Source organism: Ursus americanus, chromosome 1 (genome assembly GCF_024610735.1).
Source record: "Ursus americanus isolate L20-20 chromosome 1, mUrsAme1.1.p, whole genome shotgun sequence".
In the NCBI taxonomy this organism is placed as follows: Eukaryota; Metazoa; Chordata; class Mammalia; order Carnivora; family Ursidae; genus Ursus; species Ursus americanus.
Genome location: NC_142127.1, coordinates 74278180 through 74511967, shown reverse-complemented (window position 1 = coordinate 74511967; position 233788 = coordinate 74278180). Strand labels below are relative to the sequence as shown.

Genomic DNA, 233788 nt, shown 5'->3' with positions numbered 1-233788 from the left:
CTTCAGAATCCTTAATATAAGACAAATCAGTTTCTCAGATGAAGCACAACTGTTTCTAAAACTGAAGTGTTAGAAAATTTTCTCTCTTAAGGTCCTTATAAAGAGGAGCCAGCATTACTACCTGTCATTTACACTCTCTTCAGCAATGTATGAAAGTGCCTGTTTCCCTGTACTCTTACCAGTGGTTAGTTCTCTCGTCAGTAAACTTTTTGCTCTTTCCCACATTGTGTTTTCTGAAGATATACTTTGCCGTCTTTTAGAACATGGGTGGAATCAGCTCAGCCCCAGGCCCTCTTTTCCTTTCTTTATATGTACTTTCTAGAAAACTCTCAGGCCTTTTTTTTCCCCCTCATAGCTATTACTGCTTGTTTATGGACTAAGGCTTTATTTTCCCTTTTATTTCAGATCCAAGCAATATAAAATGCATTTTTAAAATATCTTGTTTATTATGCCTTAATCCAAAATTACTGATAAAGATTATCAGTTCCAGAAGATAATGGCTTAAGGCAACTCATGAAGCCTGGCTTAATTTGTTTTTGCCTTGACTCTGGATCTGCATTAGTTAGGGAGGATCAGATTGACCAGTTTGACAGTTTCCATTTTTTCCTTTTTTAAAAATGTAAATTTGCTCATTTTGAAAACCTTAGAAAATACAGGGCAAATACAAAGGGAAAAGCCACTTTAAGGTACTGTAATAAAATAGTGAATATGAAGATAGTAGAGACACTGTCCTGCTAACACATACATAGCTGTGGTGCAGGTCACAATTTATGATCCAGAGATTCTTCTCAAGTGAATTAAACAGTAACAAAATTTACTGGGTTCTAGGACATCCCAGGCACCATTCTAACCACTTTCAAGGAAATGCAATAATTCAGTAATACAGTAGTGTCCGGTAAGTACTGTTTTCCTTTTATAAGAAAAGGTAGGTTCATCTGTAGGAGGTCACAGAGCTAGTAAGTGGTACAGCTGGAACTGAACCAGACACTCAGGCTCACGGACTTGTGCACTTAACTATCATAAGATGCTGCTTCATACAGTATTGATTATTCTCAACTACTTGGTATACTTGTCCTATCCCCACAAGTCCAAGGCCCCTATAGAGGATGGGAAGGAGGAGGAGATTGGATCTCAGTAGAGCTAGATTACTAATAGGCAAACTAAACCTACGAAAGATTCAAGCCCTAATAACCTAGGAATGCAGTTATAAATGAATTTATCTCCTATGTATGGTTCCAGTTGTGTACTATCCTTAATTGTGTACATTCTCAAGAAGAAAGAATATAGTCTTATGTGGTTTAAATGAGGAACCCAAGTTGAGAAACTTGGTTTAAAGTATAATAAAGCAGAGGAAGCTCTCAAAAAACTTAAAAATGTTTTATAAGCCCTTCCCCCATCCCTCCCCTGCAAAAAATGTTGCCAGGTAGAGCTTGGGAGGAAATCAGAATTTTGTTGGACTTACTTGTAATTATTTTATGATTTAATATTGTTTTGAACAACACAGGAGAGGGTTCAAATATGGTCGTTCGTGTTTAGGGTTTCTAAAGGTCTAAATCTGGCCCTGGGTCCTAATCCAAACAAGATGGAAATAGTCCTTAGTAACAGCCCTAGTTTTCTTCAAATGTTGCATCAGAAAGGGGTGGGGCTCACTTCTAAAACTCACTTAAAGGACCAATCACTTTTGGCACTTTAACAATGTTTAATACACATTAGGAATGAAAACCTTTTTTATGGCCAGGTCATGCTACCCAAGACAAGCTTAAATTCTGAATCATTGTATAATTTAAAAACAATTCAAAAATATTTCTATTCTCTCCAGTCAATATTCAGTAGGAAATATCCCCATTTCCTCAAAGAAAATCAGAATTTTAAGAAATACAACTATTATAAATAATGGCTTTATGTACACTGTAAAACTTTGAGTATTGAAGATTATATTCTAAGGCTCATTTCCCAGAGTTTGAATTATTATTATGTGTATATTTTTTAAGGAGTAATCTGCCAAATCTTTCATTACTAATTTGTACCTTATGAGGGCCTCATCCCTGGTATGAGAAAATCCTGGAGGTAAAATAGGATTTCACTACTCTTAAGTGTTTGGATACAAGTAATCACTTTCTCCTGAGCAGGACTGAAATCAAATTGGTATCTTAAAACCTCTAGGTAGAGGGGTGCCTGGGTGGCGCAGTTGTTAAGCGTCTACCTTCGGCTCAGGGCGTGATCCCAGCGTTCTGGGATTGAGCCCCACATCAGGCTTCTCCACTAGGAGCCTGCTTCTTCCTCTCCCACTCCCCCTGCTTGTGTTCCCTCTCTTGTTGGCTGTCTCTCTCTGTCAAATAAATAAATAAAATCTTTAAAAAACAAAACGAAAACCTCTAGGTAGAAATTATTTGCTGAGGCATTTGCCACTGCTATTCTAGACCTATCACACCCTTAGCAAGTGTATGTTAAATGCATAGCATCTAGGTGATTTCATATTTGACAAAAATTTTCATACTCTCTAGCTCAGTGGTTCTCAACCCTAGCTGCATGTTAAAATCATCTGGGAAATTTCTGAAAACCACACTCAGGCCACATTCACGCTCCCTGGGATTAGGATCTAGCATTAGTTTTATCACCTCCCCAGGTAATTTTCATGTGCAGTCAGCACTGGAAACTCTTTAATCCTATAGCAATCTTTTGCATTCATAGCTTAAGCTTTCCTCTTCCACCAGAACCACTGGCTTAAGAATATTTTTCCTAGAGAAATATAAAAACAGTAAATGCCAGTGTAAGAAAGAGCTTGATCCAGTGTGTGTGTGTGTGTGTGTGTGTGTGATCCATATCAATGCTACACTCCACCTTTTCTATTCCCTTACTCAGTTCACTGAACACAATAGGCATCCGTACAACCCCAGTAGCCCCAACCTTAAGCCCCCAACACTTTGAGGTCCTTCTACTTCTTGGCCTGCTTACTTTCTCTTTGCCTTCCATTTCTGTTGCAAAGCTTCATCACTTTTAAGTATCACTTTCTCAGGAGCCTCAGCTCTTACTTCATCAAATGGAGGCCATAATGCTAGAAGGTTTTAATTTCCTGTTTTCTCCCACCACCTCAAAGAACAACTATATCTACAACTATGCACATCTACTTGCTGCCTGTCTCAGAAGATGAGGTACCTCACTTCATTTATTTTATTCATCATCCTAAAGCAGTTTTTTTCTCCCTTTGGCTTTAATCTATATATTGATGACCCCTAGATCTCTATCGATCTCGAATGAATTTCAAACTCTTATGTTCACTGTTTGCACGATAATTTGATCTCTCTCTTTCAAAGGGATTTCAAAGTCAAGATGCTGCAAGCTAAATGCTTTCCCTCTATCTGTAATCTTTCACAGCACACTGGGGAGCTGATACCCAGACAACCATGCCAGAAACCTGGGACTTACATTTGCCTTCTTCCTTACCTCTATATTGTTTCCAAATCCCACTGACTTTGCCTATTTTTTTTCAAATTCATCCTTTCCCAGTTTTATTACTACAGGTCAAACTTCCGTCCTCGTCTCCAGACTGCTTTGATAGCTTCCTAACTAGATCCCTGCCCTCTCAAATTTACCTTCATTAGTGATTAATATAAAACACCTATCAGACCCTGGTTACAATTATTCAATGGTTCCATCATTGAGGATAAATTCTGTTCTTTAGCCTCAGACTTCTCCCATTCCATTCTTAACTTTTACTTAAGGTTTAAGTTAACACCAAACTGTGCTTTGTACTACCACACCCAGTCTGTAATACCACACTCTTCCTGAAATCCCTTTTCCACCTCTATTTTCTATCATCTGTAGTTGGATAGGCTTTTCCTCTGCTGCCCCTCCTCTGCTTAGCTAAGATGACGTAAGTGGTCATTGTCCTAGATCTCTGCAAATTCTATCCTTGCACTTAAACCTTACTGTAATGAAATTATCTGATTCTTTCTACCCAACAAGAACCTAAGTTCCTTAACGGTAAGGGACGTATCTGGGCACTATGCTCCTGATACAAACAGGTGCTCAAAGTTAACTGAATAAATTTAAATATCCAAAGAAAAAGACTGAGGGGCGCCTGGGTAGCTCAGTCGATTAAGCATCTGCCTCAGCTCAGGTTATGATCCCGGAGTCCTGGGATACAGCCCTGGGCAGGGAGCCTGCTTCTCCCTCTTCCACTTCCCCTGCTTGTGCGCTCTGTATCAAAAAAAAAAAAAAAAAAAAAAAAAAAAAAAACCCACAAACACAGACTCATTCCCATTACCTTTACCTCAAAAGAAGGTGTCTAGAGAAACTACGACTTTTAAGATTGCCTCAAGACAGACCTGATACACCGCCGCAAATTTACCCCAGGTGTAACCAACACTTCCTCCCCTCTTCCCCGGAAACGGAAAGAGGACAGGAAAGGCCCAGAACTCAGAGTTTAGGGATTCGTTTTCCTCAGGTTTTTTGATGGGCGGAGCCGGCAGGCCGAGACCGACTGGCCGGCAGGGATGTCGCTCTCGGCTGACGCCGTTTTCTATTGGCTTTCCTGGACTCCGCCCCCTAACAGGGCGGGAGATTTGGTGTGCAGCAGGCAAACTTCCCATCCCCCAGCCGGTCTCTGGGCTCCTTTACTGCTTTGCGACCCTCTCAGCCTGTGCTTAACCGGAATTTGGCCTTTCCTGCTGGGGCCCAAGCCGCCTTCCCTGCGGCGCCCAGTCAGCGGAGTACGGTCCGGCGGGCGCAGGGAGGCCGGAGCGGCGCCTGGCGGAGACCTAGAGGTGCGTGTTGGGACGAGGCAGCCCGCTTCCCTCTGCCGCTTAGCTCGGGGTTGTGAGGTGAGTCCGGTGGCGCCCAGCCCCGCAGCCGAGCTGGGGCCCGCGTCTCGGAGAGGGCTTCCCCTCGGCGCTCTGGGCTGGGTCGCTGCGCCTCCCTCTTTGCCCTCCCCAGGCTGCCCCCGGCTCCCGCGGGCGCGAGGACCCTCGGCTGGCCGAGCGCGGCCAATCGGTAAGCGGCATGAGACACCGGCCAAAGTCCTTAAATCCTTGTTGGGGCGAGAGGCTCCTTCTGGAACACCGTTGGTCGGTCTCTCCAGCAGTGATAGGCCTTTTGTGCAAGGGACGCGTTACCAACGAATCGGTTTCTCGGCTTAAAGAGCCTTGTGCTTGCAAAGAGAAAACTGTGAAAATCTGTAACCAAAGTGTAGAGTGACCTGAGAGGGGCAGGCACAGTGAGGGGCTGAGGCGGAAGGGATTTCGTCCCAGACCTGCCACAGGAGTGAGAACCTTGGATGTCATCCCTGCCTGGAAGCCCCAAATGAATCCTGCTTACCGAACAGTCACCCTGGGACAATGCTTGGTTGTAAAATGTGGATGAATCAGGCTCTTCTGGTAGAGCTTTTTAAATTAAAAGGATGTGGATGCGTTACTTTTCGCCTTACAACTGAAATCCTAATAAAACCATTATACCTCCCCTAATTCAGTTGCAATCTGAAGAAAGAGCATGGCCCTACACCTTTGTGTATTGGCGCTGCAAACAATAAATAGATGTTATTCATTCATCATTTACTGAGCACCTTTTCTGTTAGATGAGATGTAGAGAAATGCAAGGCACCTATGTGGTTAAGTTGAAGGTTAAAAAAGCTGATAGGAAACATTTAATTAGCATTTTCTTATGCCAAGCATGTGATCTCATTTAGTGGTCACAATTTTGTCCAAAGTCACACAGGTATGAGTGTGGAGTTAAGATCTGAACCCAGGTTTATCTGATATTAAAATTGGTGTTTAACCTTTCTTTTTTAAGGATTATGTTTTTAAAAATTGTAGCAATCCTTTATTTGCTCTCAAAGGAGGGTATGTTGCTGTTAATACTCTTTTGGTGCTGCTATATTACCTGCCTGGTTGTTAACTCCTTGAAAGGAATCGCGCTTAAAAGTAAGCACCCAGAGACAGTGCCTTGAAGAGTAAATGGTCACTAAAAGTTTGCATTTTATTGTGTGGTTGTCAAGTGGTGGTGTTTTGTGTGTTTTGTTTTGTTTTCCGGAAATTGTTGGAGAAGGAAGGAAAGGTTTCTTTCAGTGTCTTCGTAGAAGTTTCTTCACTTTCGAGGTTCTGTACTGTGTAATAAGATGCCTTACAATCTAGCAAAAGAAATTTCATATAAATGCATTCAATTACAAACAGGATTAAGTCAGGGTGCCTCTGTCCAGGCAATTTTTATGTAAAGTACCATAGGAAAATTGGACAAAATTCAGTTGTCTGGAATTCATGTTTTTAAATTTTCCTTGAAAATCTTTCCCTGAAGGAACCACTGAACTTTTGCTCATAAGAATCCTGTAACTGAGCTTTACTCCTTTTTTGCTTTGATTGCCAGTTAGCTCAGAGCCCAAATTCTTTGTATGATATATTTTCTTTCTTTATATTTTCCTGGATCCAGACTACCGGTTAGTATTATAGTTTATTTGTTTTATTGCATGTGCTTATTGTCACTGTTTTATATCCTTTGTAGAACATAGCTGTTTAAAACAATGTAGATTAGACTGAATCTCGCCATGCTTTTAAAAGTATGCTTGATAGAACTAGGCGTGTTTAACTTAATGAACTGGAAACACAGAGGAACTATAGAAATCTTTGGGTGTTTGAACAGCCAGGTGGGAAAATGATTAGATATACAGAACAAACATTTAGGATAACGGATTTGGGGTGCCTGTTTGGCTCAGTAGGTTAAGTCTCCGACTCTTGGTTTCAGCTCAGGTCCTGGTCTTTGGATTGTGGGATCCAGCCCCAAGTCCAGTTCTGCACTCATCAGGGAGTCTGCTGGAGATTCTCTCTCTTTTTTTTTTAAGATTTTATTTATTTATTTGACAGAGATAGAGACAGCCAGCGAGAGAGGGAACACAAGCAGGGGAGGTGGGAGAGGAAGAAGCAGGCTCATAGCGGAGGAGCCTGATGTGGGGCTCGATCCCATAACGCCGGGATCACGCCCTGAGCCAAAGGCAGACGCTTAACCGCTGTGCCACCCAGGCGCCCCAGATTCTCTCTCTCTTAACCCCTCCTGCCTCTCCCCCCACTTTTTGTTTATCTCTCGCTCTTTAAAATAAATAAGTAAATCTTTTTTTTTTTTTTTAAGGATAACAAATTTGTATTTAAAGTCAGGAGAAATGTGTAATAGGATGATTAGGGACTTTGGAATCAGTCAGACTTGGGTTTTAGCCCTAACACACTTTCTAGTTGTATAAATTTGGATGAATAATTTAATAGTTAACTTCGGTTTACTCATCTGTGTATTGGGGGAATTATATATATTTTAACTACCTCAAAGAATATGAGGATTTAATGATCTACTGTACATGAAAGTACCTAATAGAGTGCCTGACAAACAGCCCTTCAGAAAAACTTTTATTTTATACAGATATAAAGAAATAATGTTTCTTTATTATATACAAATATCACGTAGATGAATTAAACTTTTTCTCTAACACATCCAAATTCCCCACAATAGAAAGCAGTATCATGACTAGAAAGATGGCCTAAAAGGACATGTCCTGTTGGCAATAGCCATATAAACTATAGACATAAATTTATGTTACAAATTATAACATAAGCCTTAATAGAGTTGTTTGAGGGTTAAATGAAAATACATATAGAATATTCAGAACTGTGTCCAGCATATAGTGAGTGCTCAAATGTGGCCTCCTCTCCAGCCACTTGCCCCGAAGTCCAGATCTTCTCAGTCTCTAGGACTTCCTGGCCAAAATACTGATGGTTGTTTTTTCCTTTACTATGCCATCATACTAACTTTGTAAGAACTGCATTTATCTATTCATCTTGTTTGTTTGTTTATTTATTTATTTATTTTTAAAGATTTTATTTATTTAACAGAGAGAGCCAGAGCGAGAGAAGGAACACAAGCAGGGGAAGTGGGAGAGGGAGAAGCAGACTTCCCGTTGAGCAGGGAGCCTGATGTGGGGCTCGATCCCAGTACCCTGGGATCATGACCTGAGCCGAAGGCAGACTCTTAACAACAGAGCCACCCAGGCACCCCTATTCATCTCGTTTATTAAAACTCATGAACTTCTTTGGTTGCTTTCGTTTCCTATTAGCTGACCTTGACCAAGTTCTTTTTACAATTGCAGGTGACTCTACCTGAACTTTCCAGCTGCAGAATGTGTAGTACTTTTAAAGGTAAATGAAAATAAAGACAAGTCATTTAAGTGTGCTAGTTTCAGGGGCACCTGGCTGGCTCAGTTGGAAGAGTGTATGACTCTTAATCTCAGGGTCGTGAGTTTGAACCCTATGTTGGGTGTAGAGATTACTTAAATAAATAAAACTTTAAAAAAAAGTAAAGATGTCATTTTTTTAAAAAAGTGTGTGGGGGAGGTACCTGGCCGGCTCAGTTGTTAGAGCATACAACTCTTGGTTGTAAGTTCGACCCCACATTGGGTATAGAGATTATAAATAAATACACTTTTAAAAAAAGCGTGCTAGTTACAAAAGAAAACTTCACAACATTTAGTAAGTTATCCGCGTGCAAATAACTGGCTTATAAGTGACATAGTCCATAGTTCCTATTATTAATAGAAAAAACAAAAATAAGATTTATATGAGAGAGAGGAGAGAAAAAATTCATTTTTGGGTTAAACTGATTAGCTGGGAGCCAGTTAGAATCATCATTATTTAGTTTCAGGCCATTTGTATTACAAGTTCTGAAACAAAGTTTTTTCAGAGTAGGGAGAATTGATCCAAGTTTTTGTTTGCCAAATTCTGAAATCTGTTCAGTGAAGAACTGACTATAAGTATTGGAAGGATGCATGTTTACTGTTTAGTTACCAGGATACCCAGAAAGCCATTTTCTAACTGTAAAGTTGTTTGGTAAGCGTGCAATAATAGTAAAGGGAGGTGCTTAAGGATTATTTGATCCAGGTTTGGTATACCGGTGAAATGCATGGACTTCCCTCAATGGAATATTTATTTCTAGTGAATAGATAATAAAATCTACCAAACTATTGTTCTTTGCTTATCTTCCCCTCCTCTAAACTTTCATGTATTAAACACCTCCTTTCTGGTAATGTTACCATTCTGTAGATTGGCTAGGGCTGTCTTTACAGGAAGAATTCTTTCCTATTTTAGTTGCGTTGATTGAATTTGGCTTTTTCCAACTCTCAGACACCACTTCCTGTCTTTTCCATTTTTCAGATAAAGAGTTGATTTACCTATTATCAAAAGCATAATAGTAATACAATAATTCATAATATATTTTTCATACTTGAGACTTTAAAAAATGTCATATAAATACATGTATTTATTATGTGAATGTTTATTTGGTTGTTGAAATGAATTTTTCATCATTTTGAGTGCTTTATTGCTTTTGTTTAGGTTGGCAATGATGAGTAAACTGGAATTAAAGGAAGACAAGATGCTGGAAGTTCAGTTTGTGGGAGATGATGATGTTCTTAATCACATTCTGGATAGAGAAGGAGGTACTGAGTGAATATATAATTGAACAGATGCTTATGTGATGGTTATGGATTATCTCACTCTTTAAAATATTTTAACCTTCTATTTTAAAAATAGAGCACAAAGTATTTGATCTAGGAAGACTAAATAAAAACTACTTTTTTAGTTTACTCCATTCAAACTTTTGAAAATTAAAAATAATAAAGCCTTATCTGATATGAAATACTTAATAATGGGGTAAGTGATAACTACCCATTGTAATTAAAACGTGACCCCCGAAATAATAAACTTCTAAGGTTTTTCTTTAAATTATATAAACTGTGGTGAAGAGTGGTACATACTTTCATCAAAGAGAAAACACTGAGTTTTTTTCCAGATTTTAAATAATGACAATATAAGTATTACAGTTTATTTACTTATTTAAATGTCATATTTGGAAAGAATTTATACCTGTCATGTTCTAATTCTTTGGATGTTCTTACAGGAGCTAAATTAAAAAAAGAGCGAGCTCAGCTTTTGGTCAACACAAAAAAAATAATAAAAAAGCCAGAATATGATTTGGAAGAAGATGGCCAGGAAGTCTTAAAAGATCAGAACTATGTGGAAGTTTTAGGACGAGATATTCAAGGTATTTTGGTGATTGGGGTTGGGGAAAGTATACTCAAATTTCTGCTGGTAACTAAAACTGCTTTGCAGGATACATAACAGTAGTCTGGTAGGTTAGGCAGTGGCAAGCTATATTATTATTATTTTTTATTGTAAACTACATATCAACTTTACCATCTTTAACATTAGTAAGTGTATGCTTCAGTTGTATTAAATATATACATGGTGCTGTGCTACTATCACCATCCATCTCCAGAACTGTTTTCATCAAGCATGCTTCATTATTATATTTCTCATCAGGAAAGCATTTGCTGCAGGTTTTTGTGTATAGTGGGAAAGGTTGGAAGCACTGACTTTCCACTACAGTTTTTTTTCTTTAATTTTTTTTTTGTTTGTTTTTTTTTACAAGCAACCAGTCCTGCATCTAATTATTTTTAGATTCTACAGACCAGTCTAAAGTTATTTGTTGAGATATTTTTAACTAATTTGAAATAATTTCATAAAGCAGGTCACTTCATTATTACTTGGTCTTCTTTACAGAAATAATTAGAAAGGGGGCACCTGCATGGCTCTGTCAGTTAAGCATCTGACTCTTGATCTCATCTTGGATCATGATTTTAGGGTTCTGGAAGCCCCATGTCGGGCTCCGTGCTAGGTATGGAGCGGCTTGAGATTCTTTCTCTCCCTCCTTCTGCTCCTCTCCCCCGCCTTGCCTCACGCACACCCACTCTCTCTCAGAAAGAAAGAAAAGAAAAGGAAGAGAAAGGAGAGAGAGAGAGAGAGACAGACAGAAAATTCCAAGAAGTAATGTTGTTTCAAACTAGGCATGCTGGTGTTGTGTTTTTTTGTTTTTTGTTTGTTTGTTTTTTTACACCTAAGCCAGATTCCTGCCAGATTATATTTAAAATTTTTTAGGCTTATTATGTTTTAGTTAGGGCTCAAGGAACACAGATTTACTTAACATGGCTTAAAAAAATAAAGACCAAGGAACAAAATCAGTATTGTTGGGCACTGGGGACATTGGAACTGAGAACACCTTAAAAACCTAGGGACTTTGCTTTTATGGATCTCCTAGTCTCCCTCAGGTCATCTCTGTGCATCCATTCTCTTTCTGTGGTACCTATCTCTCTCATGTATGTGTTTTTTACTCTCATATTTGACTTATAAATGACCATCATCACTACTGAACGTTTTGTCACTTCTTGAGTCATAATGCTTCTGGTTTAGTTACTGGTGTTAAATGGCATGATACAAAACAATGACCACTATCCCTCAATAGACTAAGTGGGCACAGTGGGTTCTTTTAAAAGTATCCCCAACTAGACAGTTGACATTTTTTAGGGCATGTTCTGAATAGAACTTTGGATTCTTTTTTTTTTTTTAAGACTTTTATTAATTTATTTGAGAGAGAGCAAGAGCGAGCATGAGCAGCGGGAGGGGCAGAGGGGCAGGCAGACTTCCTGCTTAGTGGGGAGCCCTACGGGGGCTTGATCCCAAGACCGTGAGATCATGACCTGAGCCAAAGTCGGATGCTTAACTGACTGAGCCAGCCAGGTGCCCCAGAACTTGGGATTCTTGATTCCTGTTACGGTAGACCTAAGAAGAGACTGAAAACAATATATTTGTCTTTAAAGTGGTTTTTTGGGGCATATGACTTGGGCTCAGGTCATGATTCCAAGGTTCTGGGATTGAGCCCCACGTTGGGTTCCCTGCTCCGTGGAGAGACTGCTTCTCTCTCTTCCTCTGCTTCTCCCCCTGCTTGTGTGCTCATGCTCTCTCTTTATCTCTGTCTAGTAAATAAATAAAATCTTTGGGGAAAGAAAGCTTTTTTTTGTTTTTAAGGCTTATTTATTTTTTATTTGAGAGAGAGCATGAACAGGAGGGGAAAAGGGAGGGGGAGAGAGAATCTGAAGCAGACTCCCCACTGAGCTCAGACCGACACAGGTGTCAATCCCATGATCCTGAGATCGCATTCTTTTTTTTGTTTGTTTAAGATTTTATTTATTTATTTGGAGAGAGCACAGGCAGGGGGAACGGCAGAAGAGGGAGTAGCAGGCTCCCCACTGAGCAAGGAGCCCAATGTGGGGCTCAGTCCTGGGACCTTAGGATCGTGACCTGAGTTGAACTTAACCGACTGAACCACCCAGGCATTCTGTGAGATTTTCTGAACCAAAACCAAGAGTAGGGTGCTCAACTGACTGCGCTACCTGGGCACCCCTAATGTGTTTTTTTAAAAATTGTTTCTTTTTGTAAAAGTAATACATATCTGTAAGGCACCTGCTGGCTCAGTCGGTAGAACCTATGACTCTTGATCTTGGGGTTGTAAGTTCAAGTCCCGTGTTCGATGTAGAGACTAGTTAAAAAAAATTAAATCTTAAAAAAAAAAGGTAATACATATTTGTAGTAGAAACTCAGTGCTTCCAACCCTTTTCACATAATAGCATTCACGGCAAGTGATATTTGGAAGCACACTGGAATAAATGGAGGAGAATGTTCCAGACCAGGACAAATGCCCTAGGGCTTCTGACCCCTCTTCCTGCCCCTTCTGCAAGCCCTGACTGGCATCCTCAAAAGCCTGAGAGGATCATTACTCAGCACACCTATAACCTATGCCTTCAATTTTGCACACCTTCTGGGAACCTTTGCCTTAGAGCAGTGTTCCTCAGCCTGTTTTTTTACTATCATCCCCTAAAGAGCCTTCTTTTAGACGTTCTCTCCTAATTGCCCCCACCCACAAAATTTTAATACTACATACATGATATATATCTGTTTATATATATGTTTACATATCTGTGGCTATTGGGAAAACCACAGACCGTTTGTAATATCTAAGATGTTTTTCACATTCTCCCTCCTCCCACCAAGAGCTACTTTTTAATCCATTAAGAGCAATATATTCCTGTCGAGAATGTATGCTTTGGAGAACATGGAACTATTAACAGTTGGGTGTGTATTTTCTGTGTGTATGTGCATGCACACACATAAGCTTGTGTTGACAGTCTCTGAGTCTAGGAAATGGAGCTATTCATTTGGCTATGGGCAGGTACAACAGACGAGCTCATAAATTATGGTTAAGGCTCACAGACATGACTCTTCCTATTTTGATTTGTTTTTTCTTGTTTGCCAAAATGTGGACAGAGAATGGTGTTCCAGTTAAGGTGTAGGAAGGAGAGTTTTCTTTTAATGTTTTCTTCAGAGAAGAAATGGTGACATGTCTCTATTACAATCTTTTTTAGCCTCATTTGAGATAATGAACAATAAGCTTCTGCCTAATCTTTTATTATAATAGGAAAAAATATGCATTAGTTTTAAGACACAGAAGGACATTTGGTAAAGAATCTTTAGGAACAGTTGGAAAACAACCTTTCAGCAAGGACCTCTAAATACTTTATTGATTAATCCCTTTACTTATTATGAAAGTGTAAGCTGCTGCTTGTAAGCAACACTCATCTGACATGCCTAGTATAATTCTTATGGTCTATTAATCTAGTATGGAGAACAATCATTGCATGGAAGTGCTAGGTGATCTCAGCCTTAAATAGATAGATTTTTCCCAAAGCAATTAGATAGGTGTCCTCAAGAGCAATTTGTCTTGTTGATGTTTCTCTCGAACAATTGGTTTGTTTTTTAGTCTTATGAACAGTGTAATTCTATACTTGATTTTTTATAAGTTGGCTGCTAGAAAATTCTGTGACAAATATGTGGTCCATTCTTTATTTATTTATTTAAAGATTTTATTTATTTGAGAGAGAGAGAGAGAGAGTGTTCATGCACAAGTCGGGGAAGGGAGAGGGAGAAGCAGATTCCCGCCAAGTAAAGAGCCTGAGGTGAGTCTCCATCCCCAGGACCCTGAGATCATGACCTGAGCTGAAGTCAGCTGCTTAACTGACTGAGCCACCCAGGCACCCCATTTGTAGTATATTTAATTTTGCCTTATTCACTGTTCCATTTTTGAAGTTAAGGATTATGTCAGGTTTTTAATTGTGGTTAAATAAAATCTCTTTTTAAAAATTATGAGAGGGGCACCTGGGTGGCTGAGTCATTTAAGTGTCCAACTCTTGGTTTTGGCTTAGGTCATAAGCTCAGGGTTGTGGGATCGAGCACCACATTGGGCTCAGCGTGGAGTCTGCTTTGGATTCTCTTTCTCCTTCTCCATTTGTCCCTCCCCTTACTCTCATGTGCTCTCTCTAAAAATAAATATTTAAAAAAAAAATTTTGAGAAAATAAGTAAATAAAACTTGCAGTAAAATATCTGTAACATAAAATTTACCATCTTAAAGTGTATAGTTCAGTATTAAGTACATTCACATTGTTTTGCAATTAATCTCCAGAACTCTTTTCATTTTACAAAACGGAAATTCTACCTGTTAAAAAACTCCCAGGTCCCTCCTCCCCACAGGCCAACAATCACCATTCTACTTTCTCTCTGAATTGGACTATTTTAGGTACCTCATATAAGTGGAATCATACAGTATTTTTGTGTGTGACAGGCTTATTTCACTTAGCATGATGTTCTCAAGGTTCATCCATGTTGTGGCATGTGTCAGAATTTCCTTCCTTTTTGAGGCTGTATACTATTGTACTATATGTACATACATTTTGTTTTTCCATTCATCTGTCAGTAGACATTTGGGTGGCTTCAGCCTTTTGGCTACTGTGAATAATGCTGCTATGAACATGGGTGTACAAGTGTCTTTTTGAGACCCTGATTTGAATTCTTTTGGGTATATTTCCAGAAGTGGAATTGCTGGATCATATGGTAATTCTATTTTTAATTTTTTGAAGAACTGCCTTAATGTTGTCCACAGCAGCTACACCAAATTATATTTCCACCAACAGTGCACAAGCATTCCGGTTTCTCTGTATGCTCAACAGCACTTTTTTTAGTTAACTTTTATCAAATATTTCTAAAGCATTTAATTTAGTTTACATAGAAACCACTCGGTATCTCTAAATATTTTGTCTCTGTGCCAGACATTTAAGTTACACAAATACAGATTTGCCATAAACATACTCATGCATACATGAAAAGCAGATATATGAGACAGGTAGTGTTGAAGATCACTCAGCTAAGGATGAACCAGTCAGTAAACATTGTTGGGCCAATAGGGTATCCTTATAAAAAAAGAAACTGGATCTCTACCTTCCAACATAAACAAGTTAGTTACCTTAATTTAAGATTTACATAAGAAAAGCAAATATAAATGCTTTTACAAGAAAATAGAAGAGAATATGGTTTGATTATAGAAGAATTTCTTTTAGTTTAATGTAATCAAAAGAAAGGATTGACATTCAACTAACTAAAATTCAGCGCTTCTGAAGAAGACAAACCACAGGGGGCGCCTGGGTGGCTCAGTCGTTAAGCGTCTGCCTTCAGCTCAGGGCATGATCCCAGAGTCCGAGGATCGAGCCCTGCATCAGGCCTCTCCGCTGGGAGCCTGCTTCTTCCTCTCCCATTCTCCCTGCCTGAGTTCCCTCTCTCGCTGGCTGTTTCTCTCTCTGTCAAATAAATAAATAAAATCTTTAAAAAAAAAAAAAAAAAGACAAACCACAGATTAGGAGAAAATATTTGCAAAACACATTTGCTAAAGAACTGTTACTCAAGGGACGCTTGGGTAGCTCAGTCAGTTAAGCATCTGCCTTCAGCTCAGGTCATGATCTCCGGGTCCTGGGATCAAGCCTTGCATTGGGCTCTCTGCTCAGGGGGGGAGTCTGCTTCTCCCTCTCCCTCTGTGATCTCTCTTGCTCTCTCTCAAATAAATAAATAAATAAAATCTTTAAAAGAAAAAAAAAAGTTACTCAAAATATACAAAGGCTGTTAAAACTCAACAGTGAGAAAATGAATAACGTGATTTAAAAATGAGCAGAGGAACTGGACATCTCACCAAAGAAGATACACAGATGGCAAATAAGCATATGAAAATATACTAAAAGCATTATATGTCATTAGGAAATTGCAAATTAAAATGAGATCCCACTTATACACCTATTAGAATGGCCCAAATGCAAGACATTGACAGTACCAAACACTGGCAAATCTGTGGAGCAACAGGAATTCTCATTTATTGCTGGTGGGAATGCAAAATGGAACAGCTCTTTAGATGACAGTTTGGCAGTTTCTTACAAACTAAACATATTCTTACCATGTGATCTAGCAATAGTGCTTCTTCATATTCACTCATGAGTTGAAAACTTACGTCCACTCAAAAACCTGCACAAAGATGTTGTAGAAGCTTTGTTCATAATTGCCATGGCTTGGAAAGCAACCAAAAAGTTAATAAAGAATAAATAAACAGATATATCCAGTTATTTATGGGATATTATTCAGCACTTAAAAAAAAGCTATCAAGACATGAAAAGATGTGGAGGAAACTTAAATGCTTATTACTAAGTGAAAGAAGCCAATCTGAAAAGGCTACTGGCTATGATTCCAACTATATGACATTCTAGGAAAGGCAAAACTACAGAGACAGTAAAGAGATCAATGGTTGCCAGGTGTCGGGATAGGAGGTATGACTAGGTAAAGTGCAGAGGATTTTTAGGGTATTGAAACTATTCTGTATTATACTACAGTGGTGGACACATGTCATCATACTTTTGTCAAAGCCTCTAGAATGCCATCAAAAAGAATGTAATCTTGCCATTTGCAACCACATGGGTGGAGCTACAATGTATTATGCTAAGTGAAATAAGTCAGAGAAAGACTAATACCATATGATTTCACTCATGTGGGATTTAAGAAACAAAACATGTGAACATAGGGGAAGGGGAAAAAAAGAGGGAGGCAAATCATAAGAGACTTAACTATAGAGAACAAACTGAGGGTTGCTGGGGGGAGGTGGGTGGGGAATGGGCTAAATGGTTGGTGGGTGTTAAGGCACTTGTTATCATGAGCACTGGGTATTATATGTAATATATGTAAGTGCTGAGTCACTAAATTCTACTTCTGAAACTAATATTAACTATATTGGTTAACTGTATGTTAACTAACTAGAATTTAAAGAAAAACTTAAAAAAAAAAGGCTATAGAATGTACCACAGCTAAGAGTGAACCTTAATAGAAGCTTTGGACTTGAGATGTTAATGAGGTGTCCGTGTAGGTTCCTGATTGTAACAGTTCTACCACTGTGGTGTGGGATGTTGATAGCTGGAGGAGGCTGTGCATTTGTGAGGGCAGGAGGTATAAATCTTTGTACCTTCTATTCAAGTTGGCTCTGAACATAAAACTGCTTTTAAAACAAAGTCTTTTAAAAAAAATTTAGTACTTTTCCATCAAATGTCATAAAGAAGTGAGAAGACAAGTCACAGGATAAGGGAGGTATTTCTTCCTTGGAAATAAAGTTGTGAAAAGATGTTCAACCTCATTAGCGATTAGGAAAAGGAAAATTAAAACAACTCTCCCCATAAGATTCATTTTACACCCACTTGATTGGCAAAGATTTAGGAGTTTTGATGATGCCAAGTATTAGTGCATATATAATGGGGACTTTTAAACAGTAAGGATAGTGAACACTGACTTTGGAAAACTCTGACACTGTTTCATAATAACAATAATAAACCCATTACATATTGACATAAATTACATATATTTAGATGAAAAACAACAATTCCAAAAAAAATAAGTGAAGAAGTCATTGTTTTACATTTTTGCAAATCTCTTTAATGTCTGGCTTAATAGAAGACAGCCGAATTTTCATATCTGCTTCACACATTCCATTAACCCAAGGGATGGTGCTGTCATCACACATCATGTAGTCTCTGGAATACCTCACTCTCCACCTTTGACTGAGAAAAAGTCAATTAGTGTCATGAAATAGTTCTGGCGTTGGGGTCCCGAGAGACCTGATCTCACCACACTTTGAGAAGCGCTGTGCCAGGGAGTAAGCTACTAGCCATGAGTATCTGGTATGTTGTAGGTAAAGTTGTTATTTGAAGGGATGATTGAAGAATGAAATTAAGTCACTGTCTTGATAGGGAGTAAGAGAGCTTCCGCCGTGTAACAACTCTTTAAATGTCAGCCTCAGTTAGCTGAGTTGTATTTTGCATGTTTGCTTCAAGAAAAAAACATAATAGAGTCCCTTCAGTTTTCCCTCCTCAAGGGCAACACTATCATGAATTGAATGTATATCCCTCTAGTCTGGAGGGGTTTTTTGAAGGGGCTTTCTGTGTGTGTGTGTGTGTGTGTGTGTGTGTGTGTGTGTGTGTGTGTGTGTGTGTTTATATAATTTGTACTTGTGAAGAATAATACATTTTCTGTGTTTCAAATTTATATAAACAGTTCTTTTGTGTATTTTAAAATGTTTTATGTGTAAATACGTATTGTTAAACCTTTATGCAAGACAGTGAGGGTTACAAATCTTAAGTTTTTAGTTAAGATTTTATCTTTTTTTCCTGTTAATTTTGCTTATTTTTCCAAAACACATTGCATTTTCTCTTTCAGAATCCTTGAAAAATGGCTCTGCTGCAGATGGTGGGAATAAAGTTTATTCTTTTCAGAATAGAAAACACTCAGAAAAGATGGCTAAATTAGGTATGTCGCTTTTCTAAGAAGGTGTATTTAACCATATTCCCCATAGTTATCATCTATGGCATTCCCTAAAAGAGTGAGGGATGTCATTTTATATCATATTTTCAAGCATACATAAAGTCTGTTTTTTGTGTTCAGATGTGTCTTCTCAGCTAGGTTTTAAGATTCTCATAGTAGGAATCCTGTCTTCGTCGTCTTCCCACACGTAGCATGGGTTCTGAACAAATTTTTAAGTATATCACTTAAATCACAGATACTCTGAATTTATTAAATAAGAATTTTATACTATGTTCAGAAAAATGTTTGTATTGTAGAAAACTATAAAATTGCTACAAATGGGCTATTGTGACATTTTCTTACTCAATTTACCATTTATACTAATTACACATGAATTAACTGATTTTTCGAAAACTAGACTAAAATTATATATAACATTAAAATTAAACTGTCAATCCAATTAAAATTCAGATGGCACTTTATTTGGGTTCTGTGATATGAAGGGTCAGATTTGAAAGCTTTGAGGAAGGGAAATAACATGTGAAAGCAGTTTGAAAATTAAGGAAGTCCATAAGTATATGAAGGTTTGGGAACACTAAGAAGTCAAGAGCAAGGGAATAATAATTACCCAGTAAAATGTAATAGTTGTTTAATGAGGCTTATAATCTATAATTATAGAATACCAATATGTATTTCTGAAGAGGTATATTTTTATGCAATCATTCTGTCCAGTAACCAGGTAAACATTCAAGATCAAGTGAAAAACTTAAGTGTTGACACTAATGAGGGACATATAAGAAGTAATTATAAGACCTATGTTATAGGACATAATACTTAATCACTTGCAAAATTCAGTTTTTCCAAAAGGTATAATATGAAATTCATTATTAATTTTGAAGCTAACATGGTACGTACAATAATTTACATTAACTGATCTATTTTTTAATGTTTATAATCCATATCAAGAAATTGAAAGTTTTTTGATCTGTAAAAATGACTGCATTCCGTATAGGATCTCTGAGAAACCAGGGAATAAATGCTAAAACAATTATTAGAGAAAGGATCTGATAGACACCAAGACTAACCTGAAACCCAGAACCATGAAACAGGACAAAGAACATCGGAGAAAAAGAACTAAGAGTGGAGAGGAGCCCCAGAAGAGTAATCAAGTAGAAATTTTCCAAGTAGATAATCAACATGCATATAAAAACCATGATGTATGTCTTACATTGTATGGGCTACAAGAAGCTGAAGTATTGATACGTTGTACATTTCTATCATCACAAATGAAGGAAATATACAGTCATGGGGGCGCCTGGGTGGCTTAGTTGGTTGGGCGTCTGCCTTCCGCTCAGGTCATTATCCCAGGGTCCTGGGATCGAGCCCTATATCGGGCTCCCTGCTTAGTGGGGAGCCTGCTTCTCCCTCTCCCGTTCCGCCTGTATGTGCTCTCTCTTTCTCTCTGTCAAATAAATAAATAAAATCTTTACCAAGGGAAAAAAAAAAGAAATATTACAGTCATGAAAAGATGGTTTTTCTGGATAATTTGAGATTGACCATACTTTCTAAAATCTGTTAGGACTCATGTTCAGTTGTAATGCTCTGTAAAGAGTTTCTTTGACTTATTAACTATTGTTGCTAATTGTGTTTACATCTAATTATATCAAAGAAGTAGAAGGCCTTAGTATTTTTTTAAAAGTTTTTGTTTATTTGAGAGAGAGAGAGAGACCACGAGCAGGGGGGGGGGGGGCAAGGGAGAGAGAAAGGGAGAAGCAGACTCCCTGCTGAGCATAGAGCCCGATGCGGGTCTTGATCCCAGGAGAGATCATGACCTGAGCCGAAGTCAGACTCTTAACCAGCTGAGCCACCCAGGCACCCCAGCCTTAGTATTTTTTAAATAACTATAACCTGCCATAAAATCATATATTACTGTGTATAAATGATTAAATATAATTGGGCTAACGAAGATACAGGACTAGAAATACACTAGGAGTGAGACTGGAGGCTTTTTAAAAATCTATGTCTGGGATGAGTAAATGAATGCAAACAAAAGAGCAAAGGTAGAAATACCAAGTAGAGGACAGTAAGGAGTTCAACGAGCTTGTAGAAAGGGATGACTTTAGGGAAAGTAAAAATAGATTGGTGATAGGATAAATAATAGCTTAATGAGAAAGCAAAGAAGATTTTTTAATTTTATTTTTAAATTTCCAATATGTTGCAGATCAGTTTATAAGATACAATACAAATGAATTAGAAAAATGAAAAGAAAAAGACACAGGATATATGCCACAATTTTTTATTAAGAGAGTCAACAGCCATATGTCGTTAACTGTCTCTTATTCTTCTTCAATTCTTCCTTTCCCTTCCCTTTTGTAGTTTCATAGTTACTTAAAAACAATTTTTCCATGTTGCAACATATAACCAAAATGATCCCAGCTAAATTACTTTGTGCTTAAGTGGCTTTTTGTTAATGTAAAGTTTTTTTTGCCTATCCTTTGGATCAACAGCCTTTCATCCAAACATAGTACATTCTTCTGGTGTAAAGAGAAGGCAAAAGGGCTGATTTTTAGGAATACTTAGAAATAGAATGTGCAGAGGAGACAGCAGAGAAGAGATGGAATAACTACCAGCAGTAGCTGGGAGCCAGAATAATGTCATAGAACCCAAATGGAGGAATAATTTCAAAGAAAGATAAAAAAAAAAAAAAAAACTGTAGTGACTGATACAGAAGACCGAGGAGGTTAGTTAAGAAAAAAGAAGGCAGTATATCTGTGGGGACTGTCATGAGTATTTTGGATCAATTTCAAGTTTGGGGGATAAAACTGTGAAACAGGTTAGGAAGAGTTTGAGTCAGTAAAGTGGCTTTAACTTACACAAATTCAAGTGTACTTTCTCCTTTAAAAGAGTGTGGGGGAGTATAGTTGAATAGCATATACCTTTTTTCTCAGTGAACAATGTGGCAGTGTGTGTTAAGTTGGGAAATATAAATCTATTCCTTAGGCTCCATTCCACATGCCTCTCATGCTATTGAGAATGCATCTTTAAAGGTAAAGATTATAGTTTTCATTTAAAATGGCCCTATATGTTTAGAAGCCAGCTATTTAATCTGATGCTCAATTGAAGAAAAAGCTATTTGTTCAATGCTATATGATATTTTATATATTATTCACATGTATTACAGAGTTTTAGACACAAAATAAAATATACCACATGTGATGGGAGATTTAAGAGTTTTTAAAGCATAATTTTAAATATACACAGTTTCCATTTGATTTTAGATCCTATTTTCTGGCCATTCTTATCCCTAGCAAAGATATGCCTCAAGTATATATGATAAAGCAATGTAAAGAGTGTAAAATTGTTGATGGAGAGGAGAGGGAGAGAGAATGACAATTATAGAAAGCAGTAAGGTCAAAACTATTTATTTGTATTTTCTTGAGACACCTGTAGATATTTGAAAGAAGACTTAAGATGCTTTGAACATAGCAAATAAGGGTAAGAGGCAGTACTCTTAATATGGGTGGGTTTATTTATCTTCCTGGTAATAGTAGCAGGCAGGTTTCTTTTTTTTTTTTTTTCCCTAAGAATTTGTGTATGTGAGGGGCACCTGGGTGGCTCAGTTGGTTAAGCAACCAGTTCTTGATCTTGGCTCAAGTCTCATGGGTTGAGCCCCCGCATCAGGCTCCGGGCTCCGTGGGAGTCTGCTTGAAGATTCTCTTCCTCTGCTCCTCCCCCCTGCTCTTGATCACATGTGCGCTGTGTCTCTCTCTCTCTCAAATAAATAAATCTTTTTAAAAAACTTAAGTGAAATAAAGCTATTTCCCCCCTTCATCTGCTGTCATCCATTAAAGATTGTTTTATATACTTTTGTCTGTTTACAGCTTCAGAACTAGCAAAAACACCAAGAAAAAATGTTTCGTTAAGTTTGAAGAATGATCCTGAAATTATGATAAACATTCCTCAATGTAGTAAGGGTAAGATTTTACCTCAGTTCTTTGAATAGGTTTTTCATAGTTGCTTCAAGTTATGCTTCTTTTCCTTGTCTAAATGCATTGGTATGTATTCTTTTCTGTTCTGAAAATTCAATCAACAAACTGCAGTTAATACCCAATTTGTGCCTTAATATGCCCATATTTAGCTATCAATAAAAGGGGGAAGTATTTGTGCTGATTGAAGTTGTGCAAATTGACAGGGCCAACTAGAAACACTCTTAAAACCCTATTATAGGAGGGTATGTGTTGTGGTGAGCACTGTGTGTTGTGTGAGACTTTGAAATCTCAGACCTGTACCTCTGAAACAAATAATACATTGTATGTTAATTTAAAAAAAACCCATTATCATTTGCTTGAGTGGAGGATTTGCTTTGCTACATTCTATTTGAAATAAAGCTTTGCGGGTTTGGAAGTCACAGTTTGTGGAGATTTGTGGAGCAGTTTAATGAAACTAGACTAGTACTCATGGTAAGTAATGCCTTTTTGTTTTGTTTTATTCTTTAGGGCATTCTGCTTCAGACAAAGTTCAGTTGAAGGTAAGCAATTGACTGAAAACAAGCAAAAACCTTAGTGTTCCAAAGACATGAAAAATAGCCACTTTATCTCTTAATTTATATAGTGCTTTACAATTTACGGGTATTTGCCAATTAGACACCTTACGTTAGATGAAGAATCTGAGGTTCAGAGAGGTGAAGTGACTTGTCTAAGTTCATCTAACTGGGAAGGAGAAAAGATGAAAAATGAAGCCAGGTCTTCTATACCTAACTGCTGTGTCATTTCTATGTCAGAACTATCTCTGGTTATTTTCACCTTAGTAGAACTGGCCTGGAAATTTTATGGGTTTTGTTTTTGTTTTGTTTTGCTTTGCTTTTATACATAATTTTCTGTTGTTTCTTGAGAGATTGATGCCAAGATCCATTAAATCCATTATTATATCCTTTCATAATTTACATTGGAAAACAAAGTTGGTTTTGGTAAATTTGTTCTAGGGTAGCTGAAAAGAACTGAGAATTTTTATCCTCTCCTTTGTCTTTTTGTGATTTTGTTTTTTCATTATGCCTTGTCAAGTGGCCCTGTCTAATTATGTTCAAGCCCAGATGGGGATGGACAGATCCAGCATAATGAGTATGTGAGTGGTGTGTCCAGGCTTGGATGGCTATAAATTTAGACATGCCTGGAATTGTGTATAGGCTAAGTTTGGGGAACCCCTTATAAGAATGTGCGTATAGACGTTCAGGGCCATGGTTATGGCCTGTGTACAAATGTCCTATTTAGGCAAGTCTAGATGTGAGATTAGACATGTTAGAGCCTCTTTTGTCTTTGGTAATGTTTCTTCCCTGTATTATATCTTGTATACTGTATCACTATGAAAGAATAAAACTCATTCCCATAATCCAGTCAAGAGTATAAGATATATTAGCTGGGGCGCCTGGGTGGCACAGTCGTTAAACGTCTGCCTTCGGCTCAGGGCGTGATCCCAACGTTCTGGGGTCGAGCCCCACATCAGGCTCCTCCGCTAGGAACCTGCTTCTTCCTCTCCCACTCCCTCTGCTTGTGTTCCCTCTCTCACTGGCTGTCTCTCTCTGTCAGATAAATAAAATCTTAAAAAAAGAATATAAGATATATTAGCATATTCTTTTTCAAGGTGTGGATCACAACACATAAGTGGATCTTGCCAATTCCCCCAAGAAACCATCAGAAAACCTACCACAATAAGAGACAACATCACAGTGGCCGTCTTAGTGCCCTGTCTTAGAAGGGGGAGTTCAGGAGAGAATATGTACAGGGCTTGGGGATCTGGACTCAAAAGGCTTCAGGCACAACTATCAAGGTGGGAAAACTGATATGTATTAGAAAAAACTCACTACATGATATCTGAGGATCGGTGGACACAGTAAAGAGAGGGTCTTGAACTGAGTCCTGATGAATGAACTATTGTTTGGTAAGCTGGTTGCCCTGCTGAGTAATCTGTTATCCTGATGGGAGAACAGGTTGCCCAAATGAGCAAACTGTTTAGATAAGTTAGTTTGCAAAAGTTTCTGTAGCAAACACTGAAGTTATTTTGTAATTTATAGCCTTACCTTTTTGAGCAAGAATTTTCCGAAACGGTTATTTTGACACAGGTGTTCTCATACCTGATAATTAAGGTATGAGAGGCAGGCTCTCTCGACTTTTAGTCTTGAGATGAGTTTAGTAGGATATGACCTGCAGTTTAAAAAACAAGATAAAATAAAATTGAAAATGTCTATTTTGTAAATATTATTTCATTATAATTTTTTTCAATTATATACTGTATGCCCATGTGGATCAAGATGTGCAAAATGTAAAAACATTTTTTTTTAAGGATCTGGATCAAAAAAGTGTATATACTTTATAAATCCACTGGGCTCAGTTCATTTATTATATATTAGTACTATTCTTAATATCCCAAATTGGAATGTATTAACTTTTGAAACTAGCACCAACAACCTATCACAAGACAACAGACTTAAATTTTTCATCATAATTTCATATTGCCAAAATAACACAGGAACTTTTTATCAAATCTGTTAAAAACTAACATGTATACAAGAGTGGGCATTTTAATGTGCTAGAAGTTTATTGGTGTCAGAGTATTCTGTGAGGAAAAGAAAAACAGTCTTTATACTTCTGTAAAGTGTTTTTCAAAAACATTTTTGACATAATGGAGTAAAATGTATAGGTTTCTTTCTATTCTCCTCACAGAAGGTAATACTTTAACACCAGTAAATTTCAAGCACATTAAAAGGTTCACTGCCATATGCATAGGAGTGCCCATTTCCTCACTCATTATCACTGGATATTAATTTTTTAAAAAGAAATATTCTGCTAATCTGATAGGTGAAAGTGGTTCAGAAGGCTAATTCATATGCTTATGTTTTTTCTTATATAATAAAAAATACTTTATAGATGTCTGGAATACAACTTCTAGAATCACTTTAGGAATCCTTTGGAATTTGTTGTATTGTTTTTGTTGCTTTCTGCTATTTTTTCCTAACAGAGTTATTTGTCATTGTCTTCTAATTCCAAGGTAGTCTAATGAAAACAAAATATTTTTTTTTCTAGCCTCTTCCACTCATCCATCATTAATTTACGTGTCATTATTATTTGATTATTGAAACTGTATTGCTTTATTTTTAAACAGAACAGCGATAAAAGTGAATTTCTGTCTACAGCACCTAGTGGTCTAAGGAAAAGATTAATAGGTACGTATTTCTTCCTAAACTGAGTTTTTATAAAAAGCACCTAAACAAGGGGCAGTAATGGTTTAGTGTATAGGTTCTAGTCTTAGACTGCTTGTTTTTTATCTTTGGCCTGCCACTTATAGCGACCTCTCTGTGGCTCAGGTTTTCCATTTACAAAATAGGGATAATAATTGTACCAGCCCTGGAGTTGTTCTGAGAGTAATGGAAATAAAAGATGTCAAAAGTGCTTAGTTTAGTGCTTGACCTTGGTATATGTTTCACAGGTGTTAGCTGTTATCTTTTTTTAATTTATTTTTTTAAAGATTTATTCATTTGAGAGAGTGCATGAGTGGGGGGAGGGGCAGACTCCCTGCAGAGTGTGGAGCTCCAGAGCTCTATGCGGGGCTCCATCTCACCACCCTGAGATCATGACCTGAGCCAAAATCAAGAGTGAGTTGGATGCCCAACTGACTGAGCCACCCAGGTGCCCCTATCTTTTTTTTTTTAAAGTAAGCTCTAGGCCCACCATGGGGCTTGAACTCACAATCCTGAGATCAAGAATCATCCTTTTAAGAGAGAAGGTAAACTTCCTTTTCCTTCTCAGTTGCCACCAGACATGTAGGAGGTATACATATAAATGAGGTGGAAGCATTTTCTGGTTCCTCCTGCTACTTCTAACTCCTGCATCTACGATGGGCAGCAGTCAGTGCAAGTATGAATCTGCTAAGGTATATATGCCAACAAAATCAAGTCCTTCTTTCCTCCCTTTAGATCTATGTTATATGCTGACTCTAGATATTCTGAAATATATCTATTCAAAATTAATATACTGAATTGGTTAAAGGTCTTTCACTCATATTTTGGAAGTTAACTTTTTATAAAAGTTTTATACTTATTTTGTTGAGTGTAAAACTAGTTTTATCCTTTATGAGTATAAAACTAGCTTTATTAATTTTGGGAACTAGTGGAGGTTGCTATGGTTTGTTTAAAAGTAAAATTCTTATATCAGCTCTGGGATGGAATGTGCCTGTGTATTAGCAGTACTTACAATAGTAGCTACCATTTATTGAGTCAATTAGGAAGGCATTTTCTGTATAGGCATCAACAGAGAATTCTATAATAATGGCTTACGCCGTAGACATTTAATTATCTCACGTCATGAAAAGCCTAGGGGTATACTGTTCTATGGTTGAGGTAACTCAACAGTGTCAGAAAGGACCCAGGTTCTTCCTGTCTTCTTGTTCTGCCACCAGCATTTTTCATCTTTAGGTTTGATGCTTCGTATTGCAAATGGCTTCTTTACTTTTAAACTATTGGTATAAATAAAGGGCTTTCCCTCCATAAGTGAGGGAAATCTTTCCCAGAAGCTTCTAACAAATTTCCCCTCAGGTTTCATTGATCAGAGGGTTACATAGCCAATCCTGGTTGCAAAAGAGGCTGGGAAAAAAAGTATCTGGCAAAGGAAAAGATAATTACCATGATTATTTTTCCTTTGGGTGAGACACACTGCCACATTTTACAAAATTGGAGTTCATTAGCAAGGAAGAAGGAAAGAAATGATACTAAGTATGCTTGACAGTTTCAGCCACAGTTCTGGGTGTCAGGCATTGTTAGTTGCTTTACATACCTTTCAGTGTGATCTTCACAATGGTTCATTAAATTAGGCACTATGAACCTCATTTGATAATGAGAAAACTGGTGCTTAGAAAACTTTATATAATAATTAGCTCTGGTGAAATCACCAGCAACTAATGACAAAACCAGGAGTGAAATTCTCTTATTTCAAAGTCCATGCTCTTTCCATTACCCTTCAGTGCCTCTCTTGTCAAACTGCCAAATTTTTCCCATTTGCTTCCCCCCGCCCCACAGTTCCAAGGTCTCATTCTGACAGTGAAAGTGAATATTCTGCTTCCAACTCAGAAGATGACGGGGTTGCACAAGAATATGAAGAGGACACTGATGAAGTCATATTGAACCAAAAGATTCCATCTCAGAATAGAGCCATTTCAGCTCCTGTTTGCAAAGAAACACCTTCTAAGAAAATGAAAAGAGATAAAACAGTAAGTGGATACTTTAACTTTAAAGAAAAATTATGTAATATCTTAAAGCTAAGCTGCCCTAAAAGAAGAGATTGAAATGGGGGATCAACATAGTTTTTTTTCTGGGGCGCCTGGGTGGTTAAGCGTCTGCCTTCGGCTCAGGGCGTGATCCTGGCGTTCTGGGATCGAGCCCCACATCGGGCTCTTCCGCTAGGAGCCTGCTTCCTCCTCTCCCACTCCCCCTGCTTGTGTTCCCTCTCTTGCTGGCTGTCTATCTCTGTCGAATAAATAAATAAAATCTTTTAAAAAAAAAAAAAAAACAACAGTTTTTTTTCTTTACTTCTGTATTTCCTCAGTCTTTCGCATAAATGCACATCGATATTTGTGTCTATTTTTGAACTTTCTGTTTTGGCCTGTCTACATTCATATTCACGTATCAGTGCCATATGCTAAAGGTGATATCTCAATTCAGTTGTATAAAAATGAGCTTTTAAATGAATTTTGATTGGAAAATTGGAAGCAAGACTTCTCAAGTGAATAGCTTTTTATGTAGTTTTGTTTTTGTAACATTGTTGATATATTCAAGTCAGTTTAAGTCGTAAGTGAAGTGGCTGTGGATCCATGTTGAGTTGTTTGGAAGAACATTTTAAGCACCATGGCCTGAGAAAAGGCTAATTATCTGGTGTTCTGTGTAAAGATTCAGAACAGTCTAGGAAGCTTATTGCTTGAAAGGTTTTCCATCCCTTATCACCATGGAGGTTAGTTCTGCCTCAAGTTGGAAGAACAAGTAGTGAGCCATTTTACTGGAACAGTGGGCAGGTCTTTTACTTTACTGTTGATATCTTCCTCATTTTCAGTTCTTTGTCCTAACATTAAAGGATTTGTTAGAACTGTGTGAAGCAAAATGAAGGTCTCAATAGGTAAAACTCCCTTTTTTTAAGTCTGAATGGAAATTTTATGTTGGAACTTAAGAATCGTTTTTGTGAACAGACTACTTCAATCTAGTCATTTCTTTAACTTTTATGATCCTAGGAGTTACTCAGTTTTACTACTAGAATTAAATGTCCTTGGTCCTTAATCTGTATTGTGCTTCAAAAAGAAAATAGTGCCAAATAAAGAATATCACATATCCTATTTTATGCTAATCTTACTGTCTAGTTTTGATATAAAACAAATATCTAGGAACGCCTGGGTGGCTCAGTTGGTTAAATGACTGCCTTCAGGCTCAGATCATGATCCCAGGATCCTGGGATCGAGTCCCACATCGGGCTCCCTGCTTAGTGGGGAGTCTGCTTGTTCCCCCCACTCCACCTCTCATGCTCTTGCTTGCTCTCTCTCTCCCTCCCTTCCCCTCCCCCCTCAAATAAATAAATAAGATCTTTAAAAAAATTTTTTTAATTTAAAAAATATCTGAAACTAAGAATTGATTTTGCTCTATCCACTTTCAGAGTGATTTGGTAGAAGAATATTTTGAAGCCCATAGCAGTTCAAAAGTTTTAACCTCTGACAGAACACTGCAGAAACTAAAGCGAGCTAAACTGGATCAGGTATGTTGTAAGGAATGTTACTCCTACATTTTTTTTTTATTGTGAGCTAAAAGTACACTGCATAAACAAATTTGAAGTTTACAGAAACAGAATTATTGTCCTGATAAAATGAAACACAAATTAATGTGACCTATTACATATTTTATTATATAAAATGGTAAATGGTTCACTTGAATTCTGTTTGATGTACTATAAGTTTTTTTTCTAATTTATTTCTTCAGGATTTATGATAATTATCAGGGCCATAGTTTCTTTGATATTCTTGTAGCATTAATCTCTGTTATTCTTTAACCCACATATTCATTGAACTGCACACTGGTCGTAAAATAGGCTGTGACCTGACTCTCTTAGTTACAAACCTTGCAAAGAGCAGAGGGAATCTGCTTCGTGATATTACGGAAAACCTGCTCAGTACTGTAAGGTAACAAGATTACCATATACTATGCTTCTGGTATCTTATTTTATAAAAAATACCAGTTATACTCAGGGTTTTGACTGATACCTCCCTGAGAAAGAAGACAGAACCCATTTGAGTGAGAAAATCTTTCAGTAGAAATTGGGGTTGATAATCTGAGTCAAGAGGGGTTATTATTGGCTCAAAGAGTACTGAGACTTATTATTTGTAAACTAGAATTTTTGCAGTTTTCTAAGGTATACAGGGCTTTTCACAGATACAGAAAATAGGAATATATAGGGTAAGCTGCTATGACATAGCATGCTACGTGGTTGTTTTTGTTTTTGTCACCTGGCTTATTGGTATTGAGACTCAAGAGACTAGCTGAAAACATGTCAAGAAGCCAAGTTGGTCTAGGGAGGAGATGGAACTAACATCTGCTTGGTGCATATATTTCTGTATAAGCAACATGGGAGAAGGATAAATGGGTCTGGAGTCAAAAGCAGGATTTCGTAGGACTGAGATGCCGAAAGACCTAAAATAAAAGGAACACATATTACCAATAATGAGGGAAGGGAAGGTCTCTTGACTATGGACATAGCTAACCAACTCTACCCTTTAGTATTAAAAAATATTTTACTTAAAGGATAGAATCATGGAAACATGGTATCACCAAGGTAAAATGCATATACAGCTTTTTGCTAGGTTTTCATTTCAGAAAGTGAGCTATTGTTGATTCACCAGCATGAATTTCTAAGTTTTGGGTACAGGGCAGTGTACCTTCCTCAGTTTACTTTTGTTATCGTTTAAAAAACTTTGCCATTCCCGGGGCGTCTGGCTGGTTCAGTCAGTAGAGCATGTGACTCTTGATCTCGGGATTGTGAGTTTGAGCCCCACATCGGGTGTGGAGATTACTTAAAAATAAAATGGTGGTTGTTTGTTTATTATTTTAAGTACTCTCCACGCTTTCACGACCCTAACATCAAGAACTGAGCTGAGATCAAGAGTTGGATGCTTATCCAACTGAGCCACCCAGACACCCCTTAAAAATAAAATCTAGAAGAAAAAAACAAAAAACTTTGCTGTACTTATGATCAAAGATGGATTTGTTAGAAGCAGCTTTTGGGGGGGCAGCTGGCAGGCACCTGTGACTCTTGATCTTAGGGTCATTGGTTTGAGCCCCACGTTGAGGGTAGAGATCACTTAATAAAAGTTTAAAAAAAAAAACCCACAAGTTAATGGGGCATCTGGGTGTCTCAGTCAGTAGAGCCTCTGACTCTTGACCTCAGGTCGTGATCTCAGGGTTGCGAGTTCAAGCCCCATGTTGGGTGTGGAGCCTACTTTTTTTTTTTTAAGTAGCTTTTGGAAGAGAAACAATGATACAAGTTTATGTTATTAGTGGTAATGGTAAATTATAAAGAAACTTTAATGCTTTCCGAGAATTCATATTTCACTGTTACCATAAGCTTTCACATTTCTTCAAATTCATAGGTTTTTAAAAATCTGTCTGGATCTGTTGTAAAAGCTGGGAGGCAGGTTTAATCATCTCCTTATGGTAATCTTTTTTAGAAATTAAAGCCTTATATTTGGAATTTATAATCATGGAAATGGTTCTAGACAAAACTTGGGAAATTCTTTACTGTTATATATTTGTACTGAAAACGATATTTAAAAAATTTTAAGAAAACAGGGGCGCCAGGGTAGCTCGTTTGGTAGGGCGTCTGGCTCTTGGTTTGGCTGGGGTCATGATTTTAGGGTTGTGGGATCGAGCCCCGTGTTGGGCTCCACACTAGGCAGGGAGCCTACTTCGGATTCTCTCTTTCCCGCTCCCTCTGTCCCTCTCCCTGCACTCATGCGCGCACTCTCTCTTTTGCTCTCGATCTCATGCTCTCTAAAAAAAAAATTTTTTTTTTAAAGAACAAATACCTAGGGGCGCCTGGGTGGCTCAGTCGCTCAGGTCATGATCCTGGGGTCCTGGGATCAAGCCCCTCATTGGGCTCCCCACAGCGGGGAGCCTACTTCTCCCTCTCTCACTCCCCCTGCTTGTGTTCCCTCTCTTGCTGTCACTCTCTCTGTCAAATAAATAAAATCTTTTTAAAAAATAAAATAAAAAAATAACAAATACTTAAATCATACTTGAAATATTATGTGTATTCAGTTGATGCACTCATTACCAAACCTGATTTAAGTAATATTTCCACAAATGGCCTCTTCTAAACTCTACCTCTAGTGAAATATTTTTAGTTTGGATTGATTTTGATGTAGATGGTTTGAGAATGATTTTCTTCCTTTTTTTTTTAAAGCAAACTTTGCGTAATTTATTGAGCAAAGTTTCTCCTTCCTTTTCTGCTGAACTTAAACAACTAAATCAACAATATGAACAGTTATTTCACAAATGGATGTTGCAGTTACGGTAAGTACTATTATCATTTCATACCCTTGTAAAATAATAACATTTAATTGAATTTTCTTTTTGCAATCAACTTGATATATTTTTATATATAAAAATTTGAAAAAAAATAGGTATTTTCCTAATTTTATGACTCATATTTAGAGATTTCATATTGTATGACTCATCTCAAATTCTAGTTTTCAAGAAATGTGTCTAAATAAATCAGATGTGAAAGCCATTGGTAAAATAACTTAGAATTTCTTGAATTCTAAGTTACTACTTATAAAAGTATTTAAAAATCTAATTTGTCAAGGTTGATAATATTAGTTACATTCAAGTCCAGTTTTCCACAGCAAAGTTCCTAAAAAGAATATGTATTTATATTTATTTTAAACTCATTCTATTTTCATGTACTATAGATCTTCAGAATTTTGTGATATCTGTCCTATAATTTTACCATTTTAAAATTATTTCTTAGAATATTTTTTCAATTTTACTATAATTTTTTTTTTACTATAATTTTATTAAAAAGGATCTTAGTATAAGGAAGTGCTTAAAAAGTATGCTATTGTAAATGTATACTCACAGTTACATAGTCACTGGAATAAATAAGAAGGCAGGTCCACCAAGAAGTAAAAATAGAAATTGACACAATTTCCCCCATTGATCCTGGATTTCTTTTGCCATTAACAACTCAAAGGGTTATGCTTATCTTCCCTGCTAGGACCTCAGCTTCTCTCAATACCTATTTATAGATCTGTTCATTATAAATTTGTAAAGTAGCTCCTTCACTCTGATCCCATCCCCCCAAGTCCAATTCCTCCTTCCAGTATGTCAACTCTGATAACTTGTTCAGCTTTGCTTCCTAGCCTAGACTTCAGTCAAATACCTCAGTAGAACTGCCAGCTCTCTGAATTCCCTTTTTTTTCTGCTGCTGCTACCTTGCTAATCTTTACTTGGGGGTTATTGCTTTTCTTCTATTTCTAGGCTCCCCTGCATTGCTACAGAGCATCACGTAAATACTGTTTCTGATTGACTTCTATAAACAATTATGGAGTCAAGCTTTAGCTTGACCCATAGTGCTTGGTGTTCAGGATCTTCTTACTCTCTTGGCTTTGGTTGTTTTTTGCATGTGAAAAACTCCCATAATTGTATCTCTGGCCCAGCCCAAATATCACTCCTGGGTAGCAGATATGGGTATCTCAATGTATGTTGGAGGTTTCCATGTGGATGTCCTATGAATAATTCAGTATACATAAAAGTTAATTCCTCTTAAACCCATCATTCCCCCCGGCCCCTGCAACCTGGCACAATGAATGTCACCCCATTCATGTAGTTGCCTATGCCCCAAAAAACAAGTTATTCTGAAATACTCCCTTTCCCTCACCTTGCACATCCAACCACTCTCCAAATCCTATTGATTGGAAATGTAAAGCTCTTGACAACTGCTATTTTTCTCCATAACACTTAATTCAAGTCCATATTCTTTGGCAGTTTTGTCTCTCCTTCTGTCTGTTTCCCCTGTTCAGCCAGTACTGTCTTTCTGAAAATACCATGCCACTTTCCTTAAAACATTTCAGTTAACACCTGAGTAGTTAACTTTTAAATGGTCATTGTCCTTGAAATAAAATCTAATTAATGTCTTAGTTGATTTAACAAGACCTTTGTGACCTGGCCTCTGCTTACCTTTCCTATTTAATCTATCAGTTAAAACTCTGCTTCAGCCTGTGGAACTGTTAGTTCCTTGTCCCTGCAGTTCACCCTTGCCTCCAGGCAGGCACTCGAGTGGGGTGTCTGGGTGGCTCAGTCAGTTGTATCTGAGTCCTGGTATCAGCTCAGGTCTCAATCTCAGGGTGGTGAGTTCAGGCCCTGTGTTAGGCTCCATGCTGGGCATGGAACCTAATCTTAAAAAAAAAAAAGAAAGTAGTAACTTAATTGATCTCATGGAGAATTTTCATATTGTTTATATGCTTATGAAAATAGGTGCCTAAGTCATTTTATGTGTATACATATATAATGCCTATTTTATATATTATTTATATAAAACATATTTGTAATTATATAAATTGTAATTATGTAAGTTGTATAAAAGTTTTTACATATGGCTATATAATTTGAATACATAACTAATTACATAATTAAATATACTTAATATAGTATGCTTATGATATAAATGTAAATATATCAACATTTAAGTATAATTCAGTTATAAAATAGAAATATATGTTTATATATAATTTAAATACTGTTGGTTATGGTGGCTTCTAGACTTTCAAAATGTTGTCACAATCTTTGTTGCTATATTGTCTCTCTTGTTCCTCTACCCCCAGTGGGAGAGAAATTTACTTACTCTCCCTAAAAGCTGGAGAGAAAGCTGCTGAAGTTGGAAGTGAAGTTTGGTGTAGGTAATAAAACTGTGTTTCTACCATGTATAAGCTGGGAGTCATTGTAGTTACTTAGTCACCGTAGTCCTTTCCATATTCTTTATCAACTTAAAGAAACTAGTTGATTATAAAAAATTAAGAGGTACTGAACTTTAATGTCATGAATGCTATCTTTCCTAACAGCCTGGGGTTCAACATTGTGCTTTATGGTTTGGGTTCTAAGAGAGATTTACTAGAAAGGTTTCGAACCACTGTGCTGCAAGATTCCATTCATGTTGTCATCAATGGCTTCTTTCCTGGAATAAGTGTGAAATCAGTAAGTTTCAAAAATGTTAAAAGGAGCAACATTATATCCCTGCCAATCCATACCCCTACATTAATGAGGATGCTACTTCTCATTTTGGATCATTCAAATTTTTTTAGCCTATACACTAGTAGGATTGCACAGTGCTTAAGATCATATGTTTGGACTCAGGGTTCTAGCTTTGAATCCTCATCTCTAAATTTCCTGCTTTTATGTAACTGATAAATATATTAAATCTTAGAGAAATGTTAGTTTTGTTTACTATACCAAATACCAACAGTACTTCTCTGAAGGACGGGATTATGGAAGACTTCAGTTTTATTATGCTTTTGTGTCACTTTGGTACTCTAAAAGTAATAATATAAGTAATAGTTTGTACTTTTCTAATACCTTTATTATAGATCATTTTCAGTGCAGATGCTCGTGTCTCTTCATCATTTGAAAACTAAACCTTTTGGTGCTAGATATTAACCAATGCAGTATTCCTTTAAAAAGTGTCTTTAATGTTTGTATCCTGTTTCCTTTGATAGATCTATGGTTTTCTAATGTTTCCCATATTGGTGGGGGGTAGTATTTTTGCTACCCTCTTATCTGTACATCTTTGTCGTTCTTCCATGTTTCATTTTTGCTATAACTTATGACAAAAAATGAATTAGATATACTTAAGTACCAGTAGAATTTTCTAAGTGGTTTTTCAGACTTGACGGGAAATCTAAATGCATTTTTAACTTACAAAAAAGGATTGATTTATTAATTGTATTTATCCTGTATGACAGAATAAGTAGTAATTGATGTACCTCTTGCACTTTTATGATATAGATCCTGAATTCTATAACAGAAGAAGTCCTCGATCATATGGGCACTTTCCGCAGTGTATTGGATCAGCTAGACTGGATAGTAAACAAATTTAAAGAAGGTAACATGAAGTAGATGCTCTAGTTTTAGGGTGAAGCTAAGCATACACTTCTACTTATTCGTGTACAGATAGATGGTCCCCAACTTAAAATGGATTGACTTACCGTTTTTTGACTTTATGATGGTGCAAAAGCAGTATGCATTCACTAGAAACCATACTTCAAATTTTGAATTTTGATCTTTCCCTGGGCTAGTGATATGTGGTACTATACTCTTCTCGTGATGCTGGGCAATGACAGAGAGCCACAGCTCCCGATCAGCCACATGACCAGGAAAGTAAATAACAAACTTGTAACTATTCTGTACCCATACAGCCATTCTCTTTTTTGAGTACAGTATTCAATACATTACATGGGACATTCAACACTATTATAAAATAGGATTTGTGTTTTTGCCCATCTGTAGGCTAATGTAAGCGTTCTGAGTATGTTTATGGTGGGGTAGGGTAATTCCAAAATGCATCTTGCCTATGTTTATGGTTTGGTAGGTTGAATGTATTAAATGCATTTTCAACTTATATTTTCAAGTTAGGATGGGTTTATTGGGACATATCCCCATCTGAAACCAAGGAAGATCTGTATTATTGTATACAAAGATACAAAATGCATCTTGCCTATGTTTATGGTTTGGTAGGTTGAATGTATTAAATGCATTTTCAACTTATATTTTCAAGTTAGGATGGGTTTATTGGGACATATCCCCATCTGAAACCAAGGAAGATCTGTATTATTGTATACAAAAATGTGGATTATTTCAATAACAACACTTCTCTCAATGCTGATTTAGATTTCTCTGGAATAATTTGTCCTTTCTTTTTCCATGAAGTTTTTCTGTGAACTTCGCTTATACCTAAAAGGAAAGAATTGCTTATACTACCTTGAATTTGTATAACCAAAAGCCTGTTATTTTAGAATAGTTTTCAGGTTTTACTTGGCCCATGTGAAATGCCCCCAAGGTGATAGGTGCATCTTTGGTATTTTTATATTGTTTAATATTTTTATAAAATATTTTTCTTTATTTGGAGTAAATATGGCAGCGTTTGAATAGTTTCATACACTAAAATCTGTGGAATGGAAAGAAACATTGTTATTCTTTTAATGTGAATGTTTTGGCTATGTGAGCATTTCAGAAAATTAAAAATAAAGTTATTTAGGGTCCAACAATTGCCACTTAGTCACTAAAGAATTAAAAGGAGTGGCATGTCTGGGTGGCTCAGTCAGTTAAGTGTCCGACTCTTGGTATCAGCTCAGGTCTTCATCTCAGGGTGGTGAGTTCAAGCCTTGTGTTAGGCTCCATGCTGGGCATGGAACCTAGTTTTAAAAAAAAAGAAAGTAATAACTTAATTGATCTAATGGAGAATTTTTATATTGTTTATATGCTCATGAAAATAGGTGCCTAAGTCATTTTATGTGTGTATATATATATATAATGCCTATTTTATATATTATTTATATAAAACATTTTTAACTATGTAAATTATAATTATATGAGTTATATAAGTTTTTACATATGGCTATATAATTTGAATACATAACTACATAATTCATAATTATACGTACATAATGCATATGATATAAATGTAAATATATCAACATTTAAGTATAATTCAATTATAAAATAGAAATATGTTTATATATAATTTAAATACTGTTGATTATGGTGGCTTTTCTAGACTTTCAAAATGTCAATCTTTGTTGCTATATTGTCTCTCTTGTCCCTCTAGCCCCAGTGGGAGAGAAATTTACTTACTCTCTCTAAAAGGCTCATCCTCCATTATGTCCTATTTCTTAACAACTCTGGAGAGACTTATCAATGGCTCTTGAACATGTATAGGACTTCTTCCATCATAAAAGGTTTACCTGATTCTACTGCCCTTCCACCTTGTCTTATTTTCCTGTTTCAATGATTTCAGGGTTTTTGAAGACCTATCCTGCTTTCTACTTTTTACTTATTTCCTTAATTTCTTATTTTTGTGCTACCTGAAGTATATGCTTGAAGATCACCTGTAATTTTATTACTAAACACAGGTGGCATTGGCTCATCCTTCATTTATCTTGATCTCTGCAACTATTTAATGGTTTTGACAGCCCCATCCTCCAAATTCTGCCTCCATTGACCTTTATGACATTTTTTACTTCTCTGACTTTCCTGATGCCTTGAGCAATACCCTAAATTCCACCCCCTCCCCTTTTTTTGTTTTCTTTGGCTTTTGTGGTAATCAGGGTTTTCTATCTTTTAATGCCTAGTGAGAACTTTTTGTGTGTATGTCCCCTCTCCACTCCCGCCTTGCAGTGCAACATGTATGGATTTACCTCCAACCCAAAATGCATCTTGCATTATTTCCTGTGCTTTATGATCTGATTCAGGTGCTAACCATTCCCATTAACACCCAGTCCCTACTGATTTTTAGTGAATTTCCTTAAGACTTTTAATAATCTCTTGCCTCTTCTGAGAGGCTGATATCTTCTCAAATAAATAACATACCTCTATGTAATAGTTACTTTGTCCCATACTACTTTGACACAGCTTTTAATACACAGGCATTGTGTATGGTAAGGACTTTATAAATATGCCTTGTAAATTAATAATTGAATTGTCTTTCCCTTTAGATTCTTCTTTAGAACTCTTCCTTCTCATCCATAATTTGGATAGCCAAATGTTGAGAGGAGACAAAAGCCAGCAAATTATTGGACAGTTGTCATCTTTACGTAACATATACCTTATGGCATCTATTGATCACCTCAATGCTCCTCTCAGTGAGTTTTACCATTTTTCTTTCTCAAGATACCAGTCTTAAAAAATTTCATAATGTTGTAAATCGCAACATTTTTCTTATTTTTCAGTACAGTTTTTTTTTGTTGCATGCTTAAGGCACATATTGCTAAAAATAAAAGTGTCCTCAATCTGATTCAGAACATAATTCTTGGAAATAAAAATTCAGATTCTAAAGGGGGTGTTTTACACCTAAAGTTTCATGAAGGAGAAGAAACCCAACTATTATTTTGGTCTCTTTCTACTCTTTATGGTATTGCAACATTTATTTTAGGCATGTAATTCCAATATTTTGTGATAATCCCTATGCCTTGGCTAGCACTAATATATTTTAAATTTTATTTAATATACATATAAAGATTCAGATGTTGATTGACAATGAAATTGGATTGTGAGGTACTGATATGGATGGGGAAATGGCAAAAATGAAAAATTTTCAGGATTCATTTTTTATTTTAACACCTTCTTTCCTAGAGTGGAATGTAGTAACATGACAATATGATAATAATTAGTAACTCCTGTTTTCTTTAATCATATGCTGTAGTGTGGGATCATGCAAAGCAGAGTCTTTATAACTGGCTCTGGTATGAAACTACTACATATAGTCCTTATACCGAAGAAACCTCCTATGAGAATTCTCTTCTGGTTAAACAATCTGGATCATTACCACTTAGTTCCCTAACTCATGTCTTACGAAGCCTTACCCCTAATGCAAGGTAAGAATGAAAACTATAGTTTCTTTTTTAAAAAACTCTACACTTTATGATATTCATGAGTAGGTTTTAATGGCAATTCTAAAGCCTCTACTTAGTTTGCAGGATTAAGAGAAACAGTAAAAAAAAAAAAAAAAAAAAAAAAAGTTGCCAGTATGGGTTTATGCAATAGGCAGCAGACTCCTTAATAGTGTCAACATTTGTTTTTCTTAATTTTTATATTTCTAAAGAGCATCTCAAGATAGTGGTCATTGTGGAGGAAAAAGAATTTTGATGGATTTTATTAAATCTGATGGTTGTTTTAATTATATATTGAACACTGTGATGCAGACATGGGGCCCTTTACTTGAAATAACTGCTTTGACCCTCACAACCACTCTAAGGTAGATAGCAAAGGGCACAGAGATTTTGATCCAAATCTGCCTGGCTCTTGCTTTTAAACATCTCTGTGTAATGTCTCCAGTGCAGCCCTTTCAGCAGCCTCGCCAAGAGGCATATCTGAATTAATAAAAGCTAAGAAAAGATAGTATATAGCATAAACTGGCAAAACATAAAGGGCATGATAATTAACCTATTGAAAAAAGCTTTTGAGTAGCAGATTCCCCTGTCCCCCACCAAAGCACAGAATCCTAAAATAATTTTTAACAAGCTGGAGTGTTTAAAAACAAGCCCTGTTGAGAATAATTAAAATTTGAAAAGATGAAGAAAAATACTGTGTTCTTGGATGAGTGGACTGAATATTATAAAGGTAGCAACTCCTCCCATGTTAGGATGTATTAGACCTATAAATCCAAACATTGATGATTTTTCTTGTGTTTTAAATTTGATAACAAAATGCAGTTTCTTGAAGAAGCGGGTGAGACTAGCAAAGTCTTTTTTTTCTCCCAAGAGCAATGGCACTTCTAGTCAAGATGGTACAATACTTTTCACACTTTGATGAATTTTGTTACTCTATAAAGCTGCTTTTGTACACCTGAAGATTAGCATTGCATTAATACTGAAATGTGCATTAAATGAGTAATCAAAATTTCTGTAGAGCTGCAACAGAAAAAGTCCCATTCAATCTTACTGTGCTTACTGTTAATGGACTAGTGCAAGTTGCTATGTATAAAGTTGGGAATCCATGCAGTATAAGTACTCAGCATTAAAGATGACTCTGACTGCTCTAATACAAGGAATTTTTAGTTTGGCATACTCTAAATGTCTGTGTACTAGCCTCTACTGCTTTATTTTTTTTAACTCTGAAATTTAGTTTCATTCCACAGACTCCAATATCATTTAGTCTTTACTTGGTATGAATGTGATCAAAAACATTAACCAACATTTAGCTGTGGAGTCACTGGCAGTATCTAGTTATAATATGGCCATTCAGATGATCCAGATATGCTTATGTGATTATTTTCTAGATTATCGTAAAAATGTAAAAGGACTCCTGGAAATCTTAGTGTGTGTAACATGCTTCCAGCCCTGTAATTCCACTTTGTAGACTTCTGTAGAAATTGATATGAAAGAATATTTATATACAATTTAATGTGGAGTTATTTTTAACAATTAAAATTGGAAGTAATATAAACATCCAAAATTAGTAGAGCAATGGTAAGTTTGTGGTACATGATAGGTGAGCAGCCTTTAAAAATTTAGGAAGACTTTCTAATGATACAAAAACATGAGTAAGTGAAAAGGTGAGATGTAAAGTGGGGTATACTATATACAAATGCATGAATTTATGTGTTTCCACCTTGCTTCATTCCACAAAGATTTGAGAAAGCAGCACACAGAAATATAATTTCCACATCAGATGTTAGTGGCTTTTAGGGTTATGGCATTAATATTTTCCTCTGTACATTTTATTACATATTCTACATTTTCTAACTTGAACAACCCGTAGCCTTAAAAAACACTCCTACTAGATTTTCCTTAAAAAAAATTTTAAAAAAGCTTCTTTTTAAGTAGGCCAGGATAGGATGTTCCCTGGAGAAAGGAACATATATTTGGTTTAACCAAGTATTTTACATTATCTTTGTCTATTTGTTACCTTTTGATGTTAACGTTCTGGATTTGAATTCCTGTTTTGTTTTTTTCCTTAGGGGGATTTTCAGGCTACTAATAAAGTATCAGCTGGATAACCAGGATAACCCTTCTTACATTGGTATACAATATTTGTGATATTAAATTGTTTGTGACTTTTGTTTCACCCCATTGTGAATTCCTTTTTCTGGAATCTAATAATAGCACTGGGAGCAAATAAATGGTTTGCTCTGGGATCAGTTTGTCTGCCATGTGGCACATTTTCAAGCAGCCCCACAGATACACTGCTGAACAGGCTGTTTGCCGATGCACATTGAAATTTCAACACGTCTGGCCTATTTTTACATTTCCTATGGTAACTGTGGACATGTGTCTACCAATTACATATATTTCATATGCTGGGCATCTTAGCAGATTTTTTTCTCCTTGGGTAAAAACAATGTGTTAATTTAGACAAGTATTTTAATAATCGTGCAGCTCTCTTGACTTACTAGTTCCTTCTTCAAAGGTCAACTTTATTCATGCTGTTTAAATTGCCCACAAGATTTATGTTTTCCTTGGTCACAGTTGACTTCTTTCAACGAATCAGTTCTCTTTAAAATGTAAGCCACAGCACATAATACTCAAGTGTTCTCTAGTTTGCTTCTTCCGGAGGTTGGTTTTTTTTTTTTTTAATCAGTACTTTTTGACTGCTTTGACATACTATGGCAACAGCACTGTTTTGTGTTCTTTGGTATGGGTATCCATATGTGGGGTCATGTCTTAAATGCTGACTTATGTTCCCATTTCCTTTTGAACTCTCTAGGATTTTCTTTTCAAGATTTTTACCAACAGTGTCGAGAGGCATTCCTGGTCAATAGTGATCTGACACTTCGGGCCCAGTTAACTGAATTTAGGGACCATAAGCTTATAAGGACAAAGAAGGTGAGAGTTTTGCTATTATAGCATTATATGCTAAGAATACCTTATCTCTTGTTTACTTGAGGACAAGAATGCCTTTGACTCAACTTTGATAATAAAATGCAGGTTCCAGTGTGCCATCTGAGTTCTGTAGAAAGAGATAAAGTAGAAGTACTCAGCTTCAGAGCAGAAAACTTAAGAGTTCTAGTCCAGAGTAATAGGCCATTAGAAATAGAAGTTAAATAAATCTATTCCCTCTTTTCCTTCTACCACATTTAATTAATTGGGTCTATATGAAGTACTAAGTATTAGGATACAGTAGTAAGCAAAAACCTAACTCCTTTCTGATAGAGCTTAAAGTCTAATGGAGGAAATGGACATTTGTCAAATAATCACACAGGTAAAGCTTTAACTGTGGTGTCCTATGATCAGAAAGGTACATGGTTCTGAAAGAAGTCAGATTCACATATTATGCTAATTATGGTTATCAGACCACTAAGCTGAGATCTAGAGGTAAACTGGGAGATAACTGGTCAGAGAGAAAAACATAAAGGCCAGTGTGCCCCAGGACGAGGCTGAAAAGACAATGACATAAGGGCTAGCCCACACACTACTTTTAGGCCAAGGAAAGGATTTTAATCTTCATTTGAAAATTAAGTCATTAAAAAAAAGTGTTCTGACTCTGGAGAATGGAATGGGGCAGAGTGGGGTAGGAATTGCTAAATGTCAACACACAAAGACCAGCTAGGAAAGTGTGTTAGTAGTCTGGGTGAACTGATGGTGACTTGACTAGGATGAAGAGAGAAAAATGGTTGAAGTTCAGATACACTTGGGAGGCAAATCTGACAAGAATTGTTGATAGGTTGGATATGAGTGCCAAGGAAAAGTGTTAAGAATGATTTCTGGTGTCTGGCTTGCATAACCAGAGAGATGGTAAGATCACTGGATGAGAAACATTTTTGGAGAGAGAGGTTAGATTATGAGTTCCTGATTGTATTATGTTTGGACTTACTCTGTTGAGGTTCTTTGAGATTCCAAATGGCGATGTCAATGCGGCAAGTGGGTTTCCTAGGACAAGAAACAAGAGGAAAGATCTGGGCTAGAGAGATAGGAGTTTAATCTCTGTGTATTTAGGTTGTAATGAAAACCAGGCATTGGTGGGAGTAAGAAGGTCAGGAACTAAGCCTAGAAGTGTGATATTTAACAGCCAAGTAGAAGATAAAAGTGTAGAGGCAGGAGAAATAGCCAGACAGCCAGGAAGAAAACCATAATATGATACCATAAAAGTTCAGAGAAGCATGTTTTAAGAAAGAACAGTCAGCAGTGTCAGGTTCTGCTGAGAGGCCAAAAAGATGAAAACTGAAAATATGTATTGGATTTATGAGTAAGGAATTTCTTGGTGGTCCAAACAGAAGCTCTTTTAATGACATGATAATGGTGGTAGTAGCTAGGTTGGACTGGGTTGAGTGAAAGGTGAGGAAATGGAGACCAGCAATTATTAACAACCCTTCTGGAAAGGTGTAGAGGTTGGATGATAGAAATTAGGGTCTAGCGAGGGTTATTTAAAAAGGGCAGCACCTGGCTGGCTCAGTACAGCATGCGACTCTTGTTCTAGCCCATGTTGGGTGTAGAGATGATTACTTTTTTAAAAAATGTTTTTTAAAAAGATTTGAGAGAGCATGAGCAGGGGGAAGGACAAAGACAGAGGGACAAGCAGACTTCCCACTGAGCTGGGAGCCCAGGACCCTGGGATCATGACCTGAGCAGAAGGCAGACGTTCAACCCACTGAGCCACCCAGGCGCCCCTAGAGATTACTTTTTTAAAAAGAGGGCGGGGTGTGGGGGTGTGGAGATACCTGGATAAAAGAACAGAGAACTCAACAGGGTAAGATTCTAGAAAGAGCAGGACAGTAAAGAGATCTACTGTCTTTTCCACTATGAAATAGTTTAACTATAAACTCAATGTATTTAAGTAGATAAGCCTACGTACCCTTTTACCTTAATCTTTACATTTCTATATTTATATAAAATATTAAATCCATTTTTTTTTTAAACCTACAACAGGCTTCACCTCCGTCTCTTTACAAATGACTAACATCCATGGTTTTCTCACTTCTTTTAGGGAACTGATGGAGTGGAATATCTGTTAATTCCTGTGGACAGTGGAACACTGAATGATTTCCTGGAAAAGGAAGAAGAGGAGTCTTGAAATTGTCCTTTACTCTTGAAATCTTCTGTGGAAGGAAGGGTGGTTGTACCAGCTGCCACTCCTCTAGTCTATAAAGTGTTGTGTTTACATCTAACATTAGACTCTTCCAGTGTACAAGACTTAAAGTTGGGAGGGAGGAATGTCATCGATTAGAACCTTCATTAGCCTGGCTGGTGTACCATCTCTAGTACTATGCAGCGGTCCTCAAGTTGGAGAAAACGTGCCTTTCATTCATTACCTCTCTGGAGACTTCGTGCTGGAATGAACAGTATGCTCAGGGACTATTTGGAGCTGGATGTTTTTGAATTCTTTTATACTAGAGATGATATTATTATTCCTAATTTTTTGAGGGCCTTTTAAACACTCCCAGAGCTGATTGTTTGCAAATGTGTTTGTTCCAGAGTATGGAAGTACAAAAACACCGACATCACATAAATCTATTTGCTGTTCTGTCAGAGCTGACGAGTATAATGAAGGCAGATCATCCTACTGTTCTTGAAAGGCTTAACAAAAGGTGTGTAAGACTGGGGAAGAGGGCATGACCCTCTTAAGTTGGGATAGTGGGGAGAGCACATGAACAATAATCATGATACTTGTAACAGCTAACATCTGTGCCATCACCTTCATGACACAAGAAAGCAGCCAGGCTACCGAAAACACAGTCCTGAATTACATTTTAGTTCTTGTTTTCAAGACAACAGAAAATAAAAATTTATTCTTGTATTGACATTTTTCTTCAATAACTTAAAAGTGAGCAGCATATTAATGGCTGATTTTAATCTTGATTTCTCTATCAAGTAGACCCAAAACTCAGTGTAAGACATTTCAGTTTTTTTCTTAAAGTAATTTCAAGCCTTTTTCCTTAGGAAAGACAAAAAGGCTAACTTTGGCCTCTGGTCAGCTATAGTTTTCACATACTCTCGAAGAATTTCATTTTCAAGTATGAAATATTTTAATTAAAATATCACTGTAATAAACAACTGAGAACTGCTGATGCGGTACGTACTTTATCTTGTAAACCCCTTTCATGAAACTGTTTCCCAAAATGCTCAGAATTTAAGTCCTTTCTCTTTGTGGCATATAATTTGTTAAATCCATGTATGAGGGTTTAACTGTATATAATCAAATTATTTAAAACAAAACTAGTACATGAATTTGATTCTGAAATTTGTTACCAAAGGCTATTCAGTAAAAAGTGAGTTTCCTTCCCCTTCACCGATCCAGTCCCTTACATGACCAGTGATAGTTTATTCCTCCAGAGGTATTCTATGCACATGGAAGGGTATGTGTTTGTAGCTCCTTTTAAAAACACAAATGGTAGCATATGATACGTGCTCATTTGCACCTTGCTTTTTTTGCTTAATATATCTAGTTTATAACTTATAGTATAAAAAAGTATATAAAATCTTTAATGACCTAATATGCAAATTTTGCATTTGCTCTTAAATATCTACTGATTTATTTTTATAATTTTTGTGTCCATACTATTTGCAAGCAGTATGTGTCAACAGTCTATTAATAAATAAAAAGCCAATTTGGATAGAATCACTTTTTTACAGTACTGGTTTTTTACTAAAAATGTTTTTAAGTCCTTCAAAAATTTTGTAAGTGCATCTTAGAGATCTGAAGATCTTAGAATTATTCTACACTCATTAACTTGTTTCAGTATCAATGTTCCTCATACTCTTACCAGTTAAAAGCGTGACTGCTAAGGCTCCAACTTCTGTTACTTGCTTCTGACAAGAGTGAACAGACCTGAAAACCTTGAAAGATTTTTCTGGCTGCTCTTAATAAAATGGCCACATAAACAGGCCCAAAAAAGGCACCGGAGATGTAGAACAGGCGTTCTTACACTCTACAAAAGAGGACATAACACTGCATTCCTGATGCAGAGAGTGCTAAATCAGCTCTTGTGATACTCTAGATTTTCTTAGCACGTTTGTCATTTTAATACATGAATAGTTCATTCATATAAAAGATCAGTGAGTTCAGGGGATGGTTAATAGATTTTTTTTTTTTTAACTCACTTTAGAAGTCTACTTTTTTCCCCTCTAATTCAATGTGGAGCCAGTAGCATTGTTCAGAATGTTTTTTCCTACATTCTAGGAGGTGAGAAGACTCTTCCAGCTTAGTCCTGAGTAACCATGAGAGATGAAGAGTCAGGAGGGTCTGCCTTATCACAGACTGTGTGGCTCCTAAAACTGAGGAATAAAAAAAATGTGTTACGCAAATGACTTTGTTCTTGGGCTTCCTGTAATTACTTGACTTCTCCCTTAGGAGAGTCGCCTACCTTTTGATGTTTCAAATTGCTGTTAAACATTTTCATTCATGTTTGTTGAACACTTCCTGCATAGAAGGCTCTGCTAGACAGAGGAGTTGTAAGGAATGTGAAGGAAGAGATATGGGGTGTTAATAGCATTAAAAGTTACAGTATCTTAATATGCTGAAAAGTCAAATAACTGATGCTATGGAAAATATAACTTTAAATGTGAGTTTAATAGAAAGCTAATTACCACATTCTCATAACAATTTTGGCATACAGCCACACACTTTGGCCTCGAGCCCACCCACATATTTAGGTCACCATCTTTACTTCTGCTACCTAACGTGCAGTCCTTGAAAGGGCAGCAGCATTCTCTCAGGACCACTACATGCTTGGGCTCTACGTGAGCACCTACGAGAATCAGTCTGCATTTTTAAACTACATCTCCATACATTCTTCTGCACATGAAAATTTGAAAAGCAATGAGATATCCAACTAAATAACACCTTAAAGTTAACAGTTCAGAAAACTTGGCAAGTGAAAATAAAGAATTCATCTTTGGTGATCATTTTTGAAAAAACTACAGAGGACACATTTGGGGGTATTTTTAGTTATTTAGAAACGCTAACATACCAGTAAAGAAACTTTAAAAATTGTAGTAACAATGGCATTCTTTAAAAAAAAAAAAAAATTGGCAATAAGCATGTCCAATCATAAACAAATTCTTTGATATGTTAAATCCCTTCTGAAACTCTAACAAAAGGAATTTAATCCACAACCTTCAGAATGAGTAAATGTTAAAGGTGAAATCATATCCTACCTTCAGTGTGCCATAAAGGAAAAAAAAAGTTGAAGAATCATTGCCCTCAAGCTATTTCTTAAGCATTACCTCTGACCATACCATTCCTGCCTCCTGCTTTCTGCCTGACAACAGATGACTTACTTGAGCTTTTTCAATGCATTATGCTGTTTCTCTATACTTAGCGTTCGTTCAAGCTGTGCCTCTTCACTGAATTCTACACCCTTTTCCCCAGGAAACCTTACCTGTAAGGTAAGTCCTCTGCATATCTTTAGCATAGGTAATTACAATAAACTCTTAAGTATCATCCAAACTTCTGTCCTATTCTCCCCACATCTCCATGGGCCCGGCACATAGACCACAAGGTAAATGCCACTAAGAGTCTCTCAAAGCTGTCTGCTCTCCCACTGGCTCGATTTTGAAATCAACCATCCCTCATCAAAGCTTTCTACTTGGCTTCTGAGACTTTGCTGATTCTCTTCCTACCTCCTCTCCTGGCTCCTCCTCCAACCCTTGAATTGGGGGCATTTCTTAAGGCTTGGTCCTATTGGTTATTTCTGTGGTGAATCAATATTACAGGTGAACCATCAAGAATAATTTGTAAGTTAGGATCCCAAATCTTCCAGGAAATGACTGGTAGGAAAAGGGTCCTACAAAAGAAATGTAAAATTCTTTACTTTCTCATCTCAGACAGTATTTTAAAAGATTTGCTTTTGTCACTACCAAAGGAAAAAGCTCAGCAGAGAAACTAGAAGTATGTACAGAAGAATTCAAAAGAAAAACCTCCCATGCCACCCAGAAAAAATCCCAGTTAAAATGGATTTCTTTTTCCTTCAGGATTTCTTACATACCTCCTGCATCAGGTTTGTCAATATTCATTAAGAAGTAGTTAAGAACACAGACTCTGGAACCAGACTACCTGAGTTTGTGTCCAAACTCCTGTCATTTCCGAGCTACGTGGCCTTGGGCAAACTTGTTAACCTGTTTCAGTTTACTCATCTGTAAAATGGAAATCATAATACCTATATTCTTGTTTCTAAAGATTGAAAGTGTTTATAACATACCTGAGAATGCCTAGCACAAAATATTGTATGATAACTGGGATTATTCTAAAAGCTAAGCATATATTTATATTAACCATTCTTTTTATATTACTAATAAAATTCCAGGTGATTTACCTAAAAAACAATAAAATAATAGTCATGAATAATGATCATATATATTAAAAAACAAAAAAACATAAAACCTCATCCTGATTCTGAAATTTAGGTGAAAGATTAGTGATCTAGGAATGGGAACATAGAGACAGACCTTATCACCTCCTAGAGGCTACTACCTAGAAATAAGTGTTCCAATCTCAAGTTTTTTAAAGTAAATTTTTAAATTAACCAAGGGCAGAGAGATCTAGAATGACGCATCCCATCTATAAGTAAGCGAAGGAGAAGACTGCTCAAGCAACTTACCCAGAATGTTAAGTAAAAAGATTTTAGTGGATCTGTCTTGGAGTTCACACACGAATATGTGCTTTATATTGTATGATCACCTTAAGTCATCTTATAATGAACACTTGTTCTTGAATAGTAGTTATGGTTTTTATCATACGAGCTACAGAACATTTGGTGAAGCAGATTTACAAACCAGAAATAATGTACATTCTAAGATATTCTAAGAATCCAGGAGTATTCTAACTCCGCTGATTCATGTTATGCATTCAAGTTGGGAGGCAGTCGATTTGTAGACTGTCATCCTGTTGTTCCCGTATGCTTTATACCACATGAAGAGGGTCCCTGTCTGTTTCTGACAGGATAATATTAATCTTATTCTCCAAGTGAGCACCCAGCATATCTCGAAGATCAGAAAGAAAGCCTCGTTCAGTGTTGCTATGTTCACAGAGGATGACATTTATTCCTTGGGATGCAGCATCCAGAACATCATGATGGGACATCTCACCTGCCAACAAAGGAAAGAGCAAATACTTACGTATCAGACATGGAGTCTGTAGAATGCTGAACCACAACTGCAGAAACACCAAGTTCACACTGTGTAAAAAAGCAGAACTTCCACATAAATCTAGAAAGTTAGGTACAGGTTTTCTTATATGGCCTCCAATTTAGAAAGAGACAGACCATCCCACTGAGAATTCCAAATTCCTTCTCCTTGGCCCGCTCAAGACAAGTATCTAAAGCTGCATATGCAACAGTATCTAATACTGCCAGAACCAGGCCCTAAGAACACCTGCTCAAAATGGGGCCCCTGGAGGGCTCACTGATTAAGGGTCTCTGACTCTTCATCTCATCTCAGCTCTTGATCTCAGAGTCATAAATATGAGCCCTGAATTGAGCTCCATGCTGGGCCTGGAGCCTACTTTAAAAAAAAAAACAAGTGAACTGGGGCTTTCAGAAAACTCCTCTCTCATATAAATATTAAATAACAAATACCTCCAGAAAATCCTAGGTATACTTCCCAAAGACTCCTTTATGCTTTGTGAACACCAAAATTTTCAGTGTCAACTCTAGTCTAATTCGTAAAGATGAAATAAGTTTATTTCTAAATTAAAGACAAGGTTAAAAAAAACAATAAAAATAGGGTATTTATTTTCCTTTGACTTAGGCAAAATTTCTAGAAATTCTGACGTTACTGGTAGAAGAGGATCTCATCTTCTGTAAAAAGATTTTGGGAAAGCTGAAGTGTTTTGAATTTTTAAAAAAACCCATTTGTGAAGCTGAGGACTTCAAATTTAACAGCAAAAAGACACTGCACAGTTTGGCTTGTTCATAACAAGCATAATTTTGGAATATGTTTAGAGCCCTAAAAGCATTAAAAAAGGAAAAAGTTTCTTAGGGAAAAAAGTTTTTCCCCCAAGAAATTTTCAACCCCCCCTTTCCCCTCTCCTCCCCAATATATGAAATTTCATATATGGGATAATTTTTGTTCAAGCCACCTTTTAAAATGTCTTTTTTTTTTTTAAGATTTTATTTACTTATTTTAGAGCGCAAACTCACGAGCAGAGGGGCAGAAGGAGAGAGCATCTCAAGCAGACACCCCACTGAGCGCAGTGCCGGGCCTCACAACCCTGAGATCATGACCTGAGCTAAAACCAAGTCAGACGCTTAACCAACTGAGCCACCCAGGCACGCCTAAAATATCTTAATCTGTAATAGTAAAATATTTTAATTTGTAACCGAAAAATAGACCCTAACGGGCCCAGTTAGAAGCCATCTTCAGGAGGGACAAGTCTGATGGCCTGGACAATTATAAATGCTCTGAGGAGAAGGCGTGAAAGTGGAGGAATCCGCAAAGACCGCAATAACAGCTGAAGGCAAAGGGAAGAGAAGCCTAGCTAGGATGGTAGCTGTGGGAAAGAAAGAGAAAAATGAGAGAATGTATATGTGCAAGGAGCAAGCTCCCCATCTGCTGGTCTTTCCACAATATTACCCTTATTGAGCTGATACTGCCATGTTTCACGCGAAGGAAGAGTGATGAGCATCAGCAGAGGCCTATGTGTGGTCTTTGAGCTGGTACTGTTCATCCCTAATGTTATACTCAAAGTGATGTCTCAGATCACAGACATCCAAGGTCAGCCAAATAAGACGACACTCCGTATCTCCCCAAGTAACCAGACAGGAAGGCTATTTTAACAATTACGAATTGCATTAATTTATCTTATGCACATATTGTTTAATAGTTTAATAAAAAAACAACCTAGTTTTAAGAAAGTCATTATTTATGAGAAAACAATCACATGCCCCAAATAGAGATATACGAGATATACCACAAAAGAAATGGTCTACACTCTTCAAAAATGACAGTGCTCTGGACAAAGATGCATTCCAGATGCAGTGACCAGGGACTGGATATCAATCAGAAAAAGAAATGCTAGAATTCTGATCAACTGGCAAAATTTAAATATAGATTACATATTAAATATTTTAACAATATTCAATTCCTGTATTTGATCACTGTCCATGGTCATATAATGTCCTCATTCTTAGGAGATATATGCTGATGTATTTAGGGATAAGGTCATGTATACAATTTATTACAAAATGGTTTTGGGGGAAACACATAAATAGAAATATACACACACCCATAGATACTTATATATACACACATATATACACGCACACATATGTAACACATATGTGACACTGAATGTGCAAATGTAGCAAAATATAACCATTAGTAATCTTTATTATTCATTTATTTAAGTAGCTCCATGCCCAATGCGGAGCCCGGCGTGGGGCTTGAACTCATGACCCTGAGATCAAGACCTGAGCTGAGATCAAGAGTCGGAAACTTAGCTGACAAAGCCACCCAGGTGCCCCTATAACCATTAGTAATCTTAAGTGAAGCGTATACAAAAGTTCATTATACTATCCTTGCAACTTTCCTACAGGTCTGAAATTCCTTCAAGGGAAAATGTTATAATTAATTTTATTTCTTTTTTAAGATTTATTTAACAGAGAGAGAGAGAGAGAGAGCATGCACACAAGCAGGGGGAAGAGCAGCGGGAGAGGGAAACAAGCAGACTGCCTGCTGAGCAAGGAGCCTGATGCTGGACCTGATCCGACGACCCCGAGATCATGACCCAAGCTGAAACCAAAAGTCAGACGATTAACCAACTGAGCCACCCAGGTGCCCCTACAGTTAATTTCAAAATAGTCATGGGGCGCCTGGGTGGCTCAGCTGGTTGAGCATCCAACTCTTGGTTTCAGCTCAGGTCATGATCTCGGGGGTGTGGGATCGGGCCCCAGGTTGGTCTCTATGTTCAGCAGGGAGTCTGCTTGAAGATCCTCTCCTCTACCCCTCCCCTGCTCACTTTCTCTAAAATAAATGAATATTTTAAAGATTAAAACAATAAATAAAAATTAAAACGAAATAGTAACATAATGCTATAAGATATTTTGTCAAATTGCTTCTACATTGAAAGTTTATTTCAATCTGGTACAAGTTTGAGGATTTATAAAAATTTTACGTCTTTAGAAGAATGGAAAACAGGTAATGGTCATGTACATTTTTAATAAGTGCAGAGCAATTACATCAGACTTGCTCAGATGCTGCACACCTATACTTCTGGATGTGACAACGTTAAGTTCAGCAGCCTCTGAAGGTGGGTGTGCTAGATAATAAGGGGCATGGACATAGGGGCAGGAGAGGAATAATAATGCAGAAGCTTAGGAAGTAGCCATGGGCATGCCCAAGGGGTTAAGACCCTGAATTCTGGTCCCAGAAGTATACATATAAAAGTAATTTTTTTTTTAAAGATTTTATTTTTAAGTAATTTCTGTACCCAACATGGGGCTTGAACTTACAATTCCGAGACCAAGTGTTACATACTGTATTGACTGAGCCAGCCAGGTGCCCTGTAAAAAGTAATTCTTAACTTTCTCTCTCTCAACCCTAAGGAAGAGTAGAGGTGGAAATGCCCCTGGTATCAGCAAGTGTACAAAGTACCTCCAAATCCTTTGAATGAGAGCCATGTTACCTATTAGGTGTTATCCTCAAGGACAGAATATAAAGCCTGGGTGCCAAACAATTACTGTCCAATAGAAATGCATACTGAAGGTTAAAGACAAAGCGACGGGGACTGGCGAGGAAGGCATGACCATCAGGACAGGAGCCAGACAGCAAAAGGAAAAGGTTCTCTGAGGAGGTATCGGAGCTTATCACTAGAAGCATAAAGAAAGGGGCAAGAAAGGCATTCTAGCTAGAGAAAACAGCGTAAGCAAAGGCTGCATGGAAGAGGATGAATGTTCAGGCTTGACCGAGACACATAAAGGAAATCACTGAAGGCTTTGTAGCTAGGAAAATATTATACCCCATCAAATTGTACTTGTGAAGAACAGTTAATTTGGGAGTGTACGTGGAAAACTAAGATTAGGGACTTGACAAAGTATTTCAGGTAGGAGATGATGCCTGAGTAGAGGTGAGAGGAACGGCTCTATGAAGATTCTGGAGCTAAGATTCTGGCTAAGGTGGAAAAGTAGAAAGTGTCCCATTAACTGACATGAAATCTAAAAGAAATCATGTGTAGGAAGAAGACAGGTTAAATAAACGCTCAACATCAGTCTTTTAGGTAATCTAATAATTTGCTAAAGGATTTTTTTTTTCCTTCTACAAAGAATACGGTCTGTCTCCAATTTCAGTGTAGTTCCTGTTTGGTTCAGGTTCAAACAACAGTTATTAGATCCATTTATATACCAAGTGCTGCCCTAAAATCTCTTTTTTATCTCGTTAAAAGTAAACCAAGGTTAGGAAAGGATGCACACAAAAAAAGAAAAGGAGACCCAAAGGCTGTCTACCTGTGAGGTAAAGGTCGGCCTCCGTCCCCTGAAGCACCGTGCTCCCAGAACCAGCACACAGGGCCACGACTTTGACTGGAGACTCTTTAAGATAAAGGAACAAGAGACCAACAGTTTACAATTCCCCTTCATTTTAATATTATAATTTTTATCAAGAATCCTTCATGTAATGCAGATTTCAGTCCTGGTCCCATCATCAATACCTGAACTTTGCTTACTGAATTTTAAAAAATAACAAAACGTGTCTTCATAGAAACAAGCAGATTATTCTTTGGTATTGCATAAATAACCCAACACAGGGCTGTTATTTCTTCAGATGTACGTGGCTGCACAAGCCCACGTAAGGCACCACCGAACAGTGCTAAGCGCGCACCACTAGGCTTTATCCCTGCTGCTGGGTAAAGTGACCTCTCTTGGGTTTCCAGGCAACATTGAGAGGTAGGCAGGTACTATTTCTGTTCTCAGGTGAGGAACCAAAACAGCTAAAGGAATGCTACAAATTGATTTGACACGTATTTTTAAATATATTTACTCTAAAAGAACAACCTGAAAAGTAAAATAACAGAAACTTCAAAGCCCAAATCCAACAAGTATTTAGCCCTTAAGGCTTCTAGAATGGACACTTCATTAGTGGTCACTCCATTAGAGGTATTTTAAAGATTTATTGATTCGAGAGACACTGCGTGCACGTGTGAGTGGGGTTAGGGGCGGAGGGAGAGAGAATCCTCCCGACTGAGCATGGAGCCTGACGCAGGGCTCCATCCCAGGACACTGAGATCATGACCTAAGCTGACATCTAGAGTCAGACATTCAACTGACTGAGCCACCCAGGCACCCCTAAGGGTACTTTAAAAGAGGGGCTGAGGACACTCTGCATGGAGAGCCCCAGGATCTCCAGGCCTGTACCCACTTCAGCTACACCTGTCCTGCCAGGATGCCCCCTGCATAAAGTACCTTGGGACCTCCCCAGCCCACGCCCCATCTCCACTCCAGCTGCCCCACCGAGGCACCCCCTGCACAAAGCACCCTGGGACACTCAGCTTACACCCACTTCAGCTTCAGTTATCCTGCCGGGATGCCCTCTACACTGAGAGCCAAGGGATACCCCAGTGTGCACCCACTTCAGCTGTCCTGCCAGGGCATTCTTTGAGAGCCTCAGGACCATCCCAGTCCATGGCCACTTCAGCTCCTACCATCCCACTAGGACAGCCCCAGCACAGAGTGCCCTGGGACTCCCAGCCCATGCCAGACACCGCTCCAGCCAGCCAGCCAAAGTTACCGGGCACACATAGCCTATGCAGGGATAACCATACACAAGACCATCCCTTCAAGTTTAGAAGTAGCTGTTCCGGGGCGCCTGGGTGGCACAGTGGTTGAGCGTCTGCCTTCGGCTCAGGGCGTGATCCCGGCGTTACGGGATCAAGCCCCACGTCAGGCTCCTCCACTATGAGCCTGCTTCTTCCTCTCCCACTCCCCCTGCTGTGTTCCCTCTCTCGCTGGCTGTCTCTATCTCTGTCAAATAAATAAAAAATAAAATCTTTAAAAAAAAAAAAAAAGAAGTAGCTGTTCTGCCTAATTCATAGAAATGAACACAGGAAGCCAAACGAAATGAGGAGACTAAGGAAAGAATTCCAAATGAAAGAACAAGATGAAACCTCAGAAAAAGAACTAAACGAAACAGAGATAAGCAATATGCCAGGCAGAGTTTAAAGTAATGGTCATAATGATGCTCACCAGACTGGAGAAAAGGCTGGAAGAACTCAGTGAGAACTTCAACACAGAGACAGAAAACATAAAGAACCTATTGGGGTTGAAGAATCTAACTGAAATGAAAAATATACTAGACTAGAGGTTTGAATCAACAGATTAGTGGATGCAGAAGAATGGATCATCAATCTGAAAAACAGGGTGATGGAACACACCCAACCTGAACAGCAAAAAGAAAAACATTTTTTACGGAGGCTAGGTTAAGGGATCTCTTCAACAACATCAAGCTAACAAACATTAGCATTATGTGCGCACCAGAAGGAGACGAGGGAAAGAAAGAGGCAGAAAAATTATTTGAAGAAATAACAGCTGAAAACTTTCCTGCTCTGAAGAAGGACACAGACATCCAAGTTCAGGAAGCACAGAGTTCCAAACAAGATGAACCCAGGAGAGAACCAAGGAGGTCTATACCATGACACATAACTGAAATGTCAAAGACTAAAAGAGAATTTCAGAAGAAGCAAGTGAGGAGCAAGAAGTTATGTACAAGGAAAGCCCTATAAGGCTATCAGCTGATTTTCAGCAGAAAATTTGCAGGCCAAAAGGGAATGTTCATCATATATTTAAAGTGCTAAATGGAAAAAACCTACTATCAAGAATAATCTACCCAGCAAGATTATCATTCAGATTTGAAGGAGAGATAAAAGGAGTTTCCCAGACAAGCAAAAGTTAAAGGAGCTCATCACCACTAAACCAGACTTAACAAAAAAATGTTAAAGAACTTCTTTAAGTGGAAAAGAAAAAGCCATAATTAGAAGAAAGTTATGAATAAAAAGATGTAAAATAAGATAATGTATACAAAAAACATGGAGGAGGGAGTAAAAAAGTCTTTTTAAAATGAGTTACAACTGGGGCACCTGGGTGTCTCAGTCAGTTGGGCAGCCAATTCTTGATTTTGGCTTGGGTTGTGATCTCCGGGTCCTGGGATCAAGCCCCATGTGGGGCTCCGTGCTCCATGAGGAGTCTGCTTCAGAATTCTCTCTCGTCCTCTGTCCCTCCCCCCACTTGTTCAATCTCTCTAAAATAAATAAATCTTTAAAAAAAATATGTTCCAACTTAAGTGACCATCGCACTATTATAGATGGCTATATATTTAAGATTCTATAGATAAACCTCCTAGTTACCACAAACACAAAACCTATAACAGATACACAAAAAGTGAAGAGAAAGAAAGCCAAGCATAACACTAAAGAAAATCATCAATTACAAGGAAAGGGAGCAAGAGAAGAAAGGAACAGAGAAGAACTACATAAACAACCAGAAACAAAATAACAGTGAGTACATACCTATCAGGAATTACTTTAAATATAAATGATCTAAATGCACCAATCAAAAAACTTAGGGTGATGGAACAGATAAAACACAAGATCCAACTATATGCTGCCTACAAGAGACTCACTTTAGACCTAAGGACACATCCAAAATGAAAGAGCAGGAATGGAAAAAGATATTCCATGCAAATGGAAGCAAAAGAAAAAAAAAAAAAAAAGCTGAGATAGCAACATTTATATCAGACAAAATAGATTTTAAAACAGACTAATAGGAGACAAAGAAGGGCATTACATAACGATAAGGGATCAATGCAAAAAGAGAATATAACAATTATAAATATCTATACACCCAATATCAGAGCATCTAAATATATAAAGCAAATATTAACAGACATAAAGGAAAAACATGACAGTAATACCATTATAGGAGGGAACTTTAACACCCACTTATCAATGGATAAATCATCTAGGCAGAAAATCCATAAACAGTGTCTTTGAACGACACATTAGTCCAGATGGGCCTAACAGATATACATAGAACATTCGATCCAAAAAAAAAAAAAAAAAAAACAACCAGAATACACCTTCTTTTCAAGTGTACATGGAAGCTTCTCCAGGATAAATCACATTAAGCCACAAAACAAGTCTCAGTAAAAAAAAAATTTTAAGATTTTATTTATTTGACAGAGAGAGCAAGAGAGCACAAACAGGGGGAGCAGTAGAAGGAGAGGGAGAAGCAGGCTCCCCACTGAGCAGGGAGCCTGTTGTGGGGCTCAATCCCAGGACCCTGGGATCATGACCTGAGCCGGAGGCAGACGCTTAACCATCTTAGCCACCCAGGGACCCCGAAGTCTCAATAAATTTAAGAAGAATGAAATCGTATCATGCAGCTTTTCTGACCACAGGCATGAAACTAGAAATTAATCAAAGAAAGAAACTGGAAGAAACCACAAACACGTGAGAGTTAAACCAATGGGTCAACAAAGAAATTGAAGAAGAAATAAAAAAATACAGAGACACAAATGGAAATGAAAACACAATGGTCCAAAATCTGAGACAGAGCAAAAGCAGCTCTAAGGAAAATTTACAGTGATACAGGCCTATCTCAAGAAACAAGAAACATCTGAAGTAAATAATCTAACCTTACACTTAAACTAGAAAAAGAACAAAGCCCAAGCTCAGTAGAAGGAAGTAGAAGGAATAAAAGATCAGAGCAGAAATAAACGAAAAAGATTAAAAAAAACAAAAAAAAACCCCAAGCAATAGAAAAGATCAACAAAACCAAGAGTAGTTTCTTTGAAAAGATAAACAAACTTGATAAACCTCTGGCCAGACTCAAGAAAAACAGAGAGGATCCAAATTTTAAAAATCAGAAATGAAAAAGAAAAACTGACACAACAGAAATACAAAAGGTGAGAGACTACTTTGAAAAATTACATGCCAACAAACTGAACAACCTAGAAGAAATGGATAAACTCCTGGAAATACACAATCTTCCAAAACTGAAACAGGAATAAATAGAAAATCTGAACAGACTGATTACTAGTAATGAAATTGAATTGATAATCAAAAAACTCCCAACAAGTCTAGATGAATTTACAGGTGAATTCTATCAAACACTTAAAGAAGAGTTAATACCTATTCTCCTCAAACTATTCCAAAAAATAGAAGAGGAAGGAAATCTGCCAAATACATTCTACAAGGCCAGCATTACCTCAATTCCAAAACCAAAGACACTTCCAAACTACAGGCCGATATCCCCAGTGAACATAGATGCAAAAATCCTCAACAAAATATTAGCCAACCACATTCAACAATACATTCACCACGATCAAGTAGCATTTATTCCAAGGATGCAAGGATGCTTCCATAGTCATAAAATCAATGTAATACACCACATTAACAAAGTGAAGGATAAAAATCATATGATCATCTCAATAGGTACAGAAAAGGCTTTGGACAAAATTCAACATCTGTTTAACAAAGTGGGTTTAGAGGAAACATTCCTCAACATAATAAAGGCCAAATATGAAAACCCCACAGATAACATCATACTCAAAGGAGAAAAACAGAGCCTTTCCTCTAAGATCAAGAATAAAACAAGAATGCCCACTCTAGCCACTGTAAGACGTAGTCACAGCAATCAAACAAGAAATAAAAGATATCCAAACTGATAAGGAAGAAATAAAACTCTATTTGTAGATAACAAAATAGTATACATAAAGAACCCCAAGACTCCCCCCAAAAAACATTAAAAGTAATAAATGAATTCAATAATGTTGCAAAGTACAAAATTAATATACAAAAATCTGTTACATTTCTATCACTAATAATGAAGTAGCAGAAAGAGAAATTAAGGAAACAATTCCATTTACAATTGCACCAGAAAGAATAAAATAGGAATAAACTTAACCGAAGAGGTCAAAGTCCTGTACCCGAAAACTATAAAACACTGACAGAAGAAACTGTAGATAGATGACACAAAAGGAAAAACATTCCATATCATGGATTTGAAGAATATTGTTAAAATATCCATACTACTGAAAGCAATCTACAGATTCAATGCAATCCCTTTCAAAATACCAACAGCATTTTTCATGAAACTAGAACAAATAATACTCAAATTTGTATGGAATCATCAAAGACTCTGACTAGCCAAAGCAATTCTGCGAAAGAACAAAGCTGGAGTCATCATACTTTCCGATTTGAAGATATACCACAAAGGTTTAATAATCAAAACAGTATGGCACTGGCACAAAAATAGACACGTAGACAATGGAACAGAATAGAGCCCAGAAATAAACCCACATTTATATATGGTCAATTAATCTTCAACAAAGGAGGCAAGAATATGCAATGGGAAGAAGTCTGTTCAACAAATGATGCTGGGAAAACTGGACAGCTACATGCAAAAGAATGAAACTGGACCCCTATCTACACCATACACAAGAATAAACTCAAGATGGATTAAAAACCTGTGAGACCTGAAACCATAAAACTCCTAAGAGAAAACACAGGCAGTAATTTCTCTTACATTGGCCTTAACAATACTTTTCTAGATAGGTCTCCTGAGGCAAGGTAAACAAAAGCAAAAATACACTATTGGGACTACACCAAAATAAAAATCTTTTGCACAGAGACACCTGGGTGGCTCAGCTGGTTAAGCATTTGCCTTTGGCTCAAGGCATGATCCTGGAGTCCCGGATCAAGGCCCACACTGGGGGAGTCTGCCTCTCCCTCTGCCCCTCAGCCCATTTGTGCTTGCTCTCTTGCTCTCACTCTCTCTCAAAAAAATAAAATCTTAATTAAAAAACAAAACAAAACAAAACTTTTGCTCAGCAAAAGTTGAAATGAACAAAATGAAAAGGCAATTTACCGAAAGGGAATAGTTATCTGCAAAGATAAATCAATAACAGGTTAATGTCCAAAATATGTAAAGATCTTATACAACTCAACACTAAAAAAAAAAAAACACACCAAATAATCCTATTTAAATGGGCAGAAAACCTGAACTAACATTTTTTCAAAGACATACAGATGGCCAACAGACACGTGAAGAGATACCCAACATCACTCATCATCAGAGAAACGCAAATCAAAACCACAATGAGGTATCATTCACACCTGTCAGAAAAGATGGAATCAGAAAGACAAGAAGTAACAAGTGTTGGTGAGCATGGGAGAAAAAGGAACGCTCATGTACTGTTGGTGGGAATGAAACTGGCACAGCCACTGTGGAAAAAAAGTATGGAGGTCCCTCACAAAATTAAAAACAGGAACACCATATGACCCAGTAATTCCACTATTGGGTATTTATGCAAAGAAAATAAAAACACTAACTTGAAAAGGTACATGCACCCCTATGTTTACTGCGGCATTATTTACAATAGCCAAGCTAAGGAAGCAACCCAAATGCTCATCAATAGATAAATGGGCAAAGAAGATGTGGTAAATATACATAATGAAACATTACTCTGCCACAAAAAAGGAGATCTTGCTATTTACAACAAAATGGAAGGACCTATAGGGTATTGTGCTAAGTGAAATAAAAGTCAGACACAGAAAGACAAATACCATATGAGGAATCATATATGGAATCTAAAAAAAAAACCAAAAGAAACAAAAAGCAGGAGACCCATAAATACAGAGAACAAATGGGGAAGGGGGAGTGGGCAAAATATATGAAGGGGAGTAGGAGACACTTCCAGTTATAGAATGAATGTCATGGGGACAAAAGGTACAGCACAGGGACTATAGGTAATGGTATTGTAATAGTATTGTATGGTGACAGACTGGTAGCCACACTTAGCACAGCATAATCTAGACTTGAATAATTATGTTGTACACCTGAAACTAATATAACATTGTACGTCAAGTATACATCAATTAAAAAATAAATAAAACAGGGGCACCTGGGCGGCACACCTGGTTAAGTGTCCAACTCTTGGTTTCAACTCAGGTCGTGATCTTAGGGTCATGAGATCAAGCCCCACATCAGGCTCTGTGCTCAGTGCAGAGTCTGCTTGGGATTGTCTCTCCCTCTCCATCTCCCCTTTCCCACCCCACCCCACACACACCCATAGCATGCACACGCACTCTCTCTTTCTCTCAAATAAATAAATCTTTAAAAAATTAAATCAATCAATAAGACAAAAATTTTAAGTCCGAAAGAAAAAAAATCAAAAAAGCAACTTTGGAGTTGGATCAGAAGTCAAATCCCATCTCTGCCATCCATATTCTTTGGAAAATAACTCCCATGAGTTGTTTGTGGACTAAGTTACCTATTTGTCTGAACCTCGATTTTATGACCTATAATAGGAATAATAATACCTTCCACATAACTAACAGCTAGCATGTACTATACTTAATGCATGCCAGTCACTGTGCTCTGTCACATGAATTACACTAAATTGATGAGTAAGGCTTTATTATTATTACTGCAGTTTTTAAAGATGAGACTACCAAGACACAGAGGTGTTCACTGACTTGTCAAAGCCATGCAGTGAACAGGGCTTATAAATTAGAACCCAAAGCATTCAGAATCCACACTCATAACAACTCTGCTCCACTCACTGCCTTTGCAGTGGGAACTCACATACTTAGGACATTCCGTACACTGCTAGACTCACTGCAGGAGTCCAACAAATGTTCTGCTCACTTCCTTTGCTCCCAAAAATAATGGGAAAAGCCAAAAGACAAGACAGTGGCTACAAGACTCAAAGTGCAGTGGATCACTTCGCACCTCACTATAAAATATCACCAGTATTGTAAAATATAATATTCACATTGTTAATTGGAGCAATAATTTCCAGCTCTCTTCTTGACCCATGGTTAAGACTGCATTTCACGCCATGACTTGCACTGGCTATGTGATTAATTCTGGACAATGAGCTGAACAGAAAATGTTTCACTTCCAGAATATTTAACTGATGGTTTAAGACCTTGCAAAACTCTCCCTCTAAAACAGAAATCAGTCTACGGTGAGGAAACTTCTCCTGCTGACTTGAAATGAACACCAAATATGACAAGAGACATAAATCTTGTTTGAGCCAATAAAATGTATACCACAGCATAACCTAGCCCACCCTGACCGATAAAATAAAACCGTCATCTCCCATGAACTAACATGTTTCCTGTCACTTATATTAATATAACCAAGAGCTTCAACTTTCTCCCAAACACTACATAATACTACATTAATAGATACCCCAAATAAACAGTACATATTTACCTAAGGTCCTTCCTACCCCAAGAGCAAGGCGAACATGAGATAGTTTAAGGTGACTTTTGATTCGCTCAATCATGGTTGCCAAGGAAACAGATTCATCCAGTGTGCATAACCGTCCCATTCCAGTATGCAGAAGCAGAGGCTGAGGAGAAACAGAAGTTAGAAAAACTGTCCATCTTTGTCCTAGAAAACAAACCGCAAAAGATGAGAATAAAACATGCACACTGTGAGCTTACTATAGCCAGCACCAGGCTCAGATGCAAACCCGACAAAAACATTCTTTGACTTCTACGAGCTCAGTCTTCTGGAATGGCAAATGTTTAGATAACTAATCACAATAAAAGTGTTCAAATACAAGAGAGGTGCCATTTTATGGGAGCACAAAGAAATGACAAAATAAATGAGCTGGAACTTGGGGTGGGGGTACTTGGGAGGAAGTGGAATCAAAGGTTTTTTTGTTTTTTTTTTAAGATTTTATTTATTTGTCAGAGAGAGAGAGAACACAAGCAGGGGGAGCAGCAGGCAAAGGGAGAAGCAGGGTTCCTGCTGAGCAAGGAGCCCAATGCGGGACCCAATCTCAGAACCGGGATCATGACCTGAGCTGAAGGCAGATGCTTAACCTACTGAGCCACCCAAGCATCTGGGAATCAAAGGTTTTGCAGAGACTTGGGTCTCCCAGACCAGAAAAAAGGTAAAAAAGGAGTGATGTTAAATGCAGTGTGGTAGGAAAGGGATAGGGTGAAATGGGGAAAGGCAGGAGCTCAGGTGGATGAGCAGACACTCTAGCCGGTGTGCAGAGCAAGAGCAGGGCACAGAAGCCATGGCCCGTCATGAAGGGCCTTGTACACTGTGCCAGAAGGCATGGACTGTCTCTTTTAGGTCCCCACTAGGGAGACTGCCCATCTCCCAGGTGATGAAAGATGAATTTCAGCTACTATGATGGCGAAGAAACAGTTTAGATTTGGGGACAGAATCAGCAGGGCTGATTTATGAGAGGCAAGGCAGAGTTGTGGAAACTTGGAAAATAAGGTAAATGATGATGCCACCAATGCAACAGAAAAATATTTAAAGGGGTGATGTAGGAGCGCCTGGGTGGGTCCTTCAGGTAAGTATCCAACTCCTGATTTCGGCTCAGGTCATGATCTCAGGGTGCAGCCTGCTTAAGATTCTCTCTCTCAGGTGCCTGGGTGGCTCAGTCAGGTAACCATCTACCTTTGGCTCAGGTCATGATCCCAGGGTCCTGGGATCGAGTCCCACATAGGGCTCCCTGCTGGGAGGGGAGCCTGCTTCTCCCTCTGCCGCTGTCTCCCCTGAATAAATAAATAAAATCTTAAAAAAAAAGATTCTCTCTCTCTCTCCCCTCCTCTGCCCCCCTCAACCCCTGCTCTCACGTGTGTGCATGCTCTCTCTAAAAAACAAATAAATAAAAATAAAGGGGTGATATAAGGGATAAGGTCAGTATCTGTATATACTGAAGTACTTGTGCGATCCATTAAGAGGAAAATGTCCAGAGGGTCCCTGGAAATACGGGTTTGTTTTTTAACTTTTTACCTTAAGAAAACATTCTGAGCCAGAAAATCAAGATATAGGAATCATTATACAAATAGTGGTCAGGTTAAAGGAGCAAGTAAAATGGTCCAAGCAGAGGGTATAAAAGAGACGAAACCCATAATCTGTAACTGAGCCTCTAACCCTAAAAAGTACTGCTATGTAATACTGGGTATCAACTACACTTCAGTAAAAAACAATCTTTAGGGGCGCCTGGTGGCTCAGTGGGTTAAGCGTCTGCCTTCAGCTCAAGTCATGATCCTGGAGTCCCGGGATCCAGCCCTGCATCCAGCTCCCTGCTCAGTGGAGAGTCTGCTTCTTCCTCTGCCCCTCACCCTGCTCGTGCTCTCTCTCTCTCTCGTTCTAACTAAATAAATTTTTAAAAAAATCATTATTATTTTATTTTTTTTGAGAGAGAGCACACATGTGAGCTTGGGGGAGGGGGAGTCTTGAGCAGGATCCACACCTAGTGCAGAGCCCCACCTCATGACCCTGAGATCATGACCAGAACCAAAATCAAGAGTCGTAACTTAATGGACTGAGCCATCCAGGCACCCCGAAACCAGAACTGTTTTTTTTTTTTAAGTGCTGCACTGCTATGACCTGAATGTGTCTGCCCCCACACAAATTCATATGTTGAAATCCTAACCCCCAAAAGGTGATGGTATTAGGAGGTGGAGCCCTTGGCAGGGGTACTTAAGTCATGATTGGGGAACCCGCATGACTGGGATTCTCTTATAAAATAGGCTCCAAGAAAGATCCCTAGTCTTTCCCTTTATGTGAGGACACAGAAAGAAGGCACCATTGATGAACCCAGAAGTGGGCCCTCACCAGATACCACTCCAAATCTGTTGGTACCATTATCTTGGACTTCCCAGGCTCCAGAACTGTGAGAAATAAATTTCTGTTGTTCATAAGCTGTCCAGTCTGGGGTATTTTGTCATAGCAGCTCAAATGTGTTATAGCAGTCCGAATGGACTAAAACATCTACCAACAATTTTCCACTCCTGGAATGTGTCCCTTTCTCAATATATTTTTCAGGGTATTTTATGCACTCGACACCACCTTGTGCTTCTTTAAGTAGCAGTTAAACAGCCTGTCGATCTAAAAATTTACAAATGAATCTGTCAAACAAAAATGTACAGGAATATATTTTTATTACCTTCTCCAGTGACAGAATTTCGGTCTTCTGATAGAACTGTCTGCTCTGGGAAAGAAAATTCACCACCTGTATTAAAGCCTCCTGACTACAATTCAGACTAATTCGTGTTTGTTCTTCATCATCAGTCCTATTTAAAATAAAAAAAAAAAAAATCACTTGCTCCTGTAGAATGTAAGTGAAATGCATTTTATTTTTCATAAAGATTTTATTTATTTGAGAGAAAGAGTGCAAGTACGTGCTCGAAAGAGAAGGGGCAGGGGGGAGGGAGAGAGAGAATCCCAAGCAGACTTTGTGCTGTGCTTGGACCTCGCTGCCACAGGGTCAATCTCATAACCCTAAGATGGCGACCTGAGCTGAAACTAAGAGTCAGATGCTTGATCAGACACTTAACCAACTGAGCCACCCAGTTGCCCTGTGAAACGTATTTAAAACAATCCAGTTTACAACCTCCTGTAATGACATAAAATTTAGGATTCAATCCCAAGCCAAACTATTTTCTAGAATAATACTTCTCAAACTTCAACATGCATCAAAATCTCCTTGTAGACTTTTTTTTTTTTTTTTAAGATTTATTTGAGAGAGAGAGCATGAGCAGGAGGGGCAGAAGGAGAGGGAGAGAGAATCTCAAGCAGTCTCTGTGTTCAGTGCGGATCCCAACACAGAGCTTGATCTCATCACCCTGAGATCATGACCTGAGTGGAAACCAAGAATCAGATGCTTAACCCACTGCGCAACCCAGCACCACAAAATCTCCTTTTAGACTTATGAAAACACAGATTGCTGAGCTCTACCCCCGGAGTTTCAGATTCAGTAGGTCTAGGTGAGGGTCTGAGAATTAACCTAATAAGTTCCAGGTGATGTTGATATTGCTGACCCAGGGACCTCACTTTGAAACCACTGTTATAGAACCTTTTTTTCCTTTTTTAATTTATTTATTTGACAGAGAGCGAGCACAGAGCAGGGGAAGCAGCAGAGGGAGAGAGAGAAGCACACTCTCTGCTGAGCAGGATGCCCGATGCAGGGCTCCATCCTAGGACCCTGGAATCATGACCTGAGCCAAAGGCAGGTGCTTAACCTACTGAGATACCCAGGGGCCCTGTTATAGAACTATTCTTAATCCCGGGTGTGCATCAGCAATCTGCTAGCTTCTTAAAATGATAGCCGCTGGACTCTTCTATAGATCCAGTGAAACGGAACTTCTAGGAATGGGACTAGGGCAAACTGAATTTTTTTAAGGCCCTACAGAAGTTAACTTTCAAATATCACTGAATACAAGAATCTCTTGGACAGATTTTTCAGGCAAACCCCATTCTAATTACATAGATCTAGAATGAAAAGCCAAAAATCTGCACTTTTCATAAGCATCCCATTAACAATGATGTAGGGGATCCTTGAGTCACCCTCTGAAGAGCAATGCCCTAGAGCCTCTCCAAAAAGATTGGCATCAGGAAAGTTTTGTATTTAACCATAAACTCTAAATATAACCACAGAATTCTAGAACTAAAAGACACCTTAAAAGAATCTGAAAGAGTAGTAGTCAACACTGGTATCATCCGTGGAGCTTTGAAAAGAAAGAGGAAAAACTGCCTGGACCCCAATTTAAAGGTAAAACACAGATATTACCTGTAATAGGGAAAAACTAAAACCAAATGTGCATCAGTTGGGGGGGAAAAAAAGCTCATCAGTTAGGAAGACGAACACTTAAAGAAACCCAGTGCATCTAAAACAAGAAACACTACGCAGCAGGTAAAGAGATCTTCTATAACTATATGGGATCATCTCTAAAACACCCTGGTAAGTAAAAAAGGCAAATGCAGCATACCACTTAATTAAGGGGAAAAAAAGACCCCAAAAAACTATGCATTTCTTCATATGCCTGTATATGTATGGGAAGATACCCACTTCTCTGAAAACAGGGAAAAGGTGATTTGCATTGAAGATACTGGAATTGAGTAAAATGAAAAAGAAGGACTTCTGTATTGTTTGAAATTTTCATGCTTTATTTGTACCATTTTCTTTTAATTTCAGTACTTGCACATTACTTCAATATGGTAAAAGACTGCCATGACTGGAATATATAAAGTCCTATAATTTCTCTTGAGATTCTTTAAATTCCTCAACACTATTAGAAACATTTTCAATTTAATTATAAGGTGTCTACTGTTAAAAACCTCTCATAAGGGGCACCTGGGTGGCTCAGTCACGTAAGCATCTGCCTTTGGCTCAGATCATGATGTCATGGTCCTGGGATTGAGCCCCACGTTGGGCTCCCTCTCAGCGAGGAGTCTGCTTGCCTCCCACTCCCTCTGCAACTCCCCCTGCTTATGTGTGCATGCACAGTCTCTCAAACAAATAAAATCTTAAAAAACAAAACAAAACCACTCATGAAAGAATCACTTTTTGTGATAGCCTGATATAAAATTCCATTTTATTAAAATCATTATATTTATCTTTGTTTTTTAAACAATTATTAAGTTCCAGCTTTGTATAACTTGTCTTTTAACATGTTTCAAAAGGCATTAGGATAAATTAACTTCAAAGGAAATCTTCTATGAGGCACCATTTTGGTATCTCTGCCCTAAATAAATGATTGGCCTTGTAAAATGTACCTGAATGGTTTGTCTTTTTCCCTTTAAAGTCCTTGGGAGGACTCGGAGAAAGGGGGACCCTCTTGCACTGTTGTTGGGAATGCAAACTGGGTGCAGACACTCTGGAAAATAGTATGGAGGTTCCTCAAAAACTTAAAAATGGAGCTACTCTACAACCCAGCAGCTGCACTAGGTATTTATCCAAAGGATACACAGTGATTGGAAGGGGCACATGTACCCCAATGTTTGCAGCAGCTATGTCCACAATAGCCAAAATACAGAAAGAGCCCAGATGTCCATCGACAGATAAATGGATAAAGAAAACATGGTATATATTTATACAATGGAATATTACTCAGCCATCAAAAACAATGAAATCTTGCCACTTACAACCATGTGGATGGAACCAGAGTATTATGCTTATTGAAATAAGTCAGAGAAAGACAAACACCATATGATTTCACTCATATGTGGAATTTAAGAAACAAAACAGCTCAACATAGGGGAAGGGAAGGAAATATAAAATAAGATGAAAACAGAGAGGGAGGGAAAGCATAAGAGACTCTTAACTCTAGGAAACAAACTGAGGGTTGCTGGAGGGGAGTGGGTAGGCGGATGGGCATTAAGGAGGGCACTTGATGTAATAAGCACTGGCGTTATATAAAACTGATGGATCACTAAATTCTACCCCTGAAACTAGTAATACTGTATGTTAACTAAACTGAATTTAAATTAAAAAATAAATTTTATTTATTTTTAAAGATTTTATTTATTTGAGAGAGAGCACAAGCAGGGTGAGAGGAGAGGGAGAAGCAGGCTCCCCCCTAAGCAGAGAGCCCAATGTGGGGCTTGATCCTGAGACCCTGGAATCATGACTTGAGCCGAAGGCAGATGCTTAACCAAATGAGCCACCCAGGTACCCAAAAAATAAATAAAAATTTAAAAAGTCCTTGGGAATCTCTGATTTGCTGGAAACTAAAAGTAAACCCATGTAATCAGTGTTATCAGTGGGGTTTATCTATTCTCAAGTAAAAACCTTTCAACATTATCAGGAGGATTAGAAATATAAGTAAAAGGTGTAGCATAGTCCCTCCCACATAGAAAATAGTCAATAAGTGTTACTTGTCATTTTTATTGTTTCGAAAAGACCCCATGGAACACCCACATGGAAATGAGAAGTATACAGCCTTAGAAACCCACTCTGGGGGAAAACAATTTGTTTCAGACCTAAATACCAGGGTTATAGAAATTGTAAGGAAGATTTATAAATATAGATTTATAAGGAAGATCCATAAATACACACAAAAAAGGAGAAAAATATATCGTACCTAGTAGAAAAAGAAGTGACAGAAACATCTGCAATTTCTTTCACTGCAGAAATGACTTTGTCCGGGTCTTTGGTGCAGTTAACACTGAATTCTACTCTGTGCGTCCCCACCGTGGGGTACTTGGGAGCTTTGGAAGGATGTATGGGCCTGGAGGTGCAAACGCCTAGGGAAAAAAATGGTGTGTTTTTTTTTTTTTTAATTAAAAAGATAAACTATTATGGCGAAAATTTTAAGGAAATGAGTTTTTAAAGATCAATTCTCAGATACTTATGTAATAAACACACACACATATCCCTCACATATACACCTAAATCCCCGTAATCTAGGGATTTAGTAAATCCCTGAAAATCAAATTTTCAGAATTATTTTCCAGAAGACTCTTAAATATCACAAAAACTTGACTCATGAATTCTTAGAGGATATACAGAATTGTGACTGCTTCCTAAATTTGTTCATGTAAACCATCATTCAGGTTGCAAATGCTCATAACCTACTTGACCACATTAATCCAGATATGTCATCATAAAAGCTACAGCCCCAAATGAGTAAACTAAAATAACTTACTAAAAATAAAGCTAAAACACACAGGCTGAATTCCTTCATTGTACTGGGCATGAGTAAGCATTCAATAAAACTCTGATGTCTATTTAACTGACACATGAAGTATATTCTGGAGAAGTCTGAGCTCTCAACTCGATTTAGCAAGCACTTCTCAAATTTCTGGGTGCTAGGCACTGTGCCATATCAGAGAGGACTCACAAAGCTCAGTTCAGCAATGAAGATTTCCTATGCTCTCCTTTTTCATTAAGGAAAAAAACTTCATTTATCAAAAACAATTGCCAGATTTCACATTATTTTTAAATATATAAAAATAATGGCACCCACATTTAAAGCAATTAAAATTCTATTGGAAATACATTCTAAAATTTCAAAGCACTTGTAGAGAAAACATTAAACATGAAAGAATAAGAGGCTTCTCACCAAGCCCTTTAGCCAACCAGCTGTTGACTCCCTGGGGTGCAGCATCATAGGCTGTGTGAGGAGAGTAAATACCGACCCTGTTTTCCAGGGCCCGGATCACCAGGCGCTCCTTCCAGGTTTTCCAGGTTATGTGCTTTAAGGGTCGGAAAATAGGTGGATGGTAGGAGAGAATGAGATCCGCCTTCTTTTGCAGCGCCTCCTCCATTACCTTCTCGGTCAAGTCATTGGTAAGGAAGAGTGTGTGTACAGTGTGTGGTGGGCTTGGTTCCACCAGTAATCCAACATTGTCCCAACTCTCAGCAAGTGAGAGGGATGCAAAGTCATTCAAGGAGGAAAGGAGCACCTTCAAATCCATGAAGGAACGGGAAGAACTGCAGATCGGGGAATGCACAAGCCAGACTGCTCTGGGAATGAGGCGTACAGATGACAACATACAGAAATCAGGCAAAACTGAGCATCTGAAGTCAAAACACAGAAAACAGTACACAGACACACTTTAGGCCTGGACCTTCGAGGGAGCTAAGCATATGAGCAAAAGAGCTGTGGCCACATATCCCTGGGTTCAAATACTGATTCTGCCACTTACCAGCACACGATATCTTAGATAAGTCATTTAACCTGAGGTTATTTTCTCACTTACAAAATGGGAGTCACTGTAACCTACATCAGAGGTCATTCACAGGAGCAAATGAATTAATATGTTTAAGTCATCTAGTGTGAGCCTAGTACTTAATACACAAATGTTCGTTCCCATCTCCTCAACCCCACACACACCCTGATTCTTGTTCTCCCCATCCTTGCTTCAAACACTCTCCTCCCTTCTCCAGTTCTCTAAATACTACCCACCCTTCCAAGACTCCTTCAACTCTGCCTAAATAAAGCTTTTCTTGACAAACCTTTTCAGTGTCTGGGCCCTATACAAAACTAACACTGTCACTCCATTAAGAATCCAGGAACATTTCTATTTTTGAAGAAAAGCATTCATAGTATGAATAATTGACAAGATAAGCATAGCCAATCCTAAACTGAATCAGATACTCGTAACCCAGTAATTTCAAAAACAAAATTTTCAACAAAAATATTTAACAAATTTGTTGAAAAATATTTTTTCAACAAAAATATTTACTACGACTCGTGCGTACTTATTCAGAATCCGATTTGAAATTATGTGGAGCCTCCAAAATCCACTGGAGCCTGGGGTCTTGGAAGATCTTCTAAAGGTCCTTACATCACTTTCCTTCTCCGGATTCCAAGTACTGATACCGCCCCGCTCTCCAGACTCTTCTCAAACTGGCAGGCGTGAAAGTGAAGCTTTAGTGAGCCACCACAGCTTTGAGTTATTTACTATTAAATTTGAAAGAACCCTTGAAAATAAAATAGAACACCCTCCATTTCATAGGCTCAGGAAATTGCGAGGCTGTGTGGCTTGACGCCGGAATTAATCGGAGGCGGCACACCTGGTGGGTAGGAGCACCGACTCTGAAACCAGACTGACTCCCAGAGTCACAGCTGTGTAACAAATTAACCTCTGTTGTTTCGCCCTCTGAAGAATGAAAATAGTGCCCCACTTACAGGGTGGTCGCAAGATTTAACCGTACAACTAGGAACAATGCCTAGTGTCAGCACTGTTTTTAAGCGACATTACAATGGCCCACTTTACAGCCTGCGAACTGCACCTTGTTACGTTACTTCATCTATCTCTCATTTTAGTCCCACTTCAGAACTTTTCCAGGACAATGAAGAGGCCAGACACGGCCAGAACCTCCTAAATCGGCACTCACGCTCCCCTAGTGCCCTATGCTCTCACGCCACATACCAATATCCTGCCCCTGTCTCCTACGTTGTCTCCTTTCCCAGAAGCACCCTTAAAACCTCCACAGCTTTCACTAACCTCGGCCGGCCACTGGAGAACTGCACTCACTACTTCCGGTCCTGCGCAGGGCCTCCTGGCAGTGCAGGATGGGATGGGGAGGAGCCTGGCGGAAGTGGTCCCGCCCGTTTTACGTCTGAGCCCAAGGCACTGCTAGAGGTTGCGCGGAATGGTTCTGGTGTATGTTTCGCGTCCTTGTATAATTATTAAAAGAGGTCCCTTTCACTGTCAAAAGCGTACAGGGTGAGGATAAATTACATTGTCTTCCTAGTTCTAGTCATTTTGGTTTGAAATAGGAAGGAAGGAGGAAGTAAAACGAGGGGAGCCGGTGAGGGGTGTTCTAATGGGCCCCGTGCTAGACTTCCGGTAGCCCGAAGACACTAATTTCGAAACGTGGATATAGGCAAGGGCATCTTTTCTGTTTCAGCAACAGCTGTGCTAACAAGTGGTAAGTAACATCACTCATTCTTTCATTCACTTATGAAGACTCTTGCTAAAGTGTGTGTTTTAGTTCTTGGGCTGCTTCGAGTGAGCCTACTGAGCGGGGAGGGTGGTATTGAAACAGGCTTCATTAGAAAAATATATAGCGTATTATTGATGAGTGCTATAGGAAGAGATAATTGGGCAGGTACTAGAGTGAAGGCAGTTTTAAATAGAGTTACCAGGCCAGTGAGATCTGACTTTTGAGCAGAGACTTGGACGTGAGGAATAGAACTGTCCAGACGTCTGAGTATAAGTGCTCCAGACAGAGAACACCCAGTGTCTAGACCCCCAAGGCGGAAATGTACCTGACTTGGAAGAGTTGCGGGATGCTTTTGCAGAATAGTGAACAGGGAAAGTAGGAGATTGAGGGGCTTGAGTCGGGTAGGTTCTCATCGTTTCCATAACCAGATTTTTATTACTTGGCGGTGCTATTCGAGACTTTCTTTTACATATGCAGTAAAAATGAGCATGCGTGAGTTGAGAGGAAAATGAACTTAATTTTCTCTTTTGGGAATAGAGACACGGTTTCTAACTTCTCTTGGTAACACTGAGAAGCAATAGTACTTCCTGAAACCATCAAGAAGAAAAATGGTAAGTTTTGTACAATTTTTTTTTTTAAGATTTTATTTTTTTGTCAGAGAGAGAGCACAGGCAGGGGGAGCGGCAGGCAGAGGGAGAGGCAGGTTCCCCACTGAGCAAGGAGCCCGAAGTGGAACTTGATCCCAGGACCCTGGGATCATGACCTGAGTTGAAGGCAGACGCTTAACTGACTGAGCCACCCAAGCGTTCCCAGTTTTGTACAATTCTTATTAATGTCTTTCATTATAAATAATTTTTAGAAATTCAGTATCAGTAATTTTCAGAAATTCAGAGGGAAATAAAACTGCATGGGCTTTAATGGCAAGACAGAAATGATAAGCTGTAGAAACATACCGTGTATGACTAAACAAAACCAGAAGCAAAATTACTTTTAAATTCTTAAGTGTTTTTACTTAAAATGCACAGAATTTACTTTTTACAGGAAAAAAAACTGTTTACAACATATAGATGGAAAGAGGGAGTTGCAGAGTATACCCAGGTGTGATCATTTTAATTGAATCCTTTTGTTCTGGATCTAAGGTGGGCAACTAAAGCTTGAAATAGAAGAAAAGCAATTAGAATAATGCTCTGTCTCCCTCCCACCCTACCCCCAACTCACACACTCCTGCCCTCTATCAACCCGACCATACTTTCTGACTGCTAGATACTACTGGAAGAAGAGAAATGAAAAAGGAAGCCTCAGAGTAACCCCCCACCCCACAATGGAATAACAAAAGGAATGTGCAAGTTACTGGGACATCAGATAAACAAAAAGCAAGCAAGCAGTAATGTGGTTACCTCTGCACATTTAGGATCTAGAAACACAGAAGATTGTTGTCTTTAGTGAAGAAAGGAATTGTTTTGTTTTGTTTTTTAAAGATTTTATTTATTTACTTGACGGAGAGATAGCCAGTGAGAGAGGGAACACAGGCAGGGGGAGTGGGAGAGGAAGAAGCAGGCTCCTAGTGGAGGAGCCTGATGTGGGGCTCGATCCCAGGGCTCTGGGATCACACCCTGAGCTGAAGGCAGACGCTTAACGACTGAGCCACCCAGGCACCCCAGAAAGGAATTGTTTTTAACATTGTCTCTCAGAATTAAATTACATAAAGGAAATGGTGGAGACTGTTTTGAAAAGTCATTTTCTTACTATTTTTTATATATTAATGATGTTGGTGAGTTGCCATTTAAATCAATAATACTAACATACCATTGTTTTCATTTTTATTGATGAAAAAGTCACACTTAAGTATTTCCATCACAGTATTTACTGTCAAATGTCTAGGGTAGATAGCATTTTATAGTAACATATTTATCTTCTGAAGTTTTTTTCTACTGTTGAAATAAATTTTGAAGAAGTACGGCTTACTCTCAGACAGTTCATCTCTGAAATAGTATTTCTTTTTGTGTTTTCGTTCAGATTGTCATCTTTAACCTAGTTTGGGAAATAATACAATGCATAAAGTCATGAAGAAATCTCATTTTTTCTTATTTTTTTTCTCCTTTTTAGTCAGTGACACTGCATACAGATGTAGGTGATATTAAAATAGAAGTCTTCTGCGAGAGGACACCCAAAACTTGTGAGGTGAGTACCATTATGTACAATTAAAAATGAGTTAATGCATCAGGATAACCATTTTGAAATTAAATTATCTAACCTAAAAAGTAATAAACACTTGTATATAAAACCAGTGTCAGGAAAAACTAGCCATCGTCATTTCTGGCCTAGTTTCCACTTACTTTTGATGTTAAAGATGGATCAAAGAAAGGGTAGATAATTTTTCTCTAATCGTAGAGTGGTTAGTATTTTTTTCTTTTCACTTATTTTCCTCAGGAAATATAAATAATCATTAGGATATTAGGTAAGAGAACTGTTTCTTTATTTTAATTATTTAAATGACAAAGAAGGAAAGAGTTAGCTCTCTCTATATATTCATTCAATAATTATTTATGAAAGGCTATCTTGCCAGGGTCAGGAAATACAGTAATGAACAAGAGACATTCCTTGCCCTCGTGGAGCTAATATTCTAAGAAAATGAGTTGGGTGGGGGTGGGGGAAGTCATTCATGCCTTGAAGGAAACAAAGCACTGAAATAGAGACTGATGGAAAAGAATTATTTAAAAGAAGTTGAGGACAGGCCTAGCCAAGAAAGTGATACTTGAACTGGGTGCAGAAGGTAATGAAGGCATCTCCATGGAAAGAGATAAAAAGAATATTCCAGGTATAGGGATAGAAATACAAAGGCCTCAAGGTGGGAAAGCCTACCTCTTTTGGATGAATTTTCAGAATGATGATGGGGTTAACATAGTAACAGAAGTTATTAACACATGAGATGTAGAGGTAGGATTGTGTATTCTAGTCCAAGAACCTAAGGAAGCCATTAAAGTGTTTTAGGCAGAAAAGTGACATTACCCAAAGTAATGCCTAAACAACATAAATGCATTATTATGTTTTCCGTAAATACACTTTGTTCATTACTTTAAATGTGTTTCTGCCTCATCATTTCCCAATCATTATTTTTACTCTTTTCAGAATTTTTTGGCTCTTTGTGCCAGTAATTACTACAATGGCTGTATATTTCATAGAAATATCAAGGGTTTCATGGTTCAAACAGGAGATCCAACAGGTAAGTTATTCCATTAATATCTAGAGAATTGGGTATATAGTATGAAGAAGAGGGTAGACAAAGAATAGAAAAATATATAATGTAACATTGTGTGTCAGCTATACTAAAATTAAAAATATTTTGGGGGGTGCCTGGGTGGCTCAGTCCATTAAACATCTGACTCTTGATTTTGGCCCAGGTCTTGATCTTAGGGTTGTGAGTTCAAGCCCCGCTGGGCTTGGAGCCTACTTAGAAAATATATATAAATAAAATTTATTTAATTTTTATAAAATAAAACCAAAGATATAAGCACATAGAGTTTTTATAACCCGGCTACCTTACTATAGCAAGAAATTTTTAAATAGAAGCTACTGCCATCTAGCTTTAAAATAAAATATGAATGGGGTGCTTGGATAGCTCAGTCGGTTGAGCACTGCACTCTTGGTTTCGGCTTGGGTCGTGATCTTGGAGTTGTGAGATCAAGCCCTGCATCAGACTCTGCGCTGAACACAGAGTCGGCTTGGGATTCTCTCTCCATCTCTGTCTGCACCTCCTGCTCGTGCACTCTCTGTCTCTCTTTAAAATAAATCTTAATAAAATATGAACAATATTGATAGAGGATTTGTTTTTTTGTAGAGATACTTTATTTTTCTGGTCTGTAAAGTGAAATTTTGAGAGGAGAGGACATACCAGATTTTATCTTTATTTTTTTTAATTAATTTATTTTTGCGAGGGAAAGCGCTAGCGCGTGCAAGCACACAAGCAAGGGTGGGTGGTAACAGGAGGAAGCAGACTCCCTGCTGAGCAGGGACCCCCCCCCCAATGTGGGACTCGATCCCAGGACTCTGGGGTCATGACTAAAGCTGAAGGCAGATGCTGAACCGACTGAGCTACCCAGGCACCCCAAATTTTATTTAAAGAGTTATTGGAGCACCTGGGTGTCTCAGTCGGTTAAGTGTCTGCCTTCAGCTTGGGTCATGATCTCAGGGTCCTGGGATCAAGCCCCACATTGGACTCCCTGCTCAGCGGGGAGGCCTGCTTCTCTTTCTCTCTCTGCCTCCCCCAGCTGTGCACTCTTTTTCTCTCTCTCACAAATAAATAAAATCTTTAAAAATAAATAGTTATAAAATAGCCCTTATGTTTTAGAAAATGAACCTTTTCAACTTTAATTACTTTTTTTTTTTTAATTAGATACTTCTTTTGATTTGTCTTGTAATATAGGTACCGGAAGAGGAGGTAACAGTATCTGGGGCAAGAAATTTGAGGATGAATATAGTGAATATCTTAAGGTATATCGCTAGTGCTTCAAAACCTATTTTCTCATGCCTTATTTACACTTGAAAACTTGAATACATATGTTGTAGTAACACAAGTTAATGTCATCAGTATACAAACACACCTTTTTTGTAGTTTTAGTACACTTGATAAATGTCAGGGAGAAAACAGAAATATAAATGGCATTTCTTGCCTAAAATATATTCTGGAATCTCACAATTAACATGAATCTTGATATTAAGTGAGCTTATCTTCTTGTCCAACCTGAAATGTTTAGTCAGTAATGTACCAACAGGACTTAATGTCTCACTATAAAATTTATGTTGAATGACATGAATCACTAGCCTTTTTTGAAAGTAGGAAGGAAAGCCTGTGAGACCTCCTGCGCAATATTGCCCATTATCAATATCCAACTTTTATCATCTTGTGTTAGATGTTTGAATATTCCTGTATTAACTTAATGTCTGTGGTAGATCCCAACTAGGTTAAAGGGAAGTGCATAGCATGATAAAATTAGAGATTTTTATTTCCTTTCCTATTTTTTCTTTTCATATTTTTCTCTATTTTTCAAACTTCCTAAAGAACCTTTTCTTTTTATTTCCTTTAAAAAAAATTTTTTTTTATTTTTAAGTAATCTCTACACCCTTCGTGGGGCTTAGACTTAACAACCCCAAAATCAAGAGTCACATGCTCCACCAACTGAGCTAGCCAGGTACCCCAAGAACTTTTTGGATTTGTTTGTTTTTTCTTAATAAAAAACGAGTGCATGCCTGTTTTTAAAAAAATTTTTTTAATTAAATTTGAAAATTTTAAAATAAATAAATCAGTCCTACTTCCCAGAGATGATATCTGCTGACAGTTATCATGTGGTCTTTTAAACTTTGTATCTGCATAAAATGGTAACTTTAAAAATTAGAAAAAAGATAAATTCTCAATAAGTAATTTAGTTCATTGTATTTCAGTCATATTAAAATATATCCAGGAAAATTCTGAAAAAAATTCATTGTGGTATTTACGTCTGGATGGTGGGACTAGGAGTAATTTATTTTTTCTTCTTTTTGTTTTCTTTCATAAGGGAACATTACTTTTGTTATAAGAGTTGTGGTTGGAAGGTGATAAATTGTTTATAAGTCATCCTTTTCCTGAATTAAAAACAAAACATTTTAGGCATTAATTAATAACTGCTTCCATAACACTGATCCACCATCCTGTACCAGTGGTTTTCAACACTAGCCAATACAGACTCACCTGTGGAGGTTTTAAAATATGAAATATATTACAGCCTTACATCCCCTAAATATAGAGAGAAAGAACAGGACTGATTAGGACTTAGATTATACTTTAAGGTTCTTGGGTGATTCCTACAGTTAGGGTTAAGAACCATTATCTTCATATACCAGAGCTGAGGGTGTGTATTGAATACTCACATACCCTGACCAAGCAATTCCATTCCCAAATGTTTACCCTACCAAAACTCTTGTACGTGTGCATCAGGAAACAGTACAAGAGTGTTCCTAGAGTGTTATTTTAATAGCAAAAATCTAAAAATAGCCCAATGTCCATTGATCATAAAATGGACAATTATATTCAGTTGTGGAATATTATTCAACAGTAAAAATCACAACTGCCACTACACATTCATGTGTAAATCTCAGAAACATAATGATGGTATAAAAAGCACTTCCCAGAAGACTAAAAATAGTATGATATTATCTTGGAGAGCTCAGAAACAAGCAAAAGAAAAAAAAAGTATACTGTTTAGGCATGTATAAAAATAGGAGAACAGTGCTTCTCTCTTGGAGAGATTGAGGTAATAGATGAGGAATACATAGGCATATGCAACAGTTTGGTAAATTGGATTCTTAAATCTTAGAAATAGATTAATGAGTATTTTATGAAGTTATAAGTGGTGTGTACATTCTTGTGTATGTATCAAAAGTAACATTTGAGAGTCACCTTTTAGGAAGACAATAAAGCATTAATATCTTTTTTTCCACATTTTTTATTTAAATTCAATTGATTAACATATAATGTATTACTGGTTTCAGAGGTACAGTGCCCATGATTCATCAGTCTTATATAATACCCAGTGCTCATTACATCACATGCCCTCCTTAATGTCCATCAACGCCTTAATATCTTGATGTAGCTGTATTTCTATTGCTTGTCTCATTAGTGTTTCCTGATGAATAACTAAGGAGAGAGTAATCATTATTTATTCCAGCACGTCCTTAGAACACAGTTCTGTCATGTCTTCAGTCTTACCAGTAAAGTCCTTTTAATTCTTCAAACAGTCCCTTGTATAACAAATGGTATCATGAATAATTGAGCTGTAGGAGACCTTCCCTTAGATCATCCACTCCTGGGTCATGAACTGACTGCCCTTGGGTTGGAAGATCCACAGATGTATTCTCAATGGCCATTGGTTTAAAAAAAACTTTTAGTGCTATTAGACAAGAGATATATCATTCCTTTTGCCAGACTCCATCATTCCCTAATGTGTACATTCTGTCCAATTAATTTATTATCTGCTGACCCTTGTAAGCATTTCAATTATAAATAAACCCCTGAACTAGTCCAACCTCCCTCCCTTGTTTTACAGATAAAGAAACTAGCCAGAGTCCAGTGTATGTGTGAAGAGATTATGGGGATTTTGGTTTTGTTGTCTGCCTGATGGTTTCATGCCAGCATGTTCCTTAATATAAATGTAAGGATTTCTATTATACCTTGGTATTGCAAAAAATGTTTGTGGCTGTACTCCTCCAAAGTGAAAATGAAATTAACTGGGACATATGATTTGATATATAAATAATTCACATACAAGTTTTAGAAATACAGATAATTCAGAACATGAACATTCGGATTAGTCCTAATAGAAGCTGATTAAATGTTTTCTTGGTCCCTTAAAAAGTACAGGTCTTGGTTCAGTCCTATATTTGGAATATTTATATAAAAACACAGTTAAATATTTTGGCCTTTTACAGCACAATGTTAGAGGTGTTGTATCTATGGCTAATAATGGCCCAAACACCAATGGATCTCAGTTCTTCATCACCTACGGCAAGCAGCCACATTTGGACATGAAATACACAGTATTTGGAAAGTAAGTATTTTGGTTATTGTTTTCTTTGGAATTTCATTGCAAGGGATGCATACGAGAGGCTATGATAACAGCATAATAATGCAAGAGCAGTATGAAAGCTAAATACACCTGGTAAGTCCACCACTTACCAGCCCTGTGACCTTGGGAACTTATAACCTCTTCAAGCCTTAATTTTTTTATTTTGTAAAATAGGAGCCAATACTTTTTTTTAATGATTATGCAAATTAACAGTAATGCATTTCTTATGAATAGCATTTTGCGCAACTGACAGATCTGAAAAACAGTGGCTTCAGCAAGATGGGCTAAGATGATGGTTCCCTTCTGTCACCAGTGTTTTTTTTTTTTTTTTTTAATTTTATTTATTTGACAGAGAGACAGAGTCCAGTGTATGTGTGAAGAGATTATGGGGATACACAAGGGGAGTAGGAGAGGGAGAAGCAGGCTTCCCGCCAAGCAGGGAGCCCAGTGCGGGGCTCGATCCCAGGACCCATGACCTGAACCGAAAGCAGATGCTTAACGGCTGAGCCACCCAGGTGCCTCTGTCACCACTGTTCTAGATGCCTCTTTCTCCTAAACCATCTTTATCTTCCATCCTCACGCTCACCTCATGGTCATAATATGGGCAGCGTAGCTCCAGTCAGAACATGTGTTCAGGCAGAAAGAAGGAGGAAGAGCAGGAGGTACTCGCCAAATCAGTCAGCCCCTTTTCATTTATTTATTTATTTTTATTTATCTTTTTTTTTAAAGTAGCCTCCACGAGTCAGCCCCTTTTTAAACAGCTTTCCTGGAAGACCCAGAACTTAGCAATGTGGCCTCCCCTTACCTACAAGGGAGGGTAGGAAATGTTTTTCAGCTAGACACACTGCCACTCTCAGTAAAATCGGTTTTCGTGAGTAAGAAGGGGAGCCTGGACCCTAGGGAGATGTTTAGCAGGCTCTGCCAGAATATCCACTATTAGCACCATGCCTGGGAATTGCTTTTATAAATCAGCAAGAAGTCAACTTGTCTGTTCATTCAACAAATATTTGCTATGCTCAATAAACAAGGCACAGTTCTAGAGGTTTTTTTTATTTAAGTTTGGATGCCAAGTTAGGTTAAAAATAGAGACTTAACAACTCTTAGTTTTCACTCCATATATGTTGTGTCTAATTTATAGATTAATAATCAGTGAAATTAATGAAATATTACAGTCTCTAGTAGTAATTGCCTGGATATAGATCATTCAGGTTCCCTGCCTTTCATTTTCTCCTTTAACCCACCATTCAGAATTACTGATCATCGATTATGAAGATTTATGTTACTAGATTTGTGACAGAACTGGAGTTAACAAAGATTCTTAACCTTAGGTCCCTTAATTGCTTGAAATTATGTGTTCTGTGTGTATACACATGTGTTTTTCTGGGAAGATGGTACATAGCTTTCCATTTGTTCTCAAAGGGAGCTGTGTCCCAAATACTTGACTGACTTGCCTCAATTCTACATGTGCTTTTTTGCCTGAGATCTGTTTCGTATAGCCTCTGTTGCTCTTACTGAGCCAGAAGGTGGGAAAGTTTTTGAAACTTCAAATATAAGGACCTTAGTGGGGGACACCTGGGCGGCTCAGTTCATAAAGTGACTAATTCTTGATTTTGGCTCAGGTCATGATCTTGGGTTCCTGGGACAGAGCCCCACATCAGGATCCCTGCTCAGCAGGGAGTCTGCTGGAGATTCTCTCTCCCTATCTCCTCCCCCCACTCACATGCTCTCTTTCACTCGCTCTAAAATATATAAATAAATAAAGCAAGCTACCTTGTCTTAGCAAATGTTTTAGACCAACTTGCCAGAAGGATGGTTTTTTTTGTGGTAACATGAAATACACTTGCTAGAAATGGGCTTAAATGTCCCATCTTCCCTTCTCTTATTACTGTTTTTTGTTGTTGCCCAGATGCAAAAAGTAAAAACACCACATTTAAAGGATAAAGTGCAAAGTAGCCACCCACTTCAGGATCTTTAGTTTAGGGCAGTACTGATTAATAAGTGTCACCCTTACGTACTGTCTCTGGGCTTTCCAATAGCAAAGAAAATCTTAGGACTGGTTATATTAGGCCCATTTGTAGCTATGCTTTGGGAGTACTTTGGTAGTAATATTCCTACCCATTGCTATTGTCTAACGGCATAAAAATGAATTTTTGTTTCTGAATTTTGGCCCATATCCATGGTAGAAAATCAGTATTTTATTGCATACTTAACTAGGGAGCTCAAAAGAACTATGAGATGTGGTCCTTTTCTCTTAAGGAAACTGTAATTGCTATGGGTATCTGGATATTATGTTTCAATCTGAGGAAATTTTCATACATTTATATTGTTTCCCTTTCAGGGTAATAGATGGTCTGGAGACTCTGGATGAATTGGAGAAGTTACCAGTAAATGAGAAGACCTATCGACCTCTTAACGATGTACACATTAAGGACATAACTATTCATGCCAATCCATTTGCACAATAGCTGTAATAGATCTGGAGAAATATTTGGCAGACTATTCAAGGAACACACCTATTATAGTTCACCCAGTTTTAATTATGTCAAAAGATTACATCATCCTTCTGCCTGTTTATAGCTAAGCTCTTTGAGTTGGTGGTACCATGGGGGCCCAAACAGCTTTTATTGCATTAAAGCATATTTTTTACTGTAACTATTATCTAATGTATTTAAGTTTAATTTTTTAAAGACTCTTCTAATTTTTTGTTAGGTATAAACATTCATTTTTAAATGCTGAGCCTCAAATCCAGGCATTTTTGAGCACTCTAATTACATATTCCTAACGTATCTAGTCCACATCCTGGAAGTAGTCTTTTCCATTAATTATTCACTTTGTGCAGTTAGAGTAAGGACAAGATAGAGATGATCTAGAAAAGCCAGCCAATCCATTTTGCTGTTTTCTCTAGTCTTTAGATTTACAGTAAAGGCTCAGAGAAGTCCTAGAGTACAGTAAGCACTCAGAATTTCCCAACTCATTTGCTCATGGAACATTTCTGAAAGCTTATCATTTATAGTATTGCAGGATAGAATTCTACAGGTGATCCGTTTGAAAAATGCAGTTATTTGGTTAAGAGCACCAGCTGTAGAGTCCTAGACTGTGTCTGAATCACAGCTCTACCTCCTACTAGTAACTTCAGGCAGATTAACATCTCCCAAATTTTCTCGTCCCTAAAGACTCATCCCCCTCATAAGACTATTGTGAGGATTAAATGAAAACAATGTGTGTAAAGCTTCTGGCATGTGATTAAGCATTCTGTAGTGAGTAAATGGAAGCTGCTCTCCTAACCTTTCTCTCCACCATGGGGCTCTCACCTAATAGGCCTCATCATTTATCAGGCTACACCGTTGATCTCATCAAGAACCATATTCTTCAATCTGCTTCCATCACCTTGATTAGATTTTGGGTATTCTTAAAACTGATGCCAAGCATTTCTTGGTCTGTATCATTTCTGCAGATAGCAGATCTAAATAATATTTTCTTTCTTAACTACAATTTGGATGTTAGCTTGCAATATCCTCTTATTACCATCTATACTTTCTACTAAACTGATGTGCCGATTATACTAATATCCTCAGTTTTTTTTAAATGAGCTCTATACCCAATGTGGGGTTTGAACTTAACGACCCTAAGATCAAGAACTGCATACTCTACCTCCTGAGCCAGCCAGATACCCCTAATGCCTTCACATTTTGATTCAGCCTTTTAATTTAATCATTTAAATTTCTAGACTTAAAGCCTCTTTTGGCCAGAATTTGTTTTGACACTTATACCTGATATTTTTCTTTTCCAACTGAATGACACTTGAATTTTTTTGTCATTACTCTTAAGAGGCTTTTACTGATTGTCAAGATGTTTTTGAACTGACTGGCATTCCCTCAATTTTTATTCTAAACCCTGCTTTTGTTTTTTTAAGTGCTACCAACATGGTGGATTTTTGGTTTTTAGAGCTTGTTCTTACAATGTCTGTTTAGTTATAGCTATAAAGATCTCATAGAGAGATGGACTGGCTGCCCACCTTGGACATACTGGAGGCATCATGAGGATCAAAATCCATAACTGTTTTCTGTCCACTCATCCTGAGTCTACTGGTTCACACTGATCACATTGGCAGTTGAGTGATTGATGTTCTGTTCCATGCATTAATTGGCAATACGTATAAACTACAAGAAAACTAGAATATTGTTGATCAACCAAATTCTCTTTAAAAAGAGAGTAATATGGCTCCCCATTTGGACCAGAGGTTAGCAAACTACAGCCCTCAGGCTGGCCACTTGTTTCTGGAAATAGTCTTCATGGATTTCAACCATTCCCATTTTATGTTTTCTGACTGCTTTATGCTACAACAGCAGTATTGATTGGTTGTGACAGAGACTAAAGACCTACAAGCCTAAAATATTTACTATCGTGCCCTTTAAGAAAATTTGCTAATCTTTGATCTAGTATTTTCAGAAGTTTCCAGATAATCATGGTTTCATAGCAAAGGGAGCTTGATGTGCTTAAGGGATAATATAATCAATATATGCCTTGATAGCTCCTTCACCACTCTAAAAATATACCGGCACCTATTCATTAGAATACCTAAATCCTGGGGCGCCTGGGTGGCTCAGTTGCTTAGGCGACTGCCTTCGGCCCAGGTCATGATCCCAGATCGAGTCCTGCATCAGGCTCCCTTGCGCAGCGGGGAGTCTGCTTCTCCCTCTGACCCTCACCCCTCTCATGCTCTCTCACTCTCTCTCAAATAAATAAACCTTTAAAAAAAAAAAAAAAAGGATACCTAAATCCTTAGATCTTGGTTTGAAGCTCTTTGAAGAGAGGTGTTTTTTTTTTTTTTTTAAGATTTTATTTATTTGACACAGTGAGTGAGAGAGCACAAGCAGGGGAAGCAGCAGAGGGAGAGGGAGAAGCAGGCTCTCTGCCAAACAGGGCGCCAAAGGCAGACGCTTAAGCAACTGAGCCATCTAGGCACCCCAAGAGCGCTCTTTCTGTATGCCTTTGGTTGATGGTGAATTGAATAGTTACAAATTATACCTTGGTTAAACTTGGTAATTTCCAAATCCATTTAGCAACATATAAGCTATGCTGGGTATTTCTAAAGATATGTATTCTCATCTTTTTGTTTGAAAAACTAAAACTAGGGGTGCCTGGGTGGCTCAGGTCATGATCCCAGGGTCCTCCTTCTCCCTCTGCCTCTACCTGCTGCTCCCCCTGCTTGTGCTCTCTTGCTCTCTGTCAAATAAATAAATAAAATATAAAAAAACAAACTAGTAGTTTTTACTAGTAAATTACTAGTAGTTTATTGAGTTTCTTCCAGGCTTGGATATAAAGGTGCATAGGACACTGCTTATTCCATGGGAGTGAACTCTAAGAAGCTAACAGATATGTAAATAAATAAATTTTAATACACAGGACTCAACTTTTAATCAGTTTAGCAAACTGGATAGATTAGTAACTATTTCACTAGTGAATTTAAATGAAAACTGATGGTTCTTTTCAATTCAATTTGTACCAACTATAGAGGTAGGGATGGGAGCTCAATATAATAACTCTAAAACAAATCTAGAATAAAAGATAATGTAAATTTTTAAAAACAAATTACAATTAGGGGCGCCTGACTGGCTCAGTTGGTGGAGCATGAAACTCCTGATCTTGGGGTTGTGGGTTCAAGCCCCACACTGGGTGCAAAGACTACTTAAAAAATAAAATCATGGGTGCCTAAATGGCTCAGTTGGTTAAGCATCTACCTTTGGCTCAGATCAGGATCTTGGGGTCCTGGGATAGAGTACCGCAGAGCCCCACATCGGACTCTCTGCTCAGCAGAGAGTCTGCTTCTCCTATCTGCTGTCTCTCTCTCTCAAGTAAATTAAAAATCTAAAAATAAATAAAGCAGTATCCAAAATCATTAAAAAGAAAAGTTATTTCATAAATTGTGTTAGGATAACCAATAAATTATATGGAGAAAATAGCAAAAGAATTTCACCTCACACGATGTACCAAAATTCCAGACGCCTTAAAAAAAAAAAAAAAGGTAAAAAACATCTATGAAAAGGAAAGAATTTCTCAGTTTACAAACATGACAAAGGTAAAGATGGAACAAATTTAAGTAGATGAAAATTGAAAACTTCCTTCCAATTAAAAAACTTCAAGAACAAATGAGAACTGTATATTCAAAAAAGCAATGAGGAATGAATGGGCAAGTAATAAAAGGGAAAAGGTTCAACTTCACTAATTAGGGAATAAAGTTGCAAGTTTCCTCCAAAATACCATTTTAAAATCTTTGCACTGGTAAGTGTTTGTTGGATTGCTGTAACAAAGTACCAGAAACTGGTAACTTAAAATTCTGTTTACAGACTAGAAGTTAGAAGATAAAGGTGTGGGCAGGGCTGTTTACACTAAGGTCTCACTTTGGCTGGCAGATGATCATCTTCTACCATCACACAATCATTGAGTGTCTGTGTCCTAATCTCTTAAAAAGATCACTTATATTGGATTAGGACCCACCCTGACCTCATTTTAACCTTAAGTAGGACTGTAAAGGCCCTATCTACAAATAAGTTACAATCTGAGGTAGCGGGGGTTAAGACTTAAACATGAATTGGAGGGACATAGTGCCGCCCCCAAAAAACCAATAACATGCACTAAAGAACAAACAAAATACTTTCAAACGAAACTGGATAAATACCAAATTAGTAACTGGTTAGGTATGGGAGTTTGCTAAATTTAAAACCATTTGGAAACTAATTTTGGTAGTATATACAAGACTTTTTCAAAGTTCATCGTCTTTCACCCTTGTAATCTTACCGTGGGGATTTCTAAATTGTTCTCTGTAGTCCTTCACTGCAACTTTTACCTGTAATAGCAGTTTATAGTTGATGCCCATCTCACAGATTGTTAGGATTGAGAACTTGCTTTTGCAAGTTATTGTGATGAATTTCTCCCTCTATGAAATCTTTACCTTCTATTTGATAAATATAAATCTAACCTGGCCCCAATATAAAGATTCAAGTATTAATGGTTTTATAAATATTAATGGTTTTAAAACCATTAAGAGAAGGCGCTTAAGAAACGCAAACTACCGTAGGAATTTTGGAAATACTTATGCCTCATCACTTCTTGCCAACCATTGTGCATTTGTGTAGGGCTCTCCTGTGCAAGTGTGAACAGTAAAATTACGCTTAGTTGTAATGTTTAATTTTATACGTTTTCCACTAAGTTTGGAAGTAGTAGAAGAGACAAAATGGAGGAAGGGCGCGGGGTCAGGACTGGCGATTACTTTGGTCTACTAAAGCGTAGTTGGATGATTTTGTTGTTCAGCGGTTGTTTTCTGACACCACCTTTCCTTCACGACCTTCCGTTTCCCTTTTTAGAGTTCACCTGGCCTTAACAGTGCAGAGGACTGACTTAATGCCAAAATGTTTAACTATGAAGGGTCCCCGCTTTGTTTCCAAGCTCCAGCCCACTCATTTCAATTTTTAAAACCTTGAGAAAAATCTTTCCAATCCAATTACAGTGTGTGTAGGTCCCAACCACTAAAGACTTAACTAGTTTTAAATGGGTCGCAAAACCTTAGAAAAAGCCGAAATCCAGACAATTACTTACTTACAGCTACATAATGGAGGTGTCGCTTTTTTTTTAAAGGCTTGTTTAGTGGTTGCAATCAGGGCACAGGCTATTTAGTATCATGCTTCCCTCACTTTTTCTTGTACCTACCGTTCCCAAATACCACTTTCAATGAGCACGTTCTAGACTCTTTTCCCCGGTACTTACATTATCTCCTCAGACCTAGACAGTTGCCAACATGGCCGACTCGGCAGCCATGGCCGACTTCCCCACCTCCACTTTCCGTCTTTGGGCTCCCGACCTGGCGCCTGCGCACACGGCGGCCACCGCTGGTCTCCTTCCATCCCTGGGTGCCGGCGCAGCCCGCCCCGCCCTGCGGCGGGACGCGCTCGCCGCGTCACCAGTGTTTTCGAGTAGAGTCCTGACGCTGCGGCTGTCAGCTCCATTTTGTTGTTGGAGCCCGTCGCAGTCAGTTGGGCTTTATCCGTTTTCGTGTTGCAAGCTTTGTCTCTTTTGGCTTGGACTCTCTGGCCTGGACGGTAAGACGCAGGAGGAAGCGGGCTAAGTGTCAGGGCCCTTTTTCTGTGCCTCGAGAGCGCCTGGTGATGCCCTCTCTTCTCGCTTGTTTGCTGCCGGTAATCCCGGTAATCCCCCCCCCACGACGACCCTTTCTTCTCTCACTCCTGGGTTGCACGAAAGCGTCCCTGCTTGTCTTCCCTCTTCTGCGGAGCCTGTTGCCGCGAGTGTCTCCTTGAACCGCGATGCCCTAGATACTGGCGAGGGATAGTGAGTGACTGCTAGGCTGGGAAGGCTGGGCCGGGAGCCTGTAGGCGCCATTTTGTTGGCGACGGCCTTGGCCACCTCGGCGGAGCTGTAAGATGGCGGCGGGGCGGAGGAGGCGAAGCTTCCTGCTGTGGGTGGTGTTTACTTGGTCCTGGAATTTGCGTGTCACTCTCCTGTAAGGAACTGTGTTTGTAGCAAATGGAGAGAACACATTGATGTGAGGCGATATCACCGAACGCCTAGTGTAGTTCTGGAAAGATTCGAGTGAAAATCGCGGGGGTCTTTGCCCTCGGCGCGTTAACAAAAATCAGATTTAGGAACCCGGAGAGAAGCAGAAATAAAAGGGTGTATTTGAAGGAGTGTGTGAGAGAAGCCAGGCTATGAGACATTTTATAAGTTGGAATTTTTGCGCCCCTTTACCCCCAACCCCTAGGGAACAATTGGAGCGTTTTGATTCGGAGTTCTGTGTAAGGACGTGGTAGAGTCCCAGCAGTTAGTACTGGTAAGAACGGTAGTTGATGATGAAAAGTCAATTCCATATAATTTTTTTTTCAAGTTATTAGGGGTTTTTGTTCGAAACGCTACTGGAAGGAAGGTGCTCCCCTCCCCTAAATTCATTATGTAAGATTGCTTTTAGAATAAGCTAGGTTTTGTTATATATAGCATATTCTGGGTACCGCAAAAGATGGTATTTCGTGGTTTTCTAATGCCACGGTTGACTTCTGTGTGTAATAAAAGACCTTGGTAGTTCGATCGATTTGTCTGCTTTACGCAAAAAATAATGAGGGTTCTGTCGCAAAGAACATCATGGTTGCATTTGAGTTGGAGGCTAGTTTCTGATAAATACTTAAATGGGGAGAGTTACATATGTGGACCTATAGTAAATTTGTGCTGCTGACAGGAAAGGGGTAAGATTTTTTCCAAAATTGAGAAATTGGATTTCCCGGCCCCCACCCCTTTTATTTCTTTTCCTACCTGCTTTCAGCAAATCTTAGCATAAGGTGGATAATGCAGAATACCTATTAATAGAGTTTGGACCCCACAGTTTGGCACACAGTGCACTCACTGGATTTATCAGTGATTTTAGAGTGGTTGACAATGACTTTTGAACTTTGTTTTAAAAGAACAGTTTAGGGGCACCTGAGTCAGTAGAGCATGAGACTCTTGATATCCGGGTTGTGAGTGCCAGACCCACATTAGGTGTGGAGATTAAAAATAAAATTTTTAAAAAATAATAAAATAACAACTTAAAAACTCACAGCTAGAGTGAATTTGCAAAGAGGAGTTTTATTAAACTGCTCAGTGTTGACAGGTGGGAAACAACTTAACTGGGAAAACTTGTCTTTTATGTAGATGAGACACTCAAAGAGAACTTATTGTCCTGATTGGGATGAAAAAGATTGGGACTGTGGAAAATGGAGAAGCAGCAGCAGTCATAAAAGAAAGAAGAGATCACATAGCAGTGCCCGGGAGAACAAGCGCTGCAAATATAATCACTCTAAAACATCTGATAGGTAAGGATGGTACTTAAAGTGTCTCAGTATAAAAATACGTATCACTACAATGCTGTATGTTAGCTATATCTCAGTAAAAGTTGGGGGGGGATATATTTTCCTGATTAAAATTACAGTATCACTTAAATAAGTAACGATAAATCCCATCCCTTTCTGTTTCCAATGATGGCTTGTAACGTTTGTAAAATTGTGTGGATTTTTTTGGTGGGGAAAGCATAAAGTCTTAAAATCTATTTTCTTAGCCATTATTTGGAAAGCAGATCAATAAATGAGAAAGATTATCATAGTCGACGCTACATTGATGAATACAGAAATGACTACAGTCAAGGATGTGAACCTGGACATCGCCATAGAGACCATGAAAGCAGATATCAGAACCATAGTAGCAAGTCATCTGGGAGAAGTGGAAGAAGTAGTTATAAAAGCAAACACAGGATTCACCACAGTACTTCACACCATCGTTCACATGGGGTATGAGCTCTTTTAAAACATTTTGTAAAATTTATTTCCCACGTGGAACAGGATTACTTGAATTTGTGTTTGATCATTTGAGAAAGTTATATTTAAAAAGAAGTCATCTCAATTTAACTTGGATTCTTTCTGTGTTTGTGCATTGAATAGGGAATTCTTGAAATACAGTACATATTAAGTTACATAGTAACAGATTTTATTACTAGTAGGCAACTAATTGTCATTGCAGTGAATCAGTGGAGGTAATTAACTTAGATTAGTTTATGGTACTTCAAGAAATCTGATTTGTTTTAATAAATTGAAGTGTTGTTACAAAAGTAGAATAAGCATTTTATTTTTGTATGGTTGAAGGTTTAGGCATGCCTTTTTCTAGCAAAGCATGCTCTAATTCTTTTTTCACTAAGCAAATCACTTAACGATTTGAACGTTATGGGTTATGGGTTAATTTGAAGATCAGTTCAGATGACATTTTAAATGACATAGTGTTAGCCTTGTATGCCAAATCTTTTTTTCTCCCCAAAATTAGGACTTTAATTTTATTTACTGTTTCAATATTTGCTTTCTTAGATTAGCTAGGAAATCTTAATTTGGCCACAGTCTACTTTGACCAAGTAAATATTACATCCTGCAGTTTTGCAACATTAAATTAGAACACTAGAAACTTAAAATTATGTTTCAGTGAATGCTACAACTAAGCATTTTTTTTTTTTTTAAGAAAAACAATTGTATTATGTTTTGTTGCCTTGCCACTTTGAGTATCTTATCTGAAAATCTGTTCCTTGCCATGTTTTTCTCCTGTTAACATAAACTATGTGCCCTGTGAATTTCTGGGGACTGAATTTGAAATTGCTCCTGCCAACCGTTTGTGGCCTGGCGTGTATCTGAATGCCTGAATATCTCCCCGCTGAATGAATTTCGTATTCTGCCCTGAATTCACTCGGGTATATTGATTGGCTGGATGATCTTGGTGCCGCCCACTTGACGTTTCCAGAAGAGTCACCGAAGGAAAAGAACCAGGAGTGTAGAGGATGATGAGGAGGGTCACCTGATCTGTCAGAGTGGAGACGTACTAAGTGCAAGATGTATAGAATATTTTTCAACACTTATTAACTTTTCAGATAACATAATCTATATATAAAGATTTCAGGGATTTGGAAATCTTTTCTTTCTCTGTTTTTTTGTTTGTTTGTTTTTTCATTTCTTTTGGTGGGGGGGGGATTGTGTTTTTTTTCTTTCTGTAGAAATTTAATATTTGTTAAGCAGAACTTCCAAAACAGCAAATCAAGTTAATAAAATGAGCTTAAGAATGAAATTAGACCTAAAAATAGTTTAAAATGTTTTTTGACAGTGTTGACCAATAAAATGTCTAGTGATAAGGAAATTTGTAGCATCAACTAGAGTAATCTGCATTGATAGTATTTATTATGATAAGTAAAACTGCTTCCACTTCTTGGTATAACTGAGATTTATTTCTCTCTTTTAGATGAAATTGTTGATACTTTAGGAGAAGGAGCTTTTGGAAAAGTCGTGGAGTGCATTGATCACAAAGCGTAAGTTTCCTAGCCTGAGATTGCATTTGGGGCTGTAAGCAATATTAGAGAATTTTTTTAGCTTTAAATATTGCCTGACTATAAATTAGATATATTATTATATCCTTTCACTAGGTTTTTTGACTTTGATCTAGGAAACTCCCAGTAAACGGTACCAGCCCCTTAAGGGCACTTAGCTCAGTTTTTAAGCATCTGCCTTTGGCTCAGGTCATGATCTCAGGGTCCTGGGATCAAACGCTGCGTCAGGCTCCCTGCTCACAGGGAGTATGCTGCTCCCTTTTCCTCTGCCCCCCGCCCAACTCGTATGTGCTTGCTCTCTCACCTCTCTTAAATAAATAAAATCTTTCAAAAAAAAAAAAAAGGTACCACCCCTTTAGATTTTTAAACATTAGCTGTAATAGTGTGTGTAGCCTTTGATTTTAAGTTGAGAACAGATTTTATTATTTTAGAAAGTATTTTGTTGTCCCACTGGGCATAGCTGTTGTGACAGTCTTTTCTTGTGCGTCTCCCCCCCACCCCCACCCCAGGTGTCAGTCATCTAACTTTCCACAGCCTTGGTTTTATGTTAGGGGTATTTGGAACTAGGCTTACCCAAGGCATACTGATGCAATCTTCAGGGTAGTCACCTAAGAATCTATATTTTTAGAAAATGCTATAATTGATAACACAGCCAGGGTTGAGAACTCTCTTAAATTGCTATCACATATTTATTTATGCCTTTCAAACTACTGGTTGAAATTCCTGAGGTAGTATAAGAAATTTTTCCTTTTATCTATTTGAATTTTCCCCCCTTCTGAATGGCAGAACTTTTCTAAGTGAATTATTGGGAAAGGCTTCCTACTATTGGTTAGTAAGGCTCTGAGAAGTAGAGCTCCTTATTGTGCCCCTCCCATATCCCAACTTTTCTGGTAACCTAGACAAAATGAAGAATTTGATAAAATATTCGCCAGTGACAGGTACCACAAGAGACTGTTTTACATACATGTTTTGAGTCTTAGTTGGCCTATAAAGTGGTGATACCCAATATTCTTGTTACATTACAGCTATTAATATATAGTTTAGTTGAAAGACCAAAAAAGAATTCATGTGAGTAATCGTTTGATGAAAAAAATTGTGTCATTCAACATGTATTTGTATCAGCTGATTCCACCATATACCTAAAGATCTTTCTCGTTCATTACAATGAGTTACAGTTAGAAGAGAGTTCTTACATATAGTCAGGTAAAACTGAATGCTAGAACATAAATTCAAGAAAACAAATACAGTGGGTCGAAGTGTAGAAGTAGTACAGTTTGAAAGGAGTGATAGAAAAGTGGAAGAGGACATCATTTTTAACTTTTTTTAACTTATTCTCTCTAACAGAGGAGGTAGACGTGTAGCAGTAAAAATAGTTAAAAATGTGGATAGATACTGTGAAGCTGCTCGCTCAGAAATACAAGTTCTGGAACACTTGAATACAACAGACCCCAGTAGTACATTGTAAGTATCAAAGTAGAACTCAGAAAATGCTCTCAGGTAGATTTTAATTGTGAGAAGCTGTACTCAGTTATTGTTCATGTGTTTATAGCCGCTGTGTCCAGATGTTGGAGTGGTTTGAGCATCATGGTCACATTTGCATTGTGTTTGAACTACTAGGACTTAGTACTTATGACTTCATTAAGGAAAATGGTTTTCTGCCATTTCGTCTGGATCATATCAGGAAGATGGCATATCAGATATGCAAATCAGTGAATTGTAAGTACTTGGCTTATCTTCAAGAAACTTGAGATTATTGAGATTAATTTAATGCCAGACTGATTGGATCTCTTAAGAAAAAAATGGGACCTAACATAAGCCTGACTTAAGAGTAGGTATGAGAAAGATGCTGATGACAAGCTGTTGGTCAGTTTTGCATTTCATTCAGTAAATAGTATACTGTCCATCATATAATAATATATTGTCATGTAGAAGACTAGTTTAGTTTGATATATAAGCTACTTCCACTTTTTCCAAAACACTTGTTACTATATTTCTAATACCTGCTTTCATGGTCTCTGTGGTGATGTCCAGGTTCACATCTTTGACTGTAGTCATTTCTGTATTATCAGTGTAGCATCGACTATGATAATCTTTCTCATTTATTGATCTGCTTTCCAAATAATGGCTAAAAAAATAAAATTATAAAAAAATAAAATGATTTTAAGACTTTATGCTTTTCCCACCAGAAAAATCCACACAATTTTACAAATGTTACAAGCCATCATTGGAAACAGGCAAATCTTGGCTTCGTGAATAAAAATCCTACTTCACTTTCTGAGCAGTTAGCTGGTGGTGTACTAACTTAGAGGGTAGTGGGTGATTTTCTAGCAGGCTATTAAATGTTGACAACTTTGGACATTTAGAAAAGGCATCAGAGGTTTTTTGTTGTAGGGCTTTTGAGTTTGGTTAGCTTTTTGATTTTCAGATTATAGCAACTTTTTCCATTTCATTCTCAGTTCTGCACAGTAACAAGTTGACTCACACAGACTTAAAGCCTGAAAACATCTTATTTGTGCAATCTGACTACACAGAGGCATATAATCCCAAAATGGTAAGTCTTCAGTGTATTATCTTCATTGTTTGAAATTAATATCTTTTGCCTTCTTAATATTATGCCTCCTTAACCCATCATTTATGATTTCAGAAACGTGATGAACGTACCTTAATAAATCCAGATATTAAAGTTGTAGACTTTGGAAGTGCAACATATGATGATGAACATCACAGTACATTGGTATCTACAAGGCATTATAGGGCACCTGAAGTTATTTTAGGTAAGTTACTTAATTGTGCTTTGGGAACCTGTATATAGAAGGTAACTTTAAAGTTCTGTAGTTCTGTTCTTTGTGGGGATCTTTTCCTTTTTTTTTTTTTTTTTTTTTAAGATTTTATTTATATGACAGAGACAGCGAGAGAGGGAACACAAGCAAGGGGAGTGGGAGAGGGAGAAACAGGCTTCCTGCAGAGCAGGGAGCCCGATGCGGGGCTCGATCCCAGGACTCTGGGGTCATGACCTGAGCCGAAGGCAGACACTTAACGGCTGAGCCACCCAGGCACCCCTTTGTGGGGATCTTCTAAATCTTTTTCCTTTTAAGAGATTAGTAACTTAAAACACACTAAGAATAGGGGTGCTCAGTCAGTTAAGCATCTGACTTCAGCCCAGGTCATGATCTCAGGGTCCTGGAATGGAGCCCCTTGGCAGAGAGTCTGCTTGTCCCTTTCCCCCTCGCCCCCAGCTTGTGCACTCAGATGCGTATGCTCTCCCTTGCTAATGAAATCTTTAAAAAGCACACATTAAGGATTTTAAGCTCATGTTTTTTAATGTCTTCAAGAAATATTAAAAGGTTTTTTCCTAACAGTTTGCTTTTGTTTTGCAGCCTTGGGATGGTCCCAGCCATGTGATGTCTGGAGTATAGGTTGTATTCTTATTGAATACTACCTTGGGTTTACAGTATTTCCAGTAAGTGATAGTGATCGGTTTCAGTGGCTTTGCTTAAAAAAAGTGCTTATTTATGTGAATGAGCACTTAAAAGCAAAGTATGCTCATTTAGGCAGGGTTTTTTTTCCTAATTAGACGTAATTGTTAAGTATGAAGGAATAAAAGTTCTGTAACTGATGCTACTGGATATTTGTATTTCCTTCATAATACATCATTTTATTTTAAAAAATTTTAAGTATTTTATAAACAGTTATCTTCTTCATTTGGAGATATCATTGGTGAGCTTGTTCTGTGGCCCTTAATATTTGTTGTCAGCTGTTACTTGCTAAAAGTTTGCCCTTTTTAGTAATCACCTTCCTTTTGATCTCTGTGGACTAGAAATTTAGCAGCTATGTTAAATGAGAACAAAGTACACAGTGTGCTTAACGAGTTTTATTTATTGTTTTAGACACATGATAGTAAGGAGCATTTGGCAATGATGGAAAGGATTCTTGGACCTTTACCAAAACATATGATACAGAAAACCAGGTATGTTTTTATTTAAGAGTAGCTGCCATCCTTTGTACCACTTGTTCTTATAGTCTGATTAAAACTTTATTATATAAACAATGAAGTCAGACTAATTCTTTTTCACTTAAATAACCGATCCTTTGTTGGGAAGCCAATAACTAGGCTGTGTTTTCCAGTCTCCAGTAAAGTGTTAATCTTTGATCCATAAAAGCATAATAATTGATGAAACCAATCATTTTCACTAGATGTTTTAAGTTTTCATTGTCAGCATTATAAACATCAGTGGATATTGACTTATTTTTAGGAAACGTAAATATTTCCATCATGATCGGTTAGACTGGGATGAACACAGTTCTGCTGGCAGATATGTTTCAAGGCGTTGTAAACCTCTGAAGGTGAGTCTGGACCATTAAGTGATGAAAACCTTGAGTTTCCCTTCTCTTTATGGTAGAGAAATAAAATTTGATAAATGATAGTTGAAAAGACTATTGATTGTATTTCTTTTCCTTTCAGGAATTTATGCTCTCTCAGGATGCTGAACATGAGCTTCTCTTTGACCTCATTGAGAAAATGTTGGAGTATGACCCAGCTAAAAGGATTACTCTCAAAGAAGCCTTAAAGCATCCTTTCTTTTACCCCTTAAAAAAAGCAACATAGATCTGTAGTTCTCCTGAAGAGATTTTATGGACTGTATCAGTCTAGTTTTTAAATAATAAGTTATTTTGTATAGCTTTTGTAAAATTCTTACATTTTTATATTGCTATGTTTATTTTGCTTGGATAATTTGATTTAAGTAAATTGCTAAAGTAATGAATGTTTTTTCCCCATAATTACTGTATAAAATGATTTATTTAGAATAAATTTTTTGTGCTTATGAAATTTATAGGAATCTGTACAGCTTGTTTTTAGCACCGTTTTCTTCCTGTATATATTTCCATTTTTGGAGGTTTCCTTTAAGTGTTTGGAAATACTTAGCTTTGTTTCCATTTAAGGGATTGCCAGCATCAGGGCTTCTGCCTACCTTCTTGAAACCAAATGTAATGAATCGAAATTTTACAGAATATGAAGAACTAGAGATTGGCCAATTTTTTTCTCCCTTTATTCCCATTCAAATTTATCCCCTGAGTGGGATACTGCAAATAGCTTCAGGTCCTGTTCTCATTCAAGACTGGTAACAGAATAACAGAAAAGCTTCCAAAGGGGCATCTGGCTGGCTCAGTCAGTGGAGCATGCAACCCCTAATCTCCAGGTTGTGAGTTCAAGCCCCATGTTGGGTGTAGAGATTACTTAAATAAAATAAAATAAAATTAAAAAGCTTCCAGAATACTTTGTAGCCAAGTGTCAAATATTAAGTGACTGCAGTAAGTCAGGCATTGTCTATGGTTTTATTTATGCTTGATCCATTTAAGACTCTATAGTCAAGGTGTTTTTTTTTTTATTTTTAAATTTCTTTAAGACTTTTTTTTTAAGAGTTGTAGGTTCACAGCAAAATTGAGAGGAAGGTACAGAGCTTCCCTGTGTACCTCCTTCCCCTACACGTGTAGTGTTCTCTGTTACCAACATCCCTCAGCAGTGGGTACATTTGTTAAAATTGAATCTACATTGACAAAAGCACCAAAAGTCCGTAGATTACTTTCTAGTTGACTTTTGCTGCGTTTACATTCTGTGGGTTTGTACGAATGGAAGATGACATGAATCCATCATTGCAGAATACTGAGCATATTCACTGCTCTAAAAATCTGTGCTCTGCCTTTTATCCTGCCCTCCCCTCCCATCCTCTGACAATCACTGATCTTTCTGTCTGTAGTGTTGTCTCTTTCAGAATGTCCTATAATTGGAATCCTGTAGTATTTAGCCTTTCAGATTTCTGTCACGTAAATGTGCATTTAAGTTTCCTCCCTCTTTTCATAGCTCTATCACTCATTTCTTTTTAGTTCTGAATTAGTATTCCACAGTCTGAATGTACCACAGCTTACCCATTCACCTACTAAAGGACATCTTACATGCTTCCAAGACAGTTATGAAAAAATACTGCTGCTAAAAATACCAGTGGACAGGCTTGTGTTGGATATAAGTTTCCAATTCTTTAGGGTAGATAAAAAGTGATTGCTAGATCAAATAGGATATATTAAGAGTTCTTTTTATATTTGAGATAATAGTCCTTAAGTAGCTGTGTCTTACAAATATTTTTTTCCAGTCTGGCTTGTCATTCACAGAGCAGTGTCATTCACAGAGCAGAAGTTGATTTTTATTTTTATTTTTTTTTAAGATTTTATTTATTTATTTGACAGAGACAGCCAGCGAGAGAGGGAACACAAGCAGGGGGAGTGGGAGAGGAAGAAGCAGGCTCATAGCGGAGGAGCCTGATGTGGGGCTCGATCCCATAACGCTGGGCTCACGCCCTGAGCCGAAGGCAGATGCTTAATGACTGCGCCATCCAGGCGCCCCAGAAGTTGATTTTTAGAATCTAGGTTGTCAGTTCTTCATGGGTTATGCCCTTAGTGTCTCTAAAAAGTCACTATACCCAAGATATGTAGGTTTTCTTTGCAGGAGTTTTACAGTTTTGTATCTCACATTTAAGTCTAATACATTTTGAGTTAATTTTTGTGAAGGATTAATCTTTTTGCATGTGGATGTCCAGTTCCTACACTGTTTGTTGAAGAGAGTTCTGGGGTTTTTTAGAAATTTAAAAATTAAGCAGATTTGTAGGCCATAGTATAAATTCTTATTACTAGAACGAGGATCTGAACTCCAGAGCCAGACTGTCTAGTTTGAAAACTAGCCCTTACTAGCTGCAGGACTTTGGAATGTCACTAAGTCTATGCTTGTCTATATTTGTAAAACTAAGGATTATTATACTATTTATCTCAGAGTTATGTGTATGTTTAATAGATGAAAAGCACTAGTGGTGGGGTGCCTGGGTGGCTTAGTCGGTTGGGTGTCTGCCTTCAGCTCAGGTCATGATACCTGGGTCCTCGGATTAAGCAGGAAGCCCGTTTCTCCATCTCCCTGCCGCTCCCCCTGTTTGTGCTCTCTCTCTCTGTAAAAATCTTAAAAAAAACCCACATACACAAATGGAATAGTAGCTTAGATTGTACATAAGCTCTTAGTTCTGAAGGGAGCCACGTATATTTTGATTGGTATTTTGCATGTTCCATTGGTTCCTTGCAATAGAATTAGTCTTAAGGTTAACTCCCACTCAAATTACATTAAGATTGCCTGTGCAGAGGGTGTCTGAATTTTTTTCTTGAGTAAACCCTAAATGATAGTACATTTTATTTTTTTAGCATGTTTTTTTTTAATTCCATTTTAGAGAGGGGGAGAAAATTGCAGACTCCTTACTGAGCGTGGAGCTGACACGGCTTGATCCCATGACCTAAGCCAAAACCAAGAGACCCCCAACCGACATAACCACCCAGGCACCCCTTTGTTTTTTTTTTTTAAGACTTGACTTTAAAGATTTTATGTACTTTTTTTGTCAGAGAGCACAAGCACGGAGAGAAGCAGGCTCCTTGCTGAGCAAGGAGCCCATTGAGGGACTCCATCCCTGGACCCTGGGATCATAACCTGAGCCGAAGGCAGATGCTGAACCGACTGAGCCACTAGGCATCCTAAGATTTTATTTGAGAGAGAGCAGGGGGAAAGGGACACGCAGACTCTGAGCAGAGCCCAACACAGGGCTTGATTCCACAACCCTGAAGTCCTAATCTGAGCTGAAATCAAGAGCCGAAGGCTCGGGGCGCCTGGGTGGCTCGGTCGTTGGGCGTCTGCCTTCAGCTCAGGGCGTGGTCCCAGTGTTCTGGGGTCGAGCCCCGCATTGGGCTCTGCCGCTGGGGGCCTGCTTCTTCCTCTCCCACTGCCCCTGCTTGTGTTCCCTCTCTCTCTGGCTGTCTCTATCTCTGTCAGGTGGATAAATGAAATCTTAAAAAACAAAACAAAAACCGAAGGCTCAACCAACTGAGCCACCCAGGCACCCCATGATAGTTTTGGTTTTTTTTAAGATTTTATCTATTTATTTGAGACAAAGAGCATGAGCAGGGGGAGAGACAGAGGGGGAAAAGCAGACTCCCCGCCAAGCTGGAAGCCTGACATGGGGCTCGATTCCAGGACCCGGAGATATGAACTGAGCCAAAGGCAGACACTTAACCATCTGAGCCACCCAGGTGCCCCTGATATAGTACATTTTGAATGACAACCTTAGATAATCTCGAATTACATAACCATACTGTAGTCCTAATTTTTGAGTTATTTTTGCCATTGAAGATGGTGATATGGATATTCAGTTGTACTGATTAACAGCCTAAGATGTGAGAGGAGTGTATTAGTTACATGTTTGAAAGTAAGATGTATTAGATTGACATAAACCTTAAGGGCTTAGATTTAAAAGCGAGGAGGGGTGGTGGGGGGTAAAAATAAAAGTGAGGCAGTGAGGCTTAGCCTGCCCCCTCAGGACAAGTGTCCCACAGTGAATGAATTTGCTAACATCCTGTTGGTCAAAGTCACATGACTGGGTCCCAGCATCTACATGGGAGGACATTACAAGGTTACATGGCAAAAGGTGCAGACAAAAGACGTGGTAGAGAATTTGGACCACCAGTGGAATCAAAAACCCACCCCTAACTGTCCTGTGTCTACAAACAAGCCAGAGTGAGCCTGTTAAAATTAAATGTCAAGTTACTCATCTCAAAATCTTCTGAAGGCTTTCATTTCTGTTTACCAAAGTCCTTATAATCACCTTATGAGTATCTGCCGTGCCACTCCATCTTTCGGACCACATGCCAGCTACTTTCTCCTCTACAGTGCTCTGGCCTCACTGGCCTTACTCCTCAAACATAACAAGTACAGTCCTTCCTCTTCTGGATACACGCATTTCACTCCTCCTGATGTTTATATTTGTGAGGCCTTCCCTGGTTACTAAAAATTGCCATAGCCTCCCTTGTTAACACCATCCATATTCCCCTTCTCGGCTTTGTTTTTCTCTACAGGAGTTTGTTTACTTTTACACTGCTGAAAGGTGAGCTCCGTGACATCAGCTGTTTTAATTTGTTCACTGTGTATCCCAAGAAGCTGTAACAATCCGAGGAAGATAGAAAGTGCTAAGTATTTGTTGAATAAGTGGATGATGACCTTTTTTTTTTTTTTTTTTTTTGGAGTAGAATTCTTAGGAAGTTAGGGAGAGGTCCATGCAGATAATAACCCAGGGAACATTGTGTAGGGAGAGGAAATAGTAACCGCCACTGAGGCAGAAGCATCCTCAGCGCGTTCACTGTACAGCAAGAAGAGCAGAACAGTGGAAGCTGAATGGGTATTAGATTGTTAGGAAATGAGGTTAGAGAGAGATCCAGGGGCCGGACTAAATAGGGCTTTGTAGATCATTGTGGTTTTTGTTTCACTTTTTTTAAGATTTTACTTTTAAGTAATCTCTACACCCAACATGGAGCTCAAATTTACAACCCCAAGTTCAAGAGTCACATGCTCTACTGACTGATCAAGCCAGGCACCTCTACTTTGTAGATTATTGTAAAGACTAGATTTTGTTCTGTATGAGATAGGAAGTCACTAGAAGGTTCTGAATGGTTGCAAGAATGGTTGCCTGCAGCTCCTGGCTTGTATTCTCCATGTGGAAGAGAGAAAATTGCTGCCCTTTCAACAGTCTCAGAAAAGGATTCCCGGAAAAGTTATGCTGTCTTAGTTTTGCTTCAGAATAATCCAGGGGGGTTGGGAGAAGTGGAGGGGGTAGGGTGTAGGGGAGTATAAACAAAATAAGATTGGCCATGAGCTAATAGTTGAAACTGGGTGATGGATCAGTGAGGGTTCACAGTATTTTTTTTTTAAAGATTTTATTTATTTATTTGACACAGAGAGACAGCCACCGAGAGAGGGAACACAAGCAGGGGGAGTGGGAGAGGAAGAAGCAGGCTCCCAGCGGAGGAGCCTGATGTGGGACTTCATCCCAGAACGCTGGGATCACGCCCTGAACCGAAGGCAGATGCTTAACTGAGCCACCCAGGCGCCCCCACGTATTTTTTTCTTATATATGTTTTAAGTGTGTGTGTTTGCTCTTGTAGTGAGAAAGCAGCTGTAGGTAACATGTAAATGAATGGGTGTCACTGCATTCTGGTAAAACTTTACAAAAATACAGTGGTTGGCTGGGTTTTCAAAAGATGTTTGTGATGTACCTTCGTGTTAATTCTTTGGGTTTATCCTATCCTGAGAGATACACAGCTTCTCAAATCTGAATATTTCTATTTTTGCCAAATTTTTTTCATCCATATTTCTTTGAATACTTTTTCAGCCTGCCCACTTTCTTCTTTCAGGAACTCTAATGACATGAATACTAGATCTTTTGTTATAATTCCACAGGCCCCTGATCCTCTGGCCTTTTTTTTTTTTTTTCTTCCAATCTATTCTGTTACTCCTAGTGGATAATTTCTATTATTCAAGAATACCAATTTTTCCCTCAGTTCCCTCCTTTCTGTTCAGCCCATCCCTTGGGGGTTTTCCCCCCAAAAATATCATATTTTTCAGTTATAAAATTTCCACCTGGACTTTCTAGTTTTCCATTTGTTTCAAGTGTTTTTGTAATTGCTCATTGCAACATTTTTGTCATGACTGCTTTAAAATCGTTGGGTAATTCTAAGTTCTGTGTTATCTTGGCATCTATTGATATTCTTAAATTCAGGTTGGTATTTTCTTGATTCTTGGTATGACAAGTGATTTCTTTTTTACTGAAACTTGGACATTTTTTGGCATTCATAAAAGACTCTGGATCTTACTTATTCAATTTCTCCAGGCCTTCTCTGACACACCCTGGTGGGAAAACAGACGTACTGCCTCATTAGTACCAGGTTGGGGGGGGGGGTGGAGCAGGGAGTCCAGGATCTCCATTCAGCTTATGTTAACACTCAGGGTCGGGAGGAGCTCCTCCTCCCTGCTGACAGAGTTGGGAGTTCTGACTCCCCATGAGGCCTCTACTATCACTCTGGCTAGGAGGCGCAAGATTGCTTCATTACCTGCTACCTCATAGGGCTCCAGGGACACAGGGTGGAGTGGCCTCAATCCATGTTATCTCTGGACAGCATGAAAGTTCTGAGACTCTCCACCTGGCCTCCTCAAATGCCACACCAGCAGGAAGAGGGAGGGGTATCTCATTACCATGAGTGAGGATGAAAGTCCAGGCTCTCCCAGTGGACACAACAGGAGGTTGGAAGGAGCATTATCACCCAGCAGGGGTAAGAGTCTCAGCTCCCTACTCGCCCTTCTCTGACACCGCCTCGTCAGGGGTTGAGGAATCTCAAAAAAAAAAAAAAAAAAAAAAGAATTCCCACTGTTCTTTCTTAATTTGAGAAAACTGGCGCAGGACCAACCCCAGCCAAGGCCCGGGAACTGTACTAACTCTTCAGGGAGCAGGCCTGAGGAGCTGAAGAAATCCGATCAGACTCATCCTGGGGCATAAGTACACTGGGGGCACAGAACCTGGCAAGGGTGGAAATCTGGGATCCCCACTTAAGTTTTTGCTGGCAAGAGTAGAAGTAGGGCCATGGTTTTTTCTGTGGTATTTGCCTGGAGGAGAGCAATCATTGTCTTTTAAAAGTTTTCTGTCTCAGGACGCCTGGGTGACTCAGTCGGTGAAGTGCCTGCCTTCAGCTCAGGTCATGATCCAGGGTCCTGGGATAGAGCCCTTATGCGGCTGGTCAATGGGGAGCCTGATTCTCCCTCTCCTGCACCCCCTGCTTGTACTCATGTGCTCTCTCTGTCAAATAAATCTTCTTAAAAATTTTTTTTCTAAAAAAGAAAACCCAGGAAAACAACCATGTCATTCCTCAGATCCAGCTAAGGTCCCCAGCTGCTCTGCCTTCTCTGAACCTTTCGGAGTCTCTTCTTTTGTTTTACGTATGATGCTTAGGGATTTTTGTTGTACTTAGTGGAAGAAGCAGGGAAAAGTACTTCAATCTGTCTTCTGGAAGTGCCTCTCATGTTCTTTTTATATTTCCCATCTTCTCCATTTTTCGGTTTGGGGATTTTCTTCTGGTCTGTTGCCCAGTTAACTAATCTTCTTTAGTTTGTCCAGTCTTCTGTTAATTTCATCTATTAAAGTCTTAATTTCAGATATATTTTGGCTCTAGTTTTTATAATGATTCTAGTTCACAGTTCCTAGTTTTCTGCTAAAGTCCTCCCTTGCTGTTATCTTGAACATATGGTCATAATTCTTTGAAAATAATTTAATCAAGTGTGATAATATTAAAATCTGGAACCTCCTGTGGATCTATTCCTCTTGTCCACTTTCCCTCTTGATTTTCAGTCATTTTTGTCTTTTTGTTGGGCTGGCTACTTTCATTTGAATGCCGGGCATTATGTATGAAATTACAGAGATAATTTGGAGCCCAGGATGATGTCTTTCTCCTGGGAGGATTTACGTTTACTTCTGACATGTAAATAGAGGAAAGGAAATCATTCTAATCCAATCAGGTATAGAGCTGATTTGAAAGTAGGTTTCAGTCTTTTTTAGGACTGATCTATTTCCAGTCTACTTTTACTCCTGAGGTATGTACTCAGGTAGTCTCAGTCAGTTTGGGTTCCCCCAGAGGAAGACCCTTAGACATGAGTTTGAGTGCAAATAGTTTATCGGGGAGCTAATCCTATGGAGGACCAACTGTGGAATGGGGAAATGAGACCGGGAAGGAGACACATCTAATATAGGGTACAGGATCAAGCAAGTTACCACTCGTGGATAGTTGGAGTTTAATACCACCGAGGAACTCTGGGAAGCACAGGTGTCTTAAAGTTATTCCAGTTGAGGGGCCAGAGATATTTATACACCAACTCCTTAGTCACTGATTTTGGCTGCTCTGAATAAACACCAGGCGGTTGTTAATTCTTGGCACTTCTGAATTCTGCTTTTAGGCAGTTTGGGCTCTGGCTCAGGCGAAGTCCTCAGGCAAAAAGATGCAACTATTGATAGGAGAAGTGAGACCTGTATGCGCTATTTTGGTAAGGCCTGAGGAGATAAGGAGGACACAACGTTTACTACAGTTCACTCTTTGCATTGTTGAGATCCGCTCAGGACCTATATTAAGTTTACTCTTTCCTGTCACTGCTTCCTCCAGGTGGTGGCCAGTCATAATTTTAAAAAAGGAGGAGGGGCCCCTGGGTGGCTCAGTGAGTTAATCATCCGACTCTTGATTTTAGCTTAGGTCATGATCTCGGGGGCATAGGATCAACCCCCTTGTTGAGCTCTGTGCTTAGCACAGAGCCGGCTTGTCCCTTTCCCTCTGCTATTCCTCCCACCCCAAACAAACAAAATAAAATAAATCTTTTAAAAAGAGGGGGGGGGGAGGAACTTATGACAGGAGGTTCATTAGAATAAGCTGTAAAGTCTACACTGCTACAATTGGCCCTGAGGCCAATACTGATATTTATCACCTCTCTCTTCTATCACACATTCTAGATTTGTACTCTGCTGGTCTAGAAGGCTTGCCCCTGATGGGATGCCCATACCTTCATCCCTTCTGAAGCAACTGAGTCCCTGCTTACCTTACCCTTGTAAGGCCATGGTTGGTACAATTGCCCACTTGAATTATCAAGTCATAGGTGTACCAAGAGAGAGTCTGCCCAGCCCCTGTAGCAGCAACCCTGTCTTTCATAATAATCAGGCCAATTTCCCTGCCGGTGTGCTACTATCTTTATTTGGCTGATGATCAACCAGCAGAAAGAGCCCCAAATATTCAGGCAGCAGTCATAGCAGCAGGTTTAATGGAACTCTCACTGGGTATCCATCCCCTTGTGGAAGCTTCCTCCTGTCCTTGGAACAGAACCTCTTGTTCAGAACTGTTCCCAAGTGAGTTGCTGGAGCAATGGTGAAAGAAGCCACTGTACTTCCACTTGCTGTTTCCCAGACACATGTTCTATACAGTGGGGACACAGCAGCATACAATGGTCGCTAGTACAAAGCATATACCACATCGTGAAGGATAGTGCTCTCAGATTATTTCCCCTAAGTGGGTGTCTTGGCAACACTTTTAAGAGGCTGTTACAGTATTCTATCTAATCAATAGCTCGTAGGTGAGGTGGTATAATAGGACTGGTAAATCCCATGGTCATGTGCCCATTATAATACTTCCTTTGCTGGGTGGCTCAGTCTGTTAAGCATCTGCCTTCAGCTCAGGTCATGATCCCAGGGCCTGGGATCGAGTCCCGCATCAGGCTCCGCCTGCCTCTCCCTCTCCTTCTGCCCCTTCTCCCATTCATGCTCTCTCACTCACTCACTCTCTCTCAAATAAATAACTAAAATCTTAAAAAACAAACAAAAAACCCACCTCTTTTGTCATAAACTGTTTCTGATAGGATTTTTAAGCAAGATCCCATTATGATAAAGCAGACATTCTGTAAGCCCCTGGATAGTGGTGCTGGCCAAAGCACTGGGACAAGGAAGGCTAATCTGTATTTGGAATATGTGTCAAATTCCACTTAGGGAAAACTGCTGTCCCTTCCAGAGTAGAAGCAGTCTGATACAATAAATTTGCCACCAGCTGGCTCATTGGTCTTCTTGAGGCAAAATACCGTACTGGGAGACAACATCAACAGGTCAGACATACAACAGTGGAGAAGTTATATCGGTCTTAATGTCCCCACCGGAGAGAATACAGTTTTACTGTTGGGCCCATTCACTGTCTTCATTCCTATCATCCTAGTTTCAAGGCCCCCTATGCAGGAAAGGGGGTGGCTGGCCTTTCACAGATGGGTCATCCAAACCACCTGGTTATTCAGTGCCTGCCATGCTCTGAGTGGTGGGTATCTTCTCCTGCCCACACCTGTGGGGCTGTCCACCTGCTTTGTCTCCAGGCCTTTTGTTTCCAATCTCTCAGTTGTTAGTCCTTTCAGGCCCCTGGCTTACCCACTAACTTACTTGCTCCTGGTGCTCAGGAATCCATGTATATCCTTACATCAGGCCACCTTTGTCCCTAAAAATGTTAATGGCCAGGTATACTGCTCAAAGCTCTGCCTACTGGGAGGTCTTTCCCTCACCACTATCTTCAAGAGTCACCCCCCAGCAGGACTATACTGCAAAAGCAGTCCATTTTCAGCTATACCTACCTATTGAGCAGTCCCATCCACGACAGGCCATCCACTCACCTCCTCCCTCCACTGCCCCAAGGCCTAAGGTGTCAGATGAGGGAGAAAAGCTGGTGCAACATAAGTACATGATGTGACCTACTTGTGCCCTCCGGACCTGCTTGAAATGCATCCCATCAATAGACTGTGTCGGGAGACAATGCTCACGAACACTTGCTTGTGCAGTGCTTCCTGCGCCAAAATGACGGTCATTCTGGGTTCAAGAATGACTGAATGACAAACATCGCCTGGAAATCGGAGATCATGAATTACTCCAGAAATGTTAAAGGTTCCCCCTGGGTCCATTTGCTTATATTCTAAGAGTAATAAAAACCTTGGGACTCTCGGGGCACCTGGCTGGCTCAGTTAGTAGACCAAGCGACTCTTGATCTTGGGGTCATGAGTTCCAGCCCACACTGGGCGTAGAGCGTACTTAACAATAGCAACAACAACAACAACAAACCTAGGAACTCTCCCCCTTCTTCCTCCCGGAGAAACGAGAAAGAGAATGATAGCTAGAGAAGGCACAGATGTGCCAGCCACCCTATATCAAATCTGAGTCTCACAGCTTCAGAGCTCTGCTCAGAAGGACCCTGGGACTGCAGATACATCTGACCCCATCACATGGCCCTGTGGAGACTTGGGAGGTGGGCAGTCGGCACTGCTACGATGCTGTGTGAGTAAATGTTCTGTTGTCTAAATGCAGAGGTCTCACAGGCTGTGTGTGTGTGTGTGTGTGTGTGTGTGTGTGTGTGTGCGCAGCACTGTGACAGAGTGACAGGCTGACTGGATCAACCAGGACAGATAATGTCTCAGACTCTTCACAGTCTTGGACTTGACAGATGGCTGCTGCCCACCTGACCTCATGATTGTGTGTGTGTCTGGTGGGTGAGGGTGTCTGAGAGCCTCAGCTGAGAGTGGGCAGCTCGAGTCACAAACTCACTTGATGTCTCATGGTCAGGGTTAGCTGCATGCCCGAAGCTACTTTTCAAATGGTGAGCAGATCTCTGCTACAGACAGCAGACCCTCGCTGCAGAATCTGAGAGGTTTATGCTGCCACACTTCTTTGGAGGCTTTCCCACAACATCCTTCTCTACATGGAAACTTCCAGTACCATGCCATATTCCCTGACCCAAGAGGCAGGGCTGTTTATACCACAGCCTGACTTGCCGCATTGCTCTGTCTTGCACTGGGCCTCACTCAAAATTGACAGCCTTCTCAATTACCTGGTAAATGAGTAAGAGCAGTATTTCTAAGTGGGATATGTGCTATTTCCAAAAGCATAAAGAGGTCTACCAAGCACTGCTCCTCCACTTTAGTGGTAGAAGATACAGTGGGTCCACTACTTTGCAGAGAATGTACTGGTAAGTCCTCTTCCTGAAAATATCGCTGACACGGCAGACTCAGTCTTTGTGGGGTTTACTCTGACTTAAGGGTGTGTTTCTGGAGTAGTCAGTATACCTGCCACTTCCCCCGGTTTGATTTAAATGAGGTCATTGATAAAGTGGGCTGGCGTGATGTCTGTGGAACGTGCAGATTCTGTGGAAGAGAGTAGGAGAGCTAATAGAGCACTGGGAGAAGACCATGAACAGGAATTACTGGATGTTCCACGTAAATGTGACTTTCTTCTGTCCTCATCTTTTATCTTTATGTGATTAGAAAAACTGCCCCTGCCGAATCGCCAGCTGCATAGTTTTTCTTTTTCTTTTGCATACTGTTCCATAGGCTGTGTTGATCTGATCCAATAGATACTAAACCTGATACAGCAGCTAAAATTGGAGCTACCACTTGGTTAAATTTAAATTTAGGTTAATCCATTGTTATCAACCACGATCCATTTTTGGAGATGCCAAATGGGTGAAATAAATGGAAAATACAACCATCTCCACATTTTTAAAGACTTTGAGGGTATCATTCATTGATCTTTAATATTCTACTGGAGATGCAGCATTGCTTCGGATTTACTACCTTGGCTGGGGTGGGGAAGCAGTTTCAGAGGCTTCCACTTGGCCTTTCCTACTTCAATATCCCTTATACTGCAGCTGAGGGATCAATGTGAAGATTTTGTCAACTGCTAAATGTGTCCATCCTTATTTCAAAGAAAGGGGACATGACTGCAGCGTAAGACCTTGGGACCCAATAGACTCACGATGAGGCAGACTTGGGCCAGGACTCCATTTACCATCTGGAGTCCATGTGCTCTACTCTAACAGGAAGGCTATGATGGTATTTGGGTTTCCCTAGGATAAATACAAGTTCAGACCCTGTCTTATTTTGGGCTGTTATAACAACAATACCATTGACTGGGTGGCTTAAATAATAGATATTTATTCCTTGCAATTTTGAAAGCTGGGAAGTCCAAAATTAGGGTGCTGATCAATTTCGTTCCTGGCGAAAGCCCTCTTCCTGTTTTGCAGACACCTTGCTTTATCCTCACATGGCAGAGAGAGAGACTGGGAAAGATCAAGCTCTCTGGTATCTTCTTATAAGGGCACCAACCCATCATGAAGGCTCCTAATTACCTCCTACAAGGCCCTATCTTTAAAATACCACCACACTGGGAATTAGAGTTTCAGCATAGAAATTTTGAAGGACACAAGCATTCAGTCCCTGACTGAAAAGTGCTAGATACTCCAATTTCCCCAGCTTACATTTACTATGGTAATGGCCTTTGGGGAAAGCAAAGAAAAACTGGCACTGCATACACTTGACGTGTTGAAGGATTCTTTTTGTTTTGTTTTGTTTTTAAAGATTTTATTTATTTATTTGATAGAAAGAGAGAAAAAGAGAGAGCACAAGCAGGGGGAGTGGCAGGCAGAGGGAGAAGAAGGCTCCCTGCTGAGCAGGGAACCTCATGTGGGGCTCAATCCCATGACCTGAGCCGAAGGCAGATGCTTAACTGACTGAGCCACCCAGGCGCCCCTGAAGGGTTCTTCCTTAAGGGAACCCAGCCTTCCCCTCAATCTATGGGTTGTTGGTTTGAGAACCAACTCAAATCTGACAACTGGAGAGGCATTATGATTTTTTACCATGGTAGCTAACATCAGCTTTCTGCTCATTTGTTCTTGACCTTTTCTGTTTTTTATATACATTGAGCAGCACTCTGAAATGCTATCTCAACACTAGGAGGGGTGACATAGTTGTCACAGAGCTCTGAAGGTCAGGGCTCCCCTAGTTGCCAACTCAAATTTGCTGACAAATTACATCCACCTTGCCTCTGATGATGGGATATTGCACCTTGACCTCTGCTAGTCTAGAATCCACTTAACCCAACTGATGCTAAAAACCCAGTTCTTTAGTATCAGCCCCTACTGATAATCCTGGCCTATACGGGAGACCTACCTCTAAACTTCTCAGTGATGCTGGGTGTACTGTTCCTTATTGATTTAGTGAAGAGAGTGTCCTGTGGCTCCATGGAAATGGTTAGCTGACGGATTCTCTCATCTAACATCATAAATTCATTTTAGCATGTCTATTATTATCACTCCAAGAAGTTTGGCCCTTTCCTCAATATTCTGTCAAGACAACTCCATCATCTCCTCCTTATTTTACTGTAGGCCATCAGTTTTTCTGAGCTTCAAGGTGTGCTCGCACCAGCATACTAAGACAAGCTTCGGGTGCCCTTGGAATTAAATCCTCAGCCAAGGGAAAGTTCCCCCATATCAAAAACCTCTCCCTTACCCAGCCTTGTATTACACCATTCTCTCCATCCCTGGTCCAACACCTTCAAGTTCAATTCTAGTCATGTTCTCCCAGTTCCTGCTCTACGTATTAGCCAGGTCTTGTGACACTTTTGGTAAATACCTTTCTTCCCAAAGCAGTGATAGGATTTCTCAAATAGGCCATGGCAAAAATCCTGATTGTAGTCTAGAAGCAATGAGGACAGGCAAGGACAGATCTTCAGGAGGAAATAAGTCATTTTGTGAGGCATCTGCTTTATGCGAAGGCTTTTTGTGCTCATCTGGAATATTGGAGACATTATCCTCTAGCAGGGCGGGGAATGGGCAACTTCAACCATGTCAGAAGGTTCAAGGAATCTGGAGGGTCAATGTTCTCAAGTATATCCCATCCCAGGTCAGAGAGCCCCACTCTCTTACCAGGGTCCAGATTTTAGCACTGAAGGGCTGTAAATGTAGCTTTCTTTACACTCTCCTACTCTCACAGTCAGGTACAGGTCCTGATTTTTTAGCAAACTCACTGTAGGAAAAGAGGTTCTCTTTAAATGCTTCTGTAACCAGGGCAAGTTTTAGGAATTTAATATATTTTCTAGGACAGTTAGAGCATTTGCCCATGCAATATAACCTAAGAATGTTTATCATATGTTTGACAGTGCTTCCCACATAACACACCAAATAAACAGTCTAATTAGTCAAAAAGACTTCATTTAGGGGGCGCCTGGGTGGCGCAGTCGTTAAGCGTCTGCCTTCAGCTCAGGGCGTGATCCCGGCGTTATGGGATCGAGCCCCACATCAGGCTCCTCCGCTATGAGCCTGCTTCTTCCTCTCCCACTCCCCCTGCTTGTGTTCCCTCTCTCTCTGGCTGTCTCTATCTCTGTCAAATAAATAAATAAAATCTTTAAAAAAAAAAAAGACTTCATTTAGAATTCAAATCTTGGGAAGTTTGTTAGAAACTTCAGAGGGTTTTAAAGCACATGCTTAAATACGATTACACATCATTATAAAACTCAATATTTAACTATCTATTTAACCAAGGTTTGGAAATAAGAGATTCTAAAGGCAAATATAGAAGGTTATATACTTGTTGGCAAAACTTGGCTCTTTTATATTGGGAAGTTTTAACTTTAAGTAATCAAAGACCTGATAAAGACAACATAGAAACTTTGGTTCTCTGGAAATAGAGAACAAAAAAACTGTTTACAATTTATTATCAAGAGCAGATGAACAATCCAAGAAAACTTTGTCATTTTAATGAAGAGAGAAACGATCTCAATCTTATGCCAGTGTACTTTAAAAACTCATTCATTCTAATCTTAGCCCTGACCATGCATAAAATTATTTTCCAAAGATTTCCTCAAAACTTACAACTTTCTTTTTCATTCAGATTTTGATTTAAGTCTTCTCTCTCTAAATAACCAATCTCATTTTAGGACAAAATTACTTTCCTTTCCCACAACAAAAATGTATTCCCATTCCTCATACCATCTTAACAAAAACGTATCTTACTTTCCTTGCATACAATGTTGCTTTCCTTATTTTCCAGCAGTCTTAATTACATTTATCAGAATTTTTACTTTTAGAAGCCTTAGTCTCAAACTTCCAACAACGTAGGTTTAGAGGGAACATACCTCAACATAATAAAGGCCCTATATGAAAAACCCACAGATAACATCATACCCAATGGCGAAAAACAGAGCTTTTCCTCTAAGATCAGGAACAAGACAAGGATGTCCACTTCCACCACTTTTATTCAACATAGCACTGGAAATTATAGCCACAGCAATCAGACAAGAAAAAGAAATAAAAGGCATCCAAATTGGTGAGGAAGAAGTGAAACTCTATTTGCAGATGACGTGATAACACATGTAGAAAACCCTAAAGACTCTACCAAAAAAACTACTAGAACTGATAAATGAATTCAGTAAAGTCTCAAGATACAAAATCAACATATAGAAATCTGTTGAATTTCTATACACTTATAATGAAGTATCAAAAACAAAAATTTAGAAAACAATCTCAGGGGACCTAGCTGACTCAGTGGAGCATGCACCTCCTTTTTTTTTTTTTTTTTAGATTTATTTATTTTGAAAGAGTGAGTGAGAGGGACTATGAGCACAGCAGGGAGAGGCAGAAGGAGAGGGAGAGAAAGAGACTCTCAAGCAGACTCCCTGGTGAGCACAGAGCCCTACAGAGGGCTCAATCTCAAGACCCTGAGATCATGACCTGAACCAAAATCAAGCATCAGATGTTTAACTGACTGAGCCACCCAGGTGCCCCTGAATCTTGCAACTCTTGATTTTGAGGTCATGAGTTTGAGCTCCATGTTGGGTGTAGAGATTACTTAAAAATAAAATCTTAAAAAAAAACCAAAAACAAAACCAACAGCCAATCTCATTTATAATTGTACCAAAAAGAATAAAATACCTAGGAATAAACTTAAACAAGTAAAATACCTGTATCCTGAAAACTATAAAACACTGATGAAAGAAACTGAAGATGACACAAACAAATGGAAAGATCCTCTATGCTCATGGATTGGGAGAACAAATATTGATAAAATGTCCATACTACCCAAAGCAATCTACAGATATAATGCAATCCTTATCAAAATACCAGTAGCATTCTTCCACAAAAAGAGAATAATATTCAAATTTATATGAAACCACAAAAGACCCCAAATAGTCAAAGCAATCTTCAAACAGAATAACAAAACTGGAGGTATCACAATCCCAGATTTCAAAATATACTACATTGGTGTAGTAATCAAAATAGTATGGTACTGGCACAAAAATAGCCACACAGATCAACAGAACAGAATAGAGAGCCCAGAAATAAACCTATAATTATATGGTCGATTACTCTTCAACAAAGGAGACAAGAATATACAATGGGAGAAAGAAAGTTTCTTCACTACATGGTGTTGGGAAAACTAGACAGCTACATGCAAAAGAATGAAACTGAACCACTTTCTTACACCATACACAAAAATAAACTCAAAATGGATTAAAGACCTAAAGGTGAGACTTGAAACCATAAAATTCCTAGAAGAAAACAGGCAGTAATCTCTTTGACATCAGCCATAAAAATATTTTTTAGATGTGTCTCCTTTTGCAAGGGAAACAAAAAGCAAAATTAAACTACTTGGACTATACCAAAATAAAAAGCTTTTGCAAGGTGAAAGAAACCACCAACAAAACAAAAAGAGAACCCACTGAATGGGAGAAGATTTTTGTAAATGATACATCTGATAAGGGGTTGATACTCAAAATGTATAAAGAACTTATACAACTCAACACCAAAAAAAAAAAAAAACCCCCAAAAAACAAATAACCTAATGACAAATGGGCAGAAGACATGAACAGACATTTCTCCAAAGAAGACATACAGGTGGCCAATAGACATGTGAAAAGATGCTCATCATCACTCATCATCAGGGAAATGCAAATCAAAACCATGAGATATCACCTCACACCTGTCAGAATGGCTAAAATAGAAAACACAAAAAACAGCAAATGTTGGTGAGGATGTAGAGAAAAAGGAATCCTTGTGCACTATTGGTGGTAATGCTAAACAGTGCAGCCACTGTGGAAAACAATATGGAGGTCCCTCAAAAAATTAAAAATAGAATTATCATATAATCCAGTAATTATACTTTCAGGTATTTACCCAAAGAAAACAAAAACACTAATTCAAAAAGATACATGCACCCTTATTTTTACTGCAACATTATTTACCATAGCCAAGATATGAAAGCAGCTCAAGTGTCTAGCAATAGATGAATGGATAAAGAAAACATAGTGTATATATTCAATGGAATATTACCCAACTATTAAAAAGAATGGAATCTTGCCATTTGCAACAACATGGATGGATCTAGAGGGTACTAGACTAAGTGAAATAAGTCAGAGAAAGACAAACACCATGTGATTTCACTCATATGTGAAATTTAAGAAACAAAACAAAGAAAAAAAGACAAACAACAACCCCCCCCCCAGATTCCTAAATATAGAGAACTGGGGGTTACCAGAGGGGAGGTGGGGGGGGGATGTGTGAAACAGGTGAAGGGATTAAGAGTACACTTATCATGATGAGCACTGAGTAATGGATGGAAGTGTTGACTCACTATATTGTACACCTGAAACTAATATAACACTGTATATGAACCATACTGGAATTAAATGAATGAATGAAACTTAGTCTCCAGTGAAAACTAAGTAGGTAAACAATTGTAAACTCTGTTACAGAACACTTTAGATCGGAAATTTATGAATATATTTCATAATTCCTAAAAATGTGTTTTTCAGTAAAGCACAAAGCAGGTTTACGAACAGACCCAGGCATCCTGTTTCTCTGCACTACGAAGCCAAAAGCAGATAAACCTATGTTCAGTCACCAATGCTTCAGTATTCTATCTTATTTGAAAAAGACTTAGTTATCCAATGAATTCAACCCAATTCATCATTTAACTTAGCAAAACTTCAAAGTTTCAGGTTACCAAAGGTTTTGAAAGCTTTAAACCTTTTTATTTCCTCAACCTACTTGTTCCTAACAGTTGTCCGCAAAAACTTGATGACACAGACACAATTAACTATCATTTTAAGTCATCTTTTTGCTGACAAATTGCAACAAATAACACGAATTTATCTGACCTTTAGTTAACCTTGGTAGAATAAAAATTTTACATTTACTGCTAATAGCTCTACAGACATGTCTATTTTAATGAAATCAACAAACTTAAATTACCTTTAATACTGAATATGTTGCACCTGCGTCCACTCAAAGTCAATTTCTTCCCCACCATCCATCTGACTTGGGGCTCTTGTGGGGAAATCTGAAGTGGGTGGTTTAAGTCCAGGGGAGCTCTCGGGCCCCTTCATGTTCACTTGGGAGATGCTGCAGTTTGAACTACGTCAGCAGGTGGCCCACCAGCTTAGGGGGGTGTTCTGCTCCTCGGTAGTGAGGGTAAGGCGCCGCGGGCAGGGAGGATGGTGTAGGAGCTGGCGGAGGCAGAGGCCCGGGAGAAGGGCTAGGCGGGGACAGGGGCAGTGCCACCAGCAAGGCCCCAGGTCATTCTGAGCGCGGACTCCTATTCCGTTGTCTCCAGCTCCTCTCTCTCCCTCCTGCAGAACAGGCTTTCTCTCTGCCCGCTGCCCCATTTATTCAAAATATAGCCTAATGGACTTTATCTGGGAACAGGAGTATTCCCCATCTTCTCAGTCAAAAGTTCAGGAAGAACACAGAAGAAACAAATCTATAACTGAGCCCAGAGTTTCTGCTGTTAGTATTTTGTTCTTCCCCAAAAGTCGGGGCGTGGGGGCCTTCACCGACCGACCCAAACAGCTTCCCAGGCAAGAGCAGAAAGCCAAACCCAAACCTGCTGTTTGGAGGCAACCAAACGGAAGGAAGAAATCCAAGAAAGCCATTCAGAGCTCCGCGGAGGTGATGTTACAATAAAAATCATTTTCTTCTTAGTTATAGGTTTCTAATTAAAAGTAGACCAGTCAGCCAATCTCCTCCCCGGAGTCTTCGGGAAGGGCTAGAAGCTAGCATGGCCTGTCGTGTACACACGTACACACACACCAGGTCCGGCCGGGAGCTCGCCACCCGCGCCCCCGGGCTTCCCGTTTCCCTCACGGCCCTCCTCGCTCCGACGCTACCTTCACCACCCCCACCCGCCGCGCCCCAACTCCAGCCACGGGCCACGAGCACGCCGGGACCGCGCGCACGCAAGCGGTGTCTTTCCACAGTGCTGGCTGCCCTCGGTCGTAAAGCCAAGGTGATCCAATTTTAGAAAGCAGGTTCGGGATTCCAAACTCCATGACGTTTCACCAGGGATTAAACTTGGCTCCTTACACAGCACACAGAGCAGGCCAAGACAAACCACACAACCAACGAGATAACAGAAGGGTGTAGGGAGCGAACGAGCCAAATGGGAAGTCCGTCTGTGGGCGCGCAGCTGAGATAAGGTCAGGTCCCTCAGCTCTGGGCGCTTACTGCTTCTGATGACCAAGCCGCGAAGGATCTCGGTTCTGCTGGGAGACTGATGGGGCCGAGGTCTCCATGGCAGTTGCCTTTCTTGGGTGGTCAGACACAGGTCCTGTCTGAAGAGTCTGACAGTTTGCTGCAAAATTCCTTCCCTTTATAAAGGGGTTAATTGGGGCACCTGGGTGGCTCAGTCGGTTAAGCGTCTGCCGTCGGCTCGGGGCGTGATCCCGGAGTTCTGGGGTCAGGCCCCACATCGGGCTCCCTGCTCAGTGGGGAGCCTGCTTCTCCCTCGTCCTGTGCCTGCCGCTCCCCCTGCTCGTGCTCTCTCTCTCATAGGTAAATAAATAATATCTTACAGGGGTTTAATCAGTCTTAGGCTCCTGCAGACCTCCTCTGGTTCTGCTCATTATCAGCTGACGCTGCAGTACTTCTAACTACTTGGGTCATTGCCTGACACAGGCTCCTGAGGGACATGAGACACTCCATTTTGTTCTCTACACCGCACAAACCTGAACAAATGGGTTATGAAAACCCGGAACAGACGCACGTGGGTGGCTCAGTTAAGCATTGGACACTTGATTTGGGCTCAGGCCACGCTCTCCAGCTGCGTGGGCTCCGGGCTCAGCACAGTCTGCTTGTCCCTTTCCCTCCGTTCCCCACCCCACCCCGTCCCGCGCACGCACACTCTCTCTCAAATAAATAAAATCCTAAACAAACAAACAAAAAGAACAAATGGTTCAAAAGAACTCAACAGCCGTGAACCGAGGAGGGACGGGTCGGATGTGCAATTATCAGGGGAACTTACCAGGAGCAAACTTCTAAGGCCCGCTACTTCGAACTTGTTTCTCTGCTTCACCAGATGCACTTAAGGCAGTCCATGCCAGCTCCGGGCAAGGCAGAAAGAAAATCCTCCGAACGAAACAGGTTTTGGCAGCTGCCAAGGGCGTCCTCCCCAACCTCCCCGTCCTCCCGTCTGGGGCCAAGGAGCCAAGAGCAGCTGACTCGGAACTATCCCAGCCATTGCTGGGAGGCAAATGTGGGAGCCCTGGTGCGCAGCGGAGGCCAACTGCTCCATCCGGGGAATCCCGAGTAGGCTGGTCAAATTGAAAGCCTGCCCCCACATGGCTCACCAAAATGACAGCCGTGCCCATCGATGGCGCTTAACCATAAAACAAGCCTCGGTCTTTATCATTACCATTGCCATGTCTCCAAAGCCAGTGACGTTGTATAAGCCAGCGCTTCTACCACCTGCATCCTATCTCAGTGCACAAGTGAGAGTCTTAGCGGTGGTGCCACAGCATTCCAGGGATTATCAGCTCCCCACATGGGGTCCTTGTTAACCATCTAGTCAGTGAGCGATCCAATAGAGAGTCCCATCTTGGGAACCCCATTTTGTAGGACCATTTCTTGGCCCAAATGCTTTAGTTTGTGGTTTTCCCAGAAGCAGAAGCTCTGAAACATGATTTCAAATGCAAGTAGTTTATCTGGGAGGTGATTCCAGAAAACCCCTGTAAGAGAGTAAAGAAGTGAGAGGGAAAAGGGATGACATCCAAAACAGAACGTATTATCAGGAAGTACCTATTGTGGGTACCTGGAACTTAATGCCTCTGAGGAACTCTGGGAGCCAGTGTAGAAGAGCCTCAGAATATTCTCCCCAAGGGGCAATACTGAGGACCTAGGGTGGAGAGAATAAATTCTTGGCACTTCAGCCTGCCAAACATGGAGTGGGCTCTGACAGCCAAAAGAAATGCAAATGGGATACTGGCAGCTGGAAGTTAACCTACATTTACTGTAATGGGAAGACCTGAGGGAAATGGGCAGGGCACCAACGGTGTCTGTTACAGGATCCCAAATGAAAAATCTGGGGTCCTCCTTGGCAGGCTTCCAGCACCCATCTTTCCCTCAGCTCCATGCAGCTACCTAAAATTCTGCTCAACCTTTCAGCCACTATTGGTAAATTCCTTAATACTTTGAAAGGTTGCTTCCTTGGCCCCCCCTTTTCTTTTCTCAAGGATATTGGCCCCTCAAGTCATCATTGCCTTGGTAACTCCTCAGTGTTTGCAAGCTTATGTATTTTACATTTTGTTCAGATTTTCTAGTTATTCTTAGTGAGAGAGTTTGTTTGGAATAAGTTATCCTGCCATTGCCAGAAGCAAAAATCACAGCCACAAAATACTGGAGAGAAAAGAGAGCATGGGAAGAATCCCTCAGATTTTGTTTAAACCAACCAACAAAAAACCCTTGGTACTTTCTCCTAAATAGCAAAACTTGGGATTTTCCTTTTGCATGCAGATTAGCAACTAAATATTTATAAATCTATATTGCCCACTGTAAATTCTTAGTTTCCTGCATGATGTGGAATTTACTCCACTGCTAGATTTGTAAATTTGGTTAAGTGTCAAGCATGGAATAACTCCCATTGCTCTGCGTTTACAAAGAGCTTTGAATTGTAGGTTCTAGAGTTTCCTTTCCTATGTCTCACATCCCTCTGAAAACCCCTGTGTTTCTTTTTTCTTTTTAAAAAAATTTTTATTTATTTGAGAGAGAGAGAGAGCAAAAGAGAGAGCACTTAACTGGGAGGAGAGAGAGAAGCAGTCTCCTGAGAGCAGGGAGCCCGATGCAGGGCTCAGTCCTAGGACCCTGGGATCATGACCTGAGCCAAAGGCAGACGCTCAACTGACTGAGCCACCCAGGCACCCCACCCCTGTATTTCTAATCCCTGAGCCCCAATAAATGGCATTTTATTATGTCATATATATATAGTGTCTCTCCTGATCAGATGGGGTCCCCCAGACGTGGGGCGATGATGTGTGGGGGGGATGGCATGGGCAGTGAAAGAATTCACCCCAGGTGGAACAAAGGAGATAGAAGTTTATTGTGTACCCTGCTAGGAAGCAGTGGGCAGGACAGCCAAGCAGAGACTGTCTGCCATGGGGCAGTAGATGGGGGCTGTTTTTAAAGAGGAAAGGTGAAGAGGTATGGGAACATAGGGAATTTTCCCTTTTTTGGTACGTGTGCCTGATTCTAAATAACCCATTGGTTAGTTAGGGTCTATGGATACTCTGAGGTGGGTCGCCTGATGGGCCTGTCTGTATTCAGCCAGGTGGTTGCTGTGGCCCCTTTTGCCTTGAACAAGTTAAAAACAGCCTCTACAATATACATGTTGCCTTACATTATTCTTTTGTCTTATAAATCGAAGGCATCCATACATTGCGTCTTTTATTAAAAACTGGTGTTTTCTTTTTTAACTGATATTTTCAACATTGATATTTTATTATGTAAAATATAGATTAATAATTCTCATTGTAAAAGATTCAAACAATATAAAATAATGTAGATCAAAATATATGAAAGCCCAGGTTTACCGATCTCCTTCATCCCCATCACCGAGATAACTGGTACAGAGATCCCATTCCTTCCAGTTCTTTCTCTGAGTATTTGTCTCTCTATATATGCACCCATTTTTTGAACTTTACAAATATATTGTACCTGTTGCTTTTTTATTTTACCAAATACAAGTTTTATATACGATAGGTGTGGCAGATTTTTTCTGCAAATATCTGCCACAATATCTCCAACTTCACATGTTCTTTGGAATAGACCATAGCAGAAGTCACACTAGATCATAAAAAGACATGCGGGTTCCATCTTGTTTTCATGCAACACTTGATCTCAGCAGCTCTCTCTTGAGGGACTACCTTTTGGAATCCAGCTCCCATGCTATGAGAGGCCCAAGTCACTGAGACAGGCCATGTGTAAGTGCTCCAGTCAATAGCCCCAGTCTCCAAGTCATCCTAGACCAGCTTCCAGGTGTTTCCAGACCTCTGTCATTTGAGTTACTTTCCTCTCCCAACTGTTTGAATTTTCCTGGATTAGGCCCTAGACATAATGGGAGAGAGGCAAATCAGTCTCCACTGTGCCCTACCCAAATTCCTGAACCACAAAATCTGTGAACATAATAAAACAGTTCTTATTTTATGTCACTAAATTTGGGGGTGATTTATTATATAGCAATATATAATGGCAATGAATTACTGGGATTGGAACAGGTAAATCAAAAGATACACTTATTTAAAATTTTATTCATAATGCCAAATTTCCTTTCACCAGTAACTGACTTAAGATGAAATAGAAGAAATAGAATAGGAGTGCCTGGCTGGCCCAGTTGGTAGTGCATGCAACTCTTGATCTCAGGGTTGTGGGTTCGAGTCCCAAGTTGGGTGTAGAGATTACTTAAAAATAAAATAAAAAAAAATTTTAAATAAAATCTTAGGGGCGCCTGGGTGACTCAGTCGGTTAAGCCTCTGCCTTCAGCTCAGGTCATGATCCCAGGGTCCTGGGATCCAGCCCCGCATTGGGCTCCCTGCTCCTCGGGGAGCCTGCTTCTTCTTTTGCCTCTGCCTGCTGCTCCTCCTGCTTGCTCTCTCTCTCTCTCTCTCTCTCTCTCTCTTTCTGTCAAATAAATAACCAAAATCTTTAAAAAATAATAAAATCTTTTTAAAAAATAGAACAGAAGACTTATAACAAGAGATTGAATTAGTAGTTAAAAACTTTTGCACAAAGAGGGGGGCCTGGCTGGCTCAGTCAAAAAGGTATGTGACTTTTCATCTTGGGGTTGTGAGTTCGAGCCCCATGTGGGGTGTAGAGATTACTTAAAACAAAACTTAAAAAAAAATCTTTGCACAAAGAAAAGCCCAGGCATAGATGGCTTCACTGGTGAATCCTATCAATGTTTAAAAATTAGGGGGATCTAATATGCAGCATGATGACTATAGTTAATACTACTGTATTGAGTACTTGAAATTTGCCAAGGGAGTAGATATTAAGTATTCTCACTACACACACACACACACACACACACACACACACAGAGTAACTGAATTGATGGGGTTAATTAACTTGATTGTGGTAATCACTTCTCAATGCATATGTATATTAAATAATCACTTTGTACACCCTTAACACATACAATTTTTATTTGTCAATTATATCTCAATAAAGCTGAAAGAGGAAAATCTTCAGTCTGATAAAGGACGTCTATGAAAAACCCACAGTTTTGTACATTGTACTTACCAGTAAAAAAAACTGAAAACTTTCCCCTTAAGATCAGGAACAAGAAAAGGATGTCTGATCTTGGCACTTCTGTTCAATGATGAACTGGAGATTCTATCCAAGGCAAATAGGCAAGAATTCCTCAGAAAAGAAGAAAAATTCTCTATTTGAAAATGACATGAACTTGATATGCGTCAAGAAAAATCCTAAGGAGGGGCACCTGGGTGTCTCAGTCGTTAAGCGTCTGCCTTCGGCTCAGGTCATGATCCCAAGGTCTTGGGATGGAGCCCCGTGTCAGGCTCCCTGCTCAGTGGGAAGCCTGCTTCTCCCTCTCCCTCTTCTTGTGTTCCCTCTCTCGCTGTGTCTCTGTCAAATAAATAAAATCTTAAAAAAAAAAAAAAAAAAGAAAAATCCTAAGGAATCTACTGAAAAAAAGTATTAGAACTAATAAATGAGTTCAGGAAGATTGTAAGATATAAGGCCAATATATAAAAATCAACTTTTTGTATCTCTTTTTGTATGCACTAGCAGTGAATAATTTGAAACTGAAATTAAGAAAATTCCATTTACAATAGCACAAAGAAGAATGAAATATTTAGGGATAAAGTTAGCCAAAAAAGTTCAAGGCTTGTATACTGAAAACTACTAAAACATCATTGAAAGAAATTAAAGAAAACCTAAATAAGTGGAAATACATTTCATATTCATGGGTAGTAAAACTTAATATTGTTAAGATGGCAATACTCATAAATTGATCTAAGATATAACAATTCTTTTAAAAAATATTTATTTATTTGAGAGAGAAAACAAGTGGGGGGAGGGGTAGAGGGAGAGGGAGAAGCAGACTCCCCACTGAGGAGGGAGGCCAACTCGGGGCTCCATCCCAGGACCCTGGGATCATGACCTGAGCTGAAGGCAGATGCTTAACTGACTGAGTCACCCAGGCATCCTAAGATTTAACAATTCTTATCAAAATCTCAGCTTCCTTTTTTTGCAGAAATGGATATGCTAATTCTAAAATATACATGGAAATATAAGGAACTCAAAATAGCTAACATAATTTTATTTTATTTATTATTAGAGATTTTATTTATTTATTTATTTAAGAGAGAGAGAGAGAGAGAGAGAGCGCAAGTGGGGGGGAAGAGCAGATGGACAGGGACAAGCACACCCCTTGCTGAGTGTGGAGCCCGACATGGGGCTCCATCTCATGACCCTGAGATCATGACCTGAGCTGAAATCAAGAGTTGGAGACTCAACCCACTGAGCCACTGAGGTGCCCCCAAGACAATTTTAAAAGAGGACAAAGTTGGAGGATTCACACTTCTCAGTTTCAAAACTTACCACAAAGCTACAGTGAGAATCAAGACTGGATGGTACTATCATTAGGATAGACGTATAGATCAATAGAGTTGAAATGAGAATTGAGAAATTGGGCAACTGATTTTTGAAAAAGGAGCCAAAACAATTCAAAGGGGAAAGAATAATATTTTCAGGAGATGTTAAGACAACTGGATTTTTACATGCGAAGAGTGGGGTTGGATCCCTACCTCACACCACATATAAAAATTAACTCAAAATGGATCATATACCTACATGTCAGAACTAAAACAATAATACTTTTGGAAAAAAGCATAGGAATAAGTCTTTATGAACTTAGATTAGGTAGTGGTTACTTTGATATGACAACAAAAGCACAGGGGATAAAAGATAAAAATAGAAAAATGGGACTTCATACAAATTCAAAAATTTTTTTGCTTCAAAGGACAGCATCAAAAAAATGAAAAGACAACCTACAGACAAATAAAATATTTGCAAACCATATAAAGAAATTATGCCCTCATATGCAGAATATGAAAAGAAGTTTTGCAACTCAATAAGTGAAAGGTAACTCCACTTAAAAATAGGCAAAAGATTTGAATAAACATATCTCCAAGGAATATATACAAACAGCCAAGAAGAAATGCAACATTACTTATCAGGTTTCCCTGCAAATAACCAAAATGAGATAACACTTCACACTCACTAGATTGGCTATAATCAAAGAGGCCAACGATAATGCGTTGAGGATGTAGAAAAATTTACTAAAGGGAATGTAAAAGTTGTGCATCTATTCTGGAAAACACTCGGGTCCTTCTCCAAAAAGTTAGATGTGGAGTTGCCATGTGGCCCAGCAATTCCATCCTAGGTATATACTCAAGAGAAATGAAAACATATATTCAGGGGCACCTAGGTGGCTCAGTCATTTAAGCATCTGCCTTTGACTCAGGTTGAGACGTGCATTGAGCTCCCTGCTCAGCAGGAGCCTGCTTTTCCCTCTCCCTCTGCCTGCAGCTCAGCTTGCTTGTGCTGTCAAATAAATAAATAAAATCTTAAAAAAAAAAAAAAAAAAAACAAAACTCAGGATCTATTGTTGCTTTGTAATGCTCAGCAAGTCCGTTGTTCATCTTCATGGTCCAAGAGCCCTGTTTGAACCCCAGTCACCATGCCCGTTTCCTAGCTATAGGAAGGAGGAAGGGAGGACACGGCCTCTTCAAGGCCACTGGAAATAGCCCATCTCACCATCCAGAACTTAATCATGTGGCCACACTTACAAGGGAGACTAGGAGGTATTTTTTGAGTAGTCATGTGTCCAGCTAAAAGTTGGGGATTCTAAGAAAAAATCAGGGAATAAATACCAGGGAGCACGGTCAGTCTCCGCCACACAGGTATACAGTGCTAGGGATCCACCTGTTCTATTGTTTTTTGAATTTTAATACAGTGCCCTTGCTCTTACCATATCCACCAGTCCATAGCCCCCACCTCTTTCCCCTAACTTCTGCAGATGGTAAACCTTCTGTTTTCTGCTGAGTTTAAGGGCAGTCACCTAGTGGTGTAAGTTAAGGGGAGCAGACAGAGAAGGTGGCTACTCCTTTTAAAGACTCCCACAGTGTCATCGGTTTTCAGCCCTGCTCCTTACCTTAAAAGAAACCAGTGCCCCCAACTTCTGTGACTTCCCTTGGTCCTGTGGTATTGATCTAAGTTATGGCTAGCTCTCTGCTGCACCACAGGCGCTTAGCAGAACAGGAAAAGCTAAAGGCACACCAGTTGGTCACCTGTCTGCTTTCTTTCAACATATTTATCATCTACCGTTGACTCTTTGTGGGTTTCTAACTTTAATATTGTTATTCAAATGGACATTGACTGGGTACTGGACCACACTCACAAAACATGGCTTCCATTCTTGCTACTGGGCCATGACTTCAGTTCATCTTGTGTTTCTTTCTACAGTTGCTAAAGTAAGCATGATGGTTTTTGGGACTTTCATTACCTTCTAATAGTTCAAATCAAGCAAGAAACCTGTATTCAGGGCTTTACTAGTGTCAGTAGCTTTTTGCTCTTCCAAACACACTGTTGGCAAACAAGGGGACAGCCACAGTTCATGGAGTGATTGTTAGAGGAGAGGTATTGTTTTAAGCACCTTCCTTTTATTTAAGTATTTTATTGTAAACTTCTCAACCACTCCATGAGATAGGCATCATTTAACCATTATAATTCTTATTTTATAGATGCAGAAACAAGGCTCAGAAGTTGAATTATTTGCCCAGTCACACAGCTAGTAGATGGGTATCTTTCTCCGATTGTCTCAGGTAGGCACGCATGGTCTGTTTTGCTCAATGTTACGGACTTACAAACCCTATTTTTTTGAAGTGTAATTTGTCTCCCATGGTAGTTTTAATCACTTAGATTATGTGGCCCTTGAAACCAGACACTCCAACTTGCCAGTACCTACCATGTTGGCTTTGCACTCACCTCACTCTGGATTACCTACCTCCTCCTGTACACCTGAATTTCGGTATCCAATTTTCATTACCATCCTGCTAAAGCTCAGCAGGGCATCTAACATGCATTTACAATTTGCTGACAGGTTCTTTTCCTACTTTGGTCCCTTGTCATAGCGATCCTAACTACAGAACATACTATCTTGGATTTTAACCTTGTCTAAGTTGCTTCTAAATACTTACCTAATTCACAGGACTTTGTGCTTGCAACACCCCGTTTTTCAGATCCTCAACTTCAGTATTCTGATTAAACACAGGAAGTATCATTGTGCCTGTTCTTTCTTCACTTACCTAATATTTAATGCTTGCTACCTGACAAGTACCGTTGGATGCTAAACATATGGGGTCAATAAGAGAAAAAGGCTGAAGCTAAAGAATCAATCATACAGGTCACTCCTGGCAAAAAGGTCTTCAGTTGTTTTACCTGCATTCAAAGACGACACTAGCTGTTAAGAGATGCTGGTGGGCTGAATTAGAGTGGTGGCACTGGAGTTGGGAGTTGAAATGGACAGAACTTGGGGCGCCTGGGTGGCTCAGTTGTTAAGCGTCTGCCTTCGGCTCAGGGCGTGATCCTGACGTTATGGGATCGAGCCCCACATCAGGCTCCTCTGCTATGAGCCTGCTTCTTCCTCTCCCACTCCCCCTGCTTGTGTTCCCTCTCTCGTTGGCTCTCCTCTGTCAAATAAATAAAATCTTTAAAAAAAAAAGAAAGAAAAGAAAAGAAATGGACAGAACTTGATCCATTAGATGGGAGGGCTGAAAGTAAGCTGAAACTTCCCAGGGAGGGTAGATGGCACTAGTATTTTATGAAGTGAAACACATATTTTTTGACTGTTTGAATGAGTCTGAAGTGTATCGGAGCCAAACAAAAAGCAAAAGCGGCCTGAAGAAAAAGATCTCTGGAGGCGCAGGCCTTTTGATAGTCTTTAAAACACCGAGGGAGAACTGAAAGGACCAGGACAAGGACTGGAGCCGTAAGCAACTGCAGCGCTTAAAGGTTATTAGCACACACCAACCAACGCAACAACAGTCATTGCTTCTCTATGTTAACAAGGAGTCTCATGAAATTTTATTCAATTTCAAGGGTACAGACAAGCAGCAGATTTCACAGTTAACACAGAAATAATGCAGCAATGTAATTACTGGTTTGGATGGCTGTACTTGACATGGTTCTGAGTGCCAACAACTATCTGGAATATCAGCTATCCAGTTTTCTCCATTCTTCAACTGTTTGCCATGCTGGGGTCCATTACTCCTAACTAGAATGGAAATGAGGTGTATTTACAGAGAAAATATGCTTAAGATGCCAGAGAACATAGAACATCTTTTTGAAGTACTAGAGGCTTCAGTCTATAATGGGTCACTTATTTCCCTAACAGGTTAACCTCTAAGTCAACTGCTTAAGCACAGCCTTCGGCATTTCAGCTTTAAAAAATAGTTTAAACTATTTTGTCCTTAGATATTGTCAAGCAGTTACACTGACTGGAAACTCCTGAAATGGGATAGCTCAATTATATTTAATAACTTTGTCACACCCCAAATTCACTGTATACACTTAATGCATAGTTCCCAAGCCTGCACGAAACAGCCATCAATCAACATTCTAATTATGTCATAGTTTGAACAAGGTATTATTGGTCCCTCCAGATCGTCTATAAAACAAAAGACTCAGCATTTTTTTCACCAGTGTTTCCTCTATGGCGCTACAGTGGGCACCACAAGCAGCCGAGCTTTTCATTTAAATTATTTAAAATTACTAAGTTGACAGTGATTGAGTGCATTTCTAAAGTATCCTCATCCTTTTTTCAATTCATTAAGAGGTGAGACTATACTCCTAGAATAAGAAAAAATTCTTTTAAGTGCATGGAAAATAAAAAGATTGGATTTAATAAGTCAATCAGAGAAAGACAATTATCTCACTCATATGTGGAATTGAAGAAAGAAAGCAGAGGATCATAGGGGAAGAGAGGGGAAAAACAAGACGAAACCAGAGAGGGAGACAAACCATTAAGAGACTCTTAACCAGAGGAAACACACTGAGGGTTGTTGAAATGGGGTAACTGGGTGATGGTCATAAAGGAGGGCATGTGATGTAACCAGCACTGGGTATTATGTAAGACTGATGAATCACTGACCTCTACGTCTGAAACCAATGCATTATGCTAATTGAATTTAAATTAAAAAAAGAGATTAAAAATAAAGGATTGAAACTGATATGGCTGTTCACTGCCAGTTAAACAGGGAGAAAAAGTTGGGAAGGAACAGGGAGTTGGGAAGCCTTTCTAATCCACACCATGTCATGCAATTATGCATGATTCGGTTTAGACACAAAACCACTGCAACTCATTTTTAAACAAAAGCCAATTATAGATTCACTATTTGGAAGTCAAAAGTACTTATATCTTCTGAAGTCCACTTAAAATAAAGCCTACTGAAAAACTTATTAAATATATTTTAAACCTTTAGGCCTCAGTAGGCTGGTGAATAGAAACACCTTCAATCAATACTAATGGACTAATACTTCACATTAAAAAAATCATAGCAAGGCAATTTACCAGAATTCTCATATAAATGCTTAACCTATTTGACATGACACCTGTAAATAGCATCTGAGGAAAATTTTCACAAAGGTAATTCAGTAGTCCAAGTGATAATGCACACTAAAATTTTGGCATCTGTTACACTTAAAGCCAACCAGTATGTCAGTTCCCAATCTCCTGTCAAGTTTCATCAGTAAAATTTCAATACCATTATACACATGTTATGCCTAACAACTGTAATTAAACCATTCACCTAGGATTTTAATTGATTTTTATAGATTAGAAGGACCCCAAATGATTCTATTTATGATGCATTTACAATCAAGTAAGAATCTGTTAAGACCTTCAAAGCCAATGGGGAATGGTATGTCTTTTGTCTATGGTGGGCTGGGGTGTAAAGCCCAACTGTTAAGATTGGCAAAAAAAAAAAAAAAAAAAAAAAAAAAATACTGTCTCAGGATATGGATACACATAAAGATATGTCTGCCAATGCAAATGTCTATTATTAGGTCCCCTCCCCTTTAAAAAAAACAGTCATGCATTTGCAATAGGGGTGATGTCACTGCCAAGTGGGACCAAAAACAAAAATTAAAAAAAATCATTCTCACTCTTTTTCATGTATAAAGCAGATGCATTTCCTCTCACCACCATCACTATGCTATGTCAAAATATCCTGTGACATTTTTGGTATTTGGAATTTTTCTAAGAACAGAATAGTTAGGTACCTCTAGGACAATACTCCCAGAATAATTAAGATTAAGAAACTTATGGTCAGCTCTAAACACACATTTAATTACGGCACCTAAGGAGACATCCTTAGAAACCAACACCAAGTTTGGAAAATCAACTAACACTTATCCAATCATAATTACAATTTTAACATCTAGATTAAGCATTACATATTTGAGGGCATAGATGGGCATTGGCAGCTCAGTTCCAAAATTAACACTTAAAATTCAAAATAAAAATCTGCAGTCTTTAGGAAGCATTCCCTTTCTTTACACTATACTGTCACAGGTGACTTACCCATTTACTATAATACTGTAGTAAATACTACTTTGTCATTATGAAGGAAAAAAAACTATGATCAGACAAAGATCATAACGTAGTTCCGGAAGACTACACACTCTTTCACTATACACAGTATATAATAAAATAGGGTACACTTTGTACAACAGTAACATGCAATGGTTTGACTGTAGAAATAGTAAATGTAGTTTCCGCTACATCAGAATTCTGGGTGGGTGTTTACAGTTTGGGAATCATAAGAATGAGGACAATTATTCAATGCTTACACAGTAGAGACATCTGAATGCATAACATACAGCTACTCCTTAGGCATTAACATGGAATATATAAAAAAAAATTAAAGAAGACTGACCTATAACCTAAGTGTAAGGATGGACTTTATTTTTTAAAAAAAGTCTTTTGAGGACTACAAATTACAAAGTAAAAGCAGATCACTACGTAGAAACCTAGTGAATACATTTTGCCTGTGCATGAAAACTTTATCAAAATTATTCATTTAACAATTTCACCCCATTCACAATGGTATCAGTTATAATGTTCTTCTTAAGGTTATATATTACACGTTATTCCCTCAAGATGAACTTTTAAACACCAAATTCTTGGCTCATAGAATGGCACCTCTGAGAGGGGCAATTACCATTCAGTCTCTGGTGGCATTATTCCAAGTTAGTTTCTTTCATCGAGAAAAAAAAAAAACTGTCAAAATGTTCACTTTTAACATGAAGTCTCTCCATCAAAGTGGTCGTATTTTGTTTTCTAATGACTACATATATATATATATATATAAAATATATATATGGGTAGCAGCAAGAAAAGATAAATGGAAATTAAAAGGCAGCCATTAAAATAAATGGATCAATCATATAGAAGAGATATTTGGCTCATGGCAATTTAAAAAGATGGCAACTCGGGTATGTTAATAGCCAGATGCTTGAGCTGTGAGTATGTTAAGAGAATGAAGCTGACCCAGTATGATCAAGTGGGAATATATTACCATTGCACTTCATTCTTTACAACAAATACTCAAAGCCAAGAGGAAATGAGTTACATTTAGAGTCTCAATTAGAACACGCTGACCACTTAACATTTAACAACTTACTGGGTTTAGTAGAGTCATTTCCTTTACTCACACTATTTTTATTTATTTTTTAAAAAGTAATCTCTACACCCAATGTGGGGCTCGAACTCATGACCCCGAAACCAAGAGTCAAATGCTTTACTGACTGAGCCAGCTAGGCGCCCCTAACTCACATTAGAGTCCTTTCCTTTTAATCGAAGTGCATGACAAATGTAAAATACTTTAAATGACAAGATTTTTCTAACGTACATTTGAAAATGGTTGTAATGAGAAGAATATCCACCTGTTTTGCGTGGAAAGATACAAACTGAATACAAAAGTTTCTGTATGGGAAAAAGCTCAACTTTCTTCTTCCCACCACCTCTGCCACATACAGTTTCCCAAAAACTCACTTTTAAGCTTGCTCTCTATGGCTTTACTAAAGAATGAAAACCAGAGAGCAAACAATTGAGCTCAATGACATCCAGGGTTAAAAATGCAAGAAAATATCAACATGCAAGCAATGGTCCAAATACTCAAGATTCACGTTAATGAATTCAATTACTGTATATGAGATTTTCATTGCTGAGCAGGGCTTTGGGCATACCAAGTTATCACACAAATCATTGCCTTTTGAGACTTTGGATACTTTTACAGTTTAATTTGCAAACAGAATTTTTATAACAAATTATTTTAACCAAATCATATCTTGAAAACTGTTTATATAGAAAACCCAGGGAATAAAGTGAACTGTTCATTGTGGAAGGCCTTAAATTACATTATTACAGTAGAAAATACAGGAGGTAGAAGATAACTGAAAAGACTAATGCAATATTAGATTCAAATCTATAGCTCCTGTAGCTACTTAAAACATGGTTTTAGAAACTAAACCCAACATTTCCAGTAACCATAGAAATAGTTAAAATAAAATTTGCCATGAAAGCCCTTATATCATGCTTGATATAGGGAGGTAGGAAGATGTAAGAACCAGGACACATGAGACATGACATTTTATCTACAACTCCTGTTTGCTTTACTGAGGGTGCAGTTTCAAAATTCAGTCACCTTCTTCAGCTTCAGACTCAGATTCTAGAAAAGGGGAAAAAAATGCAGTCAAGCATTATATAAATATCAGAAAGCAAAAGTTCCCATTTATAATTTTGAAGCTCTTTAATTACAATTAAGTAATTTTATTAATAACCCTGTACTTATGAGGGGGATATTCAAAAGCCTTCATTTGTAAATCTAATATTTATTAAATAGTCTCAAATTTTTCAATTTCCCTCGTAAGTATGTTAGTATATTCGCCAAGTGATCAAAATACTTTAGTATTTAAAGTCAAGTTCTCCCCATGTGCCCTAAAGCAAATGACTATTTGTAGGTCTGTCACAAATGAACAAAAATCTGTACTTCAGGTACAAAATGGTTATCTCAATGAAAAAAGGTAGCACATTCTATGGCCGCATTAAAATTAGTTCTCAGGCTTTACCAAACTGCACCAAGGAAAAGACTTACCTTCTTCAGCATTTTTGAGCCACTCTACAAACTTTTTCATTTGCTCAAGGAAGACACTTTTCCCCTTTGCAACATGTGCATCTTTATACCACTTCAGAATGGGCTCTTCACTCAGGACTTCAGCTATAAAGAGAGCAATCATTATATTCGGGAGTTTTCAGGCAGAGTCAGAAGCCACCTAAAGTGCAAATGCCTGCATGGCAAAAAGAGCCTACTGAAAAGTTAAGTATAAACAATCATTGTATTCAAAACGCTCAACTGGTTTCCTCAATTTTTAAAGGAGTGCCCTCTATTAAGAAATGCTTTATCGGGGGCGCCTGGGTGGCACAGCGGTTAAGCGTCTGCCTTCGGCTCAGGGCGTGATCCCGGTGTTATGGGATCAAACCCCACATCAGGCTCCTCCGCTATGAGCCTGCTTCTTCCTCTCCCACTCCCCCTGCTTGTGTTCCCTCTCTCGATGGCTGTCTCTATCTCTGTTGAATAAATTAATAAAATCTTTAAAAAAAGAAAGAAAGAAAGAAATGCTTTATCAGCTTGTTGCCAATGTATAACCTGCAACTAGGAAAAACACTTACTAAACCAGTGATTCTCTCAACTGAAGGCATTTACACCCCTCTTCGCTGGTACATCTGACAATGTTTAGACAATGTTTAGAGACATTCTTGGTTGTTACACTGGGGAGAGATGCTACTCAACACTCTTATAATGCACAGGATAGTTACCAACTAGAGTTAAAGGCCCAAAATACCAGTAGTACCAAGGTTGGGAAACCTTGTGATAAACAATCAGGGATATCTGATGGATTACATTAATTTTTTTACATGTGAAAATGGTACTGTGGTAAATAAAAGTCCATGTACTTTACAAACCCCATACTGAAAAGTTAATTAAATAAAGGTTTCTAGGATTTGTTTATAAATAATTAGAGTGGGAGGAGGATGTAAATGGGGGTATACTTTCAAGAAACCTAACTATAAGCTCTGTAATACAGAAACCTAACTATAACCAAAGCATGGAATACTTGGGAATTCATGACCCTATTCTTTTTTAAAAACAAAAAATTCTGGGGATGGGGATATAGACCTCTGTTCTAAGTTTAGAATACAGGAACCAACAAAATCATTTATGAAAACTAGGTCACAGAAACAATACATGAGCACACGAACTACACTTACTGGGGTCAAACTGGTCTGATTTATGCAGAATTGAAGAAAACATTATTAGCAACCATAGTAAACTAAATATTACAACAGACGCTCTCCCAACAAAGTCCTTATCTTTATTAACCACTTTAGAAGTTTTGAAACAGGATCACAGAAAAGGGAATAACAACTGAAATAGAAGGTTTTATAATAAGCATTTTGAACTGGTCTTGAAGGACAAGTAAAGGTTTACATTGGGTAATGGGGTAGGGTAAAGTCAATTTGTCATGGGCCAAAGACTAGAGAGATGTGAAAAGTGTGTCTGGGGAAGAGAAACTGGTAGAGAATGGGAGGTGAAGTTTAAGGCCATGTCAAGAAGATTTTAGGTTTTCAACTTAATAAGGTTTAGAGATGTTTTGATATTAATGGACTAAAAAGCACCCAATTCAATTAGAGACAATTTTGTCCTATGATTAAAATATTTTATGGAGCTGATGTTCAGACAACTACTCACTGGAATTGTTAGTAGTCTAGGATTTTGTTGTTGTTAAGATTTTATTTGGTGGTGATGGGGGGGAGACTCCGTGCTGAGTGTAGAGCTCCACAGGGGGCTCAATCCCAGGACCTCCTGAGATCACAACCTGAGCCGAAGTTAGACACTTAACTGACTAAGCCACCGAGGCAACCCCAGGATTTTTATCACCAAATTCAAAATTTAAATTACCTTTATAAAAAAGCACCACTATTTTCTGGAAGGCTTTCATGAAATGAATGTTGTCATAGCAATACTCCTGAATCTTCAGTAACAGAGTCAGCTCAGACTGACCTTGAGTAGTAAAGGCAGCAAGTAGAGGGCTGTATTGCTTTTAAAGGGAAAGGAGAAAAAGTTTTGTCATTTATTACAATGACCCCCCATTTCAAAATTCCTAAAACATAGAACAGATCTTTTAAAATCACTGTGAATTATACTCTATTTAGTGGAAACTAAAACAAGAACCAAATAAAGCAGAAGAATCTACTAAGAACCTAAGTCAAATAAGCAATACTGCACCAGGGATTGCAGACAACTGTCAATACAATGTTAATAATTTAGAGGATAAAAAAGGAGTCCTCTTTTTTTCCAGTATTCCCTCAAAAGCAAACACCAAATTGCAGGCATATGCTATTTTTAAACGTGTATTTGTTTTTAACCTGTGAACCAAAGAAAGGTCAAGTCAGACTTTTAAAAAGATTATCAAGAGTTTATAACCACCAGGAATAGTTACTTGTCTACTCACTGGTGGTTATCCCCAGGAACCACAAGATGTGATACATCCTTTAAGTACAGTAACAGCTCACTTATCCCCACTAAAAAGCAGAATAATGTTTGCAAAGGCAAAATTCTAATACCTTCAAGTGCTTGATGGCTTGCTCTGCTACAAGCTCTTCCTTTTTGTTCCATTCCACGGTGCTCATTACGCTGGACCAGACTATTCCAATGACAACGGGTTCTGGGATGTTGTTTTTTTTCATCTCCTCCTTGACATACAAAATTATCTGCAAAAAGAATCCAAAATTAGTAAAAGAAATCTATCTTGATATGTACACTCTACACAACAAACTCAGACCTTTTACAAAAACATAAAAACAACTCTCCATGCAACTGGCAATGACCACATGTGTACCACATGTGATCAGAGAACTTCTAGAACTAGAAGGGATGGACCTCTAGTGCAACCCATAATTTAATTTACACACAGGCAAACTGGCTAGGAACGGAAGGATATGGAAACAGATGATCCATCCATTGGCTTGCACCTTACAAAATCCCCAAGTGTTATAATTTCTGGGCACTAGTAAAGCACTAAATATGAAAAAGACTGACGAAAAGCCCCAGCAGAACATTCTACAGCTATTAATTAAAACCCACTCTAGTGAAATACTTTAAAGCTTCTCAAGTGAATAAACATTTTCTTTGCCAGAAAGAAATCATTAAGATGGTTTAAACGAAAGTATCTTACATCCTTAAATGGATCACCACGGGACATCTGTTCTTGAAGTTCTTTCTGGAGTTCCTTTCGAGCTCCTATGGTTTGCTGATTCCGAACATATTCTGAAAGTTCTTTCAAGCCTGCCTCAGTAAAATACTTCGTGAAGTGTTCAACGCTTTGTTTATTGGCAGGAAAAAGTTCCTGAAAGGAGAATTTAATCTGGTTAAATGGTCTTTAATCCTACTGAGAAAAACACCTCTTTTCACAGATTAGAAATGAGAAAATTCCCTTATTACACTTTTAAGTGTTGACAAGAATGGGAAGAACGTAACAAATTACAAACCATCAGTCTGTTATCCATGCTGACTTTCCGAAGACTTGCAGCTACTGCATTGATATCTTTTTCATTTATCCATGATTTAAAGAGCTTTACAGCAAAAGCTGCTGAAACCCCTGTAGAACAAAAGAGCTTACTTAACAGAAGTTAGGTGGATTTCAACACTCTATCTCCTCATTTCAACCACACAGAATTACTCACTTTACCTCTAAACTACCTTCTGCCACTAAGCTGCTTACCATTTCACTCCAATTTCTCTCTTCTATCATTTGCTAGTTACGTATTTTTAGTTGTTAAATTGGTTTTGAAACGTGTAAAATGACAGTAATAGTACTGACACTTGACAGGGTTGTTGTGGGAAATAAGGCACATTAAATACCTAGTACTCTAGTTAAAAAAAGTTTCTGGGGCGCTTGGATGGCTCAGTCGGTTAAGCGTCTGCCTTCGGCTCAGGTCATCATCTCAGGGTCCTGGGACAGAGCCCTGCATTGGGCTCCCTGCTCGGTGGGAAGCCTGCTTCTCCCTCTCCCACTCCCTCTGCTTGTGATCTTGCTCTCGCTGTCAAATAAATAAATAAAATCTTTAAAAAAAATAAGTTTTTTAACTGCAGAGAATTATTTAACTATGAAAATGACAATAGGGACCTTATTTTCTTTTTAGCTCAACATTTCCCCCAACTGGAATTAATTTTTCTGGGTTTCCCTGGCATTTCTCATTATGCTATAACCACATTCTGTCTGAACTTTGGATATTTGCTGTATGCCTAAAGAGAGCCAAAGGTATACATGAAATATCTAATTAATTTTATTAAATTTAAGGATAATTAAGAAAACTAAGACTATTACACAAGTCATATCTACATAAACTATATCCTAGCTTTTGTATCAGTTCAGATCTTTCATGCTCTTATTTATCCCCACCTTCAGCCAACCAAAGACAATTCTTTACTAAAGGCTGATTACCTTCTTTAACCAAATTCTCATTATAAAGGCTATTAAGGATGGATGCATTAAGTGTTCCATTAGCCAGAAGAACACCAGTCAACATAGCCAGCTTGTTCCTCTCCGACTCTGAAAAACCCTTTAAGAACAGCAGCAGCTATAAAAGTAAATAATTAAAGGTTAAGAGAGCAATTATATAAAGAAAAGCAGTAAGACAAACTATACTGATTGAAAGTGTGGGCTCTGGGGTCTAACCATCCAAATTTTTATCTCAGTTTTAATACTAGCTGAGTGATCCTGGGCAAGTTACTTAACTCTGTGCCTCAGTTTCCTCATAAGTAAACGTGGATAATAAAACCTGCCTCACAGGGTTTTTTTGAGTATTAAATGAGTTAACAGTTACAGTTAACATTACTAGATTACTAGGTCTGCCTATATATAAAATACCTAAGACTCCAACAGCAAATACGTTAAATTTTTCTCAATATGCTTAGCTCTGATCCTCTACCCCCCGCCCCCCCATCTTGAACAGACCCCATTCTGATCTTTAGCCTTTTGTCACTTGTTTGGACACAAAGCTAAGAAACAGTGTATAACAAATTAAACTAAATGGTGTACCCCCAAACCACATTGCAGGCCTACGTAAATAGCTAATCATTTCAAATCTGTGGCAGAATTAAGATACAACGTCCTCCTCTTTGACCCCCATCTTTTGTTTCCATAAAGCATACTGTTCTTCATACCTTTTTTACTTCATCTTCAAAACCTTTCTCCAGGTATTTGTAGCGCCTGATTAACTTGTTAAAAACCTATGAAGAACAATGAAGGAATTTAATAATTTCGTAACTAAAGATGCCAGATTCCTAAAAGATCTGAGTATCTCATAGTATCTTTAGAACATCAAAGTAAACCTTCCACTGGATATAAGAGTTTACAAGCTGTTTAAGCCAGCTTAGGAAGAGTCTGTCAACTCCCAAACCCTATCCCAAACCCTACAATATACTGATCTGTTAACACTTAAGCCACCCCACAATAGATTTTTATTGCCAAATGTGAAAGTAAGGACTAATTATTGCTCAAATATAAGTCATTTACCCATTTGTAGGATATTAACAGAGTAAGATCACAGAATATAGTTCTTTCCTAATGACACAGACAGCAAATCTCTAGGCTAGATACGCTTGAATTCTTTGCTTACAATAACACAAACCTAACTATGTATGAAACCTTCAAATCAAACATTGATTGGTAAGCTAATCTGCCTATAACCCATTCATCTTTAAGAAGTTATATGCAGGGGCACCTGGGTGGCTCAGTCAGTTAAGTGTCTGACTTTGGCTCAGGTCACGATCTCAGGGTCCTGGGATCGAGCCCCTGCTTGTCCCTCTGCCCATCCCCTGTTCGTACTGTCTCTCAAATAAATAAAATCTTAAAAAAAAAAAAGTTATATGCAGAATAATTCTATGATGGAAATCATGACAAGGATATGATTTTCCTTTTCAGCTTGAGGTTTTTCTTAGAAATGGATTAATTCCAAAGCGACAAGTAGGAAAATAACTAATTCAATCTTTTCTGCTTTGTCTTAACACATTTCATTATATTGCTCCAAAAAAGTATCTCTAAATCTTCAAATTCCTCCAACCTCTTAAAAGCAGACTACTCCTATGTAGATGGATAGCAGCTAACTGAAATAAATACATAAAGTCTCATTTACCTGAGCAAATGCTTGCATGGTCTCTAGGTCTTCTTGTGCTGCGAACACACAGACATCTGTACGCATCATGTCATCTGCCAGTGTACCACCTGGGGCTAAGGTATATTTAACAAAAATTTGCAGTGACCTTCATTTAAATTAATAATTGTTTCCATCTTAGTTTCTGAAAGGATTCCCATAATAAAATAAAATGATAAAAATGCTAGAAGATGAGCTGAAAGCAAAGTCAGTATCTCAGTAGGAACATGGCTAGTTGGTTCAGTATTTGTGAATAAAGTGAAACAATTTAGCAACCCCCTTTAGCAACCCAATTGAACTCACTGCATTAAGCATTCAACAGTATCGAATCTGTCACACAAGTGGAGATGTTCTGAGTTGGTTTTGATAATGTAGAGAAACAACCTTTCAAGTTGCTAGAGAGGCTGGGCCGTAAAAACCTACAAGTTAGAGTTATCTTTTATATACATTTGTACGTATTTATGGATAAAGTGATGTCAGATATATACTTTGAAATATGGGGAGGGGGATGAAGTCAGTGAGGATATAGCCAGATTAAGACTTAACAATTACTGAAGTTGGGTAATAGACAAAAAGTTTGTTTTACTATTTTCTCTAGGGTGTCTTCAAAAATTTCCTTAGTAAAGGTTTTAAAAAGAATTTTAAAAGCAGGCTTATTGATAGTACTATAAATAGAAAATCGGTATTTCTTACTATAAACTGGTAATGCAGTGGAAGAAATACTCACTGGACTAGGCATTAGAACATATGAACGTATGTTCCTTGGTTCTACCACTGAGTAATTATCTGACTGCAGGTAAGTCACTGAAACCTCTCTAAGCCTCCACCCTGCAGGCTTACAGAGTTCTGACTCTGTCAGCCTGGCTATGAGGGTCAAGAAGTTATCACTATGAAAACATTTTGAAATTCTTAAAGAGCTATGGAAATGAAATTGCCATCATCATTTGAAGACACACAGCTAAATGGCACATTCTCTTAAGATACCCTGAGCTGCTGAGGGCAGAGGCAGAAGTGAGGGCAGTGCCATGCAAGAGAAATATAATGTGGGCTACACAATGTAATTTCGCATCGTCTAGTAACTTCATTAAAAATAAAAAGTGTAGTTTATAATATACTCTAACCCAACATATCAAAAATATTGATTTTAACATTTCAGTATTCAAAATATTATTGAGAGGTCTTACATTCTTTTTTCTGTAAGTCTTTAAAATCCAATGTGTATTTGACACTTACTGCACCTCTCAATTTAGATTAGCCACATTCCACGTGATTGATAGCCACATGTGGGTAGTGGCTAATGCACTGAAGAGTGTAGGATTAGACCTCAGGCATAGGGAAATAGTATTTCATAAGACAGAAGAGGTAAGGGTTTCTTCATTAACAGAGTGTACAAACACAAGTTGGAAAAATTATTGATCGGGGATGTAGTAAGGACATAGGTATCAGAAAGTCATCCCCAAATATTATGGTTTTGTAACAGATTTCGACTATAAAGCTAAACAGGGCAAGACAATTTGCTAAGTTACTATGATCTTGGAGGGAAAAAAATGGAAAAATCCTAAGGAGGTAAAAAGCCAAAAACAGAGCCACCCCAATTTGACAGGACTGTCAAATAGTTCATATTCTGGATTCCATACAATTTCTATACATTACTCTCCCACAAAACCCACTTACCCAGCATTCCGCCGGCCACCAGAATGTCAAAGAGTGTTTCTGCATATCGGCGGTAATCGAGTTTTGCTCCAGAAGCATCAAGAAACTTTGCTACTGCTTCCAAATCAGTACCAGTTTCAGTTAAGCCTTGAATAATACAGTCTTGAAACTGAGTAGGGTCAAACCTCTCTTTTTCATCTGGGGGGAAAACCCCACAACATTTAGTTTTAAAAGGCTTACCAAAATGCCACAAAACCATCACCTTATGAAAGTGTAAGTACTGAATAAATTAACCACATGTAGCACAATCTCATTTATTTCAACAGCTGGAAAACACAAACACAAGAAAAGACCTAAACACACACTCTGCAAATCCAAGGCATGACTGCCTAGTCAAAGAACTGTGTGGCTTTTTTCCCCACTATTTTTTCACATAAGTCTCACAAATGATGAGTTAAGTGAGCTAGTGTGTTCCTATGGCCAGGAGACAATTTCTACCCTGAATGCTCTCCTATTGCCTCTGGGTTCTTCTGAAATTTAGGACATCCTCTAAATTTCAGGTAAATTTTGTTCTCGAGTGAAATTTTGTCCAAACACTGGAACTCTTCATTCTTTTAAATGCCCGTAACACTACGTGGTTATTGTTGTTTTAAATCATTCATTTGGTACTTACAGTGCCTTACACACATAACCAGCCTCTACTGAGCTGCTATCACACACTTTACGATGGCTTTGACCTCTCTATCTAGGTTAGATGCTATCTTTTCACACAACACTAGAGTGGACAACTCCTCCCTGTTTGCCCAGGACTTTCCTGTTTTAGCACTGAAAAGCCTATGTCCTGGGAACTGTGTTCAGTCCCAGACAAATTCGGATGATTGTTCATGCTACCCAGAACCCCATCATCAAGAACGAGGAGGGCGTGAGTGATCTCAATCTGGACCTGGGGAAGTGACAGCTCTTTCTGATGCCAATAACAATAAAATTACTTGATAGTACCACATACTCAAGAGGATACAGACTTTCCCCCATCACTGCTAAACTGCTCTGGTTTCCAACTTCTGCTCCACACTTGAGAAAATTTACCAGGTTAAATCTAAAAAAATCTGCAAAGACTAGAATCGAATCCTCTTCAGTCTCCCCACTACAAGAGGACGGTCTATCATCAGGGATTACAAAAGATTCTGTAATACATATCTCAAAGTGTCTGTTACCCAGGGTAGAGAAACACAGTTTATAACCAATAGCTGACCCAGTTCTATTTCCTCAAAATTTCCTGTAAAATAAGGTCAATATCTGTTTTTGAGCAATAACATTGAAAGATTTTTGGGAAAGTATTAAGCCAAATACAAAATATACCTGAGACGACATCTCATTTAACTTTGTATCACTAGTATAGTGCCTTGCTACAGAATTAAATATTCACCTAACCACCCACTAATAGACAGAAGCAGTTAATATAATTCTTTTCTTACTAGGTCCGTGAGAAATATTTAATTTCAAGACATCACAATGTGAACTCTGTTCCATAATTAACTTCCATGCATAAAGTCTGGTTTTTCTTTCACAAACCTTCACAAAGTTTGGGAGGAATTCAAAATCACATTAGGAGCTCTCCTTTCTTAACTTTTTCCCTCAAGCATAAGTCTGCCTGAAAAAAATTTAGCTAGTGAAAATGCACTCCATACTTAAAAAAAAAAAAAAAGAAAGAAAAAAAAAAAGAAAAAAATGTACTTTCTCCTCACAATAAAAAGACCATTCAGTAACCTGCTTAAAGATACATATGTTGATACTAAAAGCTAAAGGCTGAGAAAAACAGTAGAAATAGTATATATCTGAAATGACAGTCAACTAGAAATTCAAGTTCCTTTCTGGTATTTTCTCTTAAAGTTTACTATTAAGCAAGTGTCTGCCAGAGAAACCAAGATATAAAAGTTATTCTCGAAGTCTGAAGAGAGATATTAAAACAAATATTTACCTCTTTTTCTGGTTTTAAAACGCTGGCCTGATAGCGTTGGCTTTTGCTGCTTTTGATTATTCATAAAAGACACCCTAAGGAAAGAAAAATAAGGCCTTAAAAATATCAGTGCCACAACATTCATTTAAAAAACAAAGCATCAAACCTTGGTCTAGTCACATATTAAGTCAAATGTAACACACACTTCAGCCTGGCAATAGACCTGGGGGAAACGAAGAATTACCTCTGCCTGAATTAAATTCAACTTCAAAAGCTGCATTTCTCCCTACAAGAAACACTTTAAAGATGTGTTTTAAATGACTTTACAGCACCATAGTGACTGGTGGCAAATCACCCATCATAAACATTTGTTTGGTTTCCTCCTCGTTCCTCTTTAAATTCCCCTACATACTCCAGTACTTCTAAGCACCACAGAGGCTAAAAGAGAGTACCACCATAGTCAGTAGGTATCCAAAACGTGTACGTCAATTTTCAGACACCGTCAAAAGGCGAATCCTTTCTACAGAGGGGCTTATGAGCGGCACCACCCTACCAGTCGTGCCTGTGACTGCAGCGGCCGCTTGCACCACTCCAACCTGCAAAATGAACTGGGAGCCGGCCTCGCCTCCTTTGCCCCATTCCCCGCAATCCAAGTCTCCTCCCCGAGCACGTGTCTCCCCCCCTCCACACCCTTCCTGTGCTTGCGGGCCCGAACGCGATAACCCGCCCCCAACCAGGACCCCCTTGGCCACCGCGGGGCGCCGTAGGGGCTGCTCCTGGCCCGCAGCCCCTTCCCCACTGACCCCGTCGCCGGCGGTGGCGGCCGCCGCAACGAGCGGACCACAGGCGCCGAGGCGCTTCGCGCCGGGGGCCCCTCCGCCCCGTACATCCGCCCGCCCTCCAGCGAAAGCAGCGGCGGTGGAGGCGGCCGCAGAGGTGGTGGCGGCTCCTCCGCCCCGCCCGCCAGAACCCCCCACGCGTACATCACCCAACAGAGGCCGCAGCGGCTTTGTTACCCAGGCCGGGCAGGGCGGCGGGGGGGGGGGGGGGCCTGCCTCGGCCACTGCCTCGGTCTCTGATGCCGAAGCGCACACCCGAGCCCCACGTTCCGGCCCGGGCCGCAACCCCTCGACCTCCCTGCTGAGGCAGCGGCGGTGGCCCTCGAATCCAGGCCCCGGATCCGGCCTGACTTCATGCGGCGGCCTCCGCCCGGGCCCATTCAAGCCGGGCCGCACCTGACCTGCCACCCGCCCGACTACCCGGCCCGTCCGACGACGAGGGGCCACAATCTTGGCCAGGGACAAGCGGGCGTCGCGCCTCACCGAATTTAAGGCGAAGAGAAAAGAGCCAGAAATTCCCGATGTGGCGGCAACTGCGGCGGTGTCTCCTCTGCGACCGGAACTAACGCGAGGAGGAGGGAAGAGGTGTCACCCCCGCCCCGGCCGGCCTCCTATCGCGAGATTTCTTCCTCTAGCGTCCTCCCCCGCGACCCGCCCCGTCGCGGCCTTGAGCCTCCGCCTTTTCCATTCCGTGGGGTTCGGGGTGGGAAAGTAGGAAAGGAGAGGGAGGAGAGTTTTCAAGGCTTCTTTGTTTCTTTATTGGGTTCCAGGTTTTCCGGAAACTTATCCTAGACCAGCCTTTTTTCCATCTCAGCTTCATCCGGCCTCGTAGCACATGGAGGGGTTAGAAGAGCCAATCCCCCGCCCCACCCCCTCCAGTCCTGAAGAAGTTGGACACGTCCTTCCCGGAGTCCCTCCTCGTAGATGCCCCCCGTCCCCTAGGGCAGGAAGTCGAAGCCCGAGGGCAGGTTGCGCTTGGGCCTTTCTGGGGCGGTGAATGAGTTTAGCCTAGGTGGTCCTCTGGTGTCCTCTGCTCCTGCCAGGGTTGGTAGAACTCGCCCAGGCTAAGTGCGAAGCGGGGTGACTGCTTTGCGGTACTGGCGATGTGGGTCGTGCACTGCCTCTCTTTGGAGAGAGGGCGATCCAGGTGGAGGATCAGAGAAAATTCTGCCCTCCTACTGTGGCCGCTACTTCTTGGAGTGGTCTTTGTCGTTTTTTCCTGAGCGTGGTGCTTGCGGGGTCCTGGAGATCATGAGAATCCCCTGAAGGATTTTTTAAAACACAGATTACTGGATCCCACCAACACAGATTATGTAGGTCTGTTGTGGGACTCAAAAATGTGCATTTCTGACAAGTTCCAGGTGATGCTGATGATACCTGTCTAGGGACTACACTTTGAGAACCACTGAAATAGAGGATGTATCATCAGAGAGCTGGGGGACAGGGTAATGGTGTGAAAAGCACTGTGGACATTATAAAACTGAGTAGCGATGCACAACGTCTCCCAGGATCTAGCCTGGCGTTTTTATTCCGTTTGTATTAGTGGTTTGCTTCTGCATTGTTACCTATCTTACCAAAACCAAGAAGCACCAAAACCCCCCAGAATCAGGGTTTGTTCTACAGTCACCTTCCCTGGACTCTGCTGCTCTCTCTTATCAAACATTTTGGGTAAATTAGTTTGTATTAGTTGACTTTAACTATCTGATCTCTGCCCCCTACCCCTCGCAACTTTTGGAAAATTACTTTCTCAGAGTTCTTTCCCAAAATTATTGCCAAATCCAGTGATCTTTCAGTCTGCACCCTCCTTTCCTCCTCTGAGCATTTAGGGCATTACCCATCTCCTTAAAACTTTGTTTCAATTGTCCTGGTTACCTCCCAGATACTCCTTTCTAATTGCTGCCTTTTTGTGCTCATACCTTTTATCTTCCATCATGCTTTCTTACATGACACTCTCGTACATTCCTAGGGATTTAACTTTTCAAAGAATGTCACATTCTTCTATTGAATCATTAAATAATTGTGAGTCTAGGCTCTATGCCCTTCCAGGCTGAGAGAATAGCAGTGGGCAAGTCCTGAGGTAGGAAAAACCTGGCCTGTTGGAGGAACTGTGACTGGATCTTGGTGGGAGATGGGAGGACTGTGGAGAGCACAGGTGATTTCTTAAGTCTAACCCTTTTCCCCAAGCCCCAAAGCCCCAAAGCCCCACTATCTGGTATCTCCACTAAATGCCAAACTAAACATTCTCAGTGCTATTGATTACACTCCCCCCACCCCAAAGTTTTTCTCACCTCTGAAGTTCTGTTAAAGACACGTTTTACTAATAAAAATGATAGCTACTTTATGTGGCAGGTGTATGTGTCATGTATTCTTCTAAGCACTTCACCTTGTTTAATCCTCAAAACTACCTTATGATCTAGAAACTATTTTTAGCCCCATTTAATAGACTGGAAGACTGAGGCATGGAGGGGTCAAGTAACTTACCCAAGGTCATAGAACTAGTACATGGAAGAGCTTGATTTGAACCCAGGCAGTCTGGCTGTACCACTATAGCCACCAAGATCTTATTTATCCATTCAACAAATAGTTATGGAGCTAAAGACCACTAGATATTCAGAGGTGACAAGTTAGACCTCTGACCTCACAAAGCTTATCTTCCATATTTGTCACATTTCTCAATTCTATCATCTTTTTCCAGTATCATCTTCATTTAGGCCTCTATTTCCCCTAACTGGGACTTTTGCAATAACTTCCTAACTGCTATCCCTTTCTCCACACTTCCAGAGTAATCTTCCCAAATGCAGCCTGAATCATTTCTCTTCACTGTTTAAATGCCTTGGTTTGTATTCCAGATCACCCAGGGATAGTTCTGACCAATGTTTCTCACCTTTACTTCCCATCACATTGGTGGTTCTTAACCTGTTATTGCCCTCCATTGTGGGGCATATAGCAAGCAATTTTTGACTAAAAGCTATGTTAAATTTAGCAAGTGATTTCGTTTTTAAAAAAGATTTATTTATTTTTTGTGGGGAGGGGCAGCTGGAAGCGGGAAAGAGAGAAAATCCTCAAGCAGACTCCCTGCTGAGCGCGGAGTCGGATGTGGTGCCTGATCCCTGGACCCTGAGATCATGACCTGAGTAGAAATCAAGAGTCGAACATTCAACCTACTAAGCCACCCAGGTGCTCCAGCAAGTGATTTTCCTTAAAAATTAAAGCAGATTGAGGATTATCTATTATAAGATCATTCTCACTTATTTCCATTCTGATATATGGCCCTGGAAGGCAGAGAGGGATGGCGCCCCTGGGAATTGTATAGCCAGGCAGCCTATTTTATCTGTGCTTTCAGGTGTGTCCATGGGAGTAGGTGCGGTGGGCTCGAAAGGGAAATGTTTGTAAACTGTATCACAGCAGAAAAGGTTCCAAACCCCTGAACTCTGTGCTTTAGTCAGACTGAGATGTCCCTCTTCTTGAGATGTCCTTCCCTCATTTTTTACTGTCAAAATCCTATTTATCGTTTCAAGCCTTATCTCAAATACTTCCTTTAAGCCATGCCTAGTCCCTGCAGCTGATGTGAACACATTCCTTTTCTGAACTTCTTTGTACTTTCTTTCTGATATGTGATCTACTTTGTATTTGCGACTGTCTTATCTTTTATCCTATACTGATATTCTTTTTTTTTTTAAATTTAAAAAAGGTTTTATTTATTTATTTGACAGAGAAAGAGCACAAGCAGGGTGAGCGGCAGGCAGAGGGAGAGGGAAAGGGAGGCTCCCCGCTGAATAGAGAACCCAACACAGGGCTTGATCCCAGGACTCCACGACCATGCCCCAAGCCAAAGGCAGCCACTTAACCCACTGAGCCATCCACGTGCCACCTATACTGAAATTCTTGATGGCGATGGCAATTTCTTACTCATTTTAGTAAAGCCTCAGTGTATGGCAAGCAACATGGGTTAGAGAGTATGGGATGAGTTTGATAAAGCTAATACTTTCCATGGAGGAGACTTGACCGTGGGGGAGAAAGAAGGGTGACAAGAAAGGTCAAGGGGCTGGTTTCTTAGAGCAATGCTGGAAGATAGCTGTTTAAAGGGTAATCTCGTCCCTGGCTGTTTTCGAGATTTTACATGAGTCACTTAACCTCTCTGTAAAATGTGAGTACAGATGCTTTACGTTGACGGCTAAGACCCTTCTAACGCTCATAACTGGGGTTTCATATCTTTTCGTAGACTTGTTACTGGTATCCTTAAACGGACTAGAGTTCCCAACAATATACTGCATGCCTACCTGATAACTGCTGTACTAGTGTAAGAGTTTAAGGAGCTTAAAGTGTTAATTTTAAGTTTAAGGAGCTTAAGGTTAATGAGCTTGAGAAGAGGGATAAATCAGGCCTTTGAGGAAATGCCTCATAAGACAAGGCCTGAGCCTGCCTTAAATTGTCTTTTTTTGTTAGTGCTGTGCAGGACTTTGTTATTCAGACTTTCTGAGCTCAGTTAAGAATTCTGTAATGGCTAACCTTGTAAACTCCAGCATGTAAATAATAAAGTTTTTGGTAGAATATTAGCAACATTCAAGACAATGTCTTATGATAAAAGTATTTTGGAACTTTTTTCCATCATTGCTAGGCCAGATTGTGTTCCCTGTTTTGTTTGTTTTTTTAATCTATCAATCTACCTATCCATCCATCCATCCATCCATCCATCCATCCATCCATCCATCTATTTATATGTAGGCTCCATACCCAACATGAGGCTTGAATTCATGACCCTGAGATCAAGTTGCATGTTCTACTGACGGAGCCAACCAAGGGTCCCTGGGATTCCCTACTTTAAATGAAGATTTATTTCATGAATGAAAATATTTCAGTAATCCTAGTAGTCTTCATAACATTTGTGTAGGATTGGGATTATTTCTTTTTCAAGTATTTGATAGAATTTATCAGTGAAGCCGTATGGGTTTGGGCTTTCCTTTGTGGGAAGATTTTTAATTAATAATTTAGTTCCTTTACTTGTTAGAGATCTGTTCAGATTTCCTATTTCTTCATGAATCTGCTTTGGTAATTTGTGTCTCTCTAGGAATTTGTTATTTTGTCTAAGTTTTCTAATTTGTTGGCATACAGTTGTTCATAAAATTCTCTTATAATCCTTTTAATATCTGTAAAGTTAGTTGTGATGTCTTTTGTTTCATTCCTCATTTGATAATTTGTGTCTTCTCTTTTCTGAGTCAGTGTCGCTAATGGTTTATCAGTTTGGTTGATGTTTTCAAAGAAACAAAATCATTTGGTTTTATTGATTTTTCTCTATCTTTTGGTTTTGTTTTATATTTCGTTGATTTTCACAGAATGCCACCAACCTCCTGCTCTTACTTGAAGTTTAACAGTTTTTCATGAATAGGCACGTGTCAATTTGTTGTTGGCCTTTGTTTGATTATTCTACGGTCTTGAAATGGTAGTTTTGGACTCTCCTGCCCAGTTTTATCATTAATTTTGGAGAGAGGATTTGCCGACATCTTCATTCTGCCATTACTGCAAGCTCCCCATAGCACTTTTGGATTTAAATTTTTGACCTACTTAGATGAAAGATGCTTGATGCAACTTGTGAATTTGATAGTACTTTTAACTTTGGTGGTGGAAATAGATAAGTGTTTCTTTTTCAAGGGCAAGTAACAATAGGTTTCTCTTCCAAAAACTAGGAAGATGCCAAGGCCCTGTTTCAAAAAGCGCATTGCTTCCCTTAAAAATGATCTGGGAAAAGTATTTATACCACTATGCTTTGGATAGAAGATTGTAGAACACTTTATGAACCTGGCTTAAATACTGTATCATATATACATGTTTCCCTATATATATGCATACTCATATGTACATACAAATGCATGTATGCATATGTACTCATACGTATATATGAATGTATGTATGTATGTGTGTGTGGAAGTATTTTCATAGGCTCCACAAGATTTTTACAATGAAAAAGTGTTGAGGTGCAGTGAGCTTTCAAATAATTTCATTTTAGATGAAAATGTATTATAGTTGCTACATATCTCATACATACCATTTAAAATTTTTTAAAAAATTTAAATAATCTCTAAACCCAAGGTGGGACTTGAAATCGTGACCCCAAGATTGAGTTGCATGTTCTACTGACTGAGCTAACTGTGCACCCCTCCTATATACCATTGCTTTCACTTGCTTTATAGAAGAGTTTGAGTAGTTATTTGACCATTAATATTTACTATTAGTAATATTTGTTAAAATCAAGATTATGAAAAACAAAAAATAAGCATGCTAATTACCTGAACATTTTAATAAAATTGGTTAGTAAGTTATTCTTTTAAGACACTGATTTCTCCCCTTGAAACAGACTCTATTAATTACATTTTTTGAGGCTTAGCGATTCAAGAAACCTGGCATTTAATCTCTCTCTGCATAGGAATGATGGTAGGTTAGGGTGAAAACTCTTTGCTCCTGTGAAGTGTTTATTTAGAACATAGTTTGAAGTAACTTGCTAAGTAATATTTTGGATGACCATAATAGCTACATTCTAAGTTATGTAACATTCAAGGCATTTATTTAAAGGAAAACAAACAACAAGGTTAACTGTGCTGGCATGTGGTATAACTGTTAGTTACAGGATTATTTAGGAAGGACTGTTTATTGCTTATTAATTCTTATTTCTTAATATATTAAAATTCCTTTAAAGAACAAGAAATCTTGATAACCTAGATCTAAAATGCTCTGTGTTAGAAAATGATCTCAATGTATGTTGAACTGTTGCCTGGCATATTTAGATGGCCATCTTTCCTTGCTCTCTTTTTATAAACCCAAATTTCACTTTTTAGGGGCCTATGTGTGATATAAAGTTATAAAGTTTAGTTAGCCTAAAATGAGAAAGCAACTAAACGGAATAGAAATTAGTTGGTGTTTTATTATAGTTGTTGGTAGTAGTAGTCATAGCAGCAGTAGCCACACTACTCTACTTGTAGTAAGTACTACTACTCTTACTGACTGGTACGTACTACCGCTGTTCGTAGTAATAGAGTGGTTGTTGTAGACCTTACATTTAGAGAGGATGTTATTGATTACAAAATATTTTCATATGCATTTTAGTGTTCTTCACAGAAACTCTATGAGGAAGTAGGGCTGTTTTACTTTCAAAGGAAGCTAAATATAATATCATTAATTTTTATTATTCTTCCAGAAGAAGGTCATGGACTGTCTATGATGGAAATCTAATGCCAATTTATCTCATAAGAAAAGTACCCTTTTACTCATCATGCATTTCCGATTCTATGCTTAAAAGGCAGTATTAAAACTGTCTTGGAGGCTTTCCTAGGTCTTTCTGGAACAAAAATAATTTTCTTTTAAAATATGGCTTCATTTTTCAGAACCCAACTAAGTGTAGGTAGCTATGGCCTCAGAGGGCTTTATACAATAAGTATTGTCCCCAGCAGAGGTTCTCAGCATTAGGCAAATTGTCATAGGAAGTGCTAATGTGAAATTCTGCAGCAATTCTCTATTAATTTGAATGTAAGTCACATTTTAAAATGCACAAATTCCATGAGCTTTTAGAACCCAGGTTAAAAGTGTTATGAAATAACATTAAGAACTTTGGTGTTTTATGATGTTTTGAGAATAACTTGCCTAGGAAGAACAATATATAAGCAATGGATTTTTTCTTTGAACAAAGCATTTGCTAAGACAGTGAGGAAGGTCTCTGCTTTTCCTTGGCAGAAGAGGTAAAAAATGAAATGTTCTAGGACCTTCACTTCTGTTTTCTTCAAGACATATCTACTAAGTACCTACTATGTGCCTGGTGTGCTATAATAGATGTTGGAAGACAATACATTGTGGTTCTTATGACCTGCACTGTCCAGTGAGGGACACAGATGATAGTGACAAGCGCAGCACCGCTGTGAACGTACAGATGGAGAGGTCTGCTCTAGATGCCACTGGAACGTGGATGAGGGAGTGGCCAAATCTGCAGGGCTGGGAAGGAAGGGGCTCCCAGAGGATTCTGAAGAGGAGATAGCTGAAGTGTGACTTGAAGGAAGAGAAGAGGTTAGTCAGATGGAGAAGTAGGGGCAAGAGGCAGCATGTGGAAAGGCCTGAGAAGTGGTGATGACTGCCAACTTCTAAGAGCAGGGAGCAGCTTGGTGTGTCTAGTGTGGAGTGTGTGTGTACATACGTCTGTGTGTGTTGGGGGAGGGGCAGCAGAGATGAAGTGAGGGTTAGTCTGAGAAGAACCTAGGTGGATATGTTGAGGAGTTTGGTCTTAATTTGTGTTGTTTTTTGTGTAGTAACTTACTTTAAAATACTTTAGAAATTTAGTATAAATGATGTGATATATTTAAGCCACCAGAAGAGGCCAGGAAGGGTTCTTCCCTAGAATCCATGGCCCAACTAACACCTTGATTCTGGATTTCTAGCCTCCAGAACTGTGAGAGAATAAATATTTAAGCCATCCAGTTTGTGGGAATTTGTGATGGCAGCTCTAGGGGAGCTATCGGCTAGCTGACAGATGGAGGGCAGAACTGGGAAGCAGGCCTTGAGATGCACAGGGACAGGGGTGCCTCCGAGGATCTGGCAGCAGGGCTTGTGGACCTGCTCTCCACAGCCGGGCCTTCCAGGCAATCTGTTCCAGTGGCCTTTTAACCTCATGTACCTTACTCAAGAGTCTCACTCTCAGGAGAGATCTGACCCAGCTTATCCTGTGCCTTTCCCAGCAGCCCTCCTGGAACACATGGAGTGGAGGATGGGAAACTTCCCAAAGGAAAAGCCCCCAAGCAGATGGAAATAACTGGTGACTACCACACAAATTACGGTACGGTCCTTTTTGGAAGAAACTCTCCTGTTGAATGCTACTCTTTTACCCAGTGAGGGTAGGTGGTTACAGATGTTGAGAAAGATTATCTGGGCAGCTATGCACAGAATGGTTTGGAATAAGACCAGTTAGACAGCTGGTGACATCATCTAACTATGAAGTAAAGGGAGTGTGGGAATGTCTGTCCTGCTACGGTGGCTATGCCAAGGAGAGAACATTCTTGTTTTTACTCAGTGATATCTTAGTATCAACTAATTCAAGGTTGTGTAGGGAGACTGAGAAAATGCCTTTATTTTCTGTCTCCAACTATTTCTAATTTTTAAACTTCTTTTCTGCATCTTATGAATCAGAAGTTATATCTTATTGCTAGATGTCTACCCAGTTATACGAGACAGAGCTAATGCTAATTTTCGCTATTCTGGGAGTGGAGCTGGGAGCAGGCTGCTTCTCCTTTCATGCGAGAAAACCCACTCAGAGAGCCCAGGTTCAGAAGGCAAGAGTACACATGCCTTCTGTGTGCCCGACACCCACGGGGGAGAACAGGAGGATCCACAGAGCCACGATGAGCGTTAAGGGTTGTATTCCTCACTGTTGCAGGCACCAGGGTGCTGCTGACTTGGGGAAAGGGATAGAATTGTCTAGATGGAGAGGGGGCTTCAGCAGATGTAACAGGGGCAGGAACCAGCTGCTTATCCTGAAACCTTAGACTTCCCCACCACCCCGACATTTGGTCACTGTGTCCCATTCATGTGTAGCACCAACCGAGAGTAACTTCAGTCTTGACGAGAGTGGCTGGGCATTCTGGGACCAGCTATTCCTGAAGGGGGAAAAAAGTAGCTAACAAAAATGGTTGCGGCGCCTGGGTGGCTCAGTTGGTTGAGTGTCTGACTCTTGATTTCGGCTCAGGTCATGATCTCAGGGTTGTGGGATGGAGCCCTGCACCATCAGGGCTCTGCACTCAGCATGGAGTCTGCTTGGGATGCTTTCTCTCTCTCTCCCCCTCTGCCTCTGCCCTTTCCCCTGCACTCTCTCACTCTCTCAAATAAATAATAAATCTTTTTTGAAAAAAGGTGGTTATATTTTGTGCTTGTATGAGAATTGGCACTGATGATATTAGAGTAGGGCCTTGCAGTATATACCTTTTTATATATTTGAACTGTTTGAATTTATTACTAATTCAAAAAATTTAGTAAGTATCCTTTAATGATGCTTAAATAGAGCCCAAAGAACTGGTTTCAAGTATGTGGTTTCAAATGTGCCTTTTTGAAAAGGTATTTGATTGATATCCCTGCCATTCAGATTTCAGTGCATCACCTCACACAAGTAATTTTTATACAGATCCCTCTATTTTTGCTGCTTTATAATTCTCAACTGCAACAAATAGAAAATAAATGCCTTAGCCCCAACAGACCAGATTTTTACAAAATATGAATTATATTTACCACTGTTTAAAATGATACAGATGATAAAACAAAAAATTTTTAAAATATTTATTTATTTAACAGAGAGAGAGAGAAAGCACAAGCAGGGGGAGTGGCAGGGGGAGGGAGAAGCAGGCTCCGGACTGAGCAGGGAGCCCAATGCAGGGCTCAATCCAAGGACCCTGGGACCATGACCTGAGCTGAAGGCAGTTACCCAGGCCCCCAAAACAAATTTCTTATATTCACATTAGATTACACAGTGAAAGATTTTATTTTTGAGAGCCAAAACTTTTTTTTTTTTAATTACTTTCAACTTATTTTACCCTGGCTACTCCCACTAAGTTCCCCAGCTCTTCTGCTCACTTGTGCAAAAATCTTGTGTAACTTTTTGTCCTGCCTATGAACCTTCTGTTCTGATCTCCTTTCTCTCTGTGCTCCAGTCCCACTTCTTCCCTTAGACTCCCGTGGCCTAGTGAAGCCTCCGAAGTCAGTGGACAGGCCTGTGCACAGCCGTATCCCAGTCCCTTCAACCAGATGTGCTCACTGCCTCCAGTGACCTACAGCCTCCTGTACTGCAAGCCAGATCTTTGCCTCCTCTCACGCGTCACCCGCGCTCTGAGATCAGCCCCTCCTCCCTCGCTTACTTCTGGAGTCACTGCAGATAGTGGCTAGGTGACTTTATCATGCAAATTCTGGCTGACAGAGTGTCAGTTTACCTCCCGACTTTCTGGTCAAATAAGGCCTAATTCATATTCTGGTTTCTCCTCCTCCGACGGCCTCCAAAACTCAGATCAATGGAATTTGGCGGATCCCATACGTGTTAAACCACAATGTCGGGATGATTACAATTTAGAACTCTTTTGTTCTGTGTTACTCCCTTCAATATAGGGGAAACTGAGTGGTGAAGTATTTCTGAAACTAATAGTATATCAGATGTTTTTTATAGACAAAAAAAAATTAAAGGGTTTTATGATAATACATTGAAAATGTTTTTACATTGCCTTTTATCTCCAAATTCCAAAAGAATGTTAACCAGTTGAAGAGCTGACCTAGATGAGTAAAATACCATTCCTTTGCTGTCAAATATACGCGCAGAGACCCATAGCTAATTCACAGTAGGAACAAAACAAAAACTTGCACAACTCTTGCGGTGTTCTTACCTGTTGCCACTGAATCAAACATATCCTTGAGAAAAGTAATCACCTTTGGCTACTCAATCGAACACATCCTTGGGAAAAGTAATCACATGTTTATTTACTGAGAAGTGTTTTTCCTTCTAGGTTTGTAACTTGCACTACTAGTCCAGCTAGATTGGATGGACACAGAAAAACAATTTGCTTTTAGAGAATATTTACGTGATATCTTCAGAAACAAATCAAACTTAAATTTGGCTACTGTGGATATTGCAGTTTGTCTGGTGCCCTCTAGCCTAGAAAGTCTAAGTAAATAATTTATAAATAATGATTCATCTTTAACCTAATCAGAGACTTGAATAATGTTTCTAAAATTCATGTCTTTTTTCCACAACAGTATAAGAATATCAGTTTGGATTCACAAACCATCTTTTCACTCTTGAAAAACTGAAACACCTGGAAAAAAAAGAAAAGAGAATAATTATAGAAGTGTGCAAATCCCCCAACTTTTTCTTATAAGGAAAACAACAAGTGGTTGAAGAATTGGGTTGGTAAGGCTTTATGGATATGAATAAGTACATTTAGGTAGTTCTTATTCTTCCTTGGCCTCCATGTCTTCATTTGTAAAATAAATGAGAAGCTGGATGAGCTCAGAGATTTTCACACATTTTTAGCAGAGTTTCAAAATGTTATGGGAACACACACACATATATATGATTTTAGTGTGGTATAAAATTTAATAAAGTCAATGTTTAACACTTGCTTATAAAGCAAATACATGAGAACAATTATGCTATTTTGAAGAAAGCAAAAATCTGAAATTGCAGGTAAAGGATGACAGTTAAAGATTCAGAATGCAATTTATATCTGCATTTTTAAAAAATTGCACAGCATGGAGATAATTCTGTCACATCAGTAGCTGTAAGTGGTAAAGTACCAAAGGAGATGTTTCGGTTTGGTTTTGATTTTTGCTTTTTAAATTTCTCTTGCACTCTGAGAATGGTCTTTATTTTGAAGTTTGTACAAAATCTTGACAACCCAGTTCATTCACTGGTGGTCTCCAATTTGTTAAAGTTTGGCACTTGGGATATCTGAGTGTGTGTGTGTGTGTGTGTGTGTGTGTGTGTGTGTGTAGCTTTCCTTGGTTGAGTACTAGTGTCAGGTACAATGCTGTGCACTTTACAAACCTTGTTTTATACAGAGATTAGAGTGAATTTGCCATCGTATCCACATTTAATTTTAATATTTGGAAAGAGGTAGGGAGAGAGAGAATAATTAAAGAGCTAGGTAATCTGCCCTCTATATGTAGGTGTATGTTTTTTAATTACTATTTTATAATAATTTAAAATGTAATTTAAAATGTTGACTATTTTGATTTTTGTTGTTATTGTGAAAGGAGAAACAAAAATCTCATCAATTATTTAGTCTGACTTAGCAAAACTATCAACCCAAGTTCTTAAGTGACAAAGCACAATGGAATTAAACAGATCTGGTAACACACGTAGGTTGTTTTAGACATTTAATTGGAAAATTGGAGTTTGATGAAAAATTTTTTTCTCTGATTCTATGATGTAGTTCTCCTCTGCTTTCATTTTTTTTTTTTAAAGTTGCCCAGTAAGTGTGCAGAGAAACAGTTTAATGTTCCAACAATGAAAGTGTATTTCTTCTTGTCCGCCTATTTCCCAGGCAGGTTTGGTGACTATGCTCCAAGGCCTTCACTGCTCTGTGTTTTGTGTTAAGCTGCACTACAAAATTGTAGCAGTTGAACTCAACGAGTACAACTAGGTACCTCTTTTATATAGCACTATTTGATTATAAATGTGGAAAGCAATAGATTTTAATTTTGTGCTTTGCACTCAAGATATATGTGATTCTCAAAAGAATCAGGGAACAGGATCTTTAAAATATCGTAATCTGGGGCACCTGGGTGGCTCAGTTGGTGAGAGGGTGCCTTTGGCTCAGGTCATGATCTCAGGGTCCTGGGATTGAGCCCTGCGTTGGGCTCCTTGCTCAGTAGGGAACCTGCTTCTCCTTCTCCCTCTGCCTGCTGTTTCCCCAGCTTATGCTCTCGCTCTCTCTCTCTCTGTGTCAAATAAATATACAAAATCTTTTAAAAAAATAAAATAAAATATCTTAATCTACAACTTCCTCATTTTAAATTTTATTTTAAGATGAAAAGAAAAACTGGGACACCTGTCTGGCTTAGTCGAAGGAGCATGTGACTCTTGATCTCAGAGTTGTGAGTTGGGTGTAGAGATTACCTAAAAATAAAATCTTTAAAAAAGAAATGAAAAGAGAAGAAAACGAAAAGAAAAATTGCTGTTTTTCTTGGGTAAAATACCCTGACTTTCCTAGTCAGCATCCAAAGCCATGCATGTTTAGTGTTAAAAAATTAAAATGTTGGATAAGATTTAAAAATGAAACGAGAAGGCTCCTGGGTGGCTCAGTCAGTTAAAGGTCTGCCTTCGGCTCAGGTCATGATCCCAGGGTGCTGGGCGGCAGGGTGCCCTGCTCATCTGGGAGTCTGCTTCTCCCCCTCCCTCAGCCCCTCCCCTTGCTCCTTCTCTTTCTCTCTCTCTCTCTTGCTCACTCCCTGTCTCAAATGAATAAAGAATCTTAAAAAAAAAAAAAAAAGAAACTAAATTTATACATTTGTGCAATCCTAAATTTCCTTAGACCACAGTTTGAAAGCTACTGGACTGGCTGATGTTTTCTCTTTCTGAGTAATTATCTTTCAGCTTAATAATCTTACCTTTTAGGAAATGACAGCAATGTTATGCTATAGGGATAGACCAAGGTCTAAATGTCTTCGGGTCATCTCTTGGGATCTAAGAAAGAAAGCAAATAAAATAATATCATAATGCCATTGCGCTATCTCACCAGAAAAACTACCTCGAATCTGCAGGCTTTGAAAAATTTTCTGATAGGAGGAGGCAGAGTTTTCCTGAGGAATGGGAAGGTACCATTCCTCTCATGACAACTCTGAAAAGACAGTGATTCTGTGTTGTGATCTCTGCTACACTTAAATGTTCTTAAGAGGGCAGTTTGATTAGTTACCTATCTTCTTCCCTTCCCAGATGTGAATTCCAAAGAGAATGATATATCTCATTTGGGGTAGAGAGAGTGTGCACAAGCAGGGGTGGGTAGGGCGGAGGGCCAGAGGGAGAAGGAGAAGCAGACTTCCCACTGAACAGGGAGTCCAAAGTGGGGCTCGATCCCAGGACCCTGAGATCAGGACCTGAGCCAAAGGCAGATGCTTAACGACTGAGCCACCCAGGCGCCTCTGATCATGATATATCTTAGGAAAATGTTTGGGGGAGGATAGTGGGAAGGGGAGAGTGATAGGCTGAGAGTTGTTTGCACTGGAGCCTACAGACTTGGTCTTCTCTGCAGTGATCTGAGAACAGCCTCATCTACACCTTTAGCCAAATGATTTGTGTGGAACAGTGCCCTTTGCTAATTAGCCCCCAGGCTCATTCTACTATCCTGGGCTACAAGCCCCAAGAATTTGACTTGTTTATCCTTCCTGTGCACCTCAATTCCTGTGTAATTCCCCCTGCCTTAGGTCTGGCAGAAAGCAGATATTCCTCACCTCTGCTGTTGTCCTGTTTTTGTTTGAAGAGTTGACTTTTAGTTACAAAAATGTTAAAAACAAAAATAAACTTCCCATAAGTAATGGAAAGTTATGAAGATTCCAAAAAGCTTTTCTCCTAATATTTGTTTCACAGAAATACAAAAAGAAGACAAAAAAACAAAGAAAAAAAACTCAACTTCTAACCTGTTATCATTACAAATTCTGTTCTGTTTGCTCTTAGTCTGTATTGAAATGTAAATGGGGGGCTAGGTTTGCCTTTCTCAAAGGGCCTTTTGGTATTCTCTGCTTAACTGGGGCTCTGGGAGTTGCTTGGCTATCTTATTTAGAATCAGCCTGTTGCACCTGGGCTGGGCAGGACACGGACAAAGCGCCTCAGTCTAGTCTGAGGTGGGTCCAGGTCAGCTCCTCTGCTAACGGAAACGGAAGTTTTAGTCTTTCCCAAAACCTGCTTCCAATTCTTTTCACCAGACCTAGGCCCCCAGGATGCCCCTCTGCTTTGGAACACAGACCAATAGTCATTGAGGGCCTTCTTGAGTCTCACCAACTCCCTAGCTCTTGGAGTGAGGACCTAACTTTTTTTGTTGTTGTTCTCACAGGCCCCATCTCTGGGACTTAACCTGCTCTTCGTTGGCTTTGGGTGATCTTCCCTTTATCTTCTTTGCTTAGTGCCATCATCCCCTTCCTTCTCCATTCTATTTCTCCTTGTTGGTTCTCAATAATTAAGGCAACATTCACTATGACTGTCAAGACCAATTCTGCTTTTTCATTAACCGTCAGCTTCTGAGATGTATCTGGCCCAATCTCATTGGTCTCAAAGTCTAGTGACAGTGGGTGGTTGCCATCAATGCAAGATATTTTAACATCATCATTGCACAGTAAAGGATTAAGTCAGCAGGGCTGGGTTGTCCAAACCCTGCACATTCCAAAAAAAGTTTTAGCACCAGACAAGCTCCTGAGAGGTGACTCCAAGGTCCTTGAAATGCCACCTGATAAGAGGTCTTTGTTTATCTGGGGCCTTGAGCCGTGTGATATCATTTGACCTCTGGAAGATCTGGACACTGAGTAATTAAGGTCAGATGCAGGCAACTTATGCCTACTTGACTGATCTCTAATAAAAACTCTGGACACCAAGGCTCAGGTAAGCTTCTCTGGTTGGCAATACCTTGTATATCTTCTCATACATCATTGCTGGGAGAATTAGGTCTTGTCTATGTGACTCCACTGGGAGAGGACAACTGGAAGCTTATGCCTGGTCTGTCCTCGACCCTGCCCTATGTTCATGTTTCCTTTGCTGATGTTAACCTGTATCTTTTCACTGTGATAAACCATAACCATGAGTATACCAGCTTTTCTGAGTTCTGTGAGTCCATGTAGTGAATCATTACACCTGAAAGTGGTCTTGTGGACTTTTGACTCAATCATCTTCATTATCATCACCATCATCATCCTCATCATCAGTGTGTATTGACCACTTACTATGTGTGACAACTTTTCATGCATTATCTTATCAATCCTTACAACAACACTATAAAGTAATTAGAATTATCCTCTCCACACACATCTCCCCTCATTTTATAAATAAGGAAACCAAATGATCAGAGAAGTGATATAAATCACCAAAGGGAGAGCCAGGATTCTAAGCCACATCCTTCTGACTCCAGGGCCTGTGTCTTAACCACTAAGTACATTGGAACTCTTTCCACTGCTAAACAGCTGCTTCTTTCCTGTTCCACTTCCTGCATTGCTTGCTCCCTCTCTTCCTCTGAGGAATGCCTCCAGCTTTGCCCTGCTCCTTTTTAGGTGCTGTCCCTACCTCTCTTCTGCCCCTGCTTCTCTCACATTAAGGAGTAACCTTCCAGAGACCTGGTAGGAGAGCTCTTAGATACAAAAATACACGTTCAGTAACAGTGTCAGATAACCCCCCTCAGTAGTAAGAAAGGCCACTGCATGAAGCGTCATCCAGCACTGCAGGGAACAGATTTAGTCTCTTCACCCAGGACCAGCATGTTCACCCTGGAACCACTTTCGCAGCCTGTTAGAGTGCCAGTAACAGCATGAGGGGCAGGGAGGAGAATGCGATGAAGACCGACAGTCTGAGGGTGTATGCACATGTGCACGTGTGTGTGTGTGTGTGTGTGTATGTGTTTGTGTGCATCTCACAGGAACAGAACGGTGAACAGCATTCTGAAGAAGGCACCACAGAGCCTCTGCTGCGAGTCCTCTCCTGAGTGATGCATTCATGTCTACGCTCCAGCTCACAGAACCCATGGGGCCGAGGTGTGTCTGTGCTGCTTTTAAGGTCTTGCCAAGTATCTGTGGCTTAGCTTTAAGCAGAACAGATGCAGAATGCATGTTTCTACATGTGATGGGGGTAGGTTCCAAAACTGCAAAGAAATAGAAGGCTATCTTGTAGGACTGGCAGTACCTCTCCCTCTGCTCAGAGAAACACAAGGCAGCACACAGGATGTGCGGTGGAGGACTAGTGTTTGGGGGCAAACCAGCTGACGGTAGTGGAGGCAAACAGGGCTGCTCACAGTGCAGGAAATGTTCGTGTGTCTCTCCTTCATTGGTCAGGAAGGGCTCCCTTTGCTGAACCAAACAGGTGGCACTTTTAATGCTGCCAACTCTCACTGATTCTGGGCATCTGGAAATGCAAAAGAAGCAGGAAGGGAAAATGCAGCGTGGGGGTGGCAAGGTGCTAGTGATGCAGAGGGAAGGGAGTAGGTGGGAGGAGGCCGGATTAGGGTTTGCAGAGTGAGGAAGGTACAGGCCTTCAGACACCAGACACCCGCCACTGTTCAGAATAAAAGGACAGGGCAGGCATGGCCCTCGGCATTGGGGTCTGGTCTAGAATGAAAGGACTGTTTCCCATGAGGTTGCTCTGAAGTCCAAGCTCAGCCTCACATAGGACGCACCCACTTGTTGTGGTTGCAAGTATTCCTTAGGAGTCAGCATTATAAAGCTGCCCCTTCAAAATGTGGGGTGAACTGAAACCTGCTTACATACTTGTTTCTAAGCTGAGTGTCGGCTTTTAGCTTTTGGGAGATGGAAACTGAATCTGTTCCTTGGCTTTACGTGGCTTCCCACGGTAGCAGCCCCCATACACCATGGTGTTGTAGCTACTTTAATAAATACTTCTTGCTGCTAGTGATAACAAGGTTTTTGTATTTGTCCTACTGCCAAATTCTTCAAGGCAGGATTTTTCTAATTCTTAAGGCTGTGGAGCTCTTCATATCTCTGAATCTTAAAACCTTTTTTTTTTTTTTGGATGAAATCACTGTTTCTAAGGAAACGCTCTAACTTGAAAGTATTAATTAGGTATTTTCTGTATATCTTTAAAAGAAATTTCCTTTTTTTTTCCCTTGTGGAATTTTAAATGACTATACAAAACACATATTCGAAGAGCTACACTTTTCTTTCTTCCGTCACCAAAAAGGGAATATATAGAGATGACGTTTCTGGCTGTGTCTGGCTGAGCCAGGCTGCTTTGCTGCGCTCAGAGCAGAAACTACCACCAGCAACACTGTTCTGACCAGGAGTTAACCACCTAGGAAAGGGCCCATGGATAAAAACAACAAACAACAACTCTGATCAAGGTAACCAAAGCCACAGATGTCAACAATCTTTGACATAGTAAATGATTGTTCAAATAGAAGAATTTTGTGTGTGTGTGTGTGTGTGTGTGTGTATCTGTGTACTTTTTGTTGAAACTTGAAACTAATTATCTGTGAAAATGAGGCTGCTAGTCTTAAGGGTTATTTTTTTCGGCCCTTAGCAGGTCAACTTGATTTAATGTGGAAATTCTTTTTTAAACCCGTTGGGAGAGGCATGTTTTGAAGTAAGTCATTAATAGTTACGGGTATTTGGTGGAGACTTCACTTTAATATTTACAGAGTGACTTGTATTTACACAATATTTTTACACGCATTATTTTATTTAATTCCAAAGGAAAAGTATTGAGGGTTTGACCATCATTTCTGTTTAAGAAATAGATATAGGCAGGCTGTTATTTACCTTATGGTTATAAGGAGGTTATTAAAAGAGGAGGCTTTAGATTTTCCAATGCTCGTGTTCTGGTACACAGGCCTTCTGAGCCTCTCGCCTTCTTATGTGTCAGAACAAATTGTGTTTTGACAACAGAATTCAAAGGCCAAATATACTAGGAGTGTTAATATCTATTTCTCAGAAAAAGTTTATTTTATTTTATTTATTTATTTTTTTTGCATAGTACAGTGTTATATGCCAGGGTGAATCATTATATACACTTGACCCTTGAACAACGTGGGGGCTGGGGTACTGATCCCCTGTGAAGCTGAAAATTCCCTTATAATTTTGACTCCCCCAAAACTTAAGTACTAATAGCCTACTGTTGACTGAAATGAACAATGTTACTGATAACAGAGTTGATTAACACATATATATTATATACTGTATTCTTATTATAAAGTAAGAGACGAGAAGAGGTCATAAAAAATCTCAAGGAAGAGGAGATACATTTAATGGTGCTGCACCATAATAAATCTGGGTGTAAGTGAACCCGCACAGCTCAAACCCATGTTGTTCAAGGGGCGACTGTATCTCGATTAAAATATCATGTTGTAGTTTGAGTAAATGTAAATCTCATATAGGCTCAGATTTGTTCTAAGATGCTTTAAAGAGACTGGTCTGTGTGAGGAGCCAGGCCATGAGAACTTTAGGAGGCCTGTTGTGTGAACAAATCATATTTTCCAAAGAACTGAAGATATAGACCTGGATTGCAATAGAGTTTAGTTACAAGGGAAGCTGGAATAAGGATTATTCAGGTTTCACCCTCCTGATGTGAAGATAAGTAAGCCACAAATTTTATTTTTATTTATTTATAAATTTAATTAATTAATTATTTTTTGAGAGAGAGAGAGAGAGCAAGTGTGGGAGGGGCAGAGAGAGAAGGAGAGGGAGAATCTGAAGCAGGCTCCACACTCAGCCTGGAGCTTGATGCAGGGCTCTATCTCACAACCCTGAGATCATGACCTGAGCCAAAATCAAGAGTTTGACGCTTAACCCATGGAGCCACCCAGGCGCCCCACACATTTTTATTTCTGCTGTCTCTATGCCAGGAAGAACAACAACTGCACCCTTTTAGTTACAAGTCTTTTCTACCAATATCAGAGACTTACAAGATAAGGCCATTTTTGAGGACTACTTGGTCCCATGCTACTTTGAATCCAATGAAACTGCCACAGGGCCTTTGCATTAACTATTCTCTGCCTGTAACATACCATACCATTCCCAGCTTTATGGTTGCTCCCTCACTTCATTCAAGCCTCAGCTCAAATATCAATGCCCTAGAGAAAATTTCTCTAATAAACCATCAAAAATAATCTAAAATAATCTCTCCATCACATTCTTGCCCCCTGTTTTTCTATTTTGCTTCACAGTATTTATCACCGCCTGAAATTATAGTGTGTGTGCTTCCTTGTTTACGGTCTGGTTTCCCCAGTAGAATGTAAGCTCCATGTGGGCTGTGATTGACTGGCTCACTATGTCTTTAGTTCCCCTGCAATGTCTGGTGCATGGAAAAAATGAATGAATGATTGCATGATGAATTTTCGAAGCTGGGGCCAAATCCAAGACCTCTTTGACTTTAAGAAAAGGTTAAGGCTAAGTTAGAAAAGTTTTGTCCTTTTGATGCACAGGCATAACCCAGAGTCAGCTAACATTTCCTATTCATGGTAACTGTTGTCTTTCTCCCCTGTGGCACCATAAACCACCTGAGAGCAGGGGCCTGTGAGTCTGGCTCACCTGCACACTCCCAGCACCTCAAAATATGCAAGAAGGAAAGCACTGAATTGATTTCTTGAATTTGATTGAAAATATGAAAGGTGAGTAGGGATTAGCCTGGGAAAAGGACGAAGATGGTTCCAAGCAGGAGGCAGAGCTTGGTAGAGGCCACTGTCCTTGAGGAGGAACAGACAGAAGGCAGCAAGCGTGGAGAGAGAAGGCAGGGGAGGGTACTGTGCAGAGCTGAAGTGGGTGAGGCCATGCTGGACTTTGCAGGTCTACAGGCTTGGGAGGGCAAGTTAAAAAGTTGTATCTTTATCCTCAGAACAATGGGAACCTTTCTACCTTGTGTACATGCTAGAGTGACATGATCATATTTGGTACATCACAAATTTCTGGCTGCACTGGGTATAGAAAGGCCAGCGAGGAGGCCGCTTTGACCCACGCTAGAGAGATGGAAGGTGGACTTAGGGTCTCTAGAAAGTAAACTCCACAAAGACAGAGCCTGCTCTCTGTTTCATTCACTTCTGAATTCCCAGCCCCCAGGACAATGCCTGGCACTTGCTTTGTGGTACAATACGGATAGAGGAGTATTGCCGTGTCCTGTGACAGGAAGTAGCAGAATCTAGATTTTGTGTGTTTCTGGTCCTCTTTGTTAAACCAAGAGTCAGGACTTCCTCCTCTCTGCTTCCCTTGGGAAGCCCCACTCAAGGCTGGCTTCTGGTTATCCTTTTGCTGTTGGTGTCTGGAGGTCAGAACAGAGAAACTCTTGAATCCCTGAAGTGTTGTCTAGAATTTGAAGAACCCCTGCTCTCATCATGAAGTCACTCCCAATTATACTGTTCAAATCTTTTTTTTTTTTAAAGATTTTATTTATTTATTTGACAGAGACAGCCAGCGAGAGAGGGAACACAAGCAGGGGGAGTGGGAGAGGAAGAAGCAGGCTCCTACCGGAGGAGCTTGATGTGGGGCTCGATCCCAGAATGCTGGGATCACACCCTGAGCAGAAGTCAGACAGTTAACTGACTGAGCCACCCAGGAACCCCCAAATACCAACATTTTTATGATTATTTCTGGTTAGTGGGATTATGGCTGATTTTAACTTTCATCTTATTCTTTGCAACATTTTTCTTACTTTTCCATAATGGACATGTGCTACTTTTATGAAGATAAAAAATAATACATGTTACTAAAAATGAGGCTTATAATATCAAATCTAGATAATGACATGAGGTGCTATTTAGGTGTGTTTTAGAAAATGTGAAGGGGGGGGTGCCTGGGTGGCTCAGTCATTAAGTGTCTGCCTTTGGCTCAGGGCATGATCCCGGCATTCTGGGATCGAGCCCTGCATCAGGCTCCTCCGCTGGGAGCCTGCTTCTTCCTCTCCCACTCCCCCTGCTTGTGTTCCCTCTCTCGCTGGCTGTCTCTGTCTCTGTCAAATAAATAAATAAAATCTTAAAAAAAAGAAAATGTGAAGGGGTGCCTGGGTGGCTCAGTCTGTTAGGTGTCTGCCTCCAGCTCAGGTCATGATCCCAGGGTCCTGGGATTGAGCACCGCATCAGGCTCCCTGCTCAGTGGGGAATCTGCTTGTCTCTCCCTCTGCCCCTCCCCCTGGCTCACGGTCTCTTGCTAGAGTTGCTCTTGCTCTCTTGCTCTCAAATAAATAAAATCTTTAAAAAATAAAATGTTAAAAAAAAAAAGAAAATGTGAAGTTACTTTTACATTGACCCTGAGTATTTGATTGATGGGTATACAAATTAGTAGATGATTTATATCCACAGACATATTAAATTAATCTTATAAAAAACCGTCAGACTTGGGAGAAAATATGGCCCCTTCCCATAGGCAAGGTACCTGGCAGACTGGGTCCCAAATAGTAATTGAAATCCAAGCGATTCACTTCTTACCATTGCAGGTGACAAACTGACTTTGCCAGATAACCCAACTAATTAAAAATGGCCTAAAAACCTGGAAATGAAGGAATCTATTTTCTGGGAGGCAGGCCATTTGAAGACCGATAAAGTTAAATGTGGGCAAGAAAAGAAGATTAGAACCTGCTGCTGCGTGTTTTTAGTTTTGCTAATCTGGCCCATTTTGGGAAAGGATATTTATTACTGCAAAAGACAACTGAGAACATTTTTTGAAAGGTTGGGATAGTTGGGGTAGAAATCAAGTGATTCTTTGGTTACTGTGTAACCACTGCTGTTGGGAGGGGGTGGACAGGGACCTCTAGGCCCAAGTCAGTTCAGGGAAGGGGTCCCTGCAGTAGAGGAGTGCTGGTTCTCTGACCCTGACCAACTGAGCAGGACTGACCGGAAGCAGGTGATAGTAACCCTTCTGTGGACAGTGCAGTCAGGTGAGGGGCATCCTGGGGGGCAGAGCTAATGCCGGGACATGTGGTGGGAAAGATGGTGTAGTTGGTACGACTGGAGTACAAGAAATGTTGAGTCAGATTTGGAGATGGGAAGAGGACTGGATCGTGTAAAGAAGGAAATGTGTCATGATGACACTTCCTTTTAAGCAGTATTCCCAAATCCTGGGTCACATTATTCTTTCACTCTGTGGCTGGATGTTTTGAAGAGGTCAGTTAAGTATTTAGGCTTCTTTCAATATAGATCTGAAAACAAATTTCTTTTAAGAGGTAGAGAATCAATTCTTTTCTCTCTAAGAGGCAATATAGTATACTGGAGCCAGATGATCTGGGTTTGAATTTTGACTTTGGGCAAAATTTCCTCAATAGTAAAATGAAGAAAATAATACCAGTTACCCGACAGAATTATAGTAATGACTAATGAAATAATCTTGTAAATATTTAGGACGGTGCTCAATCAGTGCTAACTAGTGTTGTTATTTATATTAGGGTGCTATGAGGAACTGGGCACAGGTGCACCCAGTGACCTCACCGAGGTGGCGAATCTACAACCCTCAGCAGGTTGGGATGAGTACGTGCATGTGCATCCAGCAGATGAGTCCCCAGTCCTCCCTCGCCTGGCCTGGGAAGCATTGGCATGAGGTGGAAAAGCAGCAGCTGGTAATAAGATACTGTTATTTCTCAAGGAAAGGTAGACTGTGTACTCCGTGCTTGTATAGGGAACATGGACAGTGTATTATCAAATATAGCTACATGACACACGGATTATTGTTTGTTTTTCTTGAAGAGTAGGATAGATTAGATAAGATAGAGGGAGGAAATATTTATAATGGTTCAGTGAAATCATCCAGTTGTTTCATATTTAGCTACTAGTTTTTGAAGCATGATAAATCGTCCTACTTCAGGGTTGCCGAGACAATCAAATTAAATAACAGATGTAGAAATGCTTTTAAAAAATTTAAAATTGCTACATATACAAAAGGTATTTGTGTGATTTATTTTTATCCTCTTGTACTTTGATTAGCTCATATTTTATAATTTGACCTTGTAATTTGATCAGATTAGGTTATGAATTTACCTTAGAAGTCTAAGAAACAAGAGATAGAAAAATCACCTTTTAGTAAAATAACCAATAATTCCATACCATCTCTGTGAACCGATCCGCACAGGCCATTCGAACCCATTCTGGCGTTGCTGGGCTCCTCACTGTGAAGTCCTCCACGGTGTCTCTTTCCCTGCGTGCTGCGGCCACAGCATCAGTGATGGCGAAGAACACAGACGAGCCCAAGAACATCCCAGACTCCCCCAGGCCCTGCAAGAAAGCACATTTGTTTTAGAATCCTCTATACTAGATTGCAAGCTGCTATATTTCAGGACCCGGCTCTTTATTCACCGTTGTATCCCTAACTCTTAGCACAGTGTCTTGCTCACAATAATTCTCAATAGTTTGTTCACTGACTTATCGACTGAATGAAGCTTGGGTACTCTTAAAAATCCCAATACCACCTGAACTTCCCATATCTGTAATGCTGTCTAGGTTAAATCTTTATAGGAAAGGTGGGTGTACAAGTCTGTGGGGTATCCTATTATTTATTTATTTATTTATTTATTTATTTATTTATTTATTTAAGATTTTGTTTATTCACGAGAGACAGAGAGAGGGAGAGGGAGAGAGAGAGTGTGGGAGGGAGGCAGAGGGAGAAGCAGGCTCCCTGCAGAGCAGGGAGCCCAATGTGGGACTTGATTTCAGAATCCTGGGATCACGAACTGAGCCAAAGAAAGACGCTTAACTGACTGAGCCACGCAGGCGCACTATGTGGTATCCTATTCAGAGAAGCACATTCAATGGTCAACTTCATGAGCAGAGAAAAATGCCTCGTTATGACTCCAGCATCAGGGAAGGTAGCGTACTCTAGACGAGGAGTACAGACTTGGGTACGAGATGATAGGTTGCAAGCCTAGCATCTGCAAGGAACAGTTGGAAAATGTAAATGTGTGATGTGGGCAGTTGAAGGACAGCAAAGAAAAGCGGGAATTATGGAGAAGTAGAGATACCCCCTGTCCTGTCTAAAGGAGCCCCTATTCTTCAGTCCTAGCTAATTGATGTCTTCTAAGAATGTAGCCAATTACCAGATCAACCAATTTTTAAAAAGAATTTAGATATTCTTATTTTAATGTACAATTCCCTGATTTTTAAGACTTATTTATTTGAGAGATAGAGAGAGAGACAGAGGAGGAGCAGAGGGAGAGGGAGAGAGAGAATCTTAAGCAGACTCCCTGCTGAACATGGAGCCCAATGCAGGGTTCCATCCCAGGATCCTGAGATCAAGACCTGAGCCAAAGGCAGACACTTAACCAACTGAGCCACCCAGGTGCTCCTACAATTCCCTGATTTTTAAAAACACTGTGTGGGTCATAGAAACACATCTGCAGCCTATATTCAGCCAGTGGGCCCCCAGTTTGCAACCCTGAGCTAGAGACATGAAGTTTGAATCCTGGCCCTTACTCCCTCTGTTTCTCTGGGTGAGATTATCTCTCTGAGCCTCTGTTCCTTTATCAGTGAAATTCAGGCAATGATATCTACGTTACAGGGTGTTGTAAAGTTCAGAAAGTGCAAAAGCACCTAGCATAGTGCCTGGTACTCAGTAGGTCCCTGTTATTATATACATATATTATACATATATAATATATATATAGTGCCTGGTACTCATACTCAGTAGGTCCCTGTTACTATATATATATATATACTATATATATATATATATATATATGTATATAATATATATATTGCTCTTGGAGCCTGGTACTCATACTCAGTAGGTCCCTGTTACTATATATATTATATATATATAATATATATATATGTATATAATATATATATTGCTCTTGGAGCCCTGAGAGCTGCTCTTTGAGTGACTTCCAGCCTAATGAGAATCCAAAGGGGATGCTTATTGTCCTTCCTTTCAAATTTGCACCCCTGCATCTCTCCACTCCCCAGCTCCATCAACATATGCCCAGAGAAAGTTCCTGGGCTGACAGTGGGCTCCAGTTTGGAAATGATAACATTCCAGCAGATATAGGTGAACTCCTTTTCTCTTATATCAATTCATCAATCCTAGTAAGAAGTCTCCTAAAAGGCTTGAGAGAAAATTTTAACAATACATCTCAAACCTAAAGGAAGTTTCTACTCTGAGAGTGATTTTCACATAATCTGTATATAGCAATACCAATAAATGAGGACCTTTATTTTCATTTGCAACTCCACTCCTTTAGTACTAACGGTTTGTGTCTTTGCTTCCTGACACCACTGACATTTTGGGCCAGATAACTCTTTGTTGGGGGGCTGTCTTGTGCACTGAAGGCTGCTTAGCAGCCTCCCTGGCCTCTCTACCCAGAGTAGGAACATCTCCTCCCTCCACAACCCCAGTGTGACAACCAGGTGTATCTCCAGACACTGCCAAATGTACCCTGGGGACCGGGTGAGAACCACGGTTCTGGATCCATTTCTGGCAATGGATGTGGACCCTGAGCCCCCAAGAGGTGAGTGATTCATCTACGATCACAGGGAGCTGGCGAGGCTAGGGTAAGAACCCAGGTCCACTGAGGCCTCAGTCCAGGATTCTTCCCATGTTGCCACTGCTTCCTAAGATCTCAGTAGTATTGTGCCTTCAATCCCATTTAATATTTTAGTCTCAAGGTTCTTCAGGGAAAATATTATTCTATCATATCAGAACTTCTCACCAAATGTTAGCGTTTCCAGTGAAAGAGGATATTAATAAAGTCCTTGGCCGAGGACGGTCATTGGGCACAGATCACTCCTCTCTGAATTCCACTTTTCTCTAGGTGATTCTTCTCCAAATTCTAACAGTCTCTTGTGATTTGGTCTTGATACAGGTTGACATTATTATTACTTTTTTCATCCACCTGCTTTCACTTACCATGCTACTTGATGGATCGCATTGCACAGCAGTTTGGGGCACTTACCTTGGATGAATAGATGGTTGGTGGGGTTTGTGAGGATGGCAACAGGGAGACATTGAACTCCTCTGGGACGTCAGCGATGGTTGGAATTTTGTACTCGTCTGGGCCTCGAGAGTACAGAACACCTTCTGGGGAATATTTCAGCTCTTCAGTGGTATAAAGGCCCATTCCCTGAATAAAGGAACCTTCAACCTGAAAGGGAAAAATGTCAAGCTCTGTGATGCTGTATGCTTTTTAGAAGTACCTAGCTGCCCCGCGGTGACTTTCAGGAAGCAGCACCCATCTCCATGGGCCAGCACTTACCTGCCCAATATCAATAGCGGGATTTAGGCTGCAACATGCATCCATGACAATGTCTGTTCTGATTTTCTGCAAAAAATGAAAATTCCCTCATCATAAAAACTTAAATTAAAAAGATTATCTTAAGGGTTATTTAAAAGTTCTCCAGTTATTCCAGAACTCCTGCTGGTTAATGAACACTGCACTGAACCTCATCAATATAAGAGGTGGTAAGAAATCTGCCAAACTCTTCAACTTTAGTGCTAGGACTGGTGATGAACCAGAAGATCTTATGTAATCATGGTTTTGACTTTTCTTAAGTGACTCCAAAGTCCATGGTATGTGAGTGCCTTTGAGTGTCACTTAGTGAATAATTGATCCTGGTTGCTTATCTGATTCTAAACCTGGATTTGTTGTTCAACTACAACTCATGAACTCAACAAGGCTTCATGATGATTTGATGGGGGTGGTATTATTACCGTTTTACGAAGGAAATCATGTAGCCATAGTGGCATGTATGAAATTGGAGATTTGAAAGATCTTGGAACATATGAAGGGAAAATGTTGAGACTACCTTTGCTAATCTCCTTCCTTCCCCGAGAAACATCGCACTAATTTGGCTCTTATGTTCTGGCACAGGGTTCGTGCAGATGGGTTGTTAAGGAACCACAGAAAACTGTACATGGCAGTGGTCTATCTTGGGAATATCTCTGGGCTTTCCTTCGGCCCCCATGTCCTGTGCTTGTTCTGACAATATCAGCATTCTCTGTTTAGCCTTACTAGCTGGGCTCCTCCTTTCTATCTAGCCCTTTGGGTTGGCAGTTCTCTTTTGACTCAAATGTTGACCTTTCAGACAACTTTCTATGGGCATTGGGACCAGCCTTCCTTTATTCTCAACAGATGGGGCAGGAGGTTGGACACACCTCCCACACGAGTGGGCCTTGAATTTATTTCCATCTTGAAAACTGGTAGATTTTGCACTAAGTGTGTTGGCCAGTGGGAAGAGATGGCTGTGCACTGATGGGACGGGCACATGCTCTGACCAGCGGCAATAGGCCTGTCATTTAATTTCTCTGATTTCCCTTTAATTCAAAGTAGTTTAGCCTCTTCAAGGAATAAGCTATTTCATGGGCTAAAGTGACACCCTAATGACTGAAACTTAACTAGCAATAAGAAAGGCACAGGGACAACCAGATTTTAACTTTACTGGTACCATAAATTCTGGAGGATCCTCGTGAGATTTGTTTCTTTGTGGATTTATACCAAGGCCCTCAGATAGAACTTGCCAGATAAAATAAGTAAGTTCCCAATGCTGTATTGAGCATATTTATACCAGAAATTTATTTGTTGTTTATCTGAAATTCAAATTCAACCAGCCATCCTGTATTTTTATTTGCTAGTAACAAATCTGGTAATATCACCTTCAGGGTGGAAGTTCAGAAAATTAGTTGATTTCTAAAAACAGCTTTCCAGAGGTGCCTGGGGGGCTCAGTAGGTTAAGCGTCTGCCTTCAGCTCAGGTCATGATCTTGGGGTCCTGGAATCAAGCCCCCTGTCAGGCTCCCTGCCCTGCAGGGAGTCTGCTTCTCCCTCTCCTTCTGCCCCTCCTCCTGCTCATTATCTCTCTCTCTAAAATAAATAAAATCTTTTTTAGAAAGTTTAAAAACAGCTTTCCACTGAGTGTGGAGCCCAGAATGGGTTACAGGTGTGCCAGGGCACTGACACTTGGACTTCTGTGGGGTCTGGGGCAGGATTCTCAGGCTGGTCACCTGCCAACGTGAGGTCCTTGTTTGCAAAACTCTGCTGTGCAAATATTGTCATTATCTATGTGTACCATGATGTGAAAAACATTAGGAAACAGAGTTTTAAAATAATCGTATGAACAATCTGTGATCCTAATTTCATGAGTTTACTTCTTCACCATGATCTAGAGTGAAAATGGGGATATAATGTATCCTAAGGATGAACTCAAGTGGAATGTGAGGGCAACTGTTCCCCAGACATTTACATTCATTTACTGTATTTTCTATCTTATCTATATAAAATTTAAGCGATGGACAAATTCACTAAGAATGGGGCGAAAAAGACATTTTGATAAGATTTCCATATCAGTATTTGCAAATTCCTTCCTATTTTACATAAATTGACCATTTCTAGTTTCAGCTAAGATGGTTCAAGATGATGTTGGAATAATCTGTATATGAAATTTAGATATGTCATTGGTCCATTCTGTAAATTTCTTAACAATTACTATACTTTGGATATTCTATATTCTTTTTTTATAACTTATTTAAATTCAATTAGTTAACATATTAACATACAGTGTATCATTAGTTTCAGATGTAGAGTTCAGTAACTCATCAGTTGCTTATAACACCCAGTGCTCATTAAATCACGTGCCCTCCTTAATACCCAGCACCCAGTTACCCCATCCCTGCACCCACCTCTCCTTAAGCAACCTTCAGTTTGTTTCCTATAGTTAAGAGTCTCTTACTGGATATACTTAATTTTATTGAAGGTTTCGGTAATCTCTCTATTCTGAGAATGACACCTGACATATATTCATGGTTTACCTTTTATGGTGGAAGTTTTAACTCTTTTTTGGGGGGGGGAAGTTGTTAGCTTTTGATTAAATATGACTCCCTGCTTCCAGTAGGATGCTTGCTTAAGTAGTAAACATAAAAATTATTTTCATACCCCTCCCCTATCTATTTTGTTAGGGACAGTAGTACCCTTGGGATAATTGACTTTAGAGAAACATTACAACGTTATGTGCTCTCAAATGTTTACTCAAGACAATTTACTAAATCACCTATTCCTTCAGATTAGGTAACTTGACCTTACTTTAGGAACAGACCGTTTTTTGTTTTGTTTTGTTTTGCAAAAACTTTGGAAAGCAACTTTGTTGTCTGAAATGGAATAAAAAACAATGCGTTTTAGACTGTCACGAGCAATTTGGTTTTGACTACTTCTTTAAAAATTTTTAAAAATTAAATAAATTTTCATTGAGGTATAATTGACATTTAACATTATATTACTTTCACGTATACAACATAACGATTTGATATATGTATGTATTGCAAAATGACTATCACAATAAGTCTAGTTAACATAGTTACCACTACCACACATGGTTAAAAAAATTATTTTTCATGTGATGAGGACTTTAAAGATCTACTCTCCTAGCAACTTCCAAATATGCAATACGGTATGATTAACTATGGTCTCCATGTTGTACCGTACATCCCCTGACTTAATTATTTTATAACTGGAAATTTGTACCTTTTGACCCCCTCCACCCCTTTTATCTATGCCCTTACCCCCATCTCTGGCAACCACCAACCACTGTTAGGAGCAATTCCTTCTTGATGACTTCTTCTTAAGTGGAAATTCAGCATGAGGCTGGATCTCTAGACATTACCGAGGAACTGAAAAAATCCTGTTCTTATTATACAACTGTTGCATAATGAAATTGGGCTATTTATTGTACAACACAATTTTGTGGTTGTTGTTTTAATTTGCCGAGAAGAAAGTTATACTTGGCTTACCTTGTGAGCGCCCGTCAGGCAGTCAACTTCAACCTCTGAACAGGCTGCTCCATAGACATAGTACGGGAAAGGGTCTCCTTCTCCCTTCTCCCAGTCCATGAAAGCCTTGTAGCCCCTGATGAAAGAAAGAAAGCCCATCGGCTTGGGGTGGTGGGGTTGCAAACAATGTTGACGCATTTTAAAAGTTATTATGATAGTATTTCATTTTATTGATACTTATTTCAACTGCTTTTTAAACTCATTTAAACTACTCCTTGGATTTCTGACCTAGCTAATTACAGCAGCACTATCATGAGCCTCCATTTAAAGAGAACTCTTTGTGCCACAGTTAGGATGCCAAAAAGAGAGAGAATCCAACAGGCTGTTTTGGTCTGGACCTCCCAGTGTGTCTGTATCCATGGCTTAGGGTTTGAGTTTTAGCTCTGATAAAATCTCAACCGATTTTATCAGCATTCCCAAAGGGACCCCCTAGACTGTGCTAACTGGGGAACTGATGATAATTCAGGGATGGTAAAAAAAAAAAAGGGGGGGGGCATGTAATTCCATGCATTAATGTACAATGGAAGATGTACCAGGCTAGAGGGCTGATTTGCTCTCTTCTTGGGTAACTGAACTCAGAAATTTAGAGCTCATTACGTACAGGGCACTGGGCTGCTCTGTTATCTTCCGCCTTCCTTCCTTCTTCATGAAAAAATTGCTTTACTGTTTTCTCTCTCTCTCCGTGTGCATGTGTGTGTTTAGTCTGGTGATTTGTTTCACTAGATGATAAAACTGATGTCACACACTTCCTGCACTGGACAACCAGTTCTTCTCTTTGCGCTTCATTCAATGAACATGAATTGACTGAGGGCCTCGCCCTGACAGAAACTGTGCAAATGAGGATCGGCGATCACCCTACGCATCTCTTCCTGCCCACAGAGGAGCTCCAAAACAGAAAGTTTTTTTTTTTTTTAAGATTTTATTTATTTATTTGACAGAGATAGAGACAGCCAGTGAGAGAGGGAACACAAGCAGGGGGGGTGGGAGAGGAAGAAGCAGGCTCATAGCGGAGGAGCCTGACGTGGGGCTCGATCCCACAATGCCGGGATCACACCCTGAGCCAAAGGCAGACGCTTAACCGCTGTGCCGCCTAGGCGCCCCCCAAAACAGAAAGGTTTTATGGTAAAGGGAGGGAGATTTGTAAAACTGAGTTGGAAGTTATTTCTAATGATGGTATTTTTTACTACTCAACAATGAATATTAAATGATGATTAGATGTTCTAAGTCATATTAAAATAATTTTTTTTACCCAATAAGGGTATTTTTATTATTTAATATTTCTTTGGACATAGTTCAAAGGCTTACATAAAATCATATAATTTTAGACTTAGAATGGACCTCACTGATCACATAATTAAAACTTGTTTTACAAATAAGGGACCTAAGGCCCAGAGCAATTGGGTTACCTTCTATTTTCTCAGCTAAGCTCAGATATTATTGTAATTTTTACCTGAAGTATCCAGTGGCTGAAAGACTGATTCTTTGTTCGAAAGCAGCTTCTATCTGTGGAATGGGCATATTTAGTAGAATAAAATAGATACATCATCTGAGAGGTGAAAATGAAAATATTCTCTATATCAAAATTGACATCTGATAATTTTTTCTGGTGCTTTGTTGCCAATAATAGAACTCATTGTAATATTTTTTTCCTCAGCTGGTACACTAACAATTTCTTTCTGATTGGGCTGAGATGTCTGAATTAAACAAATAAAATAGATTCCTGCTGCACATCCATGATGTAGGGCCTGAGTTCACAACGTCTTTTGGGGCTTCGTTTCTCCACGTTGGAACTCTAGATAAGTGCGCATGTGTGAGATAACTGTTCTAATGAGATAAGATAAAGGATGTTGTAAAGTTGGATTAGATGAGTCATTTCCTTTGAGACATGTTTAATAGCAATTAGGCCTTTTGGTTTTCCTCCTCCCCACTTAAAACAACAATTGTGTGTGTGTGTGTGTGTGTGTGTGTGTGTGTGGCTTAGGAAGGCTAAATCTTTTCCTCTTCTTATTTAAGCAGAGTGGGTAAGGCCTCTGGGTGTTCTTCATAAGCTTCTGTTCCTCCTGTCAGTAATGCTGTTCCCCGGGCTCTCTCTCACACGTACCCGGTATACAGCATGGAGCAGCTGCTTCAGCCTTTCATGATCCTGCCCTTTTGCCGAGGTCCACTCTTAGGAAAACTGTGTGTGGTGTGGCTATACACTGCCGTGATGCTCTCGGCCCTGCTTTGGAGTGTTTTCTCATTTGCCGTCACAAATAGAGGGGAACACTTACCCAGTCTTCCCATGTACCTTCTGGATTTTTCTTAATGATGGGCTCGAGGCGTTTCAGAAGGATCTGACAAGCGTTCTTGAAGGGTAAAGAAGTGAAGTCTCATTAGAGAGGTGCCCAGTGGTTGGGATTTGTGTGGGAGAATAGTAATCGATAATTGATTAGGTTGATAAATGTTTATGGAGTGATTGATACTGTTACATTCGGAACAGTTACCGCAGGTTTTTTTTTTTTTAAACCTCCCTGGTTCACTTCCTATGAAAATATGGGCTCAGCTGAATTTCTGTTTTCAGGTCCCCTTTCTATTTGTGCTCTTAATTCCTTCTCTTTTTCTACATTTTTGACTTATACCTTCTTTTGTATTTTCCAGCCATTAAAATCAAAGGAACAAAACATCTTATTTTCATTCTAATTTGTGCTTTCCAGTCTGCAACAATAACATGCCAATATCCCTGTGGGTCTGAAATATTATTCAACTCTCTGTCCATCCTTCCATCTGTTTATCCATCCACCATCAAACTACTGTAATGAAGGCCTTGGTTTTGGGTGTGAAGTGATAAGATAACTAAATTTGTCTTTAGAATAATCTGCAAAGTTTCCGATCCTTAACACAGATACATAAAACTCTAGAAGATGGGTTAATGCCTAGTTTGGGTTGACAATCCCCATACACACTGAGCTATTCCTATCTTGTGTTTAAAAAATATCAGAAAATAAGTACAAAGGATAGGCATGAGTGCTGTGGTGGATTGCACTGACATAGACGCTTTAATTGAACCAGATCTACTTGGTGGGGTTCTTACTGCTTTCTCCTACTTACCTGTCTGCAGGAACTTGTTTGTGTCAGAAGAAACTTGCCCAACTCTGCATTATTCAGTACCCAGATTTCTTCTTTCTGTGTCTCCCAGGGACAGAGACTGCTTATTCACCAAACTCTGTTCTCCCCTTGTTCCATAGTAGCTGGGCCTATGGTGTACTTCTCCATATTTTCCCAGCCTCCTCTGCACTTAGACGCAGCCTGGGACTTGTTCTGCTAGTGGGTGATGAGTGGAAGTGACTTGCATCACTTTCAGGTCTGACCTCCTTGCTTCTTCTCTGATGATGATGCTTAGGGCGGCCTTGAAAGCCACACGTTGAAGGTGGAGGAATTGCCCTTAAGCTCAGGGTGCTCTAATGACCGAACGGTCCCCCTGGACCGTTACGTGTGCAAGGAAGGGATTTTTGTCGTGTTTGAGCCACTGTATCCTATGTGTCTGCGTGTCACCTCAGTTTAGCCTACTCAAACTAGCACACTGTCCCGACATTTTGGTTATCCTGAGATTATGTCTAGTGCCACAGATGACTTCTCTGAAGCCAGCTGCTTGTGTCTGTATCCAGCGAAGAAAACCAGCGATATGGAAAAAGTGCTGAAGGGAAAGACAGACGACAGACAGGGGGAGCACCTGCACGGCTCTGCCGTTGACATCCGAACCAATGGAAGCCGCCGTGGCAATTGTATTAGGCACTGTGGCCGTACTTGTTTCACAGATGTGCAGAGAAGACATGGGTATGTTTAATTCACGGCTGGCCACCTATGAGAAAAATCAGTATTTTCAAGTCCAGCAAAGTCTTCTAGGAAGATTTGAGTAAATTTTTTAATTAAAAAAATACTACCATTTTTATTACATCCATGATATCCTTGAAAGCCTAAATTAATGTGTTTTTAAAAAATTAAAACCACTTTTTAGTAGAGCCTCATGCTGATTTTTAAAATGTTTTCTTGGTAATATTCCATAATGGTTCTTCCAATCAAAGTTAGTGTGTTTAGGATGTGAAGGATTTCCTTTTTTTCTGAGTTTTATTTGGTGGCAGTGGTAGGAAGAGAGAGAGTGGACTGACTGGTTCAGAAATTGGTCTTAAATCTGTTGGTATGAGCATCCAATGAATTTCAAATGACCCTGAGAGCCTGTCTTCTTTCTTGCCCTCATCCCAACTTTATCTTTCGATTCTCCCTCTTGCCTTCTATTTGTTCCCTCCTGTTTATACTCCTCTATTATTTGCTGTTCACTGTTTTCTTTTCTGTTCTTTTTCTTCCAGTTTCTCTAGCAGACACATGTGGAACGATAGATATTTAATCACAAAGAATGAAAAAGGGAGAAAGAAAGGGAGGGAGGGAAGGAAGGAAGGAAGGAAGAGAAAAAGCATTATTTTGGTTTCTGTTGTCTTTTGGTTTTGGCAAAAAGTCTTTCTCCAGATGTCTGCAGTTATGGTCTTGTTCCCAAGTGCTAATCTACAGAGTAATGCTGTTGTAAGATTAAGTTTCCCCAGAAAGAGGCCAAAAAAAAAAAAAAAAAAAAAAAAGGACAATTTTGTTGGTTCTTGGAGATAAAGAGCCAAAGGGCATGTATTGGGTCTCCTCCCTGGGAAGGCCAGGTGGAGCCAGTGTGACATATGTCTGCATCTAAGTCCTTCTGGTCTCATCAGGGTCCTCTAGCTGCCTCTCGCGTTTGTTTTTCTTCCTACAATGGCTATGTTATTTCCAAGAAGAGGCATGCTTCCTCAATGGCATAGGAAAAGGGAATGCTAGTTCTCTTCCTTCAGCATCTACATCAGTCCCAGGAAAGGATCTTGGTCCTGGGCCTTCCGCCTGGACCCATCCCTGCGGCCAGTGGGTTTAGGGACCATCACTAGCCAAACCTGTCACCTGCGCCTCTATCTGTGGCCGGAGTTGGGGAAAGGAGGGAAATGGGTAGAAGGTACCAGAATTGAGGAGTCCTTTAGGCCTCTATGGAATGTAGGGGGTGTATTCCAAAGGAGCTAAGGGGCCAGAGAGTCAAAAGCTGCAGATGTGTACTAGAATAATCTAATGAATTTGTCATAGTTAAATTTTTTCAATTTAAAGGAGTATTCTTTTTTTTTTCTCTTGAGATCATTTCTTCCTACTTTGTGGATATGTATGTGTGTGTGTTAAAATATACTTTAAAAATTATAGCATGATGGCAGTTGATGACATGCTTGTCCTTACTTGTCCAAATTGTATATTAGCAACCTAATGTTGTTGTCCAAACTTTAAAAATCATGCATACTGGTCTCAAAATAGAAAAGCTGGGGAACTCCTACTCTAGGTAAAGCCTGCCTGGGGCACCTACCACAGTGCTCCAGGGGCTCATTAGTGGTGTTTTCACTAACAACCACCTCCACCCAGAAATCCTGGTCACGTTCCAGGACTATTTGTACATACGTGGGATTTCTGCTACCTCAGACATTCCATTTGATACCGAAGAAGTTTTTCAACCAAATAGTCAAGACCTTAGGATTTGATCATCTCCCCCAAAATTAGTGCCAAATGTCAGTCATGGCAACAATGTAGAGAGAGATTAATGACTTAATTATATATAGCTTACCTGCAGCATTTTGGTGTGAATACCTTGTCCCAGTTCGTTGCCTCCATGTGTGACCAATACAGAGCCATCTGTGTAGATATGAACGAGGGCAGCTGCCTAGTAAAACAACCCAGAAGGCACAGCTCAGTGCAAGTTTAGTGAGGTTAAATATAAACAAATGAGGTAGTGAAACCCCAGTCTTACAGAGTAGGGAGGGTCAGAGAAGCAAGCTTTCCAGGTGGGATTCTGAAGCTTAGATCTGTTCTGTGCAATAGTCACCTGTAAAGAACATTCCTATTTAGGAACCTGGTTTTATTTATTTATTTTTATTTATTTATTTTAAAAAAATTTTAAAAGATTTTATTTATTTTTTATTTGAGAGAGATCATGAGCAAGTGTGAGTCGGGGGAGGGGAGAGAGAGGGAGGAGGAAAGAATCTCAAGCAGACTCCACACTGAGCATGGAGCCTGACATGGGGCTTGATCTCATGACACTGAGATCAGGACCTGAGCCGAAACGAAGAGTTGGACGCTTAACTGACTGAGCCACCCAGCTGCCCCAGGAACCTGGTTTTAATAAGAGCCCCTTTGGATCCTCAGGAGTTATGAGTATTGGTTCCAACTATCACTCCTCTGCTTAAAGTCTCTGGTTGACCATTCAGCTAACTAATTAAACATTTGTTAAGTACTTGACACATGCTGTGTGCCAGCCTGTGCTCAGCTCTGGATATACACAGATGAACAAGATGTGGTTCTTCCTCGACAATGTAGTAGGTCCCATGGTAATTGGGGGACAGGCTGGAAAGCAAGTCATAACACAGTATGATTTGTGAGGTCATAGTGGATATGGGTGGGCTCTAAATTCAATAACTGGTGTTCTTATACGAGGCTGTGTGAAGACACACAGCAAAGAAGGCCATGTGAAGATGGAGGCAGAGATTGGAGTGACATGGCCATAAGCCAAGGAACACCAGGAGACACCAGAAGCTGGAAGAGGCAAGAGAGGCTTCTCCTCTGGACACTTCCGAGGAGCATTACCCTGCTGATACCTTGCTTTTGAACTCCAAGCCTCCAGAACTGGGAGAGCATAAACTTGTTGTAAGCCACCCAGTTTGTGGTACTTTCTTATGGCAGCCACAGGAAATGAATACAGGGGGTGACCAGCTCTTCTGTGAGAGTCTCATGGAGGAAGGTCTCGTTCAGTTTTGTGTCCTGTAGAGAACTTGGAGAAAGTCTGAATCACATAGACACTAAATAAATGTTCGTCGAATTGGACAAATGGAAATGTGGTATTTTTCATTCCAGAAGGAGGAGGAGAAGAAGGGGGAGGAATTAGGACTTTAGTCGATTCTGTCTCAGAATGGTTTGGAGGAGCTTCGGGGTGTCCAGGCTTCTAGATGCTAATAATAGTATTTATCATCGTGGGCCTTTTGACTCCCTCTGACAGTGCTCCCCATGCGTAGTTTGGAGAGTAGGTGTTCCAGCTTTGTGAGTCATCAGCAGCCCCAAAATAACACATTTCAACTCCGAGCCTGCTGATTCTTGAGTGCATCAGTTTGGAGCTCTGTGAAGAAGCTGGAAGCCTTTCAAATAGAGCTTTAAAGTCACTGCATGATTTAAGGATTTGTAGGTGTGTGTGTGGCGAGGTGAGAAGTTGGCTCCCGTGGTTGATGGCAGAGAACAGACTGTGGTTTAGGTGAGGGGCAGCCATACAAGTGAGGGGAAGTGTTGTACATTAAAAAATAAATACATGGTCTTTGTCCCTGATTTTTGGCACAGAGGTTCAAAAATTCTTGGAATTTACTTTCTTTTGTATGCCCTTCAGATGATTCTTGGGAGAAGCCTAGACAGTTTGTAGGGGATGGGAATTGCTGCCAGAAAAACCAACCACGTGGCTAGAGGCTGCCAGCTTTCAGCCCCACCCTCTGACCTTCGGGGAGGGGAGAGGGACTAGAGATTGAGTTCAATCACCAAAGGCCAGTGATTTCATCAACTGTGCCAATGTAATGAAACCTTCATAAAACTCACAAACAACGGGGTTCAGGGAGCTCCTAGGCTGGTGACCACAGCCACAGGCTGGAGGAGAATGGCATGGAAGCCCCATTCCCCTCTCACATACCTTGCCCTATGTACCTCTTCCATGTGGCTGTTCTTGGGTGGTATCCTTTATAACAAATTGGTCATAATAGTAAGTAAAGTGCTATCCTGAGTTCTGTGAGTTGCTCTAGCAAATTATCACACCTAAGCGACGTGGGTAGTGGAAACCCCTGAATCTGTAGTTGCCTGGGCAGAAGTGTGAATAGCTTGGGCACCCTACTTTTGCTGGTGTCTGAAATGGAGGCAGTCTTGTGGGACATAGCCCTTGATCTGTGGGGTCCGTGCTAACTCTGGGTAGTTAGTGTCAGAGTTGAATGGAATTGTTGCACACTCAGTTGGTGATGGAGGATTGGTGCAGAAAAAACACAACATTTGGTGTCAGAGAAAAAAAAAAACCCACACAGGCAGGTATCTAGAATGACTTACGCTCCAGCTGTTGAATTAGTCTAGGCCTGTAGGTGTAATGGTTAACCTTCCTGCACCTCTGTATAGAACAGGCATGCTGGACCTGAACAGGAGTGTGGCTCAGGAGGCCAGGGAGTCTCATCCTACTCACTGGAGGAGCCACAGCCCTGGGCAGTGTGTCTGAGATCTCCTGGGGGAGGGGTGTGGGCTGCTTTGGGTAACTACGTTGTGCTCCAGGAACCCTGCCAAGTGTTTTACATTGATTAGCTTGTTGAGTCCTCATCAATCCTAAGACAAAGGATTATTATTATTCTCATTTTATAATTGAGGAAGCTGAGACTCGGAGAGGTTAAATAACTTGCTTAATATTACACAGCTAGTAAGTGGGCAGGGCCAAGGATTTCTCAGGTCCACCCAACTCCAGTTGCTTAGGGTTTGGGGGCAACTGCTTTATTCCCGAAGAAGGATTTCCTCAGAGAGGGCAGCTCTTGTGGTGTGTGCATGCGTGTGGGTCTATTGGCTGCTGGTAGTTGGGTATAAGTGGGAAAATGCTTTCAGTGCTATACACACAAGGGAGATCTGATGCATTTTTAGATTTAGATTTAGATCTAATGTATATAAGATTTTTCCAGTTGTGGAGTCTCTCCTTCTGGTGGACGATAATGGGGAGGCAATAACATTTCCCGGTTTTCTAAATAGCTTTCCCACATGGAACCCGTTGGGATTGCTGCGAACACTCGTCTGTACCAGTCCTGTGTTATTTAATGGACTCATCTAATTGCACCTTCCTCCTACCTTCTGGATGGGGCCTTCGAGTGACTTGCCTCTTCCTTTTGCAACCTACCTGAAAGGATTTTTGGGCCACTCACCCTGGTTTCTCCATTAGAACTGACACAGATTCCTGGGAGAGATGGCTGGAAACAGCCAGCTTGGAAGGGCAACATGCAGGGACCTCTCTGCTTAGACTTTGGATCACCGAGGAGAGCTGAGGGGTCTAGGGCACAAACTGCGAGAGGCCCACTTCCTGCCCAAGCCATAACCCCCAGGCTCAGAGGGCTCAGCAGCCCAGGCCTTGTGGGCTTTCTTTCCCTTTGGCATAAGGATGATTTGGGGTGCGGTGGGGTGGTGGTGGTGATCACGGCTGCGTCCTGGCAGCCATGCTGGCAGCAGGGTTGCTGATGCCATTTTCTGCCACTGAGATATTTTTTCTACAGCACTGTGTTGAACGAGCTTGCAGATGGGGGTTCTGCTCAGGGAGTTCTTTACATTTTTCCCAGGTGCTGGGGGAGGGGGGGGTTAAGTGCCTGGGAAATGTGATCCTCTACCAAAGTCAACGTGAGCAGACAGGGCGAGAAGCGCATCTGATCTAAGGGTTATTTACCATGTAGAAAAGCCTTACCTGGTGATAGCTTGTTGCAGCAAAGCCGACTGAGAACTTCATGGGGATGATTGCCATGCCCTTCTTCTTCCAATAATTCTTCTTGTTAAACTCTTCCACTTGCATTCTTCTGCTGTGAAAGGAAGACTTGTCCAAACACTCATTCCAACATCTTATCAGGGTCTCAGGGCTGAACGCTTGTTTGTAGATGGTTTTATCAACCGTTTTGTACATGTTTTTCTCCCTAATCTGCAATGGGTAGGAAGTTGAGTCAATAGTTACGATAAGACAGAAGCTGACTGCAAAAGAGAGACTTGAAAAGCTTCCCCAGTAAAACACAAACTTTGGTGGGAAGAAGACAGGGTGCTTCTTCTTTCTTTGAACAGCGTGTTCTTTTGCAAAAATAATGGGAGTTAGGAACGCCTGGGTGGCTCAGTCGGTTAAGTATCTGCTTTGGCTTGGGTCATGATCTCGGGGTCCTGGAATTGAGCCCCATGGCGGCTCCCTGCCCAGTCCCTCGGTCCCTCCCCACCTCTCCCCTCCCCTCCCCGCTCATGCTCTCTCTCTCTCTCAAATAAATAGATAAAATCTTTAAAAAAAATAATGGGAGTTATTTCTCATCTCTTCTTCAATGTACCAATCAGGGTTTCTCCCTCCTGAAAGTGGAGGATAGTGGTAGTAACTGCCCTGGAGGGTAGTAGGATGGAGGGGCCGAGGGAAGCAGAATCTCCTTTTTTCCTACAAGGTTCAGAGGTTGAAGAAGAGTTGGTAGATTGTGTATCAAAGCAAGGATGTATTGTCATAATTGAAGATTTATTCTGGTACAGAGGAAAGGCACTGTGGCTAGTAACAATAGCAGATCTACTGTAAGCCTTCTAATAGCCTCTGGTCAAATCTTTTTAAAAATGTGTTTGAATATGGGGTGTCGTATGTCCTGGAAGCCTGTAAGACTTGACAAAGAAGGAGAACCTACTGAGATATGCTCAGGAAGTCTTCATTCTCCCTATTTCACTCTAGTAACAATAAAATAATTACCATGATCTTTAGTAACATTGGAATAATACCATCCAGTTTATGAAAACAAATGTTTCATTTGATTCTTGCAGGAACTCTGTGTGGTGAGTCATATCATCCTTGTTTCATAGATAAGGAAACCGAACCACAAGGAGGTTGCCTCTCCTTGCTGGAGCCGCTCCATTTGCCTGGATTACCTTCCTATTATCTGTCCCTATTATTCTTCAAGGTCTATCGTAAGTGTCATCTCCTCCAGAAAGTTCTTGCTGACTCTCCTCCCCCCAAGCCAAAGCGATGTCTTTCTCCTTTGTACTCATAGAACACTTTATGTGACTTCTCTTAGGATAACTATGGTCTTCCTTGTACAATGTGTAAGTGTTCTCCTGTGTGTATGAAGTACCCTGACAATCATAAGCCTGGTGGTCCTCTCTGTTGATCTTAGGAGCCAAGGGGTTCAAAGGACAATATATTAAGTGTGGCTTCTGGAGCAGGAGACTAAAGGGAAAAGAAGTGTAAAAAGTAGGCTAGGGTCTGATTGAAATGTGTGAGGGCTAGAAAGGTGTTATTAATAATTATTTCAATTGCCAGTGACTGCCTCTCTCTGGCCTGCATCCTGTCTATACTGTGCACCTTCTAGGATACTGTACAAAATAATATTTTGGGGGGGCATGTTTTGGCAGTATATCTCTCAAAAATTTTCATACTAGCAATTCTACTTCTATAAATTTATCCTACAGATATATACAATAGGGCAAAAATACATCTTTATTTTGGTATATCTGTACCAAGATGCTTTTTGCAACACCATTTTAATAGCCAAAAATGGGTAACAACATAAATGTGTATCATAGTGGAGTGGCTAAATAAATTATAGTTAAGTCCCTATTACATAATATTATTCAGTTATGAAAAAGAATGAAGTAGATTATTCTAGTGACACAGGAAGAGAGCCATGACCTACTGTCAAGTAGAAAAAGTATGATATGCTTATCATGGTCCCATGCTGGTAAATAATTCTCTCTCTATATGTATATATAATACATCAATGTTTATGTATGTGTGTATGAATATAGAGGGCTGGAACAATAAACATAAAACTATTAACAATGGTTACCCTTGACCAATAGGGATGATGGGATGAAAAAGGGGATGTTCCCTTTTTATTTTAATTCCCTCAGTGTGGTTAGAATTTTAAAAAGAGTAATTATTTTTATAAAAATTAGAAAAAAGAAAGAAACAGAAAGTTGTTTGCATATGGAGGTAGGAAGATAGTGGAAAGTCATTTCTTTCAGGTAGCACTTAATTTATCTCAAATTCTGAGCCAGGGCTAATTTGAGCGGCTCTTCTGGGGTCTCTCCTTGGGTAGCTAGTTCCCAACCTCATCTGATTCTTCACCAACTTTGGTTACGACCTTGATTACAACCTTACCTTTTCTGGCAGAAGGCCACATTTGGCTGCCACAGCTGTGATGCAAGATTCTGTTATCAGGGTTCCTTGTGGGAAGCCAAATCCGCGAAAGGCTGTGTTAGATGGTAGATTTGTCATGCATGCACGGCCCCGGAACCTGAGGTTGCGGATTTTATATGCATTTTCTAGCTTTAATATAAGAAATTCTGTTACCTAAAGTGAAAGGAGATATTAATATATATTGGACAATACTTTTTTTTTTCCCCTGTAAAAGTCAAGTACAGAGTCTAACTGCTTGTGGAACTTGGGTAAGTACTCGAAGAAACATGCTCCACAAAGACGCATCTAGAAATTCTGCATTCTACTCAGGGTGAACGCTGGTGCTGGCTTCTGATGCACATACCAGCTCAGAGTCATCCAGCATGCATCCTCCGTTGACGAAGCACTCGATGTCCAGAGCTTTGATTCGCCCGTTGTTCATGAATCCCACCTGTCACCAAGTGAAGGACATTTTATGATCTGTCTAAAATTTACAAGCCACGTTTAAGTCCCAACCCAACCCTAGGATGGAGTGGGATTGAAGGCAGACTCTGCTCCCATTTGTTTGGTGGTGTGCCACCCCTGGCCATCGCTTGCCTGACAAAGAAACCTCCCCTGAGCTGAGTTTTGCTGAGCCCTTCCTTTCAAGGCATCATTTTCTGGCTTGGCAGTCAGTATGGAATTCCAAAGTCCTTGCTTGCCTCCTGGTGTATAATTGCTACCCTCTTCTTCCTTGTTTCTTGAAGAGTCTCCTTCACTTTTTAAAAAAATATTTTATTTATTTATTTATTTATTTATTTATTTATTTATTTATTTATTTAAGAGAGAGAGAGTGTGCATGCACACGACTGGGGGGGTGCAGAGGGAGAGGGAGAAGCAAACTCTCTACTGAGCAAGGAGCCCCACAGAGGTCTCATTGCGGGGGCCTCAATCCCCCTGAGCTGAAGTCAGATGCTTAACTGACTGAGCCACCCAGTCACCAAAAGTCTCCTTCACTTTTTACTAGTTTTCCTTCTAATTTAGTCTATAGTTTCTCCCCCTTGTGGAAAAGTCTCTGGAATTCCAGAGTGCGTGGGAATGAATCAGTGCATCTCGTCATGGGAAAGCTTGGGAAGCTGAGGCTGGGGAATGGACATGAGAACAACTGCTCTCATTTCAGGGAGCTGATGAAGTGCTTTGTGATTAAGGATGTCACAAATGTGAGCTAGTGCTGTTGTTCTTATTGGGACTCAAAGAAGCACCTTGTATTTTTCTGAAGTTGCCACTCCCCTCCCACCCACCTAGACCTGCTGGTCTGCATAGCCCAGGTTGAAAATTTCCCACTTCCTGTTGTACTTCTACCAGAAAAGGATTGGCCCTGGTCCCTTCGCCTTTTTTTTTTTTAAAGATTTTATTTATTTGACAGAGATAGAGACAGCCAGTGAGAGAGGGAACACAAGCAGTGGGAGTGGGAGAGGAAGAAGCAGGCTGCCAGCGGAGGAGACTGATGTAGGGCTCCATCCCAGAACGCCAGGATCACGCCCTGAGCCGAAGGCAGATGGTTTAATGACTGAGCCACCCAGACGCCCCCCTTTGCCTTTTTGAAAATGGGCACAACTATATGGCTATTATCATCTATGGAGGTGTTGGATAACAAAGCAGAGCACTTAGCATGTGTAGAAAAATCCACAAATTCAGAGTTTATGGTAATTTTGACAAATGCTAGGTTGAAGTTTACCTGTGACTTTTCATGAAGAAAGGATTGCAAAGCAAAACAGTATAATAAATAAGGTAGTAGAGAGAATTCTTAAACTGTTTATAAACTTTTTAAGAATTTCAGAAGAACCTATTTACACGTAAACATCTATTATGCTAATTTACAAATAGCTCTGAGCAAAATTTTGTTAGCTAGGTTTGAATGAAGATCTCTCTCTATATATACATACACATACACACATCTCTCTCACCACCCACATCTTACTATATTGGAGGTAAAATTATGTTTCTTTAAAAATAAAGTAAAATTTGGATTTTCCAAAGTCTATTTCCCTCATTTTAATTATATTTTACATTACTATAATACATTACTATAATTACCAAAATATTTACAGTCTAGAACCTTCTTAATAAGTTCTAGTACTGAAACAGTCTCATAAATGCAATATAAATAAAGCCTGATTTATAACTCAGGCCAAATCCGAAGAACTCAACAACCACCATAACAAAACACAGTGCCATAATCCTAGAATGTGCCTCTACATTGTTCTTGGTGCGAGAAGATAATAGTAGTTGCATTAATTTCCGTGCATTTGAAGGCAAATAAAAAATTTAATGGCCAACTGTGGTCCTTTTCTCACTAATTATAAAAATTACTAATGCCAATGGAAGAAATAAAACGGTGCTGTGGTATGGCTTTAGTAATCCAGGAATATCATACTTTAGTAATCTAAGGCAATGGCATCAGGTAGACTATCTAGCCATGTGTATGCTGTAAACAGTTCCCAGATAAAACATCTCTGATACAGAAATATTACATTAGAACTATCCTAAAAACTCAGTCACAAATTTGAAAAGTACTGTTGTTGTCAACTGTATGTTAACAGTATTTTTAATGGTGTTTATGACATAGTTGCATAAAATGCAATGAGTGTGGTTTGAAACAATTTAAAATTATTTCATTAGTTAGTGGATTCTTTTTTTCCTATTTGCAAAGATCTTTTGTGACACTTTCATAACAACCTGGCAGAAACACTTGTAAAAATGATTTTGTAGTTAAAATGGTAAAATTATTTCCAAACATTTCAACTGCATAATATTTTTTCTTTTTTAAGATTTTATTTACTTATTTGGGAGAGAGAGTGAGTGAGAGAGAGAGAGCGAGAGAGCACACATGAGTGGGGGGCGGGGAGGGGGGGTGGAGAAAGGGGCACAGGGAGAAGGAGAAGCAGACTCCCAGCTGAGCAGGGAGCCTGATGTGGGGCTTAATCCTGGGACTCCAGGATCATGACCTGAGCCGAAGGCAGACGTTTAACCGACTGAGCCACCCAGGCACCCCTACTACAAAATATTTTTATAGTCAGGAAGTTTTGTTATAACAAGTGCTTATAGTTTATCTCATTTTTTGTCTTCGAGGAACCACTAACGAAAATCTTACTCGTTCAATAATTTTTTATCATTTGAAATTGTGTTTTTATCATTCAATTTTTTCCTAACCTATACTAGATTTACTTAAAGTTCCTCATAAAATTTATGAGTATTCAAATACATAGCATTTTCATTTAATATTTTAGGTAAGATCATTGTTTTTAGAATTTAGCAAAATTGAAATAATAGAAAATGATAAAACCACTCAGATAAAATGAGATATTTTAATAATTTCATCTTTAATACTCACTTTATATTTTCCAAATAATGGGTGTCTTCCCCCAGTTATTAACATATCATCTTTGCGATCAAGAACAAGACGAATAGGATGACCAGTTCTAAAGAAAACAAATCTTAGTCAGATTCTTCACCCATTTCATCCACCCATCCATCCAGTCCCCTATTCATCCATCTCCCCGTCTAACATCCACCCACCCATTTATTCATCCCCTCATTTAACTATCTACCCACCCATCCATCTATCTACCTTTTTACCCATCCATCCTCCATCCATTCTCCCACCCATTTATCCAACCATTCATTTAACCATCTATTCATCCCATAGATAGTCCCTGAGTGCATACAATGAGCTGGGCACTGATCTGAATTAACACGTGACCAAATTACTACTGTCTCTGTAGCCTATAACTCAATGGTTGGAGATCTACCTAAAGTGATCAATGTCACATGCCAGTTAACTTGTGTTCTTTTTTTTTTTTTTTAAAGATTTTATTTATTTATTTGTCAGAGAGAGAGAAAGAGAGAGAGAGCACAAGCAGCGGGAGCAGCAGGCAGAGGGAGAAGCAGGCTCCCCACTGACCAAGGAGCCTGATGCAAAACTTGATCCCAGGGCCCTGGGATTATGACCTGAGCTGAAGGCAGACACTTAACCGACTGAGCCACCCAGGCGTCCCTAACTTGCATTCTTACGGCTTCAGATTTGATGCTTACCCAGATCCAGCCATTTTGCATATCCCTACCACTAGTGACAAAAGAGAAAGAATGGGAATAGATAAAGGCAAATTTAACAACACAACTGCAAAAACAAGGCCAAGTACTTGTCCTTAGCCTGCTGAGTTTACATCTTCATTTCTACCCATGAACGCTACTCTGTTGGCCAAGTTGAGCCCTTGGGTAGTCGGAGCTTTAGCCTTTCTGTATCTCTAGGGCAATGGTTCTGGACTCTTTGGAGTGCAAAAGAATCATCTGGTAGGTTGGTGAAAATGCAGATTCCTGAGTCTTAGCCTAGGACTCTCATTCAATACGTTAGGGAGGGGCCCTAGAATTGGCATTTTTCTCAGTGATTCTTATGCAGGTATTTTCAGGTACGTGTTGAAAACTACAATTCTGGTACAAGATTTCCTGTTTTTTTGCTCTCTTGTGTTCTTGTTTTTGTTTTTTTAATGGTGGAGACTACCTGGAGCATCAATTAAATGGAAAGTTTCTGGGTCCACCCCCTGGTGATTCTGAATTGGTGGGTCTGGGATGGGGAGGCAGGAATTTCTATGGGTCTGGGAGCGTCTTATTATGAAGAGTTTGGAAACCCTGCTCTAGGAACTACTAAATGCATGCCTGATGTGTGCTGAGACAGGGTTGTAGCTTAAGGCACTGGTTCCCACACTTGGCTGCACAGTGGCACCACTGGGGTAATTTCAGATATAGTGATGCCTGGATCTTTATGGGGCAGCTTAGGCATTGGGATTTAAGTGCTCCCTGGATGATTCAAATGTGCAATAATGCTTGAGAGGTCTTAAAGGCACAAAGCCTGGTGGGAGTATGATGAACTGATTATCCCTTGCCGGGTACTTGGTGGGTGTGAATAGAGAGGTTCATTATGGAATGAACTGGAGATGGGATTTGGATCCTGTGATTTTCCACCTCTCATTGCTGAATGAGACACACATCTGAGTGCTTTGGAAGCTAGCTCTGAACTACACAGAATTTGTCAAAGGAAGCAGGACCTTTAAACTTTGTGGGCTGACTGGGGCTCTGACAGTACTTGTTACTACCAAGAAACAGCCATAGAAAATGAACAAGGAACAGAAAAGCCAGCAACCTGAACAGCATGAACAGCAAAGGAGCAAGCCTTCCGGCTGAGGTTAGCCCGGGAACTTTCTTTGAGGATGTCATCTGTCATTAAGCAAACATTGAATAGCCGGCCCTTCCCAGGTGCAGAGAGGCAGAGGGTGGGAGCCTTTCTTTCCTCGCTCCACCCTGTCTGCAGCTGGAGTAGGAAGGAAAAGTGGGGGAGGACCCACCCCCTTGGTGTTCCACTTGGGCAGGATACTTGTCCCACCCCTAAATGGGTCACCTTCCCTGAAACTCAAGAACAGGGCAGCCTCAGCCCTGGAGCTGTTTAACTCATAATATCACTTTTCCTTTTTATAGCAAATTAGCCTATTTGAAGTCCTATGTACATTTGAGTTCTCCAAAAACTCTAAGAGGGTAGGTATTGTATCTATAATTATAAAGAAAAAGAGACAGGAGCCTGAATTGCCCAAGGACACTCAGGTGGTTACGACAGCAGTCCGAGTGACTCTCAGTCCACTGATTTACCCTTAGCTCTGTACATTTTACAACCTCCTGTTTTCCCAACTGCACTTACTTGATAGCGCCCACAGCTGCAATAGCTCCAAATACAGCTGGTCTTCCTACTTTCCCACCAAAACCTCCACCCACCCGTTTGACATGACAGGTGATCCTGTTGATGGGGATGTTTAAAGTAGAGGACACCGTTTTCTGTAAAAGTTAGATAAAGGAAAAGTTTTACAAGAAATGGCAAAGAAGCCTTTCGTTTTCTGAAACAACATCATAGCAATATTCATCCACACCCACTGTCAGAAAAAAAAAAAGACCAACAAAACACTAAGATAGTCTAAATCTGTCTTGCAGAGCTCTATTGATTCATAAACATCGTTAATCTTACAGAACCGCCTTTTCAGCAGAAAAATGGTATTTTCCAGAAGGGAAACTGTCTGAGTCCCAGATTCCTGTCAGAAGCTGGAATCATAGCCAAATGCCCAGACCTGAAGTCCCAACAAGTTGAAAATCAGCAAACTCAGGAAGGCTTGCTAAAGGAGATGTCTGCAGCTAAAACCTAGGGCACTTTGCGACTGGGAAATGAAAATGTGCTATAAAGTGATGTGTTCTCTCCAAAGGTTATCTGTAATGATTATTTTAGAGAAAAATCACATACAGATATAATTCAGTGTTGTTATCCAATCATAGAGTTCATTTAAACATGTTGCAGATGAATGCACTCTTTAAATCTGAAGTGACTGTGGCTGTTCCTTTATTTTTTAATTTGATTTAATTAATTTTATTTAATTTTAATTCCAGTACTGATAATATACAATGTTATGTTAGTTTCAGGTATACAATATGGTGAGTCAACAATTCTCTACATTACTCAGTGCTCATCATGGTAAGTGTACTCTTAATCCCCTTCACCTCGACTGTTCTTTTATTTACTTGACAGGACCAGAAAAAATAAAAGGGTTCTGGTATTTTAGCTGCTCCACTGGGTGTCCAGTACCTGGGCATCAAGTTTCTACAGGTAAAATGGCTGCCAACTGTGAGGCTGTGGGGATCGAAGGCCATGATGGAATTAGGAAGTTGGGAAGGTAAAGGCGATCCTGGACCTCACCTGTACGTGGGCTGGATCCTGTGTTGACACATAAATGTCCAGTTCTTTGTCCTCTGCCTTCGGAATAACAAGCACTCTTTGTGTTTCCATGTAAAAATGTTCCTGTCCTCCAACGTGGACCTCTCCTGTTAAGTGCAAGACAGGGAAATTCTTGAAAGTGTGTGCTAGTTGGAAACTACCATGTTGAGGAATTAAAAAGCAAGTAAGATGTGGACAGACCAGAGTGGATTTGTTCGGACCAAAGAACTAATGGATCAGGCATTTGTCCCGTGGCAACTGAGGGCAATCTGTTTCTGAGACTACGGTTTTGGATAACGAGTTCAAAGTGTCTGGTTCTATTCCTCTGTCCTTGACTAATCAAAGTGCTAGGGACTTTTCTTCTATATATTCTGTTGCTCCCCCCCCCCCACCAAAGGTAGCACACACACATACACACTCTCACAGTCTGAAAGGAAGAGATATAAGAGAAATTTGGCAAAGTGCTGAATCTTTAGATGATGCCCTTTCTCAGGGAAAATCACACGCTCTCAATGTCTGCTTTGGAATAGAACCTGCAACGATTCTATTAAATATCCTGAGCCACTTACCTTCAACAATTTGATCGACTTTTTCAAATGCCTCCTCAACGTTTCCTTGTTCAAGTTTTTTTTCAGGGCATAGGAATGAGTTGTGCTTTATGGCATCCTAAATGATAGGAAAAAACCACACAAGCCAATTTAAAAAAATTTTTCTTCCAATGGCATTTTTTTTTCTTAATCAAAGGTCAGTAAACTCCCCAAAATAGCCATGAAGGGAGTCATCAAGTGAGGGAGTACTAGAGTAGTGGGCTCATGGCAGAGATGAGATGGATGTCAGGAAGATGTCTTCTAGATTGCAGGGAAAATCAATAAGGAGGATTAGGGAAATGTTAAGAATTGAGATCTGGGGATGCTATGATAGCCCAGGATGATCAATACTCATTTCTCATCTTTAGTGTGTATGTCCAGGGAACAGGTGAAGGGTTTAACTGCAGTAGGGGTGAGCTTTGGCCCTCCTTCTTTATCTTCTTCCTGAAGAAAAGTACTTGTGTCAGACTTAGGTAACTCATGTACAGGAACCTCTAACTCAGGGATCTGAAGAACTGAGGCCAAGTTGATGGAGAAGACCCAAGTCCCAACATATCTCTGAGCAAGAAAGCCCAATAGATACTGTAGGAAGTTTGTTCATTTCTTTGGGTATTTGGCACATCTTGTAAGAGCCTTTCTAGTCCTTTCTTCTATGTTTTCTTTCTGACAATAGCGTGAACTGACTACACATGAAGCCTTGAAGCTGTCCCATTCCGAGGCTCTGTGAATTCACGTATTAACAGCTGATCCTTGGTGAGCCTTTAGGCCCAATGTGATTTTCCATACTTCAGAATGGCACCTGCCTCCTGCATTCTTACTCTCCAATAGCCTTAGAGTTCGTCATCTATCTTGCTCATTATGATAATGATAATGAGAGCAGCCAATATTTACTGAGTACTTGCTTTGTGTCAAGCACTGCACAATACACAATGCATGTACATACATTCTCACGTTAATTCCATTATGATCTCTGTTTTCCAGATGAAGAGACTGGGCTTAGAGAGGTTAAATACCTTTCTTGAAGTCATGCCGAAAATAAGAGATAGAGGCAGTGTTCAAGCCCCGGCTTAAATTTCAGAAGCCTCTTGCCTGGTGAAGAATACTTGATTTCTTAAAGCAGCAGAAAATGGGTACCAGATAGTGGAATTTTTCATTTTCTGTTACACCAAGATCTCAATGAGTCACCCAAGTTCATGTGGAAGTAGGTTTATCGCCATACTGGAAATGCTTCATGAGATCATTTGATCTTATTGTAATATGTGCTTTATTTAGTGAGGATTGAGTATGTGCCAGGCACCGTGCTAAGTGTTTTCCATGTATTAACTCATTTAGTCTTGTAACAGCTTAGTGAGGTAGGTATTATTATTATCTCCATTTTACAGGTGAAGAAACCATGGCACCTTAACTCACCTAAGTTAGTCAGGTGTGCAGCCAGGGTTTAAACCTTGCAGTTTGATTCCAGAATCTGTGCTTTTAGCCACTACCCTCCACTGCTGCTCATCTCTACAGTCATTGAAATGAGTGAATGGATGTATTATTGAATAAGTATTGGTATGTATGGCTATTTTGTTACCTACTTTCATTCACAAAAGGAAAAGTGTTTTATTATGGTATGTCAGTCACCATACAGTACATCATTAGTTCTTGATGTAGTGTTCCATGATTCATTGTTTGCGTATAACATCCAGTGCTCCATGCAGTACGTGCCCTCCTTAATACCCATCACTAGGCTAGCCCATTCCCCACTCCCCTCCCCTCTAAAACCCTCAGTTTGTTTTTGGGAGTCCATAGTCTCTCGTGGTTCATTCCCCCTTCTGTTTACCCCCCTTCATTCTTCCTTTCCTTCTCCTACCGATCTCCCTGCTATTCCTTATGCTCCACAAATGAGTGAAACCATATGATAATTGTCTTTCTCTACTTGATTTATTTCACTTAGCATAATCTTCTCCAGTCCCATCCATGTTGATGCAAATGTTGGGTAATCATTCTTTCTGATGGCTGAGTAATATTCCATTGTATATATGGAATCTTTATTTATTGTATATATGGAATCTTCTTTATCCACTTGTCTGTTGAAGGGCATCTTGGCTCCTTCCACAGTTTGGCTATTGTGGACATTGCTGCTATGAACATTGGGGTGCATATGGCCCTTCTCTTCACCACGTCTGTATCTTTGGGGTAAATACCCAGTAGTGCAATTGCTGGGTCATAGGGTAGCTCTATTTTTAGCTTCACAAAAGAAATTTTTAGCTGACTCTGGACAGTCCCATTCTGAGAGAACTCTAGATCTCTAACCATTCTGAGTCCCAGGATATTTCATGGTTTTTCTTCTGGGTGCCATTTGCCCCTTGAGGAAATGGGATTAGAATTGAGATTTCAAAAACTGATTAGAATCCTAGTACAACCCATGGACGGAGAGTGAGCCAAGAAAAAGGATCTGGACTTCTTGCAAAGTTGGCAAAATGGGAATTTGGAACGGAATTGATTTGGTTTAGAAAGATCAAGAAGCATGACCTTTTTAACACTTTGAATATTGAGCAAGTTGTTTGTTTTAGGCACATTTTAAAAAATGTCAAGTGGTTCACTGAGGCCTTTGAAAAAATTATATTTTCTGTCACAAGTGCACAAATAAGAAAGCTTTTCCCAACTCAATTACTCTGAACTTGCCCTTCATTGAGTTAGAACCTGCAAATCCCAGGCTATATCTGAATTTTCTATTCTAACTTCATTCTTTCTGCTTTGGAAATAGCATTTGCATTCCATCAGCTAGACCCAAAAATACAAGTGGAAATTTCTATGGAATTCCATCGTGAAAGTCCCTCTGTTTTTAGTCCCTACCTTGAAAGCATGATCGTTCTAAATATCCACTCTCATCATCTTCCCCAATTTTTAGTGAACATGTAGTCACCTGGCATGAAGTCTACATTTCCCAGCTCCCCTTGCATGTACGTGTGGCATCTGACTAGGTGTTAACCAATGAGATATGGGAAGTGTCCTTAAAGGGAAGGGATAGGCCCTTCTTCATCATCTCATTCTCTCTGCTGTCTGGAATGTGGACTTAATGGCCAAAGTTTCGGCAGCCATTGTGGACCAAAGTGTGACCTGGAGTGTAGAAACCATCCATGATGCAGCAACTAGATAGAAGGAGCCCAGATTCCTGACACATAGAACCCCACATAAGCCCTGGACTGACCCCTTCTAGATTTTCTGAACGTGAGAGAGAAAGAAACTTCAGTTCTTGGTGTGTTTTCTGCCCCCCATTTCTTAGGGCCCAAGCTAATTTCAATTCATACAAATAATACCTTCCAGAGGAAGGTTTTGGTTCTGGTTTTTCCAGAACAAGTCAGTGACTAGAAAAAGTTAGAATTAGTCTTGCATTAAGAAATTTACAAAGGTGGGGGCACCTGGGTGGCTCAGTCAGTTAAGCATCTGCCTTTGGCTCAGGTCCTGATCTCAGGGTCCTGGGATCCAGCCCCACATCGGGCTCCCTGCTCAGTGGGGAGCCTGCTTCTCCCTCTCCCTCTGCCCCTCCCCCTGCTCATGCTCTCCCTCTCTCTCTCAAATGAATAAATAAAATCTTTAAAAAAAATTAAAAAAAGAAATTTATAAAGGTGCTTTTGATTCTACAACCTTACAGGAAAGAAACCAGCCAGCCTGCTTACGTTGATGGTGATGATTACTGGCTCCAGATCTTCATAAGTGATCTTTATCTTTTCAGTTGCACTCTTTGCCTGTAATTCTGTCTCTGCAACCACAGCACAGATGATGTGGCCCACGCAAAGCACCTGCGGAAAGTACATGCATGAAGCAGGTAGCAAAATATCTGTAGAAATAATCTTACTCACCAGTGGCTGGTCATAGTTATTATTGTTTAGCAATAATCATACTGGAGGTCACATTCAACTACATGTGCTTGGCTAACAAAAATTTTAATTAAAAAAATAATTTAAATAAGATAGATGATTCCACTGGCCATTTTACTTAATGAATATCAGCCCCAGAGTCGATGTGAGATTGGCTGTGACCTGAATCTGCTGTGTCCTCTGTAAAGCTTGGTTCACATGTGTCATCTTCACATATCATTTATCATTTTGGAGTTTAAGATAAGGAGTGTTTTTTGTACAATATGATTCCTGTCCCCTCTTTCTTCCCAAACTCATACATTGAAGGCCTAATCTCCAATGTGATGATATCTGGAGACAGGGCCTTTAAAGGGGCAATTAAAGTTAAATGAGGTCATCAGGGTGGAGCTCTAATCCAATATGCCTGATGCTCCTTTAAGAAGAGGAAGCGATACCAGGGAGGCTCATCCATAGACAAAAGGTCATGTGGGGACACAGTGAGCCGATGGCCACCTGCAAAGCAAGAAGAGAGGCCTCAGGAGAAACCAAACTGGCCAACACCTTGATCTCCGGTGATCAGCCACCAGAATTGTGAGAAAATAAATTTCTGTTTTTTTAAAGTGACCCAGTCTGTGGTATTTTGTTATGGCCTCCTGCGCAGATAATATAGTTCTTAAGTAACAGCTGACCTCTTCATCTGGAGTTCAACCAAAAGAACAGTGATTCGTTTCATGGCTGAAGGAGAAACAGTCTGTGTGACTCATTGAGACGTGACAATAGCAGCTAACACTTACTGAGAGCCTTCAGGTGCCAAGCACTGTTGTAAGCATTTTATGTGCATTAACTCAGTTAACTCTCACAATAACACAGTGGGGTTGGTGCTATGATGATTCCCATTTTACAGGTAATAATACCCAAAGGCACACAGCTAGTGAGGGTGGAGCTGGAACATGAACCAAGGTAGCCTGGTTCCAAAAGCAAGTGTTCAACGAATGATTGTAGAATTGAATTAAAAGGTCAAAGATGGCAAGAGCAACTTTATCAAAAATGGCGTCTGTAAGAGTCAGTGGGGGGTGGGGGTGTGTATGTGGGGTTGTTCCAGGAAGGGAGGGAATTCAGTATAAATAACAGGGAGTAGCTGTATTTTTTTGTACTCTCCTTTTTAGATCTTTCTAGGGTATTCTATCCTGATATAGTCAGTTCCTACACTTATTCTTCAGACGACGGTAAATTGATTCAAGAGCACACAGTGGGAAAACTAGGACTTGTTTTTCTGCAATAAATATCCTTTTTACTATGTAATTTCTAAGTCTGTCTGAATAAAGATGTTAGGTGTAGAGAGAAGCTGGACTACTTGGCACTTCTATCCCCCAATGGGCGGGGGTGGAGGGGGGTGATTGAAAACCAGCTTGAGGTGGTACGTTGGTGATTAACTGCACAAAGTCGCCTGAGAAGGCATGCTCTGTACCTCATCTACAGCCATCAACTTGTCATCCTCAGTCCCATTGGTGCCTGGAATGTCCTCAGCTGTTATCACATCAATCACCCCTGGTAGGTCAAGGGCCTCAGACAAATCAACTGATCTGAAAAAAGATAAATATTTAAGAAGAAGAAATCAGCAAACTTTGAAGGCCCCAGACCTAAGGGAAGGATAGAACATTGTTGAAAATAAAAATATATAACAGCTTAGGACCTGACCGATAAGAGCAGACCTGCCCCAGGATCCAGGAGGCTCCCTGCTGGGTCAAGGTAACACTTCAGCTACTGGAGGGGAGCTGGAGGAAGCGCCCATGTGGCTGTGGCAAGGGACCGTTTTAGGAAGCTTAGGATAGTGGGCAATTACCATTCAGAAATGCAGTATTTCAGGGTTTTATCACCAGCTGAGTATCGCCCTACTGGGAGTTACTCCTGGGAGCCATGCCTGAGGATCCAGCAGAGAGCTGAGGAATTGTGAGGTTAGAATAGAAGCAAGGAGCCCATAACTACTATTTTTATTCTCTCTTTCTTAATGGTCATTTCCAGATACCCTCCCTTCCTCCTCTTAGGGATGGTGACCTTTTCTTTATTCTTTCAATTTTAGGTTCTTTGGGTTTAGGACATGGCAGAACAGGCACATTCTTCTGTGGGAAACTGCAGGTGTGCTTTTAAAAGTTTTTTTTGAAAGCTTTCCATTTACTTACATGATTTTTGCATGGGCTCTGGTACTGGTCACCAAAACCATGAAAAGTTCTCTATCCACCATTGGAATGTCATCACAAAATATGGCTTCACCTGTAGCATGTTTAAGACCTGATAGGTGCATGATGGGGCGCCCAACTGGATCTTGGAGGGATTGGTGAGAATCCACACGCTGCAGAGGGAGAGAAGAGTTGCCCTGGAAAACTTGAATCTCCAGAAGTGGCCTGGCCAAATACCAACACTCCTGATTCAGGATTGAGAAATCAGTCACCCTCAGGCAACAAACACTGGAGTGGGTCAGATGATAAATGTGACAATTTAATGATGTAACTAGACTGGGGAATTGTCCTGTGAGTTATGTGGCAATGCCAACCTTTTTGCAGAATTGTGAAGTAGGTGACAGGGGGTCCTAGCTTTTCCTTTTGGCATCCTCTTTTTTCAAGTCACGCCCCTGAACTGCTTTTTCCTGGAATTCAGAGGGTTTCCCTGTCCTGCTTTCTTACCTTTCTCATGACCAAACTGTTCACACGTAAAGTGATCATGATGATGAAGCCTAAAGTGATATAAATCCCAATGGTGGGGGACCAAAATCTAAGCCAAAAGCTTGAGCATCAACTTGAACAGGGCCTGGGGCAGGGTGGAGGGGAGGAGAGCAAATGGCAGTGGAGTCTATCCAGATCCAGACCAAGGTGCCTTGGCTGCCCCTGTAAGTGGCCCAAAAAACATCACTGGGAGGATAAGGCGATGGAGAAAGTGTTTACTCTGGAACTCTTCTCAGGGAAGATCTGTGTGTGTAGATGGGGTGGGGGAAGGGGCTGGGTGCTAACAGATAATAATAGATACTTTCTAAATTGTCCTTCAAGAAGGGGGGGGGCAGTTCAGGTGCCGGCAGGGCTCTTGCTTTGCTGACTGGAGATCAGACATTTGCAATCAGGGCTGGAGGCTGAAACTTGCTACTGTCTTGCTCAGTCCTTCCCCCACACCTGGCTTAGGTACTCTTCAAACAAATGCCCAAAGAACATCAGTTGGAGGAGATTATCAATTGGACAGATGGTCAAACCATTCCAGGTTGGTTCAGCCTCGAGTGTGGATAGTGGTAGTCAGGCCTGATCCTAGGTCCAGTGTCTCCCTGACTTGGTCTAACAAAGGGCAATGTACCAGCAACAACTAGAAAGTCAGAACTATAAATCACAACTCTGCAGTGCTTGCTTTGTTCACACAGCTATAGCTTATCTCTTAGTTTCTAGGTTTCCATTACATTATACTCACTGACCTGGTACCTTTGGACTCCCTGGGATCCTGTGATGGGGAAGTCTTCTAGAGCACTTAGGAATTGGTCTGAAATTTCAGGATAATGATGGCTGTCCTGAGAGACAATTCAAAACAATAAAGACGAACTGATTAGTCTATGATTAAACTGGGCTTTGAGGTGTGTTGAAAATGACTTGGCTAAAATATCCAAGAAATTGCAAGCCTGGGGTAGCTTAGAGGACCAAAATCCACAGCACCTCCCAGGATCTCCCTTTTCTTGAGGGTGTCTTGCCCTCCCTCCCTTTCCATCTAAGGAGGAACTGGACTGACTGATTTGAATCTGATCCTTGAGTCACCCTGAGGATGGAGAGGCCTTTCAGTGAGCTGGGAAAACACAAAAGAGCCCACGTCCTGTTTTTTTTTTTTTTTCTCAGCAACACAACAATTCAGCACTAAAATTGGGAAGGCTCTCTAGGTGGCTGAAACACACCGAGTGTCTTGATTCAGAGATTAAACGCGGCAAGAATTACCCTGGTGCATGTGGTTGATGAGGGTGTACCTCTGAGTAAATGAAACTCGGACACCTTGGGTGGCGTGAAGAGTGTTGGGGTGTGGTTGGAAACAGGGGGTACAAGGTAGTCAGGGTAGGAAATAGAGAGTGAGAGAAAGAGAATGTTTTACTTTGCTTAACTTATTCCAGAAGTTTATAATCAGAAAGTCTAGAAAGAAGCCACTTAAATATTTGCATATGAATAAAGTTTAGTATTTCTTTAAAATAAAGTTTTATCTTACTTTTTATATTGAATATAAAATTTCAGAACAGGCAAACCTAATCTCTAGTGCCACGAAGCAGATCAGAAGTTGCCTGGGGGCAGGGCTGGGAGGATTGACTGCAAAGGGGCCAAAAGGTACTTTTGGGGGTGATGAAAATGCTCTATACCTTGTTTGAGGGTAGCTATGTGGGTTTGCACATTTGTTAAAACTCATTGAGCTTAAATAGGTGCATTTTATTATATGTAATTATAGTTCAGTAAAGTCGATTTGAAAAGAAAAGGAAATTGCACACTGCAGGCAGGGGTGCCGTGATGCCCTGCTGCTCAGGGCACGCAGTGAGTGTCTGAGAAATGCAGACAGCCTGGCATCCCGAGCCTCGTGTAGTAGCCCTCCAGGGGGACGGATGGCTGGGAACTGACAAGGCCTGACTCAGAACAGGTGACAGGTAATAGCCCAGGCTGCCCACAAGATAGGTCGCAAAAGGAGTGGAAAAGCTGGGAGCATTTGGCTGCAAGGAGACAGGAACGCCAGAGCACTTACAGGCATAAACTTTACTAGCTTCTTCAGTTCCTGCAGAACTTCTAGGTAGAATTTGAAGAAGAAACTGACCACCAGAGTCCTCTTGAATTCCACTTTCCCCCCTGGAGCCCAGCCTGGGAGGGAGACTTCTTCCAGAAGCAGCCTGCAAGCTTCCTCCAGCATCAGCTCATTCCAGGGCCTGGTGGGGTTGGAGGCAGGGACGGGACGAGTTCAAGAGCAGTTTCAATCTCACAGCATGAGCTAGATATTGGATAGTGACCATTTAGAAAACCCCAGGTCTCCTTTTATGAGTTGGAAGGGAACTTAGAAATCGCCTAACCAAGCCCTTCAGGAAAATCCAGGTACCGAGTGGCCTGAGAGTCATGGCAGGGTGACGATGGGGCCATTTCATTGCGACATGAACCAAGCACGTTCAAGAGCCAGACCATGCTGGAACCAGGCATTAAACAAATAGGTCATTAGGTACAATTCCATAGGAACTGGACAGGCCTTTATTGAGGGAGAAATCGAATGCCCCCGAGCAGCGACAGCAGCAATAGGTGCCCTTGGGCCCCCGGCTGGTGTGGGTCTGCTGGAGTGCCGGTGTGCGTGTGGTCCTGGGCCAGTTTCGTTGTATCCCTCACCCAAGGCGTGGCACCTTGTTAACCAAAGTCAAGTGAGGTTTCATTTATTAGCAAAATTACAGAAAGAACAAGCCGTGGTTCTACAGATAGGAGTTTCCATCTTCCCAGGGCTTTTAACAACATTGGCCAGAGCCAGATTACCACCTTTTTTTTTTTTTTTTTTTTGATGTCAAATTTCACCTTTGGGGTGCAGGGTTCGCTGCTTACCTCCCCACGAGCTGCTGGCAGGATTTCTGTGCACTGACTGTGGCGGCCCCAACCCCTCCGTAGGCGATGCTCAGGTCCTTGATGGTGTCTGTGCCTTCCTTGAGGACGACTCTCATGCCAGCGTTCACATCGGCCAAGGCATTTTGTTGGCACTGAGCCTGTCGGAAGGCTGACACAAATTCCCACTGTGGAGACAAGAACCATTTGGGGTTGTTTGACATGTCAAAGCTAAGAGCATGGTTTCTGCTTCTTGGCGCCACTAATTCATCACTTAGACTCAATCTAAGGGGACACAAAAGACACTCGGCACAAGTAGAGGACAAGTCGGGTGTGTTCCCATTCAAAATGAGAATGGCGTCCTCCCAAAGGCCCAGCCCCAGTGCCCAGGACCCTCAAGGAACACGGACAACCGTGCACTTTTCCCGAGGCCCAGATGCCTGGATCATGTCCATGTGCTCTGCTTCCAGGAGCTCTTCCCTCTAGTCTCCCGCTGCCTCTGTTTTCGTGAGGATAGAGGAGCCCTCCCAGCACAGGTGCTTCTAAGTGCAATTTGCTTACAGTGTCAAACAGACCCACCACATTTCTCGGTTTCTAGAACGACTACGTTTCCACTTTGCAAAGGTCACAAAGGAGTTGACTAGAACTTTCTGACAGTGGACTAGGGAATCTTGTATCAGGAACAAGAGTCAGGAGGGTGATGGCTGTCCCACTGGGCTCTTTGGCACCGTGACTGTGGATGTTTTGAGATGGGGTTAATGGCGATGATCTGTGTCTCAAGTATGTTTCCATCTGTGAGGCCACTGAGGGCGCTGTTCTTGAGTCGGCCTGGTTTTCTGTCTGGGGCCTTTACACAGATGCACATTTGACTAGAACACATCTCAAAGTTTCCATTGCAAAGGAAAAATAAATGAAGGTCACCCATGGCTGAAAACATTACTTAATATAAGACTTCCTGCAATAACCAAGCTAACTCCTGGCTTTTGATCATTGCGTGTGTGTGTGTGTGTGTGTGTGTGTGTGTGTGTGTGGAATTGCCTCTCTCTGGGGAGACTGTCCTCTTGGATTCAGGTATGGTTTTGGGGAGAGACGGAACATTGAGTGAGGACAGAGGACTCACGCCATAGCCAGCTGGGTGGCCACATCAACCCCAGATATCCTGTGTTAGCAAACATCTGGAGGCCCTCTGTTCCTACGAGCTGTTGGAGTTAGCTAGAGTGGGAAGTGGGGAGGCCCAGGCCCAGCTACCACCTCTTTGTGGGTCAGGCAGAGAAGCTCATTCCATAGTGGGAGAGCTTTAATTTCTGCCTCCCAGAGTTGGTCTGTAGACACAAAGGGGTGTGGAAGCACAACCGCATGCCCTCAGTGGGCCCCACCCCACAGCTGAAACAACAACCCCAAATCCACACCCCAGAGCTGCTTGCCCGAGGGTGTGTGAGGGCTTTAGTGCTGGGCCAGCCCACAGTGGACAGGAAACAGGTTTTCAGGGCAGAGTTATTTTCCTTCCATCTGTTTTCAGATTTCTAAAGATGACTGCATCCAGTTATGAAAAGGGAAAAACAACTCTCAAAAGCAACCAGCAGAATTCTTACCTTTTGAGAGTGAGGGATGTACACAGATTCCAAAATTTCCTCTGGCTTAAGGTCTACACTTGCCAACCCAGCAAGAAAATGTTCGTTTAGAGGAATCTGCCGTGTACCTTCTGTTGAAGAAAATGACATTTCTGCACAGTTGCAACAAGGAATGCCGGAGTATTCTGTACTCTTAAATGTCAGCAGCAAAGAGGAAAAGGGCACCTTCGTCTGGCCTGAGTGAGGCAGCGGTCTGCGTGTGTGAGAGCCCAGGGTTCCCCATTCGTCTGCCCAGGGCATCCGCACGCTCTGTGCGCTGGGGCTCCTGCCACCTCCAAGGCCGGTTAGGCCTGTGCCATTGTCACACTTAGGCAGATGCTGGCTGACTAAACCTAACTCGTTCAGTGATATGATCCAGGTAAGGGCTCAGCTTCGGCAGAGACAGGGCTTACTCCCACTAGTAGCAGAGCTCAAATCATTACATTTGCTTTTTGCTCTTGCTGCTGCTGTTGGATACCTACACGCTTAAAAGGAAGCGAGCAATTCACAAAAACTCGTTTCAGCCCAACTGCTACAATTTAGTGGTCAGAGCAGTTACCTACCTGTCTTCCTCCCCCCATTATAGAAAGTGGTTTGTGGCTGCAGAACAGTGCGATGAGGAGATCAAACCACAGCCCAGAGTCTGAGGTGGGTTCTGTGCCTGACAAAAGCAGCAAGATGCTGACTGTAATGTAGGGGCGGCCCCCAAGGAGGCAGGAGCACCCCAAAGGAGCCCCTCCTGACCTTTGCTGGCCTGTCCTACGCTGGGTCCGCAAGCTCATCTACCAGCCCTGCCGGAGCTAGGCTGCGCTCGGGGTGGAGATGGCTTGGGCAAAGCTGGGAAAACAGAGACTTTAAGCCAAAGGTAACAACCGACACCCCGGCAGAAGAGCACCACTACTAGTAGTGCTAGTACTACTAGCACTACTAGTATTAGTGTAGTAGAAGGGCCAGGCTATCCTTGCTATCCTGAGGCTCCAGAGTCTTGCTGCTTCTTTCCTGGTCTTTGGGGGTCAGGCTGGGGTTGTCTTGGACCACAGGCAGGGAGGACTCAGGAAAATGGCTGACATTGCCAGGCCAGGGTGAGGCAGGCCCCATGCAAAGCTGAATAGGGACATGAGAGCTTTTCCACTGCACAAAGCCTCTCCCAACACTTCCCACCAGTTAGGGATGGGATCATATTAAGGCCCACAAACCCTTTGGGAGGGTTACATGACCTGTGATATATTCCTGGTCAGACACACCCCCAAAGGTCATGTGGGGAGCAGACTGTGATTGCTTCCCTGCACCCTAGCCCCTGGGTCCAGTAGCCCACAGGAAAAGTAAATGGCTGGCCATCCAAGTGGGGTGGACAGAAGGAGTGGGTATGTGATGGGTTGTGGGTGAGGGATGGGGAGGAGTGATCACAGGGAGAAGCAGAGGCCCCGGGGAGGCAGCCTGTTGCAGACAATGGCTCCCATCCCGTGTCTGTCTCTACGCGTGGCCTCAGCTGGGTGGCTGGATGGACTAGACAGGCTGTGTGTTAGATGTCCCGCGCAGCCTGGCACACAGTTAGTGCCCAGTAAAGGGGCGTGTCAGCATCCTTGGAGCAGCGGAGGCACAGAGGGAGATGAGCGTTTCCAGGGAGACAAGGGTAGTTTTGCGTGGAATGGCCCCAAGGGAATGATGTTTTCAGCCAGCATGTAAAATTAATCATTCCCTTCCTCTTGTCCCCAGAGGGCCTGTGGTATCTACAGAGTGTCCTCCCTAGACTCGTGGCTTCACACACAGCAACTGAGAGGGATGGGGTGAAGAGGAGTGGGGAGTAGTCCTCAGGCAGCAGAGAGCCCTCAGCTCAGTCTCTGCACACCACCCTGGCTGTCACACGGCTGTGTTGGGGTGACTGCTGTGTGTGTGGGAGGTGTGGTGCCAGCAGAAAGCACTGGCCACTCCCTCGCATCAGTGTGCCTTCCTCCAGGAGCCCGAATTCCCCATGGTGGACTTTTTTTTTTTTTTATTTTAGTTATTTGAGAGAGAGAGAGAGAGAGAGACAGCCAGCGAGAGAGGGAACACAAGCAGGGGGAGTGGGAGAGGAAGAAGCAGGCTCCCAGCAGAAGAGCCTGACGTGGGGCTGGGGCTCGATCCCAGAACTCCGGGATCACGCCCTGAGCCGAAGGCAGACGTTTAACGACTGAGCCACCCAGGCGCCCCTCTCCATGGTGGATTAAGAGCCAGAGACCTTAAAAGAAAGATAGAAAATCTTAGGTGCCATTCAGAATGTTCTGCGGTAGCTTACCTTCTGATATCAGATTGAGGGTAGCGTTGCCCACAGCCAAAATTGGATTCAGATCCGAATAGCAGTGCCGGCTTATAATATGTCCCCCTAAGGACTAAGAAGAGATAGTTAACACCTCGGTCATTCTATCCCTCAGATCCTATGCCCCACAGGCACCTGCTTAAGGTCCTCTTGCTGTGAAAGTGTCACAAGGAGTCTTGGTCTTCTCGGCAGAGGGACTCCATTCAGACTGTCTGGGAGGCCCCTCCCACCTGCTACTTTATTGGGAGAGAACTGATTGTAACTATCACTCACACAGCATTCGGTCTGTTCTACCTCTTCACACACATTGACTCACTTCGCTCAACAACCCAGGGAAATTGATACCATTATCCCCATTTTTCAGATGAAGACACTGGGGCACAGAGAAGTTATGAAACTTGAGCCCGGTCTCCCAGCTAGGAAGGGGCAGGACTGGGATTCCAACCCAAGGAGCTGGGCTCCACAGCCCATTCTGAACCACCCGCTGCTCAACCTCGGCCACAGCACAGGTGGCTGTGGTACCTGCTACAGAGCTGCTGTCCCACATCTAACACTGCCTGCAACATGCCCAACCCAACGTGGGCGTGTGGGGGCTCTGGGCACCTACACCACTAAGAGAGAGCTGCCCTTTTCTTCTTCTGGGATCTGGTCGAGCCTACAGCATCTCAGAACTTGGGAGGGAAATGACTGGCCATCCAGGTCACTGGGCCAGTGACCACCTTAGGTTGCTGTGGTCTGGGCTGGAACATGGGTGAGGACCAGTTCTTGTTTTCACTGAGCTGAAGTTGCCTCCCTGGACTTTGGCTATCAGTCTTACCTCTACCCTTTGTGATTATATGAAGTCAATCCCATCTGCCCTGATGAGTCTATACACATTTGAAGGCAGTGCTCACGATCCCTCTGACTGTCCCAACCCCCACTATTCCTCTTTCTGACATGGTTTCCAACCCCGCACTCTCCTGCCACCATCTCCTCGCCAGGCTGTTAGGTGTTAGTCAGGGTTCTTGACAGGAGGAATCATAGGAAGAGCTTTCTCAAAGGAAATATATCCTCCCTCGATTCTTCATAGCCCAGGGATTTCTAACACACCATTTGGGAGCATGCCTTTTTTGAAAACCCGTGTCTCTTCTCTTTCTTCTGCAGTCAAAAATAGCCAGACTTTAAAGTGTGACTCTCAGACCTAAGCATTATTCTCCAGCTGCAGTCTGAACAGTATGGAGTAGGGAATGCTACCCTCCTTAGTTTAGGTACTATACCTCTCTTAATGCAGCCTAAAACTGAATTAGGTTCTTTGATAAGACAAATAGTCTCATCATGAAATTAGCAAAACTATGGCCTCCTTTGCCCACCCACATTGCTACCTGGCTATTATGTTGAACTTGACTTAGAGGCCTCTTTTAAATATATTTTTAATAATGTTTGTTGAATATTAAGTATTTATTTATTGTGCCTGTTGTTTCTATCTGCTGAGACCTTTTTGCATACTGATTCTGCCAGTGCTTATTTCAACACTGCAGTGAGATTAAGAAACAGGTGCAGTGTGTCTCAGATTGGTCCACAGCACGTACTGCCATATTCCGGATCTGCTGGCCCGCCAGACTCCTCAGGTGCTTCAGGAGGGCTCGGTATGTCTGAGTTTTCTCCTCTGGAAGCTCGGAAACTCGCTCAGCCAAAATGTCTTTCACTTGGGCCAGACTGCAGCCAGCACCTATTGTCAGTCCTAGGAAGCAAAATGGTTTTATAGGTGACATGGGAGGAGCAACTGAATTATAATCAGGGTGCCGGGGTGGTCGTGTTCAGCTGGTGTGTTGGCTCTCTACACTGGCTGCACGGAGAACCACTGGGAACTCAAAACCTCACAGATACCTCACTCCCAGATCAATTAAGTTGGAATTTCTGGACATGGGGCTTTTTCAAAGGCTCCCCAGGTAGTTCTGTGCAGCCAGGAGGAGCCCCTGGGCTGGTCTATACTCTTCTTTAGACAAATGCAAGGAAATAGAGGCTAGAAAGAAGGAATGACAGTGACAACTAGCAGGTGGCAGACCCTACTAGAACTTTTCCCTTCCTGACTGACTGTAGTGAAACTTTGCAAAGCTGTTTGTGATTAAGGGGAATAAATTTGATGGTATTAAAATAATGATGAAGGACTTTTAATCTCCTAGATCATTGTCTATAATCAATAATGCTTTGACTGCCGATTTGCACCTCCACAGGTAGCGTTGATACTCAAAATCTTTGACAACCTGTTCCAAGAGGGCCGTTCAGAACGAACACAGCTCCTGGAGGAGCTTCCCCAGATATTACGTTGGGCGTTATTGGGTGTGGGGACATTCGGGGTCCCCAGGGAGTGACCAGGGAAGTGGAAGTGATGGGAGAGCACGCAGGAGGGTTGGGGCAATGCTGTTTGCTACTTGACAAGGAAGTAATTAAAATTAAGAGGTGTTGAATGCACACTTGTGAGTATTGGCAGGCTATTAGCACCAGCTCTGGGGTTTCCCTACAATAGGGATGAAAAGGGTTCAGATCAATCTTTGAAAGTGAAGAAGTCACCCAAACCGTTGGGAGATCACTTAGTCGGCCTTTTAAAATTAATCCTTGACATCCCTGGATTTGTAGGATGAATTGCTCACGTATACAGTCTGATTTGACATCACTTCCAGGGCTGGGTTCTAACTTTAGTTAGCCTGTTTTCATCAGGTCGCAGGCTAGGCTTTGTTTTTTTCTCTTGTGGATTAATCTTTTTTTCTTTTTTTAAGATTTTTTTTCTTTTTTTAAGATTTTATTTATTTGACAGAGAGAGACACAGTGAGAGAGGGAACACGAGCAGGGGGAGTGGGAGAGGGAGAAGCAGGCTCCCCACTGAGCAGGGAGCCCGAAGCGGGGCTCGATCCCAGGACCCCAGGATCATGACCTGAGCCGAAGGCAGACGCTTAACGACTGAGCCACCCAGGCGCCCCAACTAGTGGATTAATCTTTGATGAGAATATTTTACCCTCTCACATAGCTTTATCTTTTATCAATATTAAAAATATTAACTTGGCACAGTATTTCTCCCACCCCTACCAACATACCACATAACACATAACATACACGCAGCTTCAATAATCACAGCTAACCTAATTGATTAGGGAAACCACTATCTGTTCCTTATTATCCTTATACGAAGCAAATCTTGCCTAAAGACAACTCAACTTCTTCTCTGCCCTAGAATGTCTCAACCTAGAATCCTCACCCTGTTGCTGCCCAGTGTTTCATAAAAGGCACTCTGTAACATCGGAGTCCATCCCAGACCCATTAATGATGGTTCATTGCTTCCTATCACCACAGGGTCCATTGGAGCTTGGTCTTCAACTTCTGCAAAAATCCTGGCCACACTTTTGCTTTCAGAAGCACTGGGAAGTCCAAGATTGTTTCCTGTCATGCAGTTCCTCCCACCCTATTGACCCAGAGCCTTATTAGTAGGGAAGAAGTCAGAAACAAAAAGACATTGTTGTTATTATTACTATTATTATTATTTTAAGGTCAGAAGTGTCGTACAGACCAGCGTGACCATCTCTTATTTGACACAGGTTAAAGAGGGCAGTTCAGCACCAGGGGAGAGTAAAAGGCTGGCTGTCTGCTCTGCTGTATTTCCAATGCTCACATTACCCCCTGACTTTGTGCTAGGCTTCACACGGCTGTACTGAGAAAATTCTATTTACTGTATTCCTATTCATGTTTTATTTCATCCTTGGTCACAAAACCTAGCCTGTGTTCCAATAGAATTGGAAAGAGCTTCGACTTTGAGTCTCAGAATGTGAGTTTTGTTTTGACATCATGTGTTTCAGAGTGCATGGGTCTAGAGGATAAAGAGGTAGGGACTTTCTGGAGCACTTACTATACTAAAGATTTTGAGGGGAAAAGTGTACGCTGCGTCAAACATGTACGTGATTTAGATCAGCATGCAAAATTTAAACAAACATAAGCCTTCACAGAAATTTATTTCCCATGGAGGGGCCCTGGGAAGGGGGAACACACACATCTGGCTCCGATGTACCCCCCCTCCACCAGTGTTGGCATTCTTCTGGGCCTTAGGAAAAATTTAAGAATCTTGGGAAATGTTCCTGAAGGAACATTCTGCCACTAGAGGGTACTCACACTTTAATTTTAAGAAGGCCTGAGGAAGGCATATAGCTTCCTCAGATTTCAGAATCTGGCTCTACTTTGTTTGCAGATCCAAACTGAGCAGTGCATTCCAACAACCAAGTGGGCAGGCCCCCAGGTGGGCCTGGGGGATGGGGAAAGGCTCATCAAGTAAGGAAAAGAGTTCTCAGTTGGAAATGGGAGATGTGTGGCTTGGTGGCCTGGCTACCAGCCAGTTTGGGGACCTTGGGCAAATCTACTCTTCTTTTGCATCTTGGCTTCCTCATGAGGAATTCCTAAAAATGAGGGATCTGGGTAACCCTGAGGAATCTGAATTGTGCTCTGAAGGGTCCTTTCAGGCACAGACATAAGGGGGGGGGGCTCAGTGATAGTGGGATGGTGAAAAGTCTCCCCTCTCCTTCAAACACAGCAGCTTATTTTCATTTATTTGTTCTGTTTAAGATTTTTTTTTTTTTTTTTTTTGAGGACAGGGTTGGGGTGATAGAGAAGTCTGAAAACTGGGCTAAATGATAGGTGGAGTGCAGATTAGGGAATGTTTCTCCTGCCTTAACCTCCTGCTTATATTGGTTACCTCTGCTCCCAATCCACCCATTCTACCACTCCCTCTTCTCTCCCTTCTGCTCTCACCAAGATTTCAAGTGAATCTAAGCACATTCCCCTTGTTTTCTGAATTATACTCAGGTGTGCTACCTGAGTCATTCCCGAGGCTGGAGCTGCGAAGCCCCAGTGCCAGGGAAAACCAGGAAGGGTCCCTTCCCTGGCAAATGGGTAGGACGATGCCGGGGAAGGGCATGCTTGCCGGTCTGCCGCACAGTCTGACTTTGGCTAATGGCGGTTAGGAGCCAGGAAGGTAGGACTCCTGGATGGCAGTGACACAGCCAAGGCGGGTCCCCTCCCCTGCCTACCATTGATGCCTACAAGCACACAATGGCCTACAAGTCAGTCTTGACTCAGCTTTCAGTTCAGTCTATCTCCTTGCTGCCTAAGAAAGTCATCATTACTACTGCATCCCAAATTCAAGTTCCTGACCCACTCATTCATTCGTTTTTTCCCATCAATTCACTTGTCAGTCATTGAACAGAGCACTTATATGCATGTGCTTACATGCTAGGGGCTCTGGGGGATGAGGAAAGGAGTAAAATAAGGTTCTTTTTGTCACACCCCACAAGGGTTTGCTGTGCAGCCGAAGTCAAAGTCTTGCATGCTTTCTTCCTACTTTGTGGGTACCACCTTGCCTGATGCAGTAGTATTTGCATGTAGTGGGCCCTGAAGGACGTTGTAAGTGACTGGGGTGCTTGCCTGGGCAGGTCTTTGTCTCATTTTACCTCTTACCACTGTCCACATGAAATAAGTAACACTTGAGTGCCATACAATATTTCTCCTACTTTCTCCTTGCAAACATCCTCCCTCCTAGAAACTGACCATTCAACTGATGGATAATACTAGTTCTCTTGCTGTCTTCCCATCAAAATTACACTGCAAATGTTTTGTCTTTAGGTCACCATGGCATTTTACAGGCAAGAATCCTGCAGGTGACTACAAGGCCTTGAATGATGTCATCTGAATACCTCATATGCTGTGCAAAGCTTTTGATAGTAAGGTTTTATGGTGGGGATATTGTATCACATCAGAAAAATGATGAAGAGTTAGAAATAGGCCAGACAAGACAAATGTGTAAGTAGGTTCTAAGCTCCTTGGCAAGTGTAAGCTTTGTGCAGGGATTGGTTCAGTAACGTTTTACTAAGAATACCAGGAACTCACCATCACTTGTTTTGGATACCATACTGAGCTCAGAAATCCTAGCAGGAGAGAGGAGAATTGGGTAAAAATGTCCTTGAGATTTCATTGCAGGACCTGAAAAGTAAATATGTATATTTTAGAGAGATTTAGGAAAGAGAAAATGCCCTTTTTTTGGCATTGAAAATTTCTCATAAAAATATTCAGATACTAATTTAAAAAAAATTTGATAATAAATGTATATAGATGTAAAAGCAGTGGCTATATACCCTGCAAAGTAAATTTATAAGGATGCTCTTCCAGTACATGTATTTACTTATTTTTACATTCATTATATGTATATAAAAATAGAAAACAGAATGGATGGGAGGTTCTTAGAAAGTGCTTACACATTGGAACCAGGATATATATAAGAATTTTCATAATAAGAAACATATAACCTATCAAAACTGAAGCAGGAAGAAATAGAAAATTTGAACAGACCAGTAACTAGCAATTTAAATCCGTAATCAAAAAACTCCCAACAGACAAACGTCTAGGACCAGAGAGGTTCACAGGTGAATTCTACCAAACAAATGTTTTTCTAGATATGTCTCCTGAGGCAAGGGAAATAAAAGCAAAAATAAACTATTGAAACTACATCAAAATAAAAAGTTTCTGCACAGCAAAGGAAACAAACAACAAAACTAAAAGGCAACCTATTGAATGGGAGAAGATATTTGTAAATGACATATCCACTAAAGGGTTGGTATCCAAAATGTGTAAGGAACTTATACAAATCAACAGCCAAAAACCAAATAATCCAATTAAAAATGGACAGAAGACATGAACAGACATTCTCCAAAGAAGACATACAGATGGCTGACAGACACATGACAAGATGCTCAACATCACTCATCATCAGGGAAATGCAAATAAAAACTACAGTGAGATATCCCCTTATATCTCTCAGAATGACTAAAATCGAAAACACAAGAAACAACAGGTGTTGGTGAGGATGTGGAAAAAAAGGAACCTTTGTGCACTGTTGGTGGGGATGCAAACTGGTGCAGCCGCTGTGGAAAACAGTGTGGAGGTTCTTTAAAAAGTTAAAAATAGAACAACCCTTCGATCCAGCAATTGCACTACTGAGTACTTACCCCCCAAATACAAAAATACTAATTCAAAAGGATACATGCACCCCTATGTTTATTGCAGCCTTATCTACAATAGCCAAATTACAGAAACAGTCTAAGTGTCTATCAATAGATGAATGGATAAAGAAGATGTGGCATATAGATACGATGTAATATTACTCAGGCATAAAAAATTAACTCCTGTCATTTGCAATGACATGGATGGAGCTAGAGGGTATAATGCTAAGTGAAATAAGTCATTCAGAGAAAGATGAATACTATATAATCTCACTCACATGTGGAATTTAAGAAACAAAACAAATGTGCAACGGCAAAAAAAAAAAAAAAAAAAAAAGGAGAGAGACAACTGATGGTTACCAGAGGGGAGGTGGGTGGGAAGATGGGTGAAATAGGTGATGGGAATTAAAGACTACATTCACCACGATGAGCACTGAGCAACATGTAGAATTGTTGAATCACAATATTGTACACCTGGAACTGATACAACACTGTATGTTGACTATACTGGAATTAAAATAAAAAAGAGCAAAAAAAGAATATTCATAATAGCCAAAACTTGGAAAGCACTGCACGTCCTTTAATAGTAGAATGGATGAGCAAATTATACACAGTCACACAATGGAATCTAGCAGCTACCTGCAACACTATGAGTGTATTTCAGGTCAAGAATATTGAACGAACAAAGCAAATAGAAGAAGAGTAATACTGCGTCAGTCTATTTATGTGAAGTTCAAAAATACACTAAAGTAAATGACATCTTGCTTAAAGACGCAAATATACGTGGTAAAATTGTAAAAACAAGAGGGTGACTGACCATCGCCACATTCAGACTAATGAGTGCTTCTGAGAGGAAGGGAAGGAAGGGAATGTGGTTAGGAGGGCTCAAAGGGCTTTCAAAGTTTTTGGTAAAGTTCTCATTGTTAAACTGGGTGTAGGTGATAACTGGGTGTGCACTGTTAGCATACCCATACGTATTTTATAAACTTCTATTATATCTACTCACTATTTAACAAAAACAAAATAAAAAAAGACAAGATAAATTAAATGATAAAAAAAACTCCAATATTTTTTCTCCACATCTCAGGGGGTCATGCTACATACTCCCAGCGTATAGGTACATCCAACTTTGGAGACCATTTTATTATATTATAATACGATATTTGTATTATGCTTTTATATTATTATAATATATACAATTTATATATTATTTATATCTAAAATTATAGAAATAATTAGATCATTATATCATATGATATATATCACATATATTCCTGACCCAAATAGCATATTGTGTACTTTATATTATATATCATATGATATAATGATCTAATTATTTCTATAGTAATTTTTATAATGCACTACTATATTATAATCTTTTTATTCTAAGGGTTGAGGCTTTATCCCTAAAAAGTAGTGTTTTAGACGGAGAGCAAAGTAGGGGACGGGAGGTTGGGCTCGGCTCTGATGGTGGCGGGAGAAACGCTGTAATCACTCACCCAGTGAGGTGTTGCCCGAGATGAGAGGGGCTTCAGGATGTTTGGCTTTCAGCTCCAGGAGATCCTTGAGGGTGCCAGGGGAGATCCAAGTAACCCTCTCTCCACGAAAAATCAGGGTTTGTTTTTCTGGCTTCTCTGCCATTCTCTAAGTGCAAAGGACAAGTATGTATGCACGTGGGCACACCTGCCTCAGGATCCCAGAGGAAGGTACGTTCCTCCAGAGAGTTTGCAGGAGTCCTGGGGTCCACTTGACCGAAAAGATACTCAGTATACCCACTGACTAATGCCTGTATTTCCATAATTAGATATTTACTTCTTTAACTGAAGACTTGTTAAAATAGGTAGCTCTTTGCAGGCAAGTGACAAAATAGGCTGGCACCTGTCAATGACACTTCAGTATAGATTAATTGAACACAATTCAGTAACATGGCCTTAAAAATCATAATTATACTAATACTCCTAAATTAACCTCATCAGCCTGGACTTTTCCTCTGAAATCCAAACTCTAGATCTGAATGAGACTTGATGTCTCCTCTGAGATGTCTAATAGGCATCGCAGATTTAACATATCCCAAACTGAGCTCCTCATATCCCATCTTTTCTGAAGCCCCCCAAAAGGATCCCCCACCAAAAAAAATACCCTGCTCTTCCTGAGGTCTTCCCTTTCTCTGTCAATGGCCACTCCCCTTTCCAGCTGCCCAAAGTCCCAGAGTCAGCCTGGGACCTCTCTCCCTCTCCTACACCCCACATCACATCCAGCAGCAATTCTTGTTGGCTCTCCTTCAGAATATATCCAGAATCTACTCTCCTCAGCTACATGTTGGCAGCCTGGTCCAGCACCATCATCTCTCGGGATATCACTAGCACCCTGACATGGCTTGCTGTTCCTTCCTGTGCCCCTTGGCAGGCTATTCCCATCCCAACAGCCAGAACGATCCCAGATCCCTTTACAACATTAATAGGAAACTTCCCCTCCCCTGTCCAACCTCCCTAATCATTTCTCATTTCTCGTGGGGTAAAAGTCAGCAGCCTAAGTCCTTGTGGTCTGTTTCCCAGTGGCTTTCTGACCTTGTTCATTGTGCTCCAGCCAGGCTGCACCCTGCTCTGCCCCTTGATCAGCACAAGCATTCTCCTACCCTTGGCCCCTTTGCACCTGCTGTGTGCACTGTCTAGACTGCTTTTCCCTTACTGTTGAGGCTGCTCCCTCACTTCTGGTAGGACTTTTTTCAAATGTTACTTTCTTAGAGAAATCTTCTCTGGCCAGTATTCTAGTCCCCTTCTCAGTTTTATTTTTTTCTTTCTTAGCACTTCTCACTGGCTAACACACTGTATCTCTTATCTATTATCTTGCTTATTACCTGTCTTTCCTAGCAGATGACAACTCTTTGAGGGTGGGTTTTTATGTTAGTTTTTACTCCTTGCTGTATATTTAGTACCTAGAACAGTGCCTGGCATGTTGCTGGATAATTGATATTTGTCGAATGAGTGAATAAACACATCAGAACCCCTTCAGAAATAGGTATTTTATAGAATGGGACCACTGGATGCCAGAGAGGAGAGAGAGATGCTGATAGAGGGAAGGGTAGGGCATGGGGAGGGCCCTGGAAGTGCTCCTTGCGGTCAATATACTAGTGTGGTTAGAAGACCAAGTGAGAAGCTGAGCAAAGTGGGATGGCTAGGACAGTGAACAGAGACATGCTGCAGATGACAACGATGGGAGTAATGACGAAGCCATTCAACAACAAGCCGCAGCCGAGGCTTCAGGGAGTGTGTCCACAGCATCAGCCAGGGAGGGCTTGCTGAGCTGGGTGGGGACAGGCTTCTTGATGTGATCAAATATTTCCACAGTTTGACAACTTCACAGGAAGGAAAGGGTGGTTTTATAAAACTGAGTTTATAACCAGTGACATTTAAACAAACACATAAAGCACCCAACTTATCTTACCAGGAGTTCTGGGGGAAATATAAGCTCCTGGGTAGGGTCCAAGGGCTGGAACTCGTCTTCCGCAAATAACTCTGTGCAAATCTTTACAAAGGGCAGAAGATGGCCTTGTCAGCCCAGTTGAAGCAGAAACAGCATTGTAATTCTTTACATTAATTAGGCAAAATGAACACAGTCATAATTCTCCTACTCTGTTAATATGAGAATAATAGGAAATAGTTCAAAACAAATCAAAGTTTTAAATAAGAATTTTGTTGTAAGAGAAATACTGATTTGCCCCTAATATACTAAGGAAAAGTGTACTCTCCGAAATAGTTTGAAGAGTCCCCTGCTCAACACCAAGGCAGTATATGAGAAACTATCAGAGGGGACTCATCTCCACTGTGCCCTAGTCACTGTCCTCTCACCGGTCAAGTCAGGATTCAAAATGCTAAAGGCTCTGAGAAGTCCTGAAGTTAAAAATGACTGTAGACATACATGACTATGCATAAACCACCCTCACTAATTTTAACACCAAACATTTATGGAGTTTTACACTCTAAGTGCTTTTACATCATTATTTAATGTAATAATTAATAATTTGTTTGGTCCTCACGAAAATTGTATAAAGAATGTAAACTATCAGCTCCATTTTTACCAACTAGGAAACTAAAGCACAGTGGAAAGTTACCCAAACTCTAATCTTGTCTGAAAGAGATCTGTTTTAGCTTTGGAAACACTTATTCCCAGAAAGCATTCCTGAAGAGGTACAGCAAACCGGGAGAACCACAGGAAGCAGAGCTAGAGGTCTGTGTAGCGGGGAAGAGCATGGGTGGACATCAGGGGCAGATCTGGGTTCACTCTCAGCTCTGCCACAACTTGGCTTCCTGACGCTCCCAAAGGAAAGGTACTTAACCTCTCTAAAGGTAAATGGAAATAGTGCATATTTTGAAGGGTAATTTGTGAAATGGATTGACATTTGTCCAACACTCCCCCTCTTTTTCTATTTCTCTGGGGTCTTCCCAGGTTCCAGAAGGAAAACCTGCAACTGTTCCTTGTAAAGATTCTTAGTAAGACCCCAGATTGAGGAATTACAGGCCAACATCTGAATGATCAGTTTTTGCATTAGCTAGAATTGACCTGGGGGCAATAATGTGGTGTGTCTCTAAAACCTAGGAAAAAGATAGTGTGTGAGAATGAAAATGTAAAAAAACAATACGAATCAGATCTGAGGATTGAAAGTTCCCCCAAAAAGGTGTTAGGCCAGGAATTAAAAATAGAAGATCTTAACGCAGCTTTAAGAGAAGGAGAGTCATGGGGCGGATACCTGCCATCCAGCTGGTCTACCCTGGTGGAAGAGAGGGGTCTTCCATGGTATTACCCTTAAGGTTATCTAATTGCTCTGCATCCATGTTCACCAAGCAACCTCATTATAATGGGGCTTCCTATGTGTGTTTTCCTACAGGGAAAGGACATGCAGCTTGGTGACCATTAGATCCACTTTATAATTGTGCTTCTGTGAATGAACATAAGGGCACATTCCAGTTTAAATATCATGTTCTTTCAAGTTTGGTTAAAGTGAATCAGGTGGTCCCCAGAGCCCAAATATTGCCCAGATGGACTTACTGAGGCCACCAAATCGAGGATCGGACTCGAGAATGTATTGACGCCCCTGAGGCAAACTGATACTCTGTGAAATGCTCGTGGGGGGTGCAGCCTGCCTTCTGTGGCAATAACCCTCTGTTTCACTGCCATCTTCTTCAGACCGAAATGAGGTGATGGTGGGAGGCCAAGAATGGGAACGAGGTAGGTGTGCGGGATAGAAATAGTATGGAACATTACATCAAAAACTAAGGATATACTGTTGGTGACTAACATAACATAATAAAAAACTATTATAAAAAAAAGAGATAGTTACAGCAGGGGGATGACTGGCTTGGTGTCATCTAAGGGCAGCTCTGTTCTTTCAGATTTCCTCGTCTATAGGGAGCAGACTCTATTTTATCCTTATTCCAACTTCTCTAAGTAATTGTTTTAAGAACTTGGCAGTGGGTCCTTTTTGGAAACTAGTATCTCTCAGAGAGCAAAGCCAGAGACTACAATGTTTCCGGCTAGACTTCCCAGCTGTGGTGATCATGTCCTCGCCATGTGACTTTGGACAGGCTTCCTTCCTGAGGTTGCGGTGCCCTCTCTCTGCAAAGGAGGGGACACGGTGATAGAGGACAGCTCTGCCTGAGTGGGGCAGGGCACAAAACCCCTTTCCCACCCAAGGATGGGACTCATCATAGTTGGGGCAGGTCTTTTCCTCTTGTCTGAGTGGGTTTATGTTTTCTTGTTTCATCCTTCCAGAGACTGAAGGGGAAAATCAGAGCCTGGCTTTGAATCACTGTGTTACCAGGTTCCAAATGAAAAGTGCTTTATTCGTGCATGTGCTTTAGGGATTTGAAAGTAATGCGGAGTGTGACCATCAACACTTAGAAGCAAAGTTTTAACACTGGGCCAGCATTAAGCAGTACTCTCAGGGAGAGGACGAAACAAACAGGGACTCACGTCACTTTCCCTGAGGAGTGAAGAAGAATCATTTCCTCCGGGATCCAAGCAGCATTTTCCTGTTCCTTTCTGTTGACAGCCATTTGACTCCTAGGACAGTGAAATGCCTTCAGAGGAAGAACTTTGGAATAGGTTAATGGGTGTGTGCCTCGGAAGGCTTGGTAACTTAAATGGGACTCCAGACTTTTTAAAGTCATTTTTGGTGGTTTCTGTTGGAACAGGGATAATTACAAGATCTTTCTTCTTTTGCTTTATTTCAAAAATAGAATGATTGTGGCACATGCATGGCTCAGTTGGTTAAGCATCTGCCTTTGGCTCAGGTCATGATCCTGGGATCCTGGGATCGAGTTCTGCATCAGGCTCCCTGCTCAGTGGAGAGTCTGCTTCTCCCTCTGTGTGTGTGCACTCTCTCTCTCTCCCTCAAATAAATAAATAAATAAATAAATAAATAAATAAATAAATATTTTTAAAATGATAATATAGACTATATGAAATATATAATATGGTGTATAATATATACAAAAATATGTAGTACAATAATCTATATAATAATAAAGAATATAAAGAAGCATAAAAGAAACTGTCATTACCCAATTCCACTGATAATATTTTTATGTATTACATATTTGTACTATATTTATAGTACAATATACTTTTTATTTTTCCTTTCTATTCATTTATTTGCCTATTATTTGCTCATTTATGTGTTTATTCATTTATATTGTGAATCTTTTCCTGTATCATTAAAATGACTTTATTTTTTTTTAATTTAAATTCAATTAGCCAACATATAGTACATCTAAAATGTCTTTAAAATATAATTTTGCTGACCATATAATAGTCCATCTTCTGGCTATTCTATAATATATTCATAAGATTTGCTATTGTTATACATAGGTTTTTTTCCTACATTGTATAACTATAAATAACATAATGAACATTGCTGTTCATTACATAGATAGCTTTGTGCACGTCTCTAAATTTTTTCATAGGTGAATTCCTAGTGGTAGAATTAATTGATATGATACCTTTCAGGACAATGATGATTTATTCATTCTCTAACATATATAAGATTTAGCAACACTGAATGTTATCATTTATATAAGGAACTTTTTTTTTTTTTAAAGATTTTATTTACTTATTTGACAGAGAGAGAGACAGCCAGTGAGAGAGGGAATACAAGCAGGGGGAGTGGGAGAGGAAGAAGCAGCCTCCCAGCAAAGGAGCCCGATGCAGGGCTCGATCCCTGGACTCTAGGATCATGCCCCGAGCCGAAGGCAGACGCTTAACAACTGAGCCACCCAGGCGCCCCATACAAGGACTTTTAAGACAAAAGAAAAGAAAAGAAAAAAATAAAGAAATATGGAGAAAAAAATCTATTCTGGAACCAGGTGTTCTAAACATTTGGGATCTGCATGGGACTGACTGGGAAGGAATGGACGATTGATGAATTTTACAGCAGGTTTCCATTTATTGGTTCTTTCATTTCCCATTTCCTTCAAATTTACCTCTTCTGTCTTCTTCCTTAAATAATTTCTCCTTAGTATCTAGTAAAATACTTTCTTTCAGATACCCCAGTTCTCTGCCCAAATGCCTCAGGCTTCCATCTTCCTAACTCTGTCCAAAAAGCAAAACCATCTGGGCCCAGTGACCAGAGCTTCCTCTCTTACTCAGAGCTCTGAGAGTGCCCATGATGGGCCATGAGTCAACTACAACAGAAACAGCCCGTCTTCTCTTGGGCTAGTAGATGTGAGCCTCAGGTATTCCCACTGGGGCCCAACTTCTTTCACCCATTAAAGTCCCTGGGGCTAGCTGGCTACAGGTGGGTCTCAGACCACATTTTTGCCTTTATCCCCAGAGTCTGTGCCTGGAAAGGTGGATAACATCCATATTCCAGGGAGAGAGAGGTTTCCTTTAACTTCCTTTATTCATATTTGACAAGTGCTTCACTTACATTGGAAATTTAATGGGTTTACAAGCTATTCATTTTGTTTCTCAGCTTAACAGCTTTGGTTCCCCTGTGTGGCAGTGGAAGTCTGGGACATGCACCTACTGGGGACCTGCCTGGCTCTGGGGAGAGGGATACACCTGCGGTCCACTTCCAGGCCTACCCCTGCCATTTGTGGAGCTAGGGCAAGAGTATAAATGGACGCCTCGGTCTTGGTCTTCTGCACCCCTCTTCCCACCCTGGCTCTGTTCTGAACTGAGGGGCCTCAAACACCTGTGTGAACATCCTGGCCTGAATGTATCAGCTCCATCCACTTTTTCCAGAAACAGCCAGTTGTTGACTCCCCTTTAACCTAGAGGTACACACACTGGCTGTTATGATCTGCTCTAGGAAGATGGGCTCAGGAAGAGGTTGGTGTCAGGCCTGGGAATGGGGTCAAGACCATATCTGGAGCATGGTCTAGAAAAGGGTGAAGCATCCAGTAAGCAAGTCACCTTGGCTCCATGGTCTCCTGAGAATGGCTGGAGGAGGACCAGCAAGGGACCCTTCCAAATGTGGAGTTCCCCTTGCTAGGGTATAAGGTCAGTACTGCCCACATCCACACTGCCTCAACAGCATTGTCAGTAAACAGTAGCAACTAAGTGCCAGCCGGAACTTTGCTACATGCTTTGCCCATGATTTCTCATTTGATCTTCACAGCAGCCTGTGAAGCACCCCATTTTATTTTTTTATTTTATTTTATTTTTATTTTTTGAAGATTTTATTTATTTATTTGTCAGAGAGAGAGAGAGAGTGCAAGCAGGGGGAGCAGCAGGCAGAGGGAGAAGCAGGCTCCCTGCTGAGCAAGGAGCCCAATGTGGGGCTCCATCCCAGGACCCTGGGATCATGACCTGAGTCGAAGGCAGACACTTAACTGACTGAGCCACCCAGGCATCCATCACCCCATTTTGTGAAGGAAACTCCCTGTGCTCTTGTACTTGGGGTTGAATTTTGGATTCCACTCTGCATATTTCGTTTCGTTACCTGCTGACACTTTACCAGCCAGTCTGAATTCTTGGAACTAACCTTGCCTCCCCAGAGCAAATTCCACACCTTTACTTGTCTCCTTGGATTTGCTGGAGTCCTCCCACCTGTGCTGTCCTGAAGCCTTGCTTAACTAGCCATGGAGGATATCTGGATGCCTGGTGAGATCACGGGACTGCCCTCTGTGGTGGGATGTGGAACATCAGAGGTGGCATAACTTTCACCCCGTCCTCATCAAGTAGCTAAAATTCTCATGAGTCAGTTAGAACCGACTCACTTACGGTCTCACTTATAGTCTGTTTAGATGATCTAAACAGTTCAACCCCTACATTCCCAGCCTTGACCAGCTGTCACTGTCATTCTTGCTCTGTAGGGTGTCCCCAGTCACCTACTCACCACACAGAAGGTCCTTCCGCTTGCGAGAATTGGCCGATAACCCGTGCAGCGGCATAGATTACCTATCAGAGAAGAAACGTGCTTATCAGTAGGCTTTATTTTTACTAGTTTCTTTCGAAAGTTAAAACAGACCTAGGTTTTTTTTTTTTTTGAGAATGTTTAAATAGCTGCCAGACTGTTCAATGCTTTTTTCCTGTTCTTAGAATATGAACCTTCCCACCATGTCAGTTCCAGTTTTATTCTCTGTCCTAAAGAAGATGGTCATCTATCTAGTGAGCTCACTTGCACCCATCTATTAGTTTATTCATTCACTCAACATATATCTATGTAAGATACAGGGGATCCTAAAACAAGAAAATACAGGCCAGTTCTAAGGCACTATATGGTTTTCTGTAATGGGGCCAAGAGCGTAAAGGAAGCAACTGCCAGCAACTCGCAGATTACGAGAGTGTGTCTGTGCTCACCTTCAGGTCTCAATTTAAGAATTTGTATATTTAACAGGTAACTTGTTTAGACACTGTTGACACCTGAAAATGGTGTTTATTGATCCTGCAAAAGGGATATGAGTAGGTACTTCTCTGTAGTAACTTAAACCCATTGCAAAATTTAAAGCATCCTTTCAAATATGTGAAGGGCTCTGTTGTGGGTGGAACTACGTTCTCCAGAAAAGATATGTTGAGGTTCAAACACCTGGAACCTATGAATGAGACCTTATTTGGAACAGGACTTCTGCAGATATACTCAAGCTAAATTGAGGTCATACTGGATTAGAGTCCATCCTAACCCTTATAAGGACTAGTGTCCTTATAAGAAGAGGAAAATTCGGACACAGGCACACGGGGGAGAAGCCCATGAGAAGAGAGGGGCAGAGACTGGAGTGACGCATCTATAACTCAGGCAATGCCAGGACAGCTAACAGCCACCAGACGCAAAGAAGCGGCAAGGAAGAATCCTCCTCTAGAGCCTTCAGAGGGAGCACGACCCTGCTGACACCTTGGTTTCAGACTTGTAGCCTCCAGAACCGTGAAAGAATAAGTTCCTGTTGTTTTAACTGACCTAGTTGGTGGCACTCTGTTATGACAGCTCCAGTGAAGGCAGCCAAATAAGTCACTGGAGAGAGAACTGAGGTGTCAAGATGGGTATGTGACCTCTCCAGCAAGTGCTCTGCCGTTCTTACCTGCTACTGGGTGAGCCGTAGCTACTTTAGAAACAACCAGGGGGGCCCCTGAGTGGGGCTGGGATGACCTTGTGAGTGGGGTGGAGCAGCCTGAAGCATGATTCCCGCCTGGCCTCAGGCAGGTGGTGGTTTCTTTCCATGTCAGCCCTACCTCCCAGGGCTTCCAGGAGTTGCTCCTCCGAGGGCTGCGGGTGGTTCCTAAGGAGCGTGTACATGGACATCACCATCCCAGGGGTGCAGAACCCACACTGGGTGCCGTGGCTCTTGGCAATCCTCTCCTAGAAGGACACATGAATGAACGATCACAGGCCTTTCTGCTGTCACCACCCCTCCCGAAAGTCCACATCTGGCAGCTCCCTTATCATGGTGGAACCCAGTCCCTGAGCAGAGCACCCCTCCCCTGGCTCAGAGATGGCCAGCATCCCTTTTCCTATGCCGCTCTGGAGGAGGTGACTCAGAAGCCATATTCTATCATTACAATCATCTCTCAAGCTCAGATGCTCAGGTCCTTCTAACTGGGAATTAACAGTGTGTAGCTTCTATTCCCAGAGTAAGAATTCTCCGGAAATCAGTAATTATAAGGAAAGTCTGTGTAAGTTTCAAAAACAATTTTCTTGAACACCTCCACATCTTGTCCAGCTTAATTCTGACCATGGGGCCACCTCATTTTGATTAATTTGGAGACTATTTACTGTTGACCTCACTTTACTTTTTTCTTTAAATTCTTCTGTGTTGGCTCAAAAGAGTTCTACTTTCAAAGATCCAAGATTTTGGTCTGTGTCCTAGATCCTTGCTATTTAAAGTGAAGTCCATGGACCAGTGGTGTTGGTTCCACCTGGGAGCTTGCAGAAAGTGCAAAACCTCAGACCTCTGCTCCAAACCTCCTGACTCAGAATCTGTATTTTTAACAAGCTCCCAGATGATTCTTAGCACATTAAAGTTTGGGAAGCCCTGTTCTAGATTTCAGAGTGTTATCTTGCCTGATCTTCCCAGACATTCTAGTAAATTCTGCTGGGTCCTTGGCCTTTGCTGACCTTCCTGGAATTGATTCTCATGTTGTGAAACCCAGAGACCCTCTGGGCTCCTCCTGCTGGAAGAACCCACAGTACTGGTGGGTTTGGACCTATGATTCTCCAGTTCTCTATCTCCCTTCTCTGTGACAATGACAGAGGAGCCGGTGTGTTTTCTGCTAACGCATGTCACAGTTCTCTTAAAATCAGCCTCTGTGTTCCAGCTTCAAGTTAAGATTTGGAGAAATGATTGTGCTTGTGCTCTGGTATAGACAGCCTCAGTTCTAATTTTACTCCCAAGACCTCCTATGCCACAGGGAATAATCCTGAGTTTTATCTTGTGCGTCTCTGACATTTTATTCTATGAATAATATCTTGTGTACAATATTTATTCCAGCCTATAGTCACATAGACATCAATCAATGTTTTGATAATCATGCTTATCATTTGAGTAGAAAAAGTAAGAAAAAAGATGATCATCTAATAAAATGTGGATTTCCAACTTTCTTTAAATCACTTAGGTATTAATACCTTGATCAATATGCATCCAAAGCTTCTACTTACCTGATTACAACCTAGAAGCTCCAGGCAGCACAGTCAACACAGTGTTGGTTAAAAAGAAAAAGTTAAGAAGTGAGAAAATTACAATGTGCTCTTACCTGCACAGGGTGAAGCCTGGTGTTGATACTTCCAACACCTTCCACAGTGGTGACAGCAGCCCCATACAGAGAGCAGATGGGCACCAGGCATGCAGTAATGGAGAAGTGTCTTCATATGAGCAACACAAAGAAAATCAAGGAGAGTAACACTGTCCTGCCTCCTGGGGAATCTGGGAACCAAGAAGGGCAGCAGAAACCTCCCCCAAGCCTATCATTCAGCCTGGGGGATGGGGAACTGGAGAGGTGACAGGGAAGGAGAATTTAGAGTCCTCTCTGCTGACTCTGTACTATCTCTAAGAATTGAGGATCCCTAGGGAGAACCTGGGCATTCTGAACCTCAGAAAAACTTTCTAAGCCCATACAGACCCACCTAGGTCTGAACTCAATGGGAATACACTCATGTCACCAGGAGTATGATTGGACCTCAACTAGTATTTATTAGGATATTGACCCCATAACAGGTAAAAGGCACACTTAAGTCTTTTATGTCTGCATTTGAGATTTTTTTTGCTTGTTAATTTTAAACTCTCTGGGTAAGGTTCATTGAACAGTGGAATGACATGTGTTCTGAGGCCATTTCTTGATTTCTTGGGCCAGTGGATTTGGGAGCAGCCCAAGTCCTGGAATCTGACCCTTAATTATAGGATGCAACCGCGGCCCAGGTCCCTGCTCTGCAGGGTTGGTTCAAACCAGCAGCAGAAAAAGCATTATTTTCAGAACCAGAAAATGTGCGTTGAAGTCCTTGTTCTAGAACCTTGTGTGACCTTGAACAAGTCACTTCATCTCTTTAAGCCTCAGTATCCTCATCTGTAAAATGAATGGTTTGCCTAAATTGGGGGTTTCTTACCATGGGATACATAGACATGTCAGGTTTGGCCAGCAAACCCTGAGGTGGCAAATGAAACAATTATTCCAGACACCTTAGTAGGAGAAAGGAAAGGGCATGGGGACCAGAGGATCTAGGGGCGAAAGGTCCCAAGCCAGATTCTGCCTCTACCTTTATTGTGAATGTTATCAACACAACAAAAGAATAAGAAAAACAAGAAGGAGGGGGCGCATGGGTGGCTCAGTCATTAAGTGTCTGCCTTGGGCTCAGGGCGTGATCCGGCGTTCTGGGATCAAGCCCCACATCAGGCTCCTCTGCTAGGAGCCTGCTTCTTCCTCTCCCACTCCCCCTGCTTGTGTTCCCTCTCTTGCTGGCTGTCTCTGTCAAATAAATAAATAAAAATCCTTAAAAAAAAAAGAAAGAAAGAAAAAAAAAAAAGAAAAACAAGAAGGAATGTGAAGCTTTAATAATCAGGGCAATGGCATAGGGAGTATCGTGTGATGAGAACAAGCTGTGCTCGTGAGGAGTGTGCAGACAGGGAGTGCGTGACCACCAAAGAGAAATGTTTCTCCTAAATCAGCATTTACTCCCTGGATGAGTGCATTGAGCCACAACGAGGATCTGGCTGTTTTCAGCCCAGAAACCTTAAAGGGGACCCAGTTTTCTGGATACTCCTTCTTTGCTTTTCAACTAGTCTCAGCCAGGGAGGCATGTGTTTATTAAATCTTATCTAGCCAGGCATTATGAATTCCCACATGGATGGGCCTTAGGAGCTCTGCAATCTCCCTGAAACTATGTGCAAAATATAATTAGTTTATGTACGTTCTGAGGAGAGAGCTCATAGCTTTTATCAGATTCTCAGAGCGGATGAAGATCTAGGGAGGGTTAGAATCACAAGATCTTAGAGACATTTAGGTCTCAGATGGGAATACAAGCATGGCAAAGAAACAAAGAGCCCGCTGGCCTCCAGCTTCTGGGTAGGCTACCTTATCTTCGCGGACAGCGGGTCACGCTTAGACACCATCACCGTGCACGCGCCGCAGCCTCCTCTTCCACAGGCGTACTTGGTTCCTGTGAGGCGTACTAGAGGGGCTGGTCAAGGAAAGGGTGCACGGCACACATGTTACCCCCCTATAGCTGCCTCCCTAGGGTGTCGCTAGTGAGGGAGGGCTTCTTTGGGGGTGGGGGTGGGGGTGAGGGGTAGGTCTGAGAAATCATTTGCCTGCCAGGTCTCAGTAAAGGCCACTCTAGATCCTATTGGTTGTGTGATACTGAACATAATAACTTTTCCCTGTCTGTTTTCTCACTTGCAAAAAGGGAAAAGTAATACCGACTTTATCTTCACAGGCTTATCATGAGCATCTTATAGGATGATGGCTATGAAAACCCTTTGAAAAGCCCTATTTCATTATAGGTATTCTGGGTTCCAATCATGTAATTGGGAGAGAAAATCTTATTTTAGCAGTTCAGTGTATTCTAGTTTTGTCCAACTGTATTGCATTTGTTTTGTTTTTTAATTATTTTATTTTTTCTTTTTAATTTTTAAAATTTAAATTCAATTAATTAACATATATTATTAGTTTCAGAGGTAGAGGTCACTGATTCATCAGTCTTATATGATACCCATTGCTCATTATTACGTCATGAGTCTTCCTTAATGTCCATCACCCAGTTACCCCAGCCCCTCACTCCCCTCCCCTCCAGCAACCCTCGGTTTGTTTCCTATGATTAAGAGTCAATGGAAAAAACATCCAGTGGAAAAAGACAGTCTCTTCAATAAATGGTGCTAGGAAAATTGGTCAGCTACATGCAAAAGAATGAAACTTGACCACTCTCACACACCATACACAAAAATAAACTCCAAATGGATGAAAGACCTCGATGTGAGACAGGAATCCATCAAAATCCTAGAGGAGAACATAGGCTGCAACCTCTTTGACATCGGCCACAGCAACTTGTTTCGTGACACATCTCCAAAGGCAAGAGAAACAAAAGATAAAATGAACGTGTGGAACTTCATCAAGATAAAAAGCTTCTGCACAGCCAAGGAAACAGTCAATAAAACTAAGAGGCAGCCCACGGAATGGGAAAAGATATTTGCAAATGACACTACAGATAAAAGATTAGTATCCAAGATCTACAAAGAACTTCTCAAACTCAATACATGGGAAACAAATAATCAAATAAAAAAATGGGCAGAAGATATGAACAGACACTTTTCCAATGAAGACATACAAATGGCTAACAGACACATGAAAAAAATCTTCAAAATCATTAGCCATCAGGGAAATTCAAATCAAAACCACATTGAGATACCACCTTACGCCAGTTAGAATGGCAAAAATTGACAAGGCAGGAAACAACAAATGTTGGAGCGGATGTGGAGAAAGGGGATCCCTCTTACACTGTTGGTGGGAATGTAGGTCGGTACAGCCACTTTGGAAAACAGTGTGGAGGTCCCTTAAACAGTTAAAAATTGAGCTACCCTATGATACAGCCATTGCACCACTGGGTATTTACCCCAAAGATACAGACGTAGTGAAGAGAAGGGCCATATGCACCCCAATGTTCATAGCAGCATTGTCCACAATAGCTAAATTGTGGAAGGAGCTGAGATGCCCTTCAACAGATGACTGGATTAAGAAGATGTGGTCTATATATACAATGGAATATTACTCGGCCATCAAAAAGAATGATTTCACAACATTTGCAGCAACATGGACGGGACTGGAGGAGATAATGCTAAGCGAAATAAGTCAAGCAGAGAAAGACAATTATCATATGGTTTCACTCATTTATGGAACATAAGAAGTAGGAAGATCTGTTGGAGAAGAAAGGGAAGAAGAAAGGGGGGGCAAATAGAAGGGGCAATGAACCATTAGAGACTATGGACTCTGGGAAGCAAACTGAGGGCTTCAGAGGGGAGGGGACTGGGGGAATGGAATAGGCCGGTGATGGGCCTATTAAGGAGGGCACATATTGCATGGTGCACTGGGTGTTATACGCAAGTAATGAATCATGGAACTTTACATCAAAACCTAGGGATGTACTGTATGGTGACTAACATAATATAATAAAAAATTATTATAAAAAAAAGAGTGTATGGTTTGAAAACAAGTGAGTGAGCCTTTGGCAAAAACTCCCATCCTTACTTTCAGATCTCACCTAAAGTGTCCTTCAGCTCTCACTTGGTCAAAGTTCAAGTCAAATCCAGGCTCAGACTTCACTCCCTCTCTTTAGTCCTCCTTCTTCCTAATTGTGGTCCATTTCCACCCAGTTTAGTTTGTGAGATTGGATGTAATTCATTAGACTGGTTCAGAAGATTTCAGAATCACGGATTTTTTTTTTTTAAGCCATAGGGCTTGTTCATTTAAATTAAGTTTTAACATCAGATGCTTATCAGAGAGGTATGTAAATGAGTAGAGTGGGCTGCGTGTAACTGGAGAGCTTGTGCCTCATTCTAGATAGGGCGCTAGGGACAGTCCCTCTGCTCAGCAAAACAGCTGTCACGCAGCAATGACTATTTTCTCATTTCTCATGAGAAGCTGAAAAATCTTGATTTTCTAAAATACAAGATTTCCTAATTTACAAATATTGATAACTAAACATCATGTGGACTTTTAAACAAAACTTGTCCATGCGTCGACTCCATCAATTTATAATTTCTGCTATTTCTTTGTTTACTTTTTGGCTTCTCAGAGAGATACATTAGACCTACCACTTAAAATGTTTGCCATTATGAAGATCTAAATTTCAGAATATAAAATGGTTGGGAAAACCTCTCGTAAGAGAACGGATGTAGGGAAAGGCAATCTTTTCCGATGACACATGCTCTTCCCGAATCTGGAGAATCTGGTTTCCCGCCAGGACAGGGTACATGCAACGCAAACCTCTATTATATAACTACCCTCTTGGGGATTTGGAGAGCCCTTCAAGGAATAATTAGTGCTGAAGTAAAGAGCTTAGCTTTTATTTCATTGCTATTAAATCCAGATATAAGAAGCTCTGGGGAAATTTCATCCTCTCCAAATAGCCCAATTAACTTAATATCCTTAAAACCACTGCCCAAAGTGAAGAGACAGCAAGGGCCAATGGAGCTGACTGGAGATGGAGAGGTTAGATTAGTTTTCATAATCATAGCAGGCTGAAGTTTTAAGGCAAACATAGACACTGCCCAGACTTTGATCAAAAGGATCCAGTTCTTTCGTAGGAAGCTCAGCAGAGTGACTTCTGGGTCCACATTCCTCTCTATCACCTGTGTTGGAAACAGAAAAGAGATTATTATGGGGATCGAATGGGTGACCCAGGGTAATGTCTGCTGTCCTGCTTGATTTAGGGACTCAGGTATAATACTTTCATTTGCCCAACTATTTTTTGCTCTGAAGGCAAACAAGTTTCCCATACATGTACAGAGCTGAAGACTTGCCAAGTAAGTGTGACAACAATGCTTTTATATGTGATTGGAGTGGGGAGTCCCCACTGGGTAAGCCCCCATGGGAGTTACATTCTTCATGTTTGCTCCACTACCTATGTGTGTGGAATATTCCAACTCAGTCTTTTGTACTCTTGGGATATTTGAAATTGGGGAGAGACTTGGATGCTGTGTGTGTGTGTGTGTGTGTGTGTGTGTACAATGAAGGATCCTGGAGGGAAGATGTCTAGATAGGAAGAGTTTCTAATCTGGCACCTCTGAGACACCTCCAGTGGGGAACACATGTGATTACATCATGGACCTCAAGAGTTGGTGGCAAAAATGGGAGGTGGGGAGAGTTGGTGTCATCTTGAAGGGGTCCCTGAGTGTGCTAGTCCCCGCATGGCAGAGTGGCTAATGTTGAGATTTGTTGTCCCAGCCCAGGGACCCAGGGTGTCCCTCTCCTTGAAAAGTGGGGGATTATCACTCAGAAGCCTGGAGGGATCTTCTTTGGTGCTTCTTTCCCACTTGCTTATTTTGGGATATTTCCTTTGACTTTATCTTAGAGTGTCCTGTAAACACCTCCAGCCATTCTGTGGCATCAGAGGAAAGGAAGACACAGTGGGCTATTCATGTTAGGGTCTTCCTTTCTCCCTAGAAGAAAAACATGAATTTGTGTAGGCCCCCCAAAAAGTTTTGGGCTCATGATTCAGAAGGGATTAGGAACAGAAAATAGACAAAGGAGGCTCCAAAGCCTAGGCCAGTGAAAGAAGTGAATTAGGGTTCAGCTCATGAATGAAGGTTTGGAAAAATGTATGGTGGCTGCTGGCTGTGGAGACTGGTTACAGGAGAGAGAGTTACATGGGACATGATGAAAACTCTATATACTATCTCCTTTCTTGGGGTGGTAGGGTGGACATGGCCAAATCCCAGTTAGGCTTGTGGGATTGTAGTGTGAAGGGCCTTGGAGGAGGTGGCAAGACTGAAGTGAAGCCACATGCTTTGGGAACTACAGAATGGTTCCCCTGAGAGATAGAGGCTCATGAGCAGAGCAGACCTGCCTGGCACAGGGCACTGAGGGTCAACCAGCAGCCTGTGTGGATGGATGGTGAGCTATGACAGGGGGATGCTAGAGGAGAGCGACAATGTGTGCCCATTCTTCTTGTCATATAGGTTCCCCTAAAACTTAGTTGCAACCTGGGAAAGAGGGGATTGAAAATTGACTGCAATTACATTTCAACTAATTCTGATTAATGAAGCCTCAACAGAAAAATTAAGTTGATAAATACAAAAATAAAGAAAGTTCTATTTCTTGTCCTCCTGAGCTTGAGGATCAAGATATGTTACTAGATACAGTGCTTCCAGGATATCAGGCCCAGTGCTAAGTGCTTTATAAGGACTTTGCAGATTCCTAATCGAAAGAAGCATCTCACTTTTAATCATTTTAGGAAGTAGATTCTAGAGACGGGTACTCTGAGGCTCAGGGAGGTGAAGTAACTTGCATAAAGTTATACAGTAAATGGCAGAGCTGGAATGGAACCAGACTGCCTGATGCCAAAGCAAGTGTGATTAACCCCAATGCTTACCACCTCCCCATATTCTCAGAAGCTAAGCCTTGGCTGAGTGGACAAGAGGCCAAATTGGTATGGGTTCCTAGTCCCTGGCTTTTTGTCCCTGACTGGACAAGAACTGCCCTCAAGCTAGTAGTTTCCTGCTGTTTCTGCAAGCCACAGTAGTATCATCCAACACTTACCTTTCTCCCATTCACAAAGAAAACCAAGTCATCCGATTTCGGTGGGCAAGGCATTGCACCTGTAAATAAATTTTGCCTTACAACTCTAGGTGTGGATGTTCTTTGGCACCAGTCAGAGAAATGAATATCTAGTGCCAAGCAGCTGAAATCCCTCCCGGTGCAGAAGTAGGCAGCTTAGAGTTCCAGAGAGCAGGGCAAGGGGTGGAGACTTCCCTGCTTTGTGGCCTTTTAAGTCTAGGGCACCTGTGTGGCCCAGCCTCTTCCTCTGCTTCCCACCAATCCTAGCTTCAAAGCTTGCTCCACGCACCACCCACTCTTCTTGTTTTCTTGTGAGTTGGAGGGCTTTAGTGTGAAAACCATAAACAACCACCTAAACTTAAACCCACTCTGCACACTGTCTCAGTCCCAGGAATATATTCTGGACAGATTTCATTCTTCTCAAAGAGAGCTAGAAGTAGGCTTTCTGAGACCTCCTACTTTTCCCAACTTTTTTCTTACTCTAGCTGCAGAAGCTTCCGTATAAGAAATCATATGGGTAAGTGCACTCTGTGCCCTAAAGTGGAGGTGTGGGGTGCCACAATCACCCAGCCCCTCTCTACCCTCCCTACTTCCTCCCCATTGCTCCACTGGGAAAGAATGATATAGTCAAGGCAATCACTTTGCAGGTGAATAAAATGAGGCCCAGATATGTGAAATCAGTAGCTCAGGGTCACACAGAAAGTTAAGTGGCAAAGCAGGAACCCAAACCAAGATCTCTTGGCTTAAAACATCTTAAGTGTATAGATAGATTCCTTAATAAAAAGAAAAATACAATGTTTGATCTTTCTGAACCTCTCCAGTTAGATATGAGGAGATAAAATCAAGCAGTTCTTGTTCTTTCAGCTAAAGTAATGCCTAGGACTTGGCCTCACGTATGAGTAAAGCAGGTAGCTGCTCAACTGGACTGGTTTCAAGAGAGGAAGCAAGACCTCTGCTCCCTAACACTTCCTTCACAAGTGCATGCAGCCTTGGCACACCACTTTTAGTCAACCCTTTGTCTTAAGCTGACCTCACCTTGTGACAGGGCCTCAGGCCAGAGATGGCAAAGACCTAGCATCTTCCCGACTTGGCTGAGGATGATCCTCTTTCCCACTTGGTCCACATGTGGCTTCAGAATCCTGCCCACCACAGAGCTAGTTCAGAAACACTCCTAATCAGATGGAGTTAGTAGCTTCCAACTTTCTTTACAATTCTAATGCTGAGGTTCCAGGCACCTTCCTATACTTGTGGAGACAAGTGTTTACACACGTGTTTGGGTGTGTATGCAGGGGTTTCAGATGTGTTAAAAAGTTGCTGAATAAACCCACAACAGGGTCCTGAGAGGAGATGCTGGAGATCATGCTGTGAATCAGGTATGACCTTTAGGTCAGTGTTTTTGATCATGTCACTCCTGCTAAAAATACCCTCAATAGCTCTCCGAGGCCTGGGACATAAAGTCTTAACTCCTTAGCCCAGGGTGCAAAGCCCTCCATAGTTTCAGGCCTTAGACTCTTTTGCTTTTCAAAAAAAATCTCATGTTGGGGCGCCTGGGTGGCACAGCGGTTAAGCGTCTGCCTTCGGCTCAGGGCGTGATCCCGGCGTTATGGGATCGAGCCCCACATCAGGCTCCTCTGCTATGAGCCTGCTTCTTCCTCTCCCACTCCCCCTGCTTGTGTTCCCTCTCTCGCTGGCTGTCTCTATCTCTGTCAAATAAATAAATAAAATCTTTAAAAAAAAAAATCTCATGCTCCAGCC

The 233788-nt window shown here is 40.3% G+C and overlaps 6 protein-coding genes and 1 long non-coding RNA gene across 24 annotated transcripts; 3 read left to right on the top strand and 4 right to left on the bottom strand.

Annotated features, from left to right (window-relative positions):
- The first annotated feature begins 4543 nt into the window (after positions 1-4543).
- Positions 4544-46596, top strand: ORC2 (origin recognition complex subunit 2). 5 transcript variants are annotated; one of them, XM_045806447.2, is made up of 18 exons: positions 4544-4766; positions 8120-8168; positions 9360-9463; positions 9925-10068; positions 18487-18576; positions 22452-22544; positions 23067-23098; positions 25726-25786; positions 27635-27825; positions 29253-29351; positions 32049-32158; positions 34705-34837; positions 35645-35741; positions 38350-38496; positions 39057-39228; positions 41313-41374; positions 42059-42177; positions 44276-46596. In XM_045806447.2, exons 3-18 carry the CDS (start codon positions 9367-9369, stop codon positions 44360-44362), a joined length of 1734 nt encoding a protein of 577 aa, XP_045662403.1. In that variant the 5' UTR covers positions 4544-4766; positions 8120-8168; positions 9360-9366; the 3' UTR covers positions 44363-46596. The 5 variants fall into 5 exon arrangements, with proteins under 5 accessions (XP_045662403.1, XP_045662402.1, XP_045662405.1 ...); XM_045806446.2 differs by having other exon boundaries at positions 4544-4823; XM_045806448.2 differs by lacking the exon at positions 4544-4766 and adding an exon at positions 4868-4992.
- Positions 19049-24869, bottom strand: LOC148110793 (uncharacterized). The gene is made up of 3 exons (XR_015724693.1): positions 24644-24869; positions 22557-22644; positions 19049-20032 (listed from the first exon to the last, which is right to left on the bottom strand). It is a non-coding gene; the product is annotated as an uncharacterized LOC148110793 (long non-coding RNA).
- Positions 46597-46839: 243 nt separating the features above from the next.
- Positions 46840-117684, bottom strand: NIF3L1 (NGG1 interacting factor 3 like 1). 11 transcript variants are annotated; one of them, XM_045806455.2, is made up of 8 exons: positions 71991-72045; positions 71242-71389; positions 70100-70557; positions 69119-69281; positions 65203-65329; positions 62496-62634; positions 53727-53810; positions 46840-49374 (listed from the first exon to the last, which is right to left on the bottom strand). In XM_045806455.2, exons 3-8 carry the CDS (start codon positions 70530-70532, stop codon positions 49190-49192), a joined length of 1131 nt encoding a protein of 376 aa, XP_045662411.1. In that variant the 5' UTR covers positions 70533-70557; positions 71242-71389; positions 71991-72045; the 3' UTR covers positions 46840-49189. The 11 variants fall into 11 exon arrangements, 9 of the variants coding, with proteins under 9 accessions (XP_045662411.1, XP_045662410.1, XP_087718659.1 ...); XM_045806454.2 differs by having other exon boundaries at positions 71916-72008; XM_087862533.1 differs by lacking the exons at positions 71242-71389; positions 71991-72045 and adding an exon at positions 117452-117684.
- PPIL3 (peptidylprolyl isomerase like 3) lies at positions 72084-82682 on the top strand. The gene is made up of 7 exons (XM_045806459.2): positions 72084-72417; positions 72970-73043; positions 74539-74613; positions 75562-75655; positions 76856-76923; positions 79894-80012; positions 82369-82682. Exons 2-7 carry the CDS (start codon positions 73041-73043, stop codon positions 82493-82495), a joined length of 486 nt encoding a protein of 161 aa, XP_045662415.1. The 5' UTR covers positions 72084-72417; positions 72970-73040; the 3' UTR covers positions 82496-82682.
- Positions 87989-96755, top strand: CLK1 (CDC like kinase 1). Of its 2 annotated transcripts, none has more exons than XM_045806442.2 (13): positions 87989-88126; positions 89724-89884; positions 90127-90355; positions 91347-91437; positions 91839-91905; positions 93268-93384; positions 93473-93639; positions 94380-94474; positions 94568-94697; positions 95301-95383; positions 95811-95890; positions 96177-96267; positions 96386-96755. In XM_045806442.2, exons 2-13 carry the CDS (start codon positions 89724-89726, stop codon positions 96527-96529), a joined length of 1455 nt encoding a protein of 484 aa, XP_045662398.1. In that variant the 5' UTR covers positions 87989-88126; the 3' UTR covers positions 96530-96755. The 2 variants fall into 2 exon arrangements, with proteins under 2 accessions (XP_045662398.1, XP_045662399.1); XM_045806443.2 differs by lacking the exon at positions 87989-88126 and adding an exon at positions 88274-88872.
- An 8881-nt stretch (positions 117685-126565) lies between the features above and the next one.
- On the bottom strand, positions 126566-142861 carry BZW1 (basic leucine zipper and W2 domains 1). The gene is made up of 12 exons (XM_045806440.2): positions 142715-142861; positions 141414-141487; positions 139457-139633; positions 137765-137859; positions 136794-136859; positions 136072-136207; positions 135116-135225; positions 134803-134973; positions 134192-134338; positions 133527-133665; positions 131661-131783; positions 126566-131234 (listed from the first exon to the last, which is right to left on the bottom strand). The coding sequence occupies exons 2-12, from the start codon at positions 141475-141477 to the stop codon at positions 131203-131205; spliced, it is 1260 nt and encodes a 419-aa protein (XP_045662396.1). The 5' UTR covers positions 141478-141487; positions 142715-142861; the 3' UTR covers positions 126566-131202.
- Positions 142862-153693: 10832 nt separating this feature from the next.
- Positions 153694-232227, bottom strand: LOC123798188 (aldehyde oxidase 2). Of its 3 annotated transcripts, XM_045806437.2 has the most exons (36): positions 232016-232227; positions 230049-230106; positions 226838-226934; positions 225026-225134; positions 223508-223634; positions 222180-222241; positions 218813-218902; positions 216287-216367; positions 214342-214486; positions 211734-211826; positions 207398-207549; positions 205809-205902; positions 203516-203625; positions 201927-202111; positions 201097-201274; positions 199805-199897; positions 198534-198703; positions 197822-197936; positions 196174-196296; positions 192494-192590; positions 191907-192031; positions 190866-190999; positions 188511-188598; positions 185502-185588; positions 185120-185311; positions 182699-182926; positions 178820-178915; positions 176879-177007; positions 175440-175514; positions 174620-174672; positions 173131-173245; positions 169608-169673; positions 169308-169496; positions 166468-166635; positions 156350-156425; positions 153694-154053 (listed from the first exon to the last, which is right to left on the bottom strand). In XM_045806437.2, the coding sequence occupies exons 1-35, from the start codon at positions 232067-232069 to the stop codon at positions 156372-156374; spliced, it is 4032 nt and encodes a 1343-aa protein (XP_045662393.2). In that variant the 5' UTR covers positions 232070-232227; the 3' UTR covers positions 153694-154053; positions 156350-156371. The 3 variants fall into 3 exon arrangements, with proteins under 3 accessions (XP_045662393.2, XP_045662394.2, XP_045662395.2); XM_045806438.2 differs by lacking the exon at positions 218813-218902; XM_045806439.2 differs by lacking the exons at positions 216287-216367; positions 218813-218902.
- Between the last annotated feature and the right edge of the window lie 1561 nt (positions 232228-233788).

Bases quoted from the DNA above. Each gene is read 5' to 3' on its own strand.
- CLK1 (XM_045806442.2), top strand. From the start codon at position 89,724: ATGAGACACTCAAAGAGAACTTATTGTCCTGATTGGGATGAAAAAGAT. The intron at 89,885-90,126 runs GTAAGGATGGTA...CTATTTTCTTAG, and splicing joins CACTCTAAAACATCTGATAG to CCATTATTTGGAAAGCAGAT. The intron at 96,268-96,385 runs GTGAGTCTGGAC...TTTTCCTTTCAG, and splicing joins GGCGTTGTAAACCTCTGAAG to GAATTTATGCTCTCTCAGGA.
- NIF3L1 (XM_087862519.1), bottom strand. From the start codon at position 88,033: ATGGAGCTGACAGCCGCAGCGTCAGGACTCTACTCGAAAACACTGGTG. The intron at 70,558-87,794 runs GTAAGTACCGGG...TTTTGACTTCAG, and splicing joins TCTAGGTCTGAGGAGATAAT to ATGCTCAGTTTTGCCTGATT. The intron at 62,635-65,202 runs GTAATAAAAATA...GTTTCTCCTCAG, and splicing joins AAATTCTGTCACTGGAGAAG to CCTCTGCTTCTGCATACTGG.
- LOC123798188 (XM_045806437.2), bottom strand. From the start codon at position 232,069: ATGCCTTGCCCACCGAAATCGGATGACTTGGTTTTCTTTGTGAATGGG. The intron at 182,927-185,119 runs GTAAGGTTGTAA...TACCCATTGCAG, and splicing joins GTGGCCTTCTGCCAGAAAAG to ATTAGGGAGAAAAACATGTA. The intron at 178,916-182,698 runs GTAAGGCTTTTC...TTGTTTTACTAG, and splicing joins CTGCAACAAGCTATCACCAG to GCAGCTGCCCTCGTTCATAT.
- ORC2 (XM_045806449.2), top strand. From the start codon at position 9,367: ATGATGAGTAAACTGGAATTAAAGGAAGACAAGATGCTGGAAGTTCAG. The intron at 9,464-9,924 runs GTACTGAGTGAA...ATGTTCTTACAG, and splicing joins CATTCTGGATAGAGAAGGAG to GAGCTAAATTAAAAAAAGAG. The intron at 38,497-39,056 runs GTGAGTTTTACC...CATATGCTGTAG, and splicing joins TCACCTCAATGCTCCTCTCA to TGTGGGATCATGCAAAGCAG.
- BZW1 (XM_045806440.2), bottom strand. From the start codon at position 141,477: ATGAATAATCAAAAGCAGCAAAAGCCAACGCTATCAGGCCAGCGTTTT. The intron at 136,860-137,764 runs GTAAATGAGACT...TGTTCTTCATAG, and splicing joins CCATGCAAGCATTTGCTCAG to GTTTTTAACAAGTTAATCAG. The intron at 133,666-134,191 runs GTATTAGAATTT...TCCCTTTAAAAG, and splicing joins AAGCCATCAAGCACTTGAAG to CAATACAGCCCTCTACTTGC.
- PPIL3 (XM_045806459.2), top strand. The intron at 76,924-79,893 runs GTATATCGCTAG...GGCCTTTTACAG, and splicing joins AATATAGTGAATATCTTAAG to CACAATGTTAGAGGTGTTGT. The intron at 80,013-82,368 runs GTAAGTATTTTG...TTTCCCTTTCAG, and splicing joins AAATACACAGTATTTGGAAA to GGTAATAGATGGTCTGGAGA.